The 288,358-nt window shown below is 38.3% G+C and overlaps 3 protein-coding genes and 1 long non-coding RNA gene across 5 annotated transcripts; 2 read left to right on the forward strand and 2 right to left on the reverse strand.

Annotated features, from left to right (window-relative positions):
• Window positions 1-513: 513 nt before the first annotated feature.
• LOC119785290 lies at window positions 514-1,909 on the reverse strand. Its single transcript, XR_005281025.1, has 3 exons — window positions 1,576-1,909; window positions 1,022-1,072; window positions 514-547 (listed from the first exon to the last, which is right to left on the reverse strand). It is a non-coding gene; the product is annotated as an uncharacterized LOC119785290 (long non-coding RNA).
• Window positions 1,910-9,758: 7,849 nt separating this feature from the next.
• Window positions 9,759-27,985, forward strand: ppap2d (phosphatidic acid phosphatase type 2D). The gene is made up of 6 exons (XM_038287901.1): window positions 9,759-10,492; window positions 23,138-23,295; window positions 23,380-23,666; window positions 23,810-23,867; window positions 26,140-26,316; window positions 26,465-27,985. The coding sequence occupies exons 1-6, from the start codon at window positions 10,285-10,287 to the stop codon at window positions 26,567-26,569; spliced, it is 993 nt and encodes a 330-aa protein (XP_038143829.1). The 5' UTR covers window positions 9,759-10,284; the 3' UTR covers window positions 26,570-27,985.
• Window positions 27,986-46,105: 18,120 nt separating this feature from the next.
• On the forward strand, window positions 46,106-50,456 carry LOC119785356. The gene is made up of 14 exons (XM_038287976.1): window positions 46,106-46,237; window positions 46,399-46,508; window positions 46,660-46,788; window positions 46,872-46,920; window positions 47,018-47,083; window positions 47,160-47,247; window positions 47,659-47,739; window positions 47,936-48,007; window positions 48,082-48,144; window positions 48,445-48,501; window positions 48,596-48,658; window positions 48,818-48,892; window positions 49,185-49,284; window positions 49,381-50,456. The coding sequence occupies exons 1-14, from the start codon at window positions 46,171-46,173 to the stop codon at window positions 49,420-49,422; spliced, it is 1,062 nt and encodes a 353-aa protein (XP_038143904.1). The 5' UTR covers window positions 46,106-46,170; the 3' UTR covers window positions 49,423-50,456.
• Window positions 50,457-64,982: 14,526 nt separating this feature from the next.
• adgrl1a (adhesion G protein-coupled receptor L1a) lies at window positions 64,983-202,159 on the reverse strand. 2 transcript variants are annotated; one of them, XM_038287877.1, is made up of 26 exons: window positions 201,432-202,159; window positions 144,860-145,046; window positions 115,662-115,875; window positions 114,358-114,467; window positions 107,445-107,459; window positions 98,991-99,198; window positions 98,538-98,802; window positions 96,355-96,682; window positions 95,188-95,481; window positions 93,323-93,426; window positions 89,158-89,343; window positions 88,951-88,989; window positions 84,278-84,458; window positions 84,066-84,188; window positions 83,016-83,224; window positions 81,594-81,767; window positions 80,834-81,037; window positions 80,050-80,270; window positions 79,682-79,748; window positions 79,460-79,551; window positions 79,204-79,372; window positions 77,030-77,185; window positions 75,395-75,491; window positions 71,098-71,220; window positions 68,649-68,666; window positions 64,983-68,542 (listed from the first exon to the last, which is right to left on the reverse strand). In XM_038287877.1, the coding sequence occupies exons 2-26, from the start codon at window positions 144,927-144,929 to the stop codon at window positions 67,626-67,628; spliced, it is 4,584 nt and encodes a 1,527-aa protein (XP_038143805.1). In that variant the 5' UTR covers window positions 144,930-145,046; window positions 201,432-202,159; the 3' UTR covers window positions 64,983-67,625. The 2 variants fall into 2 exon arrangements, with proteins under 2 accessions (XP_038143805.1, XP_038143806.1); XM_038287878.1 differs by lacking the exon at window positions 107,445-107,459.
• Window positions 202,160-288,358: the final 86,199 nt, after the last annotated feature.

Below are 288,358 nucleotides of genomic sequence, written 5' to 3' on the forward strand. Positions count from 1 at the left end.
AAGGGCTTTTGTAGAGGGAAGGGTCCAGATGAGCTACAACTTTAGTGATTGCAGCCAAACCATGTCCAGATGGGTCACCTCTTCTCTGATGTCAACACATCCAGGTGGTTCAATAGTGATCTCCAACTTATCCCCTGCTGCCAGACGTAACACTTTGCTGAGCAGGCCTGTGCTGTTTGATTTAATGCTAGTCCAATCCTTTTGCTTGTTTGCCAAAACGAGGGCCACATTGTGTAACACGACTTGGTCGCTGCATGAAGACAATGTTACCCGAAGATTCAGGATATAGTTTCCGTCCTTAATTATCCTGAGAGGTTTTTCTGATATAAGAGTCGAGTTATCTTGTTTCATGGTCCATTCAATGGTTTTCTGGGGTCCCTTTAAATCTGTGGTAGGAGAGGAAAAAGTTGTTAAATGGAAATGTGCCTTTTTTATGACTGAATTGTATGAAAATAGAAATAATTGTAGTGGCAGTAATGCGGTACAACATTTCACACAAATAAAAAGATTTACCTTTAGCTTGAAGGTTGAGTAATTCACTGGAGCACTGTTAAACAAAAAGAGGAATTAGAGTCAAGAGCTTCATATTCATACTTTACAAACACAGCAGTCCCATTAACTTTTGATTTATTTCATTTACTGATTTGGCCACCACCTACGCCTTCAGACAGAGAACAGAATAGATCTTAAAGAGGAAAATGAAGAGACATCTGTTTAGTTTAGTGACATTTCCCCGAATGTGTCAATGACGTCAACATGCTTCCTCCAAGACATGAGGAGAGTGGTTAGCAGACACAAGTAACGCAGAAAGAAATATAAGTCATTTGAGATCAATCTGCTTGCTCTCTAGGATTTAGGTTTCTGTAACACCTGGGCAACAAATGTTAGAGAAACATGCATAAATAAATTAATAGAAATGATGGTACTTTGATCACTAAGATATTGTATGAAATTCTGAGACTAGAGATCTGAACACAGTGAGGTCAATGGGAGCAAGAGATTGAAAGTGTAATTATCTTACCGCTGGATAGTTTAATGGGGCTGGGCACCCTAGAGTGCAATTGTTCGAAGACTGGAAAAGGAAACAGAAGCACAAAATCCACCCATGATACATGGCACCAGAGGAAGTTACAAAATAGGGTTGGAAATGAAGCTTTTCTTATCTACAGTTGTTAAAACTCCTTAAATGGTACAGTCTAATCTGGCACTGACATGCTTTCAATGTGATAGTTTTCTTTCAAACTGCTAAATAGTTACAGAAGAAATTGTTTGTATCATCTTAGCAAAATGTGCAAATCTTTCTAAGGCTTTATTTTTGTCTGAACTCTGAGAAAAGCTTTGACTACTTGAGTCATGACAGGGGTCTGTAAGCAGTGCGTACCACAGGTGTGTTTCTCCCCAGCTGAGCTACTGCCTAAACCACATGAAAGTACAGAGGCGCCGCTGAGGTACTATGGTACTTCATTGAAATATAAGAAATGTGCCGCTAAAAAGAAATTCAGTTTTTGTGTAACTTGTCGATCCTATATTTTTGCTCTTTACACATAAATAAGAAGCTTGAATAAGAAGGCTCACCTGTCTCAATGAAAGGCTAAGGGTGATGAACACGGGCAGGAGTATGGTGAGAATGCTGATCCAAATCAGGAGGATGTAGACCAGGGGATGCAGGCTCCTCTGTGGCATGGTCCGTCCGATGGCTGCGTTCAGAGCTGTCTGAGCCCGGGGAGCGCAGGAAGACAGATGTTTAGAAGTAACAACTCTACAAGTCCCGAGTTTCCTCTGGTGTGCACCCAAGCAGTACAAGATCGTTTCCTGAGCTCTGAGCGTGATTCGATGAGGATGTTTTATGTTCGGACTGTTCTGCTCTATGTATATGAACAACAAAGAGTGATCCAAATGGTACTTTCCCTTTTGTGTAAGTGAAGGCAGACACAGTAGGCCCAGGTCGTCTCTCTGGGGGCTGGCCCTTTTCTTCCCACTCACCACAAGTCTCACCGAAATGAGGAACAAGACTACCAGGGAGAGAAAAAGAGGAGAAGAATCATGACATTCACTTGAATGAATCATAAAACTTCCTTATTTTTTATGAGAATAATTAAGGATCTTTGAGTGTATATTCCAACTCTGCAAACCATTCCTCTAACATATCTGAAGAGTTTTCCCCAAATATGTACAGATTTCATCAGATTTAGTCAATCTGAATTAGAATTATGGAGTCAGCACCAACATTCCACCATTATCTTTATTTTAGGAATATTTTACTTCAATTATTTATATTTTTTGTAGGAAACATCAACTAGAGAAGTACCCAACACAGCATATTAACATAACAAAAATTACACTGATGCAAAAAATTCTACAAGGAATATCCCATTATCTTTAATATCTGTTTGCATAAATAGATAAAGAGTGAAATCCATATCATATCTCCTGTCTTAGCAGGCTAAATGTCAGACTCAAATAAAGTGAGTAACTAGCAAAATGTCACAACACTGTTTACTATTTGCAACCTGCAAAAGTTCCCATGTACACAAAATTTCTGCTTGAGGTCAGTGCTTGTGGTTTCACTTTCTTTGTTTGTTCTTTGCTCGGGGAAAGTTTTATGGCAGAAAAACAGGATGGGTTCTGGTTCGGGTATGTGTCATCAGACCTGAAGCAGGACCTAAAGACATCAATACACCTAAAGTGACATACATTTACCATTTTTTAATGAACGATCAATAAACACTATAACAGACCATTTACCAGATACTTATTATCCTTACTTTCCAGTATCTAAAAGCTTCTCTGTGCAGCTAAACAATCTTAAAGTTAAACTAAGGTAAATAGAGCTTTTTACATTTTTAATAACAAATAATGTTGTGTGTGAATGAAAAAAACCCAAAACAAAATACGGGTGTAGGTCAGGTTAGGTGCAGCTGTGCATGTCCAGGTCATTTCACATCAATAGACCTCCCTTGTGTTTATGAAAAACAAAATGCAAATCAGGAGAGAAATAAATCTGTCTCAGCAAGTATGAGTAGTTTGGTTTTGCTTACTTCTGCATTTTCAGATGATGTAACTCTTTCCAAACAAAAGCCTTAAATCAAATGGCATTAAACTAAATGAATCATAGTTTCACATGAGAAAAACAGAGATGCAGCGTAATGTCTCACAATAACATAGGAGCCAAACTGTCAGAGTGTGTGAGGATGGACACCTGGGAAATGTGATAATTCATGTTGGAAACAAGGAGTCATGATACAGGTTGGTGGAAAGAAACCCAGCGTGTTACTTTTACAATTTCCAGAGATTCATGTGAATAAAGAAAATAAACCAATAAGAAATACTATGTTTGGGAATGTATTTTGCAGGGAAAGGAAGATTTCAGTCATATCTGATCAATTTTCACTCCGGTGACAGATACTGGTGTGTTACTTCCTCTATATTAATCTCTAAACTCTGATGAATTACAGCCATCTAGAGGATGACAGTCAGAAATGCACAAAGATTCATAATAAATAGCTAGATGAATAGTCAATGTCAGATAATACAGCTGTTCCTTGGTGTTAGACCCCTTTACCAACACATTAGTACATGTAAAAATAAAATAATCCCTATGATTAATTAGTTAGTAGATATAGATTTTCTTTGGAAAGCTTTAGAGGAAAATCAATTGAAAACAAAAAAGAAACATGTAGCTTAAAAAATGTACAATTTAGATTTACAGCATTTTATATAGTTTCAGTTTATCTTCGCAGAATAAATGAAACTTTTGCTAATCAAAGTGTTTACTGCATTTTGTAACTTCGCATTTTTCCATTTATTATCAACCTTTTATATTTTTACTGGACATGATATATAAGAAGCAAGTTCTAACTGAATAATATTTAGAGATAATTTGTAGATGTATTTTTCTTTTATTTTCTCCCGTTAAAGAATTACTATTTATGTGTTTTACCAGAATTTTTAGCAATAAACCCAGACAAAGTGACACATATCCATGAAGTAGAGGAAAGATATTATATGGTTTTAAAAATTGTCAAGAATAAAAATCTAAAGAGTAAAACGCACATTTGTTTTATTTCCCTTTATTCTCAAGTGATTGCATAAAAATTTGCAAAAAAAAAAAAAAATCATCAGAAGGAATCCAATTAGATTAGATAAACTGCAAGTTAGTATAAAACCACATGTTCTGTAGATGCTGCTGAAAGAAAAGAGGCCAGCAGCGCATTACTGTAGGATCAAGCAATATAGGAGAAAGGTCAGGAATTATAGGGCAAGGTTATAAAAAATAGGCTTTAATCATTTATATGTATTTTATTTCTTTCATAAAGTTAATTTTGTGTACATAAGGTACCATTATTCTATTATTATCACTTATTTTCTGTTTAGAACTTTTTTGTCAATCCTACATTTCCTCACCATCTGCACTCACTTTTTGTGTTACCGTACTAGAAGCAGCTGTAATCAGTAAATTTTTTTTACTGCGAAATCAATCCATTCCATCTTATCCCATTCCACATCCATCATTCAAAAATGGTAAGTCTAGCACATCTGCAGATTTACCAAAGACAAGCCTGTCCACCCTAAAGTGACAGGGCAAGCAAGGGCAGCATTAATCAGAGAAAAAAGTGAAGAGACCAATGATAACTCTTGAGAAAGGGCAGGGATTCAAAGTTCAGGTAGGTGAATCAATCAAATGCAACTTTGACGAAATCCGTCAAAGCTGAAAGAAGACGATTTGGTTGAAATAGAGCAAATAAAAACAATAGGAAAAAAAAACTCTGCATAAAACTGTGAACAAACCATTCCAACGATGAAACAATTTCATGCCGTCAGCTTGGATAGAAAAACGGCAGCAAAACGATTAAAGTAAAGAATTCTGGGGAAGGTTCACTTTCCTGCAGGACAATAGCACAAAGCAAAGAGCTACAGCTTTACAGGATTGGTATAGATCAAAGCATAGTGTGTCCAGCCCTAGTTTAAAGGATTGGACAATTCCATACCCTGAGGGCTGATATCCTGCAACATTTGGATTCCTCCTTAGTCCGAAGCATTTGAATCAAATGGCTGAATACCTCCTCAGTACGCAAAGTCATCTTAATCATCTAATTATTTTTTGTAGTGTATTGGAATTCGAATTGCCCGCCCCTGCTCTAAAGCCTGACACAAGCCACGTGTTCTACATCCAGCATTATCCACACCACCAACATATCACCAACTCATGTGTAAAAAGAATATTAAAACAATTGTATGTCAGGTCATTGTGGTTTTTTAAAGAGGATTTTCCCTTGAACTATTTTCTGAAATATTCTGATATGTCTGCTGATATGGTCTTTACCCAGAGTAAAGGGTTGATAAATGTGCCCGAAATACCTCAGCAATGTGCCTTCAGTCACTTTGATTCATTTGAGAAAAAGAAAATCATATGATAGAGCGATGAACACTTACCAAATAAAAACTTGGGTAGATGAGGCTCTTCAATCAAAAAGTGAAAAATCTATTTATTAAATCATAAAATAAAGTTTCAGCTTCTTCTCTCCAGAATCATCCCAAAAGAAATCCTCTGGCGTGGCAGGATGCTGCATCCATATATGTACTTCCACTCAACTTGCCTTCCTTTTTGAGTCAGTTTATAGAAAGGTTCTGTTAATGTATTGGGTGGACCTTTATAATCACACACCAATAAGAACAGCTTCTTCACGTCCATATAGAGTTCAAAGCCAGGCAGCTGACCAAGACAGTCATTTTCTTTGTGACTAATGCTGTAGGAGCGAAAGGAGCATTTATTACCAACAATAACATTCCACTTTTTCTTGTAAAGCACTTTAATATCCTCCTCAGTTTGGGAAATTCTCGCCTATTTTTGCATACCCAAATGGAAAAGCAAATAACTTCGGAACTGTAAGCCCAGATTACATGTGTGATACATTATTTGAAAGCGAACACCTACTTGTCTCTGAATATATACATGACAATTGGATGAGTAAAACACCCATGCTGCATCAAGCCAAAGCTGCATCAAATAGGTGTTGTCTGGGCCTATGTCTGTGTTTGGAGGGGGTCTTGCCCTGTGAGTAATTCAGTGTAGAACTGCCCCCTGCTATAGGAATTATAACTTTGGCTTCACCATAGAACAGGCAGACAATTGGCCGACCTCTGACCTTACAGCTCCACCTAGCACCAAAGTTTTTTTTCTGTCTTATGAAAGCTTGGTTTTAGCACAGAAAATCCTAGCAGGTTAGCTGATGGTTGCCTCTTAAATATCCTTAATGGTGATTCACTCGAAATCCAATGACCTAGTCAAATCCCACAGCTCAATTGAATGAAGACTTTGAGGAAATATTTGGAAACTCATCTCCATAAATGCTCTCTTTAAATCTGACTGGTCAATATCTAGTTCTGAGCAACTCTAAAACTTGCAATTACAGCTAGATGTAATAGTATAAGCATTGACTCGGTGTACATAGCTACACTTTTAAATGCAAGAAAGTTTAAGTTGGTAGCAAAATGAACTTTTATAATTAAACAATTGCGTATCTGTAAACACAATTAAAAATCTAACTTATTTGTTTTGAAGAGAGTATGTTTGTCTGTTCTGTCATTTTATCACCACTAATATATGTATACACAGCTTGGCATTAACTTTTTTGCTTACTGGCCATGGTGGCTATGGATTTTCCAAAGTTATTAGTCACTCAGCATTTTCACTAGCCACAATGTTGTTGTTAGAAAATGCATCCATCTTATGTCACACTTATCCCTGTTGGGGCTGCGAGGGGTGCTGGAGCCTATCTCCAGCTGTCATTGAAAAATTATGTTTAATATAATTAAAGCTGACTGTGCCATGCAAAATACTTACTTATAGATATAGAACTTTTAAAAATGTAAATGTTCCTTGTACACACTCATTAAACTACATATAGTGTTTAACACCACTGATCATTATCAATCAGGTTCAATGTCCAGTGTGCAAAGTAATAAAATGTGTTGTTTCTTATTGCATTTTTTAAATGTTGAAGGGAAGTAGGGTATTTATTTAAAAGATAAACACTAAGCTATTTGAAAAATGCATGTTTGATAATAATTTGATCTACCTGAGAGATAAATATTAATATCAGCAAGATGGAAAATGATTAAAAACATGCATGTAGATGAACTCTATAAAGTAATTTTAAACATTTGGTAATATTTTACTTAAGCCAAAACTACATAAATTAGTGTTATGTTGTCAACTTCAATTGACAGAGGACTCAGTATTCAGGCAAGATAGACAGTGGGATTATTAAAAATTATTTGTCAAAAGGCGGGTCTGCGCTTCAGCAGCTGCAGCAGCTAGAGCGTCATAGGCAGGAAACTCTGGTTTACAAGTTCAGTCCATGCGCGGAGAATGAGGTAGGATCCAACCGGTGGCTGTCAACAAGATGTGGCGGGCAAACAGATCAGAACAGGAACAGGAAGGCTCAAAGACGCAGGAGTCAGACGACAGTTCAGACAAACTGCTCAGAAGGGAACAGGCAGGCTCAGTGGTTAAGACGCAGAACAGATCAATATCAGGTAATCAGAAACACTAAGGAAATACTGAAAACACTCTCACCACTGAGATCAGACGGAACAGCCAGGCTCAGTATTTGAGAGGCAGAACAGGTCAGGATCAGGAAATCAGCAGCACCAAGGAACTCTAAAAACACTCTCACCACTGGCTAGAGAGAACAAGAATAATCTGGCTTGATGATAGGGTGCACAGCACCTTAAATAGAGGCAGGAGCAGGTGGATCATATGAGCAGTGATAAGAAACCTGGCTTGAGTAGACAGGTGAATGAAATGATCAATTAAGCTAGTTATCAATAGGCACCCAGTGGTTGAGGCTTTGCATAAATTAAGTTCAGGGGGACCTATATTAATGCAACAGTTGAAAAGAAAGATAACTATTCTTTTTACATCCCACTTTTTAATTTAAGTGAGATAAGCTCTGTGCATCTGTAACTCATTTTTGATGAGAGGAACAGAGGAGAATTTTTTTATTGTGTTGCGGTGATGCATCAGCAGTGCCCATGTTGAATGGGTTAGAGTATTTTACAGTAAAATAGGGTAGCTGAGCTTTCCTCCCTGTTATTTCAGTAAGGGCAGACAGCGTAAAGGTTTTGCCAAGTGACAAAGTTGCTTGCTGTGATCCCTGAATACCAGAGCGACTCAGTGGCAATGATGCATCAATAAGGAGGAGGAGATGGAGAAATTCTAATCATTCTTCATCATGACATTCAGCAACCTTAAGTAGTTTACATTCTGTTGTCACAAACCCAGTGGAAATCTTGTGTCCATGATACATTTTTGAGGCAAATGAAAGCAGCAGGCGTGCTCCTTCACCATGTTTTCAGCAGGTGGCAGGATAGCTCCAAAAGTCAAGGAAGAAAAAGTGAACATGCATTTGTCATCTCTGATGGATTTATATATGCTGAATCTGGCCTGGCAATCAGACAGAAACCATCAGGTTTTTTCTGAAAATGTAATTAGATCTTTATGCGTCAAAATTCGTATCTCTGAGGATGGGGGGTGTGGGGCTGTATTGATAACCAACAACAAATTATGCAATCTCTTTCTTATATTTTATATAATCTAAAATGGATTACAAAATGCAGTTTTCCAATGATAAACTAAATTTTGGCCTCAATTTTAATATACAGGGTTTAAATAACTGTCAGATTTTTTATTTTCCTCATATTCGGTACATGGACTTCCTCCCACATTCTAAAAACATGAAGTTAACTAACCCTAGAAGGTAGAAATAACCTTTGCACATAGAGTTTTTTTTCTCTCCTCTGAATAGATGCTGTTACTCATATTTATTCTGATGTTTAATTAGTTGAAACATTTAATCCTGACATGGCAGCATGAACAGCAAACCTTTAACCCTTTATAGGACAAGTTACCATTTTTTGAGCACTTGCATACCCCTTACAAATAGAGTCCCCCCGTCCTTCAGTGAAGTCTAGAAGCACAAGATCTATATCCAGCCATTCAGTAAAGATAAGACTGCTACATGGTTGTACTGTACATTTTATTTTGGTATTTGACCAATTAGATGAGCCCTTGAATGATAAAATACTGTGATTAAGTTTTAAAAAAGTTAACAAGTTAAGAAGAAAAAGGTAAAAAGCTTACTGAAAAGTTAAAAAGTAAAGTCAAAAAGTGAATGATCCTTGTTAACAAATATATTTAGGTTTATAAACTAGAAATTGTAAGTGCCAGTATGAGCATTAAGGCCTCTAAGGTTTTTTATAAAAAAAAAAAAAGTTTTTTTTCATAAATTTCCCATAGAAGCACATTTGTTATTATTCTTAATGTATTTGGGCAAATTGGCTTTTCTTGTTATTACATTGACATACATTTTTACCATCAAAATATCCATATTTTATGAATGTTACAAAGGTAATAAGTTCTTGTCCTGGATTCCAATAATACTATTGGCTTGAAATTTGGATTTTCACTGAGTGCTCTATAAAGGGAAACCCTTCTTAAACACTGTAAATTAATATTAAACCATATTATTGCGTGTTCTGTGTAAACTTGGATTAAAGTATGATTAATTGGCATTTTGGATATTAGGAAATGGAAAGTTAGCACATGTCCTTTAATGAGTTTATTAGTAGACCAGCCGCTGTAAGTAGGCCACATCCTGACCTGGGTGGGACAGTTTCACGCCTCAGGAAATATCTGAGTGGATAGAAGCAGACAAACAGCAGGGAGGTCAATAGCGAGGGGAACAAGTGGGTTACAGGTGATCAATACGCATTGATTTCCAGGGTCTGCAGACAGATCCCCTTTCAATTTCAGCCCCAAAGCTGCATCAATTCACATCCAACAGGTATGACCGGAAACGGGGTTTCAAACCCGACAAAATAAACTGCAGGGGAGGAGCACTTCCACTGGTTTATGTTTGATTATTCAAGACACAGAGCAGAACAACATGCTTCCACTCAGAAATGTGTTGTGAAGTCCATCCAGAGCGCACTTTCCCCCCCAAGTTCTTATTTGGTTCCTCGATTTCTTTTACCCACTTTCTACACTTTTTATTGATGAGAAACTTTGCCTGCAGGGGAGCGGTCGATCAGTTTCTTACTGAGGTCTGCTGCTGTCAAACTTCAGCTGACATGGATATGTTGCACCGACGGACGCACTGAACACTTTGGTTTTACTGGCTGCCAAAAAAAAGAAGAAAAAAACGGACCGACTGTAGTTATTTCTCTCTTCAAGTTTTTTTTTTTTCTTCTTTAAAAACTAGAACAAAAACTTTAGCAGACATGCAGAAGTTGAACTCCAGCGGGACGCACTGCAGCACGCTGCCCCGGGACGCGGAGCTTCAGCTGCGCCTGGCTGACAGCGGAGGCTCCGGGGAAGGGAGGGAGAACGGAGCTGGGATCCATTTCCTCACCCAGCCTGAAGAGCAAGGCTCGTTTTGTACTAAAAGGAAGATGCTTGTCGGTTTGGATGTTATATGTCTTTGTGTTGGTAAGCAACTTATTTTATATGTGAGGTGCTCAAACATTCCACTTAAATGATATTACCATAAAATGCATAGAGAGTAAATGTGTGTGTTTGTTTTTAAAAAGGTTTAGCCTACACGCAAATGTTTGAATTTGCTCTTTGAAAAAGAGGGGGAGTGGGAAACACAGTGTATGGAAATTTGGTAAAGTGAACACAGCAGCAAAACAGTTTTCCAGAAGTTCCAGAAGTGGAAAATGTTCCAAGAGGAAGAAAACTCACGTGGGGGGGAAAGAGGAGGGCGGGAGGGAGGGACCTGGGGGGTTTGGAAGAGGGGTGGTAGGGGGGAAGGTCCTCTGGCAGCAGAAGAGCTGTCCCGAGAATTCATCTGTTCCCATGGCAACCCTACAAAGTTCCCGGGACAAGAACGTGGGAATTGGGATGAAAACATGCTCCATGCTTGTGCTGAAAATTGCCCCTCCTCTCTGAGGTCTTTAGTCCGTCTCTCTGCAGGATTACTGAAAGTTATCCCTAAATAATTGACCATGCACCGCCTGCTTATTATTAGATAGATTAGCTTGCAGAATTACAAAAATACATTTTAATATTAACATGATAATTGGGGAACCTTTGCCAAGTACTAATTATGAGAAAAAAAGAGCCATTATGAAATGCCGATAACTACCTTGTTATTTGTTGTAAATTCTAAACGACTGAAACTTGAAACAGAAACCAAGGCCAGCTTCATGTTCAGACAGAAATGCTGTGGTAAACTGCCATAGATGTAATGCCATTCCACATGTGCTGATTTGTTCTTTTTGTATTCATAGAATGCAGCATTGTTGATGTTATGATTGGCTGGACGAACTCACACTGAGATGAAGCAAAGTTATTACAACTCCATTTACTTAACGTAGTGAGGCTGAACCTCTTAAAAACCTTGTAGAACAAACTCCTGGTGTTGTGTGACTAAGACGATATCCGTTTGGCCGGCAAACACGGGAGAGGTAGAACTCGTCAAGGCAGACCAACGAGTCTGATGCTTTTTGGCAGTTGAAATGGAGAAATAATGAGACAAACAAAACCACCGTGTGAGGCTCATAGATTTAGCGACACGTAATTCTTAACCCTAAAGGTATGCAATTAGTTTTTCATTTAGTTCACTGCTTAACAGCTGTGGTTGCTGGTTCAGTTAGTGGCTGGCCAACTGTCACCATCAGTCAGCATAGTGGAGGAAAGGTCAGTCCTACTAAAATCTGCATCGCTGCATCCCCACATTAAAGTACTGTATGGGAAATAAATACATAGTTTTACACTTGTGTTCCTACTAGTATTTAGGACTTGGGTACCCTACTAGTTTTCTGACTTGCTACAAAAATATTTGCAAATTAAAACAGATATAATTTCCAGATCTTAGCTCATAATTTCAATGCAAATCCAGTAGAGCATACATATGTACTTGCATGTTTGCTGCAGCCTTCCTCGTTCTTCATGAGCTAATATTAGTTTGCATTAGTTCCCAAAAACTTGCACTTTTGGGCCATTGATGACCTAGATCCTCACGGTTGGACTCCAGGTTCTTCCTGTGTCATCTTGCATCAAAACTCACCACATCCCCATATAACAGATGTCATCTTATGGTAGACTACAGTCCAGATCTAGAGTCTAATGATCTGTTATCTAGAACCACATCAATTGTGATCCACTATTAATCATTTTCTTAGCTTTTCTAGACTTAATGGAAAAAGAAAGCAGAGATTTATAGCTCGCAAAACCTATAAAATCATCTTAAAGGAAAATTCCGGTTTTTAACACTTTTAGCCCATTTCTGTAGTGTCCAGGATGAAATCGAGTGATCGACACCAAAATTTTGACGATTGGTCCTGTCTCTGCTCAAATCCCATTGAGTTCTGTTGGAATAGTCAATATCCCTCCGCCACCGGAAACGGAAAGGGGGCCTATTTACGCTTAGTTGTAGTCTTTTCGCAAGGCCCAAGTGTTTCTGCTTCACTCTGTGTACTCCGACGTCGAGGTGCTAACGTCTCTGTTAAACACTTTAAAAAAACTCTGAAAATGGAATACGAAAGGTGGATTCTTGAGGAGGACATATTGGACTTTGAGTTTGACGGTAGAGGATACCGTCGCCAACTAGTGGTCTGGAGTGTGCAACGCTTCAGATTCGAACGGGAAGCGGAAGTTTATAAGCGGTTGTGATGTATCGGAAAAAATAGTTCTGGGATTTACAAAATGCTATATAAAACAAGACAGGAACGGTTTTTCTTCACGAAACTTTTTTTGGAACGTCATTGAACAGCGCTGACGACCTGGTGAGTAGCATATTTTAAAAAAAGAACGTTTAAGGTTGTTTTAAGGACATTATCGGACATGCACTATGGAAGCCATTCTGAAGCAGCCAGGGGGGGATTCTGCATGAGCCAAATAGCAGAGACAGGACCAATCGTCAAAATTTTGGTGTCAATCATTCGATTTCATCCTGGACACTACAGAAAATGGGCTAAAAGTGTTAAAAACCGGAATTTTCCTTTAAGTTAGATAATGTGCTATGTATTTTATTCAGCCTGGATGATTTTCACATGTTTCTTTCTGTGCAGAGGTAAGAAAATAGGACGTTTGTTTGGAGACTTTTCAGAGCAGTAGACTAAAAAGCTTTAAAATCTAGCATAAATGTAACTTTAATCATTATGAAACGGATCAATCAGTAAATAGACACTGGTGGATTCGATGGACGAGAATACTCATACACATTGAGTACCTACCCCAAAGCACACACACGCACACACACACAGGCAGCTGAGTAACATATACAGTATTATGGCTTTATCAACTTTTACTTTTATCGCTAAAAAAGAGAAACAGTTTAATTCAATGAGATTTAAATGTCGAGAAATAAGGTAAAAATTATTAAAAGAGTTTCATTGGTACTTTATAACTAAATAGGTAGGAATTTACAATCTGAAAAAATGTAACATTGTAATATGATTGATGTTTGCAAACATCAGAATTTTTTTTGGATGATAAAAAATATTTCGATTATTGTTTTCCATTATCCATTAATGTCCTGATCACTCTCCTGAAATCTCTGGTTTGTGGTCAATGCAGTCTGCGTTATTAGCGACAGTAGGGGATAAAGAGAGTCCAATTTAGTATCCAAACATATATATAAAAAATAATAATGTGAAAGCCGAAATGCTATACTCTTGCAAATATTGCCTCAAAGCAGTCCTTCTCAGTGACGATATTGAAGACATAGATATTCTCGCTCTAAAAGTATAAATACTTATTGCTTTAAAGAATATGTATTGGAATCCATTGCACCAAGTTTTAGTTTTATTTCGTTGACTTTGCTCTTCTGCAGAAAGGCATTGTAAACCGAAAACTCTTATCGCTATAAAATGTTCAGCCTTTTGGACTTTCACACTTTTTAAAGCTATGCAGGATCATTCATTAAGCTAGAAAACATTAAAACATTTCCAGTAACTCAATTAACTTAAACACATTTTATAGATTGACAGCTCATAGACACGCCTTAAAGTTTTTATTTCTCCTAAATCTGATTTGTTTGCTAACAGCTAATGCAAGCACAACACTCAAGATTCTCTACAAAGAAAAACACATTATAAAGCAAGAGTCCTTAAATAGTCTCTAAATACATTTCATTACAGTTTACTCAATGAAATCTTTCTATAAAATGCCTTCCAGCTAGACCTGCTTATTTTGACTAAAAGTATCTTAAAATATATTTTTTTATTACAGAACATTAGACTTACGTGAAAGCATTTTTAATGCCTCAATAAAAAATTATTTTTTAAGATACTTTTAGTCAAAATAAGCAGGTCTAGCTGGAAGGCATTTTATAGAAAGATTTCATTGAGTAAACTGTAATGAAATGTATTTAGAGACTATTTAAGGACTCTTGCTTTATAATGTGTTTTTCTTTGTAGAGCCTAACTTTCATCAGATCCACATCATGACCTCTTATTGTGAAAATACAAATTTTATTTTCAAAACTAAGTGTCAATTCTCAATCTATTACACCATAACATATAATTGGTAATAATTGATATTATTAAGCCTACAATCTACCCTCTGTTTGAAACATCCTGCTCATTTTGATCCTGTTTCCCATCCTGCTTATTATCAGCAGTTGTTGAGCTTTGACTCATCTGTTGGCATTTGGAAATGAATGGTTCCTCTTATTAGAAATGAATCGGGTCCTTCAATTTTCTGCCTTTTAATCTCTGACAAAAAAAAGTAAAATCCTGCCTTAAAAACACCATCATTACATCTCCACAGACAGCTGACCTGAGGTATTATTCATGTTTTAAATAGACTCATTCATTGCTGTGAATGGGGGGAATTTTATCCTGAGGCATCATCGTAATTGTGTGATCAGCAATAGAGCGACTAAAACCTCCAAGGCTTTTGGAGTTTTTAGGTTGTGGTGATTTTTTTTATTTTTAATCTTCAGGGTTATTGACAAAATAAACAGATATTTTCCCTGATTTTATCTGATTGTTACTCAACCACAGGTCTGTCAACGATTGCTATTCTTTAATAATATGCCAAGGTATTTGGCAGGCCACAAATTTAAATAATATTTGCTTTACGAAGATGGATTGTTCTGGTTCAAGTAATTTCTTTTTTTCACTGTAAGCAGCAGGATTCAAACGGGTGAATCTAGTCAAGTGTTTGCTTGTGTGCTTAAGGGTATGTCTGCTTTCCTGTTGGGACTACAAGGTTTTGACAGAATCAGAGCTGAAAAAAAATCTGCGCGGTTGCTGGGACTAAGATTTAGGGTCCAAACTTAGATAGGTCAGGAGATTTGGGGTGTTTGCAATTTCTGAGGAGCAAACATAGACAGGCCTCCCTGTTTGTTTTGCCACTTTCTTTCAGCATTGGTGTGCTTCCCTCTGTTATCACCCTAATAAAGCCTGTTATTGACTCTCACAAGGATAATTCAAGGATAATTGGCCAATAGATGGAAAAGGCGTTAGGAAACCCCCTCTAAGCTAATACCGGACCATTTGGAATGCCTTAGGCTTGACCTTCTTCTAAAGGTTAAAAACTGTACTGTGTTCCTTTCACACAAGTTTGATAGGCACAAGAAAGCAGAACTAAACAAGGTGGTTGCAGTGGTTTACAAAATGACCAGTTTTACAGCAAAATGTGTTTCCCAGCCATACAGAAAATAAGCTGGATTTAGATGATCACTATTGTGGAAAGCAAGGTTTGAGGTTTTTGGTTTGAAACGTGAAGCAGCATGCCAAGACCAAACGACTAGTATCTGCCTCAGAGATCTGGATTCTAGCCTGGCTTGTTCTTTTCACCTTTATCAGTATTAACAGGACATTTTATTTATCCATCTCTTGGCCTCAAACACTCTTTACATTTTGCCGAGACAAAAAGTCAGGGATATGATTGTGTTCTTTTTTGTTGTTGTTGTAGCACGTGTTTTGGGTGCGTTAATCTTAGAAGGTTTTTATCCTCCTCTTTGGATAAAAAAGCTGCCGAGTGAGTAGGACGACTGGAGGCAAACGCGTCATAGCACGTTTCTGTGTGCATGCTCAGGAATATGAAATAGTTTATGTGTGTGAATTATTGTGTGTGTGTGTGTGTGTGTGTAAAAGTGTATGAGTCATATGGCTTTCAATTCCAACGCTACTACAACAGCCATGTGCTTGCTGTTTGTTGACAAATTTGCCGGTCCTGTTTTGCTATAAATGTTGGACCCTGACTCCCTGAAGTTATGGAACAAACTGCCGTCTCTCTGCAGCTGACAGATGGACAGCTATTAAAAAATATCTCGGTCAAATTATTAGTCAGTGGAAGAAGTGACTTCACTTACTGCTTCTTGTAAGAGTAATAATACATCTCCTTTCCATTTGACTGCAGGGTTTGGGTTCCTAAATTCATTAGGAGTTGTGCTCCGCAGAAAGTCTACTAACTTCATTTTACCTGTTCATCTGTTAGTTTGTTACATGACTTAAAAATGTCTCAGTTGCCTAAAGGCTGAAGGGCAAGTGAGAGCCTGAATGAGCCAACGTCCTTTGGGAAGGATGTTGAAAGATACAAGATGAAGATCTACAGTGAAGACCAAAGGTCATCCCTTGGGTACCTGTGAGATCTTATACACAGCTGCCTGTTTATAACTCTGGAAGAAATACTCATAAAACTATTCAGACTGTAGAAAGCTTCCAATGCAATTTTAATGAGACAGCTGCAATCTTCGAGATGACAGTTCCATAAGTGCCTTGGGTGGTTCATAGGTATTAGCCCTAATGAGTGAATAAAGATGTGTGCAACATCACAAATCTCAGTGCTCATTAGTAAGAATTGATCTGGAGAGGGTCTCCAGCAGATTTTCCACCTGACTTTGATTACAAACAGTAGCACTGTCTTTAAGTTTTTTAAGAAGTAATATCTCTTCCTCTTCTGTTTTTACCCTTTCAAAATACTTGAATGCACCTTGTTTGTCTTCACAGGAATTTTCTCCAAACATTTTTCTTTGATTTTAGACTTTCTTGAAGCTGCACAGCTTTGGACCTTAAATTTAAGTCCATGTTTAATGTAATACATCTAGTCTTTAAACCCTCCTTAAATGCATAGCACCATCTCACCTTATGTGCTCCTTGTCAAAAGCATCCCTTTGGATCCAAACTGCGGCCCTGTGATGTTTTAACATGAACACCTTTCTGTTCGCACCTTAATCCTCTCACCACAAAAGCACCCAAGAGAACCCCTTCAAATGTACCAAGGTGGAAACCACAGTCCCTTTGTTCCTGCTGAATCTGACAGGCAGACATGTAGGGCTCACCCTTCATACCCTTAGCACCAGAACTGGGCCCCAGGGAGCAGGGCATTGAAGTGTGGAGAAAACAGATCCGCTTTGTGTTGCACGTCTCCTCTGATCAGTGGCAACAATAAAAGATATAAAGGCCATAAATTCTCTTCTGATAGATTATTTGAAAATAACTGAAGTTAAATTCAGGTATAAGCGGTTTGTTGGTTGCATTTTTGTTTATTGATGTGGACTATAGATACCATTGTTTTTTGCTAGACTGGTGCCTGACACTGTCTCGATGTCTCTCTAGGTATTACCAAAGATATACGGTGATAAATGAAGAAGGGGTTAGTCTTGTTGGAAGTCCAGCTGCAGAAGAAGTTGATAGTATCTTAAGGTTCAGGATATGAGAATGTTGTGACTCCTCAAACCTCTTTGTTCTCTAGTGATAAATCTCTTTGTGGTGCCATTGGGGCAGACAAAATACATCAGTATGGAAAGCAGAATATGTCAGTGCAGCAGCAGTTTTAATTACTCTCTTTTCTGTCTGTCAACTGGACTGGGACACCAAAGAAGAACAGGGTTCTGGCAATTTCATAACTTCATAGTGCTTTTATGGAAGTTGAAAGACGTTTGCTCAGACTTTACATCAATTATATTACATAGAGGATCCTTACCAGATTATGTAGAGATTTCTGTGGTTTTAAAAATACCACTGCACAAACAATTGCACCACAAACCCATCTCTGCTGTTTAAGAGCGCTTTAAGGAAGATATCCAGTTTGCTCCTTGTAATGATACCTGGGACTAAAGCTTTGAATTGCAAAACTGCATGATTTCACTACCCAGCTTTCTTCTTCTTCTTTGTGTAGACCTGAAGAAATAGATTAAGCTTAAACTTTACTTTAAAAATGTCAGCACACACATGGTGGTAAAAGGCCTGCTGGACATGAACCATCTGTTAGGATGGCTGCATAGCTCAGTCCAAAGCTGCAGGCCAGATGGACCTGTGTTGACCGGTAACTAATTATATGTCCACCACTTCTGTCAAAGGTTGCAGATCCAGGCCTATTCCATCCAGTGTTATTGGGTGCAATGACACAGGTGGCCATTAGATCTAACTTCAGGGCATGCCACTATCTGTGAGGTTGCATCAGACAGAGGCAGAGTACACAGAGGTTATCTATGGGTATCTGACTGTGTAAGAGCTGCTGGAATGTATGTCCTTAGAACTAGTTCTAATTTTTATTGTTTACTCCTTTAGTGATATATCTTGGTAGATAATTTATTTACAAATGGATATATCTGTCCCTTTCAATGCCTACAGCATGTTTAGTTGTGTATTAGTCTGCGGGTTCAGGCTTATTTGTATCTAATTGTGGGTTTTAAAGTGTATATGATTCTCTGAAGGCATGTAAGGGGTATTCTCTTGTTTGAGGCGGGGTGGTGTTTACTGAGCGGGTCCCAGCAGAGCCCAGATCCCTGACCCTCACATTCCAAAACCACCACTAATCGCCTCCGTGTGCATGTTCTTCTTGGAGAAGCCCTCGTTGCATCTTTCGTTTCTCTGTCGACTGAATTTTTCATCCATTGCTGACCATATGATCAATAATCGTTCCACTGACTGCACATTTTTGCCTATTCTTACTTTGACACTTCATGACAGGGAACATCTATAATTTGCTTGCAATCTTTAATTACGTCCTTGTTATTTTCTTATTGTTGGTTGTTGTTTTTCTCTTCTCACAGTGAGCTCATTCTGGGCTGTGGTCATAGATGTGTAAATTAGAACCAGAAACGTTTCTCAGAATGAGGCATGTCCCCTCCTCTTCCCCCTTCTTTCTTTCTAACCCTTTTGACTATTATAAAGCATTCTGGCTCTGAAAGACGGGCCCAGATAGGAGCACATTTTAGCTCAGCTGCTTGAGCCGAACCACTTCTCAGCCTCCTTCTGCCTCCTTTGGTTTTCATAGTGCCTCCTGTTCTTGCTTTCTTTCAGCATGGCCGGGCCAGGTGCAGAGGTTGGCTCACAGCTGCCTGACAGATGATATGACACTCTCTAGAGGGTTTTTGTGCCTTGTTGTGAAAACAGTTAGTCTAGCTGCAAAGCACAGGGGTTGGCAGTGACACAAGGGCTTTTAACATGCAGCTACAGTATGCTTGTGCATTTGGTTTGTGTTCTTAAGTTAATAAGTTTGATTTGAATTTATGATTCACCAGATGATGAAGGTAAACTTTGTGTTTTTCCTTCCAGTGAAGCTGCAGCACTGTACGTCATTTTACTGTCTGTTTATCAATGCATATTATATGCAAGCTGCACCTAATGCAAAAACAGGAAAATAACACCAGCCTTCCTATTGGCATCCACTAGTTGATAAAACATACCTCTGTCTGCCTCAGCATTTCATACTGTAGGTCCCATTAGATAGTGAACATCGAAAATGACCCCTTAAAAACTCCATGTTCATTGTGTAACAGCGATGTGTCTGTGCCCTAATGGTGGACTTATCCATTATCTCTCTGTCAATGCAGCAACATATTGATTGATGAAAAAGGACTGGCTATATTGTAAAAGCTGATGAGGCGGCCAAAAGGGGCTGTTAATGGATTTCATGGACAAGCAAAAAGCCTCTGTCTCTGTTTCTCACAAAAACGTCTCAGTTACTTTTGGCTTATGTCAATTATGATCAAATGGTGAATGTCTTAGAGGACACAGTCTGTACTGATACATCTTAAAAACAATGATGTGACCTAGCAGTTTGTCAGTATTTATAAAATGATATAAAAAAATCCATCAGATTTGTATCCATCTTTCATTTACTATCATCTTCAAGTGAGGAATACCTTACACCATTTCTAAACTGAATATACTTTTCCAACAATTTAATGTTTTAGCTCTGGGTTTTATCTGACAAACCAACACAAGGTTGTGCATAACTGTAGAGTGGAAAGTGAACTGTACAGATCTTCAAAACACATTTTCAAAACTTTTGGAAGTGGAAAAAGCTTTTGTAAACAGAAACAAAGAGAGTATGCATCAGAGAAGAAGCTGGGAGCAGAGATCTACTCTTCAGGTTGGATAATATGCTGATAGGGTTGCCATCAGACACATCTGGTCTTTTTATGTAGAGGTGGATGGGAAGGTTAAAGAGGTTTTGTTTGCAGTCTAATAAAGGCTATGAAGAAAAAAGACACACACTCACACCTAAGGAGAATTTAGAGAAGCCAATTAACCTAACAGTCATGTTTTTGGCCGGAGTAACCAGAGAGAACCCACACATGCACAGGTAGAACATGCAAACTCCATGGAGAAAACCCCAGACCGGGAATCAAACCCAGAACTTTCTTGTCGCAAGGCAGCAGTGCTACCCAGTGCGACACTGAGCAGCTGTGCAGAAACATGACATTGAAAATAACACTGAGCACACATTCTCCATTGCAAAGCAGGGTAGTGACAGTGCCGTGCTTGTACTGTAGGATACCTTTCCTCTGCAGGGACAGGGAAGTTTGACTTTGCCAAGCATCAAAATTGAAATACCCTTTTTTACCAAATTTGTAATTATGATTTATTTCCATTTTCCTTCACTCTGACCACAAACATAAACGTGTTTTCCTCCATGGTTTTATTTTCATTGCCTTGACTGCTCCATTTTCCGGTGTCGATTTTTGCTAGAATCTTCTGTTACGTGTAAAAGGTGCTTACTTTTTATTCCCTTCTGTATGGTGGAAAAAACACTTTAAACATATAAACACAACCTTAAGGGCTGTGGTCAGCAGTGTCTCATTATTGTTAAAAGTAATTAGATTAAAAATATAATATAATCCCTATTTGATCATTTAAAAATGCAATTGTATTGCAAATGCAATGTATTCTAGAGTCCAAGTAGAGTTAATATTTGGATAAAGGTAAACTTGAATCTTGAAAATTACTATTCAGAAACACTTGCCATCCAATCCAGTTACAGAAAAAAAATCATAGAGCTAATATTGATGTGCCAAGCAAAAAAAAGAAACCTGTTCTTTTTGCTTTTTGAGGTGGTTGTACGAGGTTTAAATATGAGGTGGGTTTAAATGCATGGTAGCCTCTTTAGTTTTATTGGTCCTGTTTCCTTTCATTTTGCCGTTATGGACTATTTAACGTTGATCTGTGAAAAAACTAAATATAACTGAAAAATTTGAAAAAGCACTTGAGATATGAATCTTGTTGCAAAGCGATGGAAATGTTCTTTACCTAGTATGTAGACGAAGTGTCTGTGTGGTCTTTCTGGATAACAAAGCCTCCATGGGGGCATTATGTTATAAAAAAATCCTGCTTCATAACAATCATGTGATTTCTCTAGGCTTAGTTAAAATACTTGCACTGTATAAATTTAATGTTAAGGTTTAGTGGTTTTACCTGTTTTTTATGTAAAATCAGAGAAGTTAAACTAAAAGCTAAACATAAATGATGAAAGGATACCTGTGGGAGGTGAGTGGGTTTGTGATGTGCTCCCTGTATATACATGTTGACTGAACGATGTGAGTGAGAGATTGGGGTCAGATGAGAGGTGTCTCATATCTGTCTCCCTCTCTTTGTTGGCGTCACAGCCATCGCTATCTGTCTGCAGAGGGTTTTCCTCTCTTCTTTCCTGCTGAACTTCTTAAACATGGCTGTGTTTTCTCTCTTTGAGGGCAGCTTGACGTTAAACAGAGTTTAAACATCAAATCCGCACCGGAGCAGGACCTTGTAAAATGAATTTAGTGTGCTATATCTTAGATGCAGTCAACATTTTAAGAAGATTATTATAGTGATTACTATTTTTCTGTACAGAGAGGTTGAATGAATGTGAAAACAAAACAAAACAGAATGTGGGCTGGAAAGATTATGTCTAAACCTTATAGACATGTTTTGCAGACCATGGTTTGTGTTTTTGAGGTTTTGTATTGTGTTTCCTGGTTGTGCCTTTTGCCTTGAGTTAAAGTGTGCATCCTTTGCACTACAAAGTCACGTAGTCCGAGATTCCCTGGCAGCCGCAGTATTTTCGGCCCGGCTGTGTTCCAGCCAACAAGCAGGCCTGGGATGAGAAGGAGCTGCAGAGGTTAATGATTAGTCCTACGGTCTCACTGCATTCCACAAAGGGACAGGGGGACATGGGATAAAGAAATGTTGGATTCTGGGTAATCCTTTACAAGGTTATTGGCTTCTAGATTGAATTCACAAATGAGCCAACATTTGTATACTAAAACAGGATCTTTACTCTTGTCCCCAAAGGACTGCATAAGTTTTAACTTTCACCATCTGACTGCTGTCTGTTTTTCATAAGGCCAGGAGTTACACGGACTTTGACCTGGTTTTGATAATCAGTTACCAGGCTCCTATTTTTGGATTACACAATCACACTTTTTTTTTCTATACTATTTATTCTTTTAGCCCTTTGAAGTTCTTCATTTTTTTGTTGCCATGGTCTCTAATACCTTCTTCCTCTTTCAGATTTTCCACTTCTCCTGAACTTCCCAGTGACATACTAATTTTCTGTCTCTTTTGTCTGTCAACCCTGTTCCTTCCTTCTGCTCCTCAGGTAGATGCAGATATGCGTGGAATGTCTTTTCCCAGCTATTTGCAGATCTTGTACCAAAATGGCCGACATTTGATATCCTGGCTTACCTTGCTGACATCTATCTACTGACATGAATCAGAAAGAAGCCACCTTGTATGCTCCCAGCAGCCTCTTTGTCTCTGTTTTAAGCCTGCTGACCCCTCACTTCTATGTGTCTCTGTGATCCATGTTTAAAAATCCACATCTCAGAGAGTGATGAAGCTATCTTTTGTTTTTGTTTTTATTTCACTTAATTTCACCGATCACTCTCTTTCCTTCTCTTTTTCTTACCAGCTTCCATCCCATTTTTTGCATGTGAACTGAAGGCAGTGACTCCGTATAAGAGAGGCTTTTTCTGTGGAGATGACAGCATCACCTATCCATATTTAGAGAAGGAGGCCATCCCCGACACCCTGCTCATTGCAGGTGGCATTGCCATCACTGGTTTAACAGTAAGGCTGATGTTACCTAATTTTCTCGTATTTTTATTCACCATTGTGGCTTTAACATGCCAATTCCTCTTGTTTCTGTTCCAGATTGCTCTGGGCGAGTGCTACCGGGTGCGTTTCAGAGGTGTACACTCACGAGCTTTTGTTAGTAACCGCTACGTGTCATGCCTGTACAAGGAACTGGGAAGCTTCCTGTTTGGTTGTTGTGTGGGACAGTCTCTCACAAACATGGCCAAGCTTAGTGTAGGGCGCCTGCGACCGAACTTCCTCTCTGTGTGCAACATCACGTATGCATCCATTAAATGCACTCCTGGCAGCTACATCCCTGAGGTCAACTGTCCGCAGCCAAAACTCAAGCTAGTGGAGGAGGCAAGGTGCGTGTCTGTGTGTTCTTTATTGTTTTATTGTTTTTATTCCAAGGTGAAGTGTTTACCAAGGGTGGTTCATATACACTTCTAAGTTAGCTCAAGCAGTTAATGTTTAACATGTGGCATCTCTTATTGATCTTCTCTTTCAGGAAATCCTTTTTTTCTGGGCATGCTTCCTTTGCAATGTACACCATGCTCTATTTGGCCGTAAGTAATTTACCGTTACCCATATTTCCAAGAAATTATTCACAAATGTGACCTTCACTTTCACTTGTGAGTGCATGTGGTGCAATCACCCTGTCTGGTACTGAGATTTGTTTATTCTAAATGCTACAGCTACACCTTTCTCTTTAGTTATTAGAACCTTGAAACGCGGATCCCCTTGAGGTTAGGGAACTAAATTTTGCAAGCATTATGAACCAAGTCAATCTGGATAAACAGACACAGGGGGACATGTGCTGTTTAATACATTAACTCCTGATTGTGAAGAAGGGGATATTTGGGAGCCGCAGTTCTCTACATGCATCCTGCCTGAAATCGAAAAACAGTGAGATGGGGGGAGGGGGATGGGGGGGCTGTTTTCCACAGGGAGCATGAATAGATGAAGAGACTCCACAAACAGAGGAGGCCTTGTTTTGGTTCTCATTTAGCAGAGGGGGTGGAGGGCTGAAAAATGCCTGCTGAGAGATCGACAGGCTTCTTTCAGCAATAGACACCCTCTAAACCCCCTTCTCCAGTTCAAGCCCCCCCACCCCTCTATCTCTTCATCTCTCCCTGTGAATGCACTGTCCAGTGCTCATGGCTGCTTTGTGAGAAAGAAAAAAAATGTGTAGAGTGACAAAAGCCTGTCATTTTCCACAGGCTCTCCAGATTCCTTGTGAATGATCTATAAATAATCAATAACTAATCATTTCAGATGAACTTGGTATTTCCATGTTCACAGCTGCTACTCCATTATTTGATTAGTTCATTTTAAATCTCTGGAAAATATTATCCGTTAATTTTACTAATATTTTATGCAATGTGCTTTTTGTTTTGAGGTTATTGTGATGCAGACAAAATAAATAAGAACTTTTAGAACATTTTCTACAAATAAGAAACTGAAAAGTGTGGACTCCATTTGCATCTTGCCCAATTTAACAGTTTCAAATAATGTCAGAAATTTTCCACCACCTTAGATTTCCCCTTTAAATAAACTATCCATGTATGTAGTTTAGTTGAACGCCAAAGAGACTACCACAAAAAAATAAAAGGGGAGTTATTACGTATTCCCTTAGTCACTGACCTTTCAAGAAAGTACTGTATAGAAAAACTGTCATGTTAAAATGGGAGATTGATTTTTAAAGGAGGAGCACCCCAGAAATCCAGAGTAACTCTGGAGGAGCTGTATAGATCCAAAGCTTAAGTCAACAGAAAGCTACAAAACTGCAGCAGCCAGAAGCTTATCACTAAATTGGCAGAATAAAGATGACATATCCTTCCATCCAAACAGTACTGGGTATTAGGGTGATTGGCCCCACAGTGAAATATTGTCAAGGCAGCATCATGGTATGGGAATGTGTCCTCTTAGCAAGGAAAGGGAAGAAAATATGTAAAAGGCTGCAGTTTGTGTGAGAGTGGATAGGAAGTTCACCTCCCATCAGGGAAACAATCCTACAAGACTATATATTTAGCAGATAATTGGCAGTTATTTAGTCTCTAGGTGTCACAACACTGTTGTTAACATCCTACAAAAGCTGTAAAAGCTGAAACCATTGATTCTGGAAGGAGCACAAGTATATAAAAAATTAATTCACTCTTCTTTCCTTTAAATTTACAGTTATGCAATACTTGGTTAATTAAACAAAAATTGAACGAAAATGTATTTAATTATTGTAATGGGGCTAAAAAAAGAGAAGGAACTGGAGTGTTCAGACAGACAGCTTTGCACATTGGTCTGTTCCTTCTTAATGTTTCAGTCGTCTGCAGACGGCTCCGACCTGTAGGCACATGCCTCTAGGACTGTAGCCAGCTGCTTGTGCAAAGAGCACCAGGAGTAACACCTGATCATAGTGGAAGTAAAGAAAAACCCGATGAAGGTCCACTCTCTTAGGTATGTGGGCTCTAGAGTCTGATAAACCCAGACAGGCCTCTGATGACTTCATAAAGCTTTTCCTGCCTCTCGAAACTAATTTTAAAACTACAGTTTTCCATGTTCCCCTCAGCTTCTATGCGGTTGATGAGTATAAGGATGAAACGCAGCATCAGAACTGTTTATGGAGTCATGCCAAGATTCTGTTTCCCCCCTGGGTTTCAGACTGAGCCGAATGCTCATCTTTCACTTAAAGTACTTTGTCTCCGTTTACAGAACTTTAGTCATTAAACATAATCACAGTTTTATGTGTTTGGGACATGCATTAGTACCCAAGTATCTACATGCATATATTAATAGTATCCAGAGTGAATAATAGCAGTATTTATCTTGTTTTTTTTTCTGCAGTTCTACCTGCAGGCTAGGCTGTCATGGCGAGGAGCTCGATTATTGCGCCCACTGGTGCAGTTCCTCTTAGTGATGTTGGCCATCTACACAGGCCTGAGTCGCATCTCTGACTACCGCCACCACCCCACTGATGTCCTAACTGGCTTTATACAAGGAGGGCTCACTGCATACTGGGTGGTATGTCCAGGGTTATTTTTCCACTTACATTTCTGTCTGTTTCATGGCGAGTTGGGTTAAACAGTCTATTTCCACGTTCAAACTCTGCTCTCTAATGTGGGGTCTGTGTATATCTCCTGACATTTTATATATATATATCTGTCTGCAGGCTTTTCACATCTCATCCATGTTTAAGCCCTGCACCCGTCCAGACCTGTCTCCAACAAGCATGTCCCTGGAGAGTCCACTGTCCAGCCAGCAAACGGTTTGCTAGCAGGTGGTATCAGGAGACGGACAAAGAGAAGATGGACTGCAAAAGAAAAACAGCAGCAGATAGGGAAGGAATAAAGTTTAGGATATAAGTTGAGGGAATCATTTCGAGTCAAGGATTTGATAGATGAGTACAATCTAACGCAAGCTCATACATCCTTACGTACTGATTCATGTGCTGATGTAGATACATATAACATTATTTCAAACTCGTGAAATGCAAGGAGCACATATGGCGGTACGTAAAGCCTGCCCAGTGAAAAAAGTGAATTTTTCAGAGATTTTTATATAAATATAAAATATATCTATTTTTCAATGTCATTTTAATAAGCTGCTAATTTGTAAACTTTTTCAGTTTGATTTTATTTCCCCAAAGAGGATGGTTTTAGCATTTCTCTCAGCTTTTTGAACGCATCTAATCCCTCTTTGATCCTGGATGTTGAATGAAAAGATGCCTTCCTCTGCTATATTTATGCCTCTCTGTTCGACTGGCAAAATATCAACAAGCAGCTGTGAACTTAGACACACCACCTCAGATGGGAGGACAGCTTTGCACAAATCAGCAGAACTGGCAGAAATGACAGACAAGCGCTTGCCTAAACTTCTGACCATCTTTACCTCTGAGTGCGATGAGATGCCAGTCTCCCCATCAGACTGCCTGGCATCACCTCCACTTAACCTTTTCCGATGTGTTCTCAAAGAAAAATCCCACATTGTGCTGTAATACAATGCTATTGTTCTCTTTTGAGTAACCGAGGTGGCGACTGGAAGGAGTCTGACCTGGTTTGTCCATTTCTCTACAATGCCACTTTTCTGTACTTGCCACTTTTCTGTACAAACCACTTTTCTCAAAAGGTGGAGGCTTGACTGAAATTTTGTAACCGTGAACTTTTGCCCCCTGGACTCCAATCTCTGAGCTGCACCTTGATTATGCCACTCAGACAGGAGAATATGCTCTCCTGTACATAGTAATTAATAGCACTTGACCATGAGTAACCTTCTGAATATAAACTATGTTATATTTTTTATTACAAGTTTGAATAATCAGTGTTTATTTTTATTAACTTCAAACTCATACACTATGATTCTGTCTTAGATGCTAATTTTACAAACTGTATGTAAATAGATGTCATTTTATGAACCACACAGAATTTTAAAAGTATTAGGTCCAAGTGTTGGACAGATGTAAGATGTTTGTGTAAGTGTATGTACAGGTGCAGAGTGTCGTCCTCGTACCTGCTGTAACAACTAGACTGAGCCACAGATATTATCACAAAGCTATATGTGTTGTTCCCAGTTATTATTTGTGTATGTCTTTATCTGTGAATGCCACAAAGGCAAAAATAACCACTGTACTCAAAAAACAATAGTATAAAAAAAAAAACAAAAAAACGAACCATTAAAGTGAATGTTGAATGTTTTCAACTTTTTCAGCTGTCTGTCTGTCTATCTGTAGCCGGGTTTTCTCTCCCATGCCCATCAGTTGCATCGAGGTGCAAAGACACGGTGTCAGACAAAACACAATAGGCCAATCAAAAACATGGCAACAGAAATTAAAACTGCCCTGAAAGAAAGAAAAACAAATACCTAATGGTGTAGAAAAAACTAACAAACTATAGTAGTAACTAAATCAAAACATAGTGTTATGGATTATGTAATAATGAATTATAAATGTGAGATAAATCAGTAAAATGTTGGAAGGGTGGAAATTGTGTAGCTTTGTGAAAAGAAAAAAGACTGGAGATTATAGAGAAAGTGACAAAGAAAATATAAGGGGAAATTTATCAGGAAAAAAAAAACAATATATATATATATATATATATATATATATATATATATATATATATATATATATATATATATATATATATATATATATATATATATATATATATATATATATATATATATATATATATATAAAGTTACAGTTATGCACAAAACCTTTCTGAATTTCAACATACACGCTTAGGAGAGGTTTGCTAGATTCTCTGTCTGGCTTTTTTTGCGCTGGTTTCAACAATTAATTTAATCACTTGTGCATCAGACAGTAAACACTTTAAAGTTGTTTCCATGGAGGAAGTGAAGAAATTGGTGCTGGAAAAAAGATAAAAGCAAAAGTGATACGCGATTTAGCCATGTGTTAACTTTGGAGACCCGTACTCCACTTCTGTTTGCAGTTTTCTTTATCTGGACTCTCTCTCTTTCTTCACACCCTTCCTCGCTCTGCCCCTTCTCTGCACTTCTTTTAAAGTGCAGTGGAGCACGATGGGCTGTTTTAGGGGGGGTCGTGCTACCATGGAGATGCTTAGTGCGACACAGGTTAGAACATTAGAGGTCTTTTCTTTCTTTCATTTCTTTCTCCCCCCACCGCCTCCTTTCTCTCTCCAGTTCACCTCCAAGCTTACTGGAGGAGAATAAAAAACAGCCCCGATCAAACAAAGAGAGCAGAAAGAGAAGGAAGGAGAGCCTCAGTAATGGCTGTAAGTGTAACGCTAAACTAAGAGTGAACCAGTAATGACGGGAAAGAGTCCTGGAGCATGCCGTAACACAGATGGAGTTATAAAACACATCCCATAAGACTTTTTATCATATGGGAACATTATGTGACAGACCAACATAAACTACCGGATAGTTTGGAAAAAATTTTTTTACAGTTAAGGATCTAGAAAATGTTTTGTGCATATTCATGTTTTTTTTTGAAGACCTTTCACTGCACACCTTTTCTAGGTATGGGCCTACTAAATTTGCATCTTTGCTCAGTCTTATTTGCAAAAAGGCTTAACTCATTTAAACTGGAAGGAGAATCGTCACTGACCTTTTAGAGCCTAGAAGTTTAACTAAACGTTGACACACATCCTCAATTAGAATCAGATAGAGAAATCAAACACATAAATCTGCGTTAATTTGAACAATGTCTTTGTGGATGTGGCTAATTCTTTTAAGTCATTGTTTCACTTAAAGATTATCCTTTAGCCCAGTCTCTTTTGAAGCCTTCACTAATACAAAGCAAATAACAAGCTAATGAAGGAGGCTGGCTCTTTTCTGGGAACTCCTCTAGAACCTTTGGAGATTAATTTACAAAGAAAATTTTTATTAAAATGAAGAGCATTTATGGACATCCCTGTGCATCCTCCTTTGAAGACTTTTGAAGACCAACAGTGTGTCCTCAGTCAACGGCATCTCTAAATCTGATACAGAAAGGCCACTACAAGAGATCCTTCCTATGTATTAACATTATTATGACTTATGGCAACATTTCATTTTCCTTTAGGATTCACAAATATTTTTTAAATTGAATTACCAGATTAATCACAGTTAAAACTGCATTTATCTCCTCTTCCCTTCAACTCTGACCAGTTTTCCTAGAATGCTGTGTTAAAGGTGCTGAGAGGTTTGCATTCAGCTCAGAGCCCGATTGCCACCTTTAGTATATATGCTGTATCCTTAACATGGCTTCCAGCAAACTGTAAACGATAGTCATTTACAGTTTTAACCCTGGTGGAATCTGTAGGGTGTTTGTTTCACTGGATTTCATTTGTGGGGATCAGAGTAAAGGGGCCTGAAAACACATTAATGTAACCCTTTTCCTGATAAAAGTGGGAAAGGTGTTTCCTTTTCCTCATCGGAGCCAAATTAAATATGAATCCATAACTGCAGAGGGTGTACACCGTTTGGAGGTATTTTAGATCAGTTGGTAGTTGCTGAGTTTATGGGATGTTAGGACAGGAAAAGAATGTGATCAGACAGTTGTTTTCTTTCATAATTTTGTAACTAAGGAGACACATTTCATTCCTGTGCATATGCCCGTGCTTGTGCAACAGGTTCCTGTTTTCTTGGTCCGCCACTCTCTGCTTGTTATTGTCTCATGTTTTAGGTGTGTGTGAATGAGAAGAGTGAGATGAAGGCACATAGCTTACACACCCTGCCAGACGTCTCGTTTACTCTGTGACTGGCAGGCTTCTCGCTAACCCCTTGGCCCGTTTCAAAAACGACTGGGAATCAACAAGCAGGGGCAGATTCTCTATGTTTAGATTACTGAGGTCGAGTCAGAAGGGCCTCCCTATTTGCTCTGCTCTGATTGTGCACACAGAAGGAGCACTGGCCTACCATTGTGGTCATTTAAGATGAGGAGGGGGGCTATTTGAACTCTAATCTCCACAGGTGAAAGCCATTTATTTCTGCACGCTTGGCTGTAAAATAAAATTAAAGCAGCCTCCTTAGACAAAACCTTTGGGAATTCCTTGATAAGATAAAAAATGTGTGACGCTGAAAAGATGCAGAAATACCAAGTTGGACTCTAGAGCCGATTGACATCTACGCAGATAAGTCTGGAGCAAAATGCACGTAGCTCAGCTCCACATCTGCATGTCTTGGGAAGGAGGGAACACCTGGATCAGACATGCTTTTGTTTAAGAAGGATGACATCAATGAAGAATTTGCAGATTATATACATTATATTTTCCAAAAGTTGCCTCTGTTTAAAACAGTAAAAATGTTGTCCCACTTTTCTCGCACAAAGCAACAAATTTTTGTTTACCACAACTGCTAAAATAAGCTATGAGAAAATGTTCTGCATTTATCTTTTTTCCATTTATCTCTGTTAGTATACTTGATATATTTGCTGAACAAAGGTGATAGGATGCCTTAATACAAGTCTGTTAGATAAAAGGTGCGGTGTCCAAACTATTGATATATTTACTTGATTATATAATATTATTGACCTTTTTGTAAAACTTGTTATCTTTCAACTTTATTATGGTTTATATGATAGACATAAACCAGTTGAAAAGAATATATGGCTTTCTAGATTTTCTACCTACTTTGAACTAACAGTAACCAAATTTTCATCTGTCTTAAGTTCAGATCAGTTAAACTTTTTCTACAAACAAATCTCAACAAAGATGTACAGATTTTAACGGATTGTAGCTCTGGTAGCATATTTATATAAAAATAAATTAGATTCAAAACCAGTTTATTAACCCCAAAAGCAAATGAAACAGTTAATTAGATTAAATAATAGTATATCAGATCTTTACCCTGCTGGAAGGTGATATTTTGCCGTCATGTTCTGTAGAGTGGAACACATTTTTTTTTTTAGCATTGCAGTCATCTTCCCATAACCTCTGACCTGCTTCCCTTACCCTTGCTGGAGAAATGCATTCCCTTAGATGGATGCTTCCATCACCATATTTCAGCATGATTTAAGTTTTTTAGTATTAGGATTTTTTGCAGGATAATTTTTCTGCTTCAAAATGTGTTTCATTTGTTGACAAAAAAGTTAATCTAAAAGTACCTTCAACCACATTTTCTGTTTCCCCTACATGGCTTGTGTATTCATATGACTTCTTTCAACAAAAGCTTTCCTCAGATAACTCTTCCAGAAAGAGGCCTTAGGGGCAGATCAAAATTGCAGATTCCTCTGGGCACCGAGATTCGAAATGGAAATCCACCCCCCCACATTACAAGCGGCGGGGCAGCTCAGTTGTTCTAAAACGAACTTTCTCAGTCAGTGATAACAATACCAAGAGACATCATGCAACAACTTACTGGTTTATGTAAATTAATGCTGCCTCACCTCAGCATCAGTTCTCATCTACAATCCATTTTCATAATCCAAATAAAAAAACAAAAGAGAGGGGGCTGGTTTCCATGGTTTCCAAATCTTCACCCCAAAGTCAAAGTTTCATTTTCAAACTGCTCCTAAGTGGACGGGGGCCCATGGTAAATGGTCAGAACCCCTTTTAGATTATCCTGCCTTAGCGAAGCCTTTACAGAATAGCTGAAGTTTTTTTTTTATAGCTACAAGAGTAAAGTGCTCTGAATACAAAAACAAATGAGAATTGTTCTAAAAAAGTAAGTAAAACACATTTTTTTTAATTTACTTTATATCTCTGCACTTTTGCTGTAAGATAATAAATCTAAAAGGGATAATTTGGGCCTAGCTAATCAGACTAAGGGAGAAAGAAGCCTGGTTTTAAACAATATCCTATCCATGGGTAAGCATGATGATGGCTCAGTGTTCCTTTTGGGTTGATTTGATTCCTCTTGTACTGGTAACATATGAAGTGCGACAAAATGTAACTTTGCCATTATAATTAAACTGTCAATGTTTGGTGGAGGTTTTTGAGGACCCAAATGCAGAGATGAGGAGGCAGAGATGAGTTTTGCTGATTAGATTAGATTAGATTCAACTTTATTGTCATTGCACAGGTATAGCTACAAGGCAACGAAATGCAGTTTAGGTCTAACCAGAAGTGCAATAGCAGCTAGTGCAGGATAAATAATGGTTCTATAAATACAGGACATGGGTTCTACGGAATAAGTATAGAGATGAATACAATTATAAAGAGAATCTTACTAATAGATGAATATAATATATACTGTAGATAACTAGTGCTGAACTAAATTTACAGCTGGATATATACCGAATATAATATACAGGTGGATATTACTATAAAAAGGGTTTTTACAGTTATGATGATGCCAGAGAGAAACAATACATGGGGAGCAAGTAGTGAAGCAACAAATCAACAAGAAACCAACAATGAGGAACTGCAGAGGTGGTGTATATATGTGGAATACAACAAGGATGGGCTAATGAGCTGATATGGAGCAGGTGTGAATAGAGCTAACTAGAAGGGAGCCAAGGGGAAAGGAAACAAGCACAAGGGGCAACAGAGAGTAACTCAAGAAATAAAAAACTACATAAAAATAACACAAAATGGCATAGGAACCAACAAATAAGAAAAGAAAGAATAACATAAATCAAAGTGGAACTGAAAACTTAAAAAGAAAATCAAACAGAAGTCCACAATGGGAGACCCATAAAATAAACTCTGGAAAGTGGAATAAAAATATGTGTTTACACCAAACAAAGAATAGAAATAAATTGGAGATCTTTGAGAAGTGTTGGAATGTCCTTTGAATCGCTGCCAGTAACTGGTATCAAGCTATAAAAAAAAAGTGTAAAGCAGATTATAACCTCAGAAGAGTCTTCTACTAGGTGGTGCTTCTCTTAAACTGATTGCATAAGTTCAGTTCAGAGTAACTACTTATTATTTCTAGTAATTTAAATGTCAATTTTACACAAACTACTTCAATAATATTTCTGCATCTACAGTATCAGCAGCAGGGCTCCAAATACTTAAATATAAACTTGCAGAACAGATTCAGGCTTAATATAATAAGTTGCAAACACATGGCAGGCTGAATCATACCTTTCTTTAAACAGCATCTGTGAAGGTTTTACATTGTACCATGTATCGTGTTTACAGATTATGGCCAATGAGACCTAACCATCTGCCAAAATGCTTAGAAGTGCCTTTGTTAAATTTCCTGTAGCAGGAAAGTGTCATCAGTAGCACACTTTGCCATCTGGAACTCACACAAAAAGACTAACAAGGTGAAAACAAGTCAGCGCCTGTTAAACAATAAGTGTCTCAGAGCCAAAACTGTTCTTCAGGTACAAGGTTGGTTGTTTGTTGGTGTGTTTGGTTGTTGTGCAGAGTTACTTCCTGTCAGCTATATATAATTTTGACGAGAGTGAAAAACAAACTATATTCTGAAAGGTCATTTATTAATATATATAGGGATTAATGTCCTAAAAGGTTGCGCAAGTTTATCTGATAAGAGTAAAGAGCAGCCTGAGCACACTACCCTATTCCTTATCTAAATGGAAAAATAATGAACATGCTTTCCCTGTTAACCATAAAACAATATAATCATATAAACTTTCAAAAACCACTTCAAGGAATTTTAAAAAAGATATATCAAGAAGTGATTCATAATCATAGAAAGTGCTCTGGACTTTGACATTACTTTGTTCAATAAAACATTTTTTTTTTATTATCAGGAAGCACACAAGAGATGATGTCAGTAGATATGCTGTTTTTATCAAACAGGTTAGGCCTAAAGAGAGGTAGTTATATTGAGCCATAGCTTGCAGCTGGCTGACAGCAGACTGTAATGTAAGAAGAAAAAAAGGATCTTTGGAATGAAAACATCCGTCAGGACCTGTGAGGTGTCTGAGGCGACCACTGAAGGAAGGAGGGAGGTGTATCCTGGTTCCAAGGTCAAAAAGCCAAACCTCCTGCAGCCCACTGTTTCACGTGTGGTGGTAATATAATAGTGACAGTACGCACAGCCAGTGTTAGTTCATGCTGGGAGATCAGAAAAACATACAATTTATTACTTGTGCTGCTTCAAAAGTGGAATGTGCATGCTGCACACACGAGGGGCCCCAGGAGCCGTTCTCACTCCAGATATGGAGCTAAAAGAATCAACTGTTTATACAAAACTAACAAGATGAGTTAAGCAGATAGAATTTGTTTAGAACATCTCCTCAGATACATTACCTTGCAAATATATTTACACCCCTAAAAACTTTTTTTCACAATTTGTTATGTAGCCATCAAAACCCTTATGGTTTTCCTTCAGAATTGTATGTGGTAATTGGTCAACACAAAGTAAACCAACAAATCTTTTTCAAATAAAAATCTTAAAACTGTTTCTGTGTTTAGCCCCTCATAGGTATAACTTCTGCATGGACATTCTAGATGCTGTTATGGTTTGCTCAGCTCATGACTGAAATAGTTGATTTTTGGGAGTAATCATGTTACATAATAATGTTAGTTTTTCATTAAAAAAGTAATCTAACAAATTATTTTTCAAATAATAGTAATAGAGTTACATAACAAGACTTTTCTTAAGTGTACTCTGTCTACTTCAAGATTCTTACTGCAGAGACGAGCAGCATGCCTTAACCCTTTAACTGTCTTGTCAACCTCCAATCTGCATTTTGCCGAGAAAAAAGTAAAAACCGGGGCTAACCTGACTTACACAAGGTAAAGATCAGACTGTTCCGGTCAAAAGCCCCATTTACACTACCTTTTTGAAACCATGCTGAAAGTGGTCTGTGCACGGTAACCAAGATAACTCTTAAGTGTAAATGGCATGCAAACTGAATCGGACCATGCCAGACTTAAGTGAACCTCGCTAAACTAGTACTAGTTCAACTGTAGAGCTCCGCACGGTTCAGTTGTGGCTCGGTTCTCTGATAACATTGAGAGCATGAGCAGACAGCGTCATCTCCTTACAGTCAGCTTCCAGTAGTTAGCAGTAATGCATATCAGTAAGTTGCTAATATGACATTTTTTTAGAATGGCTTCAAAAGAGCGTAGTGCGACCTTGGATGACACCGGGACTGAGGCTCTTATTGCAATTTGGTTGAAGGATGCTAACAAGGCAATGTTGGACAGAACAAAACATAATCACATAAGTTTTCCTACTTGAGAGCTGTAGTAATGTAGCTTGTCACTCGGAGGTGAAGAACTTTGCTAGGGTGATGTGCAAACAGTAGTTAGGAACCGAGTTCGGCTAGAATTACCCATAATGCAGCGGTGCTTTTCTGTGGCATCTATAACTGAGCAATGTTGCAATAAAAAATAAGAATGTTATAGAGAGCACAACTTATATCCTCAGATCTTTTTTAGGCACTGGAGAGTTTCTTTCACAGCTTGATATGTTTCATGGACAACAAAATCACAAATGCACAGAACGCCACTTGAAGTTTTTACATCACATTCGTTATCTGATTGTTGCATATATCATACAAATATACAAATATATATGTATGCATATACATATGTATAAACATATACATATATATGTATATATATGTGTGTGTATAAATATATATGTGTGTATAAATATATGTGTGTGTGTTTTGCCTTTTTGTATTATATTCATAGTTGTCGGATTAGCTCTAACCTGTTTCTGCTGACTATGTTTGTCCTGGCTGCTTTGGTAGCCATTTACTTTCTCAGTGTTACACTAAATTCTGTTGTCCTTGTTATTTTTTCTACAATAGTGTGATGCTTGTTTATTTCTAATTCTACTCTTGCTAAGTATATTTTGTTCATGGCAAATTGATTGAAAAGCATAATTTCAGCTTCAAACCTGTTTTATAGGCAGCTGACTGCTGGCAAAGATAAAAGGTTCTAAAAAATCTAATTAGCTTTTCATTTTTTTTTTAATATAAAAAGAAACATATCTACATATTACAATTTACTTGTCCGACAACACACAAAAATACTGCAGATTAGGATACAATGTTTTCAGATGTGTAGACATTTTAATTTTAATTAATGAATTCTTTATGTAACATGAAACCTCTTATATCTTGCATTTGATCTTCCATTTGTATTCAAAATTACTAGAACAGGAAAATTAACCATATTTTTAAAAAATTTTAGATAATGAGCAAAAGTGTGTGAATGAAACAAAATGTAATATAAAGCGCATTGGTCAAGTCCTCTGACTTGTAAAAGTGCTACATAAGTACAGGCCATTAACCATAATATAAAATAATTGTATAGTGTGACTAGTGACCTATTAGTGACTATTGACAGCTTCAGAATTACACTCAAAAAGTAGGAGGTATTATACTAAAAACAAAAAAACAAAAACACAGGAAAGATGAGCCATGCAAAATGCAGAACAGACACCAGAGGCTGCAGTTACACGCTCTACCTTACTTATGAACTTACTAAAGGAATTTAAGGACATTTTTACCAAGGGGGCACATCATGACATGGAAAAATGAATAAAAATCATGCATCAGATCCATCATGCATTAGTTTTAGCTGTAAGTCACGATTTGCTGCTTGGCTGAGGACTGTGCTCTCTAAGTGCTTTTCTAGTTTAATCTTGCTGTCCTGCTGGTAGGCTAACAGGTTCCCCCCTGTAATTAATTCTACTCAGTTTCCCATTGACTCGGACCCCTTCCTGCCTCTCTTGAAACACTGAATGTTTCTGCCTTTATCATGTATCGTGTTGGGTATGGTGTGTTTATTACATGGCCAGGGTTCAGATTGTGTTTAAATTACCCTCAAAATGATCTATTTTACCCTAAGAAACCACTAATTAAAGTAAGAGCAATATTAAATCTATCATTTGTTTGGGACACTTGGGGGTTATTGGTAGACCAGAGACCCCTAATAAAGCAAAGTAAATGAAAGGTATTGTATCTGTTAAGAGCAGTGTATGTCTTGGTCTAAGATACATTTAATCTCAGCCTTTCTCTTGTATTACTTGTCCCACAGTATTTCTTTAAAGTATCTTTAATCTGCTGAAATTCTGTAAAATATCAATCAACCCCAACAGCATTTACAAAAGACAGATGACTGTGGTGCCATGTGACTCCTAAACATTGTCAGCCTGACAGCTCCGGTTCTGCTCTTTTTCTCTGCCCTGTAATTATCTTTTACATTAGTTTTGTTGACAGGTAATGATCATGGCTGCAGAAAATCCAAAAGAATGATGGCACTGACAGGGAGACAGGAACCACAGTTTCAACCACCTGTCTAGACACAGAACAGCTGGCAGAAAAATGCCGCCCTCCAAGGATGTTTCTGACAAATTGGCTGAAGTTAGCTCAAAATTAGTGAGGCATGATATTTTCTCTTGAAACAAGCAATAACCTGGAAGCATATTTATAGCATGATAGCCCTCTCCTGGATCTGGAGTGTCCTAAAGTGTATACTCCTATTAAAGACAGGAGTGTTCACCATGTGCCTTCTGTCCTACTCCTAATGATCTGTAAATTTGAATCATTATGTGGTAAAATTAACTTTTTTTCACCACACTTTGCTTCTGTGTTTCCTACTTTCTTCCTTTGCCGGATTTTCATCCGACTGTCCCACAGATCAGAAAAATGTAAGACTTTGTTTATTTAAACTTATGCATCAGCCAAGTGTGAACAGCTACACCAGGGCTGTCTTAATAACACATGACACTGACAGATGTGCTTAAGCCTGACATTTTCCGTTTCTGTTGCAACTCTTCGTCCACTATAACGCCTGATAGGTTTTTCTAATGACTCTTATTGCAAAACAGTGAGAACATCACATGCAAAGAGAAGCTCATAAAGAAAATTTGGCCAATTGGGTAATTCGATTTGAATTTTTTGCATACTTTCTCAGGAGTCTTCTAACAATAAAGCACAAGCTACTGCATGTTATTGTGCTTCTTTGTGTAAATTCCGTGGTATTGCGTGTGCTTTCATTCTGTAATGAGCATACTGTCTCCTATATGTATGAGGCACCAGAAAAGGACATTGGGTAGAGTATAAAAAAAAAAAAAAACCTTATTGTTTCTGTGGGATTAACCTTCACAATGTAAGTTTTATCGGAGAGAGGGGATTGCTGTAACAAGACACGCTGGACCTGGTTTTGCCCGGCCGAGCGCTGAGAATCCATAGCTGAACATCAGGAGGGAAAAAAAGAAAACTAAAAGAGCAGAGAGGAGAAACCCACAGGGAAAAGAGAGCAAAGAGAACACAAAGTGGAGTTGAAGAGAAGAAAGTGGGAATGAAGCCAGAAGAAAGACGAAGTTTACAGATACAAACAGAAGTTGAATTTGGGGCCATGTTTCAAACTGAGAGCTTTGTTTTCTGACAGAGATCCCTCTCAGGAGATGGAACTGGAAAACAGATTATAGTAATAAAAGCCCTCCAAGTTGCACAATGTGTACCTCAGCACCATGTGAACTGAAGCTGTAGTGCATCAAGCTGTAGTCTGCAGTGACAGGATTTTAAAAGCTTAATGAAGCTTTCTGTTTGAACACCCATAGACACTCTCTCAGGTAGAGACTGTTCTGCCTGCAAACAAATGTCAGAAATACAAATATTTAAGGATGAAACGTGTTTATGTTTATTAGCCGTCTTTATAGGAATGTCACAGGGGAAATTGTTGTTCGCTCAGATGAAGCAAGTTCAGTAAAAGAGGTGCTGTATTTTTGAAAAAAAGAGACTGATTTGTGAACAGCACAATGTGTGTATGGGTTCGGCTCGTATCACTTTAATACCCTGAGAAACACCTCGTTTTACAATAAGTTCATGAGAGCTTCAACTCGGGCACCCGTGAAATTAAAACAGGCCCAACTTAGTGATTCACATACTCTGTTTTGAGGGTGCAGATGATCAAATATGTCAGTGAGTGTTGGTGTTGGCATGCTTTCTATGCTGGCAGTGGGTAAAACTTCTTATGTGATCTCAAACTGTTAACAACGGGGGTTTTAGGTTTCTTAATGAGCCAACTGGAGAGACCGCAGTTCTGTAGCCATCCCAGCACAGTTTGGCTTTAGCTAAGCTCCCCTAGTCTGGCACTCAGAATGACAAATGCCCGTTCCCATTTTACTTTATCTCCCCAACTGCCTAAAGCCCAGTGCTTTCACTTCAGAGGTCAAAGATACAAGGCAAAATGTGGAAAAAACAAAATAAATGTTTATTTTATTGACCAAACTGAAATTATTTTAATGTGATACTGCTTTCTTTTGAACAGGCGATCCCTATCTGGCAGTAGTGCTTTTGCCATAATGGACCTCATATAGCCTGTGTTCCGTGTCACTTGTTATAGAGTCAATCTTAATGAGGACTAGACCACCAGTAATATCGTTTCAAGGTCCTCAGGATTCCTAGAATTTTCCTGTAATCTTCTTTAACCGCAAAACCTGCAAACTCCTATTGGTGCACTTGAATTTATAACATGACATAAAAGAAAAAGTACGAGGCTTATTTCATTCGATTAGTGTTAAAAGAAAATTCCTTAAACAAAGAGTATCAGCGAATAAGAAGAGAGCTGTTTGTTTTCAATCCTATTCAAAGTGCACCAGCTGTATGAACACAGTGCTTTTACACTAAAATCTATATGGAATAAATGTAAAGTGTTTTACTGACCACTCATAGCACTCTATACAATAGCCATATTTGACAAATTCTCTCACAAATGTGCTCCATTTATAGACAACAAGGGGTGAAGTGGCTTGCCATGTGCACATTGATTTATTTTTCCTGGTAGATACCAGAAAAAAAAAAAACATACAAATATCAGATTGCAAGAAAACTACTCAACCGATTTAAATATTGGATTGCAAATGTTTTTCCTCGCTTATTTTTTTTCATCAAACATAAGAGTCCAATCTGAAAAACTCACACAAATAGAAAAGACAATTAGGAGAAATTTATTGATACAATTACTTTGTCTTTGGCGCTCAGAACTCGGCAGGAAACATAGCGCTTAATTTTGATAGATATGCATGAACAGGAGCAAAGAATAGGGCTGTTTCCCCCCCAGGCCTGAAGCTGGTGGTGGAGTGGAGATGAAGTTGGTCAGTCTGTAGACTGTTGGTTAGCGAGACGGTATGCTGGGCTTTATGGGGAGATCCAGTGAATTGCCTGAGCTGATTCTAGAGCCTTACTCAGGGACCTGGAAGATGGAAGCCCAGTTGGATAACACAGGTTGAGAGAACCTGTCCATGATGAGCAAGCTTTAGCTACGATGGTGGAGGAGGGGCTGGAGGTGGGTTGAAACAGTGTCATCTGCATTGAAGTGACAGCGCATCCGCCGCCTGCGCACAGGAGCAGACAGGTGCGTATCAGATGCCTTTTAAGATGAACTTTGGATGCTGATTGGCTTTCGTGGAGGTGTGGTTCAAAGCTGATTGGCTGTGTCGAGAGTGGATGTATGAAAAGCAATGAGTTTCTTCAGTTGAACTTCCGCCTAGGCTCCATAAAAAAAAGGATGCAACACCATATATGTCTGTTTTCTATCTATGATAGTAGCTAAAATTATACAAAGGTATTTAAATTATTTAATTTATATTTATTTGTAGTTTGGGGTTTATTTATATCAGTGTTTGACAATTTTTATTTGTAAAATATTCCCGCTTTGTCATTGATTGAATTGTACCAATTTTTATGTATTGCCACAGATTTCCGGTCAAATCTATGTCCGGAATTTGATTAGACCACTCTTACACATCACATGAATATGATCTATATATAGTAGAATGCAATAGTTTGGTCTAATTTTGTCCTTATTGTTGCTCCTCAGGTGATCAGTTCACTAATTTCCTAAAGTATATCTTGGAGCTACTCTTTTTTTGGTGCAGTCCCTTTAAATGTAAATTAGGCACTTCAGACCCCTCCTAATTTGACTCCACCCAATTCAGCCATATTTGTAGTTTAATTACAGAAGAACATTTTTCCCCAGAACTGTTTCAAAAGAAGAAGAAGAATTCAACTTTATTGTCATAACATTGTCACAAGTACAAAGCAACGAAATTCACAGTGGGCTGCCATTGTGCGGCGCCTGGGAGCAGTGTCGCAAACTGAAGAGCTCCTCATTCAGCCTCACTTCTTCAGAGTCTGAATCAGAAATTAGATCAATCCTCTTTCTAACAATGTAAGATAATAGATTGAAGACTTGGTATGTTGTAATAGAAGCTTAATCACTTTTAAACCCCTCTGCAACTGTATTTTCCTCACTAAGGGTCCTGGTTTTCAGGGCCCTCTCTCTTCTATGTTTTAAATCTTCTCTGCTTCACCAGACTTTAATCAAATGAATGCATAACCACATCAGTGCCCATTGAAACCTGCAGTGATCTGTTTATTACCATTTCATTTAAGTAATGTTTGACGAGGCAGAGAAAAACTCCTTAAACATACGGGACATATGGTCCTGAGGAGAACGATTGAAGAACCCTGGTCCTCATTGTTTCTTGATCTATGTAATGCTGTTTATTCACTAACCTTCTTTGACAAATCTTTGTCAGCTTAATTAATTTTACTTTTTGGCATATATTATTTTATTTAATGCATTTATTTAACTTTAATGAAACCAGGAAAGTCCTATTGAAATTAAAAACGTCTTTTTTGAGGCACTCCTGGGACAGCAGTAGTTAAATTAAAAATAATGGTAATAAAAATAAGCAATAAAATAATTAGATACAATTTAAGTAAATCAATAAAACAAAAAGTAGGTAACAAATACATCAATAAGCAAATTTTCTGTACAATGGATGACCCCACTACACCTCGCACATATTTTAACCCCACAGATTTACTTAAAATGCACTAGAAATAAAACTTGCACGTTGACATCCACAACTGTTGCGGTGTGGTCATCTTTATAAGTTATCTCTCCAAAGGACCATAAAATGATCAAAAATGAATGAGAGTAAATATCTTTGACCTTTATAACTTTGTTTGTTTATCCACTAGGGATGAAAACTTGGCAGTAGCACTTGGTGGTCTGTTTATGATATAACCTGGATAACATTATTCAAGACAAACAGAGGATGGCAAAAGAGAAAGGTGGGGGAACGGAGAGGTGGAAAAAAAGCAGACATTGTGAAGGAGACACAAAGAGGCCCGTACTGAGTTACACAGACTATGTTCTGTCTTTTCTCGGTGGACCAGAGAAGATGCTATCTAAACGCTGCGTATTGGACCGTAGAAGCCTGTCCTCTATCTTTGCTATGTTCGCTCGCAGTTTTGTGTCTCTTTCTGTAAAACAGAACTGGGAATTGGATTGATGAAAAAGGAAAAGCTATTCTCTGGTGATTCCATACAATGAATCTTTATTGATTCATAGATGCCCTGCTATTTCATCAAAAAACATGACACTAAAATACAAACCCATACTAAGTGAATAAGCAGTAGCAGGACTTTATGTCTCTGACCTTGTGTTTGTGTCTCTGACCCACATGACAAGGGCCTCCCCTTGTGTCTAGTGTATAAAACAGCAGGAGGATTAGATAAGAAATTATGCAGCCTGGTTTCAATCAAAGCATCAGTGGTATGAAAACTAAATTCAGTTCAAAACACATGTGTTTGTGTGTATCTTAGTGAGGATTTTCCATCGGGAAGGAGTAACAGATAAACACTCTGTGAACGGCACTACTCAGCGACGTGCAGCAAAAACACAGCTGGGAAATGAAGCATCTGTATTTTGTAATTGACAGAAACTATATATTTTATTTTATTTGTTATGATGAAGTGAGCCTAGTAGCTTTGATAACATGATAACCTATAAAGAAAATATAGTCATGGAAAAATATGAAAACACTCTTCCTTTTCTCAATGCCTGGCATAAAAAAGATAAATGTGTTTTATTAGAGAAATACAGTTAACAAGAAAAAAAAAAAGCAAAGCAAAAAAAAAAACAATGTTGGTCCAGTAACTTTGTTTATAGCTGTATAATATTTTAGCGGCACTTTGTTTAGAGCAGGTTTACTCTAATTTGGGACCAATTATGGATCCCAGAGTGATTATAATGAAGCCCTCTACTGTTGATAGAAAAATGCTAAAAAAATTGTCCTGCAGAAACAACCGAAGTTGATAAATAGTCTGCATTAAAAAAGATGCAACAACATAAAATGCAACAAATAAAAATAAAAAATAGTTTGCATTAATATTCAATTCTTCTTAAAATGAGAAAAAAATCCCAAGATCCCAAATATCCAGCGACTTCAACTTGAAAGACGAATTTGACTCCGACACACATGGAAAGGATACCCGCTACTCTTTCTACGTTTACTTTGGTTGTCTGTTGTCTTCTTTTCACTGTTATGTTCACTGTTTTCTTTCCCTCTCATCTCTAACAGGTGTGGTAGCAGACTTGTAGGAGTTACTGTTTATCTTCTTTGTTGTCTATTTTTACTGTTTTGTTTTATTTTCTCTCTTTTCAGGCACTCTTTTCTATCCCTCTTTCCACTGAGTTCTTATCCCCTCTTTCTCTCTCATCTCCCCCTTCACGTCTGTGGTATATGATTTTACTCCTCAAATAATGTTCAATAAAGTTTAATATACAGGTATCAAGCAGAACCTTATGGCAAGAGTAATACTGGCCTTCTTGTGAAAGCAAAGCTGTTGGGCTATCATCTAGCTTTGGAAGATCAAATCCCAGAGCTATATTCGCTAAACAGGACGCACACCAACAAAAAAAAAAGACAAATTTGAGAATTCTTTTCATTAAACATTGCCTAAAAATTTGTGTTTCTGAAAGCAAAGCAATTCATTTCCAGTTTTAAATCAGACTATTTTGTTGTATTATAATACTGAAAGTCAAGGTTATTACTGAGGAGGTGAAATTACAAATGTTTTAATCTCAGCAGTTAAGTGTCTATAACATTTTGCATCCTTACCACTTTTTCTTACTTTGTATTCCAGTGATTCCAAATTAGCTGATTGCCTTTATGCCTGTAGAAAGTTTTTACCAAAAAAGAAAACTCTAATTTCAATCAAAGTTGCGTGATTGAGTTTTTAAATTCAGACTTTATCTGGTATTAAATATGCTGGGCCATATTGATCAAATATGAACCTGCATGGGTGCATTATGTGTTTACATTTATCATCTGGAGCTTAAAAGTTATTAGAATATTGTTAATGGAAGACACCTTCCCAAAGCTCATCTACTCAGATCAGCGAAGGGGAGGTAGCCTATGTTCCTAATGGCCGTAGTTACTGTAACACTTAGGGTTGCGTTTAAAGACGGAGAGGAAGGTCAACAACTCACAAGCACACTGCTACTGGGAATTCAACAGTGTTGGCCTTTAATAAACAAATTCTTCACCAACCTTACAAAGCCCGGCTGAACGGCTGCTGTATTCTCAAACATAAAAAAACGAGCAGTGTCCAAACAACCTGTGACATTACTAAGAAAAATAGAGAATTAAGATGTCGGTCTGAGTACCTGTATCGCTCTGCATCACATGTCTCCCGTACGTGCAATAACAGATTATCTTAAAGAGACACTACACAGTTATGACTGTTGCATTACCCAGACAACAGTCATACACTCAAAATAGGGGTGGGTTGGCAGGAAGAACATCCAGAAGCAACGAGGAGAAACTCTAAATCCAGAAATCAGACCACCTTTATAAAAATAATGACCAGGAGAGCCAGGGAACAGCGACATCCAACCAGTCATTTACTCCAAGGAGGCATAAAGGAAGGGAGTCCAATTAGAGCCAAGCTCAGTCGCTTAGACTCACAAGTAAATTGCAACATCCCAAAGATCTATAGAGACACACCATGTAGCACTGTGGGTTAAGCCCCACATAAACATAACAAAAAAAACCTCTCCTCTGAGATTCTCGAAGGCCATCCACAGACAACCATTTCCTAGGGGGACCCAACTTCTTGTCCACAGCAGAGGTTCTCCAAGCCTAAGGTTCTTTGTGTTGTCTAAAAAAAATGGGGTACAGCAAAGAGCAAAGAGGTGAAGAATTCAACGCAAGGTCCATCATCCCACCCCCATACATCTTAGCACTGCATAATGTTGCATGTTTCAGCAACATTATGCAGGGAGCGACGGATGAGATGTTGGTGGGAATCTTGCATCAGGAGCTACTTCCTGAACAAGCCCCACTACCTCCTCACCTATATGAAACCTTTCTGCTGGACATTTTACCTTAGAGTGTCTTTTTTTTCTTGGGACTTGATATTCTAAGGTTTTGGACCTGAAAAACATTCAGCAACAGATAACATTATCTAAAGTGTGGTTTCTAAAGAAACTGTAATCTAGAACAAATCTGTAGACCTTTGCTTTTCTTTTTTGTGTAAAATAGCAGAGCAAAGTTATAATATTGGCCAATGGCTGTATTCTATTAAGGTGGCAGCAGTACTTTTGCAAGGCGATTTGTCTACAAAAAAAAAGACAAACGAGGAAGAGGCTCTTTCTCGATTGTTCTTTTTTTACATCCATTTCCTGGTTTTCCTCCTTTTGGGTAGAGCCTTTCGTTGGTGTTGGCTGTTTTGAAATGAAGCGCCTATTTTTTGTAATAATCCCTATAATGGGATGTATCAGACTCGAAACTGGAGCCTTAAGTAAGTAATAAAATCACAGGACTTGTATTTTACATGTTTAATGATTGTTTCATGAAGTACTTCCTGTGTTGAGCTACTTGCGCATATACATGCCATATCTTAACTTGATCCTTGTATGATTGTTTTTAATCATCATTTCCAATCTGTGTGGTTTCTAACAGAATGTGAAAAGAAAAATGCAACCTGCTCTGACATACGTGCACCCGAGGGATTTAGATTTAACCATGACTGTCCTGGGGAAAGTGTAGTTTTAGTTGAAGGATTAAATAAGGTATGTTGATATGAATTAAGCTTCTTTGTAGTCCAGGTTTTGTTGTAGGGAATCAGTTTTTAAAGGATATCATTAAGTTTTTTCTGTGTCTTTGATAAAAACAACAACGGAAAAAACAGAAAGTGAAAGTAAACATGTTTGTTTTTAACAGACTCAACTGGCTTTGGCTGATCTTAGCAAACAAACCTTTGATTATGGGCCAGATATAAAGAAAATGGACAACCATTCAGTGACCACCGAAAACTGCCAGGATCTCACCATTACATGTGAAATCTCTACTGTAAGTACGTTTTTCATTTAAGTGTTTAGAAATGAGGAGTAACTATCCTGACGTCTCTAAAATAGAACTCTATTCTTTTATAGGGAAGTAATTCCATTGAAGAGAAGTGTGAGAAGTTCACAACCATTAGTGGTGAGACCCAATAAAAATACAACAATATTCCATTAAAGATGATCACGCTATGTGTAGCTGTGTTATTATGAAAATACTACTTCTTTACTTCTTGCAGAGAACATTACCTTAATTCAACCAAATACGAGTATGACTCCTTCTTCAAATCACTGGAGCCCTGAAGGTGAGTGAAAGCACATGTTTATAAGAGCAATTCAACATTTTATTCCTGAACATTTACTTTATCTTCTCTCACCCAGTGATTGCCTATTTGGTAATCTCTACTGTAGTAGTACTTATTATTGGATACCTTGTTACATCTTACTGCTGCTGGAAAAAAGAAAAAGGGTAAGTCCATTATATTAATTTTTTTCCATATCAATAATATAATTAAATCAACTAAGAACCCTACTCTTAAGGATTTATTTACAGATTAAGCTTTTCACTTCCTAATGTATTTCCCTGCTCATTACATTATATGTTTGACACCTGTAGTAACTTAGAGGCCATAAATCACAAGATGTAGAAAGTGACAATCTGATGTAAAAAGAACAGCCTATAATACATCTATATCCACCTGCAACAGCAGTGTTGATCTCACTGCATTAAGTGTATTAAGAAAAAATAAATGTTGGCTTGGGAGTTTAGGCACTCTTATTTGAACCCGTCCATCATTAAACCAGTCAAACCTTAGTTTGAAGAAAAAAAAATAGCTATTTACAGATTAAATAATGTATTTTATTTTTTATTTTTTTGAAGGAGTCAACAAAATAAAGAATATCTTATGTATACTGTGAGGTTTTCCTGTTTCAAAAGATTGGTTCCTCCCAGCTTCTGTAGGTGAGTCTAATTCCTAACAAGTTTTCCTAATTCCATTTAAATTAAGAAATACGCTACAATGAATAAGTCGGAATGAGTTTAGAGAGGGAGATTCTGACTCTAAAGTTGGTGATGTTTCAAATATTTTTTTTTATTAACCTGCACCGTCTTGAGCTATCATGTTTATGCTTTTTAATTTGCATATTTTACCCTCAAGAAACCAAAGGGGAAGTGGATTCCAAACGGTTGAAACAAGCGATTTAGAGAGACAGGACAACGGTGTCATCAGGTAAATTAATGCTGACAACTGCTCTCTGAAGACATTGATGAAGCTAAAAACTAAGTTTATTCTGGACATTTCAGGAACGGAAGAGATCCACATGGAAGTGGTGAAAGTGACCAATACACACTTCAAAGTGTTAACAGGTTAGAATGTTGCTTTAACAGTTAGACATTTTCATTTCCACAGGACTGACAAAGTGTGCCTTTTTGAACTTATCAACATTAGGGCGTCTAGAGCTTAATAAGCTAAAAGCTATTGAATCCTCAACTTGTGTCAAAGCTCCTCAGACCCAATTTCCTGACAATGTTCACCTCACTTAGATGTGATTATTGAACTTATTAACATTTGTATTCTTTCACAAGTTTGACTGCCACCTTCCCTTGGCAAGTTTTGAAATAGCTGTACACTCATTACCTAATTTATTTTTAATATCTGTTTTGCAGTGGAGACACGGCTGCTCCTAAAACCAACGCTCCATTTGATCACAAACCAGTGAACGGGTGCACATTAATTACCATAATATGTTTATTATAAATTCTAATATTTAAATATGACCCTGCAGTGTTGTCTAAAAATAATTGTTGTTTATTTCAGCTTCAGCAACATGAGGGATGATCCAGGAGGAAATAATGGAACTAAGGGAAGAGAAATGAAAAAGTAGGTTTTAAAATTACCGCATGTAACAAAGCATGAAACTGAAAAACAAAGCAAGATAAACATGAATTTCGATATGAGCTAATAAAATGGCCTATTGTTCTCACCTTGCTATATTGCTGTTTCTGTCTGATAAATTTTAATCGCTGACTAACTCTCCAGGACGGAGCAGCTGGAGAATGGAGGGACTGCTGCACATCTTCAGGCTGAGGAAAAATCACTGCTCCCAGATCAGCGGTAAGGCTGCCACTTGCCGTGTTGCTGCATCTTCAAATGTGGTACCAAAGAGAAAACTAAGAAAGTAGCAGTTTTCAATCTGCCTCACATGTTTTTTTCTCCCATTTGTCCCTGCTGCTCTTCAAACGTCCAAGGGGGGAAACTTAAGTGATTCTCTCCACCCAGCCAGTAGCCTACAGATTAGTTACAACTTCTGAGCTCTTTATCTCTGCTTAGAAAATTACTAAATACCACACGTTGCTGTTTCTATGCTGTCTCTCCTTACTCGCTTCCATTTTGTGTTTGCTTTTAGAGCTGCTGATGGAGGTTTGGAGATGGAAGGTGAAGCTGTTGCTTTGGTGAACAAGCTTAGCTCTAACCAGGACAGAGTCAACAGGGGCTCTGATGCACTAGTGAGTTGGGGAATTTAATTCACATTAAAGGCAGTTTTGTTTATTACTTGTAGTTAATATCTTATTAAACCATTGTCTTCCCTTTTTTTTTTGCAGTTTATTGACGTGGAGTCAACATCCCCTGCAAACGAAATATAATGGATAAACATGATATTATAATAAGATATTATAAAACATAGTATATATATAATAATAGTAATAATAATAATAATAATAATAATAATATTTAATAATAATAATAATAATAATAATATGAACTGTAATGTATATGATATAAGCATATCGTTATTTATATATGTACAGTTTTAATACATTTCTTTCATTATGTCATATTGTTCAAACATCACTCATTCTCCTGGCAGATTTAGATAATCTTTTTAATTTGAACTGTTTCTTTCACTGGAAGTAGTTTTTAAAGCAGCCATCCAGATTCCCAAACTGATTCCCAACAGATTTTTTTATGGAGGCAGGTTAAGATTAGCCGGCAAAGAAGACTCAGAATATGAAGAAACATTTTTAAAAATACAAGTTGAAACATGCAACAAAAGGGTTAGCAATTACAAGAATGCATTTTCTATTATTTCCGTGAAGGAGATCAATAGATTTTACAAGCCTTATTTTACCAAAACACAAATAAAAACAAGTTTAGACTGATTATCTGTTTAAATAGTTGTATTATATTTTTTACATATGCCTTTGCCAGTGAATAAAAAAATTAAACGATTTTAAATCTAAATCTGCCTGAGGTATGAGCTATTTAAAATGAGACTACACAAAGTTAAACTTGCATTCTTTATTACAGCAATAAGCCTGTGTAGTCTCATTATTGTAAATATTTGCAGTGCTTGTTGTTTTTTTACTCAAAATCTATTGTTACATCTATCCCAGCTGATTCATACAGAAAATGTATACTTTGCTTCTATTCTTAATAACAGTTTTTTGGTTAGCACATATATTTTCTAACAATGAAATTTTGTAACTGCATGTTTACTTTACCGTTTTCCTTCATGTATCTAAATCAATTTTGTTGTATCCCTAATTGTCTTTATTACTGTAATCCCCTTCTGGCCTTTTAATTTAGCTTAATCACAATTACTTTTTATTGTTTTGTGTAAAATTGTGCTTTTTAAAGTTTTACCACAAGGTGGCAATAAAGAGTCATCAGATGTAAACATGGTGAACACTTATATGCCTTTTGTTGCTTTGAGTTATGTAAATGACACTGTGATTTTATTGCAGTTTGCAGAAGAATCTCACGCTGATCCTATATTTCTAGCATCAGCCCCTGTGAAAGCACATCAACATACCTTATTTGGAGGAAAAAATAATAAGTGTAGTTTATTTACTAATGTGCTTTCCCTTTGTGTAATCAGGGCGTGTGTTTTGGTTGGTCTCTGTATTCTCATACTGTAAAAGTGCTAGGGCTTAACCAGTAAATAGACTGTAAGTGCTCTGCACATCACTAGGTGATTCAAGTGTTAAATGCTCTATGTCACAGGCTGGTTGCTCCTGTGGCTTGATGTATGGTAGTAATTACAGTCATACACAAACACATAAGGGCTCATGCTGAACTTAATACATCTCCTCTCTATCTCCTGGGATCTGCTGACAGTTACTGTGAGCCCTGGTTTGTCAATGTCTGACTCTATTTTAAGCTTCCCTAAATGTGCAGTGACCTTGAAAAAGCCCCCTTTTTTACTTTTAGATAGCCTGAATGCCAGGAAGTGAACGAGGCAGGGGTTGCAGGCTTTGTTGCTCATGTCTGGTATATTTGTGCAGGAAGGTGTTACTGTGGCACTGGTGAAAAGAGGGTGATTGAATGGTCAATGCCTTCAAGCCTCGTCTCTCAGGGAGAGTCAGGGAAAGGACATGATCATGGCTCGCATGATGCATGGATAGGTCAGGATTGCACATGCAAAACCTACATATTTAGCAACCAGCATGGCAAAGTGTTGCACAATATATATATATATATATATATATATATATATATATATATATATATTATTTTTTTTATCATTGTCGAATTAATTATTGATCCTTCAGCTAACAAATAAACTTTAGTTAGAGCCGAACATAATTCAGATACTGAAAATGTGAGTAAAGGAAAGCTGCAATACATATGGTTTAATGAGCCTTCCCTAACTGATCTAGCTGATCATATTTTTTTATTCTTACCCTGGAGAGTGCTGCTCTGCAGTACCTTTGCGAATGCGCCCAAACGGTGTTGCATTGAGAAATCTGTAATCTGCTCTCACAGTGCAGTTATTAAAAGATTACATGAGGGATCACACCACACAATATGATTAATTAACCTTGACTGATGCTTTAGAAAGCCGAACACAGCAGAATAATTATTCCCTTAGGTCCGTGTGTACCTATACAAACATATATGAGATGCTCTGAAAACACTATGATAGCTAATCTTGGCAGAATTCACTCAGGTTTATTACTGAGAAGCAAAGTGCTGCTCAGCCTTTCGCTTCAGGAGCAAGAAGATGTCTGATTTTTTCACCAATTACATACCTATGATCACTTTAAAGTGTATGCTTAGCACACAGATCTTTGTAGAGCACAATCTTCCTCCCTACTGACCGGTCAAATCTGCCTATGCATGCTGTGCACCTCATAAGCATGCTGACTCAGACCTAACTTCAGCACCCTGTATCCCATGGTACGTCAATGAACAGTGAAATACAGTTTGGACCGGCTGGAATGCCCACTGAATTAAACATAACCTCTGCTTGTAAAGATAACTTCCTCAAATCCAGCTCCTATTGTAAGGCAGGGATATTAAGGTTAAATTCAAAATAGAGCTGCAGAAAATTAATTATAACTTTGGGTGGTTATTACCTTTTTTATCACCCTGGCACATAACAAGCACACAAGCAATTAGGGTGTGTCAGCTTACTATATCCTCATTAGCACTAAATATTTTACACCTTCAGAACATCTTCAGAAAAATCCCCTAAGCATGACCAGCGATTATTCTTAATATTCTTTTATTAATACGCTCTAATACAAAGTTTCTCAAACACTCATAGACTTTCCCCAAAACTGCTGTCAAAGCAATAAAAGAAACAAATGAGACAAACTGTTATAATTTTCGCATGAAAACAGATGGACAAATATATTAACAATCATAACAGAAAGAAAATACACCTGCTATAAAATGATAAAGTAGTAATATTATGAGGTTTTGATCAGTAAATCACTTTTTGTTAATTTATTTAACAAAAGTTTAACTAAACTCCAGATGCAGGGGGTTAAACAACTATTTGCACTTCATTTTAAATATTTTATCTACCTCTTTTTAGCTCAGATAGGTTGAAGAATACTTCATTAGCATGACCTAATTAGACTCTCATGTGTTTTGTCCAATTCTACCCTGGTGTATTTCAGAGTGTTGCAGACATCTGTTTTCTATCCTCTCTCTAATGGTCTTACTACAGCATTTTAATCAGGTTGAGGTCGAGCCTTTGAGCAGGTCATCTACAGAACATCTATAGTTTCTTTTTTTTTAAGCGGTAGATCTGCAGGCCGGTTTGGGTTAACTATCCTCTTGCATGACCTAATTTCTGCCAAGTCTTAGCTGTCGGGAAGATGGCCTCAAATTTTGAATAGCATACTTACATTTGAAGAGACTTTAGGGATTCAGACTGTTTGATTATGGGCAACATGGTGAGACCAGTGCAAGGATGATATGCCCTAATGATTGCTCTGTCTCTCATCAGGACATTTTTTCTTGAAATATTAGACTTTGTTTAAATCCATCTTTGCTGCCATGTTCTTTCTAAAGGAAGAGCTGTTCCATATTCTTCCTTTCCGGTCCTTTTTTAGACGCACTTTAATGATTTGTAACATTTGACCTTCAAACAGAGGCTGCCAGACATTTAGCTTGCCAGTCCCAATTTAGCGTAAACTTGGTGGGATGTCAACTCATGTGAAGATTTACAGCTCTCTTGGATGTTTCCAGCTTATGAATATTGAGAGGAAATGCCCTCAAAATCACTCAGATTCATGAGAAGCAACAGGTTTTTCCCTATTTAGACCACTGGTGACATGTTCCATCTTTGACTTTGTGTTATATTCAATAGCAAACTGCCAAAAAGCTTTTGTGGAGGTACTTGAGCTGACTAATGATTGCTTCATTAAGTGCCTTTAATTAGCTTGACAGGGTGTTACTTACCCTTCAATGAAAACTGAAAAATGTGGTTGATTTTTGACCACGCTTTTTGCATAAAACATAAACCAATTGAACATGTAATGTGTTTTATAAGTAAGGTTATGTTTCATCTAATGTTGTACATTGTACAAGAGCAGATACATTTTTCTGAATATGCTTGAATATGTGTTTTAAAGAGGCTTAACCTTTATAACACGAGTTCATAAACACTGCACCTAAGTCAGTGGCCCATGTCCTCTACAATATTCAGCTATGTAAATGAGCACTAACATTTTCTTTAAATTTGAACATTAGCAGTATACTTAAAACTGACCCAGTTTAATGCAAGCCAAACTCCATGGCTTCATTATTGAATCCCTTCCCAAAAGAAAAGATTGTGAAACCACGTTGAAAACAGGGATTATTCTCTAATGACTGGAACAATTAGTGTTGATAAGTCAGAAAACTTATTCAAACCATTTATTCATCTTCTCACTAATATTTTTACACAACGTACATTGGACATTTGTCCATCTTGCTCTGTTTTTATCATATCTTTTTTAAGACAATTATTAATTATAAATGTTAATTTAATCACCCTGAATAAATATAAAAGCAGTTTGTTACTTATGACATAATTTATTAAGCTAAACCAAACCTGTCTGTATGATTTGGTTGAAGTGTCTCCATAAAGTGACTTATGATTAAATGCGTTGTGACTAACTAAATTCCTGTAAAAACAGTTCGATGAACAAACAAGAGGTTCATTTTTCCCTTTTGCGTTTCCCTCAATGCATTTGTAGAGAGGCAGAGATGGCAAAAGTACTCACTTTCCGTACTTGAGTAAAAGTACAGATACTTGTGTTAAAAAATACTCTGGTAAAAGTGGAAGTACTGATTAAACTTCTTTACTCAAGTAAAAGTAACAAAGTACAGGCTTGTAAATTTACTTAAAGTATAAAAGTAAAAGTAGAAACCACTTTTTTCATGCTGTTGCCTACATTTTAAATGGATGTCTGCCAATAGGACTAGATCTCCGTTGTGTTCATTTTCAATCATCTCGTCGTCCATACTACTATGCTAACGCCGCCGCCATCAAGCTGCAATGATTTGCCGCGAATGAATACTGCCGAATCTGTCGATTCATCTTGTAGTGGTGCGTCAAATGCAACGTAGATTTCCATCCAATTAGATTGAATTTGGTATTGATGACGTGAAAAATAATAACGGTAACTCCATTGAAATGATTCAAAACTAAAGTAACGAGCCAATTTTTTAAAATGTAAGGAGTAGAAAGTACAGATATTTGTGTAAAAATGTAAGGAGTAGAAGTAAAAAGTCGCCATAAAAATAAGTAGTTAAGTAAAGTAAAAATATCAGAAAAATCTACTTGAGTACAGTAACGAAGTATTTGTACTTCGTTACTTCCCATCTCTGTAGAGAGGCCATAAAAAATAATGACAGTCCAAGTTTTTTCCTAAATTAAAACTCAGAAAGAATGATTTAGAATGGTCTGAAAAGAAGTCCTGAATGAACTGTTCAATACTTTTTACAGGTCTGGTATCCACAACATGAAGTTAAAAATAGAAGTAGAATAGATATAACATAACACATCTAGTGCTATATAAATAAACAGAACCAAACTGGCTCTTAATTAATGTTCCTTGAATCAAATAAACAGTTTTCCCAACCATTGGTGGAAGCAGCTGCATCAAATATTTACCTTAACAAGTCTTTCTGTGCAAACCAATCCTACTGATAATCTGCTGTGTTTAAGTTTTTTTTTTTTGTGTGTGTTTTTTTGATTGACTAAGTTGCTTCAAAAGATTGTCTTGTTTTTTTTTAGACCTCTGGAGGTGGACTTGCTGGTGTGCTTTGAATCATTATCCTGCTGCATAGCCCAAATATTTTGGAGCTAAAACCCTCACACTGATATAAGGACCTTCTCTTTGGATTTTCTGCAGAGAGTAGAATTCAATGTTTCTTTAATTAAACCAGAACACAGCCTCAGATCTTTCCACTACCTCTACTGTGGTAATGTAATTGTAACAATGACCCATTGTTACCTGAATATTGGCCAAAGTAGAAGCTAAACACAGCATCTGGTTTTCTACATGGGTTTATTTTTGTTGTTTTGGGTAAAGTGGATTCTATTTCATCCCTACTGACCGCCAGAGGCGGTGCTTAAAGCACGAATGATCACTCTTGCGCATGCACAGGTCGAGAATCTTATACCAACATAGTCACGTGTGACCCCCGGTGACACCGGTGTGCCTATATAGTCACGTGACAGCGACAGCTCAGTCCCTTTTCATCTTCTCGCATGCAGGTTGAACAGGTGGTACGACACTGATTGCTTGTCGCTGGTAGCCTCGAGACTTTGGTCGGAGCTGCGAGGCTCATCTCGCCCTCCAGAGGCTGCGCAAGCTTTTCATTATTTACAGCTTGGTTTCTTCGTCTGGTAAGTTTTTTTCTCTTATCGACGGCGAACAGGGACGCGTTCTCACCGTGACTCCCTTTTGCTGGTGCCTCGGCGTTAGCCGACTCCGACCAGCTTGTTGTTTACTGTAGCAGCTGTTTTTCGGGCTTGCTTTTTTGTTTACTGTAGCAGCCGTTTTCAGGCTTGCTTTTTTGTTTACTGTTGCAGCCGTTTCGGGCTTGCCTTTTTGTTTACTGTTGCAGCTGTTTCCGGGCTTGCTTTTTTGTTTGCTGTAGCAGCCGTTTTTCGGGCTTGCTTTTTTGTTTACCGTGGCAGCCGTTTCCGGGCTTGCTTTTTTGTTTACTGTAGCAGCCGCTTTCGGGCTTGCTTTTTCTGTTTTCTGTGGCAGCCGCTTTCGGGCTTGCTTTTCTGTTTCCGTAGCAGCCGCTTTCGGGCTTGCTTTTTTTTTTGTTCACTGTGGCAGCCGCTTCCGGGCTTGCTTTTGTTACCGTAGCAGCCGTTTTCGGGCTTGCTTTTTACTTTGCTAACGTGCTTGGCTAGTTCTCTTGTGGCCTTGCTGCTGGGGAACCCCTGGTGGCGTTCTCTGCTCGACCGGGTCTCCCGATCTGTCCGCTCGGTGAGTGTCAAGAGTGGCGAATTCGGCTCGACCTGACCTAGCCCTGTGAGCGTGACATGTTGGACGCGCCGTGCTGTAGAGCTTGTTTGGCCCCTCTCCAGCTGGAGGATGGGCATGATCTGTGTCCCTCTTGTTTGGGCCTGGATCATTTGGAAGAGGCCTTGACTGATGCGGCATGCCCTAATTGTTCTGTCCTGCCTTTGTCCATACGTAACGCTCGTTTGGCTGGCCTTCAAAGCGCCAGCCAGCCTGTGAAACGTGTCTTCTGAGGCTATGGGGCCTCCACGGAAGAGGAGCAAGAGGAGCCCCAGGGTTCCAGAGGGCATATCTGGGCAGGTGGCCCAGCTCGCTTCTGAACTAGAAGGGATGAAGGCGTTGCTTGAGTCCCTTAGGGGCGAGCGTGGCGCTGACATGTCTGGAGACCCTGACCAAGGACACAGCGTTGGTTCGGGAGTCTCTGCTTTAGAAGATGATGCCATTTCCCTGGCAGCGTCTGGCACTGATTTTCGGGATCAATTTGACTCCGGCTCACTCCTCTCAGAAGCCGGTTCACATATCTCTTCTGGCTCTCAGTCAGAGGAGGATGGTTCTGTAGTGGGCGCTCTGAGAACTGCCCTCGCCCGGTTGCATCTGGATGCTCCACAGGACCAACCTGCGGCTTCCAGTGCTTTCTTTCGGCGTCCTACTGCTAGGGCGTCCTTTATGGTTCCCCCGTCTGCAGAGTATGTGAAGGAGCTCCATGCCTGTTGGACAGACACTAAGGCCTTCTCGAGGCTGACCTCTGACGGCAGGGCACTGGCGGCCATGCATGATGCGCCCAGTCTTGGCTTGGGCCATATGCCTTCGGTTGAGCCAGCCATAGCTTCCCTCATTGTGGTGCCGGATGAGGCTTTGAGGGCCAATGCCAGGTGTCCTCGTCCTCAGTGCCGTGTCACTGACGATCTGCTCTGTAGAGCCTATGACTCTGGGGCTCGTTTGGGGCGACTTGGGAATTCCCTGTCGCATTTATTACTGGGTCTCTCGGCTTCCTTGGAGGGTGTCGCGATCGACGCACCTACCCAAGGACTGATGGATGCATCCCTCCATGCATTTGCTCTTCTGTCGAGGGAGGTTGGACGTGTCCTGTCTACCCTTGTTCAGGCACGTCGCCAGGTCTGGCTGGCTCAGTCTCCTCTGACGGAGGCATGTAGAAGGACCCTGATGGGCCTTCCAGTTGTTCCTGGGGAGTTGTTTGGCTCCGCTGCACTTGCAGCCCTGGAACGATCGGCCGAGGCCTCGCGTACCAGGCAACAGTTGGCCGGTCTGCATCGCAGACGAGCGCAGCGTCCTACTAGGAGTGCCTCTGTGTCCCTGTCATATACTTGTCCTGCCCGGACTACACCTTGCTTGGGGCAGCCATGGTTTGCTGCAGGGCCTGCTGCCAGGCCTGCCCATGGCCACTGCGATCCACCGAGGGGTCGAGCTAATGTCGCTCCTCAACCTGGGCGGGCAACTCAGCAACCCTCCCGCCCCCCGAAGGGCAGGGGGGCTCGGAGATGACGTCACTGGACCGGCGGTGGGACACTTTACCCCGGAGCAGCTCGGTTGCTGGGCCGCTCTTGTGTCCGATCCATGGGTGGTGTGTACACTTACCCGGGGTTACACGCTACAGTTCCGCCGCCGCCCTCCTGTCCCTGGTCGAGTCAGGATGACGGTGATTCGCGACCAGGTAAAAGCTCAGGCTCTGAGCCAAGAAATAGACACCTTGCTGGCCAAGGGTGCTATTTTGCCCGTCAACCCCCTGCGGGACCCAGGGGGCTTTTACTCGAAGTATTTTTTAATTCCCAAAAAGACTGGGGGACTCCGCCCAATTTTGGACCTGAGGGGTTTGAATCTTTACATGAAGTCCATCCCCTTCCACATGTTGAGCATCAGGGACGTGCTTCAGGCAATTTCCCCAGGCGACTGGTTCACCTTGGTCGATTTGAAGGACGCATATTTTCATGTCCCGATTGCACCACAGCATTGGCGTTTTCTCCGCTTTGCATTTCAGGGCAGGCATTTTCAGTTCAGGGTTCTCCCGTTCGGCCTCTCTCTGTCCCCGCGTGTGTTCACTTGGTGCATGGCCGCGGCCTTGTGTCCTCTGCAGGCCAGAGGGTTGAAGATCCTGCCTTATTTGGACGACTGGCTCGTCTGTGCGCCCACAGAAGCTCAAGCTGCTGCAGACACGCGCACCTTGCTCGATCACATGGACCTATTGGGTCTTTGTGTGAACTGGCAGAAGAGCAACCTGATTCCGTCTCAGCAGGTAACGTTTCTCGGTATCACGATGGACTCTCTCTCCATGACTGCTCGCCCATCGCCTCAGCGTGTCGAGAGCATTCTGCAGATGCTGCCTGCCTTTCTTCCCGGTCGGGCGGCCCCCTTTGTTCTCTATCTCCGTCTGCTGGGGAAGCTGACAGCTGCCGCCACTGTAGTGCCCCTAGGGCTGCTGTCTCTGCGACCACTGCAGATGTGGCTCAACAGCCTGAGGCTGGATCCTTCTCGTGCGTCACACCGTCACAGGAAATTGCAGGTGTCCCCTCAATGCCTCGTATCGCTGGCTCAGTGGCGAGAGGCAGAATTCATGATAAGGGGAGTTCCGCTGGGTTTTCTGCCATCCCGTTGGGAAGTTGTCTCTACCGACGCGTCCACCACAGGATGGGGGGGCTTGTGGCAGCGACAGATCGCTCGGGGGACATGGTCTCCACGAGAGAGGCGGCACCACATCGACGCTCTGGAGTTGGAGGCTGTGCACCACGCGCTGCGGCACTTCCTCCCGGTCCTGCGGGGAAGGCATGTCCTGGTGCGGTCGGACAACACGTCGGTTGTTTTTCACATCAACCATCAAGGGGGAACACCGTCTTTGATGCTACTGAGACTGACCCGGGAGCTTCTGACCTGGGCAGCCCCTCTTTTTGCCAGCCTGAGGGCGACCCACATCCCGGGGGTGCAGAATGTTCCTGCCGACATCCTATCCCGGGGGCGTCCACCACCGGGGGAGTGGAGGCTCCACCCGGATGTAGTGGAAACTATTTGGGAGAGGTTCGGGAGAGCAGCCGTAGATTTGTTTGCTTCCCGAGAGACGACACATTGCCCGCTGTGGTTCTCCCTGTCGGACAGTGCCAGTCCCCTAGGTCAGGACGCGCTGTCGCACGACTGGCCGAGGGCACTCCTCTACGCCTTCCCGCCACTTCCCCTGATAGGCCCAACACTCCTGAGGGTCCTTCAGGGGGGACATCAGCTCCTTCTGGCTCTTACTTCCCGAAAATGCAGCTCAATGCTACAAACAGATGAATTCCGTGTCACCTAGTGTCGAGAACAATAACCATATGTTCTCTATGTAGCTTTACAAATGACATGAAGTCATCTGTATACCCTGCAGTAACTCTGAGAGTCAAACATTAATCATTAAATCAAATGATGCACACTTAATGGCAGCCTTTTACCCCTGATTTCACAAGGTATAGATTCATGAGACTTGAGTCGCAGATGTCAAGTTGCAATCAATACCTAGGAGAACAAATTAAGCCTTAAATCTTTGTTTTTGTGACTTTAGAGCTGCTTGAGCCTAAGTGGCAGATTTGAGTCCCCATCTGTGGTCTACACATAAAAAAGCAAAGAGCCACTTTTAGTTTGAATAACTGACTATTTAAAAGCAGCTTTTCATAACACCAACTTTAGTCCTCAATTAAAATAAAATGCCAAAGATAAGAATTTGGCAGCCGTGAAAAACATTTTTCACACCAGGAAAAAAATATTTCAAAAGGGCTGTTACTCAAAAAAGAGTCAAATGAGTGATTAATAGCTTGGCAAAATAGGAAAATATTCCAATGAGACAAGTAAGCTTTGAGGACTGAAGTGGAAATTAAATTAAAGAAAAATCAATGTCACTGCTTAAAAAAAGCTTTTTTAAAGACTTTACCTGTGAACCAAATTTAACCAAATGATAACTCTATATGCCCTATGCTGCTCCTCTATGGCTATAGATTTGAAATTATAAACAATAGACCTATAAACTCCCCTCGTTCACTTTATAAAACTAGTTTGCCTATTTGATGAAATATATTTTCTATATAAATCTGTCTAATTTTGATCCTTGCCTAAAACAATGGGCTCATAAACTAATTCATAAGCCTTCCTGCACAGTTTCAAACACTTTCTACATCAAAAAATCAAAATTCCTTTGAAAATCAAAATCTATTTATAGTAATCATGTTAATATTACTGTTGAGGTATAGCCAGAAATCACTAACAAAACCCTCATTGATTATTTTTTTTTAACTTAGAAAAATCTTCCAACATAAATATCCTTCTGAATTGTATTTTATCATATGGCAGTGGATTTGTTTTCTAAATATTTTAAAGCTGTCATCTAATGAACCAAATGCTGTCTATTTAATATTAATTCGTGCAATTAATCTGGAATTTTGACATAATATTCTCAATTAATTGAGGTGGAAAAACAGATTAAAGACCAAATATAATATATTTAGAGACTGTTTTGAAAACCTTCATAAGTTTGAATAAGTCACTTTTAGCCTTTCCATTTTTTTCATAGCAGATCAAAAAATTTTCTTCTCATGTCACAGAGTATTAGGAAATCCTGACTTGAATGGGAAGGTTTAAAAAAATGTGGATAAAATGAAATAAGAAAAAAAAAGCAAATTTATCCTGGTACATTTAGGCATGATCTCTTTCAGAAACATATTTTACCCAAGGTTATAACCCACATCATGGCTTTAGAAAATCCATCAAGCCAAAGCTCTCAGGCAGCGTAACCTGCCAGACCATCCAAGAAACATTGGACGTTATTTGTGAGCATAAAGTTTTTGTTAATAACACCAAATATGGTCTTCTATTGTTTTTCATGTTGTGGGGAAACCAGCAGCAAAACTTAGGTGGATACTGTAGTAGTACCTACCAACGATCAAATGGTTCTGGACGTGCACAGGTCCCGGTATAAACAGTGGGGTGAGCGTTCCTTTGTGGTTACCGCACCTAGACTGTGGAACAGCCTGCGTGTTCTTACAGATCTGCCCTTTTTTAAATCTAGATTAAAGAATCATTCTTTCAAACTGACTTTTAATACTAAGTACACACTTATTTATGCTTAGGATTTTTGTTTTTACAATGTTTTTATCTTTCTGTGAAGCTCTTAGGTTTTCCTGGTGTTGTTGTAAAGGGCTATACAAATAAACTTTGATTGACTGATAGTTACTTTCGCTAATTAAAATTCAGTTTGGCCTTTATTTTATTTTTTTTTTAAATGTACTTCAATGACACCTTTACTGCCTCAATCATTTTATTTCTATTTGACTATTACTGTTTTGAAGAAAAACTACTCAAGTACAATTTTGGCTCCTCCACCTACCTAAAGCAACTTCAAAGAATGACAAACCAATATGTTTTAACCAAAAATGCAGCAGACCCATAACGCACATCAGCGTCCAGTGGAATAGAGTAATATAATATTCTATCTGCTGAATGTGTTGTGCCATTTGGAAGTCAAGGGATCTAAATATTGTTACTAAAAATAGATCACTGCACTGATCTAACATTTTTATTACCTACTGTAGGTAATGATTTTAAATGCTTTATGTTCTAAAAAAACAAACAGACATTTCGAAAGTTGTGTTTCTTCTGTCCAAATGTGTTATTTTATAATAATGTGACTTATTCAGTTTTAATTTGATCGTGCTGAGTATCGGAACCTGTACATCATTTAAAATTTTCTTTGTACGGTATGTTTCTACAAATTTCACTACTTAATTAAGATAATTTTTTACTTCTCAAGTACAAAGTGCTTGAAAGTATAGTGGATGATGTTCTTTTGGCTTCAAGTTTCTTGGAGATGCTCTTATCTGTTGGTCGTCCCACACGCCGATCTTTGCCACATGCTCAGCTAACGTCATTTTGCAGGCTTGTCCCATGATAGTTTCCTCTTGCTGCTCGCCCTGGTAATTATGCTTTTTTTAAATAGATTTTTGACTTGCAGTACCTCCAATAAATCTTTAAAGTGACCTCCAGTTTCAGCTATTCATTGTAGAGCCTCACTTTACACTTTGACAATTTAAGCCATCCAGACAGACCTGCTCACAAAGTAACAACTGATATGCAATGCCCCAAAGAAGAGGAAAACGAGGTGAGGTCTGTTCCATGTGCAATTATTCAAAAAGTCAATTAAATTTATAAAAAATTTACATTAGAAAAAAATATATTGTATTAAAGAAGTGCTACTCACACTCAAGTGTTCTGTGACTCTGCCCACATTTGCTGCACATTGTTTTTCCGCAAGAGCTTACAGAACCCCAGCACCAAAATTGCTGTTATTAAGCCCTCCTTTGTATCTTTGCAAAATTTTACCTCTGTTGCATTACAAATTTTGTAATGAGTGGGTATGGAAAACCACAGTCTGAATGTTGTTTTCTCAGAGCACATTTAAGTGCCTGGATATGGTGCTTGTTTTTTAGGTCTTCATGACTCCTCTGAAATTTTCACAATATTTTCAAGTCTTGAGGTGTCTTTTAATCTACTGGGCTTTTTTTTGGCACAACTGCCAAGGACAGGCATTTATATGAATATATCTACACTGCTACAACCAAATGGAAATGGAAATCTAATATGACTTGAATCTTGTTTTAACCCACTTTCATTAGATATATGGCAGCATTGCTGTCAAAATACCACCTTGTAAACTTTGCTTTTATACTTAATTTATTTTGTAGCACCATTGTTGATGTTTTTCATGTTTGATTTCTGATTTATTCACAGGAAAAAACCTTTTGCTGCAGATTAAATTTGTCGTATACAACAATCTCTGGGGTAGAAAGGGTCATCTGTGTGTGCACGCAGTATAACCCTGGTGTGACCCCAATCTAATTAAAGACAAATCACTCCCACAGCTGTTAGTGTTTAAATTGCTGTGTCAATAGCTCAGGATCCTACTGTTTTAACTATTAAAGCACACACGTTAACTTTGACACTAACATCACATTAGACATCTGCAAACAAAGACCAAAAACAAAAGGATGGAGAGCAGCGGAATTCTCTGTGGTAAATTAGCACCTACAGAGTTATTATTGTAATCAGAGATTTGGAGGGCTATGAACAGCGGCGTAACTCCCATTGCGCGAGACTCTACGAGACTCTGTCCGACAGCGTGGGCTGCACACCTTCTGCAGCATAATCACTATCATTTACCAGAGCTCAGCCCTCCACTGTTTATTGAAATATATTAATCTGGGATAAACAAAGCTTTCAACAAAACAAATTAACACTTACAAAGAACTGCTGCCCTAATGTGGCCTATTGAGATTGATATTAAAATGCAGATGAGTTACAAAGGAAAAAAAGAGGAGCAGCAAGAATTAACATAAGGAGGCCCAAGGTGATACAATTCCTTGGTTCCAGGTGAGTGAAGGGGAATCAAAACAGGCTTTTTCTGCTGTCACACTGTAGCTGAGATCAGCATCAAATGCCGCAAATGAAAGATATAGATAGAGGTTTTCAGTTTTCATCATTTACACAAGATTGCAAATCATCTGGGGATTTTTTTATATGATGACCGTTCAATTTAAATTTTTTCATATATTATTGTACTTGCACACTGAAGTAGATGTTTATTCAGTTTTATTTCATGTTTTATTTATTTATTTTATTTAAAAGTAGTTTAAACACAGAAAGTAAGAAAGTAAGCTTTAAAGAGACATGTACGTTTTCACTGAAAATACATCTAAAATAACTTTTTTATTTGAACCACTAAAACGTCATTTGATGAGCAGACTGACACCTCACCACTTCAGCTCTGTTCCATCTATAAGCCTGCAGCCTTTTTGCATTGATTAACTTCAAGTCAGAAGTTACCGCACTTCTCGGCGGATGTGACGTCCAGCACATCCGCATTTAATGTGTCCAACCCACCTTACGGTCGAAACTTTATATTCAAGATTGATTTTGTGGATACTCAGTAGCGACCGGCATCAAGCTCAACTCAGACACCAATGGCAACAATAAAAAAAAAACTAAAGTACAAGCGCAGGCAACGAGAATGAGCAGAATTTTGCTGTAGTTCTGTGTTTTGGCAACAGGTGGCAGTATTATTAGAAAACTCCTTAATGCCTCTTAGAAACAGGAATTTTAACTTACAAAGGTTGTATATGCTCATATGCTCTTCTACCCTTGGCTTAAATTTAGAAAAAGGATGGATGGACAGACAGACAGACAGACAGACAGACAGACAGACAGACAGACAGACAGACAGACAGATAGATAGATAGATAGATAGATAGATAGATAGATAGATAGATAGATAGATAGATGGATGGATGGATGGATGGATAGATAGATAGATGGGGAATTAGTAATAATGAATTCTTTTTCTCATGTCTTAACTTCAGGTGTCAATCAGTAGATGTGATTATTTCATACCTGTAATCACTGAGAGTTCACAAGTTTAGTTGCAAATCCAGGTCATGTTTAATCAAAAGAGCACTGCACACTTTCCCCCTACAGCTCAAGTGATGATACTGATGCCTTATTTTTCAACCTTTTTCCTTCACAGCCAATACAATATAACTTAAGTGAGTAATTAGAATAACCTGATGAAATGGTAGCAAATCCTTGTAATCCCTTGTCTTTATCTGTCGTTAACCCTCTCTCTCTGTCAGCCTCGGATGCCACAGCTAAAGGTTTCCCTTTAGAAATGGTACACTAAGGCTCCAGCCAAATGTCACACTTGGATAGATGCATCTTTCTTCTGTTCACACTGCGTTACCACATCATATTCTCTTTTACTTCTTGTAGGTTTAGAAGTTTATACTTAAAAAATCATAGGTATATGGCAAATAGAATATTAAACCACAACATTTTCTGAAAAAAAAAAAAAGGATAACAGAAGGCAAACATTCTTGAAAAGTCAAATGGATTTTAACCATTAGTAGAAACCCTTTGGAGCATTTTTCCTTTGATGGCTAATTTTGTTTTTACTGGGTGACATATTGGAAACACATTCTTTCCGATCAGTCAAGCGGCTTTTCACATTCATCTACTAGTGTTACGTCTGTTCTCTCAAGGCACTCTGATTCTTTCTGTTCTACATACTCATGACCGTCTCTGAAAAGCCTATATCTGTTTGAGGCAGGGAGCTAATGGTGACTTTCAGAGATGAGCATCTCTCTTTGTTTGATTTGCATTCATTTCATGTCAGCAGAAAATAGCTTGTTAAAGCAGTGTGCACAATAAAGTCTCACGCTTAAAACATAATCAGACACAACGCATACAGTTACATTCACACTTACATGCACACAGTCACATGCACACTGGAAAATAATGAGTTGTCACATAAGGCTTTGGAGTAATGCTGAAACTATCTTTAAGAAACAGCAAAATGCAATATTCTCTGACAGCAAAACAAATGCCATTATTTTACATGCTAAAACCCATGTTAAAGGTATTGTATCTGATTAAAATTTTCCAAATAATACAAAAGCAAAACCGAATCACGTCATGGATGCCGTTGCTCACCACAGAGTACTTCAACGTGCTCATGAGGAACAGAATGACATTTGACAACATCTATCTCGCTTGCCCCGCAGCCCTATCTCCCAACTGGCTTTGGAAATTCAACCCGTGTAATGTTAACGGTTAAAACTTGATGTGTTGGATGTTATCACGTTTAGAATTATGCCAGAACTTTTTCATTGCTTTTTTTCCCTTTTAAATCACTAAATATTTCCTTACATCTTAATGACTCTTGCCCCCTTTTCTTTGTCTGACTTTCTCTCTTCTTTGGATAGATAAGAAGTTTCACGGCAAAAAATGAATAAGAGTGAGAGATTATGGTCTGGGGTAGAGAGATAGAGTGTTTCATCCAGGTCACAAAGCATTTTTATTCTTTTCCTTCAACAATTTGTTGTAGTACAAGAAGTCATTTTCATAGTATTTATTACCTTTTGTTGCTTTTAATCATCTGGTGTCTGTATTTACATAATAGGAATAAAGTAGATTCATGTGTGGTTCGCTATGTACAGGGTTATACCAACTGTCGTTCAGTGCGTCTGTGACATCTGCAGTCCTGTTTGCCACAAAAACACACAAGTAGTCCGTTTTTACTCTAGGCTCTAACAGCGAAGTACAAGGGGATTAGGGCAACAATGTGCATTTGCAGCCCCGGGATTTAGAAACTGAATACTCTCTTTAAACAACAGCAAGGCAGTCATTTAACATTTCAAAGGCCTAAAGCAAACACAGAGAGCAGCAGAGAGCATATCCCAGTATTATGGGTGCAGGCTCTCCAGCTCTGGATGGATGATGATACAGCACCTCCTGAGTCTCTGTCTCCACCTGTACTCCACTTCTGTACACTTCTGATTCAAAGCAAGACTAAATGAAGGCAACTACACTGAATCGGCTTCCTCTGCCTGCTTGGAACAAAACCTTTTGCTCCCGTTTACTTAAACGGAGTGCTGTCTTTGCTTTTGATGTTCAGAAACAAGCACTTCAGGATGTGTGTGTGTGTGTTTGTGTGGCTTGTGAATGTTCTAGTTTCTGTTCTGGCTCAATAAAAGATATTTTTGGCAACGATGAAGAGCTTTCTGTGAGACATTTCAGGTAATAATAGTGTACAATATTCCCTGTCTGCACAGCTAACTACCCCTATCAAATGATGACTTTTAAAAAAAGATCAAAAGATGGTAAGAAAAGGGAAATGAGACAAAATATAAAACAACATCCTCATCTCCTGAGGCAGATCTGAACACATAAAAAAAGCAAAGTTCTGAAATATCCAAGGGTAAAGTGGGGGAGGGGGTACATTCAGAGTGCTGGACTTGGCCACAGAGGTTTCAAACGCTCTGATGAAAAACACCCATCACTCATATCCAGACGATTAGGGAGAGTTGATGATGATAAAGGCTTCATCAGCAGAGTTAGCTGTGCCTCCCCCAGAAGGTCGGTCAGTTTTCTAAATATGCAAGTTAAATAAAAGTCAAGAGAAATAAAGGCAACCAAATAAGCAGATAGTGGAGATACATGAGAAAGAGACCACTTAAAGGAGGCTCTGGCTATCACAAAAGTTTCCAGCTCCCTCCTCCAGGCTCCAGTCACAGGCTGGTGACCAGTTGCATCTGTCCGTCTCCCTCAGTGTGGGCAGGCTCTTGAGCCTGCTGTCCCTCCCCGCTGGGTCTTTGAGGTGGAGCCTGGTAGAAGGTCTGCATGGGAGCCCCACGAGAACCAAGGGCAGGCCTCCCAGAGCTGTAGTACAGCTCTTCAGGGGGCTGAGCTGAACGGGGCACAACCTCAAGCGGCTCAGGGCTGCTGTCTGGATAGGGAGAGTCTCGCAGGTTGGTGATGCTAGTGTACAGGGAGTCATGGGCTGGTGAGTCCGGCGCTCTGTTGTCTCCCTGCCCACCACCGCTCTGACCGCTGTTGCCAAGGCTCTCTGTAAGGTCAGCTGTGTAGCTCTCCGACTCCTCTGGATCACTCTGATAGAGGACCGACTGGGCCCGCTGCAACAGTAGGGGTTCTTCTAGAGCTTTATACAGGAGTTCTACATCCTGAGGTGTTCTTTGCCGTCCATCACTGAGAAACTCATCGTCCTCATCCATGCTGATTGAAGGTTCTGGTCCACCTGAAGTTGTTGCACGGCCCCCTCCACAGTGAGGATGTCCCCTCACCAGACTGGCATACGTTCTGTCCCCTACATCAGTTCCACCCCCTGCAGGCCCTCCGCCTACACCTCCTCTCAGGTTGTTATGGACAAGCTCAGAAATGATCATTTTCTCAAAGGCTGCAGCATCCGTGAGGTTTCGCCGTGTGCCTCCACCTCCCAGCGTTTCTGAACTTCGCGGGTTGAAGATAGGTGGGGGAGTTTCTCCCCCTCCTCCGGCTAGAAAATCACAGCTGCCGCCGCCGCCCCCACCTGACGGGCCACTTCGTATGGAGTAGCTGTTGTTGAAGTTGCCGTTTAAGGGAAGGGTCTCCATTCCACAGGGGTCTCGGGGCTTAGAAAGTGTACTCTCTGCATCCAAAACAGACAAAACAGATTTTGCATTATTTTTATATGCTGAGACTTCATATGTATAAATGAAAAATAAATAAAACTGAGACATGTTAATTATACTTACTTGGGTCACGGAAGGTTCCTGCAGATTCCAAAGAAAAGCATGTTGAATAAAGAGACAGAATGAGCGACAGGAACACAGGGAGAAAAACAAATCTAGTTTTAGATTTAAAAAATCATGGCATGAGAGTACAACAGTCTGTTCAATTCTTTGTCTTAATATTTCAACGTGCAACCAACGCTTAACACATGCAATAACACCTGCTATGCTGCTTTCACATATTTGTGTTAGATGAGATTAGTTGTGGAAAATACACGAGGGATTAAATTTGACTAAATCTCTCCGGCTTCTGCAAACATCCTTCATCATCATGGCGCATCATGTCTTTAGTGTTACCTCTTTTAACGTGTTTTTCAAGTTTAAAAGCAAGCAGAACACCAATATTTTCCACTGACTTGGAGGGCGAATAATTAAACTTGACTTCTACTGACTCTTACGGCTGTGTTTGAACAGTCTTGTGCATATTTAGACTCCTAACTTAACAGTGAGAAGAGCTCCACTTAGTTGATAATAAAAAGAGGAGTAAATAAAACAATAAGAGCTCCATTTTCAACTCTTTCCAAGTGCTTATGTTTTTCAGCACAAAATAAATGACCCCAGCCCTGCAACTCTCCTCGCAATAACTTGAACCAAGAGAGAGATGCAGCTAGAGAGCTGAGTGACAGATTGTAAGAAAAAGTACTGTGAGAAAACGCTTCTCCAAAGAAAATCATCTAAACTTCACAGACATTCCAGAAATTCTGCTAAAGTAAGATTACATTAGAATTATGTGGAAATTGAGATACAGTGCCCTCAGAGTAATTATTGTGATTTGCTGTGTTGTACTAACAAAGAGCAGGACATTGTTAGTAAGTAGAAGGGAAGTTTTTTGCAAACTAAATGAGAAAAGTGTATATTTCTAATAAGCCCACTCTATTTTTCTATCCATAAATACAAACCACAAATAATCCATTTGCCTTCCACTTGATCTATTATTAAACATAATATATGTTATAAATAACATTATAAATTAAACCAGGTGAAACTCGACTTCCCAATGATGAGTTCTTGATAGAGCATATTGACAGACGAATATTTTATTATTTTTTTATCTTGAATGCAAAATGTTTGTACATATTTTTTTACAATTGTGGTATAATAACTGCTCTAAGTGGGTCGTTCTGTCATCTAAAGGTATGTTTTAGAGTCTCTGTACTCCAGTTAACGACTAATCGACTACTAAATTAGTTAACGATTATTTCAGTAATCCAATAATCACGATTAATCTGATTAATTGTTACAGTCCTAATTCATTTTCCAATATTATCACCCCTCTTCTTAGGGGCAACAACATGGCTGTAGTATCACATATATACCTCATAACCAACGTTAGCTTTACATGCTTCAGACTACAACAGGGATCCCTATAGCAGGTGTTTTGACCAATCCAACACATCCTCTGTAACGCTCTTAACCTCCAGATATTTAGAATACCAATTTACAACTGTAAGAGTAATCTACATTGGTTTATGATACACCAGCAAAAAAAAAAAAAACAAAGAAAAAAAAAACACATGGAGGAAAAAAAACATTCAGTTTTTATTGAGGTTTCTTAACAGCAAAGAAAAAGTCCCACTTACATGGAAAGAGTGAAGTCTGTTAATACTTAAATTTTAATGCATAGTTTGACTTTAATCACCGTCCGTCTTTGGTGGCGGTGTGGGTAATTAAACATTCTAATGAAGTGTTCAGTCCATCCTATACTACTCTCTTCTAAAAATGACTCGGCTGCTAGGCCTTTGGCCATAAAGCTTGATACATTGTACAGAGAAGCCATCAAATATTTAGCAGCTTCAAACTCTTCCAACTTTCATCGAAGTCTCAAACCACTGAAAGCAAACCATTAACCAGCAGCAGTTTAACATTGTAAATATCTGCATATTTGACTAAATCTGCAGCAAGTGGCATCCAAAAGGTGCAGCTTCCACAATGAGCACACATATGACAGACCATCATCCAGATGGACCGTCACCACCCCAGAACACATTGACTCTGATCCTTTCTACGGACGTCATGGTTTCGGCCAACTATTTTTGCTGTGTTTTTAAAAAACAGGAAAATCTTCCTCAAGGAAGCTGGCAATCACAGCTGTAGCTAAACTTCTAATCAAATTGTGGCTGTTCTCATGAAGATTCAAGATCTGACCAGATGGCTGGTTAGGCTGTAGGCACTGTTTGGCTCTGTTCTGCTCAGCCTAGTGAATCCGTCTGACAGCTACATAGTCTGGGGAAAGAGAAAGCACACACACATACGAGGAGAAGTCTCTCACACAAACACACACTTGCAAACCCTCAACACCAACGGGTGCGCATCTTTTATGTCAAACTACTGACAGCAAGAAGGATGGCGAGTTGAGCTCATATTGCGCTGACAAGATAGTCCACACAGACTGAGGTTTTTGTGAGGAGCTAACCTGTAGAGTTGAAGACTCCAGGTGAGGGAGGGGTGAAGCTTTCAGCAAGCAGAGTGTTGTAGGGAGAGGTACCAGAGCGGGTCTGTAACACTGGGTTTGTCAGGAGGTGGTTGCCCATGGTCGCTGCAAAGCACAAATATAGAAAAAATAAACATAACAATAAATATCACTGTAAATCTACCCCAAACGCAGGCGGCATAAGCACAGAAACAGAGCACACAAAAGGTGTTACATTCAAATTCAGAATCCAATAACATCTGAAATCAGAATATTTACTGTTTATTCAGATGGGGTTATTTTCTTCTGTCATTTCTTTATAGCGTAACGCATTTCACAGTATTCCCTTCAATTTTTTCCTCGGCTGATTGTAACCTTTGAGCAAAAGGAAAAATAAAATACAAAAAAAAAAAAAAAAAAACAATCAAGAGGAAAGGCACTGTTTGGGGTATTGTTTTTATTTTTCTCCCATCCGCTTGTAGTTCATGACGATGTAGTCAGATGGTGGAGAACGGTAATGCATGCCATTATGTAGGCTACGGGTGCAGTCATGGAAACGCAGTTAATTTCACAGTGAAATGTGAATGCCACTACAAGACAAATATAATTCAAAGAAATGGCACACTGAGACTGTTGTATAATGCCCATGTATGGCTCCAGCCTGAGGCAACTCGAACAGAAATGCCATGAAATTAAAAATAGGACAGCATGACAGAGAGTCGTCCAAGGCAAAGTGCAACCTTCAGGTCCCCTGCCTACCGTTCATCATACAGCAAGGGAGCAGGGGATTCTAAAAAAGTGGTTAAAAGAAATGCACTCACACACAGTATTTATTTGTCATTTCCCCCCCTCCTGCTACACTTCCTCTGTCCATCTTTCTGGCACGCTGCACATGCCTGTCTCCTGTTCATTCTCTGGCTTGCGATGCTGTGATAAATCCACCAACTTTTTTCTCAGTTCCCTGTGCCAGGATTTTTTCAAGCATCACCAAATTAGTTGCGATAAGCTGTCTGTATGTACCTCCTTATGGGAATATCTTGTAGAGAATTAAAGAACTAGCTCAAAGTGTAGAGAAAAGTAGGGCAACGGGAAGCATGGGAATCTCCAAGTATGTGTATAACACATTGCTTTATTCTGGACAGATTACTATTGCCAGGAACAGACTCTGGTACATATGGAAGTGAATAGGAAAAATCAAATGGATCTTAGATGGCAGTGATAATACATCTCTCCTCCAGACTAAGCCCTGTAATTATTTCTCCATAATAGTGTCTTACTTTAAACATGTCTCCTCGGATTCCTTCGTCTTTAACTTTCTGCCAAACTTCTCTCAGTTGCGTGGAAAATAAAGGCTTCACAGCTCATTTGTTTGGGCTTGACAGCACATCATGAAGTGAATCACATACATGTCTCTCCAGGTTTAGTGATTGCTCTATCCCGATAAAAACCTCCAGAAACCGACAAATCGAGTCACACAAAGACAGACTGACATAGACACCTCTCATCTATCCAGCTCACTTGCAGCACACCTCATCCTCACCCCCTGCCTTGCTCCTGTCTCTCTCCTCAATTAGAATAATTACCCCCTGTTCGCTCACACGCTAATCAGTTCATTAAAAACAAAATGGATGAAATTAGCATAGAGAGTGATGGCTGATTTAGCAACTGCCTCAGTGTCATCATCAACACCGACCCTCCTCACCTTAAAAAAAAAGTGTCTGGAACCTGAGCAAACCTAGATCATCTCGGTGTCGCTGATTGCAGCCGCAATGACACTACCATTTGCAAATAATGAGATAATCAGGGATGCCGATGTTTTTGTGTCTTTTTAAGCTGCTTTAAAAAAATCTGTACCAATGGAAGATGCTTTGAAGAGAGGTTTACAACAGTTTCTGGTAGATGTTAACTATTTTTTACTTGATTTGCAAAGTTTGCTGAAGAAAATATCCTCATTACGTTTACACAAGTCTGAACTGTTGATAGAGGGTGGGGGAGGGAGCATCCATGCTTTTATATTGCTTATTTCAAATGCAAACCCTATCAGCCCAAATTTATTTGTGCAAAATCTCAGTCATACAGGTTATAGCATATACAAAACAAGCCTAAATGGGATGCAACCATGTCTATGCTCTGTTTGGGGGTTTCCAATCTGTTATTGTCAAATTATACTGTACCCATATAAATAGTATCCTTGGTACAATATAAGGCATAAGTGATAATATCAGTATATCAAATGTTTCTGAAAAACAAACCTTTTTTAACCGCAGAAAGTAATTTTTATCACATCAGAAAGCCTTAATGTTTTAAATTGCTGCCAAGTGAGTGGCTGATTCATTATGTGTATTAAACAACTGAAAAGGTGAGTGGATCCTCAGCTTAACACCTCACGTATCTGCTGCTAAAGTTTAGTTATACATATATTCACGCAGGTCCTTTGACATCATTTGATTCATACCTATTGACAAGTTCCTGCAAAGATGCGTTAAAGCTTTTGCTAATGTGCCAACTATCAGAGGAGTTTAAATGTGAGCATAGAATAAGTGGTTATTGCTTCATTAGTGCAGGTTTGTGCATTTAAAATGGTTAGTTGTAAAATTCAAAAAGAAAAAACAGAAGATCATATGAGTTGATGTTGTTTCAGAGATGTAAAGATTATTTTTCCGGTCATCCAGAAGTCAACTATCCCCCCATTAAGCTCTAGCCTACTTTTCCAGTGGTACTTGACTTGCGGTAAACCTATTGTTTGTGCTGATTTGGTTTTTAAGATATAATCATTTTTTTATTACGGCCAATGACATCACCATCCCAGCAGACATTAGTGCTGTGCTCCTTTCCTCATATAAAGTTATTGCATAGTATGACATGTCATTCCTGTGCTGGCCTTGAATATAACAATGGGTATGTTTACAGCATGATTTAGAGCCAGGAATGATTGTTTAATATTTTGTAAATCACCAGTCTCACAGACCTTTTGCTTTGGCCCTACCATTACCCCTGGCAACCCTATGTCATTTCCTGTCAAGGTCTCGCTGTTGGCATTTCACAATAAAAGCACAGATGAAACTTAACAACACAGAATGCTGCAAAATTGTTCTCTATGAACAACTTTTCATTCGCCTTAGGAAAACCATCATTTTTTTTTTAAGTTTCAAAGGAAATAGTTTGCTTAGATTCCTTCAAATGGAGCTCTGTTTCGGTAGGATTTAGCAGGACTTCCTTATAAATCTAACCCCGTGGAAAGCACCAATGCTAGGCAATGGGCAGTGACAGACCGCGCTCTGTGCTGGAGGTGAGTGAAGACAATTAACAATCCTTCTAGGATTAAATTAATTTAAAATAATTATTCTTTTTCTTTCTTATTGCTACCATTTTTAACATTATTTTCTCTGCATTCTATTTGAAGTGAAATAGCTTTGCCTACAACCTGTCCCTGATTGGCTGCGGGGTCGCAATTTCATTAAATAGTTCAGCTCGTTTCAAATTCACGATCACTGCTCTGTTCTCTCCATGTGGTGCTGCTGTTTGACAGCACCTCAGTTCTTTCTAGCAACACAAGGTGAGAGCGGAGCAGTGAACGCTCTTCAGAATCAGAAATACTTTAATAATCCCAGAGAAAAACTGTGCGGAGTTCACCGCTGGCCACTTCACCATCCTTCACCTCACTGTTTGTATAGGAATACTATGTGAATTCACCACTAGGGCCATTGCTACCACCTCCTATGTGAATGCACCATAAAAGGCACATCAGGAAGGAATACAGACATCATAAGTCAAATAATTCACTATGCCTTTGAAAGAAAAAAAAGCTGCATTATTGCATTTAGCTTAAAGTATGTCAAAACCATTCAAACAAGACCTGAGAAATCAAGATAAACAGATGGAAAAGCTAAATAAAAGAAGGCAGCCGAGCTCCATATATCTCAGCGGTTGCTTCAGGCCTTTACTGAATTGTTGCTACAGCGAACTTCACCTCTAAGTTAAACACAGCTGGCTGCAAACTGAAGCGCACCATTCAAGAGGAAGACTTTGACCGACTGTTTAAGCTTTTGCTGCTAATGCCCACAATTTGCAAATTGCATCACCAAATAGCCTTTCAGGAACTCTGCAAAAACATGAGTACACATTTCATCATCCTTCATACAGCAGCTTCAGCATATTTACCATGAGTTACTATGTTCTTTGCTGAACCCTCTCTAGTAATTGCTTGTTTGGTTTGTTCCACTTTAATGTATATGTACTAAGAAGAATTTTAGTGCCAATAATTCAAATAAAGAAAGCAGTGACAGAGTGAGGGTCTCACCACGATTGAGTGTTGGGGTGCTGTTTATATCTCCTGCCATGAATGAAGATTCTGTCTGCTTTCGAACCGTGTCGTTCCACATCCTACGGATCCGACTCTGGAGGAAAAGCATAGTGCTGTGAGTGGCAGCTGACACATGCATTTGTGACACTTACATGTTTCAGATCATAAAACAAGTGTTAATATCAGACAATGATAAACAGAGTAAGAAGCATAACTAATTTTTCAAATATGCTTTCAATTTATTTATTTTTTAAGCTTTATAAACCTCCCGGTCTCAACTAAAAAAAATGTAATCCCCAATTTTATTAAATCATGAATAATCTGTTAATAATCTGATTATTTTTTTTTTATTTAATTTTTATCCTACAGTATGCAACACTTACTACCTCACATGTGAAATCAAGAAATCCCCCACATAGAACCTGTCTGACTGACTCATTGCCAGCTTTCATAAATCCTTGCTGCCAAGGGTAACAAACATTTATAAGGTTTAGGTTAAATTACCTTTTCACGTAAGTTCAGATTGCTTTGGATATTTTTTCTCTCTTTAAATTAAATCATCATTTGAAAACCAGCTGCAGTGTTTACTCAGGTATTCACTCTATGGTACGAAAACTCTAATTCAAAAATATTTAAATGTGATAATAAAGAAAAAAAACTACATCTGCAGACAAATGTTTTCCATTCTGTCTCCATATGTCCCCACAGCGTATAATGTGCATATGTCGTGTACGGATTTCATAAATCAATGTTGCAGCTGTAATCAGAACTAGGAGGCTCCCTGATCCACAAAGAACAATAGACAAGCATGTCAGACAAAAGAGATTTGGGCTTGGGGTAAAGAGGCGTGCATCTTTGCCACATTATCATGGAGGGTTAATGAGCTTACGATGTGCAAGATGTGATTGCAGTCGCTGATACAATTGTTGCATGTTATTACATTTTGGAAACGCTTGTTTGTTGATTGTAAAGACTACTTGTTTGTGTCTCATATGTCTCTGCCAATCCACATATCACAGCATGAGCAGCACTTCTCTGTATCCTCTGCACTGGTTCCTGCATCTATATAAATAAATAAGCTTCATAAGATATATTTATAAATGAGTCATCTCTCCTGCAAAGCACCAATCTGCCAACACTCTGCTCTAAGGTAACAGTGAAACTTTCAAAACAAGCTGCGTATATGCAGGTGATCAGGCTGCATTGTTTATTTATAATGCTGTAAATCATGATGTAACTCTGTCGGTCTCTAAGAGACAAAAAAACAACATTACTGGTTATTAATTTAAAATGTTTGTACCTTTTTCGAGTTCAGTAGTAACTGAAAAAGTCAATTTTGCTCTGTTAAGTACAAACCTCCATTCATATCACATGTTTTTACATCCAAGTCTTATATAACAATACTTTCATCCTTTTTATAAATAGCCAAGGACTATACAGAAAAGTTATTGTATTACAAAATATTTTTCTTTTCAAAAACTTCAAAAGAAAAAAAAAGCTTAGTACAAGTGCAACCATCTTGCAGCAAAGACATATTTCCTATTCTCAGAGAGCAGCACAATTTGATTATTCCAAAGATGTGTAAAGACGTGTGTCCTTGTGACTTTGTGAGTTGATGTGTCTTATCCGCACCTGTCTGTGGACAGCTGCATGGCGAGCTTGGCTGCCGGTGTAGTAGCGGTTGTTGGCACGGAGGCCCGAGTTCTTCAGGGAACCGTGGGAGCTGTTGGTGGAAGAGCGGCTGCAGCAGTAGGAGTGACGCAGACATTTACTGTACTCCTTATGGACCTGCAAAAAGAAGCAGGGTGATTGAGTTTAAAGAATGATCCATAAACAGACTTGCAGTTTCAATAGACTGATCTCAATGCAGATCAGTGCAGCATTTCATTCCACAGCCACAGAAAAATTTACTAAATGCAATATATCTGAACATCTATGGGGGATCTTATTAAATCATTCCCTTGGAATTCATGTTTTTTTTCTAAATAATATTAATTACAGTGCATTGGTGTTATCTATTCTTTGGCTGGATGGTATGACACAAAGGATACAACACTGTGCTAACCAAAATTAAAAAAAACTATTAAATAGGTGTTTTTTCTCTGACTTATTTTGCATGTTAACATTTTTGTCATGTAATCAAAATGCTCGGTCATTTCAAGCTCTAAAAGCAATCATTGTTAAATAATGGCCGAATACCTCTATTGGATTTATAGCTATCTGATAGACCCACACAAAGTACATCAAAGTTATGGATTTCACTAGACTTAGACAAACTTTTTTGTAATTTTTGTCATGAATACAAAATGAAATATCTATGCATACAGCTTTTCAGCAGTGACTGAGCAGCTTACTGCAGTGAAATTAACATTTCCATTTATAAAGTGGCGGGAGTGGCGGCCAAGTGGTTAGGGCATAGAGCTTGGAATCCTGAGGTTCTGAGTTCAAGCCCCACTCCCACGGACTGCCACTGTGAGCAAAGACTCTTAACCCCATATTGCTCCCCAATGGAATGGGTTAAATACAGGGAGTATATTTCGCTGCTTTGTTCTTGTGACAGTTGAATGACAATAAAAACAAAGCTAGAGAAGTGCAGCAGTGATCAGCGGGGAAAAAGCGGTTGCAGAACCTGCTGTTCCTGAATCGCAAGCCTCTTTCCAGAGAGCAGCAAGGAGAACGGTCCATGGTGGTGGTGTGAGGGGTTGCTGATAGTGTTACGGGCTTGGGACACCCAGCTCTGGGATGAAATATCTTTAATGGTGGGAAGAGAGGATCCTCTCTGCTGTTCTCACCACTCTTCTGACATTCTTCCAGTCTGAGGCGCTGCAGCCTTCACACCACACGGTGAAACAGCTGGTCAGAACGCTCTCTATGGTGCTTTTGAAGTCGTGAAGATGGGCAGGGGCATGTAGGCTCTCCCCATCCTACGCAGGAAGTACAACCACTTATGTGCCTTTTTGACCACTGAGGCAATGTTTACAGTCCAGGTGAGGTTGTCTGTGATGTGCACTCCAAGGAATTTGGTGTTGCTGACCCCCGTTACAGCTGAGCTGTTGATGAGCAGTTCTGGGTGGTTAGGGCGGTTCTTCCTGAAGTTGACGATGATCAGATGTCATTACCCTGAGGATCAGGGTGATGACATCTTTGGTGTTCTGTCCAACGCGAACTGACTGAGGCCTGCTGGTAAGGAAGTCTAGCAGCGGATTGCAAAGGGTAACGAAGCCCAGATTTTTCGGTTTTCCTATCAGATGCTGTGGGATGATGGTGTTGAAAGCCGAAATGATTGGCCCTCAATCATTTTTTTTTTTCTAATTTGTCTAGGATCTATGCATTTGCTTAAGAAAACCAACATAGCATGGTGCTGCCACCACTTGTTTGAACCTAGTAGATCAGGGCTGGATAATTCAAGTTCTTGGGGGCTGGTCTCCTGCAACTTTTAGATTCATACTTGGTCCAACACAACTTAATCAAATGGTTGATATAACTCCTCAGTATGCAGTCAGTTTCTCTAGTCACCTCAATCATCTAATTACTTGATTCAGGTGTGTTGAACCAAAGGCACCTTTAAAAGTTGCAGGATACCGGCCCTCAGGAACTGGAATTGCCCACCCCTGTAGTAGATGGTATGATGTACAGTAAGGGGATTCAGCCACTAAAAGTTGAATAGAGGACCTATATACCCCCAGTGGTCTCACTGATACACATGTTTAAGATATATATCCTGCAAAATATTTGAAATCCATATGCGTTGGATTAGGGTATAAAATGTTTTTGGAATACTTTTCCAAGGTGAGTTTTATTGTTACCTTCTTTTGCAGTGCACAGTGGAAGATGAAGATGAACATTCCCTGGAAGGCATTGAAAGTGGTGAACAGGTAGGCCATGATCACCGTGTTCTCATTGATAAAGAGGAGGCCAAAGGCCCATGTTAGCCCAAGCAAGAACAGCAGCGCAATGGCCCCAAGAGCCCATGACCTGAGGGAATCAGACAGATATCAGAACATAAAAGCTCAGATCACAGTTTGGTGTATTCAATAAATAAGGTCAGAAAATAGAACTTACTTGATGTTATCCAGGCGACTTGAATCTGGCTTGAGTGCTGAAGAATTGCGAATCATCTTATGGAGAGTGATCATGAGGAAAATGAGGTTGAGCTACAGTGAGAAGATGAAAGAAGTTAACAAATTTTGTAAAGAAATTTCCAAAATGAAGGAATTCTGTATGAGTACTCTTGATAAAAAAAAAAAAGTAAGATGAAAAGTATAGTGTTTGACAAGCTTATACCATAATGACAAATGACACAGGTCCAATGAAGCTCCAGATGAAGTAGTTATCCACTCTTAGCCAGCATCTGGAGTGGCAAAGAGGAGAGAGTTAAATGTAGCTAAGCCCAGGAACAAATATACAGACACAGTGAGTCACATGCACACACAAACACACACAGGCAGGCATACGAACATTACATCCCTGTCTCAGCGGATTATGTTATAAAGGCTAATCATCGGGCTTCAGCTAAGTGTGCTCAGAAAACCCAGTCAGTGGGGAGGCACGAGAGCCACTCACACAGCACTGCATATTACATTCCCAGCTGGGGGAATAACATAATCCTACTTCTCAATCTGCAGGTGCAAAAGGCCTGTCTTCACACATACGCTTTTTTGGTCCCATAGCTCCTGTAGTCTATGGCTGCTGAGATGCCCACCACCAGCGCGGGGAAGCAGTAGCCGCACAGATAGTAGTACTTTTTGCGTGAGTACTCGCTCTCAAAGACCTCCACGAGCATGAGATAGAGTTGCACGCCTTCCAGACACATCCAGGAGAAGGCAGCCAAGAAGAAAAAATGGAGAAGGCCTGCAAAGATGGGACAGACGATCTGAGGGCAGCGGTAAGGAGGAGGGACGACAGAAGAGGAGACGAATTAGAAAAATAGGACAAAGAAGGGGGAATCATTAAGAGTAAGGCATTTTAACAAGTGAAATTCAGGAGAGAACAGAACAGGGTCACTATCAGGTACTAAACAAAAAAAGGAGGAACAAATGAAAAGCTGCCCCAGGGTGATAAGTTCTGTGTATTTTATTGAAGAGTAATGCATTACCTTGTCTAGTAAAGGTTTTATAGAGTAAATTAATGATACAATGCCTCAATTTCAGTTGAACAGTAAAAAAAAAAAAAAAAAAAAAAAATATATATATATATATATATGAAGTTCTGTAAATGTCATTCTCAAGTTAGTTATGCATAGAAGCTAACCTGACCTTTTGACTCCATCTAATTTACTGCATATAAGTGAGTAAATTGAGTTTTAAAGGAGGCTTCATAATACAAAAAGGACATGTAAAATCTTATTAAATTACCAAAAAAGGAAAAAAGCTCAAATATGAGTCGAAAAGGGAAAAAGAGCAGGTATTAGAGTAGGCTCTGTGGATAAAAACTCACATGATATTCCGTTTTGTCAATACCGATGAGGAAGAGCAGCTCAGCGATAAAGAGGTTGATGCAGAGGTTCTTGTGGATTGTGTTGCGGTCAGTCTGCAGACCCCGCAGGAAGCAGAAAGTGGAGATGCAGATGGCCAGACACACCAGGGAGATGACGATGCCCACCCAGGTGATCACGAACAGGATCAGTTCGTGCATCCGGCCCTGGTGGATTAAACAATGGAGAGAAAAAAAACAGGTGTAAGAAACGAGGAGCGCAAGAGAGGAGGGGCTAGAAATACACAATTCGCCCATTACAAGTAAAAACTGAGACAAAATTAGAACATGGTGGAAGGAGAATAGTGGGACAGAAGATGAGCAGCAGAAACAAAAGAGGGATGGATGGAAAAAGAGGGTGGGGATCGAAAGAGCCAAATTGCCTTATTTAATATTTGTAAATATATGCACAGAGCTAAAATGTGAAGACAAGAGACAAGGCATTCTGAAAAAAAAACATGACATTTAAATTCATGTGAATGTCAGCTAGAAGTAGTGGGACATGAATTTGTAAGCTGTTGCCTCCCTGAATGTCAGCGTGAAAGAAGGAAAAGAGAAAATTCAAAACAAAGAGCTTGTCAGCCTCGAGAAGGGAACATTATTGTGCATGTGTGTGAGGGTGTGTGACTGCGTGAGTGCTAATGCTCACGCGAATGAATGTGAGCATAAATTAGCCCACTTCCATTTTAAATGTGTGTCTGCTTGCCACGCCCTTTTTTCTTACATCCGCCTCGTGGTGAGCCATGAGCACGGCGAAGTTGGTGAGGTGGCTGCAGGAGCATGTGGTGTGTGTGCTGTTGGTGTCCAGCAGCCTGCAGCCCTGCGAAGACCACTGGCCGGTCATGGAGCGCTCAGAGTAGTTCCAAAACGAACAATTTGGAGTGTAATAATTCTTATTCTGCAGAAAAGAGAGACAGTTGATGCTTGGGATTATTTTAATGCTGAGTAACTTGAGTGTGGCTTAAGGTCACATTCTACAGGATGGACACTTTCCCTCTGGAGTTCAGATAGAAACTTCAGTAATCATCCATTAATATCATATATTCATGCTCTATTCTAGGTCTGATGTTTGATTTCTCAAATAATGTGTTATATTTATGGCAGATATAAAGGCTTTGTGGTCTTGTGTGTAAATAGAATATTACAAAAAAAAGTCTGTCGGATCATTAAGATGTTTTTGACAAACGTGAAATGGGTCTTTGTGTTCTTCTGGTCAAAAGTTTTATTCTTTGCTCTGGAACTTTCCCATGGATAAAATTTTTTTATAGTATCTTTCTTATTTTTGACTCACTAAAACTGATCTTAACTCAGCTAAATGATGCCAACAGAGCTCCCAATAATTTTCTGCAGCTATGAGATTTTGTAGGAATTATTTTAAAGGAACTAGAGGCAGGATGAGGGAATGAGACTGACGACTGACCCGACTGGCGTTGCGGGTAAGTGCAACCACCAGCCAAGGTGGCAGAGCAGCGCACAGAAACGTGGAAAGGCTGTATTCACAGCACTGCACTTGTAATAGTGTAACGCTGTTAACTGTTTGATGGTTTACTACAAGACCTCTGCACATATTCAATCACAGCAACAAGCACCAGGTCAAGCAAATCTTCTACTAACACTGTGACTTCCTGCAGCATCAATTTACGTACATCGATAGGACTGATCAGGAGATTCCAAACCCAAATTGCAGCGTAATATGCAGCACAAGGGCCAGTCAAGGCAGAGAGATAGCTTTATCACCCCATAGCATAAAAAAGAACGAACATGTATGTGTGTTCGCTTAAAAATTCCTGCCCCTAGTTGAATTTAAATGGCAAGTGTAATTTTTTGTATTTTCTATTCTCTATTTTCTTAGATACTTGTATGATATTCTGCTTTCAATGATTGTTGTCAAGCCTACTTTATATTGTTTGACAGGTTCTATTTGATTTATTTCTTGGTTCTTCAGATCTAATGGCAATCAGGCCTGGATGTGTGAATTGACAGTTAATAATTAAGGAGTGAATACTTTACCATGTTGGTTCAGGTTGGTTTAGGAAACTTTATTCCTTCATATGTTAAATCATAATTTGAGAACAGCATTTTTTTTATGAGTTAATTGGGGTCAGGAAAAAACATGATAATATGAGCCAAAAAAAAATAAAAATACCTGGAGATGTTTGAGAGTGAAGATCACCGGCTGAGTGAGAAACACTCTGCTGGATTCTTTGTTGATGGAGGCAGCGATTACATGAGAGTTAACCGCCAGGCGCTTCCTTTCATAGCTCGGTCCCTCCATTTCTATCTTAACTGTAGCATTCTCAGTGGACAAGAAAGACCCCAAATTTTTGTACAGAATGAAAACCACTTTTACTTGCCCTGCAAAAGATAAGATGAGACAGTACAAATCAATATTAAGGTGTGAAAACAGGCAGTTGTTAATCTAAAAGGGGAGATACACAAAAGCATGAAGGAGGAGGGAGACAGGAGTAAAATAGAGAAATGAGGACATAATGTGGAAACAGCAGCAGAAATGGCAGAGATGGAGAGAGGAGAGTGACAGAGTGAGTGAAAGGGAGATGGAGAGAGGGAGTTAGTGAAGGTTAGAATGATGGTAAGGACCGTTTCATTTTGACTGGTGCAAGAGAGCGAGATTTAATGTGGAGGGCAATGGAACATTCATCCCTCAAGCATTCACAGATCTCTTATTATTCCATATGAATATTTCATGTGGGTTTGTTTCAATCATTCTAATCTCGTTCCCACTGCAGAGCCCAGCAGAGGCAGAAAACAGAGGGAGGGTAGGGATGAGGGGGCCACTGAAAGAGGAGGGGAGCACGAAAGGATGATGGGGGGTTGGGAACAAGAGAGATGTGACATGGGGATAAGATGGTGGAAAGACTAAGCGCGGGAATGAGGAAAAGAAACAAGAGAGAGTGCTGAGATAGCTGTGCCAGGCTGGGGCCGATTGTAATCTACACGCCTCCCCAGCTATTCTATTAAGACTGCTGTTAAGAAACCATCAAGAAAAGAAATTGTCTCAGCGCTTTTGTTAATCTGATTAGGCTGTTATTATGAACCAATGACTAAGTCAACTGCATGCAGATTGTTTTAAGATTGCAAAAAAATGCAAATGAAAACATAACCAGAGTGAGATGCTAAGAACTGTGCCATTTTTCAGATGTAGGGGTGACCGAGAAGGGGAGTGAAGTCTGCTGACCATTCCGACTGTATTGCTTGATGGTGGAGGCTGAAAGCTGGATGGTGCTGTCACTAGCGTAATTCTGTGGGAAAGATAAATCCTGCAGGTCCATCTCTGTGTTGACAACGTGAACCTCCAGATCTGGTTGTAAAAACAGAGAGCCATAAACCCGACGCAGAGCTTCACTCAGAGGTTTGTGGTCTATTGTGTCCTAATGCGTGTTTTCTCACCAACGCTGGGGGCTCGGTCAGAGAAGCGATTCCCGTACATGTTGTTAGCCAGGAGGAAAGCTCCTTTTTCCAGGACGTCCAGGAGCATGGTTGCAGTGTGAGCCTGCTCAGTGCTGTTCATATCTTGCCAAGAGTCCAGGGCCTCAGGACGCAGTAGGTTGTCTACTGTCTGAACAACCGCCTGAGGCATAAAGAAGCAGAAACATTTCAAAAATAGAGAAGTCTTAAGTTCTCTAATGTGATAAATGAAAAAAGTCAAGATTTAGATTTACTGTAGGACTTTGCCCTGAGGACAGTAGAATCATGCAAACCCACTATAAGGTACATTTCTTAGCATTAAGTCCTTTGAAGAGCAGCTAAATTAAGTATCAGTCGTGAGATTAACATTGAAGGCAGAGGATGTAGAATCTTAAAAAAAAGGATCTATAAAGAAAACTACATTTTTCTCTTGATGCATCTTAAAAGTTTATTAAATCTGCCATAATACTGTATAAAGATAGAGGTCTATAAATAACCGATAACTAAATGTTGCTCAATTTTATCCTTTTGAACAGTTCAGTTTTATCTGTCATCTGAAACTCCTTGGGAATCTCACAGCTAAGGTAAGCATCACTAAGAGCCCATCCATTTAATGTGCATAAGCACAAAGAAAGGGCCTTTTGTCCGTCTTCTGCATTCCTTTCATGGGTATTTTAGCCCATCACGAAGGAGCCTGCAGATGGGTATCCAAACAAAACAAAAGGAGAAATACAAACTTTAATCACAAGGGGCTACGTTCCACAGAATAGACGACAAAAGATCGGAAAAAGAAAATTGAAGTGGAAAGTGACTCGTCCAGCAAAATTCTACAATAAATACTGTATGTGTTGTTCAACCACCTATGCTAACTCAATTGTTTCTTTTTAGGAAATGTACAGTGCTGTAACTTCTTCCATTATTACCAATGTCTGAAACCTTCTGCTGAGACTGAAAGCAAAAAGATGAAATAAATGGGCTTTAACTCTGCAGTGAACACAGACAGACACAGATCTATATAGTGTGATTTGCCGTGCAACTTGTAAACATTGTGCTATATGCTAATATAAAATGATAAAGATTTTTTAAATGAAAACATTAAATTAATTAAAATAGCATCTCTACTTTGGTCTTTGTTTAAAATAAGTTATGCAAACATGTAACGGAGCTCTGTAATATTAACTGCTTTCTCACACTTATGGTAAAAAGTTCCCTTTGGTTTTAAAATAATGTAATACCTGTTTAATAATTTAGAGCCACTTATTTTGAATTTAAACAGCTTTCCCACTTGTCCTATTTGGGGGGAATCTGTAGATGTATAGTTACTTAGAGGGAGATAACTAAGTGACCTTGGCTCTGCTTTTGTGAACATTATTGTTTCGTTTAAAAATTAATTTTGTTATTAAGATTTAAAAAAAAAAGGTGTTAACAATAAAAAATAAAGTATATTTTTATGTATTTAATTTAGAAAATGATAAAAATGCTTTTAAAAAATGTGGTACCGTAATTCAGGCTTAGAATAAATGGTGATCTGAAATCACATAAAAATAGTTATTACTTTTCAGTTGTTGGTTTTGCAACATTTAGCTTCCAATACCGACTACACCTGGTTATGGATGACTAATCAACAGATAGTCACTCATTAACACCTTTTTACAGCTTAACACCGTTCTCAGGAAGTGCTATTAGCTGTTAATTAGTGATCATTAATTACCAATTTGCTCCTAAATTTGCTTATACTGTGTTTGTAATGATTAATATTGTGTACAATGCGATGCAGTGCAAACATGTTTGATAAGATATTCAACTTACACGTTTACTGGTAATTATTTCCAAGAAGCTTTCAACTCTCCTGCAATTCATTTGTTATTATGCTATGTCAGACATATTACCATTCTATTTCACACTTACAATTCATTTAATGGCAATTTTGATGGTTGTATCAGCTATTCAATTTATTGGAGTAGCCTGCTTGATGAATCATGTAATTCTCTTGCTCAGACCTCTCAAAAATGAAGGATAGACTGCCGTGCAGAATAAAGAGCATTGCTGTTAAGAGAATGAATTGAGCATCAGAATGCACTTCATTCCCAGAAGAAGAAAATGGCTGAGGGTGTTTGTATGATATCCTTGGTTCAGTGGTTATTATACAAAGCTACCCTGCAGAAAGTGACAGAAAGTAATAGCCCGGTAACATTCCAAGCTGCATGCTTTGCATTCATCCTGCAGAAACGGAGATCAAAAGACGTGGGGTCAAATTACAACAGGAAGCAGAGAGGTCATAGAAAATAAAAGACTGGGTGCTGCAGAGTGCTGCATTTTATCATTACAAAGAAGCATACACAAAACCATTTTCTTGATATTAGATAAGAGCTTTCCCAAAGCCAGAGATATTGCATACATATTGAAAACGGGCAGAAGGGTGTCATAAGACAAACTGTTGCTTTTTATACTGTGGTCAAATTAGATTTCTCTAGGCAACAGGTATTGTACCTTATTGTGCAATATAATGGGGCTGAGGCTGATATTAAACATACACTATAAACTCTACCACACTGCGGCAAGATTATGCTGCAGGCCAATACGATATCTTTATTAAGTGACACCAGTTCACAGATATACAAAACAAAATTCACCACTGGCAAATAAAAGCTGTAAACTGATTCATGTTAATTAGAGTGAAGGTTGTTTGTCCTTCAGCATAAACCAGAATGTGTAAGTGATGATTCAAAAGTCAGGACAGTGACTGATTTATAAAGTGATGACCACAAAGTTCTTATTAAAATTAGGTCTGAGGTGGCTGTTCAACTTATTTTGTTTTTGAAGTGAAGGTAAAAGTTTTTTTTTTTTTTTTTTTTTTACAAATATATAGGTTTGTGTATTTGTCTTTTGATTATCTGGTGTATTTTTTCCCATTTAATTGTTCTAGATCTAAAAGTTCTTTGGATAAAAGTCACATTTTGAAAAAAAAAAAAAAAAAAAAAAACTTTGCATAGTGGGTTTTATACTTAAACTTACTTATACATTGACCGCATTTAATTTATTCAAATGTGTTTTATTTGTTTTATGTACAGCACTTTGCAATTTCATCTCTAAAAAGATCATTTATAAATAAATTTTACTTACATAGTAAATATATAACAGTGATGGATACCATATTCTCAAATAAAGGATTTAAATGAGCTAATTTGAATGTTTGTTGTAGACTTAAGATTCAGTTTACTATAGAGAATACAAGGTACAATAATTTGTATATTTTTCCAATATCGGGATTCAGTAAAATCATTTTTAAACCTCCATTTCAAGGGCACTTAAACAACAGCTTTAGCTCAGATGACTGGATAAGTAATACAAAACAGGAGATTAATCCGGACTGTATTGCTAAAGTCGAGTGCAGCTTTTAATGTACTTGATTACAATTTACTGCTGGAAAGATCTTGTTGTATCATTTTGAACATTCTGCAATTAATTGATTAAAAGTTATTTAAAGCTACAGTGTGTAAGAATTACAGGGATATACAGTCAGAAATGTAATATATTATACATAACTATGTTATTTATCATCATCTACGAGCTCAGCCTCTTAACCTTAATATTTGCGTTGCCTTAGAATTCGTTATTTATAATTACATAGGAGAGGGTCTCGCAGCCATGGAGGCAGACATCTTTGCGCTACGGCAGCGCAGAGCCAACAAACTAGTGATAACGTCACAACGATGTAGAGAAAATAACGGGTATATTTATTATCTTAAGTCTACAGGAAATATATACCCTACACAGACTAATGAAATACTATCTGTAAAATTATCTATGTAAACAAACCTCATCACTAGAGAAGGTAGGTGATGCGGACGTCGTGGAAGACATTTTGTCCCGTAACGCTCGCCGTACTGTTGGGGGGAGATGTTCATGTTGCTGCAGTCTGCAGTCTGACCGCTACATGTCGCTAAAAGTTACACACTGTAGCTTTAAAGAATCTAGATTTTATTGTGCTATTTAATGGTAGTAATTTTGCAATAAAGCCTCTGTAGTGAGAAGTGACACAAGGTAGACGTCTTGGACCACTGTTTTTGTTTTCACAAAAAATTTCCATTTTATTTTTAAGCATGACACTATTGTCCTGCATGCAATGATTCAACCAGAAAACTAGATTAGTATTAGATTATTGAACTATTTGATTAAAACTGAGAAGACTAAATGTATGGCACTTGGATCATCTTAGATTTTCAAAAGATTATCCTGTTTATAATCTGTCAATAGGAGGCACAATTAAGACTGACCGTTTTAGTGATGTGCTCAAGCAATTGTCACTCTATTATTTGATAAGTGTGGTTTTGTTACCTGCCTGTCAGGCTACATTCAGAGATCGATACATTATAATAATGTTGATTTTATAGACACATATTTGTTGCATATTTTTTCTATTCACTTCGCCTTGCTATGAGTTGGTGGAAATAATAGTCAAGACTCCAGAAAGAATAACTGTTTTAACAGTAAACAGAAATCTAAACAAAACAAAGATTATTCATAACACTGAGCCTGGGGAATTTCATTCACACAAACTTGTCTGCACCAGAATGTAACTTGTCTATATAAAAATTCAGAGAAGAGCTTTATTCTGGGTATGTAAAGAAGACAGGCATAAAAGAAAAATCTACCTGGATATATGCTCGACAATTCTGCTCTCGCTTCTGGAACTGGAGGGAAAAAAACAAAGCTGGGTTTTGTTAAACTGAACAAAGAGAAGATAACAAATAAACTAACAGCCTATAGCGAAAGAATACAGTTTGATTAACTTGATCTTTGCTTTCTAATTTTTGATACATGCATCCAGAATGCATGAGTTTAATTACAATTTCTATTACCTTATTGTAGTTTCGCCCTGCTGACTCTTTATTCCTGGGCTTAAGGGCTTGCAGCTGGGCATCCAGTATATCCAGCAGCTGCTCAATCAGCCGGACAGTCGAACTAATATCACCGGCTTGGATTCGTCCCCTCGTGTGGTTCACTAGCTCACTGGCTATGTTGGGAGCGTTCTCTCCACTCTTTATCTGCGTAAAAGAAAGAGACAGATTTATTTGCAAATAACACACACAAGCTTCCCTCTAATATTAGGTGTTTTTGTATCCTTGTAAATAACGGCAGACCTTGCAGTACACACCATGAAGTTTTTATTATCGTTGGGTCTTTTTCACTTGCAAATTGCAGCCTTTGCAAACACACTGCAATTGCAATTGATTTTAGCTAAAAAGAGATGGTATAATAGATTCTTCCAATGGCAGTTCTTGTAAAGGTGATGCTGTTTATCCTTCAAAGCACACACATATACCTAACAAAGGATTCAGGGAGATCCATCAGCAGTGCACATGGAAAAATAACTAGAAAGTCCAATATAGCTGCTTTCAGCACATATAATGCTTAGACATTAAATTAACAACTAAGTGACTGATCTTCAGAAGGTTTGCATGTCTTAAAACAGGTGCCAAGGTGTTTGTACACGCAGATCTTCAAAGAAGGTGCAAAGTGATGTGTGTTTGCAATTCAGCAGACAGCGAGTGCAACCAATGTTTTGCATGTGTCTCTTCATGCAGATCATATTCTAATGACCAAATGGTGCAAATTTATGGATGGACGATATGCAAATGTAAACATTTACCATGTGCAAAACTGGTTTTCCTAATCAGAAAATTGGTTTTGCATCTTTTTTTCTTAGTTCTGAAAGTCATGTGCAAACAGATGCCTCTACACCAAACCTACAATATCTGCAAAATGTTGCCACAAAGGAGGCATCGTGCCAGAGGAGGAAAGATATCCTGTTTATCATAAACAATAGTAGAAAATTGATAATAAAGAAAAGTGTCTTCAGGCTAGCTGAAATTAATGCAGCATAAAACAGCAGACGATCTTTATCAGTGACGTGCGGTCAGGGGAGGCAGGTGAGGCAGTGCCTCACCAGCCATCATGGAAAGAAAGAAAATATATAATCATAAAGTAATTTAAATTGTTATATTCATCCGGTGGTTTGTACTAAAAAATATTCATTTTTCATGTAGCTTCACCAATTTCGATTTTTATTTGTTCAAAATCGCTGAATTTTCTTATTTTCCCATTCAAATGCTTGGAAGCGATGCCGGTGAGGCAGCAGCGAGCTCTGCCTCACCTTGGATTGCGCAACCCCTGGCTCTGCGCTGGCTGCAAAGCGGAGAGAGCATGTTGCTGTACGGCGTCAATAAAATGGTTTAAACAAATGTAATATGTGAACTTATTTCTAATAATTTGGCTTATGTATATAATGTACAGAGCTTTTTGTCACCAACTGTGTTTGTGTAACGTGTTTCGTGTAATGAGCGATTATAAACGGCAGAGAACAAGTTCGAGGTGAGGCAGGCAGTTCTCTTGCCTCATGGCAGGGGGTGCTCAAGAGACTGAAAACATAAGGCAGGAACAGGACGGATCAAGGAAGGCTTTCTTCCCTGGCAGTGATCTCCATTGAGACAGAGAGACTTTTAAAACTGAAGGAAGATAAGGAGGACTTCTATTCATTTATAAGTAAAGGTAAGACAGTAATAACATTTATTTTGTTTTGTTTTTTAAGGAAATGTGTGTTTTGTGAGCTACAGTTTGTATGTGTAAGGATGCAGAAGTGAAACATAACCTGTAAACTGCTGTCAATCTATGCATCTATTTGCAAATCTGATTCTGATGACGTCAGTGCCTCACCAGCTATGAACCTCACCGCACGTCACTGATCTTTATACACTTAAACCCAGCACATGAAATTGCAAACAGATCAGGCATCAAATGTGGGCAACTTTTGTAATTGCCGGTGAAGCTGTATATCTACTTGCCACTTAGTATGTAGCCAACAGAACAACACAAAAAACAGAGCAGTTGTTGTGTTGTTTAACAATCACATGACCTATGGTTTTGTTACGCAAGCACGGCTCTTTTCTTGGATTTTTAAAACAAAATGTGGCGACATATGGCTGGCATGAAAAGGTGGCAGGCTATAAATGACCCAAAGGGAAATGAGGAGGAGGACAAAACAAAAAAAGATTTGAAAGAGAGGTCTTAATATAAGTGGAAAGCTTTGGCAAGTTTTGGGACTGGCTGGTTTCACGACAGAGGGTATCTGCTGTCTGGATTGGCGTATGTACGGTGCAGAGAAAGCCAGTCAGAGTAGACCTTGCTGAAAAACCCAGCTGCTGCATTGGAGGGAGCAGAGGAGAGTGTCTGCTCTTCCTCCTCTTCTGTTGACTCAGAGCCCTCAGTCTATGCTCTCTGAAAGGGTTTTTAATCATTGCCTGACCTTGAAATTACAGTGAAATATGGTTTTGAGTCTCTTAATGGTGTTATTGCTGTTATAATTTTTGTTTATCTAAACATTATATAATCAAAATATTAAACTTTTCTTGAAAGGGAATAAATAATGTATAATATTAAAATAACATTTTGATATTAATGTAATGTAAAAATCTAAAAAAACAAAAAAAAACTTGAACTTTGACTAACACGGACAAAGAAATGGTTATACATTTAATTAAATTTGCATGTGGGTAAGATCTGCAAGGAGACCATCAGTGAGATGATTGGCTGTGTTTCTATGATTTTGTATTTTAAATGCTGGTCATAACAGATCAGATACATTTGAAAGCCAATATGTAGGTCTAGCCAGAAATGAGATCAAGTTGGTTACTAACCCGACATCACTTAATGTGTAATTTGGACATGGTAAGTCCAATAACCATGCAAAGTGATTAACCTTTATTTTAGGAATCACAAAATTAGGGCCAAAAAAGTTAACTCTAAGAATTACTTAACACAAATTGAAGAAAGACTGAACTTCTATTACAGCATGTTTTTGAAAAGCAAAAGAGGCTGCAAAAAGACATGGAGGTGAGTATGTGTGCGCATGTCTTAACAACAGGGATATTTGCCTTCCTCAATGTAATAAAATGTAATGAAGCACAATTATGTTTCATGATGTTTTCATTTTTGTACGTAGCCCTTTGAGATAAGCTACATTTAAGCTTCTGGTTCATCTGTTTTGTTTGTTTTACTGCCTGCTTTTATCATGTTTTTATCTTTTTTTGCTTTTATTCTGCTTTTATTTTCCTATCATTGTATTGTTTAGATAATTATCATCTTCATCTCCATTGCTTTGAGCATCATCTTCCTTTAACTACCTCCGTAACATTTACTGTAGCCTGTAGGCCTGTAATTCGCAAATTTTAACGGAAAGGAACAATTCAGTTTGCACGTCATAATATTTGCAAAACAATCTTTGCAGATCATCTGCCAAACAGTTATATGTCTGTTATATATAACTGTTAAAATCTGTTATTGCACATACTAAAAAAATGCTCTTCTTATTTAGATTCTTTGAAGATCAGGTCTAAGTCTAAATGTTCATGGATCAGTACAAGGTTTTAATGTTTAGTGTCTGCACTGGTGTTATTTATAATTAAAATCAGACGCTACAATTTGAATGGACTTTTAAAAACCCCTAGTCTTAGTTAAGTTATTGATAAAGTGAACATTTGTAATTAGTAAAAGTTTGAACATGTCCACAAACATCTGAATAAATCCTCTCTTTCATTAGTTTAGCTCTTAGGAAACAGAAATATTTTTGGTACTATTACCGCTCCTAAAAAAGACAATGTTTATTTTCTTGTAATGTAATTTTTTCCTCTTCTTTTCTTAGTTATTTTCATATTTTTATTTAACGAAGCTTGAAATGGCACACAAAGAAAACAAATAAAAATACAAGCCAGTCTTTGCTGGAATTGGACAGTAGTCATATAAAAAAAAAATTGCAGGCTAGCATGAATCTAATTATATTTGTGGGCAAAAAAAGAAGTTAATTAAGCATTATGAGCACATGCCTTGTAATAAAGGATCTCTATTTTAATCAGGAGAGCCTTGGAGATATGTTAATGTAATATTGCATGTGGACAGGAAAGGTGTCCAGGTGAGAGGGGCAGAAGAAAGGGACGGACCCCTGACCAGGGATGTGGCTTCAGGTCTCACCTTCTGTGCCACCTGGTTGACCCAGGGGGAGGTGCAGTTACTTAGGTCAGGACCCCGTGGGTTCCAAATGACCTGATCCGCCAGGCACTGGAACGAAGCAATACCTGGAGAAAAAGCAGCGGGAGAGAAAGAAGGGTGGAGGGGAAACGAGAGACGATAAGCATTAGATGACTGCAATTAAATGGAACAGTGTGAAGGAGAAGGATGAACAGGGAGCGTGTGATAGTTTTAACCTGAAAGAATTAAGCAGAATGAATTTTAAATATGTAAGACTCAATGTTTGAAGAAGAGTGTGAAGAAATAAAAGGAAGGAGAGTGAAAGAGAGATTTGAGGCTGAATAAAAAAGGTTAAATAGCAAGTGAAAGCAGGAGTAAAGAGGGAGGAAGCCAGACTGTATTCTTTCACATCACATAATATTTCATCTCTAAACACAGTCACACATAAAGAACATCAGATATGATTCCGCACTGTCGAATAATAACACCTGACGGAAGCGTGTGGCTTTTACAGAATCTTATTTCCACTCTGGTGTTTTTGTTCGGTGTGAGGGTTCAGAGGAAGGACACCATACAGAGACAAAACCGGGGAGGGGTCTATCTGCTGCTGCTGCTGCTAACACAAATACCTAACATCAAGTCACAAAGACAAGGCGGAGGAAAAGAGGATGGGGACCACACAGGACAAAAAGGGAAGCAATTGGACAAGCATAGATGACAGAGATAACGATGAAATGCTTCGTAGTCATAGCGGGATCATAGCAGATGTGGTTTTCTTTCATCTGCTACTTTCTCACTGTCTCCTGCTGATTTATTTTTTTTACCTTTAGCATTCAGCTTTTCGTTATATGTTTTTCCAATACAGAACAGGTTTAAAAAGTAAACTAAGATGAGGACTACATCTGCTTCTAAACACCTAGAAACAATAAAATCAATTGAAGGAGGAGGAATCGAGGACATGTCTTTGTGTGACTTTTTTGACAGGTAGACGTCTTTAAGTACATCGAATAGCAGAAAGGAAAGTAAAGCCAGTGTTGTGTGGCCTTTCATTTGATTATGTGCCACTTTCAATCAGCTCTGATTCCGTGGGAGATGAACCTTTCATTTGTGGAGGATGAGTTTTTATCAGTGAGTCCTTAGAGACTGTGCACACTGGTGAGACCAACACAGGGACAGAAGGAGGCTACAACGGAAAAAAAAACAAGCAGGAGAGCACAAACATACTGATGGCTTGGAAATGTGCAAGAATATATATGGCAACAACCCACAAGGATGGAAGACAGGGTTTAAAACAAAATTGTTGCAATTATACATAGTGCCTTGCAAAGGTATTCATACCCTCTAAGACTTTCAGCATTAGTTATGTTAAAAACCAAAGTAGATATAAATCTGAACACTGTAAATTACAATTATATTTACTCCAACTTTACTTTTAAGCCTAATACTGGAAGGAACCTACAATAGTTAGAGGCTAAAATAGACTCTTATCATCTTCCAGAGCTAAAAGGTTTAGATCCAACCATTCTGATTTATTATTATGGCCTAGTCAAAGTCCATCTATATCCAGGCTGGAAATCTAGAGCTAGATAAATCTGCGGAAATCTATGTTTGTCAGCTTTTTCTAGTGCAGGATGTCAAAGGCAGGTTTTTAAACAATGCTGAATGCAACTTCATGAAACTCTTCACAGATTTTCATTTGTAAGTAATTTCAAAACTTGTGCCTTTCTTTCTCTCTGCACAATAACAAATAACCTTAGATTGGTCTATTACTATCATGAAATCCCCGTAAAATAGTTTCAAGAGAAGAATGCCTTTGAAAGACTTTCAGCATAAGGACCCTTTAAACAGAAATGTGCTGCTATCCTCACCCAAGGATCCTTTAGGACAAGGACGATCAACAGTTTCCCCTCGCTGAGTGGTTGGCCACTGGATACCCCGGATGAGCTTAGTCTCACAAAAATACCGTTGTGGGCCTTGAGGAGGGGGAGGTGGCCGACGAGTGACGGGTACCGTGGCTGTGATTGGACGGAGATCAGGTTGCTTGTTAATGGAGCCGATTGGGCGTGAGGTGGGGGCCAGAGGACGTATGGTAGAGGGACTGGCACTGGAGGTGAATGGTCTAGCTGGTGGAGTTGGGGTCACTTGAGTGGTGGTCAGAGGGCCTGAAAATGAATCAAAGGGCAAATTAAAATTTTCAATCCGAAGAAAATCTGTGGAACATTTATAATAAATCAAAAACAAAATTAGACATAAAAATTAAGAAACACAAGACATATGTGTTTGAATGTAAAATGTTCCTCAGAAGCTTAGTTCAAAACCCAGCAATCAGGGTAACAAACAACTTTTAAACCTCTTAAACACTCTCCAAAGCAATAGTAGGCAGGGGAAGAAAAAGCAGCATCGCAATTCAGAGATAAATCAATAATTTATCAAATGCATCATAGAAGTCACCATCACTAACAACCAACCCTGATGCGAAGATAAAAAGCCAGACATCAAAACTACAAAATCCTATCAGATCAAAGCCAGAGATGTCGTGCAGCTCTGCAGCTGCTCATTCCTCTCTTTAACTAATCAAACCGTCTTACTAGTTTGTATGTAATTTAGAACTACTGCACATCTCAACCATCCTCTCAAAATAATAATATAACCAAAACAAAATGCCACGCCCATTTCAACATTCCAGTTTATCAGGCTGGTGATGAGTTTTTTTTATTATTCATTACACACTGACGTTGATATGAGGTGCCACTGCAGTTGTATGGGAAAAAGCTTCTCCATGTTGCTGCCATGCTGGAGGATAATTTGCTATCTGAAGCTCCCAATTTAGAGAAACATTCTACATGAACTGCCTGATGGCTTCTCAGATGAAGAGAAATAGCGTTGTGGGACAGAGTTAAATATTTAAGCTGTTACTTAAAGTGTTTTGCAAACTTAAAAAGACCATCTGAGAGACAAAACACAGGTTCTTGCTAAAATATTTAATTGGAGCACATTATCTGTTATTATATGCTTTTCTTGGAATCATTCCTTACCGGTAGTGGGGTCTGGTGGTCCGAATTCAAGTGGGTAGCGTAGGACATTGTAGTTGTTCCAGACGTAAAGCTGGTTGTCTCGAGGGTTGTAGTCCACAGATGATATATACTGGTAGGGATTTGGGAAAGCAATGTTGACCGGCTCCTCACGCGCACGGTTGGTGTTGTAGGCGTACATCAACAGGTCGCCGCCTGCTTCGCTGTCGTCGTCCTGGTAGACTGACCGCACCGCATAAAGAACGCCACAGGCCATAAAGGCGTTGGAAGCCATCCTCTTGTCGAAGCTTGTCTCCCAGGTGCCTTCAAAGCGAAGTGTGTAAGGGTTAACCTGCAGAAAGAACATTAATAAAACTATGGGATCTTTGGTGATGAACCAACACAAAGCAATGCATCATTGTGATAAGGATGGAAAAAGCACTGAACTTCCTACAAATCCAAACTGTTCCGTGCCTATATTTTTTCATGGGGGAGTGTTGGCCTAGTGATTAGAGCAATGCACTTGCAATCTGAAAAGGTTGCAAGTACCCAGTTCAATCCCCAAAGCTGGCAGTCTGGGTCTCTGAGCAAGGCCCTTAACCCCACAATACTCCCCTGGCACGACAGTGGCAGCCTACTGCTCCCCGGAGGGGATGGGTTAAATGCAGAGTTATTTTTCACCATTGTGAGATCAATAAATTTAAATTTCTATCCTTTCTAAATACACATGTTTGTTGATTTATTTAATAACTTTGTCAATTATTGGTATAAAATTTTGTAAACTGTAGTAAGACTATAGTCTTTTTTGCGAAAAAGCTTGATCCAAGTTAGCAATTTTAAAGCCCTGCCAAGGAAGGGTGATTTCTAAAAGGTCCAGACTACATTTGGAGTTTCTTAGAAATATGATTTAATTCACATTAGATTGAAGGAGCATATGGTGTCAAATCTGTTGCAGCTTTTATCTATCTTTTCTCTGGGATTTTCCAATATTACGCTTTATTCATCTTGCTTTAAACTTTGATCAGCTTTCCTGTTCCTGGTAAAGAAAACAACACCATAGCATGATGTTGTCACCACCATGCTACACAATAGTAGCTGCAGTGCAGAGTTTTCTATGGATACAGAAATGATCTCAACTAAGCAGAACAACTTATTTCCAGATGTTTGTTGTGTAGATTACAAGGCTAATGACATATTGTAAGTTTGAGTCTGTTGTTTGACTTGCAAATGTGCTGCTTTATCTGCAGATCTTTGCAGCCTCTCCAGAGTTAGGACGACTTTTTCTTTAAAACCACTTGAGTTAAATGCTTGAATATTTAATTATATATGTAATGACTTTATACAATATAAACATTTTACTTTCTTTATCAGTGATGAAGGTGTTTGTTTTTTTATGCAGGACTTTGATAAACATTTGGCTAAGCAATTAAGTTTTCTTTTCACAATTATGTACTTTTTAGTGTTGATCATTTTCATAAAAATCCCTATTAAAGTTTATGGCTCTTTGCTAGTTCACATGTTTTTGTCATTTAATTTATGCTGAAATTATTTCCTTTCAGTAAGCATATTAAAATCAGCTTCAGGGTTTAGAAATCCATAATCCGGTCAACATCTGAAAATCCACTCAGGTTTAAAAAACTTAAAGAATAATTCTATAGAGTAAATATTAAGCAGAGGAAAGCAAACCTATTAGTCTAAGTATTGTTTATGAGGAGTGCTGCAGAAGATAAGATATATATTTGAAAACAAACCAACAGCAGGTATAAAAATAATATAAATCATTCAGCTCTTCACTCAGTGATCCAATTTTGAGATTATTTTGCAAACAAAGCAAAAGTGAGGCATCCTGGGATTGTCAAGGATAAGGGCATCCTTTTAGGTCATAATATCTCCAAAGTCCAAATAATTTGTTTTTCAGTGGAGATACAATGCAAAACAAATCAAATACTAATCTTGCTAGCAAAGACATTTCTTGATGGTGGGATTTAAAATGTGACCCAAAATATTTCTGATGATATTTATACAGCTCCATTTGTCAGACAGCAGGCTTTCCATATCTCATCTGTCAGTGCATGCTTGTAATCTCAGAAAAAGTTATTTCACTCTATTGACCATCCGCCTGACCACGCAGATGAAATTTCTGGATAATCTAATCCTACATTTGCAATCCATATCCCTTTCCTTGTGGTGCACCACTGCTCTCCCACCTGGCTGACCACCAGTCGTCCGTTGTTGGATTCAGTGGCGTATATCACCCAGAGGCCATTTTCATCCACGGCGAGGTCGATGTCTGACTTTCCTCCCCAGCGGTACGGGGAAGTGTCGTGATAGTTGGCATTTGTGACAATGGCTTCACCGCTTTTGATGCGCGTACGTAGGTCATATTTGACAATGTTTCGAGTGCGTTCTTTGTTGTAAAATACTGCACCGTCGTATACAACAAAGCCTGTGCCGTCCACTCTGTTTGGCAGCCTGTGATAAGAATAAAAAGGGATTAATAAACACGTATATGTGGGGCCGTGCAATGCAGAGGTTCCATTCCAGTTCCACAGGGGTACATTCTACTATTCCTAGCAATATCTACAGTATATTAAAAAATAGTTATTCAGTACTGCCGCAGATGCCATTTGATCATCCAAGGCAGTGAGCAATACACTCACTTGTAGGTAGTTGTGGCTCGGTTCTGTTTAAAGTCTTCCCAGGAGGCGTACTCATACAGCATGTCTGTGCGGTAGGGGGTCCAGGGCATGACATACAGACGGTCCCCAGACTGCAGAGGGTCCTTACACCAAGCCCCCGCCTGGTGCTCAGCTTCCTGCTGAGAGCTGGGCACCTGCACCCGCAGCAATGTCCCAGGGCACACAAAAACTGGAGTAGAGTGGCAAAAAATAAAAAAATTAAAACAATTGGACAAAAGTGAAGACAAAGCATTGCAATGATGATAGTTTTCATGGAGATGGTAGGTGTGAGAGAGTGTGAGAGATTGAAAAAGACTAGAATATGAAGGAAGATGAAGAGAGGTAGTGAGGGCTAAAGAGAAAGCTCTAAGTAGATAAAAAGCAAGTATAGAAATGAAAAGACTAAAGAATAGCTGGAGAATGGCAGAGAGAGATAGAAATAAGGTGGTGAACATTATCAGATTTGAAATGAGGGAACACATAAAAGCCCATTTAAAGAACTTGAGCATTATGTTCAGAAAACATTTGAATATGATGAATGGGAGATTTCTGGCTGCACTCGCCGCTTAGATGTGGTCCATAATTTAATTTAACTTGGCCTACTTTTTATTTGATTGTGCATTTTCTCTTTTAAAGGGCCTTCACTTTTTCGCTCTGCACCTGGGTATTCAAAGAATAATTGTGGAGATTGTTTTACTAGATTATTCATTACTTAAATTTGGCTCTCAGTCAAGAGTAATGCCTCCATGACAAAAAGAAAGCATCCTGGGGTAAAAATGTGAGGTTGCATGAGCCTCCCCTCTCTTGTCATTTTACACATAAAGTAAGACACAAACAACATTCTCAGTCACAAACAGACATTGAAGCTCACTGAAAAAGGTAGATGTGTGTCCATCTACCAAACAGACACACATGCACACTGCATAGAGACATTGTCCATTTTGGACAGGTGGAGGTCATCCATTGGGGACTGTTGTAAATTGGCTGTCTGATGTTGTGTGTCCAAGGCTGCCAAGGGATCTAACTGGTGTGTCAGGTTATCTATGAGGAAACCTGTGGCCATCCTCAGCACTCTGGCATCACAGGGGTCCCGGCTATAGAAAGCAGCAAGGGACAAGGGAGTACCAGAATTGGAAGCTCTACAGAACAAAACAGATGAATGGTCCCCATGTATTCCATTACCAGTTTATCTATGTGTCTCGGGGGCTCATGGTTGCAGCAGAACCAGACACCTGCTGGTCACCTCATGATTGAACGCATCCCTGAACTAATTAGATACTGCAGGGACATTTGGACACAGACAGCACACATCGAATCGCAGACAGACTGAGACGGTTGCCATTCACACAGGGACACCACACAAGCCTCCACACACAAGCCTACACAGTTATACATATCCTGTCAAACTGCAACAGTTTGAGTGACGGATCAGTCCAGGCTCAAACTGTCTTGAATATTGCATGGATTCTGGGAAAAGAGGAGAATCCCAACAGAGAGGATGGAGGAGTAAATCAAGGCTACCGGACATCCAGCTCTCTCTTTGTGCTTTCTGGTGTTCTGCTGCTGGTAGTGGCTGGTGATCTGTGCTTCTGAGTCTCCTAGGAATTAGCCTGTTCTGTCTGAAGGGTCCAACAGGAATTGAGACTGCCAGCCAAACAGGAATCTAATCAGTCAGGCACAAACAAACACCAAATAAAGACCGTTTGCAGGCAGGAGGCTTGTCATGCTCCATTGTTGAACCAAAATCTTTGCCTGAAAGTGTTGAGGCTTAAAATGTTTGCTTTGTAGATACAATTGTGAGTGAATGAAATATGTCAGTTATTGATAATAGTGTCAAATACTTTAAAGAAAGGCTAAAACTATGATTTTTAACTACAGGTAATAGAAGTCACCAATGAGAGAAACAATCATCAGACGTAGGGTACTTCCTAAAAAATACAAGCTTGACATAGCGTGAATTGTAAAATAAACAGCAAAAAGACTTGATATGTTGGCAACCAATAAACAACACTGTGCCTCAAGGTAGTATATAGGATACAGGCAAACAAATAAACAAGCCAAATTCTTTTATCACTTTACATGCAGGCATTCAGCTACAACTAAATGGAAAAAGAAAGTATCCCTTTCTATTTAACTGCCTAAAGCAAAAATATAGTCACAGTTATTAAAGCTACAGTGTGTAATAATTACAGGCATATAAAGTCAGAAATTTAATATATTATACATAACTATGTTATTTATCATCACCTATGAGCTCAGCCTTTTAACCATAATATTTGCGTTGCCTTAGAATTCGTTATTTATAATTACATAGGAGCGGGTCTCGCAGCCATGGAGGCTGACATCTTTGCGCTACGGCAAGCGCAGAGGCAACAAACTAGCGATTGCGAGATCTCCCATGACGCTCAAAAATAACTACGGCAAGTTGAGAGAGATTAACTGAGACGGTACTGAACAGTAGATGGCAGTATTATGCCTGAGAAGCGTTTAGTCTGCCTGAAACCAAAGAAGAAGAAGAAGCAGGTATACTGCGCCTCAGTAACAAGAAAGGTGAACAAGGCGGCAGGCGTGAGTGACTTTGCAAACTGTTTGGCACTGTGTGGCCAAACATCAGACGAATGGAGGATCATGCCGACTCTGTATCACAACGAAAAGCGGCGGACACCGAACCCCCGTCATCTAAGAAGCGGAAACACGACGAGAATAAACGCAAGCGTGACAAGAAACGGCAAAAAACACGGATCAACATTGGCACGGCATTTACACGATGGAAGTCACTGATGGAGGAAAAAGGTTTTCAAAGTGACGCTCAAGTTGCCAGTTTTCTCTTGGACAGGTAATTAATCCTACACACACAATTGTCTAATATCACTGCAGTTTTTGGAGTACAGGATGCTCAGACCTGTCTAAAACAATAACATGCTGCGTGATGATGCTGTTACTCTCCAGTATACTTATTCAGCAACGTCCCTGACGTTTCACAGGTAATGATTCAGTAATTTTCTGTAAAATAATTTTCTGGATATATACCTCGGTTACTTCTCTCCGGCTCCTTTGGAGATCTTCAAGCCTTTCCTCCTCTGCTCTCACCCCGCTGGCTCCCCTCTCTCGCCTGGCCCTAGCTGCACGGCCTCCCTGCCTTCGCCCTCGTCCTCTCCCTCTCCCTCGCGTTGTAACCCCCGTGCCACCAAAATGACTTGGACTCTGTAAACGGGGGATATATATTCTTCCAGCGAACACAATCTCGCTGTTAAACTAATGACTACAATTACTTCGTCTGTTTATATCACCATGCAAAGCAGCTCACCAAGACGTCACAACGATGTAGAAAAAATAACGGGTATATTTATTATCTTAAGTCTACATGAAATCTATACCCTACACAGACTAATGAAATACTATCTGTAAAATTATCTATGTAAACAAACCTCATCACTTGAGAGGGTAGGTGATGTGGACGTCGTAGAAGAAATTTTGTCCCGTAACGCTCGCCGTACTGTTGGGGGGGAGAAGCGGTGGGGGGGAGATGTTCATGTTGCTGCGGTCTGTAGTCTGACCGCTAGATGTCGCTGAAAATTACACACTGTAGCTTTAAGTCAAATTTTAATCACATGTTTTGAGGACTTAAAACATTGCACTAACGCAATGTTTATGTTGGTTTCTTTTAGTTTGAATCAGACATTAAAGATTGTCAAGAAAGTAAAACAAAACTTTTTTTTCACTCAAAAATCCTGTGTGACAATATTATGTGAACCATTACACCAAAGCTCTTTGATGTGGATCAAATTATTTGCATTCCATACTTTGTGGTTCATCAGTCCACTAATTCAGGAACCCAGCAGAGACCATGTGTGTTGCTCCTCCATGACCTTCTCTGTCTTCCTCCGCCTCTTTCCCAGCAATCATTGTACATTGGTTGAATCTAATGAACTGGTGGTGGGGTTGGCTCAATGTCAAAGGGTCTCATCAGCGGCATCTAAGCTGCATCCACAGAGCTTGAGACTCGCACAAATGCTCTTACTCACACATTCACATGGCAGACAGAAAGAGTGGCCACGCTTCACATCCTACAAACCCTGCCTGGGGGGCTTCATTAAGTCTGACCAGCACTCCCCAGTTTTCCCCGGCTGCTTTCCTGTTTACCGACTCTTCTTGGCTTTCTTTACTTTGCTTTCCTCTCAATTGTAACTGTGAAGTGTTTAACAGCAGGAGCTGGAGCAGCTGAACTCTGGCTGCAGAGAGGTATAGTAGGAGAGGATATTATGACCACAGAATGAATGAGGTATTAGGAATTAGGCAATAAGCATTAGGCATAAATCTTGAGATTAGGCATTATCCTAGTCTGGGTAGATCAGGTTAGCTTCCGCAGAGCCATCTGGATTATGTGAGATGGATAAATAGATTAATTCCTCCTTGGCTACGGAAATCTTGGACTCGTGATCATTTCAGTGAAGCTATCATGCAGCACACGCACAACACTTTTTTTTTACCCTAAACCGGCCAAATGACTAATGAAACTTACCTTATCAGGGATTAAAATACAGGCTGTAGCTAGCCCACTCAAGCTTGCAATTACCACCACACAGGCTGCGAAATGCTGCTGTATTAATTGAGTATTTATCTCTATAATTCCTTTCCCAGGCACAGGTCAGATTTTATTTGTCAATATGAGGCTCCTGTATGAAACACTGAAAGCCCAAGAACTTTCTGGAAAATGACAGCAAAAACCTCCCATTAGTGCCATTCGTGATCGACTGGTAAAAGTGAACACTGACAGCTTTTGGCTAAATTTAGATCTTTCATTTTGGCTGTTGCCTGCAGCCCATGCTGTTTTCATATTTGATTTGACAGCATCTTGGTGATGGCTAATGCTCCACTTTGATGATCTGAACACCCCCTGCCAATGGTTGGCAGTGTATTTCTTAAGTGCTGTGCTTTTCCTTTACCTACAAGAAACGTAGGTTTTTTCTCGCCAATGCATTTGCTTGTCCAGTCTGTAGTGGTCCACTCAAAAAACTGACTGCTGTGGCCATGCTGTTCTAATTGAATTCCCCACCTGTTAGTGGCAGGTGCCGCAAGTACTCAGCAGGGGGCAGAATGGAGCATGTCATGCTAATCTGCATCCTTGCTTGGACTGTTTATTGGCGTGCATGAGTGTTTGCCGTTAAACTGATTGCATGTGCTTGAATTTATTCAAAAATTAGTGTGTATGTGTATCTTCACCTTGGTGAATGTGTGCAAATGTGTTGCATGCTTGTTTGCACTGAACAGAAGAAACAGAGAAGAAAGCAGAAAGAGGGATGTAAGCATGTTCTGTTGTGCACAAAAAGAAGAGGAGTGGAGTAAAAGAGTAAATAGGTTATTTCCTGTAAAATCAGAATCAGGAGTGAGTTAATTTGCTGGGGAGTGATAAAGAGTGATAAAAGAAGAGAGGTATATGAGGAAAGAAAGGGGAGGGGGGCTCCCATTGAGTTTCCGCTTCCTTTTAGACTATACTGGGTCAGGTCTTAGGAATAAAATCACAGTACAGAAAAACATAAACAAACATACACTCTGAGGCACACACTTTCTTAGACAATGCATGCAAGAACACACCATCCAGACAATGGAAGAGGAAAGTTTTAAAACTTTATCAACTCAAACAATAACCCCAGATAATACCCTTAACTGAGACCAAAACAAATATATATATATATATATATATATATATATAAATATATATATATAATTTTGAAAGTATTTACTACCTCTGTGTGAAGCTGAAAATATAAAGAACAGAGGGGCATACTGTATTCTGGATAAGGCTTAAGAGGTGGAGCAACAACGAGCCTCCCTGTTAGTAATGTTAGTCTCTTAAGCTGCCTCCTCTCCTCACTCTTGCTCTCAGTCTTCTAGAGGTTTTTTCTTAACGTTTTTTCTTAAAGTCAATTAGTTATTTTTTCTTCATTCCTAAGCTCACTAATTTACCCCTCTTTTCCCCAACCATTAAAATAGCAATGATTCCTACATGTATAGTTTGGATCTCTTAACCATCCCCTATCTCCCTACGTCAAAAAAGTGTGTCTGCAGTACCTTGGTCACATGACCATGCTTGTGTGTGGTGGGTCATTCTTAATGAGGGGATGCTGCTAGACTCTACGTCTCTATAGCAACTGCTTGTTCTCTCTTTTTTCCATTCACAGCCATTCTTTGTATTTTTCTGTCACACAGCACTCTGTTTTCTCACTTATTTCCTCTCACTTTTTCAATCGGCACACAGAAAGCCTTTTATTTAAGCTAGGCTTTGTCCTGCATATAAAACCTTCCTGTTGATAATAGGATTTTTAACTGTGTTCGAATAATTATTAAATTGTTTGCTTGTCCTTCGTTTGGAGTAAACAAAATGGGGTAAAGTAAACACTATTTTGCCCTGCCAACACTGTTAAAGTAGATACCAGGATAATTTTGGCACTCGTAGAGGGTAGGGTGAGAAAAGGGACAGAGGAAGTGATGGGATGGAAGAGGCAGCTGTAGGTGGTATAGTCTTAATATGGACTGACAGCAGGTAGACCGATAGCGGATACTTAAATTATTACATCATCACAGAAACTTGAACATCATCGGGAAAACCACTCTGTCATTCCACAGATCAATTAGGGATGATTAATTCCACAAATAGCAGGAAACAGAAGTCATTCACATTCAAAGAATTTAAAGACATTCAACACCAGTGGAGAAATGTTTGAAGATAAACATTGGCTGGAGTGCAAAGGAAATAGGTTTTTCCTTTGAGTGTTAGTGGGTGGAAGAATGGTGAATAAATACAATCAGATTGGTGAGGTGAAAGCAGGAGGAAAAAGGATCTGTAGCTCTCTACGTCACTACAAGCTTGATAAAAGTGAGGTGAAATAGCTGCTTGAGGTTAGAAAGAATGTAGACAATGATTCATGTTAATAAAAGCCACAGATGTAAGAACAGACAAAGGAGTCCCTTAACCAGTTAATGACAGCTGAAATGAGACTTAATTCCTCCAGCTCATGGATCCTGCCATGGTGCATGGGAAAGGGACGGTCAAGAGTGACGCTGATAAGAGAGGGATTCAGAGAAGGTAGAGAAGGTGAGGACCTGGAAGGGGGAGTAGAAGCTCATTGGGAAGCTAGAAATATCTGCAACTATTGTTGCTCTGACCTTGAACAGGGTCAAGTCTATCTTTTGCACTTTAAGAATTCTGTGATTGAGGTGCATGGCTGTGCTGATTGGAGCTCTTTAAAAGTGCTTTGGAAAGGCTCAGGCAGCATCAGAGAGGCCATTTTACGAAGCTGAAGGGCTCCCTACAGAGGATACATCTCCCTCCCCCATCCCCGCTACTCTTCTTAGTCACAAGAGGAACCAGAAGAGATGGACTAAAGAAGATGATGGTTTAAGGTGTAAGGGACTACCTGGGGGCACATATGTGTTAACAATAAATAAATCAGAAACAGTATGGTAAAGAAGGGAGTGCGAAGAGAACTGCAAAAGATCTTCAAAGAAGCCTGTGGCTTTTTGTAATGGCCAGGTGCAATCTGAGAGATAAACCAATTATACTGGAAAGGGGGAGAGCAAAAAGAAGGAAGGATCGAAAATACAACATAAAAAGATGAGCTGTAAGTAGGTGGAGAGTGGAAGCGAGGTATTCAAATTTAATAATTATCATTTCAAAAGAATTAATATGGACAGAATGAGAAGGATGCTGAAGTACCTGAAAATGGGATGCAGTTAACAATAATATGAAAGCAAGTTAGTCTAATTACTGAGTTATCCTAACACTACATTCTCCCTCCAGATTACTAAAAACAATACACTTAATGTTAGTCCTGGAAAGAAAAAAGAAAAGAGAAAAAATAAAAAGATACAATATGGATAAAAGGAGCAGTTGAGTAATATAATTAAAGATGGTGACTTTCTTTTTTCTTAAATCTACAAGGACAGATCTATGTGGGACAGAAAAATCAGAATCATGGGGAAAAGCTATTATAAAATGTTTGAGGCAACAGTGGCAGGATGAAGTTTTTTTTTAAGATGGAACAATGGACAGACTTGGCACAAAAAAAATGTGATTATGCTACTTTTTAAAAGGCTAAATGATGCAGCCTAATTTATCTCTCATAAACACTGAACTGACCTGAAATTAGCTTTTTGTGTGTGATTGTTCATGTATATGAGTGTGTTTTGGTAGTCAGGGTGTTCGTCATCAAAACCAAGGAGGAGATCTAGAAGGATTTTAGAGTTTTGGTTACAGAAGAAAGGAGAGGGAGGCGATTAGAGACTGAGAAAGAAAAGGAAGGGATATCAACATCAAACATGACCACTACACAGGGTGCAGGGTTAGGAAGGAACAGGGAGAAGGTAGAAGGGAGTAGGAGAGGGAAGAGGGAGGAAGGGGCGAGCTGTGGTTGTTATGTTCATTGTGGACTTTACCTTTTTGATCCACTTCTATTCAAGCATCGGAAAAAAAGGAGAAAGAAGGAGACAGAGAGATAATACAGAGAGACAGGAAGAAAAAGAGAGGGAAAGTAAAGAGAATGAAAGGAAAAAACAGATGCAGGAAAAAAAGAGAAAATTTAGATTAAATAAAACGCTGTCCTTTCTCTTACGCTCTGTTTTTTTTTAAAGCAAGTTATCTGTCTGCGTTATGGTTGGCTACTCACATAAAGGATGGCTTGAATGGAAAATGATAAGGGGCAAAATGGCCTGACCTGGGTTTTAATCTTTTTCCATTTCCTTTCACATTTATCAATAACCCCTCCCGACAACACAATCCACCCAAAGCACACACTCTCAGCCCCAGCTTCACCCATCTTACCACGATACCCCTTCCTTCCCCCCTCCCGTTTTCCCTTTGCGCCATAAGCACAGCTCCAGAAAACCTGTTTGAGAGAGAAACCCAGCGGAGAGCATCGCAGGCGTTTTTCTGGTTAGCTGTGAAAAGGAAAACACAGAGAAAGGCAGAGCAGAAGACAGAAAAATGGCAGATGGAGAGGTGGTGATGAAGCTATCTTTCTGTGACCAGTTGTCTTTTGAGAGTTTAGGAAACCTTTCTCACTTGCTTTATCTCCTTGCATAGTCAACGTTCACCTTAGAGTAGTTTCTTGACCCAAAGAAAGCGGTTCTTCTGGCCTTACTTGATTTATAGAGCCAGAGATGCTTGCCATAGAGACTGGCAAAAAACATTCAACCCATCGACCATCCAATCAGTGGGGAGCTCCAGGCTTGCCTGGCCGAGACTGGCTCATCAAAGAAATAGAGAACAAACAACAAGGGGAAAGGGAGGGCTTGACAGAGTGGAACACCTCAGAAACACAGTAAGAGACCAAGAGGCAAAGCCAGAGAGGGTGTGTGTCAGTGAGTGTGGGGGTTTGGATTAGGACAAGAGAGGGATAAGAAAAATGTCTACAGTGAGCTCATAACACACAAATCAATAGATGTGTGTGCTGAATCACAGTGAGGCCTCAGCTGGCACTAACAGGTAAAGTGTGGGTCCCTAGATATCCATGATGGTGTCAGATGGGGACTACATGATGTACGTACTAGAATCTCAGCTCCTCCTTCGAAATTATAGCACCTTCCCTGTGTGTTTACACAGCCAAAAGTGCTGTGTGCGAGCAAATCTGTGTTTTCCAGGAAGAGGCTTGTCAAAAGTCACATGGCTGTCAGATCCCCACTGTGGGTGTGATTGTGGTGTATATGTCACATGGAGTCTTGCGTCTCAAGGGATTCCTGCAGTATGTCACAACACCTCCCTGGGTTGCCCATCAAGATAGTAAAAGAATGAGAGAAAGACAAGATTAACTAAAAAAGACAAAGAAACATTTGGGGGAAAACGAAATAGCCTAAAACCGCCTTGATCCCTGACACTGACATAATAAGCATCATGATTTATATTTATCATCTCATCGCAAGATCAAACCAGACTCACAATATCTGAGATTAAGAAACTTTGGGCCAATTTCATTGTTGAAGGGTGAGAACAGGAAAGCAGGGCTGCAAAGCCAGGCAAGGTGTGATAGTAAAAAACAAACAAACAGGCCATCCCCCCAACTGTGAGTTCAGTCATTACTTCCAAGGTTAGATCAGGGAGAGACTGACTCAATGGATAGCACTCACATCCAGAACTTTCATTCATTCCTAACCTCTCTGTGGAGCAGGTGGAAGGAGAGGCATCTATTTGGCAGAACTTAAAAAAGTGCCTTTCAAAAGTATTCAGAGCTCTTAAAGTTTTTATTTCGAAAGTTTCAATCTGTCAAGGCATTTGATTTGGATTTTAAGTGACAGGCAAAGACAAATAATCTACCTTGCAATTGTATTGAACCTCCCTAATCTACAGTCATTAAATAAAATCCCAAGCCTCTATTCAGAAAAATATTCAAAAGAAAAATAAATAAAAAACAGAATATACCTGTAAGATATATAACTTGAGTACACATCTAGCTGTTCAGGAAGGCCTCAGAGCATTGTCAAAGAGAATTAATGAAAAAAATGCATCATAAAGACTGAGAGAAATTGAATTCAGGGTTAGGTTATAAACAGTCAATATTTAAATATTTAAATCAATATTTGAATATCTCATATAGCACTGTTCAACCTATAGTCTGGTCCCTGGGTGGGGATAGCATTACATGCCTCAAGTCATAGAGACATCTAGAGGAAACCCAGATAGTACTGCTAAGGCTGACCCCAAATTCTGCTTTTTGCCAAGATGAAAAAGACTGTGTTGCAGAAAACTAACATTGTACAGAACCTTGAATTTAGAATCACCACACTGAAACATGGCAGCATCATGTAGCATGGATGCTTTTTCTTTAACGGGGACAGGAAAGTGGGTCAAGATTAACCAGGGAAGACAGACAGAGCTAAATAAAGCATGAAACGATAAGAAGACCTGTGAGTCTACAAATGACTTAAAACAGGTTTAGTGTTACACCTTTCTGGATTAAAAAGAACTTACACATACAACTAGAGCCACATGGAAGCTTTCAAATAAATAACCTTTATTAATAGGAAGGGCCCCAAAAGAGTAGCTTTCATTGTGGCCAAAGGTGTTGAGGGGGTTGAAACCAAATGTTCCTTTCAGATTAATATGTAAAAAAAATCAGCGGATGTAGAGCTGTCCCGTCCCTTCACAAATAACATCTTATGATATTTTTTACCGTGTCAAAATGTGAAACTAATCCAATGAGTCTGAATACTTTTGCAGGGCACTGAATTCTGTATTTTTCCCTGTCTGAGAAAAATGCTGATACAGAGCTTTTCCGCTCCATTCCAGTTTGAGCCTACATTCCTTTTAAAATAGAAAACTGAATGCAATTTTCTAAAAGCTCAACTGAGAATACATTTTTTTCCCCCCGAAAAAGGCGGAAATGGTGGGTGATACACTGCAACGGCATGTAGACAGAAAGAGAAAGGAAAGAAAAGTTCTTGGCTTCTGTGGAGAGAAAGAAGATAAAATCAGGGAGGTCGAAGACTTGTGTTGACTCCATTTCTTCTATTCTTGGTTTCCTGAAAAATAAAGTGCAAAGCACAAATTGGCACAACACAATCACGCGTTCTTGTGAGCACACACAAACACACAGAAACAAACAGTAAGAAAAGACAGAAACTCATCAAACTGTCATCACAGAGAGCTGAAGGTTAAATTAAGGCCACCTTGCTTGTTTGTCTGATTCCTTTAGCATTTCTGTTCAGGGCTCTATTGAGAAATAAGCCGCTGCCCTCTCTGCCGTTAATCACTCTGCTCAGTGCTCTCTACAACCCTATCAATTACTCCCACAGCAATGAGTGCAACTAGAACCACACACTGTAAACTGCACACACGCCTATTGTTCTGTCTCCTCTTCCAAGTGCTGAGAGATTGTGTGTCCTCTTCAGTTTCTCTTACCCTCTCCTGTCTCTGTTTTCCCCTCTTCGCCCTTTCAGTTTTTATAAGAAAAGAGTCATCCCATTCCAAGGCCAGAGCGGAGCCTCCTGCCTCTCACTCACCAAACATTTATGAGTCCCACGTCTAATGGTGGTTCTATACATATTAATAGATTTTCATTTTAAGCTACATCAAAGTGCTGCCTCTCCTCCCCTGAAAACTTGTCATATTACAATGCCATTATTCCTTCTACTGACAAATTCTTCCCGACAAGTCAACTCTCATTTCCAGCAGCTTTTTGTCCGAAAAAGCGGATGTCTTGTAATGAATAGGTAGTGCTGAATAAATTTCTGGGGGAAGAATCTATTTTATAAAGTGAAACAGTGGGAGAGTAGCGAAATCTGAATTAAATACAGCAGTCTGCAGAGTTAAGGTAAGGAGAGTCTCTGCTATACAGTATATCAACCGGTGTTGTGCATATAAACAAGGTCTAAATGTTCTGGTCTTGCAAGTATGGATGACCCTAAAGGAGACCATTCAGAATCAATAATGATCTAGCAATGTATTCTGGAAAGGGAGGGGGAACAGGTAGAGCTGTCTCATAGGCAGGGTTTACTATTCACTCTGCGTTAAGACTGCAGTGGGGTTGTCTCACTGCAGTAAACACATGCTGCAGCTGTGTTTATGGATCTGTGATGTCTTAATGAAATCCAGCAGGCTACAGCATGATGTGACAGTGTGAAACAACAGTTCAGTTGAGCCATTTGCTTTTGCTCTTTTCCAAGTGGGAAAAAAAACAATGCTACATGCCAAATAAGGCCCCTTTTGGCCCAATGAGCCATGGTTTGACTTATTAGTGGTTGTATTTTGCCAAAGCAACCAAACAGACACAGTGACCTTACACAGTTGTCCCACTGTCATATGAGCTCAGACAGCGGAGCTGTGTTGTACGTGTCAGATCTGCTGTTGCTGTCACCTCTCCGTTTCAGGTGACTGGCAACATGGCGCCTGTGTCACACAAGCGCCACTCACACAGAGGACCCTGTCAAATGCAAAATCCCACCCAGCCATCAACTTGGCTACACACCATCGCAGCTGCTATGACACGTAATCTTTACATATCACTTACTTCACCCTTTTGTTGAGACAACCAACAAAAAACATGCATCAGATAGTACCCAAGTGCCCGGCATTCCCAGCCAGACGTGAACGACGGGGCACTATCAGAGCGATTAGCAGCAGCAAATTCAATTAATCTTGACAAATCTCTGCTGAGGCAGAACTGAAGAGAGCAGCGCACCTCCTTCTCCTGGTAATTAAAAGTGGCCGAGTTGAGTGGCGTATGGTGCGTTGGCGAAAAGGATTCGGAATGAAAAGTTTAACTTTGAAGTTTTAATGTCAAGCCGTGTTTGTTTTGTCATATGAGTCCAAATGCAAAGAACAGCCGACAGCCTAAGCTGTATATGAATTCATTTCATGTCTGCATTTGTTTATTCAGAGCATCACAAGGACAGAAGTTATTGGCTTTTTCTTTTTTATCTCAGATAAGTAAAACCTCCCATCGCATCAGGATCAGCTTTCCATTTTCTGCTATGCTCATCGCTTGTTCACAATCAGCAAAGTTTTAACAAACAGAGAGGGAGAAATGCAAGCCAGCAGCTATCAATTCATCATACACTTTGATTGTTTGGCAGGGAGACAACAAGCTCCCTTTGAAAGTCAATTAGAATAACACAAGGTCAGGATATAAAAGGGAAAGGAAACTGGAACATCTGATTGATGCAACTGTGTCCCTCAGCAAAGGACAGACAAGTGGCTATAGTGCAAGATTTCCATAAGAGTGACTGAAGAAGATGGTCAGTGTGACCGCGGTTTTCACCTATGGAAAGAAAATAAGAAGAGAAGGTAGAAAGCCCTGAGCAGAACAAGAGCAGAGAGTAACTAGGTTGTTGGAAATCCATGAGTGTTTTGGATTTGATTTGTCCCACCTGCAAAAAAAAAGTAACCCAAGGAGACAGAGTAAGAACTGAACGAAAAGAGGGAAAAATTGATTGAAAAGCAGGGAAAAATGAGATAAAGGAAAGCAAAATGGTTGTGCAAAGGGTTTGAAACTTTGGAAAGCATACTGAAAAGCTGATAAAAAGAAAGAAGAGAGACAGACATGAAAAGAGGTCAAACTGACTGTGTGAAATAACAGTCAAAATGACCGCTGAGAGAAGGCGATGAAGATGAAAGCAAAGAGAAGAGAAAGAAGTTAGCTGGTTGCTGCGGTTCACTTCAACCTGCAAGTCTAAAAAAAAGGACACAATAATCTAATATATTCAAAGAATGAAACAACACCCACACCGTAAATGTAATATAGTTTTTATCTAAGCATTTAACCCCAAAAGTCAAACACTTCTGCTCAGTGGAGGGGTGTGCCACTGCTTCCCTTCTTCACACAGGCAGTCCTGCACACAGTGAAGGGATCAATGCTGAGCGTTATAATACATGAGAGGGAGAGGGGGAGACCGAGCGGAGATTTTCACATGAGCGAGGATCAACACAACACCATATAATCACAGCCAGCTCTGCTCTTTGGGATGCGTGAGTGTGCTCTCATCTGTGCGTAGATGCTCACTCAGACAGGAAGACTCCAGGAGAAAAAGAGCAATTTGTGCACCCCGCCCCAACCCCCTTCATATCTTTTTTTTTTAATCATTATTATTATTGTTTTGTGTGAGTGTGGATCTGTGAAGCCCACACCTGCCTCAGATTTTTGAGCAGAGCAGCCAGAAAGCCAGCCGTTACCATGGGGACAGTAAAATGTGCAGCACCACAGGTCATGTGCTCTAAAATAAGCCCTTTGCCTGTTTGTGTTAACATTTTCTTCTGTGAGGTGTGGCAAACACTCTATGCCCCCCACCTGAAAGTCTCGCAGAGCCCAATTTGAAAATTTATTGAGAATCAGAGGGACAGCAAAGGTGTTTGGCTGCAGATAAAGGCAGAAGTACGCCCCCGGGTTAATCAGTGCGTGAGTTTGGGGCGGTGTCTCTTACACTGCTGTGATCACCAATAGGGGCTGACCCCATGTTTTCAGAAGATGTGAGTGAAGTGCTTATCAGACCCAGTGTTTGTGGACCATCTCCCCCCATGTGAAAACCCCCTCAGGTGCTGATGCATCACTCTGTTGATGGAAAAAAAAGGTTTAGTGCTCTGTGATCGGGTTTGTGTCTCTGCAATGTGCCAAAGAGCAAGAAGAGAGAGAAAAAAAGAGAGAAAGCAGGTGAGGACTGGTGTGTGTCTTGTTTTGTCTTTATTGTGTTGAGGAAATCCAGAGAGAGAAATGTGTACATGTGACTGAATTGTCACTTCTTGACGGGAGTTGAAGAGGGGCTAGGGAGGTTGAGGTTAAGCTAGAGGTAAGGATGGGAGGGGTGATGAATGGGGCGAGAGGGGTGGGGAAGCCAGAGGAGGTGACGGGGTCTCAGTACTTACTGTAGGGGACACACTCATACTGGATCTCCAAATACTTGTAGGTCCCTGGGCAGGGGTCTGGGAACACGTCTGACCCCGCGACCACCACACACTGAGTGCGATTATTACACCTGAGAGATATGATGGACAAGGGGAGGGGAGGAAAGAAGAGAGAGGAGGAAGGAGAAGGGGAGTAAGTGATAAAAAATGATGAGTGCCATTGTAAGAAAGACAAAGAGGAGTGGTTATAAAAGAAACATCTTCAGGCTCAGAGAGACAGAGGGAATGGCGAGGAAGGGAGTAATTTCACACTACACTACATCATGTGACAGCTACACCCGAAGGGAGGTGGGAAAAGGCAGGGAAGGGAAAATGGGGAACAGGATCAAGGATAGAAAGAAGCAAGGAGGGAGGTAGAGAGTGGGTGGGTGACGTCAGAGCCTCCCCTCCTGAGGGATTGTGAGTGGGAGCAATTAGAGGTGAGAGAACAGGGAAGGGCGAATTGGGTGGGTGAGGGAGAATTTAATGCAAATACTCTACACTGCAAACTTAGTAGAACACTTAATTGCATATTACTTCTACATCTAAATACAATTTCTGCATACTCTCTCATGTCTGCACACCCTGAGCAACATCAACACAGAGAAAAAGGTACTCATTTGCATGCACTTAAAGGTTCTCAATATGATAGTTATTTTTTAAATCCAGCATTGAGTATCTCTCCGCTATGCAGTCTTTCTCTCACTTCATTTCTGAAATCTCTGCTCCACTCTCTCTATCACCCCATCATTTCTGGAAGTCTTTTTTCTTCTTTGAGTTTCTCAATACTCCCCTCCACCGCCTGCTGCTTTCCTCCTTTGCTCTCTTGCACTCTCCCCCAAGCCTCTGCCTCCATTACATGTGTGATGGATAGCTGGGAGAGGGTTCCCATTGATCTGAGCTCAGAGGAAGAAGATGCTGAGCTCAAACAAGGAGAACAACAGTGGGAAGCCCTACAAACGCTTCTACAACAATTCCCAAGCTCATGCATTCTCATACACCCACTCATGCATACACGGCAAATAAAAAGCCAACTCTATCATAGAGTTAAATATTTCACTAAAAAAGCTTTGGTGTTGTACCGCTATTTAAAAAAAAAATTATAATTTATTGCTGTGAGGGTTGGACTTCCTTCAAAAAGATGTAGGTGCCCGAGCAACACAATAGGAAAAAAATGGGAATTCTTCAGGGATTATGCTGTGAAATCGTATCTTGTTTCCTCTGCCAATATCAGGCTCTGACTCTGCACAAACACATGCACAAGATTCAAACAGATCAATACTTACCTCTGTGACATTATCTTGAAGGCGTCGGGCAGGTAACACTGCACATTCTCCATCTGAAAAGGATCCGCATCACAGATTTTGTCATCGGTGCGGCCATAGTTGGCCGTCTCAATCATGATGACATCACTTCCCGGACAGCGCAGCTCGATTGGGTAGCCTTCACATGCCAGCTCCCGGCGCATCAGTCCAAATGGCATCATTGATCGGCTTAGAGCTGGAATGGAAAAAATGAGAGCAGGTTATTGATTATTCACTAAGCTTCAATATCTTCAGAAGGCTTTTTATTATTCAACCTCATTGTTATTATCATACATAGTGTCTGACTAGAGCTGGTTAAACAAGTGATGTCGAACATAAATTATCCATTACTCTCATGCATTCAACGAGTGGCAACTTATGCACACTCGTACTGTTGATGCACAGCCTGGCGGTTCCATTTTCACATTGGAACATCACAGCTCACATATTGGCCTAGAGGGGTTTGCAGCCAAACCAGCTTCTCCAGTGAGATATGGCACCACTTGTGAAACAAACTGAGAGAGTTTCAAATGTTAACAAACTCCTACACACAACCAGGCAACAGCTTATCATGCTCATTCCCACACCACTGAGGAAGACTTTGTCCTTTCCGGTTTTATTTGCTTATTTTACCAAAATAAAGCAACAGCGCTGACAATTTGGATTCATTCTAAGTTCAAGAGGAAGTGATAGTAGAAGAAGAAAGGATAAACCCTAAAATGAAAATGTAAATCTTTGCAAACCCTCACCTTAGCTTTGTTCACCATTTGCTTGCCTACTGCTAGTAATCAGCCCTCTGAGAGGAATTTTAGTGTACTGCAGCAGCTCTGAGTGAGAAAGGGTCAGATGGGACAGTGAGGTACTCAGGGTTAATCGGTGAGCCAGAATGAGAGGCATGAAAGAGGGCTGCAGAGAGGCGCTGAGAGAGTCACTTGTTGTCTCTCTATCTCTGTATAACTATGTGCATTTAACTGTTCAAATAATCAGGCTCACTGCAAAAAAAACAAAATAGAAATGAACATTTGGCTGGGAGTGGCAACATTTTCAGTGCTGGTGTAGGCAAATAGAGGAATGGATAATTGGGAAATTAAAGCTGCTCTCAATGGACCTGAAATACCTGATCCTCTAGGCACGAATTGAAGATTCTTCCCACACTGCTGTTCACTGAAAGACCAGCCATCTTTCACTGAAATCTTCTTTCCAATCTCAGTAGGAAAGATTTGGACATGCAGAGCATACTGTGAGCATACTGTATTGTCAAATTTAGACAGAGGAGCACTAGCTCTACCTTAATAAGCAGGAAGTTCTCAGTAAACTGAGTCGTTCATTGCACACCATACCCCCCCACCCAAGACAAACACACACAAGACAGGTCCAGCGGACAAGGGCACTGAGTCAGCTTCTCTTTCCTTTACAGTTAGTGCTAAAATACACAGAGCGCTTTCCCATCCTGAAACTGAGCTTACACTGCTAAAGTTTCATATGCTGTCCATTCAGGACGAGTGTCCATCTGGGTTAATGTCACCGTCAGTCATTTCAGTCATGAAACTGTGCAATATGACTCACTCACATTGGACTCACTCATATTTCTAAATGCCACTTGTTTATGCAATAGGGACTTCAGTTCAGTTGTGTAACTAAAGCCATTAGGGCTGAATGACTAGCACAGAAAGACTTCAGATCTTTTATTCCTCGCCAGCATGGAGTGCCAGTGCCAAATCACAAAAGCCTTGATGCAAAAATCGCATACTAATTAAAGCACACGGAGATGCAAACAGCAGGCGAGGCCAGACAAACACATCCACACTGAAAGGCAAAAAAACCCCACACAAGCAAATTAGCACATACGCCGTCACACTGGTGTGCATGTTTCAGTCAAACACACACACTTCTATGTATACACGCATACCGAGTTGTGGTATCACAGTGGGATTACAATGCGTAGTGCCAGTGTGTGGCCTTGTTCTCTTAACTACCCTGCAGTGTAAATACACAACAGTGTACAGCTGGCCAGCAATTAGAACCATATAATACGCCAAGAGGAGGGAAGAAATGAAGAGGGCCACCAGCAGTTTTCATTTTGAGTCCAGTTAAAATGCACACCAATGCAACACAGAAAATCATTCTTTACCTTTGCTAAAACTAATTACACACTTTTTAGAATCTTTCATACCTTTGGTTTACCTCTTGGACAGTATGACAAGTTCATACTGAATCAATCATTAGTAAATTGCAATTGGATAAAGAGAATGAGAGGGTTGAAGCAATAGTTGCACCACTTTTCAAACTATGAATGCAAATATTTAAATAAGATGTTTAAGCTGAACTTACTGCTGTAAGCAAACTACAGTTCAGACAGATGGTAGACCAACTTAAGATGTTAATTATGAAATTTCTAGCAATACTTTCTTTTACTAAGCATAGAGAAGCAATACAGGAGTTTTCAACAACAACAAAAAAGACTCATAGCTTGCAATATACCTATTCAAAAATAATTACCCAACAATTAAACTGGCAGTTCTTAAGTATATTGACATAACTTTATCCAACTCTATGAACACCAGTTACTTGCCCCAAGCAGACATGCACTGCATCATCATTCATTGTCATTTGTAGTATTTTTGGCACTCTTGACCCACAGCATGCAGACAAAGAGAAATAGAACTAAAAGAAAAGGTTAGTGATATTAATCACTGTTTGTATCCTTGTTGCTCTTGCAAGATAAAATATCCAGATAAGGAAAACAGCTGATAGTTAATGTCATAAATGTGTATTTTCAACAAACATCATCACTGCTTTAGACATTATTCACCCTTTCATTAACCATTGTGTTTTGCTCAACTATAAGGCTATTCTGTATGATTTATTTGAATTTAATAATAAATAATAAACTGTGAATCACAGCCTAGGTCCTAGTAACTCACCCATATCTACTCTAATTAGGTAACTACTCTATCAAGGGGCCAACTCAGAAATAAATAAAGGAATAAGAGCAGATTGTACAGCGCTTGGCAGAATCTTGCCGATTAAGTATGCATCTGCTCCTAGTGTTGCCTCATAAAAATACACTGCTGTGTTATAGGTGTTAGTTTTTCTTATACAGAAAATGGCTTTAAGAATATGAAACTTCAATGACTACTATTTTATTATTGACAGGAATATATATATCTATATATATATATATCTTTTCTGTATTCATGTTTGGCTATGTCTGAGCAAATCCATGATTGAATTCTTGCATTAGAGTGATGTCATCAGCCTCTACAGTAGAACTTTTCTGTTATTGGCATCAGAAAATCCCTGCTTTCTGCGTATTATGTTGTGTTTCACATGTGTGTACTTTACATTTATTCAAACAATTCCTGACAACTTGTAGGACTAACGATGGATTTTTTTAAAACCGTGTTTCCCTAAAGCAAGCATGAAATCTGGAATTCAGTGTTTTTATTTGTCAGCAACCGCACGCACATGCAACTCCCAGTGGGGGTGTGTCTGGGGGTGTGTGTGTGTGTGTGTGTGTGTGTCTGTGTGTGTGTGGTGAGTGGCAGCCAGATGGCCCAAGGCCTAGCTGGAGATTCGGCTGCCTCTGAGCTGAGATGAGCAGAGGATAAGCTTGGACTGGCCATGGGCAACGATTGTCCTTCACTCCGCAGGAATCCATTAAGGTTTTGGAATCTCTTTAAACACACACACCCATACTCTACACACCTACACACAAGACACACCTGACCATTTAGCTTTGTATGTCTGACTCAATAGTTGAATGACAAAGACTCTTTCTTAGCAGAAGTTAATGTAGTTTCATGAAGTCATAGTGTGACTCATCTGTCCGACTCACAGGATTTGCAAGAGACATTTACCATTTCACACATAGATTAATGTGAGAATATTGAATCCAGCAATTAAAATGTAATTTGCATTTCTATGTTGGTGTGCAGGAGGCAAAGGTCACATGCACAAACACACAACACTAACAGAAGCCTGGTGTTACTCCAGGGTAGCTGGTGTGAGAGCTTCAAGTGGTTGGCTTCAAAATAGAAGCTCCATACAAATTAAGAGCAAGAGAGGGAACTGATTGGATTTGACTCATTATCCTCACAGAGTAATTAAAGCCTGAGGGTTGATAGATGCTTAGACCATTAGACAAGAACATAATTTTGCACAAGCAAGACTAGTCGTTACTCACTCATTCTTTCCACACCATTATTACCCACATGTTAATATCATGCTCCTGGACATAGAGACACAAACGAAAATGCTTTCATAGGTTTTGTGCAACTAGAGAAGGAATGGCTGCATTAGCTTTTGGCTTTGTTAGAATGTCAGTGGGAAGTTTTAAGGACCTCTGAAATGTTCCACGTTTTGTAAGTTTTTAAACATTCAAGTATCAAAATAAAAACAATTTTCCCTGATGCAGCTCCTGTGATTTGAAGATAGTTCTGTTCATCACATCTCTGGGAAAATGGTGTATTGACCTTAGTGTTGGCAATAAGCGCAGAGCTCAGAGTAGCACAATGTTCCTCTCACCCCACAGCTACTGGGCACTGCTGGTCAGATGGTAAAGAAGAGGGCCAACACTTTCCCATTTACACAAATATTAATTCTGAGGCACAGTTGGAAAAGCCAATCCTGCAATATTTAAAGCTACAGTGTGTAATAATTACAGGCATATAAAGTCAGAAATTTAATATATTATACATAACTATGTTATTTATCATCTCCTATGAGCTCAGCCTTTTAACCATAATATTTGCGTTGCCTTAGAATTCGTTATTTATAATTACATAGGAGCGGGTCTCGCAGCCATGGAGGCTGACATCTTTGCGCTACGGCAAGCGCAGAGGCAACAAACTAGCGATTGCGAGATCTCCCATGACGCTCAAAAATAACTACGGCAAGTTGAGAGAGATTAACTGAGACGGTACTGAACAGTAGATGGCAGTATTATGCCTGAGAAGCGTTTAGTCTGCCTGAAACCAAAGAAGAAGAAGAAGCAGGTATACTGCGCCTCAGTAACAAGAAAGGTGAACAAGGCGGCAGGCGTGAGTGACTTTGCAAACTGTTTGGCACTGTGTGGCCAAACATCAGACGAATGGAGGATCATGCCGACTCTGTATCACAACGAAAAGCGGCGGACACCGAACCCCCGTCATCTAAGAAGCGGAAACACGACGAGAATAAACGCAAGCGTGACAAGAAACGGCAAAAAACACGGATCAACATTGGCACGGCATTTACACGATGGAAGTCACTGATGGAGGAAAAAGGTTTTCAAAGTGACGCTCAAGTTGCCAGTTTTCTCTTGGACAGGTAATTAATCCTACACACACAATTGTCTAATATCACTGCAGTTTTTGGAGTACAGGATGCTCAGACCTGTCTAAAACAATAACATGCTGCGTGATGATGCTGTTACTCTCCAGTATACTTATTCAGCAACGTCCCTGACGTTTCACAGGTAATGATTCAGTAATTTTCTGTAAAATAATTTTCTGGATATATACCTCGGTTACTTCTCTCCGGCTCCTTTGGAGATCTTCAAGCCTTTCCTCCTCTGCTCTCACCCCGCTGGCTCCCCTCTCTCGCCTGGCCCTAGCTGCACGGCCTCCCTGCCTTCGCCCTCGTCCTCTCCCTCTCCCTCGCATTGTAACCCCCGTGCCACCAAAATGACTTGGACTCTGTAAACGGGGGATATATATTCTTCCAGCGAACACAATCTCGCTGTTAAACTAATGACTACAATTACTTCGTCTGTTTATATCACCATGCAAAGCAGCTCACCAAGACGTCACAACGATGTAGAAAAAATAACGGGTATATTTATTATCTTAAGTCTACATGAAATCTATACCCTACACAGACTAATGAAATACTATCTGTAAAATTATCTATGTAAACAAACCTCATCACTTGAGAGGGTAGGTGATGTGGACGTCGTAGAAGAAATTTTGTCCCGTAACGCTCGCCGTACTGTTGGGGGGGAGAAGCGGTGGGGGGGAGATGTTCATGTTGCTGCGGTCTGTAGTCTGACCGCTAGATGTCGCTGAAAATTACACACTGTAGCTTTAACAATAAATTCACACATTCACAAACTAATTCAACACCCAATGAATAGTTGAACAAAAGGTTAAATGTACTGGAGCAAAAATAAAAAAAATAAAACATATGCATACATTACTGATCAAAATATCATACATAAATGTAATAGTTTTTTCAACCTTTATAATTTATCTGCATGCCCTTTTTGTTGTTGTGTTTTTTAAAGTGGATACATTTTATTTTGTGGAATTTAAATTTGAACCTATTATTTTCCACAGCACCTTTATTTTTTCATATTTATTCACTAACAAATACATCTGCATAACATTTTCAAAATGAATATTTAGTTTTTAGGTTATTTTATTTTGTAAGTTTAGTTCTTAAACAAAAACTTCCATGTCATACATATCCTAGCTATATTCTTTTCCTAACTAGACTGTCCAAAGCTCATTTATTCTTTTATTTTTTGTCTTTTCCTTCCTTGGATGTCATTTTCATCTCAGTATACATCAGTATGGATCTGGAAAGAGAGGGCGTTCCTCAGAGCAGTGTCACGGCCTAAAGTTTCTAGCCGAGGTCAAAACTCTACAAAGTATTGTGGGGGGATGTTTCCTTAGTTTATAAAGGTGTAGTGGAGGATCTTCACAAATGTTTAAAAAGACCCGCCCTGTCTACTAAAAGAAAAAAATTCACATGCACAATTTGTACCCACTCCTGAGAGGGAACGCCTATTAAACGAGTGCGTGAGCATGCACAAGCCCATTTCTCCCAGTGAACGCTCAGTTTAAAAGTTGATGTTCTCATAGCTCATGCAAACTTACTTTTCAAGAAAAGATTTGCAATTTTAACACAATGTCAGACTCACCACGGGCGAGTGAAAAAGGGGGACGAGCACATAGGACGGCCTTACGTAAACATATCACTAGAATGATTGACAATTAGGAGGACCACTTATTTTGATGGTCCACCCGGAAAAAGAACATCCTCCACTATATCTTTAAGTTAAGAACTAGTCTGTTGCATTGTTGCTAAATAAATTAGGTGCATTGCTATAATAGATGTTGGTAGTAAATCTAACTATGCATGATATAGGGTCAAATGTTTAGAGAGGTTTAGAGATTAAATAAACGGCTACTTAGGTGATAGAAGATTAAAAATTGTCCTCCATCACTTTCATCAAGATAATCCTGTTTTAGCTGATGTCCCCAAGATGTAAATTTTGGGTCTGCTTTAAAGAACAAGCCATTTAAGAAATCCAGCAACAATTAGACCCTTCATAATCCAACAAAATCTACAGTACAAGAGCTTCTAGCTGTAGTTTTGCAAGCTTCATGTTCAAAATAAAAAAGATAAAACATTAAAAATAACAATAGTATTAATGTTATAACCAATGAGTCTAAATAATTTATGATTTTCTGCAATATGATAATGTTATATCTAAGCATACATAGAAAGACAGTTTCAATCCGACCTATTGCTACCCTGAATTCAGCAGGGACACTATGTTTCCACAAACATGTACATTTAATGCTGAGCCAGAATATAAAAATGCAAAATGTTTACCACAACAAATATTTTAAAGCAGTGAATAACTTAACACTGTGCAGTAAACATTATGCAATAACTTGCTTTTTTTTTAAGAGAAAGGGAAGGAAGATAACTAAGCAAAGTCCTATTCTAAATATAACTGATCATCTTTCTGAGGTTCTGCTGCGCACCGTGAGGTGCAGGCCATGAGCTTCTCATGTCTGTCTGCAATCAATGTAGACCAAACCCCTCCCCCACTTCTCCACCTATTAGAGAGCAGTATGCAAATGAGCCTGACCAGCAAGTGATTTCTCTAATGAGTGTCAAGAATTTGAAAAAGCAGAAAAGTTCACTGAAATACATTACAGTGATTCTTACAGTGAGACACTTTACAAATGGTTAAAAATAGATGCAAACATAGCATCTATTTGTTAAAGTGGTCATAGAATGTAGACCCGAGTTTACATTGTCATAGATGAATAACGATAGTTCAGTGGGTGAAATGGATGTGAAGTTCAAACCCCATTGACACCTCCTTTCTCTGCAAATCTCACAATTCTAAACTTCCACCATAAAGGAGGCAAATCCTTATTTGGTTCTGGACTGTACTTTTGTCATGCCCCAAAATTGATATACAGACCAGCCCACTGGTTCACAGCCCAAGAACATGAATCGAGGATTATTTTTGTGTATCATTAGATGCTCAGCTGTTCATTTGCTCTAAGCATTTTACCGAAGACAGCTTTCAAAATCTTGGACAATTTCATGTTTCAGTGAGTGAGTGCTTGTTGCTATGATGAGTCTTCCCTCGTTGTAAACCAACCAATCAGCGCACAGCTCATCTAAATATTCATGATCATACCATAAAAGGAAGAAAGCCTTTCATTTCATTCTAGGCCTCTTAACCAGGCTTGCATTAGGGCTCATAAAACAGCAAATATGCCATTTTCCGCCCAATCAATGTTACACACCCTATTCAGAGACCCTTAGGATCAGCACCAAATACCCTATATAATCATTCTATGACCCCTTTAAATGATCCTGTTCAAGACATTTTTTGTTTGTTTTTATTTATATTATTTCATAAGAATGACTAGACGACTAAATGATTCGGCAGCTTCAGGTGAACTGCAGAGCGATCCACTGCCTGGATTTCAAATGGACCAATGAATCTGATGAGTTTGCGATCAGAAATCTTCATGTTAATGTCATGAGTTGATAGCCAAACCTTTTGTCTGGAGAGCAAGCACATAGTTTTGTTCTGCTTGAACGGCGGGAAAAGAAGGGACATGGATGAACTTCATTATCATCAGAGGAAATTTGAGAAAGGACTGCACCCACCCCTAAGTTTACTTCAAGTAGAAACAGTTTGTCTGGATCTGGTTGAATCAGAATCAGGGTATTGGCAAACCTTTTCTTAATCTCCAAAAAACATTTTCAGCTTCAGATGACCAATAAAATGTCTTTTGGACAAGGTAAGGATAATGAGGGGTTGAGCAAATTGTTTGTAGTTTTTAATGAATCTGCAGTAGAAGTTGGTGAATCCTAAAAAAAAAAATCTGCTTCTTGGGAGTTTAAGGAGTAGGCCAATTGAGAATGGCTTGAATCTTCTCTGGATCTGTCTTTACTTGCCCGCTCTGTATCCCAAAAAGGGGATTTAGATTATTTCTTTATCAAACCATAAGGATCTGGGGGAATGACTGAAAACTAGTGAACACTGTAAAAGGAACCCGTGACACCTTCCCATTTCACCCGCATAAGTCCAGGAGAAATTGGCAAAAGGAAAATGAGAAGTTGTGGGAGGAATTAGTTCAGGAATGGCGGTTGTGCAGTCCGTAGAGGCATTTGTGGGTTCTCTGGCTTCCTCTCACAGCCCAAAAACATGATAGGTTAATTGGCTTCTCTACATCCTCCTTAGGTGTGAGTGTGTGTGAATGTGTCTCTGTGTTGCCCTGCGACAGACTGGTGACCTGTCCTATGGTGTACCCCACCTCTCATCCACAGACTGAAGTAGATTGGCAATGGCCCCATCGCGACCCTGACAAGGACTAAGCAGGGGAATATGGATGGATGGATGCTACTTCTTCTGATCTGAATATCTTTGCTGTGCAGCCAAAGAGCGGATTATCTGATTGTGGTGATGAAGTCTTTCACATTCAGTGCACGGAATAAAAGGAGATTCTGCTGGGCCAGACTGGCCAGATGATTCCGTCATATTGGTTTTAGTTTTTTTGCACATGCAGAATCAGAAAGCGAACCAGTGAATTTTAATGTTTTATTTACAAAACCAACCAGAATCTGGAAACTGAGACGTGCAGGAAATCAGCTGAACTTTCTGGTTGGTCTAAGGGAAAAGTGCAGTTGATCAGGAAGGAGTTAGTTGATGACAACTGATGACTGATTGATTTGCTTACTTGAGAGATGAAGGGCAGTTAGCATGGATCTGTAAGGGTGTTATTCAGTGGGACTATTGCAGACTGTACCCCAATAGTTCAGGCGAATGTGAGCGAGATTCAAGAGCATTAGTACTTGCAAGAGACATTATGCTGGAGAGCAGGTAGGCGGGTGATGACGACTGAGAACTGCTGCACACAGGTAAGACCTATTCATATTAAAAGAGATTTACAAGGACACATTTCAGCAATAAAGATATTCTTAGTCCAGGGCTTTGATGGGAATACCATCACGGGTAATCATTCAGTGAAGAGAGATGATCCTTCGCCTCCTTATATACACACTAGTCATCTTGATTGAGAAATGTTCTCAGGTGTGCAGCAACATATGGGATGGCCCAGCCACCAGCAAAGATCCTCTCTATAACAGAAAACTCACTCACACCAGAAAAAGAGCAAAACTCCAGAGACCCTAACATAGCTGCAGTATTTAGCTCAGAAGACCATTACAGACATACAGGTGCTGGTCATAAAATTAGAATATCATGAAAAAGTAGATTGATTTCAGTAATTCCATTTAAAAAGTGAAACTTGTATATTATATTCATACATTACATACAAACTCATATATTTCAGATGTTTATTTTGTTTAATTTTGATGATTACAAATGACAACAAATGAAAATCTCAAATTCATCATATCAGAAAATTAGAATATTGTGAAAAGGTTCAAAATTGATGGCCCCTGGTGCCACACTCTAATCAGCTAATTAACTCAAACCACCTGCAAAAGCCTTTAAATGGTCTTTCAGTCTAGTTCTATAGGCTACACAATCATGGGGAAGACTGCTGACTTGACAGTTGTCCAAAAGACGACCATCGACACCTTGCACAAGGAGGGCAAGACACAAAAGGTCATCGCTAAAGAGGCTGGCTGTTCACAGAGCTCAGTGTCCAAGCACATTAATAGAGAGGCGAAGGGAAGGAAAAGATGTGGTCGAAAAAAGTGTACAAGCAAGAGAGATAACCGCACCCTGGAGAGGATTGTGAAACAAAACCCATTCAAAAATGTGGGGGAGATTCACAAAGAGTGGACTGCAGCTGGAGTGAGTGCTTCAAGAACCACCACACACAGACGTATGAAAGACATGGGTTTCTGCTGTCGCATTCCTTGTGTCAAGCCACTCTTGAACCACAGACAGCGTCAGAAGCGTCTTGCCTGGGCTAAAGAGAAACAGGACTGGACTGCTGGTGAGTGGTCCAAAGTCATGTTCTCTGATGAAAGTAAATTTTGCATTTCCTTTGGAAATCAAGGTCCCAGAGTCTGGAGGAAAAGAAGAGAGGCACTTCATCCACGTTGCTTGAAGTCCAGTGTAAAGTTTCCACAGTCAGTGATGGTTTGGGGTGCCATGTCATCTGCTATTGTTGGTCCATTGTGTTTTCTGAGGTCCAGGGTCAACGCAGCCACATACCAGGAAGTTTTAGAGCACTTCATGCTTCCTGCAGCTGACCAACTTTTTGGAGATGCAGATTTCATTTTCCAACAGGACTTGGCACCTGCACACAGTGCCAAAGCTACCAGTACCTGGTTGAAGGACCATGGTATCCCTGTTCTTAATTGGCCAGCAAACTCTCCTGACCTTAACCCCATAGAAAATCTATGGGGTATTGTGAAGAAGAAGATGCAATACACCAGACCCAACAATTCAGAAGAGCTAAAAGCCACTATTAGAGCAACCTGGGCTATCATAACACCTGAGCAGTGCCACAGACTGATCGACTCCATGCCACGCCGCATTGCTGCAGTAATACAGGCCAAAGGAGGCCCAACTAAATACTGAGTGCTGTACATGCTCATACTTTTCATGTTCATACTTTTCAGTTGGCCAACATTTCTATAAATCCTTTGTTTTTATTGGACTTCAGTAATATTCTAATTTTCTGATATGATGAATTTGAGATTTTCATTTGTTGTCATTTGTAATCATCAAAATTAAACAAAATAAACATCTGAAATATATGAGTTTGTATGTAATGTATGAATATAATATACAAGTTTCACTTTTTAAATGGAATTACTGAAATCAATCTACTTTTTCATGATATTCTAATTTTATGACCAGCACCTGTATTTCCTACCCAGAAGTAAAACAATTACAAAACAAAGCATCATCTTTTTCAACACAAATACCAATTCATCATTGACATCATCATTCAAATTTCTTTTAAATGCAGAAAAAGAAATACGCTTTTTTATCTCACTGTTAAGATTGTTCCATAAACTGCAATCTTTAATTAAAATCCATCCTTCGATTATTACTGTTCTAAATCTAATTTAGTTTTTTATTTCTGCTTTTAGCAATTACCTCAATCCCATTAAGGAAACAAAAGTCAATACTCCAAGGAATATTCAAAAAGCATAATGTGTACTGATGAAGATGCATCCTTTCATAATTCTTTCTGCCCCCTCATTTAAGGTGCTTAGAACCAGCCCTGGTGTATGCAGTGCTATAAAACTTACATACAGTCTATGTCAAAAAAGTCAAAATAGTGGAACTAAATAGTATCATCTTTATTGAGGTTATCAATATCTTTCTACTTCTGTTTTAGCCAGACGCATTTAGATTATGTTGTTGTGCAATTACGATATTATTGAGAAATTTAGCAACTTTTACTCAGTTCCTTATTCCATGAAAATGTCTGGTCTTAAAAACTGTTGAATTTATTTCTACTAGGTTAAATCCAGGTCAAGAGGCCAGTTGGATCGCCGGTTTTAAAAAAAACAAACTATTCTGCGAATGAAAAATGCAAATCTATGTAAATGAACAAGTATTTTCATACAACACATGTAAGTAGAAAAACAAATCAAAGTGATGTATTTGATAAAAAAAGAGAAAAGTAGAAGTACATTAAACAGAATGAAATTGAATAATTAACATAAGATGATAAAAAATAAGATCAATGATAAAGACATTAAAGGATAGTTGGACTTCATTTAATTATGCTTAGATAGCAAAGTCATAAGCCACATTTAACAAATACATTTAGGGTTTTGGTGGTGCTTTAATAGTTTTCTGTGAGTTAGTTCCATGAGAAATAAAAACTGTTTTGAGATGTTTAGTTCTGGGTAAAGAGTATACGGTATGTAAGCCAAATGACCTCAGATGTCTGGTTGGTTGATACACAGACATCAAATCTGTAATGTATTTTGATGTATAGTTAAACATAAGTATTTTGAAAATCTATTTTCTGAGATAAGGAGAGCCAGTGTAATGAAACTGCAGGAAATCAACCAAAGGAAATCTGTTTTAAAATGATTTTGAATTGGAAGAAAAATGTGAACTGATATAATATAATATATTCTCGTAGCAAAGAATATGTTTGCAGCAAAAATACACATTATATTTAGTAAAATATATATAATATATATACCGGTATATATACAGTATATATATATTTTCTTCTAAAATATGCTTTTTTATTTACAACATGTATGTCGAAGGATGGCATCACGTTGAAAGTACCACAGTGTGTTTTTGTTATAATAATGGTCTAAAAAGTATTGAATTTGCATTTTTGCAGACACAAAAGTAGATTAAGCTTTAATACTGGTCACTCTGTGGCAAACGGGAAAACTTGAAAGATACTGTATCTTCTGAGGTTGTTGCTGCCTCTTTCCTCCAAATTTCACTAAATGTCAATGGACAGTCCATAAAATAAGTTTGTTTTGTTTTTGCAATGTATTTAAATGGGATTCTTAATTGATGATGATTTGATATACTCATCATTGATGACAAACATTTTGATGCCAAAATAATAAGGACCAGCTAAAGAGGCATTTCTCCTACTATTATTAGGTTTCTTATTAAGGTGGGCAGAAGAGTACAGTAAATTTTACAGTCACTGAACAAAACCAAGAGGTCTCTATGATGGGAGCCCTTCTCTCAATGAGATTTATCCAGACCAATTCTACAACACTTTATCAGTTTAGCGATGCATCTTAGTGAGTCACTTAGCACTCAGATCTAGTATAATGACTCGCTGGAGCATGCCCTGTCACTGTGGAAGAGCTGCGGCGGCGTGGCCAGAACTGTCACATTCAGGCAGCCCTCAAGGTGAGAAGTTGTGACAAAGTGACACTCTGAGACAAACCTAAAGTCCTAACATGACGACTCTGAGACTAGGGGCTGTATGAGCTTCTGGGACACTGGGTATGTGTGTGTAGGGATGTGTTTGCATCTCTGCGTATGGTTGGAATGGTGGCCTCCAAAGCTTGAATCCTATCTCATCTCTGACTCCTTTGCTGAATCTGCCGAAGGCAAAGCAGTAGAGGAGATGATGACTGGCTGTATAGGGAGTCACCAGCTTTGCTGCAAGGTCAGGCCAAAGTGGCACATATCCATGCTCTTGAGCTGAGACTGTCTGAAAGCACTGAGTAAAACATATGAGAAAAATTAACAAGAGACAATGATAGTAACAATCAAACTAGAAACCAGCTGATCTTTATTTTTATATGTTTTTCGTGAAGGCACAAGGGTACTGGCTTAAAAGATAGAGGGCGAAAGTTTTTATTGTTCAAATTTACCTAACACTATTTCTTTTATCTACAGCCCTCTAACTGAACTGAATTACAGCACAGTCCATAAAATTACATCATTCATAAGAGAACTGAATATGCCCCACTGCTAGCACACATCTCTGCGCAAACACATACATATCTTAGAGGCAAATAAACACAAGCACCAACTCCCATCCATCCTCAACCTCCAGAACTCTCAGGGTGTGTTGACAAACTTTGCTCTGGGGGGAACTAGCAAGCGAAAGCAAAGAGATTAAGATGGGCAGTTAAAAAAAAAAAAAGTCACTGAGACTCAGAACAACACACACACACAGACTTGAGTGGGAAGTCGAGACTAGACGTGCTCATACTGTCAAACCAAATTATTGCTAGTCCTACCATCTAATTATGCAATAAAATCGCCTCAATGGGGCGAAACAGCAAAGCCCAAAATAAAAATAAGCCTGACTGAAAAGTAGGAGATTCACCCGGTGGAAAGTATCCTCCGTTTCCCTAGAGAGCAGAGAGATGTGGTAGGCTCTGCTCAACTTTTTCTCCATTATCTGTTTCCAGCATGTATTTCATAGGGCGAGCCAGGGGATAGTGAGTCAGACCCAGATTCATATAGATTTATGTAAACACTGTGATAGAGTAAAGCAGCAGGGAACCGGCCAGAGGGGCTGGCAAAGAAATAAAGAAGTGACAGAAAAAAAGACAAAGGAAAGGTATGAAAACTGTAAGAGAAGGAAGAAATTAAATTGATTAGAAAAAATGGAGAGTCGAAGGGAAAGAGCGGCAAAGCTGTTAAAAACATTTGTGTGCACATTTGGAAAAGTTGCAAGCAGCATCCAGAGACTTGTTAGGAAAGATGAGTGTCAAAGCCTGGCCCAGCTGCTGTATTAAACACTTAATTAACCTCCTTATATACTAAGAGAGTTTTTAGTGTGTGGGCAGCATGTGTGTCTGTGTGTACTTTTATAAGGCAGCGACATACGCCAATAATTTTTTTGGTTTGTGTAGTCACTCAGACTGTGCTGTTTTAGTAGCTCCTGTGCTTTTAAACCTATTATACCTCTGAATACCTCTAAGACTTGTATGCCTTTTGATTAAACTATAGTACAATGCACTTCATGTTTTGTCTTCTTTACCTGAACACCATCCCTCGATCCCTCATCCAATTTATCCCACCTGCAAAGTCTCTTACTTAGCCTACCTAATCATCTTCAGTCCACCACTTCATTTACCCGATGTCTTAATATCTCTTTCCATTCACTCTTTAGTCCCTCTTTTCCCATCTTGCCTTTCCATTGTATTCTAATCCTGTACTTACTGTTTTACCAGCTTCCTCCCTTTAATCTTTCCTTAACCCTCCCTGTTTCCTTCTATTCTTCCTTTACTCTATCTCCTTGAATGCCAACAAAGCTTGCTGCCGGTAAGCATGAATCTACAGCCCACAAAAAGCATTATAACCCAATGCACATAGGCTGAAGCCTTTAACATAATACAAACACAATGCTGTATATTAACGTTTTTGTGATATATCAATGAAAATGAATGCATATTGTGAAATTATAGGAAAATTATTGAAAACAAAATAGATTGTTTTTGTTTATGAATTAGAAAAATGAAAATAATGTTTATTCATCTATTTGTAACCTTCCTTTATGTAAAACCAGAAAAACAAACAAACATTGGAACCAAAAGCCAGAAGTCCCCACATTAGTTAATAGAATCAAGCTTATGTAATTCAATTTCTGTAAAAATACTCTGACTGTCTCGCAGGTTTTTATAGGTTCATTAGTTAAGACGAAGAAACACAGCAGACAAGTCAAGGGTAAAGATGTGGATAGGTTTTAACAGGGTTAGGTTATAAATCAATATCCAAAGCTTTCAACATATCAACTACTAGGTCTATCATATAAAACGGGAGATTATGGAAAACATAAAAACCTATAAAGACATGAATGTCCATGTATATTATTTTGTTTTACATCCTACAAGACAGAGAATGGTAACTTGGATTAAGTGCTCAGATCCTGATATATAAAACGCACTGATGCACAAAAAACATCAAAGATTGTTACCACAGAAATGGTTTATGGTTTAAATGCTAGCAATGTAAATAAATGATTCACTTAAAGACTAAATCAACTTATTTAAAATGATATAAAAAGCATAATCACATATAAACTGTTAATTTTACTCTCCTTTTGTCACATGTACGTGTAAATGTGAAAACGCATGTAATTATCTATTGGGTACTTTATATGAAAGTGCCTAATAGAATGAAATGATACAGAAACAGCAGTTTAATTCCTAAAAGGTCAGGTTGGATGATTCATAAAGGGAACAAAGTGGAGTGACTAACACGCATGGGCATAAAAAGATCTGCAAACTCATGGATAACTGTAAACAACTGCAGCCTTGGCATTCCTAAAGGATGATGCCAATTGATGTACAGAATATGAAAGGATCCTACTAACCTTCTGGCACAGAGTAGCAAAATGGCTGTTTTTTTATTGTTCCTGGCAGTCAGTCTTGGTGCTTGGTTCAAACTACTGTCTTTTTTTGCACCTGGAGCTTTTCAAAGGGTGATCACTGACTGGTAGTGTATCCTTAAGGTTGTCCAGTGCTAAGTGACTCCAGTATGTCCAGCCATATGGGAAGACCTCATCTGTATGTTGCTCACATATATAAACTTCCCCTATATGTACTATGCTTAAATACATTAGGCAAACAGCTGCTTGCAATCTGCAGCAAATAGCAAATTTAGCAAGCGTAAACATTGTTATTACTACACCCGTATTACTAAAGAGATACTTCTGTAAATGCTGCTCATGTGAACAAAAAACTTTTAATTTTTAAAAAGAAAAATCAGATTTGATGTAAAACCTAGTTGTGATGTACAAATGTGTCCTACCATTGCAGTCGTATGTTGGTCAGCTTGGACAGTGTCCTTAAAAATAAGGGCTGATGCTCCTCTATATATACCAAATAAGCGAAAGAAACATATGTAATATTTTATACTATTGATCTATGGATCAATATTTTTATTGTTCAAAAAAACAAAACCCCCAAAGCAGCTAAAAACTTTATTAACATCAATAATAATTGAGATCCATGCTCATCAACACGTTTAAGATACCGTAACCGGAAACAGTTCCTATAATAGTTCTTGATCTCATAAAGTACCTGTGCAACAAGTAGCCTCTTTGAAAAAACAAAAAACAAAACAAAACTTTGTGCCTATTGACAGCATGGAAGATTTTTGAGCCTAGCAACTGTTGGAGGGAAGGATCTGTAGAAGGACACCTTTGTGCATCTAGGTTCTAGCATCAGTCATTACATCAGCTCTCCACCTCTGTAGTGCCTTCATGCATAGAGTGGGAGACATTGTCAAGCAGTGTCATTTATCTTATGGTCCTTCTATCTCTCACCACATGCAGAGTGTATGTGCAGGGTTGCATCACTGGACAGAGCTTGCATTCCTATAATGAGCTTATCAAACCACTTCCTCTTACTGTATCTGCAGATAAAATGTTGCTTCAGCATATCCCACCATAAAAAATGGCTGATGCCACAATGGAGTCAAAGAGGATTTTTAGAGAGGTCCCCTTCACTCCAAAACCTCAGCAAGTAGAGTCTGCTTTGAGTCTTTCTGTGAAGAGCATCAGGGTTGTTACTCCAATCCATGATAATGTATATTTAGTTTTTTTCTACTTTAATAATAAACTGGAATGATCTGATGAACGAAAGTGTGACATAAATGCAACTAAAAAAGACACCAGGATAGGGGGCAACACTTTTTCACACCACTGTAAAGTATGTAGCACATACTGCTGTGTTCGTCCAGCAGAAGTTCCCAATAAATTGCACTGAAGAATATCTGTGGTTGTAGCTTAACCTATTACACCCTCAGGGGGTATAAATAAATTTCTGCCTGACAAAAACACACAAATGTAAATCACTTATAGCCTCACAGCTATTAGATTTAAGAAGAAACCTTTGGTTCCTCTGTAAAGGTAAGATGTCATAGAATGGTTTTCTGGTGTCAGCACCATTGTAGCTTTGACCCTGCCTGAAATATTAGGGACAAAATACAAAATATTTTATATTTTTTGAACCTCGCCAAAATTTTCTTTGAAATAAACATTGCAAAACAATACCAAAATATTATTTATAGCACAAAAAAGTAGTACAGACTTTTAAATCTAAATGTTGTGTAAAAATATACCAAATTTGGACTCAATCAGATGAATCATATTTATTTTAGAATGGTATTAGTGAGAAATTTCTTAGGCGGAGAGGCCATTTTGGCACATTTATCCAAAAATGTCACCAAACTGTGCCAAATGTGTTTTTTACATCAATACTGGGGGTTTGTTAAAATTACGAGGTCATGTAGCAGCTAGACCCACCGGTGGGTCCGTAGGGTTCTAGGGGTTAATAAATAGTGAAAAAAAAGGATACTCAGGGAGTGTGAATCATTTTGCAAATCACTGTATATTTATGCATACATTCTCCAGTAACAGTGTGACAAACACAGTGCTTATAACGATACAAATTTATCGAAGAGATCACAAGAGAACTGAACTGAATACATTCTTCAGCAGGTTAATTTCAGGAACAAGCTCAGCATCCTTCTCTCCTGCCCACGGTCAGGTGGACATTCTGCCTTCCTCTGCCATTGACTCTCCTGCTTCTATTAGTTTGTTGTCAGCCAAATCAGAAGGTGGTGCTGGTCCCTCTGGATTTCACCTGGATTTTAATTGTCTGTCTCTAGAATTCAAGTGAAAATGCTACTGGGGAGACTGACCTGAGTCACCAGGTCATGATGCTGTCAGTCCCCGAGTCCATACAGACCTGTGCAGAGCAGCTCTGTGGGATTCTACAGCACCTTATCCTGACCCAGAATACAGTTCCAGTGATGTGGAAGACCTCCTGCCTTGTCCCAGTACCAAAGACAACTTAGACAATTGTGCTCAGTGACTGAAGACCTGTTGCCCTGACATCCCCATTTTTAAGGTCCTAGAGAGACTTCTGTTAGTTCACCTCAGCAAACATACAAGCAACTATCAGGACCACCTGTAGTTTGCTAATCATACATCTGCTTCAGCAGTCATTTAGACAGAGCAGACAGCACTATAACAATCATGTTCTTTGATTTCTCTAGTGCATTTAAAACGATGCAGGATGACTTATTATCTGAGAAACTTCACAAGACTTGGGTGGAGGCACCAACAATCACCTGGAACAAAGACTACCAGACAAAAAGACCGCAGCAGGTTAGACTAAAGGCTGATTTATACTTCGAAACTAGGTCGTCTGCGTAGGTATCGTAGTGAACAAAAAGATGTCCCCACCCCCTCCGCAGACACTCCGCTGCACCTCTCCCAAATTGTAGGTGACTGCAGACAGGTGGCCGGCTGTTTTGTTTTCATGACCGCTATTGCGGAAAACAACTTGTGAAGTTGGACTAGCTAGAATAGCCAGAACACTGGGACAAACTCACCCCACTTCCTCACCGCCTGGGCCGTATCTGGACCCACAGCGTATAGCTGAGACCACGCTTCAAAATTGAGCATAAATCAAAAATGTCTGCGTCATGCTCATTGCGACACACTGCTGCAAGGAGTATAACCAGCCCTTTTAGGATCAGATGTCTAATCAAGTTGCCAGCAGTACAGGAGCTTCACAGGGGATGGTTATTTAACCATTCCGTTTTACTACACTTCTGACTTCCAGTAGCAGACAGAGTCATGTGGTCTGCAGAAATACTAAGGGAACACTGAAGTTTTTGGGTGCATCAGAAATGGACAAGAAGCTGAGCGCAGAGAGCTGGTGAACCGCTTTGTAGCATGGTGTGGAAATAATCATCTGATCCTGAGTGTCAACAAAAAAAGGGAGATTTCAGCAGAAGCAGGAAGATGTTGAATTATGTTCACATCAAAGGAGAAGAAAGGGAAGTGGTGTAGGAGTGTAAATACCTTAGTGTTCACCTGAGCAATTAACTAGAGTGGAGACACAGCTGTGAAGCTGTCTATAAGATAGGACAAAGCAGACTGTACTTCAAAAGGTAGCTTGAGTCCTTCGGCATTTGCAGCAATAAGCTACATGTTTTCTATAAGTCTGTTGTGGAGAGCATGATCTCTTCCTCCATCTTCTGCTGAGGTATCAGCATCAGAGCAAATGACTTAAAAAAGGTCAACAAGCTAAAAAAGAAGGCTGGATGTGTTCTAGGAACTCATCTATAAACTCTGGAGATTATTTCAAAAATAAATATTCATAAAGTGAATAACATTATGGATAAGAGTGAGCATCCTATTCAGAGGGTTTTTAAACAACGAGTGTCTTCAGTCAGAGGCTTCTTCAGATTCGGTGCAAGACAGACCCCTACAGAAGATCCTTCCTGCCTACAGATATCATCGTCTACAACAACTCGGTGAAACACAGAAAAAAAAACCTATGAGTTATTGCAACATTTCATTTCCCTTTGGGATTAATTAGGTATTTTTTAATTGAAATTATTTGAGAACAAAGGCAGCGATTACATAGTGCTCAGACAGGAGCACTGTCCCCACCCTTTCCTGTAGGAGTTTGCTTGTGGTACACAAATCAATGTATACAAGCTAACATGCTTCTGCACACGTTTAAAAACAAGCAAACACAAACAAATGGTCACAAACACATTCACACAAACACTACCAATGACTCAACTACCAAAAAGGCCCAACCCACATGTACATACAAAGGCGCATGAGAGCGACCTGCGTCATACTTCAAAGGGAGGTGTTCAGAGAACACACTGCCTCACCGCCCCAGTCTGTCCCTCCTTCTGCCCACCCACCCCCTACTTCCAATATATGTTCAAAGGCCATCCATTAACCTTTCACTCACACAGGCTTTGCTGTGATCTACTGCTCACAGCCAAAGGCTTTGAAGAGCACAGAAACCCCAAACAAGGACGACAGAGGAGGAGGTCGTAAACGAGAGATGAGAGAAGACAGTAAGAGGTAAAAGAGCATTGGAGAGAAAAATGACAATGATAAGAGCTGTATGCTAATAACAGATGGTATAAAAGGGGTAAAGAAAGAAAAACAGAGCAGCTGGGAGGAGGCAGCGGGGTTAATCTAAAGGAGGGAGGCTGAACAGAAAGTGGGGTAAACTGACAGGCTGGAGAGGGCTAGAAGATACAAAGTAAAAAAAAAAAAAAAAAAACTGAGTTAGAGGAGAAAACCCTCACAAGAGACATAGAAGTCCAGCAAAAGGGGGGAATATATGGGAGGTTGGCGGGATGGTTGGGTGAAGGATGTAACAGACAAGGGGAGTTTTAAGATGTTATGAAGAACCAGCTGAGACTGGAATAAATGAGACGTGTTAGGAGGTAAAGAAATGAAAAGAACAGTATTGCTAATTAGATGTGGAAAAATAAAAAGGCTTCAAGACACACACAACCCCCCCACCGCCACCCCCACCAACACACAAAAAAGGAAAATAAGGAAAAACAAGGCTTAGAACGATATCTACTGCTAAATCTAGATGACTTATTCACAGACTCTTGATTAATCATTCATGGCTCTAAACTGAGAGTTGCAGCTCAATAAAAGAAAAATATATAACAAAACCTGTTCAAAGGACCCTTTTAGACCACATTTATATCAAAGAACACACAAATAATCCGTTAAGGTTTTTACCATTAGACAGATCCAAAGAAAATAAACTGGGATGTATTGATTAAAGCTTTATGATTATATTTAAACATCATGGCGCATCAACACCTCAAATACTTTAAAGCACACCTAAATCCAACAGCTATGTTATTTATTTGGTAAAAAAAAAAATTTACAACAAAAACTGCTCTTCAGAGAATTTTGCAAACATGCAGATTTTTTAGCAAAGTTATATGTTCCAGAAACGGAAGATAAAAGATAGTCAGTCATTTAATTCAATATTTATTTTAAAATGAAAGCCTGTGATAACTGTGATCGTTAAGCATAAACATAAGCAGACATTTAGCTCCTTCTAGATAAAAACCTGTAAGCAAAATTTTCATTATTTCTCTTAATGTCAAGGGGAAAAAAATATAAACAACATCAATGCTTTCAAAATGGGGTGGGTTAGATATTTTATATGAAATATGTATTTTTAGTAATTTAAATTTTAGGTTCATCTGTTTATTAAAGACATAACACTAGCATGGTCAGCTTTTCATATCTTTCTAAAAAATTTGCAAAGCAATGAGTTTTTATGACTCAGGTAGTGAAAGAAGTTTCTTTTCTTTTAAGCACCCATTTGCATATAGTAAGTTTATGTGCATAACTGTTTTATTGATTTTTCTAAAAATGTAAATGCTGTTATTCAGCTGGCAACCTTGCTCTTATGCATTTATTGGTAGATAAAATAAAATTATTTCTTTTAATTAAATTCCGTGCAAAGTGTTCTATGAAGTAACTTTTGCTTTTTGTTCTTTATTTGTTTTACCTCAGTACTGTAAAGAAAATATAACTTATGATGAATTTAGATTTTTGTTCATTAAAATTCTCACCATTCTTTGTGAGCGCTAAATTCTCTGTCATCAAACGTTAATCAATTCTGGTCATTAGAGGCAGTGAGAATCTCAAATGAACTGGCCACATTACTAGCTTGCAGAATTAACATGCGTGATACTTAAAATATAATATTACAACAAATATATTAATATGTATTGTGTAGCTCCAATGAGGTTTGATCGATTTTTTACTTTGCTCTTTAATAAATACAGCAACTTGTCCTGAAAAATAATAGATTGGGATTAGGCCGTGTGCAGACATTATGTCACTGACCCAAAGCATTTGGGGGAGCAGGCACTTAGTTGGAAAAAATGTGTAAAAACAGCTCATCCCACATCTTTAAATAATAGCTGCTGTTCAGGGGAATGGGCATGAGAATAAAAAAAAAGCAGGAGAGCTGAGGGCTAGACAGATAAAAATGTCTGCCTGTGCACTTAAGGGCCAGGGGCCTTTCCACACGACTGATCTTGGAGCAAAGGCTTAAATACAGGGGAGATGAGAACAGATTCAACCAGTCGGCTGGCACTGGCATCAACGTATAACTGGCACAAGAACACACTTGGACCCACACACCTAGTCTGCTGTGTGTTCACATCACTATAAAAACCTTGTACAAGCGGCACAAGCAAATATTCGGCACAGGCAGTGTTTGCAAAATTACATTTACAGTCTGAAAGGAATAAAATACAAATACTCCTATAATAGTATGCCTGCTATCACTAGTGCACATAAATATAAACCCCCATGTTTACACCAATGTTGCTTTTGTAAATGAAAGTTTTGTGTCAAGGCTTCATCAAGTATAGCACAGCTGCCTCCTGTTCCTGGCACATTAAGCAAGCCTAATGGGTTTTCACATCAATGGCACTGCGCATCAAGTAGGCTATATTCTAAAGCATCTAGTCCATATGACATTCACTTTGTCAAGGAACAAAGCCCTGTAAAAAAAAAAAAAAAAAGGGATTCATGCCCTGTCACATTTTGTAATGTTATAACCATGATTCTTTAAAGTTTATAGTTTTATATATATATATATATATATATATATATATATATATATATATATATATATATATATATATATATATATACATACATATAAATCAGAGCCTGGGTTGTTTACAAGAAAGTCTACAACACAATGCCACACACACTGATCAACAGTACCTGTAAGAGAATTCATGGCAAACTACATCGGGCTGTGGAAAAACACACTTCAAGACACTTGCTAAAATTACCATCAAATGTGGAGTATAAAGAGATGCTCAAAAAACATTTTGTGATAATAAGTTGGCCTTAGAAGAAAATTCAGGCCATTGATGTTAAAACATGGAAGCTATTCAACATGCATGGTGGACACCACAAGTCCAGCATCCACTGAAAAAACCCTGCATGGGATGTACCACTGACCAATAGATGAAGTGGATGATATGATAAAATCCTACCAAAGGCTTAAGAGAGCCGGGCTGAAGGACAGTACAGAAGCACTGATCATGGCACCACAGGAGCAGGCCTTAAGCACCAGAGCAATAGAGTCCCAAATCTGCCAAACTAAGCAAGATCCCATGTGCAGGGTATTCAAGGAGGCCCCTGTGACAATCCATAATCTTACAGTGGGGTGTAAGATACTGGCAGGAAAGGAATACATATGTAGAAAATCCTAACCAAGTGGCTGAGACCCCCAAGTCAATAGGGAGCCACCTCTCATGGTGGTGAAGAATGACAGAGCTAAGAACCAGTGGGACTTCCAAATACAACCATCCAACCGGACATTGTGATAATTGAAAAACAGAGGAAAGCCGTAGTGATGCAACATCAGGAAACATCAGGAAAAAAGAACATGAGAAACTGGAAAAATACCAAGGCCTCACAGAAGAACTACAGAGGGCGTGGAAGGTGAAGCTAACTGTAGTGCCCGTGGTCATTGGAGCAACTGGGGCAGCAACCCCCACACTGGAACAGTGTCTCCAACAGATAACTGAAGAAATATTAGAGATCTCGCCCATTGCCAGTTCAACTCACTGCAGTTTCAATTAGTGTGCAATTTAATTTCAGTATGAAAACAGTTTTTCTGTAAATGAGACCATTTGTGAACAAACACCATTGTGAAGACCAGTGATAAACACACCAAAAGTTTCAAGCGGAGATACTTTTTACCACTACCCCATGGTAACTCAAGAGGAGCTTCTAAGTTCTACAGCTGAGATGGGAGAATTGTTTGACATCCACCAGTCACAAAAAATCTGTCTTAAATTAAAGAGTGGCTGCATGAAAGACAATGTTTATGGAAAGCCATAAAGGATCTTTATTGTGTTTTGCAACAAGGGGATACAGCAATGTGCTCTGGTTGGATAAGATGAACTCTGACTTTTTGCTGAAAGGGAAAACAAAAAATATGGCAGAAAACACAAGTCTGAGCACATCATCCACAACTGAAACATTATGGATTTGCAACATTAAGCTGTGGGCAAGTAGCCTGATAAACCAGACTAAATGTGAGATTAAATGTGTAATTTAGTCTGGCCCCGATGAATGAGACATCATAAAATGGTTGATGAGAACAACCCGTTGTCTTTCAAACCATGTCTGTCCAATGCTCTGACCAATAAGTGCAACTGACTGTGACGTACTAAGCGCGACAGAAAGCTGGTGGGGAAGTGTAGACAAACAGCCTGTCGATAAAACGGCGAAGCCGTCCTTCTTAAAAATGAATGAGCGTAGAGCCTCTTCCTGCACACGTTTCAACGAAAACCCCAAGTCTAATCCTTCCAAAACTGATTTCAAAGCTGAGTCAAACGAGAACTGTTCAATAGTTGTTGCCATCTTCCTTGTTGTGCTTTCTCCAGTGCCGCACAGCTTTGTTGTCCCACCCTCAAAACCCCGTCTGCTTTGCATCCAAAAATTCAAAATACATCCCTGAGTTGTGATTGGCCAGCCAGTTCTAGGTCCTGCGGCATTGATCGAGGCTAGACCACTCGGAGGCAATAATGATTTTGGCCACTGGTGGGTGGGGCTAGTTTACTAGTCTAGCAGGCAAGCTTTTCATCAGCAGGTGAAAATAAAGCTATCTGGAAATAATTAGAGTAAACTGCATAGCTAGATAGAGACAATTTCAGAAGATAACCTGTTATAAGCTTCAAAACCTGAGACTTGAGCATAGGTTCACATTCCAGTACTATAAAGACCCAGAACTACAACGGAATGGCTTAGATGAAAGCATATCGTTATATTACAATGGCCAAGCAAAATTCAAGCCAAAAACCTATCAATGCAATAAGGTTAGACATTTCTATTCATTATCACTAAGATGAAGCAATGCTGTAAATAAGAGTGAGAAAATTTCCTGCAAACATTTGTTCTCCAAGGCATTAGCAAATGCACAGCACAGGTTTAAGATTATATTAATACAAAAAAGTTTTTTTAATTGTTAATTAACATTGACATTTAATTAACATTTTTTTTATTTAAAAATGTAAATCTCAATCCCTTTCATTCTTAGGATTATGTTCTGCATTGTATTGGTCTTTGACCCCAAATCCCAATAATTCAATAAGGTTTGTGATTTTAATGTGACAAAGGATGATAAAAGTATGTGTGTCAATCTGTTACTGATTCTGCCAGAGCTCAGGACTGGAAGGGATTTGGAAATACAGCCATGTGTCTGACTGAATTTCCAGGGAATACCAACAGCTTTTACAGCTTCATGGAGCTCCTGCCTTTAATATAAAAATAATGAACTACATGGTGATTTAAGCGGATATATTTTCACGAAGCAAGATGGGGTTTGTGGGAAAGAAGTATGCATGCTAAGCTCAAGCTGGTTAGGGGTACTTTTACTAAAGAGCAGATTTAAGAGGAGAATAAATGTGTGACAGTCAGTGGTAAATATTAGAATGTGCAGCCAGGAGCAGAGTAGGGTTAAAGCCTGGCAGATTAGTCAGAGAGAGCACCAAGGGAGAGCAGGAGTACACATTAGACAGTGAAGCCATGTGTGATGCTCATGTCGGTTTTCAAATGAGCTTTGATTAGTCTGAGACTGATTTCCACAGCTCTCATCACATCAAACCCCCATTCCCTTCCTTTAGGACCTGCTTCCCTTGTTTTCTTTTCCATTTTTCTCCCGCTCCTCTGGTCACACTACAATAGAGACAATGAATCTCTGCCAAACTTTGACTGCCAACATTCTGAGTACCACAACAGTGTGGGTGTGCATGAGCATGTGCCATTATTTATTTTAAAAAATCTTAATTTCATCAAACCAAATGCTGTGCCGGCACTCCTGGGCTATATAGAGATAATCTTCAATTGATTTATTAATACATTATTAATAGTCCTGAAGAGTCAGGTCATGCAGATATTCCAGGCTTATCTTCACACAAATACTCACAGTAATGCACATAATACCAGAGGAATAATGGAGTGGAGCCGAATGTATGCAAATCCAATTTTCATAAAGCAGCCAAATTAAGATGGAAAGAACAGTACCTACTCAAATTAGAAATGAAGCTTCCAAATCAGAGCGCTCACCAAGAGTATGATGGAGCCAATACTTACACAAGTGGGTATAAACACATTTTAATTTTCCCATCTCTCTCCTGCATATCCTTAAACTCCTCCTTCATTGTCCATGTGGTGACCCAGTCCTCCTGAAGCCCCTCCTCTTCATCTGAGCTGTCCGTCACCCAGCAGATTGCTGGCATGGAGCTGACTGAGAGCATACAGCAGATGGTGTGCTGCTATCTGTGTGGCGGGCCACAAGCCGGACATTCGGCCGCCCCTCCTCTTCATCCTCCCTGCAATCTCAGCTCCGTCTCTCATAAACATCTTCAAACACATATACACATACACCCTCCAGCTTCATTTGAGCCCAGTCAGGTCACCTGCTGCCAAGCTTACAACAGGGCACACACACATAGAAATTGCAATATCTTATGGTACATGGCACATTCAAGGAGGTCACACATATGGCACCATTACATGCATGGATTCCCTCCTATTCTCCTGCCACGCTCCACCTCACACTGAGATGACAAGAAATTTTATTGACGCTCTCACATCACTTCCCACCTTGCACACATATCCTCGCTCCATCTCATATGAGACACGTTTACTGAAGTACAGCTTTTCTAGCCCGGTCAGCAAAGCAGTCTGCTTACAACCTTCATCAAACAGCTAATATATAAATATTGCATCCTTATTTATAATAATCCCACCAGAGCTGCAAAAGGAGCGTCTTCTAAGCATTATAAGGTAAAAATGAAAAACACAGCTCTCAAAGCAAATAAATACTGATATCCAAATCTATATAGTTTCCTTTTTTAGTAATTTCCCAGGGATTCAGTTTATTATGCAAGCTTTGATAGTAAGCTAAAATAGATAACTAGATAAGAGAAGCTGTTTTCAAATAATAATTTCATAAATTACCCTATTTGAAAAAATAACCACCCCCATTCATTAATTACTTGTTAATAGCCACATTTTTCTTGGTTAATTTCAATAGCCTTGAATACTGTAAAACCAATTAAATGCATCCTACCCCATAAAGTAGGAAGAAAGATCTAAAATAATACATCACATCTGAATCAAAAGAAATCTAAAAACAAATTAGACGTTTATGATGTCTATCAGTATTAAATGGGTCACAAAGTCATTTAAGGCTTAGAGGTAGAAAACACAAGTGAGAGCCCTTATCATCAAATGGAGAAAACATGTAACAGAGATGAACATACATAGGAAGGGTTTGCTTCCCAAAAGGATGATAAACATTGACGGCCCACCTAAGAGGTCACAAAAAACCTGGAAGCTTTTAAAGCCAGCCAGGCTGACTGGGTTTAGTAACTACTAGAAAGAGGCTATGCAAAAATAACATCCATTGGAGAGCTTCAAGGCCCCAAACACCAAAATATCCAAATGCCACTATTTTAAAAATAAAAATAAAAAGTAAGTGTATTTGTTTTCCATATAGTTTATTTTTGTGTGATATTAAACTGATTTTAAACATTTAGGAGAAACAAAAGTAAATAAACAAACTGAAGAAATATGTAAAGAAACTAACACTTTTTTCACAGCGCTGTGACCATAGCAGAAAAACTATATAATGGAGATAAATCTTACCCTGGGAGGACAGAGCGATGTTGCTAAAAGCCACGGAACAGCTGAAGACGATCCAGATCGCTAGAGCCATGTTTGAAGCTTAGCAGGGAGCGGGGCAAATGGACGCCACTAAAGCGTAAAGGTGGTCAGCAGGCACGGGTGAGTAGGGTGGCACTTTTCTCCGCTCACACCCTCCCTGAGGGTGACCCTGCAGGCAGAAAGGTTTAAAAACAGCGGGTTATAAATCACAAACAATGAAAAGGATTTTAAAACAATAAACAGAAGTCATTCTGCATTTAGTCTGTTTATTCTGCACTATCCCTCTCTATAACACTGTCTTACACTGCTTCTATTGGTGATATGTAAAAACTCAGAACTGAGTGAAGCTAAGAGGTTTAGAAGTGTTATGGTGCAGTTGACATTGTACCGAGAGAGAAGAAAAGAGTTGGCTCATCTAGTGATGGTCAAGTGTCTTGATCAGGTGGCAGAGCTGAAGCCAATTTGAGCAAGAGGTGATGGAAACAGCTGTTGACACCACTGGCTCATCATCCTGAAGTGCTTGGATAGTTTATTAAATCAGACATGCTACATATGTTTCAAGGCCTATTAACAGTTCTGTATTCAAGCAAAAAAGATGTGTCCTCTGTGTCTGTTTACCGGCATGGACACATATACAATTTGAGCTAGTGGAACATAATAACTTAGTCAGCATTGCTGAAGGGTTCACACATCTCATTTGCCTAATGATATAAATCACTTTCTGGAACTTGAGTTCTGATTCTTTGACAGTAGAGCCTGCAGGGGCTGAAAGACAGAAAACCGGAAAGACGGTGTTGTTATAGCTAATACTCCTCCTGCTGAGTTTGCTGATGAAACAGACAGATTGGTCTGGATGCGTGTGTTTGGGGGAGAATTTGAGCATGAAAGCAAAGTACGTTTGCCTCTTTATTTAATTATACAAGGTAATAGGAGTCTTCACACACATTCTCACTAGCTAACTTCAATTCAGCACAATATTACATCGCTTTTTTTTTTTTTGTTTACACTTTCACTGCATTCATTTACCCCCAAGTGCAACTCTACTAATGAGGCATGTGGTTGTTTCTAAGCGTTGGATCAAATTGACAATTCCAAAGAACCTTTATTAGAAATAATTAAGCATGTAGTTTACAATTGTTCAAATGGGAGCTACACATAAAGTATAACACAATTTGTTCGCTAAATGATGACCTTCCAATTTGGATTTATGGTAATTTTCATGTTGCTCTTTTAAAAAATACATAAAGAGAAGGTTGTGGAAATAGACCTGTTCTCAGTGGAAATTAAGTGCAGGATAAAAACTATAGTAATGTTAATAAAATGTAAAAATCATTTTTGGTTTTTCAATCTTTATTAATTTAGTTACTTTTTAACAGTAAAACAGTTATTTAATTAAGAAGTCATATAAATATATAATTTTTAGGTTAAAAATATGTTTTATGATTTTACATTTTATTTCCTACTGGAATTAATTGATTTGGAAATATTTGGAAAAGTTTCATTTCCATGTTTTTTTTTCTCTCCAGCTTATCGTGGTTGCATAAGAACAAAATTATGTAAATTTTGTTCTTAAAATGTTATTAAAATGGATGCATATTTTATTATATATTTTAAGGATACTTTTTCTTTCGCAATGGTTAACTATTTTTTTAGAGAAAAAAAATCACTTTAACTGTAGCAATTAGAAACACAATTTAATTCATATTTTAATATATTTCTAAATAGTTTTTTTTTTTTCCTAGGTACAGGGAATTTTTATTAGCACAGCCAATTTTTTTGGCATGCATACTCTTTTTCTACATGCTAAAAAGTACTTGCAGTGTTTAATACGAACTTCCAGAATGGAAAGGAGGGTTATTTAAGTGATTTAGATATAGCAGAGTGTTGGGGCCAAATACTGTTGATCTACCGTAATGATGATGTGCAATCATCTCCCAGTTTAACAGAGATTGCTTTTTTCAAGAAGAGGAAACAAACAGAGATTTACTTCTGTTGATGAAAAATCCCCTGTTGACGTCAGAAATTAGGGTTAATTTCCACCACTTGTAATCAGGGCATTGTTCATTTGTTCACAACAGCAGAGAGTCTGATATGTCGGTAAATCGAACTTCACTTCTTTTACTCAGCTGTTTTTACAACATGACAAGCCAAATAAATGTGTGCATTACACCAGAGTGGATCCGACTCTGTCTATCCATGTACCGCTCTATTCGACCATCCCTCATGAACAAGAAACAAGGATGCTTGAACGTCTACACTTAAGGCAGATACTGATTCCAAACCTGGAGCAAGTAGCACACCTTTTTACAGGTTTAGAGTCATTTCATCTAACCTAAAGAAGCTGATTCTCATGGGGATGAAAATGGAAGCTAAAGCAGAAATAACAGGCATACAATATGCCTTCTTTAAACACATACAGTAGCACACATAACCTAAAAACAGATGGGCCAGAGCAGCAGAATACGAGGCCGGTTACGTCTCCTGTTAGCAAAGAAGACGAATCCGAGGCTGCAGTTTGCACAGGCTCACCAAATGTTGGACTAAACAGATTAAAAAATAGTTACCAGGTCCAACAAATCTGAAATAATCCCCTGACATGACAGAGTTCGGCAAGAACAAAACTACAGAAATTATCCTTTCAACCTTGTGTCAAAGGTTTAGGGTGGGCTGTTATTATGTGGGGCCTATTTTCACAGTTTGGAACCAACTTGTGTACACAGAAACATAACATTAAAAGGTATTAATATAACAATCATTTTATAATAGCCCAGATTTTAACCCATATATAAATGTAACCTGGAAAGCTACAAGAACCTTATGTGCTGATTGGGGAAGCAATACCTATAACCAGCCAACCACAGTTTAGTTTCAGCAAATCAAGGTAACAAATGAAATCACAGCAGATGCCACGATAAACCACATTGACTTTTAGTTTTATGCTCTTGCTGTTCAAAGATGTGACAGCAGAAGCTCTGAGTATGTCTTATGCCATGTTTATTTTAGTTTGGCTAGAGGCTCACCAGCTCTTTCTTTCATCACAGCTTTATTTGTCCCACCTTGGATGATAATACTCCAATGTGACAGGGCGGCCCTTTTTGGGTCCGACACAACTGATTGAAGCTAGAGCCGTACAAAATGTATTCTAATGTGTTTGTGAATTAACAAATACGGCAAGACTTCAGCTTTCAGGCAGTGTCATAGAAACATATTGCTTGGAGTTACTACAGTTCTTGCAGCTTCCATGTATCTATTTGCAGCAATGGCTGAATATCATTACACAGGAAGATGGAAATTCTTGGTTTACTGAATGGCTCTTTCCAACTCTACATCATCATTCCTGAATTGGCTTTCATTTGAACTCTGCAGCCCCTCCTTTTCATTACCTTTTCTGATATTTAACCTCCTCCCTAGTGGCAATGCCAGAACATTCAGCAACCTGCTTGGGTGTTACTGCACGGATTAATATGTTGAACGTTGTAGAGTACAAGCGAGACAGAGGGAGAGAGCTGCAGACACTAAACAGGAGGAGACTGAAAGCGGGCAGAACAAAGCAGACTGCAGCAGCTGTTCTTTACATCAGCATTTATTTCTAGGAAATGTTAAACTCAGACACACGCGCTGCCTCTGCACTAATGAAGATTCTTCCCCAATACGAGTTTATTTGTAAGCATTCCATTTGAATAATAGCAGAAAGACAACATGTTCAATGAGAAAGCAGTGGATACAGATATAAGTGGAGAAGCTTTAAACAAACAGCAATAGATGTGCAATGTAACACTGCAGGGACATCGATTCTCTGTCAGATTTTTACTCTAACTTTACAGCTTCTTTCCATTTGATATCACTTTAATAAGAGTGTTGAGAAGGTTTTCTCTACAACATGCACAAGTAAAATATCCCTTCTCTCATGTGCTTTCATTTCTCCTCAGTATGTCCTCTTTAAATAACAGCTCTCCTGTGGTCTCTGAAGATGAATATGGCCAAGAAAAAAAAAAAGAGCAGAGAGTGACTGGATGGCTGAGAATGAAGAGAAGGGAACCAGATAGAAATGCACGGTGGAAAAATTTAATGCATTTTGAGATTTGAAAAAACCAAGGTGACACAAACCAATATTCGGATGCACTGAGGTTGAAATAGATCATGATTGAAATAATAATAAAAAAGAATGTACGAATACAGTGGTAAACAAAGAAGCATAGCATGACTAAAAGTTAAGAACAAGGACCTGCACTGAATGGAAGGTATTTGGTGTAAGATCAATAAATGCGAGAAAATGAGAGGAATTTTACAAAACAAAAATGAGAGAAACACACAAGACTAAAAAGGAAAAAAAAGCAAAGAAGGAAGGATTTACTCTATGTTTTGCTGCGTATGAGTCAGACTGCCTTCGGGTGGCTGAGTGTATTTGGAGGTAAGGAGTCTTTAGGGAGCGTGAGATAGGTGTCTTCACCCTCCCAGCTCTCCCCGCCGGAGGATGTGAGATGCCCAAGGCCACAAGCTGACCTTTTACACTGATCAAATCCACTATTATTATCATCAACGTTTCTCTTCTAATGGAGCAGAACGTCATGTCCCTGTGAGACGAGAGTCTGCAAAATGGGAGAATGGAAGAGCAATTTGAAAGCATCGGTGGAAGGGTGAGCAGGCCGAGGTGAAGAGGATCTGGGAGGTAGGCAAATGACAGTCAGCTGTAACAATACAAAGAAAACCTGTGGTTGTCTAAATGGAATGGCGACAGAGTCACACTTGGCCACACCTCTGTGTCATACTGTTTCAGACGCTATGCTTTATTTTGTTAGCCATTCATTTACAGGCTGCCATGATCCAAAGCAAATAACCTCATTATCCTTTTCTATTGGATCATTACGATAATCACTGTGATCATTAGGATCTGTTTGCTTTGGCAGACATGGTCATCAAGAACAGAGTGTCAAAAGCTTTTTTTTCAGCCATGGAGGGAGATGAAAAGATTATGCATGTGTTTTCCTGGGTCCCTGGGCATATTTTATATATTTACTTTTGCATAATTTTAGCTGTGCTTATCCCATTTTCATACATCTTTCCAGGCTACATTTTTTTTTTACCCGAATTAATTATCTTTCTTCAGGTTTTACCTATGTTTTTCAAACAAAGTTGAAAAAGCTGTTCAATCAAATGTTATTCTATTGAATGCCTCAAAAATGCATTTTTCCCCATATAATGCTATTACAATTTGACAATTTCTTTTTTTTCTATATGTACAAATTGGTGTTATTTACTGGATGATAAGGGCTCAATTATCATTGCATTCTTTCAGAAGACTGGAAAAGTAAATTGTTACAAAATATTTATTGTCTAGAAGTCACTTTTTGTGTTAAAACAATTCTTATACAGCAATTACATAAATACATAAAACGATTAGAGGAAAAAGATCAGAGTCAGAATTTTAGGCAATTTGTGACACTTCTGAACTGAGTTAATACTTGCTGCCAAAAATGCTTTACTTGTGTTTCTTGTGTCTTTTTTTAAAATAATGAGAGGATTGAAATACACTATATTGCCAAAAGTATTTGCTCACCTGCCTTGACTCACATATGAGCTTAAGTGACATCCCGTTCCTAATCCATAGGGTTCAATATGACGTCGGTCCACCCTTTGCAGCTAGAACAGCTTCAACTCTTCTGGGAAGGCTGTCCACAAGGTTTAGGAGTGTGTTTATGGGAATTTTTGACCATTCTTCCAGAAGCGCATTTGTGAGGTCGCACACTGATGTTGGACGAGAAGGCCTGGCTCTCAGTCTCCGCTCTAATTCATCCCAAAGGTGTTCTATCGGGTTGAGGTCAGGACTCTGTGCAGGCCAGTCAAGTTCATCCACACCAGACTCTGTCATCCATGTCTTTATGGACCTTGCTTTGTGCACTGGTGCACAGTCATGTTGGAAGAGGAAGGGGCCAGCTCCAAACTGTTCCCACAAAGTTGGGAGCATGGAATTGTCCAAAATGTCTTGGTATGCTGAAGCATTCAGAGTTCCTTTCACTGGAACTAAGGGGCCAAGCCCAGCTCCTGAAAAACAACCCCACACCATAATCCCCCCTCCACCAAACTTTACACTTGGCACAATGCAGTCAGACAAGTACCGTTCTCCTGGCAACCGCCAAACCCAGACCCGTCCATCAGATTGCCAGATGGAGAAGCGCGATTCGTCACTCCAGAGAACGCGTCTCCACTGCTCTAGAGTCCAGTGGCGGCGTGCTTTACACCACCGCATCCGACGCTTTGCATTGCACTTGGTGATGTATGGCTTGGATGCAGCTGCTCGACCATGGAAACCCATTCCATGAAGCTCTCTGCGCACTGTTCTTGAGCTAATCTGAAGGCCACATGAAGTTTGGAGGTCTGTAGTGATTGACTCTGCAGAAAGTTGGCGACCTCTTCGCACTATGCGCTTCAGCATCCGCTGACCCCGCTCCGTCAGTTTACGTGGCCTACCACTTCGTGGCTGAGTTGCTGTCGTTCCCAAACACTTCCATTTTCTTATAATACAGCTGACAGTTGACTGTGGAATATTTAGGAGCGAGGAAATTTCACGACTGGATTTGTTGCACAGGTGGCATCCTATCACAGTTCCACGCTGGAATTCACTGAGCTCCTGAGAGCGACCCATTCTTTCACAAATGTTTGTAAAAACAGTCTGCATGCCTAGGTGCTTGAATTTATACACCTGTGGCCATGGAAGTGATTGGAAAACCTGATTCCAATAATTTGGATGGGTGAGCAAATACTTTTGGCAATATAGTGTATGTACGTACGATGTATTAGGGGCCCTGAACTTAACAGCACATTAAACAAGATATATATGTGGATGCATAAACTCTCTGCAAATTTCAACATTTTTAATTTCTAAAAGTAACAGACAGAGCACAAAATGAATGGAGCATTAAATCCAGTGTATGCATTTTTCATATATATATATTAGCCACAAAAAATCACAGGGAGAGCAAAGGTTTACTCAAACTGTTTTGAAGCATAATTGGAGAAGTGCTTCAACCCTCTAAGCTGCGGGATTTTGCTCTTTTCTCCATTTCCCCCTCCCTGGAAAACTGAGATCATATTTTGATAACTGAATCGACTCTGCATGGTTGTGTGGCTCAATGCGCTAACACTGCTGTTTTAAAAGTAAAATCTCTTCAGAGAACTTCTTCAAAATATTCATGAATTATTTTGAAAATGCTAACAAGCTAAAAGGCATTGCAGTGTATTTGAAAAACAGATACGTTGTTAGACTGCTGAAATCATTCAGGGCAATGGGAGGCAAAGCTTAAATTAGGAAAACAAAAGCACAAATATAATCCATTGGGAAAACAGTTGATTGATTTAAAGACTTGACAGTAATAGATTGTGACGGTCAGTTTTATTTATTTTTTCATGCAGAAAGGAAGTCGTTAAATCAGACGATGAAGCAACAGCATTTGCCACACTATTAGGATTGATGTTTATGCCTCAGATGCTTCAACAACAAATAGTTGGTTCAGTAGCAAAGCTCCCGCTAAGAAGGAAATGACTGCCTCCTAGCAACCGACACGGTGAGGCACGCAAAACTGAATGGCAATCATTCACTTACAAATCAGAAAGTGAGCCAAACTGCTGCTTTAAATATTTGTAATCAAGTAAAAACCATCACTTCAAACAGCCTCGTTGTAAAATTGGTGTAAACAGAAAACAGTAAGCTTCTTCTTTAACTCAGCACTGTTGAAAATTTCTATCACTCATACCTGACAGAATGATCATCTCTATAGAAAACTATCTATAGTGACGGATGGTAGAGTAAGATGAAACTGCAAGGAATGACAAAATCCTTTGCTGTGCCTGGCGGCGTCCAAGTAATTCTCCCTCTGAGTCATCGGTGCTGAAGCTTTGTTACACCTGATACTCTTTTGGACTCTCTAGAGTTAGGCAAGAGGGAGCAATACAAGAAAGGGTAACATAAAAAAAAAATAATGAGAATGAATGAATTAATTACTTCTTCACCTCTATAAGATTAATCACTCACAAAGTGATTGCAATTATCCTACTTCTCAGTTACAAATACAGCAGGTATACCTGGAAATATCATTGCCTTCCTAGCTTAGATTTGGTGAGTGCAGAGATGTGATTTCACTGTCAAACCTCCCAGACAGGATGCTAATATGGTTCAAGATTTTATTATTATATTCAAAGTAACATTGCTCTTGAAAGTGTACACACCCCTGTTCAATTTTAGGCTATGTTAATGTGAAAAATCAACTACATTAAATGATTTAAAACTTACTTTTTGACACCTTTAATATGAAATTATCCTTCAAAATAAAAAACAGTTGTTCAAGTATACGCATTAATATTCTGATATATTTTGCCTCAACTGCTTTTGATTCAACTATAGTATACACATGCCAATTATAGCAGCTAGATACAATACTCCTTTAAAGAAGGAAAATTCTTTAAAGGAGTGTGTATTACCTGCATATTGTTTTATCAGAGTTTCCACACTCTAAGTAATATACTGTATATATATAGATATATATATATATAGATATATATATATATATCTATATATATATATATATATATATATATATATATATATATATATATATATATATATATATATATATATATATATATATATATATATATATATATATATATATATATATATATATATATATATATATTTATATATATATATATATATATATATATATATATATATATATATATATATATATATATATATATATATATAAAAAACCTCCTATGGGATTTTACCCAAAAGGTTCATTTAATCCAATCATAACACATTTATACACAAATTTTAGGGGGCTACTTCTTGGCCAGAAAAAGACAAACTGTTGTCAATATTTTGAGACATTCATTACAGGAGATTACTTTCATATGCAGAACATAACCACACCTAATTGAAAAAAAAAAAACAACTACTGCTGCTCCTTCACTGTTGCTGTCAGCTTTTTAGCAGCATGTATGTAATGTAGGATTACAGTAGCAAAGTTCACAGGTATCTTTGTACACTGAGATCCCTCTGATCTCTGTCACGTCAGTAGGAATATTGCAGTTTTGTTGGACCTGGTAACCATTTTTCAATCTGTTTTGTCCAACATTTGGTGAGCCTGTGCAGACCTCAGCCTCTGATTCCTCTTCTTTGCTAACAGGAGAGGTACCCAGCCTTATATTCTGCTGCTGCTCTGGTCCATCTGTTTTTAGGTTATATGTGCTATGTGTTTAAAGAAGGCATATTGTATGCCTGTTATTTCTGCTTAAGCTTCTGTTTTCTTCCCCATGAGAGTCAGCTTCTTTGAGAATAAATGCATTTTACATGTGTAAAAAAACGGAGACACAATCTATTAAAATGCAATTTTTTTTGTTTGTTTTTTTTTTCATTATCTTATCTTATTATATAGTGCACAATACACAAACCTCTCAGAATAACCCAAACAGCAGAAAAATATTATATGATTTGGGTAAAGTTCTGCTCTCCCAACCGATTCACTGTTATCCACCAGTTAGGCTGCATATCGCTAATCTCCATAATCCTTTCTTGTATGGCTATTGCTACCAAATGCAGCATAATAGCATTAGTTATTATTCCATCACAACAACCTGATTCTACTCCATTTGCATTGATGCTCAGCAGCCCACAGGGTCCCAGCCCCAGTGGGAAGAGAGAGCCTACTAATGTTAACACAGAAGCCGTCACTCAGAATGGATAATAATGTTAAGCTTGCAACAACTACAGCAGCACAGTGGGGTCAGATCATCCCAACATTTCTCCATTTACTGGGGTGGGTCAGTTAAGGCCGGGGCTCCGGTGTGGTAGTATCTTGCCTGCTGCAGCAGCCGAGCTGTTTAAATAATGACACCATTGTGCCGTCTCAGTGCAGATGGAACATCAGAGCTCATGTAATGGCCTGTGTATTAGAGCCAATGTGTTTGATTACTGACTCAGGGAGAGCAGGGATAGGCTGTGTAGTCAGTAGGGAATAAAGCTCCCTCTGAAAGACCAACCAAGAGAAAAAGACCTATTTGAAGAACCAGAAGGAAAGAGGGGGGAGGGAAAAAAAAGAGTGATTTTAATGGAAGTGTGCTTTGAGGGAATGCAAATGAAAAGAGGGAATCTGCCGAGCTGCAGAATACAGTGGAAAGATATCAAACATGGACAGCGTGGCGACTGAAGAGGTAAAGGCAGAGGAAATGGGGCAGAAGTATTGAAAGAGTCACGCTCATTATTTTATTCAATACACTTTCTTATGCATTTTTTTTTTCCGTTTCAGTATCAGTAAAGCTCCTGATGCATTTCCCCATGAGTCTAAACCCACACACCTCCTTGTTTCCATAGAGTCTACGCTTTGAGTGCCATTATTCCTAAAACTGCCGTAGCTCCTAAAAAGGACGATGTTCATAAAGCAAAAAATCAAGAATTTAAAATTTCCAGAGTGATAGTTACACACAATAATAAGAGTAATAAGAGTATATGGTATAAGGTGACAATTAATGATGATTTATGTTTGCACTTTTTCTATTTCTCTCTCTCTTATAAGACAAGTTGTAGATAGCTTGTTATGACAGCTTCCTTTTCTCACATTTTATCCCATATACTGATTTTCTTTTCCCACAAAACAATGCATTAAAACATTAACAAAGTATGAACTATTTATTTTTTCTTAAGCTGGACATAAAAACCATGTATGTATTATGTAGCTGTACATAATTTGCCAAATGTTTAGACAATGATACTTGTTTAAGGATGTTGTTTGTGAGCTTCAGTTCCACCTCCAACACCTTCCTGCTGGACATTATGAAGATTCACCACCACCTGGTTTTGTCTGCACCACTTTGCTCCTGGATCTGTGACTTTATGGGGAGGCTTACATCTGTCTCCATGATTCTCAACAATAGCACGCCCCAGGGTTGTGTACTCAGCCTGGCTCTCTTCACCCTCTTTACAAACATCAGCCACACAATAAACAATGTTTGGAAATTTGCACATGACATCACGATGGTACAGTAGGTCCCATCTATGACAATGTTCTTCAGAGCAGAGCTCCATCATCTGACACAAAGGTGTTTAAAGAATAGCTGTATGCCGAACACGGCACTTTCCTCAGGGAGAATGTGAACATCATTAAGTTCCAAAGCATTCACAATTCTTATTAATCTCTACTCGAATAAGATCACCTCCCACCTGATGAAGAAGACCCAACAACAGTTTTCTTCCTAAGGAAGTTAAAAGGAGCTGGCATCTCTTTCCCAGATACTTGCAAACTTCTAGATGGCCTCGACTGGAAACAAGCTGCGTCTCAACTCAGCAATGCGTTGAAGCTGCATGTCACAGGATATGGAGGACTTAGTTGCCAGACACATTGCCAAGGATTTCACCAACCCATGAACTGTTTGTACCGATTTCATCAGGAGAACAGAGCAGGAACATTTAATAAAATAGAGCATACAGTATTTAAAACAGCTTCCTCCCCACAGCTACGAAAGCAATCACCCCCCTGTTGTCAAACACTCATCCCATCCCAGGAGGAGAACTCTTACACATGCACACAACAATGCCATCCTCACACGCACGTAAACACACGCCACACAAAAACACCCTGGCTGACAATCAGACAGACAAACAATCAATCAGAACATCTTATCAGCTGGACTGGCACTAGCTGCACTTTATGTACACAGTGCATGCTACATGTCCAACCCGAATACTATATATCTATATGCATATTTTTTTACTTAAAGTTTGAATTTTTTTGGGGTATTTTTTGTTTTTGCTATATCAATTTCTTAAATATTTCCTCTAAGTATATATATATTTTATATGCCTTCTAAGTCTGGATTAACAGACTCTAAGAAACTTAGTGAATTAACATTATGGTCTCAAAATGGGGGAAAAAAGACACAAATTGATAACGGTGTCTTGTTGAACACTATTTTTTTTTAGCTTTTTATTTAGAATTATATCATCATCTGGGTAGACATTTTTTATAGGAATTTTATCTCTTACATATGTTTCTGTTAGTTTTAAAAAAGATTCATAAAAGTACTGAATCAGATTTTTTATGTGATCCCTCTATTTCACCGAACTGAGCTTGTTTATGAATTTGCTGTGCTCCTGCAGCGCCTGAAGCCAACTTCTTTCTGACCAAATCCTGAATTACTTTATTTCATCTTTTCAGAAAACCATTCAAAATTTAAAGCAAGCTGCCACACCATCAGAACAATTAATGCCCCATTCCCCACCCTCTGTCTCTGTCCTGGTTTTTGTGATAATAACAGGCGTCAGCTCTGCATACAGAGGAATCTTAAAACAGCCCACTTGTGCTTTGAAACTTTCTTGTGTTGCTTTTTGTTGGATTAATTGTACAAGTTATTCTACTTTAATCATATTATACTTATACATTCAAATTTATACATTTGCATATTCCTGTATACTTGTATTACACAAAGTGTTGAAATGTTTCACTTGCTGTCTTTCTAATGCTTGTTATTAGTGTGTGCAGATGGAGTGCTGGCTGCTCAAGGTCAGCAAGGAGAAAACACGGGGAAATGCACTCACTAACACCGGAGAAAGGAGTGAAAGCTCTTATCTCATGATACTGTATGATGTTATGCAGACTTCTGGTTCCGACTGGCTTCACCCTTCCCCCTCCCCTTAGCAGTCGGAACCACATTGTAGCCAGGGCGTTTCCTTAATAAAAAGCTTGGTAGAGCGGAGACTTTTTCAGAGTGGTTTGGAGAATTGTAACTGAACAGTCTCTGATCACTCTCCTTGCAAGTAAATCATACTAAAATTCTCTGTGTCTTCCTTTGTACAGGTTACTGCATAAAATGTTTGGTGTTTAAACCTAACACTTTTTTATATTATTAAAAATGAAATGGCTAATAATGGTGAAAATCTTGAAAAATAAGTACACTTTTATTAAGATAAAATAATTATTTAATTATTTTATCTTTTATGGATCTCACTGAATGAGATGGTTATCAAAATAAGAGTACTTAAATCTAAAAGAAACAAAAAATCTCATGTATTGTATGTAACGTATTCATTACAAACAGGATGATATAAATTAACCATATAAACTAAATGTCTCTTAGAACGTGTTATTTTTACAAAAGGCCAATAAAAAAAGATTTCTGTCATGAATAAATACCGGCCTACTTAAAAGTCTGTCTAGTGTATATGCACTCAATGCATGGAGGTCTTTGGCAAGGAGACAAGCAACCTGTGCTGTTAGGGATGTGGTCAGCCTGGCGCTGTTGAGGTGTTATGAAAACTGAAGTTGCTTTAATAGTTCTGGAAGTAAGACGGCTGACTTTAGATTTGGAAAAACTCGGTGGACCAACCCAAGCAGATGACAGACTACTCAACCCATCATCATAAATCTTCACCTCTCCTCTCACAAAACTGGCCTAAATCGGAGCCAAACTGACTTTTTGCTCAATTTCTTTCAAAACGTTTCAACACTTCCAGGAGCCTGTCAATGTTGGCAGCTAGCACAAGAGCAACCTGTAGGGTGTCAAAACACTTTCAAAAAACCTGAGCAAAAGCCTGCTTGACCTCATGACCCGGACGACTGAGAATTTGAACAGGCTACCTTTCCACTTTTTCTCCATCCTCTGAGAAATTATTTCCTTACGAAATGTAACTTAATCAATTTAATAAATGTAATCTAAAAAGCCGACTTTTCTTTCCTTTTTTTTCATTTGCAAAGTTGCAGCCCATTTTCTTAATACATCTGTGTGTGGTCGCTATTGGAGCGATGAGTCAAGCCAAAGTTTGTGCTTTGAGAATCTTCTTCATGCTGTTAAATGTGCTTTGCTACAAAATCCCCTCAAACCCTTTTCTACTACACTTCTATTCATTTTTATTTTCAATTATTGTGCTTGCATACCACTGTGAAAAGCAAGTTTTTTGTAATGACCTTTTCAAGCTTATCCTACTTATGGAGGATGCCTAGAACTGTCTGCTGGACAACAGTTAAGTCAGCAGTCTTCCTTTCATTGTGTATGCCATGGCATAAAATTTCATGCTAAAAAGCTGTTTAGGCATCCCTTTAACAGTAGCACAGACCATTACTTTCTTGCTACAGATTAATAAAGATGTTTAAAGTTTATTTAAAAGGGAATAATGAAATGTAACATCTCTGAACAGGAATTATATTATATATATGGTCTGACGTTTCCAAAAATAGCTAGATAGACATTTGGTCCACTTATGGATAAACAGAAACAGAACAATGGATGACTATGAGTAATTAATTGTTTTTTTTATCATGTAACCTCCAAGCTGCAAACCTGATAACTGAAATGTTTATTTTACCTTGAAGTTGTTTAAAATATAGACAATTAAGTGTTGTCTGAATGCACTATAAAGCACCTGTTAGGAAAAGCCCACTCTACAGACCTTGGATATTTATGCCTTGTCCAGGATATCTGAGACATGTCTATGCAACTCTGCCTTTTAGCTGCACATAAATGGCACTATACTTCCATTAAAATGACTGATCCTAAAAACTCTGGCCAAAGTGGAGATTTATAAATGCTGTGGTTTTCAACCTGTAAGTACACGAAAAGACGAATGTTATTATCAGGCACATCACAGACTGCAAAGGATGTTCCTTTGCTGCGTCACGTGTGCAACGTTTGTACACATGGCCGAATTTCACATTCAGTCAGTTTTCGATTGTATTGTATGATCCATTTTCCATGGATGTGATGATGCATTCCTAAAAAAAGGTTGTAGCTGATTTGAAGGATTCTGATTGCTAACTTTAACAGTACAATTCCCCCTATGCATTATATTTAATTAATTACATTTATTTGTATTGCTTATTGGAGTATTTCTTTTAATTAGTGTGGATGAAAGTTTTTTTTTCAAACTGTGGGTATATTACTATTTTTAAAAAATGTAGGGGAGATATTTGTTTTTTTTTAAAAACCCTGCTAGTTGAGGAATAGGACTTACAGTCAGGTTGACGTCGTCCCAGCTAATTAAGTAGCTAAGAGATAATGCTTCTGAAAAAAACCAACATGAAGAAATGCTTTAGACTGTCTTTTATTTGCCATCATCCCTACAGCTAAATGAGAAAAGTTGATGCTCCAAAGCTTTAGTGGTGATTACGAGTCTTTTCTATTCAGTTTTAGTGCCACCTTTTAATGCTGTATGCCCATATCAGTTATTATCTAAAAACCTCTATTAATTTGGTATAGATAGCGCCAAACTGAAAGGCCTGTAAAGAACATTTTCAAAACAGAACATTGCAGACCCAGGACCCTCTGGCTGTACATCAGCAATACTAACATATGTGCCACCATACAGCCAGCCATGATCTATAGTGACTGTAATTAATTTGTTGAATGACAACATTAACTATATGAACCTGTCTGTAATACATAAATACAATCCAAAAGTTCCACTTTTGGATGAAACTACTGAACAACATAAACTTTGTCTAATTCACTGAGATGCACCTTGCAGGAGAGACATCCATGAATTATAGACCGTGGCAATAGCTGGAATGCCAGTGGGTCCTGCAGAGATATCAAGCTCCCCGTCCTGGTCTACAGGATCTCCTGTGTGGTCTGTGATTTATTGTGGTTGTGCAGAGCTTGTCACTGTTCATTATTACTGATTCAACAGGAGGCAATGCCACCACCCATCAATGCTTACCCTGTGATGCCTGCCACAGCTGCCAGAGGAAGTGACCTTAGCACCCACCTGTCTTCTCACACAAATGCTGGTCGCAGTCTTACTCTAATGAGCTCTAATGCCTTACAGGGATGAAGCCTCAGCGATCTCTTAACCAATTTCTAAAAAGCAGATATTTCATAAAATACGTTTTTTTACTTCATTCGAACAGTGAGTGACAATATTTTCTGTGCAACAACTTTTTGGTGTGTCTCATATTTATTTGTTTGCTTGCCCTCTTCACTTTGCTATCTCTTCCCCATTGCTCCTCAAACTCAGTCGAAGCAGATGCGCTTCGTATCAGTCAACCTGTGCTGTCAACTCTGTCAGCTAGAGTCACATCACAAATCAATGAAATGAAATGAATAATTCACAGTAACCATTAAGTCTAAACAACTAGAGTGATAACTACCTGCTCTGACATTAATCTTATGAGCCACCAACAATGGATTATGATATAACATGATAATGATATGAGAGTTTGCTCTCCGGTGAAGTCCCCCCCATCCTTTGCACTGCTCCATCCCCAGATGTCACTTGGCTGTGACTGGCAGGCTGCCACCCCGTGCACCGCCAAGCCCAGCTAGATCCATCTTCATTAAGGACAGACGCACTGTGAGTTGTGTATGTTATTATCAGTGTCTATTAATCTGAAAGCTCCAGCAGGGCAACCCCTGTCTCACTGTTGCTCTACAGCAACAAAGCAAAGCCTGTTTCCAAACACTCTCTCTTCAAAGTTTCATTTTCTAATAAGTATGGAAATATCCATACATAATATGGCATTAATGCATTTACTCTACTAACTGTTTATTGCAAATATGTTATGATTATTTGGTAATAAAAAACAATTATTATCTTTCTAACCTTTGAATTCACAACAGGCAAACTGTGAGCCACACCTTCTTTGTTGTTGGTGTATATAACACTAAGATGCACATTATCATGCCTTCCAGTCTTCACATGAATGCTAACACACATGCACCCGCTTACACATATGAACACACTCTGAGAAGCCCACCAGGGCACCACATGTGATGTTGACCCAGTTTAGATCTGTGGCACAAAGTGGAGCAGGGATTCAGAACAAAAAGAGACACTGACATTTAAAAATAGGTTGACATTCTTTTCATCCCATTGCTAAGACCTGCAGAATAGGGGTATCCTTTTCTGTGTCAAAGCCAATGTCAACTAATTATTCAATCTCAACTTTGAAGACTCATGATGCTAACATAGACACTATCTGGTTTCAGTCAATGTGACTTGGTTATCAGAAAGAAAATTAAGAAAGAGGGGGTTGTCTCATTTAAAGTTTAGGCAGGTGGGTTTTAATGAGCATCTTGATTTCCATTATGACCTGCTTTTCAATTAGTAGAAGGTTTCATAATTACGATTACTTTTATTATATTAAATTCTTCCTCCTGTTGCAGCAAAGCACTTTAGAGGCTTACATTTCTAACATGAGTGCTATTTAGTGGCAGCATTAATATCAAGGCTTCACAGTTAGAAAGTGGCCAGAAAATTATCCATGCATTTAAAAAGCATACTTCATATTACGTCATGATGCTTCTGCTGTGACCTTTTATTCAAGAGGATATTAATTAAGCCTGTTGTGACTCTATTAGAACAGTAAAGATAGGCATTGTTAATCGAGTGAGGACTGTGAATATATTGTTTTTGTTTTTATCAGTTGCTTTCCTGAAGTTTCTGAAGATTCTGATGATAATGTAAATGGTCCTTTTTTTTTAAGCCAGTGTAAGCACATCTACATGTAACAAGTATATAAATAAATTGATGTCTGACTATTTTATGTTGAGAAAGCGGGCACGTTTGTGTGTGAGTGATGGATCTAATTTGATAGTTTGACCCCGATCTGCCTGCCAAGGTTATCTAGTTTTCAGATATGAGGAGTGGGCAACAGGAGATTCTGACACAGCAAGCCCAGCTGACATGACCCTGTTTTCACAACACAACTGTCAGACTTTTTTTCTTTCAGGTTCTATCTTGGTCATACATATATGTGTCATACAAACACACAAAAATAAAGAGATATATACAGAGTCAGAGAAACAGATGGGCATTAACTAATAAAAAGAACATGATAAACAACAATTTTTCTAAATCAAATTATGTATTTAAATTTTTAACTAATATTAATAAATCATGATAATGTAGATATTTACAATCAATGAATAAAAAGCAAATCTGAATATTTTTCTTATATATTAAACTTGATGTTTTTCCAACTAAAAGCTCATAGTGTAGACAGAGAGGATGGTGCAGCAGAGGTGAGCAGAAGACAGGACCAACACTTCAAATGCAATCACTTCTAACTTTTCTGTTTTAAGCTAGTATAATATAATAATAGTTGTCTCTAATTTATGTGAGTGATCAGGTGAAGTCCTGAAGATAACACATTTTTTTTCACTGTCAGCTTTGATATAGAGTTTGATTTCCAACAGTTAAAAAACAAATAACTGTAATAAATATGGCTAAGGATCAGTATTTGCATGGGTGTTCCGATACGATACCTTGGTCACAACATGATATTATCACAATATTGCAATATCACTACATATAAGAGCTGAAAGAATTAATCTGATTAATTGTGATGAATCGATTAGTGAAATAATTTTCAACTAATTTAGTAATTGATTAATCATTAACTAGAGTGCAGAGACTTTAAACATGGCTTAAGATGACAGAGCGACCCACCTTGAGCAGCAATTATACCAAAATTGTAAAAAAAAAACAAAAAAAAACTTTTTTGTCTGTCAATATGCTCTATCCATAACTCCTCAATTGGAAAAGTTATAGTTTCACCTGGTTTGTTTTACAAAACATCGTCTTTAAAGAACCTTTTGCTGCCTGATTATGAATTGATTAATCAAAAAAAAAATCAACAGATTAATCCATTAAATAATTGTGAGTTACAGCCTTACTATATATTGCAATATTTTACTCAATTTTACCCCATTGTTCTATATATATATATATATATATATATATATATATATATATATATATATATATATATATATATATATATATATATATATATATATATATATATATATATATATATATATATATATATATATATATATATATATATATATATATCAGCAAATCTATTTGAATATGGCTAGCTTCACTGAAAATTCAGGTGAATTAAAAAGAAGCACAGCCTTTTGCTTAACATTTTAGGCAGCAGCCTTATTTATTTTCAGTAGCTCAGCTATAAGTAATAGGAAGGTAAGACAAAAGTCTGTACATTTGCATAAAATAAAGCTCAGACCCTCCAAGAGAAGCTAAAACTCCAGGGAATGTTAACTCTACTTCAGGCATGATAAGAAATCCTTGGGTTTTTTGTCATCCTCATAATTTGCCTTTTTTGTCTTCCATTGAAGAACACTTACACACTCACATAGACACAAAGGTGCATTATTTCAAACCCCAATGTCCTGGGGAAATGAATGGTGGTGGTGGTCTGACAACTGGATCATAGGGGGAGAAGCAGCCCAGCGCTTCAGTCCATTAGGCTATAACAGGTGCTGCTTTCCACTGCCTGCTTCTATTAATTATCAACTATGTGCTGCAGGAAACAGTTTATGCAGGGATTCACATCAGACAGCCTACCCATCACAGCAGGCGCCAGACCCATAGGGTATAGCTACCCCTGGGCCATGGGGGGGTGAGCAACATTTTATGTTCTACTTCACTGTTTTATTTGACAGGTATGAAGAGGAAATGCATGGACATTGCTGTTCCACCAACAGGCCTGTCGTACTGTAGGACAAAGTTTTCACAAAGTTGAATTATTCTCAGCAGAATATTATTTTCTTAAAGGGTTTGCCACCATTGCTCTGCTCTTGTTTGCATCATTGTCAATAAGTAAAATGTATAATAAGAATCTGTATTCAGGGGATTTTAATCCTTTCTTAAGAAATAGAGCTGCAACAAAAAAGGAATATACACACTTGGATATTAGATATTTTAAACACGCACCCACAAATATGCATTTGTGCATTATGCAAGTGTAAACATATAAGCAGGTTAATATAATAATTATACCTGGAAGAACACCCATCTTCAAACACATAACAAGCTTTCGTTCTCCCTCTCGACATCTCTGTTTCACTTTTTTTATATCTTTCCTTTACTGCTTCTCATGGCCCAGTGGGGCTTGGTACATCAGTTCATTGACACATTTTCTTCTGGTCGGCGGTCTCTAAGGAGTCTCCTTTTTCTTGTGACCTTCCCCCCCCCTTTTACTGAGTGAGTCTCAAGCGTCTGGTCACTCTTCATCCCTCGCTCTGCTTGCTTTTGTTCTGGTAAAAAGATTTCGAGAGGACGCGCAATGAACCGCACAAAGACAGATGAATCACAGGACATTTCATTGCTTTCACTGCTGCTTTTCAAGTAAAGGATAGTAGTGTTTCTACTAAACCATCTTTCCATCCCTCCTCCTTTACTTACGTCTATTTAACCATACTTTTCTGTTCAACAATAAACAACCCCACCCTGACCTGCCTTTGAATTGTACCTGCTTGATCTCTCAATTTGTTTTCCAGTTCCAATCCTACTTTTTTCTCCTCTTTATGACATCTTGCTTTATCTCCATTAATAATTGAAATGTTTTTGAATGGCTGAAAATAAGTATTCCTCAACCAATCAAAGATGGACTCAGAGGCATTCCATCAGCTGTTTTTTTTTTAACCAAAGGTAAAGAGTTTATGAGTCAAATTAAACAAGAAATAATTTTTTGCTTATATTACAAAAAAAAGATTAGATAAATTATTTAAGTGGCACTAATAGTAGCAAATGTAAATAAAATATAAAATTGCCCTCTTTTTGATCGGTAAAGGAAACCACTCCTTCAACAAAACACTTTTTTTTAGAGAGAAAGAGAACTACTTAAAATGCAAACAGGGGTTTAGTGACAGTAGAACTCAGTCATAAAGAGAACACCCTTAAAGACAACTGAACACAGACAAATAAGCTTATTAGGTGTATATGCAAATTAATTTGTTATTTGAAGACGACATTTCTATGTTAATTGATACAGAGATTGACTGCAGATTAATCATATATGTTATACTCTGAGTGTGGAATAATCTACTGTGATGATGAAGATAAAAAGATAAAGATAACAATTAGATGCCTTTATATATTTCTTTCTCATTTGAATGATCTGAAATATGGTGCTGACCCAAATTAGAAATTGAAGAAACCTTATCCTGATAAGACTAAATAGTTCCTTTTAAAATAAGCATGAAAGCTAAAGATCGGGTTTTTTTTTTTAGAACATGGGTTTATAGGCAGCACTGAATGCTGTAAGCACTACAGGTTTCACCCTCTCTCCTTCTCTCATCCCTATTGTCTTTTGGCCTTCTGACCTGTGCAGATCTCACGTTCTTGACTATTCTCTCAGCAAGCAGCCGATCGATAGATGGCTCTGACTCCACCCTGACTCAATAACCTTTCATGCACATCCTCTTCCTCTGAGGATGGAGTGTTCTTGTACATGTCTGAGTATGTGTTCCAGTAGGGAATGGCAATGGCTCTGCATGTTCAAGATTGTGCTTGCAAGGCATGGTTTGGGGCTTTTTGGCAAAGCTTTTTATGTGTGTGTATGTGTGTTTGTCTGCCAGTTTCAGTCTCTCACCCCAGGGCCTAGAAGTCACAGCAGTGAGAAAACAGATTGATTTCTCCCCTCCTATGCACAAACAATTAACTATACAGAGCTCAATTAGACACACGCAGGAGACGCCTCCAGACTAGCCTTTGCCTTGACCCATGATCTGTATCTTGCAAACCAACCTACCATATAGTACTTTATTAATCCAAGGAAAAGCTTTAAAGATGGGGACAGAGACTTGAGTTACCGCACTGACATTACAAAGGTGTTTATTTTCTGTTCATTAACAAAATTAGTTCCCCATATCGTTCATTGCTTCTTACTAGGATACTGTCCATGCACAAAATGTGGCAGGTTTATCTTTAATGATATCCATGGTGTGCAGTTTCATTACCACTGACTGTTCACACATGGCTCCACAGCTTGTGTCGCTAGCTGAGTAAGCAGACTTAGGATGCTAATTTAAAAGCTGGGGAATTCCAGTCAAGCGTGGAACTTTCTGTATTAGCTGCCCTTACGTCCACCTTGGGGAGCCATATTCAAGTAACACATGTTGATCATCCAGTAAAGGACAAACAAGGTTGTCATCCCCCCGTCAGCTTTCTGTCACTTCTCGTTTTTCGATGTGCAACACTTCAGTGAGCATTGTCTTTTTCCAAATCTCTCCCCCCGTTTCCTGAGTCAAGACATTTGTCAGAATCTCAGTTGTATCCTTCTCCTGCTTCAGCAAACCTTACTCTGGATCTCTGCTTATTATCTGTGTAGGCAAAAAAAGAGCCCAAAAAATTTAATTTTTTTAATTTTTAATGTACACAATAATTTACATGTATTGTTATATAATATAATTTTAGTATATATGTGATTGTTTTGTAAAGGCCTCGGATGTTTGGTAAAAATCATTAGTGAAAAAAGCATCATGCATCATGAAGACCAAAGAACATACTTGACAGGTCAGGGATGATGTTCCCATTGATTATATGAAAAATACTTCAAGCATTAAATATTTCATGGATGACTGTTCAACCCGTCCCCAGAAAAGAAGACAAGAAAAGCATCCATCACAATGGCAGCCACGAGGTTGATGGTATCTCTTGAAGACTTACAGAGATCCACCGCTTCGGTTGCAAAACTATTAGTCATGCAATCCACAAATCAGGGCTGGATATGGATGAGTGGCAAGAAGGCCATTGTTGAAAGTCAGACAACAGAAGCCCTGTTTTCTAGTTTGCCACATGCCATGTAGGATGTATATAATATGCATGTAATGATTTTTTTTCTCATCAGAGGAGACTAAACTTTACAATATAACCGATTAAAAATGCTGTCATAAAATTAAGCTCATACTCAGAAGGCACTGTTTGCCTCGTGAAACACCCAGATAGCATTATCATAATGTTGGAATGCTTTTCTCCAGCAGGGACTGGCAACTGGTACAAGATTTAAAAATATATATCAAGCTAAAGAAAGGGCATTTCTAAAAAGAAGAAAACTGCCAGAGGCAAGACAAGCCCTAAACATGTTCACCTTTAATTGTGATGATTTTTAACATGTAGACAGAGGACAGTGATTGTTTTTTTTTAATCAATGCATATTCATATATCAAAATATACAAGTCAAGGTTTAGACATCGAATACTAATAAGAATACATGGTAAGACTCATCTTTACAGATATAATCCATCTCATCTGACTGAATGTGAGATGATTTAAAAAAGAACAGCTAACATTTTTAGCTTTTAAATGAACAGATTTTATAGAGACACCCCCAAATCCTTGCAGCAGTTAATTTGGCAAGAATCAGAAACAAGTTTATTGACAAGTAGGTTTGCACTTAGAAGGAATTTGGTGGTGAAAGGTGGTTCAACCAAGTATGGATTCAGGGAGTTAAAACAAATGCAATCCACATTCTAAGAATCTGCTAAATATAGCAGAAATCTACATGTGTCCATGTATTATTGCTAGCTTTACAATGTATTGCAGTTCAATGAGTATAATTAAGAATCAGCTTATTTTCCAAGTTTGTGCTCACAAATAAGGCAGTTATGTTTCCTTACAGTACAACAAGTCACAATATCTTAAAGTATTAAATCAAATTGTTCAAATAGAATTTTTAGAGCTACGATGATCTATGGACATCTGAAATCATTCCAAGCACGAACAATCCAAATAAGGACTGCATGTGTTTTAAATGTTTCTGAATTATGCTGCAAATGAAAAAGGGTCAGCCAAAAAGACTACAACCCAGACAGTTCATTGAACTAAGTGTACAAAAGGGCTTTTGACATTCCAGATCATCTCACACTTTCATCTGGAAGCTGAAACAACACAAAATCAACAAGGTGACTGTGTTGGCATTGTCTTTTGCAAAACATACAACTCCTTGTGGTATTTCCATGAAACAGCATGATTATTACATGAATTTGCAATAAAATAACAATCCAGTTTAAAGCATTTTTTTTTTTGTAGCCATACAACTCACTTGTATGATAAAGGCCTAGAAAGAAAGAATATCAAGCTGCGGAGATATTAAGTTCAACGAGACGCCCCTAAGCCATTCTCTCCCATTTTCCCCTCTAATGCCCTACAGTACATTGGGTATTTTAGTTGTGACAAGCGTTCTCATTTGACTTCCTTCTTTCCGTCACCCAGCTATGTGCCCTCCCTCTGGCCTGCGAACTGCAAGTGCGGGGAAAGCTGGGAACACTTCGACTGTGGTTATGGGTCACAGTGACTCACTGAGAACGACCGAACTGACATGCACTCTTGCAGACTGTTTAAAGTCATTCAGATGGAGCCTTAAAATATTCTTCACGCTGAAATTAACAGAGCTGTCAATCATGCTTGAACTTGCAACAGTACATTGTCCTTGTGCCCCAACTGTGTGGGTTATAATATCTCCACCATCTGCCTGATGGGAAAAAAAGACCAAAATGCCACATTTCCCCACAGGACATTTACACTACACAGACAGAAAGCAAATATTATGGATATGAGGCCGGGAAATCTACGAATAGGAAATAGGTTGTATACATGGCAAAAAAGGGCTACATGTCAGAGAGCAGGTACAAATACTGTACAACACTTCCCTATTCTACACAAGTCACAAGGACCTTGTTTCAGTTACTCAGCATTCGGGTCTCAACTATCCTGCAAGTCAAAACCCACTGACACTAACATAGGCACGTACCTCGGTCAGATGCAGTTTCACCAACTCAAGAGTCTGATGTGATTCATGGCATTTAGTTGTCCAAGCTGCCATGAGACTCAGATCTCTTTTTGTAATGTCATCACAGTCAGGGCCCTGATTGGTCACCAGATGGCTGCCCTGATTGGACTCTGGCCCAAACTGTGAAGACTGAATCACTGGCTCAGTGCTACTCTGGATGCTGATCCAGCCCACCTGCACTGCCAGCAAACACGCACAGCACATAAGACACAGCTCTTGCAGTTGTTGGTATGTATACAGGAGGAAGTTTAAAGCTTTAAAGCTTGTGTAAATCATGTTCAATTAAATATGTCCATTCATAAAAAGGAGTAACTTAACTGCCAATATATACACATCCCACCACTCAAGTTCCTCTTTACTCTTATAATGTCTTGTCAATTGATTTTAAGGTACACATTTTTTGAAGATTATGGCCCTTTAAAATCTAAGTGCCCTTGTTTAACTTAACTTAAATGACTTTCCCTCTTTGCTTTGTGTGTTAGGCCCTATTTCAAGAATTCTGAGCACTGTCCTGGGAGACATAAAATGTACGGTAAAGCAAGGGCATTCAGAGAGAGTGCAAGATACCGGCTGGGCTATCTGTCCATCTCTAAGTGTATCTAAGCATTTACAAATGCATCTATTTGCAGCTATTGTCCTTGTTACGCTTCATGAAGTGATCAGTAATCCTTAAGTGTTGGAATTCTCTTTTAAATACAGCATAATTGTGTGATAGCTTCAATTAGAGCCTGGGGAGGCAGCCTTAAGCCTCTCTGGTTGAGACATAAAAGCAGAACTCCATTTATTTCATTCCCATAGGAATGCCTGCCACATACTTCACTTAAGATACCGCTGGCACACATTTGCACACCAAACATGATGCCCCTGGGACAATGGAGGGTATTTTGTACCATCTAACCACATAACAACACTTTCACTTACTTCTAGTATCCCAGTTTATTAACTTTTATTAAGTGTTGTACTGTAAATAGTTAATCCAGCACAGTAAGATCTCAAGGGTGCCCATCTTTGTTTGATGAGACATATTCTGTTTTCTATTTGCACTTCTTTGTTGCATTGGCAGACTGATCAAACACTTGCATCTGCAGCTTCTACAAACCCTCCAGAATTGAAGGATGTAGAAGCATAACCTCCCCACAAGCCCAAAGAAATAGATGCACAACATTTGGCAGTTGGACAGACTCTCTCCTGCACCTGTGTCTCTTTGGGCAGAACAGTGTTTAGCTGAGGCCGCCTGCTGCCCCAGGGACAATGAGAGAGAGTGGAAGGATAGACCGACGATTTGAGAGGAAGACTTGGACGTCACTCTCCACCTTTTCTGCCAGTGTCACGGGTAGAGCTTACTAAATGTCTGCTTCCTGGCTTTGACAGACAGCTGTTTGGTAAGCTACCTTTGGGTCACATCCACAAAAACATACTGTATAGTCATGAATGTGAAGAGGAACACACTGCAAATCTTGCCCAACATGGCCCTCGTCTCATATTCACCTAAATGTAGATGAAAAGGACACCACATAAAAGAATGATGTTTTCATGATGGTAAAAGGACTGAAATTATGTTTCCTGGTTTTTATTATTGTGAATATCAAAATATAAAAAGAAACAGGCTAAGCCCTGCATAACACTCATTCTCCCAATGTTGTCTCTACAACATTTCAAGCTATGCCATATAAAGAGCGGCTATCCCTCCTGGTGTCAAACACGCTCTCACTCTCTCCTCAGATATTAAGAAAGCTGTTGATCACACCTGTTTCCGCCTCATCTGTGGATTTGGGAGTCACAATGAAGGGAATAGCTCTGAATGTGTTATCTGCTAGGGAGCTGTGACGCTGTGTTTCTATGGCAACCCTCCACCCAGTGTTACATTCATTTTGCTGTCTTTTTTCAAAGTCCTCTTTTAAACACCTAAGTAAAATGGCCAATCATCTCAATCAAACTTAACAGCAAGCCAAATCAAGGGTGAATACGTCAAAAATAGAACAAACCCACCCCCATCCCATAGAGGCACCTTGCATTGTGTTATTTTTGTGTTTTTTCCCAAAATTTCACAACTTAGCTGTTAAGTATAACAATGACTTTGATGATAGTCCTGGGCTCTTCAAAACCCATGTTTAGAGGAGATTATTCACAAAACAAGAATAATTTCATGTATCTGCTCTTCTAAGACTAACAGCTATGTTTACCTAATTATGCACAAAAAAGGCATTCATCAGGGTGGCATTTGTTTATGCCTGTTTCCTCTTGAATAAACGCACAAAAGAGCCCATGATGAGACAGTAACAACCCTCCCTTTGGAGAACTGCAGGTTCCTGGTGACAAATTGTGGCTCTGATCAATACACCACATATTGATTTCCTTCTGAAGATCAGTCTCTTCCTCTTGTCAACATCATTATAACAACAAAATGTAATAATGAGCTATTTTGCTCCCTTTATTTTAGCACACAGACGAAACCAGATATTTAATCATAACATTTTTTTCTCATTGCCTGATTTTAAATCATATAACGATTTCAATTTAAATTTAAAACTGCATCGCAGCAGAAGTAGGGTCTTTTTTTAGATAAAAGAGAATGAGAGGCTATAAATGATTCCGGGGTAAAGCCAATTCAAGGCCACCTTGCTCACACACCTTTTAAGCTATGCCTACAAATTACCTAATGAACTGAGAGCAGAGCTTTTTAAGGTTCTTTCTGAAACATTTACTTAGTCGTCTTCAAGCTGCTTGGTAACCAATGTATGATTGGTCACTGTCCATTTAAGATGACCAATTTGCACACATCTCCCCATAAGCCTTTTTTTCATGAAACAATCTATCTTGTAAAGTCCCTCTTGCAGCAAAGCACCCACCAAACATGATGCTGCAGTCATTGTAGGGTAAAGTTTAGAAGGGTGTTTTCATGCTTTCAAGCTTACAACTTTTTCCTCCGAATGTGAACATAATTATTAGGACCTAACAATTCAATGTCAATTCTTTAAGACCAAAGCACAAAAAGTGCATACTATTGTGTTTGCAAACTGTAATCTGACTTTTTATCTCTCTTTTCCCTTCCCTTCTCCTTTCCCTTCCCCTTTCTCTCTTTCTCTCTCTGTCTCCCTCTCTCTCTCGAATTATACTTACTTCATTAGATCTAATTAGATCATAATTTGTGGAAAACACCAAAAAGGTATCTAAGGCCAAATGGATGACGGAAAAGGTAAAAGACTCGATGCTGGGTCTGTGAAAGTAAAATGAATGTCAGTCCGCACAAGGGAGAAATGGAGAGCAGTAGAAGTAAAGAAGGGTTGAGAGGGGATGTTGGAGAATGTACACCAGGCATATCACTCTCCTCCTCTTTCCTTCAGGCTCTGGGGCTTTGCAAAAGAGAAACGAGGGAGTGAGAGAATATGAGATTCAGAGATGTGAGTGTGGACACTCTCTTAGGCTACAGAGGGTCTGAGGGGGTGTCTGGGTGCAGCTCAGTAGAGACAATTACCATACCAACTCTTTTTCTTTTCCTTTTCTTACAATTCCAGCACTGCACAGAGGCAAAGAAACACTGACATTCTGAGGATGTAGAATAGACAGTAATGGAGACATGAGGATTAAAGACAAGGGAGACAGCAACACAGAGGGGAGTCTGATGGGAAAAGACAAAGAGGAGGAGAAATTGGGAGGGCTGAACAGCGAATGAGTGCATAAAAGAGTTGTAATTTGCCTAATGAATGACGAGACTGACAGATAGTGGAAAATAAGTATGTTGAGAAGAGGAGAAATGAGCAAATTTGAAGGAGAAAAAGAGCTCAAACACACAATGAAAGGTCAGAGATGCAACTGAAGAAGGAGGAGGAAAAAATGTGAATAAACTAAATTTGAACTCAGGAGAAACCTGAAAAGGACATACCTGGAAGGTATAGCAATGTGGCAACATAAGACCAAGGTGGAGCTGATGAAGATGGAAGAAGGGTTAGGAGAGTGGTCTTTAATCAAAATGTTTTCCAATTAATTTTACAATTAAGGCACTGCTCATTAGCTTTGGCACACACAAGAGAGGGTGCTGCAGCGTTGCTTATGCCATTAATATAATGATGACAGATTGGTCCTCCTATGGGACTGCTCAACTCTGTGGCAGCTGGGTCCTCCGAACAACATCACCTGACAGGCATGACATCACCTAACCCCACTCAATATGGCTGCCAGTGGGACTAGATGAATCGCCACTACACAACAGCTTCAGAAACACATCCACAAGCAAAGGGAAATGAGCTGATGGCAATAATGAAGTAACCCACCTTTAGAGAATCTCTTTTCTCTTTTTATATGTTTAATACAGTAGCATGGTCGAGCATGGTGTCTTCCAGGAAATCTATCAATTCCACACCAGGAATTGCAAACATAAACTCACACATACATGTATCTCACACTCTACTGGATCCTTAGTCTCTTATACACTGTTGTCATGGAAACCCCATTAAGGAAGGACAGTGAGGCAACAACTCTGGTGAAATCAGCATGTGTCTCTTTTACCTCTCACTCGTTCTTTCACACACATTCACACACACCACCCTCTTCTTTCACTGCCAGCAGTTTCTATTTGTCTCCCTCCATTACTCTTTCTTCCTCACCCATTGTCCTCTTCTCCTTGCATCACCCTTGCTGAATCTCTCAGCCTGTATCCCTCCATTAACAAGCTCCCTTTTCATCTTCTTCTCAACTCATGCCACCCACTTCATAGGTGAATATAAATATGCCATCAAATACTCCATGTGTCTACATGTGATTTTTGCTTGGTCATCCTTAACACATTCTAAGGACATCCCTGCATGTCTTTTTCTGGTGTCTTTCTTAAGAAACCTTAAAGAAAGTATAAATCTAAGGCCAAGGCAAGGGTCTTTTTTCCTGTACCCTCTCTCAATTAAAGGGGAGATTTACAGGGGAGCCAGCCAGAGGGCACCCTGGGAGGACAGCTTTAATAAGGGATATGTGCTCCACGACCATACTTTCTCACCTTTCTTTTTTTGCAAGAAGATGGCTCACCACTTAGCAGCTATGGAGACGGGAGAGAGGAGAAACAGCTAATGTGATAACACCTTACTGTCAGTTTCCAAACTATTAAAAGGAAGCAAAGACATGATGACTAATATTGGTTAAGCCAAGACACAAGGACAAAGACCACGTATTAATGAGATTTAAGAAAGAGAAGATTCTAAAATTACATAGAATGTGTCGACATTTTTGGCATAAAACTTTCATAATTTTCCAGACTTGCTGCAGTTTTTGCACAAAAACCTAATTCCGGTAAATAGAGAAGAGAAAAAGAGAAATCATCAAATAAAAGGCATTTGGGTTGATAAGCCTGGAAAATACCTGGCATAATTAATGTCTGGGTTTCATTACACCTAACCCGGATACGTGGAAAACAATGAATCAAAGTTCATGGACCTTTCAGAATAGAATAAGCATGGGTTAAAACCACCCCTTAAGTGTCCAGATTATACCTATTTTCTGAAAGCTACTTTTAGAAGGACATTGCAATACGTAAAAAAACTCGAATATTGGAAATGTGAGTAATGAATATGCATGATAATAAGGCCAATGCATAAACCAAGAGCCTCCATGCTAACCATATCATTATCCAATAAAACACATTTTGGATGTATGGCAGAGTGCGAAATACGGGAGGGCCCAGGGTCCGGGGGGGTCGAGACCCCCTGAAAGCCTCAAAGGCAAAATTTAAAGGGGGTCTTAAATTGTGTCAAAAATTTTTTAAATAAAATATTTTTTGTCACTAAGGGTCACTAAAATGTTTTTAAGCTCAACATGTCCAGTAATAAAATTCAAAACCTTTATTCAAAAATATGTTCTGTTTTTTGCCAAGTGGAGCCAGCCAATCCTGTTCGCGTATGCAAATTAGCCATGTGCTTTTCCGCAGTTAATAACACGGGCAACGTGGAACAGATTGCGTGAAGACAGCAGGTCTTCACTCCTGTTTGTGGACCTCAACGGACCTCCTCTGGACAAATCAACCCAGTTCCATTCGTCAGAAACTGGATTAAAGCAGGACATCTACATGCATGAAAGAGAGAGACAGACAGACAGACAGTCTTTGTGCATGTGTGTGTTTTCATAGAGTGACTGTCTGTTCAGGCTCTTGCCCGCTCCACCAGATTCACAGAAAGCTTCATCCACCAAGCTGTAAGGAAGCTGAGCCCCCCTAAAAAAAAAATAAATAAAAAATCACTCCGGACAAACTGTCTCCTGCACTACTATTAATACTATATTTATTTACTGTTCTTTTGCACTGTTACTGTTACCAATGCTATATTTTACATAATTGGTAATAATAATAATTTTTCTGCTGCCATTACCATCTGCCTTTTTGTACTAGCATAAGTATTGCATATTTTATATTATTGTACATTTTATTTTTTATTGTGAAATTGAATGTTTAAATTTTAGTATTCGGAACGGATCTTATCTGTTTTGCCTGTGCACTTTATTTGTTTCACTGTTGGTGAATTAGAAACGTCCTCTCGAGTCCTTGTATGTCTGGTGAATGTGAATAATTGACATTAAAGCTGACTTTGACTTTGACATTGCAATGTTATAGGCCTGCATATTGAGAAAATTTAGATCGATATTGAGCAACAATCAGGAGATGGGGACCCCCCCCAAATATTGACAGGTATTTCACACACTCATGTATGGGAATATTAGATTTGCACCACGGACACATATCCAATATCTCAGGAAACTGCAGGATTCTACTGAGTCATTATGGAACAAAAACTTCACAGAAATATTTCAGGAATTTGGGGGCATTTCTATTTTGATATAGTGGCACTGGCAAGCTGGTTACATCAAAGTAAGCCTATAAAACTGGCTGGTGGGTGCAGTTTACAAAATGCTGTCTGGTTCAATAAAAAAGTCAAAGCCACTTTAATTTGACGGTAAGCTTTAAAGAATAATGGCTATAGTTTAGAAACCATGCCAGTTCAGATCAGATTGCTATAGAGTCACTACCATCCTCCTTTGTACTTATTGCTGTTGAGCTTGTCCCTGTGGGCCACTTGTTTGCCACAAGTCAGAGCATCAAGCTGTAACCCTCACCCTTCTTGATCCACTCCAACCCACTTGATGAGCTAGATAACACAGTATGGTGGAAAGCACACCCGGGGTGCCCCCCAGAGAAATAATCTGCAGACACAACGACTGAATATAGGGGGTAAACAGCTGGGTCCCAGGCTACAAATGTCCCTGAACGATGACACAGGAAGCTGAAGATGGACGAAAAATCAGAGCTTGAAAAATCTAAAGGAACTCCAGCAATAGATTAAGTAGGTAGAATATGCTAGGATAAACAGGGCAGAAAAAAAGGAGAGAGAAAGAAGAGGGTAGTTAGATATGACATAATAGAAAAGGGAGAGAAACATGCAGCTCCTCCACACGGATGTTTTATCAGCCAGCTAAGAGATGTTGCAGAACCTCTCTTACAGAGGAAGATGCTTCTGAAATCATGTGACGTCCCATAATATTTGCAAACTCAGAAAAGCCCCGAAAACATTTTTGTCCTTGATAGTCTTTGCATAAAATGGCCAGAAGGTGAGTTGATGTATAGCTTTAGGATATTTTTGTGTGCATATTAGTAGGCTGGTGCCAGTGCTCAGACTTATGCGAGGAGAGCTAGTGGTAAATGAAGGGATGATGAAAAAAAAAAGAAAGAAGGGTTTATATATAGCCCCACACACCATCAGCTGGGAGTCAACCTGACTTTTAAAAGCAATGCCTAATACTAAGTGCTTACTGTTCATGTGCACAGAGTACTTGACTCCAGGCACAGATATGATGTTCAGGCCAGCAGCATCTACAGCATGAGAATTACCTCTCAAAATGGAGGGAATAGAAAGCTCTGTTGTAGCATAGCTGTTATGAATTTTTGAAGCAGCCATATCGCTAGGCTCCTGGTTGTTGCTCAAGAGGAAAAAATGGGTGCAGGCATAATAAGTGTTCAGTAATACAGGGAGGACGACTTGGTGTGGGGGGTGGTGGGCAGCATTGGAGGCAGAGGCAGCGGTCCATCCTGAGGCTGGCAGCAGGCGGTTCAGTCAATGAAAGCAAGGCAGGTCATGTGTGGGTGGGAAGGCGGGACTCTCCTGCTGCTGAGACAGATGCCATGGTTGTTAGGCTTAATTTCTTCTGCCAAGCACCACCCAGCACTGGCCAAAAACAAACTCAAATGGTTGTGACCAGTGTGTGTGTGTGTGTGTGTGTTTGTGTGTCTATCTATGAGACTGTGTGTCAGAAAAGAAAGAGCACTGTTTAATTCGGTATCAGCCTGTAACAGGAACACACAAGCAGAGAAGTAATCGTTTACTGTTCAATCCCGACCACCTTCCTCCCTCTGTTCTCTGAGGCGCTTTCTTAGTCCTATCTCCATTTCTCAACATCAATCTTCCTGCCTCTTTCTATTTGCTTTCTGTCTCTCCCTTTCCATCTTTCTCTCTGCAGCAACTCTGGGTCCTACTGCAGTGAAAAAAGACAAACTGGATGGGGGGCACGAAGACAGAATGAGAGAAACAGAAGTGAGCGATATAGAAAGAGCAGTTCGGTACTTGGCTCAGTGTTGCATTATTGTCTTTGACTGATCTGATCTGAGCAGATTACAGGAATGCAAGGCTCACAAATCACAGTTTTGCCTCTTCAGCCTCCCACCACGTCAGCTGAATGCATAAACAATACAGGTGCTGGTCATAAAATTAGAATATCATGAAAAAGTAGATTGATTTCAGTAATTCCATTTAAAAAGTGAAACTTGTATATTATATTCATACATTACATACAAACTCATATATTTCAGATGTTTATTTTGTTTAATTTTGATGATTACAAATGACAACAAATGAAAATCTCAAATTCATCATATCAGAAAATTAGAATATTGTGAAAAGGTTCAAAATTGATGGCCCCTGGTGCCACACTCTAATCAGCTAATTAACTCAAACCACCTGCAAAAGCCTTTAAATGGTCTTTCAGTCTAGTTCTATAGGCTACACAATCATGGGGAAGACTGCTGACTTGACAGTTGTCCAAAAGACGACCATCGACACCTTGCACAAGGAGGGCAAGACACAAAAGGTCATCGCTAAAGAGGCTGGCTGTTCACAGAGCTCAGTGTCCAAGCACATTAATAGAGAGGCGAAGGGAAGGAAAAGATGTGGTCGAAAAGAGTGTACAAGCAAGAGAGATAACCGCACCCTGGAGAGGATTGTGAAACAAAACCCATTCAAAAATGTGGGGGAGATTCACAAAGAGTGGACTGCAGCTGGAGTGAGTGCTTCAAGAACCACCACACACAGACGTATGAAAGACATGGGTTTCTGCTGTCGCATTCCTTGTGTCAAGCCACTCTTGAACCTCAGACAGCGTCAGAAGCGTCTTGCCTGGGCTAAAGAGAAACAGGACTGGACTGCTGGTGAGTGGTCCAAAGTCATGTTCTCTGATGAAAGTAAATTTTGCATTTCCTTTGGAAATCAAGGTCCCAGAGTCTGGAGGAAAAGAAGAGAGGCACTTCATCCCCGTTGCTTGAAGTCCAGTGTAAAGTTTCCACAGTCAGTGATGGTTTGGGGTGCCATGTCATCTGCTGGTGTTGGTCCATTGTGTTTTCTGAGGTCGCAGGGTCAACGCAGCCACATACCAGGAAGTTTTAGAGCACTTCATGCTTCCTGCAGCTGACCAACTTTTTGGAGATGCAGATTTCATTTTCCAACAGGACTTGGCACCTGCACACAGTGCCAAAGCTACCAGTACCTGGTTGAAGGACCATGGTATCCCTGTTCTTAATTGGCCAGCAAACTCTCCTGACCTTAACCCCATAGAAAATCTATGGGGTATTGTGAAGAAGAAGATGCAATACACCAGACCCAACAATTCAGAAGAGCTAAAAGCCACTATTAGAGCAACCTGGGCTATCATAACACCTGAGCAGTGCCACAGACTGATCGACTCCATGCCACGCCGCATTGCTGCAGTAATACAGGCCAAAGGAGGCCCAACTAAATACTGAGTGCTGTACATGCTCATACTTTTCATGTTCATACTTTTCAGTTGGCCAACATTTCTATAAATCCTTTGTTTTTATTGGTCTTCAGTAATATTCTAATTTTCTGATATGATGAATTTGAGATTTTCATTTGTTGTCATTTGTAATCATCAAAATTAAACAAAATAAACATCTGAAATATATGAGTTTGTATGTAATGTATGAATATAATATACAAGTTTCACTTTTTAAATGGAATTACTGAAATCAATCTACTTTTTCATGATATTCTAATTTTATGACCAGCACCTGTACAAATGCTAATGCACACACATGCAAAATGCACATCCTAACTTGAGGTGGCATCCGCACCTGTGCTCCTTCTATTGTTACTCTTACTATTTGCCCTTAACCCTTGTGTGCATCCAGAGAAGGGGCTTCAGCAAAACAAAATTACCTGTCGACAAACAATTAGTTTAATTAGTGTTGAAGCTAAAAGAGATTTAAATGCCTATGAAGGTCTTGTTTGCCGATATGATAATAAAATATGTATTTCCTGTAGGTTTTACTCAGCCAATAACTACTGAACAATACAGAAAAATCACTTAAATTGTATTATTTTCATCTACCTAAGTTGACACACACCTTTGCATGGCATTCAACACACATGCACTTTAATCTGCTCCCCAAAATATTGGCAACTTAGCAACTGTATTTTCAGCAAGTTCTCATTTTGAAAAAGCTACTAGTGATAAATCTAGCATCTTTTACTAGTGCTTTTGGTGACTTATTTTAAATCACCTATTAGTATTCTCATCTTGGTCTCTTGCCTAAACAGAGATCCCACCACATGAGACTGAATCCTCACACATCAGTCACATCCTTTCTTGACAGCCAATAGACACTATACAGCACTATACTGAGCAGTAGTTTACCTGAAGTCTGCTTTCAGTGACATTAAACAGGATGTCTGAAAAATAGCCTTTGGGAGTCTGTTTAGTCCAAGAGGCAAAAGCCAACATATTGTTTGGAGGTATTTTGCCTAAGAGGCAGATGAGCAGGAAAAGCCAAAGGATTTGGCTAAGCCCTAATGCAAGCTGTGCTACAGAGTGGCGTCTCGAAGGCCGAGGTGCTCTAAATACCCAGCAACACATCCTTTGAACCCCTGATAGCCTAAATAAAACTTAATGTATGACCCAATGCATAACTAATACAAAACTCTAAAAAGGAGATGATGCCATTTGTTATAAACTCATAAAGACTTGATGCATATTTTTTACATTAAGAAATTGTATTCATTGCTAAAAGTAATTTAAGATTATGAAAGTTAAACATTCATTTGACAGAACTTTTATCATCCTACTCTGTCAGCCATATTTCATCACCAATGGAAATCTGAGGAGAATTTCATAGAAACAAAAACTGATCATGGCTAACACTAAATACGTTTGTGTTAGCCCTCCTCACATAGACTTGTAGAGATGGGTACCCCAGTGACCCTCATGGACAGGAGGTAAAAAATAGATGAACACTTCCAGAGCAAGCTAACTTGCACACTGTATTGTTGTAAGGGAATAAAGCACTTCTACATATGTTTTTTTTTTTTTTTTTTTATAAAGTATGGATCAACTTAATACTTAAAGTTGTGCTGTTATTGAGATGATTAAAATACTGTAATGTTATTAATGATTCAGTTTTGCTCACCTTTATGAGAAGGAACCGCGAAGGAATGCATTTGAAAATCATTCACAGAATATAAAAAAAGTTACAATTTTATTTGTCAATGGTGACTATAATGATTTAGTACGGTCCCAGCACAAATTACTCAAATATTTATTCAAAAACTGAACATGGTGAACAGAGGAAATACCAGCAGAGGAAAAAACTAGAGTCCACAGTATTATTCTTTGGAAATCCACATGCTTTTGAAAACCAAAACACTTCCAGGCACATACCTCTCAATTGTCAAGGACAAACACATAAAACATATGTGTCTTTCCAGGGCATGATAAAATCGAAAAACATCATAGAAACATTCAAACTCTGCATTACTTATACATGCACACATACACACACACAGTCGGGTTTCACTACTCCAGTGGGTACTTTCCAATGACTTCCATGCATTTCTAACCCATTTTTAACAGCCTAACCGTGACCCTTACTTTAAACCTAACCATTAACGGTTCATACCTTATTGGGTCTTTCCATTGACTTAAGTTAGTTTCCTATTCATTTCCATGGCCTAACCTAAACCCTTACCCAAAGGAAGGCATGCACAAAGTTGGCCCTCAAGGGTCTCCCTCCTGCTGGTTTTAGAGGTTTTCCTGCTTCGGCACAGCTGATTCTGATGATTGCATTTCAGTAAAAGGCTGTTGATCAGCTATCAATTGAAATCAGCTGTGTTAAAGCAGGGAAACCTGCAGGACAGTGGTCCCAAGGACCGACTTTGGGCAGGTTTGCCCTAAGCCTGACATTACCAGTGCATACTTAAACCTAACCTAAATGCTACTCTTATTCCTAAACTTAGAAGAGAACATTTCCTCAAGGGGAAAAGTTGACTGGTTCCCAAACGTACCTGTAAGTCTCCACAATGTAGTATATTCCTGGGAAACTAGCCTCACTCTGTCCCCACAAGGTAACAAATCCACAGCAACCCCCACACACAAACACACGCACACAACCTCCACTGTATTCATTTCAGCTGCAGCAACGGCAGGTTTTAGGATGCCGATCCATAAACATCGATTCACACTTCAACAGCTCTTATTCATTTATCTATTTACTCATTCATTCGCTTATAAGTTTCATATGAAAAAAGTTACAGCTGTGATGGCTGAACTGTGGTCATTGATTGACCTGGGAAGGATTTTCATTGTTATTTATTATTAACTCAGAGGACTTTAAAATTTCCTTTACTTCACAATGAAGGCCACACTTATTTTTCCATCAATCAAAAAAAAGTCTCCATCTCCTGCTGTATAATAGACTGAGGTATTGATGTTTTCCAGCCGTGCTGGAACTTCGGGTTGTCAGTGTTAGTCTTTCTTTAATAAATCTAACCAGACATGGAAACCAACTGATTAAAAAGTTTAGAAATAAGTATTGTAGTTTAACATGCATGTCACATTCTGGGGTCACAATTGCAAAGAACAATAGTAGTACTTCTCTCTTATTTTCTTATACAAATAGAAAAACACACATTCATCACACATACAATGGTAGAAGCCCAAGCCAGTCATGCTGTCTGGGTGGTAGACAGGCGACAATGGTGAAAATTAAATTCTATTTAAGGCTAATTCCATTTCCAACCTCTGCTGAGTCTCATTGCTATTGTGACACTCTAAGAAATCTGTCTAAACTGCTCCTTTGCGGGAATTGATGGTGAAACACGATACAGCATAAATAATGGAGCTTGATCACCAAGAGACAGGCCCTGAAGGAGACTACAACAGGGTCAAACATGAATGCTGCAGTCTAAGATGGTAAAGAGGCCAGGAGACAAAGCAACAGCAAGGTAAGAGAGACAAGCAGGCAGCAAAAAGTGAAAGGGCCTTAGAAAGGGATGACACTGAACAGTGTTTGTGCATTCATGGCATGCAAATTTTTTTGACATATCATGGGAGGCATTGTTTTCCTGTTAATATTACTCAAGGGGGTGCGTCAGGGTTAGCTATAGCACATTCTGCACTGGACAGAAAAGACTAATCTCTAAGGTTTTCACCTAATCGAAAAGTGTGTCAAACCGTTACACAAAAATATTTTTTATGAACACTTACTGGTTCTCAAAGTGTATCAGACTTTTAAGTTAGATTTTTCTTCCACTCCTTTAGAAAATTGCAAGTCATTACATGGTACAGTCTGAAAAAAAACACAATCTTTAGTCACTGTCCTCAGCTAAATGTGGCAGGCTAGACTAGAAGATGCTTCATCTCAAGACAAAATCATTGTGCTATGATTGCATGGATGATGAAATTAGGTTTTTAAATGTAGAAGCATTTATAAGGCAAAGAGGCAAGAAAAAAAACATCTTGAAGACTCATTTCGAATGATGCAGTGAAGACAACAAATGACAGACTTAAATATGCAAAACACCATCCACCCACTTTTCTTATTTACATTCATTTCACATAACTCAATATTCACATCCAATTTTAGTGTCAGTTCACGTCCAAGCAGGCACTCAGATACAACCACTTGTGAATGCAGTCCATATTCCCAGGTCAGCATGGTTAAAGCTGACACTTTCTGTCAACACACCCATCACTGACCCCCATTACTTACTCACTTAGTTTCTTCCATCATGCCTCACTCATTCATTCAGCAGCACACTCATAGCCGTACATTCCCCACACATTTTGCATTAACATTCACAGCTACACAGGAATCACTCACTTGTTTGCCTAGCAATTTGTTCATTTGCCAGGGCTTTCAGTTGTTCACAAAATTATTATGCATTAATCAGACATCTTTTCTGTGACCCATCTACTTACACTCTCATCCTATTCTCTGATCATTGTCACTCCTTCTCAGTAATATCCACGAGCTCATTTTGCTTCTTGCCCTTTAGTCTCTGTTACACACTATCTTTCCCTGCTTTTTCCTCTTTAGCCTGTCTCTGTCAAACACTTTTCATCCAGTCTGTGCCACCCACTAATTAACCCTCTGTTGACACTGTCCCTCACCTTTCTGTTCACCCTCCATAATTCTCTCCAGCCAAGATTTCTCCATCCCTTTCTGTATAGATTTCTTCCTTTCCAAAGTAAGACTTAAGGGCCCCTTTAAGTGCTAATCAGGTTGTCATCCATGCAGCCAAAATCTGAGGCTTGATAAATAAACGCTCGTTTCTGTTGGCTACCAGCTCTCAGTGTTTAAATAGGTGACACTGGAGTGCATTCTAAGCACACCAGATCGATGCCAGAACCCCTGGGGTCCTCTGAAATGGCGAACAGAGACAAGGCACAGCGCTCAATAATAATGCAAGGATAGGCTACTTGCTCCCCATTTCAAGAGCAGCTCTCCCTTGGCCAATACTTCATTCTATCACCTTTTTTTGTCCCTTTATCACAACAGGTAATTTTATCCCACCGGTTAGCTGAACTGCACAAATGAAAAGGCTTGAACCTGTTATTCTGGCACGTTACAGAGAAGGTTAAGCTGTTGTGCTGATGGAATCAGCAACCATTCTTATCAACTATTCCCAACAAGCCCACTCTCCACTTTCCATTTATCCCATCATATCCTACTATGGCCAATTTGCTGCTATACCTAATCTCTCTTTTGCAGTTAAACTGTTTAGCATCATTTGAAATGGCTCATCTCCAACCTAAATTGTTACCCTCAAGGCCTGCCACATCACCCAAAACTTGCTCTACATATTACTGAATGCAAAAAGATGGAAAAAGTATGGTCTAAACAGACATACTATTACTGACCCATGTCTAAAAGCACACGTATGTTATAGCTTCCCTCAGTGCCATACCTCATCCCATCTTTCGCCCCCTTAGATTCTCCATGAAAGCTCTACACCCTGCAATGACAGTATAAAGGTCCATATCTCCCTTTTCCCTCACTTTGATTTTCTGTCCGTCAAGGGGGCGTGGATTAGTGCTCTCTTGTTTATCTGGTCGTCAGTTTTATCTATCTATCGCTAAGCCATCCTGTGTGCAGTGGCAGATTCAGCACTGCATTAATCCCCTATCAGCCAGCCGGCCATCCATCACCCTGCTGTCTATCACGTCAGATCCATCATCTGCCCATCTGTCTCACACTGCCCATCCTTTGAGCTGATCTCCTCACAGAGCCGCACAGACTATTCACAGAGGGTGCACGGGACAGCGGGGCAGAAGAGAAATTAGAGATAAATGGAAACATAGAGAGAGAATAAGTGTTAGGATTACACAGTGCTCTTCCTCCTTCTCTCTCACTCAGGCTGGATCTTACTGAAAACCCTCTCTCCATATCAATATATGCTTATTAGATGTTTCACTTGTTTCTTTGTAATTTGTTTGTTTTCTTCACTTGCTAATTCTAACCATTGGGAAAACAGCCAGTAGAGAAAAAGATCGCTGCGAGGGACGAGGGTCATAAATCCCATATAAAACCCTGATGTTGTGAGAAACCCTTGCCCCTCCTTCATCGGCTATGTTGGAGCAGCGAAGGGATATTGTTTAAAGCCTCTGGCTTTAAAACAGCTCAATATCTGGGTTCATCTTGGGTCATTTGTATTTCCATCCATATCTGCTTGCATCAAAAGGTGAGTGAGTGTGGGCTCATGAGTAGGGGGGAGGTGAATGTAGGGCAAATGTAGGTACAGTTGCAAAGAATGAAAAGTCCACCAAGGCACTTGTAAGTGCATGGTGCAAGGGCAAGTAGCGTAAACAGGCACATATTAGAAGAACCAGTATGTACATAGACACATGGCTCCATCAACTGCAAATGGTAGGTGAGCAAACAGGCCTGTATGTGGGCAGAGAACCATGGCTATTTAGACTAGTCAACAAATAGTCAGGGAGAGCTGAGCAAATTGTTTTAAAGGCTAAGGGAAAAGGTTATGAGAGAGTGCAATGCATTTAGAGGATTATAAGAAATATATATATATATATATATATATATATATATATATATATATATATATATATATATATATATATATATATATATATATATATATATATATATATATATATATATATATATATATATATTTACATTGAAGGGTTCTAACCAGCACAATTCAACATGATAAGCCTTTATGTTGTCAGCTGTGAAAATTAGACTGTAATTATGTAAATACGCTGATTTTTATCTAGCGTAAAGGTTGTAAAAATGTTGTGTTTCGCAACAGATCCCTGAATATTTGTACATATACATGAGATGAGGACCTCAAGTCAGAGCTATGGAAACATGTTATTATGGGAATTACAGTTGGGCTTGTTTAGCTGTGCATATCTACAGTAGTAGCCATTCAAAATTTCCCCACTTTCCTTGGTGGGCCCTTGGCTGGTTCCCTACAATTCCTTTTTAAAAATCAATCTTTGTAGTAAGATAAACTTTCTGTCATGATTTGTGGACATTAAGATCTAAAGAGAAGCGAAAGGGTGGAGTCAGAGTAAAAAAATATGCACGCCCAGGAGGTCAGTGGCTGGAAGTTGGAGGGGATTTTGCTGGCAGCTGCAGGGAAGTAGGCTACCATTTGGCTGGCTTTTGACTGGCTGCTACTGTAGATACAGCGATTTGTCTACCATTAGCCAAGGAGGGTGCCCCATAGTGTCAACAAGACCAACGCCCACCTCATACTCTCTTCATACTCTTTCACCAACACCAGCAGAAAGAAAGTGCAACCTTTAAAGATCAGGTTTGCATAGACAGATGCCGTGTCGATACCTAGCTGGCAACCACAGTTACAGTTGGCCTAGTTCAACATTAGGCTGGTTAAATCTCTTATCATGCTAACCTTCCCGGCAAGCTCAATTCTCAGGGTATTTGTCCATTCACATAAACACAAGAATCCATCTTGTCCCACTCCCGCCTCAACCGTTGGAGAAGCAACTATCACATCGGCATACTAAGGAGTAAGGCTGTGACGAAATGAAGGGAAGTTGATCCCAAAGCCAAACCAGAAGTCACATGGAAGAGCAAGAGGATGCACACATAGCTGCTGCTATCACATCGGGTTTGTGACTTTTATGATTTCCTCTTTTAAATAATTTACAATGAGGTCTTTCCTGTTGTAAATCAGTAGTATACGTCAGCTGCAAAATATGGTGGAAAAATAAAAATTCCAAAAAATCAAGACATATAGGTATCTGGATAAAACATAAGATGCTTAAGACAAGGTTAATTCCTACTTCATTGTGGGGACTTTCAGGCTATTAGGTTGTGGCCATGACACTGTAAAAAGGCCATTAAGGTCATAAGTGTTAGGGTTTCTGTGGTTTTACTGTTTTTCTGGTGTGAGTGAGTTTCCTGTCACAGAGAGGATCTTTGCTGGTGGCTGGGCCAACCATATGCTGCTGCACACCTGAGAAAATTTCTCATCAAGATGACTAATGTGTATATAAGGAGACAACGGATCATCTCTCTTTGCAAGATGATTACCCCTGATGGTACTCCAGCCAAAGATCTAAACCAGGAATCTTTGCTGTTGAAATTCGTCTTCTTGTGAATCTCTTTAATGTGGACTCTGTTATTTTTCCAGACAACAAGTGAAACTCAGTTTGTCTCCAATCTTCATGAAAAAAGGTCTCAACTGTGTGCAGCATTTCTCAGTCGTCATCACTTGCCTGCCTGCTCTCTAACACAAAGTCTCCTTTTAGTACCAACGCTCTCGGATCTCTCTCACATTCTCCTTGACCTCTGGGGTACAATCTGCAAAGCCCACTGAATCAAACCCCTACAGATCCGTGCTACCTGCCCTTCATCTCTCAAGTAAGCAAATCAATCAGTCATCAGTTGTCATCAACCAACAGCTTCCTGATCAGTCATCAGGGATCTCTGCATCCAGATTCTTGTTGCTTATGTAGATAAAACACAAAAACTCACTGGTTCTCCATCTGATTCTGCAAGTTGGTTTAAACACTACAAACCAACATGACAATAAGAGTCGCTGACCACCTCCATCCTATAAGAGCTAGAGAAATTGCCTTAAAAAATTAGGTCTGAAAACTGTTTAAATAGTCATAATAACATGCTAAGTGCAACCAATGACCCAAAGGCAATTGCCAGATTATGGTTTTCAATAGTTATAACAGAAAAGCAGGAAACTTGTATCAGCTTTGCTGTGATAATGAATATACAGAGCTATGAAATAGGCTCTGCCATTTCAAGCTGAGACTTGAAAGACTGTTTGCTGTCGCCTACAGCAAATGTGTGTTTCCCTGTGTCTCCCTTGATTTTCCATTAATAGCTATGCACTCCTTTGTAAAAAAAATACCAACACAAATGATTTTAAGAAAATCATGTTGAGCATACAGAGAAAGACCTATTTCTGACAGGTAGTCTAACTTTGATTAAATACAACTGTAAAAAAAATCATAATATTAACAGAACAGGTGCAATAGTTTGAACTATGCCTCAACACTATGATAATTATAGAAGTATTAAATAAGTATAACAGCTTTTAATGTTAAAGTGTAATGATGGTGAATTTAGTGGGTGCATTTGCTTTTTTTGGGGAGGGTTGAAGTTCCTTAATTTCAGAGCCAAACCTTGTTTTAAATTACATCTCAACAAAAAACAAAACTACAAAATGATCTGAATGTCATATGGTTGAATTACTACTTAAATAATTTTTTTAAATAAATAATTAAACATTTCATTGCTAAGTTTACTTGAAGAAAAAAAGCTGTGTAGATTTTGTTTGACAATCAAAAATATTAAGATATTCATTAAATGTTTTTTAGGATTAAATTCCATTGGTCCTAAACTCTGAAAATGTGATATTGATATTACTGCTGTTTTAAATCTGAATAAAGCACAGATATTGACTTTCTTTCTGGCTTAAAAAAAAATACGTCCAAGTTATTATGCATTATGAAACGTTATCCACATGCAGTTCATATGCAACACCATTGCTCATTTTATTGTGACATTTTCTATTCAAAAATGCAAACGGAGGATTTGATCATCATACAATCAACTGCGTAACACGACCTGATCAAGATCCCTAAAATCCCTAAATTTTCTATGAAAAAAAACTTTTTTTGTTGCTTTTTTTTCTTCATCCTGATATTCTCCTAACAGATTTTGAAAATCTGCCATCTATATATATATATATATATATATATATATATATATATATATATATATATATATATATATATATATATATATATATATATAAAAATAATTTAATTCGGCCATCACAATTTCTAATACTCATAATCTATCTTTACAGCATATTAAAATTGGAAAATAAGTAAAAATTTTGTGTCCACTCCTTGGAGTGCTTTATTTATTTTTGCCCATTTGCAAGTATTTCTTATTTAAGTTCTGTTGTGGCCCAAAACACATTAGTCTATATCCGCGGTTCTCAAAGTGTGTGGCGCGACCCACTGGTGGGGAATTGAGACGTGACAGGTGGGGCGCGCCAAGTTCCGGTGTGTGTGTGTGTGTGTGTGTGACTATAAATGTAGAACGTGTGAGAGCAAACTGTCCTTATAGCTGTATGTTGCCGCTTTTTAGACCAATCAAACCCACAAAGTAATCATTACTAGCCTACATGCAGTCTAATTAAAAGAACATTAGATATGAGAAAAATTTCACCTGGAACTGAAGTGCCAAAATAATGATTGACGTGACGTCGGCATATTATTTGTAACGGAATAAACTTTCGCGCCCCAGTGTTGCCAACTCAGCGACTTTGTCGCTATATTCAGACCCCTCCAGCGACTCTTTATCAAAAAAGCGACTAGTGACAAATTAGCGACTTTTGGAGACTCTTACGTGAAAGCACGTATCGTTCCTTTTCTTGTCCTCCAGCGGCAGGTGCTGCCGTGGGGCGCCTCCCCCATCCCAACCCCGTTCTCCCCCGCTATCGCAGGAGTCCCTCTCAGCGCTGCAGAGACACAGCATGTTTACCCTCAGCGTCCAGACTGCAAATAAAGCGCACATGCGCCGGGATTGGCGGCGCAGGTTGATCATAATTAACTGAATTTGAAATATTTTATCTTAAATAAATAGGACCAGTTTATTGAAATGACGTCTGACTCCACCCTGAGGCTCAGGTTTAATGCTCAGACTCATAGTAAATTCTGGTTTGGAGTGGAGAGGGAGTATCCACTCATCGGGCAGAGAGCTGTGTGCATTCTTCTTCCCTTTGCCACATCATATCTCTGTGAGATGGGCTTTTCAACTGTTGCTTCACTGAAAACAAAATACAGATCTCAGCTGAACATTGAGCATGACTTGAGAGTGGCAGTATCAAGCCTGCAACCCCGTTTTGAGAAACTGTGCAATGCAAAACAGGCTCATTGCAGCCACTAATGCAGGGATAAATAGACCTGTATTGCCAGATGGATTTCACTTCTTTTCTTTTATTAACAGATTGCAGAGTGGCACTTTAATTTTTTCTATCTTTGAGCTTGATACAAATTTTGACACAGCTGCATTTTTATTTTCTTTATTTTTGAGCTTGCTGTTATTTGATGTAGATAGTTTGTATTTAGATACTACTTGTTACTTCAATAAAATTGGAACATTTTAAGATTGTTGCATATTTCATTAGCATTGTGTTGGGGCGATGGGGACAGGCGGGGCTTGAAAATTCCCCCTTGTCCAAAGTGGGGAATGACAGAAAAAGTTTGAGAACCACTGGTCTATATGTTTATGAAAGCTTAATGAACCATAGAACTGTGTTGACCACACAAACGGTGTTGTAAATCACTTAAAAACAAGGCAAAAAATAAATTAGTTTATAAAAAGGGCACCATGGTCTGGCGTGGTTATTGCTTTCTCATGCAAACACTTGTTTTAAAATTACTTGCTCCATATTTGCATAATTCATTTCTAATCTGTGTCTGCATGTATGTAAATAACAAGTGAGGTTTTTATTATCCCTTGTTTCTCCAAGCTCCCCATAATAGTTTTTTTCTTTGCCTCAAATGATGCTTCATGCAATTTGCAGATATGGTTTTATAAAACAATAATGTATTAGGCTATCCTCATTAACAGATGTGATAGGGGAGATGCACGATGTTTGTTCTGTTATCCAAACAAATGCTCCTTATATTCAGGCAGCTACCTCAGATGAGACTGCTGTTATTAAATATCCATCCCAAATATGAGTTTGTTCTGATTAGAAAACACATCTTTCATTTACTCCTCAGTCACCGCGTTAGCGCCCAATGCTGCCCCATCCCTTCGACCTACAGAAACTCATTAGAGCATTTGCACCTGCAACAAAAATATAATACAAAATAGAAGATCATCATGTATGTTTGTCAGTATTAGCATTCACATTTACAAGCACATTAATGTTGACCAGTGACATGTCATGGCTGCATGCAGTTGTTCCTTTAATAGCATACAGTGGCCCTATGCTTTTGCATGTGCAACAAAGAGACATAAATTCTAATTACTGCTACACCATAACTGGATGGCAGGAGTGAACAATAACTGATGCACAACCAGTAAAGCTAACACCCAGAAAGAGAAAGATGCACAAATAAAAACACCTGCACAGTCTTATAAACACAAACGCATCATTTTAGCACACACTGAATTAATCAGCTCTAAGACAAATAGCTGAATAAATACTGTAGATAAGCAGATCAATATTTTACACTCAATTCATTTGAGTTCACAGAGATGTCAAATTCCTCACAGTTCCATAACACACTGATTAAACTGGCACCACATTAATTCACTAAATCAATAAAACCAATCTGTCAAATAAATCAAGTTGCATGGATGACTGCAGCCAATTGGAGGGCAAGAGCACATTAAAATTCCCTTGCTTCAACTGCATATCTATGTCAAGCAGGCAGCACACTGATTTGCTGTGTGGATTCCACAATTTGTTGAATGAAAATGATTAATCCATGAAACAATAACCAGGGTGCCAAGAAGCCACATGGTAATTCTATAATGATCAAAGACTCAATTAAATCCTCTCCCATTCTGCTCACTAAATGCCTCTGAGGCAGCAGAGAATGTGTGTATGCACAGTCTTGGTGGGCAGTTTATGTTGTTATTGTGTCTTCCTGAATTAGTTGGTGCTGTAAGGTGAAAAAGGTCAAAAATTTCCTAAATAGGTGCCTTTTAGTGGTTAGATAATAATGGGATATTTCATTTATCTTTTTCATTTATCTATTTGTCTATTCAATAATATATAAAGGGAGAAACAATTGGTATAAAACTGACTGCTTTAAAAGAAAAACAAAACTTCTTACCACAGCAACTATTTGAATTGTCAGTTTTACATTTGAATAATGATGTTTTAAATACTATTTTTATTTTTTTAACTTGATTTTTCTGTCACAATGAAATTTTTAAACATATAAAAAAATGCAAACAAATTGCAAATAGCTAATATCTTTGGATTGTAATGAAATAAAACTTGCATTCTGTTGCATTTGTCTCTGCAGTTTTCTATAAAGACTATGCACTAACGCATACCACACAACAGAGGAGGTTTATTTGAAAAAGAAAAAAGCTGCACCGGTACATGGACCAACATTGTGAAAACGACAGCATACTGATCTTATTGAAATAAAACCTGCAGAAGGTTAATTTGCTCTCATTTACTTATGTGAAAAGCGTCGAAGAGGTGAACACATGATACAGCAAGTGTTACCAGTATTTTCCTGTGTCCTGTGTCCATATGTGCAGAGGAGCAGAGGGCATCAGGATTGGAGAAGCACGCCATTGAGTAGTCTCAGGTGAGATGTGCAAAGTCCCAACATAATTATAATCCTTAATTAATCCAACCCGGATGTGCTCCCGCTTTCCCTCCTTCAAAGTTCATTGCTCTCTGTGTTTATAAACTCCTATGTTAGTGCAGTTCCCCCCTCAGTCTAATCTGGCATTTCCCAGGTCTATCTATAATGCCCTAGCTGTTTTTTACAGCTGTTTATGAATATATGTCTCCTTTCACACCTCTCCCTTCCTCTTTTACTACCTCATGTCTTCTTTTTCTCAGCCTGCTCCCTTCTAACTCTCATCTTGGCAAACAAGAAAACAAGCACCTTCTTTGGGTCCCACACCTCTTCTCGCAGCTCACAGCATGGAACAAAAGATGCACAAACACCTGCACACCAATCCAACACCAAATACTCAGAGGAGTGAGCTGCTGACACAAGTACAAACCCACTGGAGCCATCCTCTGTGGAATGACTCACGTGAGTCTTAGGTCAACATTGCTGTTTATAGACATGTCTGTACTAATTCTGATTCCTAACCAGATGTGTTGATAGACACAAAATGATTGAATAATTGGGCTGGCATGCAGGCCGAATAGCGGGTAAAAATAAGAAAAAAATGCCAATGATGGTGCAATACACAAATACTGTAGTCCTGTAGAAACTGATAAAGAGTCTGCACATAACACTAAGCTGAAGATAATGAGGATAAAGATGTCAGTATTGACATTGGTAGAATGAGAGCACCAGGTGTAAGGAGGAGTGACGACCGCTTGTGCTATTACTGCTTAGACTTCTGCTTGGTCCTTTCTGGCTGAGCCAATTAGAGGGGCTCATGCTGCACTCCGTTCTAACTACTCTATCAAGCTATCAGAAAAACATAAGGATTGATTGGACAAGCAATTAGGTCAATTGATTCTGCTTCCTTTCATCTCTTTGCTCCTCCTTTTTCAGATGGACAGGCTGGATGTGGAAAGCAAGTCCAATTAGCTGAGGATCAGGATTTAGCTCCATTTTGCTTCTCCAGCTTTTCCTTTGTGTGAAACAGCTATCTTATACAACTCACTCCCTAAAATTCTAAACTAGGTTCAATTCTAAGAAAAAAATTTAAGTTTTCAGGAAATACACCTTTAGGAAAAGTTATTGAACAAAACAAGGGTGGTGTGATATTTGTTTTTTCCATGATTGTATATATGGCTCGGGTGTCTGCCAGATTACCAAGGTCGGTGCAGATGTTAGAGAACAAGGACAACTTGATGAAAATTGGGCTACAGAAACAAAACACACATGATTGGAGGCGGGGAATATTGGAATGCAACTATACTAGCAAGTCCAATAAAAGAGGCTATATGCAGAAGATGTGGAAGCTTCAAAATCCAGCATCCAGATTAACCAAGAAATAACCTCTGATCCAGTGTTCTGATGTTTGTAACATGTTATTACTTTTACCTTAGAGATTGAATAGATATACAAAAACTGCTACAATAATAGTAAGATAAACTTATAAGAAAGCTGAAAACAAATTACCTTTAACAAGACTAATACACCGCAAAACTATTATGGAAGTATACACAACAAAAACAGAGATCATTTAAATGTGAAGGTTTGTTGGTCATGGTTTCACAGCATCAAAGTTACACAAACTGAAAAACTAAAATATAAAATATGATCTAATCATAAGTAACAATACCAGCAACACAGACTACTGTCACCTGCAGAAATCCTCAAAATCCTCGATGACTCTGTGGTTGTCGGGTCTATTAGAGATGGATGAGAATCTGAACCCACATTAAAGGTATAGAGGACGATCTTTTATTTCCGGTGGATCATATAAATAAGTGGTCCACCTAACTGTCAATCATTCTGGTGATATGTTTACGTAAGGCTGTCCTAAGTACTCAACCAGGTAACCATTTTTTCTGCGCATGCTGCTTTCAGGCATATAACTCTAGTTAGCCATGTTTTCAGACAGTCATTGAAGCTCACCTTTTTTCACTCACTTTGAAAATGTCCGAGGGTTGTAAGAGAAAAAGTGTCTACAAAGTGTATGAGAAAGAGGCATATATATCCTGGAATGCTTTGTGCAGAGAGGTAATTTTAAAAATAAAAATGTCACTAATATAGGTTGTTTTTATTAAGCACAGACAGAAGGAGGTTAAATCATCTTAAGTTTATTATTTATACATCCTGTGCATTGTTACTTTATTAGCCGGATTAGACAGAGCCTCGCAACGCATTATTTTGAAAGCAAATCCCATAATGGCCCACTGTCGCTACCCAACAGCAGCGACTAATAACAAAGATGGCGCAGCTACTATACCATGCAGGGGAGGAGGAGTTACGTGACCAACAGGGAGCAAAAAGTGGTGATCGTCTGTCCAAACGGTAGGTTAACTGAGTTCGCTATAAAGTCCAAGCTATGAGAACAGGCAATTTTAAATAGAGAGTGAGGAGAAATGAGCTTGTGCATACTCTCGCACGCGTTTAATAGGCGCTCCCTCTCGGGAGCGGGTACAAGGCTGTGCATGTGCATTTTTTTTTTTTAAGTGGAGAGGGGTAGGTCTTATTAAGAGGTCTTTTTAAAAAAATTCACGAAAATCCTCCTCAATACCTTTAAGCAATATTACTGCCACCTAAAGAGCTGGAGTGTGATATGTCATTGTCTTGTTCTTTTTAACTGTAATGTAAAGAAAACTAAGTGTGTGTACAATTAAAACTTGTGTTTTGTAATATTGTGAAAATAATATGCTACTGTGATAAATCTAATTAAATTAATTAATTGCTCACCCCTAGAAATAACCGTATCATCTTAAATGTGAATAAAAAAAGATTCATTTGCATTTCAGAAGAAACAGAAATAAACCAGAGACCATTTCCATCACTGAAAAAGAGGTGGAGGTAGTGGAGTGAAAATACCTCAGTGTTTACCTGGACAAACGAGTGAACTGGACATGCAACTATGAAGCCAAAGGGACAGACCAGACTGTATTTCTGGAGGAAGCTTTATTGTCTGCAACAATATGTTGCATATATTCTATAAGAGTGATCTAGAGGGTCTCTTCTGCCATCATCTGTTGGGGTAGAAGCCTTAAAGTAGAAGTAGTAGTGCTGTACGAATGACCACTACAGAAGATCTTGGATGCCTACCTATTAATATATACAACAGCTGCAACAACATTTAATTTCTCTTGAATCAATATTTTTTTTTAATCTAATTGTATCACCTTTTTCTGAGATTTAAAAAAAAAGATGATTCGTATACACCCCCCCCCCTCCACAGACAAACACACATACATAAAACCTTTTAAAAAAAAATGAAATAAAGTTATTGACCTTTATAATATTTTACATTAAAGCTTAAATGACATCCATATCCTTATCACGTGATATGTCAGTAGTTTGAATTTCATCCTAACTTTGGAAGCAGAGGGAGGAAACAAACTAAAGCGAAAGAAAGAACGAGCCTACAGTATACTAAGTGTTTAGCATAGCGGTCTACCTTGTGCTAAATCTGCTTTTTCCTTTACACAGGCACACTGTATTAATGTTCTGTATTCACACTTGTTGCCCTGAACATGTAGCGTGTTTGGAGCAAATCGTCGTCGGCTCTATTAGAAGAGGAATAGCAGCAGGACATGGGTTAAAGTGTTTTGATTTAAAAAATCTCCTCTCTCTTTTCCCGTTTAAGAAAGGTTATGCACTACAGCTTTAATAGAGATCAAAAATGTGACGCAATACAAAAAGTAATGGGCAGAGGTTTCAAAAGTATTAACCTTTATTACTCAAGTAGAAGTATAAATCTTATGGTTTAACAACTCTTTTGTAGAAGTTAGAGTATCAACTTCAGCTTTTTACTCAAGTAAAAGTGTAAAAGTACCATTTCTAAAACTACTTAAACTATAAAAGTAAAAGTAATGCAAAAAATATTACAGGCAGATGCTTTACTGAACTAGTCTATTAAGAGAACATTTTCTACAATTCCGGGTGATAACTTCCTTATACTTAAGCTTCTCAGTCTTATAACTGATGGTTACAGAGTCAAATTTAACTGTGCATCACCTTGAAAAAATATTCATCTTGTTATGTTTCAAACAACAATTTGGTGCAGTACTTAGTCCAACCACAAAGAAATTAAATGTCTGGGCAAAAATAATTATTTTGATGGTTTTTATTCATTTTAATACTAATAGTCTATAAAGAAAATGAGCTTAAATGAAATAAAACTAACGTGTTTATTTTTATATGCACACAAATGCAAGGAGTAGAAAGTAGAGATAATTGCACAAAAAAAAATAGTAGAAGTAAAATGTTGTATAACATATAATTACTCCAATAAAGTATAGATTGCCAAAATTTCTACTTCAGTAAGGTAAAAAAGTATTTGTACTTTGTTACTTGACACCTCTGGTAATAAGTGACCCTCATTTAATCTAGGTTCCTACAGTTTAGCTTTACATAGTTTGGTTTAGTAACCCAAAACGTTATCAAAGCAAACTATTTTAGGTAGGTATGTCAGGTAGCTAGGAGGTTTGGTGGTAAATATAAAGAAAAAAAATAGAGAAAATCTATGAATGAAAGAAAGACAGACTTCTTTGAATTGGGTGTTGAAACTGCTGAAACACATCTTCTAGCTTAGTATCTCCTTCCCATCTAAAAAAATCTGTACAAAAGTGAATGAAACAGTGTTAAGGCTGATTGGACACATTGATTGTGCATCAGTACGTCTTTTCTCTGCTGTATGCCGAGCTGTCTTTCAGTCAATAGACACAACCAAAATACACCCAGCACTCAATCCAGTGTGTTGCTACATGGGCCAATCCAGCTAATTTAACACCCACTCCATTTATGAAAAAGAGTCCTCATCGATTTCTTCCCATCCATGTGCTCTCGTTGCCCCTGTTCGTTTTTCGCCATCCCGGCGCCTACACACGCTCAAGGTTGGCAGCACTGAATTGGATTAGTGTGTGGTAGGGTTCCTGTAAGAAGGGCTTCTCAAAACCCACACCTTCAGACTTTCTCCAAGAGTAACAGAGACAGCAGAGCTGGTAGGGCTGCAGCTATGTGCTGTTGCACAAGTGCATGGCCAGATTCATAGATAAACCCACAATAGAAGGGCAATGAGCTTCAAAATAGACACATTTTACTCCTTGCTTTTCCGCCTCATTGCCACAGAAAAGGGGCTCTCATCCAAGAGCTATAATATATCTTCCATTTCTGATAATGCACTTCCTAGTCTTCATTCCCCTTGTTTTCATCTTTCTATTCTGTTATTATTTCATGTTTATGCAGCTAAAATGTAATCTAGAAACTTAATAATAAAATATGTTTAAAAAAAAAAAAATAGTCCTAGTACAAATTAAGGGGGTATTTGTGATTACAAAAATGAGTCCATCAGCCACCGTTAAAGAAACATTTCCAGCGTTTCTTTGTTGGCAGTGGTAAAACAGTGAATCACAATAACTGTCATTATAATTTTAATGGCTTTACTGTAACGACAAGTCTTATCAGGGTGGTGACAACTCCAGAAATGCCACTTCCAGGTAGACAGCGTTTCCTTCAAACAGAGGGATTGGAGTACAGCTGAGCCACAACACAATAAAATGCTGCTAGGTCGCTCAAAGGAAAAAAGGCCCGACAGAGACAGAGCATTTTGACATTAGAAAAAAAGAGCACAAAAGACCTCTCTTTGCCCGTGCACAAGAGATACGCAGGTACACACTACCTCATGGGACACTGCAAAAATAGTCATGCAACCAACCACCGCCACAATTTTTCACTGCATAACTCCACCCAAATAAGATGGAACAGGCTGAAGCAGCCTCTATAATCACTTTCTTTCTTTCATTCTTTTTTTCACAGACTGCAATGATACCATAAAAGTCGTTTGAGAGGTTTTGTGTGCTAAACGGAAATTTGATTTTGAGGAAAGGTCAAAAATTCACATCGGGGCACAATTCAATCTTGCAAAGGTTTGTTGTCCATTTATTACAGTTACAAATACTCAAATACCGGTAATACAACAAATCTCTATAGACCATTTGCACGACATCCTAAACAAATAAGGATTGGCAGACTGGAATGTAACACTGGGAGTTTGGATTAGATTTTATTTTTCAACTTCTTAATGTTGGAAAAAGATATCTGATTTTAGGAAATCAAAAATATGGGGATTACTGTAAAAAAAACTTTGCTTTACCTCTGACACAATATTTTCTCTATTTAGTCCATAGTGGAAATCAACAAAGTATTCAAGGTAACTTCTCCTTACAAACATTAAAAGCTGGAGATCACTTAATTCATTATAAGTAAATAACAAATGTTACAATGTTTCATTTGTTTCTATATTGAAACTACTATACACTAAAATTTATGTTAAGTTTGTGAAATGTTGAGCATTTATATTTGTTTTATTTTTGCTCTTCCATTTTTATTGGCTGAATTCATTTTTACATATTTTACCAAACAACACTTTTTTGAAACTTCTTTTATTTGAATTCTGTCGCACCATATTCACATCTCTAACATTGTGAGGATCAATCAAAGCGGAACCGCTCCATTATAAGAATTAACCAATACATTTTAGAAAAACTTAAATTCATGTACAGTTCGAAGTCAAATTAAAATGGGTTATTTTCAATATGCCTACCTAACCTTTGCAGCATGCTGTTACAAAAGCAAATCAGTTTTTTATTTATATAAGAAACTTTTTTAAAGGAAGCCGATCGCTTTTGGCATTCAGTAAACTACATATCCTAGTTGTATAAAGAACTTCACTTCACTTTTTTGTATTAAAAAGTATGGAAGCAATGTAGTTTCCAAAAGACTGTAAAACATCATAAGATAATTTCTAAAACTCACATCAATGCTTTGTCTTTCTGCATATTTTCCTTTGATATATTCAGTTATTCTGCATTGAGGAAGAGCTTTAGGGAGTACATAAATATTGCAGAATTTGCAACAAAAATGCCGAGAGAAATTCAAAAGTGTTAATATTCATAAAAATTCATAAAATGATTATTTTTGCATCTTTAATATACATGTATGTACATACAGTTGCATATATTAATTTGAATGTACATTAAGCTAGTATTTCTTAATGTAAATAGTAAAATAATTTGAGTAATATTAATTTGTGTGCAAAGATAATCTAAAAGGCTCTAAAAGCAGTGTTTTTGTCAAATTCAGAAAGTAAAACAACACTGTCTGAAAACCCACCCCTAAATATATTAACTTACTTTTAGTGACCTATAAAATCGGTGATGACCAGTAATGAAATGTTAATGTATGATTATTATGCAGCAACAGAAAGCCGAGAATAATTTCTCTGATGGGGATGTGACACACAGACAAGGGGGAAATAAATCCTTCTGTCTTCCTGGGGAGAGTGTTTGGCAGTAAACCAATTCCAAGCCTGCCTTCTTGAATGCCCAGATAACGCAATCAGACAGTTGCAATATTGCTGTTTTACCACCTGAAGAATTTGAATTTCATTCAGCCCCCTCAGAATAGTGGACTTGCCAATTTTTCCAGAAATTGGCAGGACAAACACAATGCACCCTGGTGAAATGAGGAAAAGGCTTATACGCTGGAAATAACTGCTTTTGGGGTCTGTCTAGCACGAGTCCTCAAGTTCAATTTTATCGTGATGCCTCAAAAAGACAAATGTTTAATTTCATTATCACTACAGTATATGTTGCAGATGTCCTTTTATTACATGCCTTATTATTAAATTGGGAATCAGCTCAGCATGGTAATATTATAATGCTGCCTCAGTTTTCAAGACATGAACCCAAAAACATTATGAGGTCAGATTTTATTAAAATTGGATATTATAATGGGGTTCAAGCATGGATTTTGTATTGGATGCTGACATGAAGCCATCATTATCCCATTTTGGGGAAACATTCTTTAATCTGGATTTTAATTTGACTGCTGTCTTCAAATACCACTGAGGCACCTTACACAGAGGTGAGCTCTCTAAAGGGAGCCAATAGGTAATGATTTGAAGACATTCTGGATTATTGGTGTGGGATTGAACAGAGCAGTTCACACATAGCTATGATGAGTTTATTCCCCTAATGCTCAATGAGATGCATCATTTTGCACTCTAATGAAAATAAGTGAAGAAAAAATAGTATATTGCTTATTAAAACTGAGCTTTACAGCATCCGGTGATCTAACTTTTCTTCTAGCTCTCACTTGAACGTTGTAGAAATAAACATTATCCACCCAAATCAGTGTTTGGTTCAGATGGAAATGCCTCACTGAAGCGTTTGCAGGGAAGCAAACTGTCCTTTTGAATCTCTTATGAAGTTAATTTATCAAAATCAGTTTAGTGCAGCTTGGTGGTGCATTGAGTTGTCCCACACGATTCCCTTTTTAGGGTTCAGCATTCATAAATAACTCAGTGACTGTCAAACTAAAAATAATAATTAAAAAAAACAGTGATCATTTTGGAGACCTTGGGGGGGCTTATCAGGGACCCCCGGCTGCTCCACAATTCATTGACTTATTGTGCACTGGTATAACATGTATTAATAATAGCTATATTTAAGAAAAAGAAAAAGAAAAAGAAAGCCTTTTGGTCTTACCTCAATGTCTCCAATCTCCTTCTCCTTGGATGCTCAGAGTGTCTCATTCATTCTGCTTTGCCTCCTCAGCTGCCTCCCTCTCCCTCTCGGTTATCGCTCGTTTGCTCCTCTTTGGTGCCGTCTTCATGCGGATGCATAAGAATTAAATATTAATAGGCTGCTATCTTAAAGACAAACCGGGGAATAAAAACGCGAAATAATAATAATTATAATAAAAAAATCTGATTTAAAAAGTATAAGTACGGTGAAGGAAAATCCTTATGGACAGAAGCAACGCAAATAAGCCCGTCTGGGCATCAAAATAAATAACGACGACACCATCGTCCTGGTAGATGCGATGACGACCTGCGAGTGGCAACGATGCTGGCAAAGCCCGAAATGGGTAAACTGCGAGGAAAATAAACTGTACAGAAGTACAGTTCAGTCCGTCCGCCACTGGTGACAAGGTGTGGGTGTGAACAATCGTGCCACCCTCGCATAAACGTCTGCATGCACGCGCAGATCAGACTCTGGAGTGTCTGATGCGCCTTTCTCCTCGCATTTTCCCCCAATCTGTCCACTGTTCACCTTTGCGCAGCGCAACGGTTTGAGATCACCCGTTTAGATCGGGCTAGATCAGAGGCCATATGCTGTTCCTTGTGCGTCCTGACGCACGGAGCTCATCTTTCCTCTCCTTCCCCTCTTTTGTCGACAGGCAGCGCACACTCTCATCAGGACCAACCACATGGTATGTTCAACCTCAGCAGGTTTATGGGGCCTATTACACTCTAGCGCCTTCGTCATACTACTGTTGGCTGCCTAGATTATTTCATATAAGCTTCTACTACCAAGTAGAATCAGTGGGGCTGATGTTAAGCCCCACTGATTGTTCTCATATATTATATTATAAGTGTTATAAGTGTTGTCATGGCACTGCATGGTAGCTTTTTATAACTACCAAGTGATTTTCTTAAATATATATTATCCAATAACAGATGTTACTTTTGCTTATTTACTTTAAATGCAGTTATGTTTTTATCCAGGATCAACTGTATGTAGATTAATCTGTGGGTTTATTATGGGTTATTTCTTTTAAGTTTAAGTTTACACACGACTCAATATTTTTATATCAAATATTGTGTTTAGAAAGAGCATGTTTCTGCACTTTGCTTATTCTTTAGGTTTCTATAAAAGAGGGGGGATAATCATTGTGGCAGCATAAATGGAGGTTTAACTGGAATATTTGTGTAAAAGTTGAAAATTTTGAAATCCAATGAGAGGAAAATATAATTCTCAGCACTGGAGCGCCCGATGGGCAACAAGAATTCATTTTCTAAAACAAACTAACATATTTTATTATAAGTGATAACACAATGTGGTAGACAGCTAATTGAAAACATTTGGTGAAAGTTTACTTTAACTTTTGTGTAGGCCTCCTAGAAATGCAATACATCTGAAATATTCTTCCATATTTGTATATAATTTCACAACATAATATTGTGCTGTCAGCGGTGTTTAGTTTTTTTAAATAATTCTTCTAGTTCTCCACCTGAACAAGAAGAAATATCAAAATAACTCACCAAGCAAGGCTAAAGTTAGTACTTCAGACGAAGGGCATCTTGGGTTACATACAAAAATGTGTTTCAGTGATTCTGAGTCAAAGCTCTTTGTAGGGCATGAATCAGCTGCTCCATGAACACATGAAATGAATGCATGGAATGATATTCCAAAAATGTTGAGCTGTGTTGGAATTTGTTGCACTCGAGGTTATATAGTCATATCCAAAATTAATTATTCCCCTTGCAGGTTTAAAATTCATGTAAAATTTTAATTTGTCCAACACATTTCTTTACTTGTTAGTAACATTAATCTTTTTGAGCAACCAATCCACTGTCCTCACTTGAACTTCCTACAAAATCTATGAAGGGACCTATAGATTAAGGCAATGGCAGGGAGACATTTTATTAACACTCTGTTTAGGATAACTTGTGAAACATCAGTGGGAATATTAGAAAAATCTGTCCAGGAAATAAAAGAGAGGTAGGCATGGTGTAATGCCACTGAATATTTTTCATTTATTTTTAGGAAGGGTTTGACAAGCTATTTTTTTTTTGTGTTAAGAATTATGAACTATAATTTGATCAGTCAGAAGAATCTGTATATGTTATGCTGCCTGTTCCGTCACAGATGGGGCACATGCACAGAGATTTGTTAGCTTTATTATTTAAACAAGCTGTGTTTCACCAAATCTTTGGAAAGATATTATGCCTAAAAAATAACTTCAAGTTCAACAAACTCACAGTACTTTTTTTTTGAAAGTCTAATAAGTCTTTGTACACATCAGCCAGGTTTGCATGTATCAAGCAAAATAAAATAAATTGAGCAAGTTTGAAGAAAGTAAACAGGGAAACCAACAATCATGTAGAATTACTTTGCATTCCAACATTTACTGCTAAAGCCACGTAATACACTCTAGAAGAATGCTCCTCAATCCTTTTAAATCTATGTTTTAGATTTCTCTTCGCTGCCACACACCTGACTTATATAGATGAATAATAAACAGGCTCCTGCAGCGCCTTGAAGGTTGCTTAGGAGTTCCTAAAATTATTTGAATCTGGTGTGCAACAGAGAGAAATCTAAACCATGCAGAGCAGCGCTACTTGAGGAGCAAGTTTAAGAACTACTACTCTATAGATGTAATGTTCCCTTTATTGTCTAAAAAAAAAAAAATCAGAATACACTTACTTTTGATCAATCAGGTCTATACTATTTGTTAGAGAGATTATTTCTTTTAAATATTTTATGCATTTTTAAAAAGTTGGGAAAGTGCACAGGAGGACCTTTTAGGCTACAGTGTGAATTCATACTGTTTTAAATTTGATTTACATTTGTATGAATACCTTAAACACCCTGCTTAGGGTATTGTTAAAGACGTTTCCACACATAATCTATATTTCTTCATTTAATTTGTATGTGTTGTTGAAAACTTCCCCTTTGTGACATATAAACAAGAGGTGTCAAGTAACGAAGTACAAAAACTTTGTTACTGTACTTAAGTACACTTTGTAGGTATCTATACTTTACTCTATTACTTATTTTTCTTCCTACTTCTGACTTCTACTCATTACATTTTCACAAAAGTATCTGTACTTTCTGTTCCTTACATTTTTAAAACAAACATTACTCGTTACTCTTAGCTTCGGTTTAATGTTCATAAATATTTTTTTCACTTCATGTGCGCCATCCAATTCAGATCATTGGCGCCATCCACATCTAGTGAAAACTAGTGTAAGTGGATGAGTCATATAACACAAACACTCATTGGTTAGCTATTCGTCAAATTTGTGCTGACGCAAAAGGGAATCATCAGAAGCAAGCAGGTGTTCTTTAAATTGCAAACACGAATTGTCTATGCCATGCTACAATGTTGGATTCAGAAAAAGATGTTTAAAAAGATGTTAAAAAAGATGTTAAAATGTGGTCGGACACAGGCCAGAAATGGAGACGGAGGCCAACAACACCTCCCTCTGTGAATTTTTCGAAATAGTCCAAATATGTAGCTTCCATTTCATATAGTGGCATCTGGCTGTTATTTTTAAAGGTTACTTTATACTTTTATACTTTAAGTAGTCTTTGGAGCTCTTACTTTTTTACTTTTACTTGAGTTAAGAGGTACGTTACCGATACTTCAACTTTTACTAGTGTGTTTTTAAACTGCAATATCTATACTTCTACTTAGGTAGCAAATGTGTTTACTTTTGACACCACTGTTAAAGATAGGATTTAAATATTCAATTTCAAATGGCAGTTTTAATAATGGATAAACAAATACTATTGACAATGCCTCTATATTTATTCAGTTTAAACTGCACATTAATAAAACTCTTTTCAAAATGGATTTCTAAATGTATGATTTAAATGTTACATTTAAAATGGCTGCTTTTCTTTTTCATTGACTCTCTTGTTCCTTTATAGTTATATAGCAGTTCTAGGGCATGTCAAACTTTTGTAGCATCCATAATAAAACCACAAAAATAATCCAATGGATAATTCAGTTGGCAGAGCTGAAAATGTTTTTGCTAACAATGTATTAGTCTAACTAGTGACGTCCAAGGCCTGTCAGGAGAAATGGGCCAAAATTCCAGCAAACTTAAAAAAAACTTTCAAAATCCGAATGATTAGATTTGGTTTAAGTTAGATGTTCTTCAGTGTTCCAAACTGTCAAATTTCTGTACCAGGGAACAACCTGAACAAGAGAGTGCAATAGCATTTAGAAACAACAAACTGTTGAAAAAGGGTTGTCAAACTGTGCTCTGAATCCAAATTCAAAACATAAATAAATATATATTTAAAATCTTACACCCAAAATGTCATTCTTTTAACAAAAATTGTCTAATTTTTGGTTAGAGCCTAACTGAATAATGTTGTGATCTATACAATGACAGGATTGTGTATTTTGTCTTTTCTCATCCCCAACAACAAGTTGTGTGGAAAAAACAAAAGCAAAACAAGGTTCAGCAGTTTCAAGTATTGAAAAGTATAACAACCTGTTTACTAACTTTGTTCAACTTCTTTTTCATCTTCTGCATGGACTTAGTAGGATTTGGACTGTGCATCTCTCAATGTATATAAGAAGTAACAATTCTTATGAACTGTATGTTGCTTTAAGTCTGCTAAATCCTCTTGAAAATATTTTATTATAAATGTTCATTTTAGATGAGAGTAACGATAAATCTAGATGAATCCAGGCAGGGTATTGTCTCCAGGTGAACAAAGGCTAAGCTATGCTGCCAGATGAAATTATTTCACTTCCATATCACATGTAATAATTGCACTAGTGCACACTGCATGTTGCGATTTTTCTCTCCTCCCTGTAAATGATTTTGTCAGTTTCTATTATGATGTGTAATGTTACATTCTACTGAATAGACTCTACACGCCTTTGCCACTTAGCCCTCTGTCATGCAGTGCCTACTCTGGTATAGGCTACTGCTCTCAAATTTAACCAATTGACCTTCATGGCTGCCTTACTTATACTGTCAATAAAAAGTAACATAATGTAGTTTGCACTCAGTGGAGGTCGCATAACACTATAAGTATTTTTTTAAATCTCAGATGGCATTATGCAAAATCAGAGGGCATTGTTTACGTTAAATGTTGACAAATTCAATGGACAGTCTGTATTGCAAATAACTTCGATATAGACGTATTTAAAGGGTAAAGTCATGCAAAGTCAGAGCAGTTGTTCATCATTCTGTGGTCTCCTAGCAACCAGAGCAGGGACTACAAATGTGCTAATTGGGCTATAAAACATTTCATCCAGATCCTACATACCTACCCCAAAATGCTGTTAACAAAAACATTAATATTATTGAAGAAGTATCCTATTTCCCTTCTGCTGAGAAGATTTCACACGTTTATGTTTAAAGTTAAAAGGAAAAAAATTTTTTTCTTTCTTTTTATTTCTTTCTTTCTTTCTTTCTTGCTTTCTTTCTTTCTTTCTTTCTTTCTTTCTTTCTTTCTTTATTCCTTTCTGCACAATAATACCTATGAATAAACAATAAAATAAAAAAAGAAAGTAAAAAACAAACCAACAGTTTTACCCAAGGTTCAAGCCAATATTACACAACGAAATCCTTATAAGAAGACTTAGAGATTAAACACACAAAGCTTTAATGTATTACATTAGTTTATGTTCCATTAGATGTAAGGATATGAAGAAGGCTGTTTAAAACTATAACTTAGCCGCTCCTCTATTGACAGCCTTCCAATGACTGTAAAGTTAGTCCAGAAATTTTATGTCCATGTAGTAATGCACATTCATCTTTGATGATGGACCCTGTTTAAAATATTCCCTTAAAAATGGTGCATAGATCCATTTAACATCTTTTATATTAAACAATGATATTAAAAATCAATGAAAAACCCAAACCTTATAAATCAGTTTTGTCACAGTGTTTGCCTCCAGTTAGACTGTTTCCAAAATGTTCTTGTATGCTTGTATACGTATAGGAAGGTATGTCTTCCTTGTTCCTGACCAGCATGAAGTGAAGATAATTTTGTGAAACATTAACAGAGATCATGTCTTTGAATTTAGCTACTCAGCTTTTAAACTTTTTTTCTAAATAGTGCCCGTCTATTAAGTTCAAGAGTGGGACATTTAAAAGTGTCCTGCTGGATCAAGACAATGTGTCATTTTTGTGCGATCTTAACCTCTGCATTTAGTTTTGATATTGGTTCACATTTGAAAATGATCTAAAAGACTAGGAAGAAAATTTGAATGCCCTCTAAGTGTCCAGAGAGGTAAGATCATTATTAGCTGGTTTAGTAAAAATATTACGCATCCAGTCTGTGAAGGCAATCTGTAAGCACAACCTCGGCTTAAATTCTTAAATTCATTCACTGTTATTATATTTCTTATGATTTGCATATATATTTTATGGCAGCAGTGCACATGTATATCATGATAGAGCCGCAGCTTGACCTTTCACCTTTCCCTAAATTCTGTAGCAGCCTGGCTGATCTCTTTGCTAAAGAGTCAAACACATGACAGACTTAGACAACATTTTGTATACAGAGTGTATTTTGTACAGCAACCATGAAATTTCCATTTTTTTTTAAAGTGATCAAATGTAAATGGTGTGGGAGAGACAAAAAAAAACATGTTGCAAAACGATGCATTGAACTATATGGTGCAATATTGCAGTCTTTCTGTTTTATGTCAGTTTGATGCAGAGTAAATTATAAAGTTGATGCTCAAGGATAATTTTTTCATGAAATTGTGATACTGTGCCATTAAAAGTCAGCTGTGGGAAAAGAGTTTTAGGACGTTTGTTCAATAATTTCTAGAGCAACAGTTTTTCTTATTAAGTTTTTCTTAAGACTATATGTGGTTGTTAATTACTACTTAATTATTCGTAAAATAATAGTCTAATGAAGACACATTTATGTTGCAGTAATTGTTCAATTATTCCTTCTCTATTTAACATTTTTGGCAACCTTTTCACAATGTTCTGACAAGAAATAATTGATTTTAAAATGATACCACGGTAATGTAGGTTAATTCACTTGAACTTTCCAGCTTTAGACATAAATTAAAATTTAATATAACTCCCTGGTACTTTTTTTCCTTTTTGGCATTCTCTAACAAACACATTTTACAAACAAAAGCCTTTACTGGATTCAGAGTTGATATCATCTCACTAAAATCATCATAATGACCCTTTTCTGACCCAGACTTGTGTTTCTAAACATGCCTGTAAAAATACATGGACAGCAAGTAAATTTAAATAAAATGGTTGGATATTTTCACACTGAATAAATTCAGTCAGTTTTCTCCATTATTTTTAAAAGCTGAGATGGTGTTAAAATGCCTCTTTGTTCCCTTGTCTTCTATGTTGCATTTGTGTTCTTTATAAACTGATGTCTTGCATGATAAACAAAACTTGATCAACAAAGCAGCAGTGTGCTTGTTTGCCTGAATATTTTTTTCCTGTGAAGAGGAAAATGAATTTGTACAGCTGGCTTATTATAATTTGTTCTAGCTCATGTTTGATTAATGGCACTTTTTTTTTTTCTAGGTAAGGCTCATGTTTATGCGGCACCATTATTTATGTAACGCCTTTCTTTATTTGCAACTAGCTCCAATATTCACACTGAAGGAAGCTTTTTCTTTTTTTTACACTGATTGACATATTATACATTTTAAAAGAGAAAAAAAAATCTTTTGGAGCACTTTTTTCCACAATAAAAATTTTGATATTAGGTAGGATTTTATTAGTTTTAAATCACATTATAACTGTAACTGAAATGATGACCATATCAAATTTGCAGTACATGCCCTTTTTTATACACAAATTAACTATAGATATTTATATATATTACATATATGGAGAGATGCCTGGAAACTAGGTCAAAATACTAGCCATGATATAGAATGAAAGCATTGAAAAGGGTTTGAAGCCCAGTATAACTGAACAGATAGTAACATTTGGGGCCGACAAAGTGTTTATGTTGCAGCTTTGCCTTTGCAGCAGCCTGCAGTGTTTTCTTCCTCCGTCTCTTTCCACACAGCTATTCCCAATAAAAGCACCATTTCAACATTTTCAGAAACTAAGCATGAATATGAAAAAAAACACAGTTTCTCTTCCTCTCTTCCCTTTTCTCAGTCTCAATCTCAATCTTACTCGCTTTTTCTCTTTTTACTTACTCCCTTCTCTGCTCCCCTCTTTTTTGTAGTGCAGTATGACATAGTCCATTATCTGCTCTTAGTACTAATTGGTGTATTAACGCCGTGCTGTGGGTGACACAGTGAGACATAGGAAGAGAGAGCATGTTCGAGAGATTGAAAAAGAGAGAAAGGCAGACACTGTATGAATATGGATGAGGCAGAGGCAGGGCGGGAAAGGGGCTCTCTGGGAGGAAGGCAAAGAGTGAGAGAGAATGGGAGGCCAAGGTAGATCTTTTCAGCTGCACAAGTGGTTAAGAGCAGCATGGCAAAATGACGAGTGAAGGGAAAAAAAGGATCCATCCTGTAATGGCTTGTTTTATTTTTTTATTTTTTCAGACTGCCTTTTTCTGTATCCCTTTCGATCATGCTCTCACAGTCACCACTTTCAACCCAATTATCCACTCTGCCTGGCGCCACTGGCAGCATATGGAAATGTAAATTACAGCAGAGATTTTTTTTTTTTAAGATGTGTAAGGTAAGCAGCTCTTGAGGAGTGGAGGAGTAGGAGGAAGAAATAGAGATGACAAACATGTGGAACAAAGAGGATATTTTTAATACCAATAGCTTGTCGTCATTGCTACTCCATATCGTACAGAAATCTATCATCAATAGAACATTTAGTAAAAAAGAATTTTATTAAAACTAAATATATAGCAGTAAGCTGTTTTACTGGCAAATCCACATAGTTTTTGTTAAAGGTCTAAAATTATTCACCCTTTCTGATAAGCATGATTTACTAATTAGATGGAACAGTTCATTAATAAGTTAATTTTGCTTTCTTTTTAGCCAATAAAATCATGGTAGGTGGCACCAACAGTACACAGGACAATGTTTGTTCTGGTCCACGTCAGATTTAGTCTTACATTAAGAATTTTTATAAACCTAAATGAATATGGTTAAGTTTTGGCTCACTGTAAAATGTGTGATTATATGATATTTCAGTCATGCATATTTTTGGTTGTATACAACAGTAAATAAAAAAATGTCTTCCATAGTTTTTTAATACACATGGTGGTAATGACATTAAGTAAATTCCTGTATTATGTATTCATATATTTACAAGACACAGTACTGCAGATAAATTAACCTAAATGAATGACAGCTAAGGTATTTTGAATCACAATACAGACAAAAAAACGATGAACATATACATTATTTAATCAAGTTTAACATAACAAGTGTGTGTTTCTCCAGCTGTCTTTGACCATGCAGTCCTTGTGTATTAGACAAAGTACAATGTAAAGCATACACCAACTCACACCATCCAGAAACAATTTGATGATTTTCTGCATTTTGAGTTTATTCAACATTTGGTTGGACTAATCCCCAAAGGCAAGCCTTTGCTTCCAACGTCAATCAATGCTTTGATTGCTGTGACCATGTTACTGGTTCACCACTGTTCTCCCTCTTTGTATTGGTCAAAACTATCTTCTCACCTGTCAGTGGTCATAATATTATGCCTGAGTGGTATACGTGCTTCTAAAAGACCTTAAATTCCTGTTCACCTCTTGTTCTACCTGGCAAAAATCTTGTATTGAACCAGAACATGAAAAGCACTGGAATTTGAACAACTTGTTTTAAAAATGCCAATCGGTATGGGAGTGCCATAGACTGGGTTTTTCAGACAGTGAGAAAGTGGTAGAAGAGACGTTTAGGAGAGACAAACCTTCACACCCTCATGGTTTTTGTTTTTTTAACAGTCTACCGCACCACTATGGTTGATATGAAAATTTTAATTTCAGGTTAATACAATTGGGGGCAATGCTTAGAGGCTAATTTTTTGTATATTTGAATATCCAAGCAAACACATCCCAAAAAACATATCAGCGGTGCGAAAGGGGCTTTTCCCTCCCCATGGCTAAGATGTATGCCCTACGGCTGCTGAATAGCGGCTGAGGCTTGGGAAACAGAGATCAAAGCTGCTCACCTTCTCTCACACATGTGACAATGAGACACATAGAGGCTGATTATTCAGATAAGCAGATCCTCAGGGGTGTAGGCAAAATAGAGACGAGTGTTTTGTTCATTATCATTAAGATCTGCTTTTTCCTCTGTTCACCTCTCCTCTCTCCACATGCTCATATTCCTCCCCCGCAGTGCTGATGAATCCAACTTCTCAAATCTGCAATTTGCTCAATTATTTTCAATTATCCCACCATTGTTGCTTCTGTCATTCCCCTTGGTTTAATTTTAAGGGGAAATCACTTGTTGATTGACAGAAAAGGTCAATTAGAGGCTAAGGAAAGCTTTAACCTCTATAGTAATTACTGGTGATTTCTGTCATGGAGACATTTTATGTGCCCTTTCCACATAGGTGAAGAATGCACAGTGATGCATCCATTTTCCTGTAAAGTAGTGTGCTGCTTATTAGAAATAGGCTGTAGGTTTCAAACGCTGTTATTGTCAGGTTAATAATATAGCAAAGTGGCACAACCGTATAGTCCAAGATGACTAAAAAGATCCCAAACAGCAATGGTCTAAGTAAAGATGCAATTTTCTGTTTGTTAAAAGGCTTTGTCTGTGTGACTGTAGCCCATTACCCTCAAGGTACAGCAGCTAAGTTTCAAGGCTTTAGAAAAACCTGTTAGCAATGGACACGAAAATCAATGATGAACTGCCGTTGATAATGACGAGGGATCCTCAAATTCAATATACTTGTCCCTTTGTTGGTTTGATTGCCTCGATTTGCTCAGTTTTTGCAGGAAGAAAATGCAAAGCTGCTAAGATAAACAGAAATGTATAACCTTCCCCCTTTTTTTTCTTTTTTGAAAGGAACTTGAATCTCTAAACATTTTATTTAGGGCTCTGCACATGTTTTTTTAGTGTATTTGCAGCACAGAAATGTCTACATTTTACTTGTGCCTATTTATTGTTTAGAATGATAATTAGATGTACGCTTTATATGTATACAGCTATATACAATATACTAATATACAGCTCTGTTCTAGGTCAGTTGTGATTATCAAACCTGATTTTATGATAAAGAAAGTTTCTTAGGAAAACACATTTTTTTCACAGGTTCTTTCTTCAATGTTGAATTGCAACCTGCAGCTATTTCTAATTTTTATGATGATTTTTTTGTCATTTGGTACATTTTGTAAACTATAATCAGTCCTTGAAGTAATCGCTACTTCCTTAACTCAGTGGCCTTTGAGTTTATGTTGTTAGAGGATTTGTTGTACTGCAGATAATGACAATGTCTTACCAGTTTCCCCTTGCTTTTTCAGGGATTCTTGTTTCATTATTTTTTAATTAGAACATATTTAGCACCATAACTTGTTTTCTTCATGGACAAATATCCTTCCTAAGGATTATGACTGCTATAGCTGTTCTTTTTTTATTCTTGCGTATGATTATTTTGACAGATAGATGTGGCACCTTTAAGAATCAGAGAAAACAGATTTGTGGCTTCATCCTTTTCTTCATTGTATCTTGACAGTTTTCTTAGATTTTTCCATGGTGTCACTAAATTCACTTTATAAATGTATATTAATGAAATCACATTGATCAAAAAATGATACCATGACAAAGTTAGACCTTTAAGGTCCAATACATAAAATTCCTTCATAAAAGTAAAAAGTTTTTAAACAACAGCTTTTATATATGCGACCTTGGGTACTTACTGCACAGAAACCAAAGAGCACTTTTAAGGTTGTTTCTGTTTTCTTTTTTTTTTTTTTGCAACTGACAACTAAACCGACTGTCACTATATCCTTCTTTGTAAGCAGTTCTTATTGCACAGAGCCATTGATGTGTCTTCCTGTTTGTGGGGAGGGGGGCTGCATATGCAAGCAGTGGTTACACAAGACTCCCCTAACGACATTATGGGCCTAATGAGTTTTAATTGGGAAAAGATCTTAACTTGAAGACCTAATTGCATCTGATTAAAGACAATATTAGTTTTAGTGCTGCCAAATTGGTTGGGGAGGGTGGGGAAAGGGGGTTTTGGTGGTATCAATGGTGTCCTTGTGGAAATATTGAAAATGTCCCTAAAACATGTTAAATAGATGAAGCAGACCAAGTCAGCTAAATAAAGCAAGGGGAAATGAGTTTAAAAGTAAGGAATAACAAGAGCAGGGCTGATGATTGACCATTAATTGAAAGACAGTTTTTAGCTATGCTGATGACAGCTTTTATAAATTATCTGAAGAATAAATTCTCAGACTCTTGTAAGAATAAAAAGAACAAAACAGTTTGTATTTATTATTTTGTTATTATATTTTGTAATTTTGTTGTTGTTTGTGAACATAATCTTTAGCTGAGCAATGTGTTCTTGTATTTTGGGCTAATTAGTTTCAATTTTGAAAAATATTGACTAAATCAGTTTCCACAAGAGTTAACTGGACTGATTATCATATTATGGAAATATCACCAGTGAATTACTTTAACCAGTTTTTCACTGTTGTGCCATGTTTGTCTTTTCATTTATATAAACTTTGCAGCTCTTAACTAGTCACATCGTCAGAAACTCTTCAACATTGCAAAGGTTTTTGGGGGAAAACGTTTTTCATTGTAAGAGCATGCAGAAAATTATATAAATGATCATTTGAGTGAATTTAAATGTAGCTTTTCAAGTCATCAAACCAAATAAAAAAATAAAAATAAAAAATAAGGCAGCAAGAATGCCTTTGTCTTGCCAACAGCAAACAGGAGAAGTGTGGATCAAACCCACAACGTTTTGGATTCCTGGATGACTGGATTTCTTACTTAGCCATAGTTGCCGCTTAACATTTTTCAGACTGTTCTTTGCTTTAATAAACTTAAGTAATTTATTAGGGAAACATTATAGAAAACATATCTAATACCTCAAGAAACACACCTTCAGTGAATTCAGAATCATACATATTTCTGGCTGATTCAAGTTTACGGTAAACTTTTTATCTTAGCAACTATTAACTGTTTTTTCTCACTGATGGTAATATTGATCTTTAGGATTGGTGCAGTCAGAGTCCCAACTGGAACCAAGAAGAGGAGATTTGGGCAATGACAAGAAGATCTCTCAAAAACAATTACATTACTAAAATACGAGCAGAGGCATTCAAAAAGATTTCTATATTATACCAATAAAGAGTTTTGCGTTTATCATTGATGGGACTCATTTTTGTTATGTCTTTTTGAGTATAAAAAGTGATTTCTTTTAAAAATAATTTTACTACCTTAGGAATAAACATTTCTCATTCACTATTAGTATAAACGTCTTTGTTGAATTAAAACATTTTCTAATCTAAATATGCCAGAGTTATGAATAGTTTCTGTCTCATTTGTATTTGCAAATGTAATGTATTCAAATAAAAATAGAGAAGTACACATACAGTGTTTACTCCCTCTACAGCATGCCCTGGATCGGTGGTGATTTAAAGCCTGACACAAGAGAGAATACTAAATTATGCGTGTATGAGGCTTCATTTCCTGCTCTTCTTAAGCACTTTCTTAATTGCCATCCTCACCTGAGCAATTGTATAATTTCCTTTATTTTTCTCCTCCTCTGCCCAGAATATGAGTCTATAATGAGCTGTGGGTGTCCCACAAAGCTAAGCCTGGCGCCTTGAAATAGGTTTCACTAATTTACCAATTAGTCATAAGATACAATTAGTGAACAAGTTTTCTAGGTCCACAAGTGCACCCCACCACTGGCCTCCTCGCTCTGATTGTTCTATCTCTGCAGTGATCATCACTCCATTACTCAGCTCATGCTCTCGTCCTGCTTTGTTCAGCTTTGCTACAAAAGTGAGGTCCCACCTGCACTTTGGATATTAGTCCAGCCCTATGCGCCTCGGAGGGAATTGGTGTGGGAGTGGGAGTGTGTGATTGTGTCTACGTCCGCAGCTCTGGGTTTCTGTTTAAGTGCAGCTGGGACCGGTTTCACTGACCAAGACGATGCAAGTTAAAAAGTGGAGGGTGTAGGGAAGGGGGTGGGGGTGTCTGGAGACTGGGAAAACTTATGAGAACTGAGACAAGTTACTGAAAGTTTGCTGGAGGTGAAAATCTAATTTATGGGTGGAGAATAGTGTGTTGTTTCTCTCCTCTGTTCGCCCGACTATTAAAACTAAACCCGAGGACAAAAATTAAACATAAAACAACAACAACAAATATCAGCTTTGAAATGCTTGCTGGTTGTTATTATGCTGTCCGCAGGGCTCTGAGCGTAAAGCAATCAATATATTAGAGGTCATAGGTCAGTGTCTTCTTCTGCAAAAGTTTGCCTTTTTTTATTATTGTCAACAACCTGAGTGAAATTTTTCATTTGTTTTATTTTTCAGTTACAATATTGCAGACTTTTGTATCTATATGTGTAAGTGTGTGTAGGGTAGATAAAATAAATTATTGCTCAAATGGAAACGCAATTCTGTCACATACACGGTGATATGCCAACTAAGTTATTAACCAGGAAAAAAACTAAAAAGAAAAAATACCACAGATGTTTAAAGGCTTAAGGAGTGACAACACACTGACGGTTTTGAGTACATTTTTACTCAACATATGTTAAATATTATTAATGGGGTTTCATAGAATATGAAACATGTATTAAAATGTATGAGAAAAATAAAACCTACTTCATTTTTTTTTTTTTTTACACGTGCATGCTAAAGAAATAAATGTTTTTTCTGCACCTCTCAGGACTACAACATAAGGCAGGAATTTTTGTGCTAATTGCTTTTGCCATGCGGAGGGAGCTAAAGTGTGTTCCCTCCGAGCACGTTTAAGTACTACTACTTTATAGCAAGTTTCTATAAACAAAAATATGATATTTAACCTCCATGTGTTAGACTAAGGAAATAAATGATTCCGTTTGTCAGCCAAATTATACATATCTTATAATTTAAACATTAGATTTTCATAGGAGAACAACAATTAAAAAAACAAGCATTTACGGGGGAAAAAAAGTAATTGCAGGGTATATTGTCTTCCACTGTGTATAAGTTTGGTCAGCCTCCCCTTGTAGGAATGAAAGAATGGCTAACTTGATAATAGCGGCCTTCTAATATAAGAGCAGCAGTTTTCTACAGTCAACAACAGTCCACAGCACTATGGGGGCGAAAAGGGAAATATAAACTGGTAATAATCACAACACTTTAAAAGTATTTAATCGCTTTGATAATTCTTCATCTTTTCCTTAATTTGTGTCCAGATCTGTCCCACACCATGTGGTTCTAAATATCAAATGTATTTTAATGTGTCAGAGAAAGATAATCAGTGATAATCTGTGAATGCAAAAATGTATTATGTGTATGTATATTTTCATATTTAAAGTATAAAACAATATCTAATCCCTATGTGAAAAGGTTAGAAATGATTACTGTAAATGTATTGTGTGTTGGGGTCATTTGATAAAGCACTATAAGAACAGACCATTTACACTATATTATTGCTACCTCTACATTTTTGTAGATATTAAAGTGTATTTTCTTAAACTACTGAATGGTTGCATCCATCCAGTAGATCTCTGGAGGCTGGTTTAATAAATACAAACAATTCTTGCTGCACAGGAAGATTCTACCCATTGCCAAAACAATTATTTATGTTTAAATTATGGTCTATGCAATTGCTTGTTCCTCAGAGCACTAGTGCTTCAGCTCTGAGAGACTCTGGTATTGATAGGATAAGTACTAAATGTCCATATTTATCTAGTGCCTCTTTAACCTAATCTCAGATAAGCATTAATATAGGTTTGAGCTTTGCCAGCAGAATCTTTCCGTTATATGCAGTCTAAAATTCAACTCTTACAGTTTGAGAAAGGATAACATGGTTAACTGGACTTTCCTGCCAATTCGAATTTTGATCAACACATTTAATGTAATTCCATATGAAGCTTTTAGACACAACAAAGTCCCAGAGCTGTCGACTTCAATTGGAACTTAAACTAGCCTTTTTCCAATCTATTCAGATGCAATAGGACAGGTAGATGATGACTGTATGTCTAGAAGAGAGTTTATATCACTCTTAACAGTATCAACATTACCCTTTGTGTGCACCGCTTTAAGCACTTTTATGTAGAAGAAAGACACTAGAGACCAAAGTTTTCCCAAGTATAAAAAAAGTTCCCATGTTATTGAATATCATAAATCTCTGTGTAGCAGTGTATAATTAAAGCATAGGTTTCAGTCAATTAAGCCTCATATCAATCTGAATTTAGAAAAGATAGAGTTGTATCTCACTGTTGCATATAAAATATGTATGTGCATATTTTTACTGGTCATTTGCCTAAGTGTCGTTCATAATTCTTGCTTCAGATATTCTCTCTCTCCTGTATTGTACCTTCCTATCTCGCTCTCTTTCTCTCTGAGGTTCATTCCCCTCATGCTAATGGACAACCTCCCTCTCCGTCTCCCCCCATGTCTATCTAATCAAAAATCAATTAAAAACACCTCGCCGCCAAGTCTCCAGAGCCAAGCCTTGGTCGAGGGTGGAATAGAAACGATTCCCGAACCTCTTTCTCTCTCTCTCAAAATCTCTCGTCTCTCTTACTCACTTCCTCTCCCTCCCTCCTCCACCTATGGTCTCCCGATCTCTTCTCTAAGCTCCGCCCTCCTGTCTACTGGAAGTTGGCAACATGATTTACGAGAACGGAGAACTTAATTTATATATTTTTTTCCTCTTGCATCCTCTCATTTATTTATTAGATTTTTCTCCCAGCCGCCTCTTCCTGTCTCTGGTGTGGAGGGGAGAGGGAGGAAGGGAGGGAGGGAGAGGATAGGATTAGATGGAGAGTGGTCTCGAGGCAGACCAGTAGACTGGCAGGCCTGCAGACATGGAACAGATCTGTCCCACACTTAATGGCATTAGTGCCGTCCCTGAAAGGGGGAGGGGAGGCCAGCAGGGAGACAGGCTAACATATTAAAACTGCTTCTATACCAGACGCTTGTCTACTCCACTCAAACTCCAACTTCCACTCCAACTCTCTTTCATTCTACGCACATTTATGCATGCATGTCCATTACTATGTCAAAGCAAAGCACTTTGCTGAAATTTGCTTTTCAGGGTTAATTTTTTTTAGAATCATCTCATCGTTGAAAATGCATACATGTGGGTCCTCATAAAAAAAAAAAACAAAAAAAAAACATTCCCTTCATGGAAAGTGCTAATAGGCTAACATGGCCCACAGTGAAAGCTACATCTCTGTCAATTCTTGCTGTGTGGATAAAACTGCAATCTCTCCTTCCTCTGTACTATCCCCTTAACTCATTTACACTTACCTCTTTTCCCACCAGGATTTAACACATTCTTCCAATCTGTGAGACTTTAGTGTGATCAGTGAAGGATTGCTGACTGTCAGCACACCTTCAAACACAGAATTCAACTGATAAGATGCACTTAGTGACTGAAATTACCCTCTCTAACCTTCTTGGGTGCTGGTCCCAAAAGACATGTTGCTTTAGTCTCCAGGAGGACTCAGAAATTGTGTACAGGTGCTGGACAGGAGCATAAAGTAACATGTGACAAATTATGATAGGAGGAAAATAAAAGTCAGCAATAAAAACAAGAGAGAAGTGTCAGGAAAGACAAAGGAGAAAGCATTCTTCTTAAACATGCACATATCAATTATAAGAGACTACGGAGAGACCAGGGAAGAGGAATAAATGAGGAGATGAGAATGGACAATGACAGACAGGTGGAGCCAACATGCTGTGTGTTTTGATGGATGGGGCTCTGAGTCAGTAAATATACATGGACCCCGCCCTCCGGCTCTTTCAGCTTGCTTCAGCAAGGCCAAGCATAGATGAATCTGGAGGAAATATTCCATTGCCTTTACGAAAGGTTAAGTCACAACAATATTTTTGTGGATCATGAAAATATAAGGAACGCTTCCCTCCGTCAAGTGAGTTTAAATTATCCATTTCTCCCTCAGCTGGTTGAGGAGAAGCAAGAGCAGGGACAAGAAGAGGTTGGCAGGCACTAACAGCCTGGGGAGTGTTTTCTCTTTACCTCTTTGTCACAAAGGCCACCCGAGGTACTGGAGATGTGTCTGAGAACAGCTTCAGGAGGAGCTATTGATCCTGCTGAGAACTCCAACTGTATATAGCTGAGCTTTACCCACATCCTTACACCCTGAGGAAAATTATACAGGTGCAGACCGTACTAAAGGTCACCCTATGATGGAAATAGGAAGCTGCAACTGACTTTGCATTATTTAATCAGTCCAAAAAACTATTGCATTTGAATTACGAAGATGTTACAAGTGGTTTGTGCTCGTATTGCTATGGAGGAATAAAAGATAGTAAAAAATCAGAACTATTATGGTGGTTTTCATAGCAATTATAAAGACATAAAAATGTTGACTACTGTAGGTTACATACAGAGCTCATTAATTATCCCCAAGAAGATTTTTTTATTTGAGCATTGAGTTTACATACTATTAGGATTTTTTCACAATAAATAGGGATATTCAATCTTTTTTTAATATATTCCTTGCTTTCCTCGACCACCCCAGAACAAAATACATATATAAATATTATCTAATATTAGTTGTAAGAATTTATGTTTATTCCATGAAAAAAATATTATGATTTATTGAAGTACTAAAGACCGTGTTCAGCATAGCCTTACTGCTATTTTTTAACAGTTACTTGCATAGAAAATACATTTATTTCACCTCAATGACAACTAAGGATGTTTTCTTTATCACTCCATAAAATCACTTTAAAATGTATTGAGAAAATTGTCAGTAATCTTGTTTATCTTTCATTCTTCTGGGTCGCTACTTTTAACACTAGATCCCAAAATGGTTTATTGGATGCAGTGTTATGAGCAGCTGTATGTGTTTAGCCTGCAGTTAATTCTGGATGGGAGTGAATGTCCATTAAATGTAATCTAGTTTTTCAGTGCAGCGCTCAAACCGCAACTTCAGAGAATTGGCCACCGATGAAGACATCATCCATCATCCTATGTACGCTCTGCCAGAACACTTGGAGATAAATACGGAGGCTTTTTAAGTTATACCTGTCTTAGTGAAACCACACAATCATAAACTCTCAGAGTTTTCATGCAGAGGCTCATAATTCACGTCTATTTCTCCAAATCAGAAGTATAAAAATCTTTTCATAGCTTTTCATCAAACCCTGCTCTCTCCATCGGCGGAGGCTTTTATCCTGCATGATTATTTCACATCTTGACAACCACCGCGACATGTCTTTTTATGTGCATGTATGTAAGCATCAGCACACCATCTCACCTCCTAAAAGATGAAAAGAAACCCAAAATGGTACACTCAGAAATTTGAGTTCTTATTTTGATGAAGCAGTGCTTTTAGAGTTGATCTGAGTAGTCCACTAGAACACTTATCTCTGCATCAACAGTGGTGGAGAAAAAAAGAAACTGCCTTAATTGGATTGCTAAAGCTCTAAAAGGTTTTCTGCACATGGGCTCCTCTGCAGGCCGCTGGGCTCCAGGGCCAGACTGGGCACTGAGGCTTGACTGCCAGGCGGACTGGCTGGGCCAACTGATAAAGTCCAGAGACTCATTGGTGTCTTTGTTAGCCGCCACGAGTCTACGGGTAAGATGATACTAAGAGGCTTTGAATATGTGATTGAATTAGTAAGTACAACACAGAGACAGAAGCAGAAGCCCACAGATACACCCACACCTCTTTTTTTTTAACTAAACAGATTCAGTATGGTGATAATATTTTATGTACACACAAGTGTGTTTACTCCTTGATTTGTTTTGCTTTTTTCTCTTTACTTAGTGAACACCTACACATAAGTACAGGTGCTCACAGGGAGGGTTCATCTATCAGAGATTCACTGTGCCCTAAAGCAAGTAAGAGCTGCAGCAGACATTGATCAAACTGACTTCTTACATGAAAAAGTTCAAAACCACACTTTTCAAATCCCCTTACTGTCAGCAACCTTCCACTGTTGATATGAAATGAGGCACACATTCACTGAAAAGCAAATTATTATTACGCTACTGCATGTTCTCCAGCAAGCTTGCAAGCATAGATTCAAGGATTTTCATGCAGGCAGATTATGTGCAACAAAATGTAACATAAGCTTTACATTTTTAACTTACACATCCAAAAAAGCTCTAGTTTTCTGCACACTTCTGGGCTAAAGAAATGGCTATTATATAGCTGTGATTTTACACTATAATAGCAGATAATATTCTCGCTCTCAGACATGGAAACGGTTTGGCTTGTTTCGATGTTAACATTTTACCAATGCTAGGTTCGACCCTAATAGGGTTGAACCTATTCTATTACTGAAAAATCTCACTAATCGTTCAGATAACATGAAGCTATGTTTCTCTTCCAAATGATGATGGTTTAGATAACATCGAATTCAAGGAAATGGAACATATTTTTGCACAACCGTTCCAGAGTTATTAGCCTTTGTTCCAACTGTTTTGCATATTCAGCCTCCCTTCGAGCCCACGTAGATGTTAATGCACTCCCACACAAACAGATCGGTGTGAACAGGGCAAACATATTCTCCATCTTCCTCTCTCTCACTAACACACTCTTACACACAAGCCGAATATCTCTTCCATCAATGTCTTTTCCTAAAATCTGCTCAAATGATATAGATTTAGGGACACATATGTCCATAGACAAAAAAAAGTGCAGAAAATCTGTTTTTTGTGTCGCTCGTAGCCACCTCTCAGTGTGCTGGATCAGCTGAAATAGGATCCATCCTTTAGCTCCCTGCGTACTTTTTGCACATACTGATATAGTCTGATCTCCTGTCAATGAGACAGCCCACTGGGACCACGTCAGGGGCTTATAGCTCAGCCTCCAGAGACCATCTTAGCCAGATGCTCAAAGAGTTGGAAAGCAGGAAAACAACAGCCACTACACACAGTGCTTTAGGCGGCTTTAAGTGACATCTCTACACTGCTCACTTCAAGAAAGTGTTTTGACGTGAGCCCGATCTGGTAGAGTGCCGTGTCATGGGACAATGGTGCAAACGCGACAACCGGCAGGTTCAATAAAATCAAATGTATTTAGGTTCCCGATGCAAGTGTAGGCATGTTAAAGTAGAGGGCTTTAAAAGGACTATTTATGAGCACATTGTGAGTACATTAATGAGAAAATGCTCTAGGTATCATTATGTTTTTTGAGACTATGGATGATTATCTTTGTTGGGATTTTCAAAATCCTTCTGATAAATATTTAAAATGTGTTTATTTTGGCTCTCTTTGTTATGCCAATGGTTTCTTTAACCATCTTGTCTCCTGTGAATTTCATCAGTACTTATCATTCCAGAGTATTTATCTCTGCTTATTGTTATCTTACTGATTTTTTTCATAAAATTTTCCACCTCCCATTATTAGTTTTCAAGTTGATCTGTATTTTAAAAGATATTCTGCTCTATATTATTTCTTTCTTTTCTTAATTAGGTTTAAACCAACCTACCTACTGTTTCTATGTTATTTTCACACAACTTATAAATATACTGAAAGGCAGCACAGCTTTGAGCATATACAGTATAAAGCCTCTACTCTCCAGATGCTGCCAAACAAGACATCTTCTGCAAAGAGAAGGGTCTCACAGTCTGAATCTCCACTGAAAAAAAGTCCTTTAAATAGAATCTTATTTTAAGGAATATGTTGTCCTAGATAAAGCTGATAGAGAGTTTGATATGTTAAATATGTCCACTGGAATACTTGAAAAAGATTTTAACAAAGAAATACAAACTTAATATGACAACCTTTGTCTATAATGTTTCTCCTATACTTCTTCACAATAATTACTTCTTACCGAAGGAAACTTACACTTAGACAACTTTTATTGTCATTTTGTATACACAGAGTGTATACAAAACGAAATTCCGTTTCATTTTGTGTACATGTGTATGATAGAATAAATTCACATTTAAATAAAATTGCCTACACTATGAGTATATTTATACAGAGAGGGGAATATAAAATCCTTATAAGACATTTAAATGAAACCCATGTGCACCACTACCAAAGCTTCTTGTATTACCTTACTCTTTTCTGTCAGTAGAATATGCCAATATCACATGGGTGGAGCACGACCTATCCTAAATTATTCCTCAATCTCTCAAAAGTCTCCTGGATACGCTTTTCTCTGGAGCTTAGCCCACAGCTTTTTTTAGATAGAGATGGCAATGGAAAAAAAAAATGTCTGGTTTTGGTGCCTGGCAAAACATGCCTGTTGTTTTGACCACAGGTTTTAGATCAAGTAAAAAAAAAAAAATTAACCACAAGTCAGTCTAATTATTTTCAAATTAGTATCCACGGCAGTTTACTTCAGACTTTATTTTGGCTCCTAAGCAACATCGCCCTTGGTTTAAAATTGTACAGACTCATCTCTAAAGCTGGAAAAATTGGTTAACTAGGCCACGTTCACACTGCAGGCCTTAATACTCAATTCTGATTTTTTTTGTGAAATCTGATTTTTTTTGCGTTGCCGTTCACATTTACAAATATATGCGACTTGTATGTAATTTAATTCAGTTCATTTCAGTGTATTTATATAGTGCCAATTCACAATACATGCCATCTCAAGGTACTTTATAGTTAACAAATTGATTCAAAGATTTCTGTCTATGGGAAACCAGTTGATTGTATCGAGTCATTGACTCAGATGCAATCCCTCACGCTAAGCATGCTTGTGGCGACAGTAGAGAGGAAAAACTCCCTTTTAACGGGAAGAAATCTCCAGCAGAACTAGGCTCAGTGTGAGCGGCCATCTGCTGAGGCCGACTGGGGTTAAAGGAGACAGAAGCAAAGATACAAAAAGCAACTGTAAAAGGCGGCCCCGTCCAGGAAACACACAGTCAGGCAGACAAGCTCTGAGCCGACTCCCATGTCAGAGGATGAAGAGAGCACATCCAGCCAGTCACAGTCATAGAAACAGGACTACACTGGAAAAACAGGCCGATCTCCAATATCTATAAACAAAGGTGGGGTTGAACTTTTACTATAACTGAAAAAAGGTGTTGATGGCAGCAGCACAGCTGATATTTCTCTCCAGGGTGGTGTCACAGCCAAACAGGAACAGATGAGGCGAAGGTACTATGAGAAAAGGCAGAGAGAGCATAACATTAAAGATTAAACTAACAGATTCTGCAGAGTGGAAGAATAGATTTACAATGAAGTAAAATAATGAAATAGGGGTCCCTATGTCCTCAATAAGTCTAAGCCTATAGCAGCATAACTATAGAGATAGCTCAGATAGCAGAGTGAACTGCATTCATACAACAGTAAAGGACGCAATGACGTCACAACCAAACTTGCACTGTTTACGGAAGTAAACATTAATAGTAGTGCTGGAGCGTTTCTCACGATCTTTCCCAACCTTAAAACTTCCCAACTTTACAATCTTTTCAAGATGGTAAAAAAAGACTGCTCTCCGCATCATCGCCCACCATGGTTGTTGTTTTTCTTCCCGCCTCTGCGTAGCAAGACACAGAATATGGAGCTTTGTCGGTTATTAATGTCATTCAGGTTGGAAAAATGCAACCTGGCCAATGAGACACAGGTCGTATTTACAAAGATCAGATACGTACAGTATTGGATTTAGGACCACATAGCCAAGTGACCTGGGTCGCATTGGAAGCAAATATGATCTGTGTTTTTCAGACTGCCATGAAAAGATCAGGTACAGGTCACATTTGGGCAAAAAATCTGATTCGGGTCACTTCAGGCTGCTGTGTGAATGTAGCCTTATTTAATGACCAAGAACCAAATATTTAGCAAAATCAAACAAATCCTTTAACATTCTGAGGTGAAAATAACTGGGAAGATTACAATAAAGAAGATGAAATATAATATAAAAGAGCAGAAAACAGCACATGAAATAAACAATGCAACAAGAAGAACAGAAATAGATGGAATACACCTGACCCGTAGCTCCGCTTTAGTCAGAGTCATCTTTTATTCAGAATGTCAGGGTTCTTCAAAGGCTTCATGGTACTATGCACTTTAGCATGCTTACTAAAGTCTTTGCAAAAGGAAAAGTGAATTGGCAACATAGATTCTCTGTCTTACAAGATGCATATGGGTATGGTGGCCAAACGTCCTCTTTTGCCCACACATGTCCACTTTTTACATTCTCAACTGGGGTGTCTGGGGAGGAATTAAAAATTTATGAAAATGTATGGGTTTTTTTTCATGGGACCGTAATCGTATGCTTAAATCGACTGACGCTTTGCACAGAATACTGCGGTACTTTGTTGACCGACGTTATTGTCAAGGGACTGCCCTGTGGGAGGGTTTAGCGAGATACTCACACACACACACACAGGGAACAGAGCTACCAGCATTGGACACAAAATGCCAAAACAAAAGTGCAGCTTCACAGACGAACTGCAAAAAAAAAAGTGCCTGCGAAGGTGCTGGAGATCTTAAAACTCACAAGGACACTGAAAAAACAAAACAAAAGCTGTGCGAGGTGAGAGCTATTCTTCAAAGTTGACTGAGTACTTTCTTAGACTTGGGAAAACAGAAGATTCTGTAACGAGATATTTTTTTGAAGCTGTATTTCTTTTATACAGTCATGTTTAGAAAATTATTTGATTTTATTTGTTATGTATTTTAATTTACCATTTAGGTATAATAAAGCATGTTGATTAACCTCTGAGAAGCCTGTCTGAATCCATCTCAAGGCTGAGCAAAGTGTCCTCCTTTTTGGAAATCAAAATATTTTCACCCTACACAAGGGGCTTTCCTTGGATTATGTTTTTTTTTAATTTTTAGTTTGTCTCTCCGTCTGTGTACAGGATAACTTTTCAATTTTTGAAGGGATTCTTTAATATGATTTGGTGAAACAAGCAGTTACCCCCTAAACCAGAGTGGCAGCAGTGACTATTGACAGCTTCAGCATCGGAGAGAAGAAAGTCCAAAAGAATTATACTGAACACAAGAAAGGTGAGGCATGCCTTGCTCGAAGTCTCGATCTGCTGATTAAACAAGAAAGCAGAGTGCATGAAGAAGGTGAGAGAAATACAGAAACCAGAGGCTGCAGACATACACTGCGCCTTATTTATAAACTTATGAAAGGATTTTAAGAAGAAATTTAACAAAGGTGCACCTGATTCCAAGGAACAATTCATTAAAATTTCACAATGATCCAGACCATGAGTGAGTTTCAGCTGTAGGTGTAAGTCACAATATGGGGCAAAATGTTCTGCTTGGTGGAGGTCTGCGCTCTCCGAGTGCTTTTCTAGTTTTTAATGGCTTTCACAGACATTTTGTAACCGAAATAAACTATTGTAGGAGCTCTTTTAACTCTAGTACTTTCCTCCACACTGTATATAGTAGATTAGTTTGTTGGCAATTTCTCTTTTTTTTTTCATTTCTTAAAAAAATGTTTCCCTCTTTTGCAGTGCAGTTAAATTTTAATTTTGTGTGCTCAAGCCTTATCTGTGTATTTGTTTTACTACCGTCACACCAGAATACCTCTGCTATAGGAAAATAAAGGTATTTCTATTCTGTTCTATTCTATTTTTACACAAAGCAGAGAATAGAAGCAGAGAGCAGAATATAGGTACATTGGGGTGAACATGTTGCATAAATTTCCTCCTTAGATACCTCGTCTTGGTCCCATGAGGCAGCTTCTCTCTTCTCAGGGGACTTCATCTCCCTTTTTTCTTCCTGCTTTATTACTCCTTATACGAAAATGTGTAAATATGGAATTATTGTGAAATTGATTGTTGCTCTCTTCTGTCCAGTGTGGCCTTCCTCTCATTAATCTCTTATGCCTGCAGAAGTAGCTTAAAAATCCATCTGGGGCCATCGCCGCAGACAATTGTCTCAAAGACCCATTCCATCCAAATTGAATTAGGATCAATGTGGAGCATACACAAGCAAGAGCATCATTAGATCAAGAGATGTAAGCAAAGAGAGGGATGGTGAAGGAGAAGGGAACAAACTGCAGCTGATTGCTCTTCTCGTTTTCATGGCAGACTCTCAAAGGAGATTTGGCTGAGTCCTTTTTTAATATCTATTTGTTAAGTGTTTATTGCCACATGTGAAAGTACTTCTACTTTTTTTCTTTTTTATATACAAAAGCGGTACACACAAACTTATATCAAATGATTTGTTCTTTGTAACCCACTGCTAAGCATTGCCAAAAATGTTTTTCTACAATCTTCATATGAGCACCACTTTCTAGTTGCAAAGCGGATGAAAATGGTGGTACAAACTTAGAGGGAAGTGGAGGAGGAAGGGAGTTGTGAGTTGCATGCAAAGACACATCTGGTGTGACTGGGCTGCCTGAGTGAAAGCAAGATGGGTGGCAGAGACTGAGAGAAAGATGAAAGGAAGAAGGAAAGGTGCTTTGAGATAAAGCTGAAAGCAGGTCATTGACAAATGAAAGTACAAGGTGACTGGTCAGCATGTGGGGTTGGTAAAAGGTACATATGTGTATATGGAAGAAAAAGAAATCCCAGGAAACTTAATGAGAAGTCAGTGTAAGAATGGCTGATGCTGGCGACAGCTGGTGGACGAGAGATGGAGAGGAAATACTTTGAAAAGCTGAAAGCAAAGCTGAAAACAACCGGGACAGGGTGGGCGGGCATTTTAAGTAATTTTCAACCTGATACAGTTTGTAGGCAGAAGAGAATTGCACGAGGGGGTTGAGACAGAGAGTGAGGAGATGTGGTGTGAAAAAAAGAGATACAGAGAGCTAGATATGAGAGAGGGTGAGATAGAGATAGATAGGACGGCCTGGAGTGAGACAGTTATCGGCGGTGATCGATCAGGCCTGCTGATGCCAAATGGGGGGTGTAATGATGGGTAATGATATGAGCCTGAAGAGGGAGCACAGTGTGTGCCTCCGTGTGTGTCTATATGTGTGTCGATTCCATGACCGCACAGATTTTCACACTTTCATTAATAGATCCACTTCATTGCTCCTCACAGAGATGGTTTAATACAAGCACCCACAACTATCCATCCATCCATGCTGCACATGCATGGCATAACTTCATTCTGACACTCTTCAAGTTTCAGTTTTATTTGTCTTTGTTTTTCTTTCATCTTTTGAGCCACTTAACATATTCATCTTCTCTTTGGTTGTGTGTTCCTTGCCAGTTTTAGTGTGCCGCCACACCCCCACATCATCAGCTGTCACTTTCTCCGCTCTCCATCATTACTTTTTCATTTCTTTCTCAACCACCATGAATCCCTGTGAATTATCTCATCTGTTTTTCAAATCAGTCCGTTAAACACGAGCTGCTTCTGATTTCAATTGAGTATGTACATAGTTTGCCAAGCTTTACAAAAATGGACATACAGGATATCCAGTCGCTTATTAATCAGTGCTACCTTGGCAGACCTACTGATTCTGAAACAGTTTCCCCAGCAACATAAACCAACTCGTGATTATGTATTCTGCTATAACTGGAGATTATTACAGTAAGCTTGTTCTGCTCTGTTTTAGCATCAGTGTAAGTCTTCTTTTTAGACTCTCTTTCAAAGTAGGAACAGGAGCTTATCGATAAAATAGTGCAAATTTCTCTGGGTTATAGGTGTAATTAAAATATAGAACATTCTATTGGAATATTGTTTCAGATAAATGATCTGCAGAGAGTCACTGACTGACCTTTTATTTAAATAAACACATGGCCTCCAGCTTCACTTACTGAAGTCTTTGGTCATTGCTATAGAAACAATCTAATGTAATTCATATATTTAGAAAAAAGATCACAATTTTCAATGATGACACAGAGAATGTTTCTAAACTTTAATAATGCAACTGAGCAATATATATATATATATATATATATATATATATATATATATATATATATATATACACACACATATATAAAGTTTCAAATACCGTACTAAGTTTTTTAATTTATTTAAAGTTTGATTTATATGTACTTTTTTCTATTGAGGGGACCTTGATCTCATTTATATTTATTATAGCAAAACCATGTTTAAGAGTTTCATTAACATTTATAATGTCAATTTATAAAAGAAGCAAAAGTTTGTTTTTTCTTTTTACTTTCACCTCAATTTATATTTTTGTATTATGATGGAAAGCCCATTTCATTGCTTTGTGTTGAGGATCAGATGTCAATGATGAAACAAACCAAGCCCCCCTGAGGTCACATCTCTGCGACAGAGATTATTTAAGCAACCGACTCCCCCTTTTTCTTTCTCTTTACCTTGTAACCTCCGGAACTGATAGGCGAGAAACAGTGGCCTTCAGCTGAAGTCATGTTACATGCTTCTCTTTTTTGATTGCATTGAAGATTTCTGCATCAGTTATTATTTACACTTATCTGCTGCTATTTTAAAGGACACCTTGAATGCATTAACACACCAAACTTTAAAACGTCTAACATTCTTCTAGACTATTTGAATGGACTCATATAACCCTTTTTCCCATTTTTATCAGTCTTTCATTTACCTTATGCTAATTTTCAGTAGTGTGTAATGGTTACATAGTTATAAAGATACAGATATTTTAACTGTGGTTATCTGTGACTATTTATACAGTGAATGTTCCACCCCGTTTTTTGTTAACACTTGAGGAAACAGAGACAACTTCTTTGGTTGGTGATTAATAACTCTGCTGATAACCATTATCTAAATTACAAAATTAGTTAAATATAACTGCCTTACTGTTGCCCTTTCCATTTGTTGTGAATACAATATTTAAATTCTAGGTCTGAAACCTGAGTTTAATTTTACTGTTAATCCGTCATCTTTTCTAAACGGATATCCAAACGCTGAATTTGTCCTTTTGTATGCAAGGTTTAGTTTGTTTTAGACAGTTGTTACACACACACATGCATTCGCTCATTCAGCTTATTCACCTGCCAAAAGGTAAATGATGTTGTAGCTTGTGTGTAATGTTACCTCCTTCACTCTTCACCTTGTTAAATAGGTTGATGTTTTGATGTTCTTGTATGTCAATCAGAGCCTAGCGGTTTGAATGCAATTTTAACGCGGGTTTTTTGACCGAGGTTGACACGGGACAGCAAGCCGTTCCCACTGGTTTAATCGAGGGAAAAATACAGAACAGATGAGGACAAGACATGGAAATGGAAAGTATCTAAAGGACCCATGACATATAAAGGCAGCCTGAGGAATTCAGAAGAACTGAGAGCACTTTTAACAGGCTAAACCAGGAGACACAGGTGAAGAACATCTACTCATCACTGGTGGCTCCGGCTGAGGGAGAAAAAACTAACAGTAAGAAAAACCAAAATAACATCTGAACCAGATGGAAGGACTAAGAAATAAAAAACACTAAGGGAATAGATGCAATAAATAAAATTCAGAGGCAACCAATCATCTCAGGGTAGCACCTTACTATTTTTTTTTTGCCAGCAGTTTATTGTGATTACACTGTCACAAGTACAGGCAATGAAATGAACTCTATGCATTTAACCCATCCCCTTGGGGAGCAGTCGACTGCCATTGTGCGGCACCCAGGGAGCAGGTTGGGGTTAGGGTCTTGTTGAGAAACCCAGAGTGACAGTCTGTGGGAGTGGAGTTGAACTCAGGACCTCAGGGTTCCAAGCTCTATGCCCTAACCACTAGGCTACCATGCTCCATACTATGTCATACTATACCATGACATAATGATGTAATTTAAAAGGCAATTCGCAGTTATATAGTAAACATAACTACAAACAATGACACATTTTATAATCATAACTAGCTTATCAACCTGGGGAAACCAACAAGAAGGTAATTGGAGAGTTTATTGACATCAACTGAGTCAAATGTAGAGCGGGATGGTGAAGAGAGACCAAGTTGGGCAGCTTGGTTGGAAGGCAGATGGAGCCATGGATGAAGTAACTTAGAAAGGAGAGACTCAGATGCTTACTGACTGCACAGGCATGGAGAGCAAACCCATACCTTAGCAAAAGAGAATAATAAGCTGCATTTTTTGGAAGGGATTTTCAATTTCAACAGACATGATCGATTGTTGCTTGTTCTAAAATGTTACAAAACCAAAAACAATGTTTAAACACCCAAACATTTATTAACGTTCTATCTTGTAAAATTGGGAACTTTGTAATTGGTTAATATATATGCAGCCAAAGACAACAAAACTTCACTCTTAATAGCCAAGGTCGTGTTTTTTTTCTGATGAAGTGCCCCATTTCTATTGATGAGCAATAAACCATATTTCTTAAACCACTTTTCAAGCCATAGCCTTTCCTTGTCTCTGTGAGATTTTTCTCAATTAAAAAGATATGAAATAAATAAAAGTGTTATTGTATTCATTCTGTGTAATCATTGTTGTAAAATTGTTTAATAAAATATCACCTTAATCATGCAATCCAATAGAAAGTCTATTGGATATTTTGTTGTCCAAATAAGCAATAATGAGGTTGAAACATTGGCCTACCTAAAATTACCCTGATTTAATGTTTGTTTGCTTCTGCTTAATGTTCTGTTCAGCACATCTCCCCAATATTGCTTATTGCATTCCTTACTTAATACTTAATCCCAGGAATGCAGTTATACTTTTTTAGTTCTATGTCCCTGTTTTTGTTTTATGTCTTTTCACAGTCAAGTCTTGATTTCATTCTTGTCACACTCATAATGTACCTTCCTGGACTTGCAGCACCTTCGGGTTTTGTTTTTAAATAAAATTATATGACTTTGTTTACCATCCTCCTGAGGCTTGCCTGCATTTACTTCAAACCACATGAAGCATAGCTCTGTCTTTGTTCTTCTTGAATATGCACTAATTGGGCAAATAACCTAATACCAGTATTGTTTTACTTTACTTCCTTTGCCATGAGGCTTTCAAGTGACAGAGACACCGACACTTAAATCTGCCAGCCTTTCATAAAAGAACTGTTATTTTAAAATGTTATTGAAAAATAAAGTCACACATTCTGATGTTGAAAAATGTTTTGGTAAAGGAGAACAGCTGTAATTAGAAATGTGAGCAAATTTGTTTATTTTTGCATCCTTACATATTTCTCCAGTTTGTCCATTTTAAGATATTATTTTACATTGTTTTTATCTTTTTTGGAATTATATTACATCATAACCTTAATTTTAATGGCAGACAAAGAAAACCTAACTGAATCAAAAGGCCAGATTTTTGAAAATTTCAAATTAACCTGCCCTTGTGTGAAAGCTGTAATGAATTAACTCTGATTAACCACTCTTTTGATCAATTTCACAAGTCGCTTTAATGCATAATTACTGCCTGACCAGTATGAAAATGTATTAATGTAGATGCTGTCTGAAAGAATAAAGTCATTAATATCAGTCAATCTGGTTAGGGTTACAATGCTGTTTTTAAAGCTTTTGGACTCCACTGATACAAAGTAAGAGCCAAATTAGTCTATAAATGATTAAAAAAATATGGAACAACAATGAATCTTCGAAGTAGTGGTGGGTTTAAAATGAATGAGTGAATCAACAAATGAATGAGTGAATGAAAATCCATTAAAATAACTAATTGCCCGCATATAAAGATAATGGATAAATATGTATATATAAAAGATATAGGTAAAATGTTGTGCTTTTGTCTGGAAATGACAAGATAACCTAATACTTTGTGTAAAGGAAAGAAGGACTTACTTTTCTCATGTTAAGGCCCAAAATGACCACAGAAACTTTCCATTGGCGAGCTGAACACTAAAAGGGTATTTTTTTTATTTGCAAAAAAAAAAAAAAAAAAAAAAATGTGATGATCCCCAATACCTTTAGGACAGGCAATGCAAAAGTTGAACCTTTTAGAAGGTATACACCCTTACATCTGGCATAAAACTTCATAGTGGAGGACTTTTGCAAATTTCTGAAAAGACCCGCCATCTCCACTTAAAAAAATAGGGAGGGGACACCTATTAAACGTATGTGAGTGCATGCACAAGACCATTTCTCCTCCTGCACGCTTCCTTGAAAAGTTGCTGTTTGCATCGCTCATACAAGCTTACTTTCCAATAGAAGATTTGCTATTTTTCCACTATGTCAGACTCACCACTGGTAAGTGAAAATCGGGACCAGTACTTTTGGTAGGCCTTCCGTTAACACATTTACGAGAAAGATTGACAATTATGAGGACCACTAATTTTGATGATCCAAAAAAAAAAAAAAAAACATCCTGCCATATAGCTTTAAGAGCAGGACCTAAATAATTTGATGTAACTGATGTAATTAGAGATTCTGCTTTCTAGTACATCGCTCTAAAGGAGAGGGTCTTCATTCAAAAAACATTTAAAAGATGAACTGCAAAAAAGCTGATGGGAATGTACAACATGTACAGTTCTGCACAGAAAAACATGGTAGATAAAGAGCAGCTGCAACTAATGAAGGATAACAACTATAAATATCTATAGACATCATGTGATTTGCCCCATAAATATCACTACAGTACAATCAACAGATTGTTAACAACTCTTAAGAAGAAATTACTGTCACTCTTGGATGACACAAAGGATGACATTTTCCGTGTGTGTTCAGCATAAACTACCCTTAAGCGTCGTCAGTTTTAGGACTCAAACATATAAATACAGTAGCTTTTTTGTTTCCATAAACAATGTGAAAATTGCATTATGTAATTATTCGCCTTATCCATGTATTATTTATCAATTCTTTAATAATTGAACACTGTTAAGAATTACATCAATTTGCAAGTAAGAAAAAACTTTTTCATGTTTATACAGTATATATATATAGTTCTTGTTCAGTGCATCACAAAAATAAAATAATGAAAACTATTGACAGTTCCACATTTTTATAGTACTTATTATATACAATATTAACAAAGACATAAACATACCATCATTGATCCCTGTATACATTTTAGCATAACTCATAAAGTTTTAACATTAGCATGCTTCTGAATCAAATATTTCAATCTTAGCTTAAGTCAACTCAGACCTCATTTATCAAATCACTTGGTAAAAAAAACTATTTGTTTGTCTCACATATTTTTCACTGCATGCCATCCATCAGTTTGAACAACAAAATATAAATGTGTTATTTATATTACTGTATGTTAGCAAATTTTATGCAAGTTTTTTTATTCAACGGATAATTCAAATGATGATGTCTTTTTGATGAAAGCCTGCTGAGGAATCGGGATCGGACACTGAGCGCCAGCCCATTATGTTTTCCTTAACTCCACCTCAACTTCACAAACTGTGACAAAAAAAATATATAAATAAAGAAATACAAAATCATGTGGACGAAATGGCAGTGTATGAGGATGTATAAAATAAATGAGAGGGAAAGTATGCTTAATGAGAAATGCTATTTTTACTGTTTTGATGTCCCCATTCACACAAGCACACAACTCAGACAAAAACAAATTAGAGATGTTGACTGCATCCAAAAGACATTAAAAACATATTAGCACAACAACCATTTGAGACTGTGTCAATAGGCATACACATGTGGTGTGTGTCTGCATTTCAAATTCAGGAAAAGTGTTCTCGGTGTAATTCTCGATACTTGTCCACACATACTAGTATTAGGCATTTTCTGTCACCGTGAGCAGTCGCCCCTTTTGGTTAATAGAAGACAAAATATCAACATAATGATATAAATATTTCTGCATGACTAAATAACTCAGAGGCATCTTATTGAGATTCATTTCCCCAATGAAATATGTATAATACTATGTTTGTATGGCAATTAATTCAAGATCCAGAAGGATCCAAATGCACTTTTTGCAACTTTTGAAAGTTATTGAGAACATCTTGATACCTGCTCTTTAAGCATTGTAGATCCCCCAACATAAAATAACTGATGAGAGAGAGACAGAGTTTGAAAAACAGGTAACCTGTTACAGTTGAATGTTGAAGGCACAACAAAAAGAAATATCAGTCCTGACAGAATGCAAAATGCTTCAAAAGTCATCCAATTACAACAGTTTAACATGAATTGCAGTACCATAATGATTTCAACTTGAACCCCTTTACCGCAATTGCACATTGCTATACCTGTGCGGAAAGAGGGAGTATATACCAAAACTTTGCTTGTTAGAAAGACTTGAATAAATAAGAAAACATAACTGTGTGACAAGAAAGACTTCAAGTTAGTTTTTAGGGGCAGGGATCATGAAAAAAGGAACTTAATGATTTACTCCCACACATTTTCTTCTACATCTGATTAAGAGGAAACTTTGTCTCTCTTTAAGTTCTTTGACAACTAAAGACAGCACCTCTAATTATGCCATTTCCAGATGAGGATAGTTATTCTTTTTCTGCAGGAACCCAGTCTTCATCATTGCAAGCACCAGTATTTTTTGCATGCAGAACACATATGTTTTAATGCATCATTGTTTAATCAAAGCTTGTATCATTTATGCAATATATTTGCTCATATTCACATTTGAGTTACAGCTCTATTTATAAAAGTTCAGGTTCTAATATTTGGTGCAACCCCCAGTTTCTGTGCAACAGGCTATTTTGAAAAATAATGTACAATAATAAAAGCATTACTCTTTCCATTACTATGCAATGCCACAACTGTGAGGAAATACTTTGAGTGCTTTATGGGCTGTATGAGTGAGCCATACTCTAATGCAGTTTTGATGAACAACGCAAAGGCTATGTTAATAACTGCTGATCATTTCACTGAAGGTCTTTGTAAATATTAACATATTCTATCCTCAATATCATGTGATAGCACAATATTTCAGGTGTCTATTTTTTTTCTAATCTTACATTAATATGAATTTTCAAATTTACGATTTACAATTAATGCACAATCAAGAAACAGCTCCAAGGTCAACAAAATATGTAAATGTTGAATCCTTTTGGAACAGTTTTTCCTTTTTATGCAGGGAAGACTCCCCCCTTACCTAAAATGTAAGAGCTCAGTGTCTGCTACTCGTATGTGTTAGATTTCATGCGGCGTTTCAGGCTGGATTGCAGGCATATCTGTGTCTCTTGGGACCTGTTATTGATAATGTATGCCTCTCACCTAGATTTAAACTTTATTTTTACACATTTTTCCACACTATAAACCTAAAGATATGAACTGCATGCTTTTTCTCCCATCATCTAAACTCCACCTACTGTAGTTTATGTTGCAATAGCTTAGGTGTTACATACAGTACAATCGCGGTTTGAAACACCCACACAGGGGAATTAGTTTAACACAATCAGTCCTAACTTAAATTAAATTCATAAATTTGAGACCAAGAAGCAACCATGGACTTTCTTTCAGATGGGAATGAAACAGACCATTCATGTCATAATCACTGTTTTTTGTTACTTGTCCCTCTTTGCCTTTTTTATTTAATTCCGTGTTAAAGTTTTCCATTTAATTTACATTCTGTATTTGTATTTAATTTCTGTTTTGAGTTGTCTTCAGTTCTGATTATTCTCTTCAGAAATTAGTTCCTGGTTTATTTTGAAACTGGTCCATGAGCGCATGTTGCCGGTTGTTCAAATTTATTTATTTATTTTATTTTTTTCATTTCCTTGTCCTACTTCGATTTAAACTTGATTCATTTTTATGTTAGGTCATGGCCTTTGCTTTATGCCCTATTTCCGCTTTCTGTGGCGTTGCTTTCCTGGATCCCTGTGTTCAATCAGCCATTCTTCATTTCCTCTGTTCAACTCCTTTTACTTGCCTTTGCTCACAGCTGAGCCCTGTTTTAACCAACAACCTCCTTTATATTAAATAACTACACTCACTAGTAAATACTCACTAGTTTTTAAATCTTTCAGTTTTTCTCTGCTAGATTCTAATGTGCTCATATAAGAGATAAAAAAATGCACAAAGAGAATTTATTTGATCTCTTTTAGTTCAAACAGGAAGGTTGTCTTGCATTTCTGGTGTTGGTGTACACAGTGGCAGCACTGGGTTCCTCTGACAATGGCACAGTTTGTGGCAAAACACATCCTAGTAAGGTGGCAAGGAAATGACAGTATTAGACTTTCTACAAGTGTTGTTTTCACAGTGATCGCAATTACACGTTACGAAGTAGAAGTGTCATCAAAAACGTAAAAACAAACCAATTTTCAGTGGAAATCATGATGTTATCCAAGGAAAAAAAGTCTTTAATTGGTCTAAATAGGTAGAGGAACTTTAAACATGGTTTTAATCCTTTCAACTGCATGAACTCAAACATTTGATTTGAACTTGATAAGAGTAAAGAAGTTCAAATAAACTGATCTAATGCCGAATAATTATTTAGAGGCACATTCTGTTACTGCAAGGATGCATTCTAGCTGAAGCAGCCGAGCGGATTCACATTGTACCATTTGTTCCGTTTCGGCTTTTAAATAACAATCAGTGCTGTTGCACTCTGAAAACGACAATATAGGCAGTGTGTTTATATCAATGTGTGTTTAGTTTTGTTTAAGTGAGTGATAATTGATGCAGAAACCACAGTGAAGAGGAGGGAGTGGGAGAACAAATGTAGATGAGTGCAGGATATTTATGACATTAAGATAATGATGACACGAAGGATTTGTTCTGCATTTTATGGGAGAAAGCAAGAGAAATTGCAAAGTATTGGTTAAAATGAAGAAAACAGAAATAGCTGTGATTACAGACCACTGACTGTAGACCACACAAGTCAATATATCTAAGTGGATCTTGGAGTTTTCGTGAGAGACAAAATGCTGCAACATGCCCTCATTACAAGCACACAAAGACACATGCAATCAAGAGGCACACACACAACAAAACAAACAAACTCAGAATTGGTTTAATTTCACCGGCTGGGTTTGAACGTGAGAATAGAAAGTGACATAATACTCACACAGTGCTACAGTTTCACACCTGCCTGCAGCTTCATTGGGTAGGTGGGGGCAGCAAGGTTGCAGGCTGCAATATTAAACCATCAATCACCCCCTAAATTAGGCATTTTACATCACACAAGCACTTACAGCTCTCTCTCCCTCTCTCCCACAGGTGGGGCCTAAGCCAAGGGAATAGAGATTACATCACAGAAGCAATGATGGTGCTGCAGGACCCATGAATACATTTCACTATCACATATACATGCACAGCAGGAGTAGTATAAAATTATAACTCCTAATGAATATTATCAAATCAAGACTATAAACCTTCACTTTGAGGTATATGCTATAGGCACTTCTTTGTATCCTTGCAACAGAGTATACTGATCACAGAAAATAATGTGCATGTAATTCCTATTTGCAGTTACTCACAATATCTAATTTCTCACTACATGTTGTTTTGGTTCGCAGCAAAAGGAGACAAACAGGAAAAGGCTAATTTCAATCAACTATGGTGGATGAGACGGCATCTTGTCCACTCTGTTTTTAATGTTTTCATTACAGAAAACATCTGGAGTAACAATGAGGCGGGAAGCTATTAACAAGCATGAAGAACAAGCAGAGAGAGCGATGGAAGATAGAGCAGGGGGAAGAAAGATGAGGTTAAAGCAGACGGAGAGAAGGAGGAACACTATGGGAGGTGGTAGGGGAAGGGGCACGAAAAGAAACAGAGGGTGAGGGTAAGTGAAGCATGGAGTTGCATTTATTCCAATTAACAACTGCACGGGTCTCGGGTGTGAAGGTAGAAAGTGTCCACCCCCATTAACAGTGTTTGCTGACATGCCTGCTGATTACAAGCTAGGGAGAGAAAATAATTGCATAGCTCTGCTTGGAAACACGAGAAAGAAAAACATAGACTCATGGAGAGCCAAAGGAAACCATGATATTTTATGTCTATCTTCTGCCACATTTCATTTCATCTTACCACCTTTCTTGTTTCTTGGACTTCCTGACTCTTTCTCTCTTTGCCAGCACCTGCAAGTCTAAGGCAGAAATCACAAACCCTTTATAAGCCGGTCTCTTCTCTCCCTTGTTTGTCTAGCCCTGGTTTTGGTAGGACTGGTAATGGTGGTGATTACCCTGGCTCAATTTCTGTTTCACAGCACAGCAGGCATTGGCAACATGATGTGCGCTCCTGTTTGGACACAATCTTCAAAGCTGTTGAAAATCACATTTTAAGGGCTTGCAAATAGAGGAAGAACTGAAAAAAAGTGGTGTATTTTTGAATAGACACAAGGGAGGCAATGAAAAACCTGTGGATGTTTTTTAATGTGGTTTTTGGTCCATAGTCATTTGGCGAATATTTCAACAAGATTGCACGTGTTACATTATTTCAGCGGGATTGCAAGAACCTTGTCCAGTGGCACTGCTAAGATAAGCTGTCCTTGAGCGGGCTTACTGCTGAACCTCTGACCATGTACTAGAAAACAATGCAACCTAAGCAACTCAGGACTGTTCTTAATACACGGAAATAAAAAATAAACCATAAATAACATAGAGCCAATATGTGAGTTCCTTTTAAATCCGGGAAAGGAGAAATAAAAAGCTGGGTGGCATATCTCACCTAAACCAGAAGGGTAGAGGAAGATGGAATAATTTGAATAAACAAAAGACCTTGAGGGAGCGAGACATGATCCGAAACAATTCAGGCAAAGTAAATAAGTAAACTTTTTTTTTTCTTTTGCATTTATAGACATTTTATGTATGTATTAAGTTTGTCAATAATAGTGTTGATTCAAACAGGTAAGAAGGGCTTAGGTTCTGGAAAAACAGCTATTGGAATTTGAAATGCTCAAAGTATTTCTGGCTCTGCAGGCAGCAAAGAAAACACAAAGGAGACACTTAAGTCTGTTAACAAGAGCATTAGGACTAGGAGAGGATCTAACAGAGCCGCACTTGTTTTTTTTATCCTCCTTTTTCCTCTCCACCTTTTCTATAGGTCTGACCTTTCTCAGCCTTTACTCATCTCTGTCAATGCCAAGCTCAGGCAGTAAACCATTTGAAGAGAGACACCTAGTGGTGCAGAACAAATCCTTTTACCTCATATCTTCATTATTATGCTTTCTTGTAATTTGGAGTCCTATTTATCAAATAGAAATACAAAAGAAAGGCAGTTAAAAAAAATGAAAACAATAATGGATGAGGTGCCAGCTTACTTTAGGCACGCAGGGTAAATATAAATCAATTAAGATAAAGTGGTGGAAAAATATTCTGGAGATGCAGATTAAGGACAGGGCTCAAAACTACCTCTACTGGGTTAGGAAAAACAAATTATAATAGTTTTATGATTTTATTTCAAACATTTTCGGCTTATTAATCTGTATCAGTGCACAGAAGAAAAACCACATGAATTAAACTATGTCATCTCTATCAATATTTGTTTTTTTTATTGGACAGTTAATAGCACTTTAAATACAATGGGATGTTTTCCGCAAAAGTTGGAGGCAGCCGCTGCCTCTGATTTGAGCCTGTTTTTGTGGTTGCCATGATAACCAAGACTACTGAGAATTTACATAGGCAAATTGGGATGTTTTCATATCATTATTATTAATTATTTGGGAATCATTAGGCGTTATAATGAACCTTCACACTCCCTGTCACTAATTTAACATGTGACACTAAATCAGTTGCCCTGATAAAACTGTCACACCTTGCCAGTCAAAAATCAGCTAAAACGCAGTGTTTAATATAAAAGATGATATGTCGTGGCTGCTTGGTGGACTTTTATGATAAAGCCAGACAAGGTGGTATTACAATTGCAAACCCCAATCAAAATCCCTGCAGTCAATCTATCACCGCGTTATCTCAAAGAAAGCCGTATATTAACTGAGGCCCCAACAGCTATGGGCATGCGTGGATAAATGGGGGGGATGGAAGAGCTGGCTGTCATCCCTGTGGGCTGATTAATGAGCAGCACGGCCCAGTGTTTAATGTGTTTAATATGGGCCAGTGACGAGGCCGTCACACTGACGGAATCCACCCATCATGACTGATGGAGTCACGTACAGCTCTGTTGTTAGTTTCTTTTTTAATAGATTAGAAAAAATTGGAAACATATACATTTAAAACAGATGACTCCATAAAAAGTTTTGTTCACTGTCTATTAATAGCTCAGATTAAATGAACATTTGGATCAACAGAAATATTTGAACTTGCTATATGCCGGAATAATAAGCAATAAATCTTTTCATTACTTCATTCAAATAAAGGCTATTCAGACACAACTTAAACACATTGCTTGCTTTTGTGACATCTTAGGAACAATCTAAAGAAATGAACCAAGACATCAGAAGGACCAGAAGACCCCCACAAATCTTGTTAATCTGCACCAGAATTTTCAAATACCTGAGGTTTCCAGCATATTTGTATAAACATTTGGGGGTCTCCATACACATATCTCTTTGTTTACTAATCTGAAAAGAGATTGGCTTTCTCGTATTAACATGTTTTGTGCAAAATATGTGTCAACTTAAGAAAAAAGCTAAGGTATTAACCTTGTGATCACATGCCGTTTTTTTGGTTAAAACAGAAAAGTTGAAGTTCACACTGACAGTCCAGATGTACTAGCATCCCCCAGGTTCTTTACTTCCAAATGTGCACACTATAAAATATAAAAGATTTGAAATCAGAGATAGATATTAACACTTTAATCTAAATGAGCTGATTTTGAGCTTATATAATCTGTGTTTTTGGAATACTTTGTTCTGTCTTTCAATTTCAAAATGATGAATGGATTATGCAAATGTAAGCATAGTTATTATCATTAACTACCTAACCGCATCAGCATCAGGTGAGCTATCTGGCAAACTAACATGGATTCACCTCGATTCACATACAAGCTTATGTCACATCCCAATCCATAGGGGTTCGAAATGATGGTGGTCCAACCTTTGCAGCTACATCAGCTACAACTCTTCTGGGATGGCTATCCACAAGTCTTAAGATTGGGAATTTTTAACCATTCCTTCACAAGCCTATTTGTGAGATCACACACTAAAGTTGCACAAGAAGGCCTGGCTCTCATTCTACGCTCTAATTCTTTTCAAAGGTGTTCTGTTGGGTTGAGGTCAGGACTCTATGCAGGCCAGTCACATTCATCCACACCAAACCCTGCCATCTATGCCTTTATGGACCTTGCTTTGTTCTCTGGTGTTCTCCCTGCTGCCCTCTATAGGAAGAGGCGTCGCAGCATCCACTGCAGGACCAACAGGTTCTGCAACAGCTTTTTCCCCGCTTTCTTCTGATCTTCTGATTCCGAAGACACTTTAGAAGATGTCCAAAAAACCTGTGTGTGTGTGTGGAAATATCTGGTTTCAACTGTGGGGAATTTTAACACAGTTAACACTCTAAAACTATAACTCTATAGCAACACATGCAATATATTTTAGGAGTACTTTATATACTTTCACCAGTACCTTTTACACTACTTTATTTACAATACTTCCAGTATAAAGCAAACTATCAAAAGATTTGGAGTTTATTTGTTTATTATTTGGATCCCCATTAGTTGACAACTCTTCCTGGGGTCCCTTTTACAAATCATTTACATAAAATTATAACTATACAGTTGCATGTCTAATATTAAAAGAAATACAATAAAAACATCAACTTAAACACCAAGAGATATTAGAAAGTAAAAACATCCTTAGCAGTTTCTTAAAAGAAAACTTTCCAGGTGCTTCCGCACAAAAAAATTGATCTGCAACTGGATTCAGCCTTGGGCCGTGGACGTAAAAAATGTCAAGGAGAGGCTTTTCTAGTGGAGTAATTGGAGTTTGGAGTGAGTCTGATAGGATTCTAGCCTGGGTGCCATTCCGAACTTAGTCCCGCCCACAAAGTTTCAGGTCGGGGAAGTTCGGTCTGGCTCTGCTCCATAGTAGCGCGAGTATTAAAGCCCACTGTCAGGCGATCCAATCAAATTGTCAGGGCGGGCTTTATACGATGATGGACAGATGACAAACAGTAACGTAATCAACCATGTGACCAATGCGCGCTTGGGTGACAACAATAATGGCTGCCGCTGGAGAGTTGAGGTGAGTAGATTCTGCTATTAGGTCTGTTCTAGAAGATATCGACAGCAAATTAATTTTAAAAGAGGAACAGAGAAACACGATCAAGGCTCATCTTCTTATTATAGGCGTGAAACTGCACGCTTTGAATTTTGTGGACAACAACTATGCCTCGCTTAACAAACGTCACGCACTCCGTTGCTCTTATTGGTTGTAGATCTATCCAATTGAGTGCAGAGGCATTTTTTTTCCTGGTTCGTTCGAAACACGCCCCATAATCACAGCTCTATGGAGCAGTATCAGACTCATATTCTGCCTAGAATTGAGTCGGACTACGTCAGGCTAATAGGATTCATAACAGGGAGACAAATTTAGAAGACATCAAAAATGCGTTTTTTGGATATTTGCTGACCAAAACTCTCTTTTTCCTTCCTGCCCTGCCTAATGAAATTGCTAATATTATCTCGCCTTCTCCACCAAGAAATGAGATTTCTCATGTCCTTTCTTCCCTCCCGATCCATGATTTGTCTATTACTTTCAACTGGCCTTGCTATTTTTTTTTAAGCTGTCCTACTCCCACCTTGTAATTTCCACTTCTTTCTACCATTCTCATTCCCTCACTATCTGTTGGCTTCCCACTTCTCTGCATGTCTCCATCTCTTTTTTCATCTATCACCTCCTCTGCAATGTTCTCATTTAATCATCCCCTCAAGAAATACATTCGCTTGTGAGCAACCAAGCTTCTATTAGATCACATATTCCATTGTTACAGCTGTTATCATAGACAATACAATGCTGTCAGGGAGTCCAGCAGCCGCCATGCAGACAACAGTCCCCCCTAAGAGGTGCACACCTAAAGAAGAGACCCAAATGTGTTTACGTCTTTATTGAAACAATATACATTTTTGAGTCAGTTCCCTTACATTGCTGTAGCTCACCTTTATCTATGTAACCATTTGAGTAAAATAAATATTAAATATTCAAACTGACAGTTAGTTGCATCTACCTGCATTTTGGAGAACAATTAATATTATTTATTTGTATCTTGAGGTGGAGAATGCATGCTGAAAACGTATACAAGGAGGTTTGGTGGCAAATTTATTTCTATATATTTCTGTATCCTTAAAGATTGCTGTACCTTGATGAATGAAAAGAACTAAATTGTTTCTTATGCAAGTCGTTTTACAGACAGCAGTGACATTTGAAAAACAAGCCAATTGGTTTTGTTTCCATTTATTTCTGGACTTATATTGAGATTTGAGATTGCTTCATTTGCAACTCTTGTGAGAAGGAAGACAGCAAAGCTTACCTGCCACTCCAAGTAGCCTTTCCTCCTCTAGCTATTCAAATCCCATCTGTTCCTTAATTTAAACACTTTACAAACACAAAAAAGCACATCAGAAGTGGGCATAGTAAAAAACAAACAAAACCATTAAAAACATGGTGTGCGCTAAAAAGCCTTATCAATGTTTTAAATTTCTATAGTAGTATAAACACAAACCATGACATGTTTTTTTTCACATTAAGAAAAAATGCATGGGTTAAATCAAAAACAAATTTGGATTTTAGAGCGGCTAGTTATTGTAGCATATTATATGTGACTAAAGTAAACAAACCATGGCTGCACAAGGAATACTTTCAGCTCTCAGCTCGCAAATGATGTATCACAACAATAATCACTGTCAGGCCCAGAATGGAGGTGTTTCTTTCAGAGGGAAGGATGAAGGCAGAACTCTGGTAATTATGCAGCTGTAATGGAGTTGGTGCCTAGTGAAAGCCTAATGAGCTTACTGAAGTCTTCCATTGAGAATTGATTCCTGGGAAGGGTGAAGAAATACAAAAAAAACTGCTTGCCTGCAACAGAAAGCAAATTGAGGTGAGCTTGTCTTTATTGTTTTGCACTTAATTAAAAAGGAAAAAAATGTGTTAAAATTTTCCAAGAGCAATTAATATTGAAAACCAAGGAAATCTTCTTAAAATATTATGATCTAATCTAAGTCTCACTCATAGTAAATAGGTGCGAGGTGTCTCTCCATCCAAAGGTTGTGCTTTTATGATCATGATGGTATTAAACTGTCCATTTTAATAGAAATGAGTAACCCTGATGCAGCAGCAGTCTCAAACACCCTTGTGAAAGATGATAAAAAAAAGCAGTTAAGACTGAGAGCAATGCAAATTAATCTGACATTTTTTTTGCTGCCTGAAAAAAAAAGCTTTCCAATGTCTTTCCTGTGTGTAAATTAAAAGCATGCGGGTGTTCAGCAGTTTTACACTAAAGTATTGGAGTATGTCAGTGCATTTTCAAATCAGCTGAATGTGTGGTGCAGTGAAAGGATATTTGCTCCTTCCGTGAATTCCTTCCTTTTTTTATATCAGAAAAAGTAAAAACAAAGAGCCATTCTACATTTAGTTTTCATTTATTAAGGGAAAAAGCTATCGAAACCAACCGGGCAATTATGTGAAAAGGTCATCGCCACCTAAACCTAATAGCTGCTCGTGGCACCGGTTTCATTAAGTAGCTGCAGCAATAGCAAGTCTTTACATCACATTAGAGGATTTTTTCCACTCTTGCTTGCAGAATTGTTGTATTTTAGCCACACTGGCCAGTTTTGAAGTGTGAATAGCCTGTTTAAGGTCATGCCACAGGAGCTCGATTGGATTTAAGTCCAAACTAACAAGATCACTTTAAACTCTTCATTATTTCCACAACCTTTGAAAGGCCAGCCAACTACTGTGCTTTGATCATTGCACTGCTGCATAAAGAAAGTGAATGGGAGCTTAGGTTAAAAAACTTTTAAAAGAATAAGCTCCCTCAGAATCCTCTGCTAAAGAGCATAACTATTTGTTCCATCAATTACGGCAAGTCTTCTAGGTCCTGAATGAACAAGCAAATCTGGAGACCATTATTGCACCCCTGATTGCTTGATTGTTGGTAGGATGTTTTCTTTCTAAAATGCTGTTCTGGATAAATACATTATGAAATGCATTTTACATACTGTATGTTTTAATGTTGTCTTTTAAGTACATTTAAATTTTCTGTTCTCTGTCCAAAATGAGAACATTTTGATCATCAATTTGCATCCTTTGTTTTTCCAGGTGCAAGTGTACAGCCAACAGAACTGACAAAGACTCCTGGACAGTTGAAGCCTGTTTTGTGGTTACCACGACCCGGATGACTGAGAATTTACACAGGGATCTAGCTGGGTAAATATTTTAACATAGGTCCGTGTTAATTCGGATATGTTAGATTATTGCTATTAAGGATGTGTGAGTGTCTTACATCCTAATATTACCCACCTGTTGTGTGTCAGAACTAATGTTTATCTAATTAGGACAGTTCCTCTGTCCGACTATGCAGTTATTATCTCATTATGTACCTGGCAAAGATTTGGGGATGAAATAAGAGTGGTGTCCTTGATCTAAGAGCAAAATGTAATGTTTTGATAAAACTGGAGCCAAGTATGTATCCTTGTTTACAAAGTGTGTGATGTAATAATGTGGCAGACTGGAGTTTTATAAATTTTTCCTCTAACTGTGAATCATGGCCACTTCAGGAGATGTGAGTCCTGTTGGTAAGCACTGCCTTTTGTAACTGAAAGCAACTTCTCTGGTCCGAGTAAGATTATAATTTCCTTTAAAATATGTTGTCATGTCTCATGGTTATTTAATACATATATATTATGAAGTGCTATTTAAAGCGTTTGTCCTTTGTGATCTCTTTTCAAGAAAAGAACCAGAGAGAGAAAGATTCAAGGTGTAAAAACAGAGCATTCCATAACAGATTGCTTTAAATGACATTAACCTTTAAACACTGCCCCATGTAGTTATTTTTATGTAGCTTTTTTACTATTTTTTCAAGAACCTTAAATATTTAGGTGAGATAAAAATGTATACCGTATTTTCACGACTATAAGGCGCACTTAAACGTCTTTTTTTTCCCTCAAAATGTGCGGTGCGCCCTATGGTGCGGTGCGCCCTATGTGTGTTGTAACTGCGACTTTTGAGACCACCTCATTGAGGAGATGATGAAAGAGTGGCTGAATGTAAGGAGACCAGGTGTTTTTTTTCCACTCATCACCATCGCTGTTAATATGTAACTCCATGCGTGCCCATCTCACAGCTGATGTGAAAAACATGGGGAAACAAATTAACGCTGTGCTCGCTGTTCAACCGCTCGACATCGGTGTGAACCGGACCCAGCAGGTGCAGCAGAAGCAGCGAGTTTACATGCAAAGTCAATGGTTGACGCGCATATAGGTGCAGCAAAAGGTCCTGCACCGCGTTTTGGTGCAGCACGTCGGGAGCGTTTAAGCATCTGATGCACCGCCAACGCGCTGCTGCTGCTCGACATGGAAAAATTGAAGTTTTGCTGCTGGACGCGCCACATCAACCAATCAGAGAAGCTGATCTGGGAGCTGACAGCGAGACACAGCGCTCTGATGATATTAACGCAAATGAAAAGGCTCGGTGGATGCGTGGCTGAGACAGGTGTATGTGAGAAGACTAGGTGGTTTTTTCCACGCATCACCATCGCTGCGTGCCCATCTCACAGCCGATGTGAAAAAAAAGATGAATCAAATGAACGCTGTGCTCGCCGTTATCCCGGGGGTCTGACAAAGGAACTTCCACCGCTCGACATCGGTGTGAAGCGGCCGTTCACAGTAAGGCTGCGAGCGGCGTGGGAGCGATGGATGACAGACGGAGACCACAGTTTCAGGATAAATGGAAGGCAGCGCCGGGCAAGTTACGCCACCGTTTGCGGATGGATTGTAGATGGACTAACGTGTCTGCTGGCTCTGTTCTTCAAGCTTTCGCAAAAGCCGGCATTATTTCTGAGGAGCTGCGCTGCAAAGTGACTCTGACAGCGAAGAAGGGGAAACTGGCATGTCTGATTTAGCGCAGCTGTTTTATTCAGAGGAATGCTGAGGATAACAGAGGATGATGACTTTGATGGGTTTGATTAATACTTTGTAATAAATACATGAATAAAGCACAATCATACTCAGGTTTGCTTCCGCTCTATTTTTCTACCTGAAAACTTAATTCAACAGCAGCCTGTGGGCGCGTCTCCTCCTCTTCAGCGCGGTGGCTGGCAGGTGTTTTTTCATCTAAATAATCTAAATCTTGCAGCTATATTTGCTGTGATCAGTGGGAATAAAGTAGTTTTAATATGTTTTTAAGTGAGAAAGGCCACCTGAAAACTTAATAATTGCAGTCAGTTCATCCAGATTATCTATTTCTGTCGGAGGCGCTCAGACCCCCACATACCAGCGGTTCACCGACAGCAGAAATCCTTTCGTTCACCGCGGTGGCTGGCAGGTGTTTTTCATCTAAATAATTTTAGCTGCAGGCACCAGGATACCGGTAATAAAAGTGAACATATTCTGTCGGCAGGTTTCAGGATTTTAAGTTAATTTAGGAGTGATCACAGCGCTGTGTCATCTGCGATGTCTCTGTCTCACGGCCAGCTGCCAGGTTTGATTAATACTTTGTAATAAATACATGAATAAAGCACAATCATACTCAGTTTTGCCCCCGCTGTATTTTTAAATACGCAGTAGAGCTATTTAAAGGTAGTAGAGGACATGCACCTGTATATAAAAAATGCGCCCTATAGTCCGGTGCGCCTTATGTGTGTGTTAAATACAGAAATGGGACACATAACTGAGAGTGCGCCTTTTAGTCCGGTGCGCCTTATGGTCGTGAAAATACGGTAGTTAGGATAACAATTGTTTAAGGTGCTATGCACATTATAACTTAGACCTTTGACTTTTAGATTACACGTTTCTACTAAAATAGCACGAGTTCATTTTATCACGTTCAAAATAACTGTTTATTTTGTTCCAATAAACGACATCGCTGTTGATCCTGTCTTTTAACAATGTAGCAAGAATAGTAGCCAATCCCCCTAGTACATTAGTTTTTCATGACATGGCCTTGTTTGCTATTTTACCTTCCAAAAAATTCAGACAGTCTATTAGAATAGTGAACAGAGTCCCTTTCCAACCAAGTGCCAGCTACATAAAAAGCTTTCAGACTCAATTTTCACACATGCTTCACTCACTAAGTGCTCTATCAGCTTTTTACAATTTTGCTTATATTTTCCCCCTGTTGCTTGTCTAGTCTCATCTCCCTTATATGAATAATGTTTATCCTATTTACTTACAATTAGTGAAGCAGAAATGAAAACATTTCCTTTAATTAAGAAAACTAAGCAATGATGGGAGGAATTCTTCATGGCAGTTACCATATGGACTCTAGAAACACTATTTTGCCAAGTTGGGCTGGTAACAGATGCCTGAGTGCAGCTTATTTACCCTGGAAGATATAACTGAAAGAAAACTTGGTGGATTCTTCTAAAAAAATGTGCTTCATTTATAACAGACTATATTTTATCTTTTATTTTCTTGTATTTATTTAAACTAGAAGTAGAATTTTTCATTTTAGTCTTATGTAGAGAGATCATTTCTCATAAAATACTTCAGGCTGCAATAAACACCATGCCTGAAGGAAATGATTTTCCATCCATTATGAATCAACAATTACTCCATTTGTTGTTTGCAAACGTTACTCAGCATATTCATCATGTCCCCATTTAAAGTATAACCTAATGTAATCTTTAACAGATATATATAATCGGGTGCACTTTTTTTCTCCTGCAGAATGATGGAAAATAAAGTTAAAAGTCGAGAGATATTTTTTGAATTTTAGTTTGTTTTTACATTTTAGCTGCAGTTACTAAGAGCCCAGATCTGACATCCAAAGATGAGTCAGCTCTGTTATCTTTCTACTTTTCAAATATGTGTGGTTTTATGATATTACATATTTACAGGCCACTTCTGTTGTATCTCTGGTGTAATTATCCACTTTATCTTTTCACCACGCATCATATCATGTATTTTAATTTTTTTTTGTTACAAATCTCAGTGAGTCAAATAGGTGGGAGCATCTCAAGAAGTGAAGTATGTCCGATGTGTAGGAGAGGATGAGTTTTGTAATGTTTTGGTGGCCATTTAGCTGTTTGTTTACTTGGAAGGCATTTAAGTCAGACTTCCGTAGCCTGGGAGGAAACCATTTTCCTTAATGCTGTAGTTTTCCTCAGTTTGTTTTTTTGTTATGTTTTTCTTTTAAATGGTTGATAATGTAAGTGCAAATTAAGGGGGGAAAAAAGGGAAAAAAGGTCCAAATTAGCTCTTGCATGAGCACTTCCACAACTAGGATAAAGCGACATTGCTGCAGAAGCACCTCAAGCACAACAGAGTGGAGTGTTATTTCACTTAAAAAGTGTGCAACACTTGAGGATTGAGGCCATCAGAAAGCAAGCAGAGCCAAGTTTGCACGTTGAAGTGTTGAGCCACAGAGGCGTGTTGCTATAGAAGCAAGGGCAGATTTTACAAAGGGACATTACACACCTACACACTAAAGAACTGTTCACTTAATGTGCTCCTGAGGGACCCGTTCACCGCTGCACAGTCAATTCAACCCCCATTCCCTTCAATCATTGTCCTTTTCTTTCTAATCTGTTTTTTTTTTTTTTTTTGCATTTTTGGTGAGTAGGTGCACATTTGGTGGTTCCAAAATTGCCTGTGTTCTTTTATTTGTTGGATAGGTTGGATGGGACTAAGTCACTGTTATTATGTTTTTTGCATCTAGATTTATATATCCCCATTCTAAAAATTTGTATGGCAACACTTACAGGATTTTCAAAATAGAAATATTGAGGAGAGAAGCAGAACAGCAAACAGCTTTCATGATTCTTCCACCAAAGCCGTTTGGGCAGCACAGCAGCGGACTGACAGCATGACCCAAACAATTTTTAATCACAGTGTTTCAAATTTAGATTAGAGTTATTTAATAGACCGTTTACAAAACACAGACTTTTGAGGCTCTCTATGTGTGGGTGTACCAGGGCAAAAAATTCATAATGGCAAAAAATAATTAAAAGCAGATATGCAATGAATAATAAACAGAAATGACACCGGATGGAAACACAGTTTAAGTTACCAATATACTGAAAAGCTTTTTGAAAATAGATTTAAACAGTGGCCATGACTTAATTAGGCAGCCTGTACATAAACAAGGATTTCAATAAGGATTTAAATGAATCTGTCTTTCTTGAGACAAAATAAAATTGGATGTTTAACCAATAGTTTAAGATCGACTGAGAAGGTTGGTCATATGCCATTTTATTTAAATTTTTTTCTTTTCTTCCATACTGTAGATACATTACAGGTGAGTTTTTTTTTTTTTTTTTTCTTGAATCTTCCACTCTGCAGTCCATGGTGAAAGGTTACCCAACAAATAGAGAGAGAAGAATGAATACTGTGCAGCTAACCCTAGAGCCAAACCGGGCATGAACATTTAAAGACGTCACAGCATTTTCTGATGGGCCTCCATTATTAAGACATAATGACACAAGAGGGACGCAGGTCAAAATCAGTATCCCACAGATCTATGTCACTAAGTGCCAAGTTGTTCTAGAACTGCAGTGTCAGTCTGCAGAGTGACACCTACAGGTAAATTAAACAAATGGACCCCACAGGCAGTGTTGGGAAAGTTCTCTTTCTACGTGAACTAGTTCAAAGTTCAGTTCACACATTTTAAAATGAACTAGTTCAGTTCATAGTTCACAATTCCAAAACACGAACTAGTTCATAGTTCTTTTTTTTCTTTTTTTTTTCATATATTGCTCAATTACACCATAGCCTACTGTAGAACCACAGACAGCAATTACTTTATCAGTTGTAACTCTGAAACTGTGCGTCAGATTTCATCTTCATATCCAGTTTTGAATCCTTATCCAACCAGGGTTTACATTAGCATTGAGGGGACAGCATTTCCCCATTGTTGCTTTAATGCTTTGTTGCTGTCCATTCACTTCACACTAGTAGCAGCTGCAGCTTTCACCCCTACAGTATATTCTCAAAAACATCAGGAAAAATGTGCTGCTTGAATGGTCTTTTTTATGAGTAATTATTAAAAGAAAAATAGGAAAGTAGTCTTTAAGGTGCAAATGTTTTTTTTTTTTTTTTTTATAATTTTTTCCATTTGAAATTCCATTTCAATACATACTAAAAAGGAATCCTGGAAAATTATACCAGGCAGGTTTAACAAACAAGTTACATGGATAGTAAAACCCTCAAGAACAGGGGTCTTCTTTTCCAGACCAAGGACCCCCAAACTGATGGCGAGATGGAGCGGGGACCCCCTATTTATATATATTGTATGAAATTGTGTCCTATAGTCACTCTATTACAAATGGAGTAATGTAAAGAAATTAATTTCTCCCTGGGATTATTAAAGTTTTTCTGATTCTGATTCCTGGTTGATGGGACAGGTGTTGTGAAGGAAACGGTTGCCTGAAAGAGCTCCTGTGTGTCGCTGAATGTGAGCATTGATGACTGAAAGACATCTTCTGCCTCCATTTATCTGTTTACTACAGTGCGTTGATTTCATGTTAATGAGTATTTAAAGACATTTCAATTAGTGGGGGAAAGAAATGCAGGGGGGGAATATAAAAATATCAACTAACCATGCAGACGCTCATGCAGTACCTCCGTAGACCCCCTAGGGGTCGCGGATCCCCTGTTGAAGACCTCCGCTCAAGAAGATTTTACTAACACAAACTGAGGGACCAGGCTGAGGTAGGAAATTAAGGTTACTGAAGTGCGGATTTTTTTACTGAAAGCCGGCGGGCAAACTTGTTGCCATCATCCTCACCGACCACCTGGTCATAAAGCTGTTTTAAGTCGCCTCCATGCTGCTGTTGCTTCCACGCTGCATTTTGTTTTGATGACGCACGCGGCTGTAGGCTACGACGCTGGTAGCTGGTGTTGCCAGATTGGGTGTTTTTCCCGCTACATATTAAGGCCTGTTTACGGTGTGATTTAGCCGGGGTTTCGCCTGGAGGGCTTTATAGAAATCTGGCAACCTATTGAACGGAGCTGAACTGAGAGAGCGTGCCGTTCACAGACGCCAGAATGAACGAGTTCACAATAACGTTCACCAGGCAATAATGCAGTACGTTCAGTTCACGTTCGCCCAAAATATGAACGAGTTCATGAACTTTCGTTCAATGAACGCGTTCAGGCACAACACTGCCCACAGGCGACATCTGTGGATTTTAAATTTCTTAGAATTGCTTGGAAGAAAAAATATTTAGAAAAAAATTTGAGTTGTAATCTGTTGCACATGGTGTTACTTCTTTTAATTCCTACAGTAGAATGTCAGGACTGATCCTAAATTGTGCAAAAATTATTCAACACAGCATGACTTTCTCAAATCGATCATTCACTTCATTCAAAGAGGCTGAGGTATATAGTCCCTCCTAACCCTCCTGAGAATGAAGGGCAGAGGTCCAACTCTCTCTTCATCTGTATAAGATCCAGACAAAACATGAATTCAATGCTGAGTGAAAATAAATAGTGTGACATTGCAGAGGCTTATTCAAATGATTTTATGTAGCATGCCTTAATCAATGATAAAACAAAATATTGCACCATGTTACTTTTCTTATGAATGAGTAAAGGTCAATTCTGTCCAACCCAATGTATGCCAGGGAGGAACTAGTTATCAGTGTTACTGAGTCAATTGCATTCTGTCACGGACTTTGCAGTAATATTTAATATTTAATAAATAAATAAATAACTGAATGTTGGAACTATACAGTCATATGTTTTACATCACTTTTTTTTTTACCACAGTGTTTTTTTTTCATCACAGTATTTTTATCACTGCTGTTTACCTTTATCAAGGCTGCACTTTAAAAGATGAAAAAGTATGGAGAGCTTTACTAAACAAAATTTATTTTTGTGTACACTTGTGTGTACAAAATAAAATCTGTCTAGTCTACTGTAAGTCTCCACCTAAGAGGACATGTGGTGTTAAAAGCTGTGGATTGATTGCATCTTGTTACCAGATTTGTTGCAATACATTCCATTGAGCATGCAAAATACCTAGCTTTAATCAAAGGCTTTTGGATATAAATTGTATTTAGCACTTTTTCCCCAATGTAGCAGAGTAGCTTACACTGGTGTCATACTGTATTATGTGTGAATGTATGTTTCCTTTCATTACACAGACACAATATGTTTTATCAATTTTAAATTTTAAAGGAACAGATCATTAATGAGCAATTTTTTTTTACAACTGCCTTTGACTGTTGAAGTTAAACTGTTAAATGAGGTGTTATTATAAGGTTTTGCTCCAATTATTTTATTTATTTTGCAAATGTTATCTTTATTTGCTTTTATTTTGTTTTTATTTTCTTCTACTTTATCATCTAATTCATGTAAAGCTATTTGTATAGTCTATGCACTGGATTGTGCCATACAAATAAACTTGCCTTGCCTTACTAATGCAATTTTAATGATACTAAACCTTTGGTGTTCAGTTTGTTTTTGCTTTTTCTGGTTATTTTTTATTTAATATTTGGAAAAAGTAACAAACGTCTAATGATAAAGTTTGGCCTTTACAGCTCCACTACATCACATGTACCTCTCACATGGCCAATTATAGCTTAGAAAGCAGGACAAATTAAGTGACAGAGCTTGAATTTCTTAATACTAATTACCTTAGTAAGTCAAATGCTAATTAGTCTCATAACACCCATATGATTAGTTTTTATTTCATCACAAAACTTGTTAATGTGAAAATCAAATTCAACATGTCAACAAGATGCACAAACTAATTTCATATCTAGTTACAGATCAGCAAATTTGTAAACCCTATCTAATACAGTTCTACCTAAGTCATATCAAATTAATCTGAAGCTACAAATATGGTCCACATGTGCAGCTCCTTGAGCTAAAAGAAATCAGACAGACCCAGACAGAAATTTTTAAGAGCACACAACCTGCAGAGAATGAGGTCAGCCATGTTAACTGGATCCTAGAAGACGAGAACAGATTTATACCCCACAGGCAAGCTGCAAAACCACCAGCTGTGATTACACTCAAGGAGTACAGAAAACACCATGGCAAAAAAAACAACAAACAAACAAAAAAGATGGCATAGCCTTTGGCTGAAGGCACTACCATATTTAGGTTAGACAAATACACAGCGGTGAAACACAAATATAAAAAATGAGCAGTAAAACAAAAACGTTGCTAGGCTAGCGTTTTCAAATATAATCATACTATATTTAGTGAAATTTTATATGAAACCAGCTTTATATAAATATATGTGTCAAAAAAGGAGGAAAACATTTTAATGAAGTCGAGTCAGCTGGGTGGTTCGTATGTTCTTTAAATGACTTCCCATGAGCCTACAACTGCCATCTATTTATATTTATATAAAGTATAATGGTTTTACAAGCATCTAACTTAACACAATTATAGCAATAATGCTCCACATTTACAGCAATGTTACTCTTCTTTGTCTCATTATACTGTAAAGTCTCTGGTGTCAAAGAGGGTAAAATATATATTTTTCAAATATGATAAATTACTATAGGAATCCAGTTTTATGAAAACTTGGTTGTCTAGTTAGTCACACAAACGGGATTCAGTTTTTTTAGTTCCTCAGGGAAAAGAGCGGCAGTAGCATCATATTTTCCCTCTTCACCTACACCTGTATGTAATATATAGCAGTTTACTTAACATCTAAATATTATTTCATAAGAAATATAATCTGACAATTATTTTTTCTGGATCTGATAAGTAAAATTTAAATATCTTTCTAATTTATATATTAGGCTGTTGTGCATCAAACTGGATAATCAGAAAAGTTTAAATAAACAATACTTTTTAAGCTGATAATAAACAATATTTTGAGTAAGCTGTATATCCTCCATATCTACAGAATATTGACAAGGACTATTATGTTATTGTCGTTTTCAGGAACAAATTAACAAGGTAAGTTAATAAATCAAAGAGTTCTTTCCAATCTAACAAAGATATTACTTCCTCCACTGGAAAAACAATTGTCCAAAAATGTAAGCTGTGCAGCAGTCGGAACATTTAGTGCTAAGCATTGAGGATGTCTCTATTCAGTGAAGGTAAAAGAAAGTCCACTGTCTGTTAATGTTAAAATAATCACAACAGCAAAGAACGTTCAGGTTTTTAAAGAAACACCAGAAACTCTCCACAAAGTGTGATTTTGATCTTCCTCCTGACATCAACCGTGGAAGGCTGCTAACATTAGCCTGCTTATCACCAGTACAGTCTCTATTCCACCTAAAGGGAACATTTCAACAGTCAGGGAGTTACCTGCAGGCAGTCGGTAAATGTTTCTGCTTGAGTGACTTTTTACATATTGCGTGAGAGACTAGGAGACGATGGTAAATGAACCATGGCAAACTGTTAATATCGCTAATGCTTCATCTATATGAATTTGCATACACTTTGAATCAATTTGACTGTATGATCTGGTTGAATTGTATCCGTAAAGCACCTTGAGATGACATGTGTTGTGAATTGGTGCTATATAAATAAACTGAATTGAACTGAATTTAAGACACAAGTCAAATTCACATGCATTTAAAAAATTGCATTCAAAGAGGTGAAAATGAGCTCTGTTGATTTTTTTTCTCCTAAAATTGATTAAACATGAATGTAAAGCTCAGATGGATTGCATAAATATAATAACAGGTTATGACTGTTTTAGCAAGAAAAAAATTGAGGGAAGTTATATATTTCCAATAGAAAGTTATAACTATCGTCCAAATGAAATAAATTAACTTTAATGAATTTGAAATTATTTTCTCCAGATCATTTCAAGATTCCTGTATAGGTATGAGAATCAGTTAACCTTGCTAGGGTTAGGCTGTTTGCTGCAAACCCAAACAGGACCTCCTATGCCTAGTCGTGAACAAGATTTTTGCCCATATTTATTTAATTTTCCTGAATTTGAGGATTTAAAAATTCCATATTCAACTGTACATTTTAACTGACTGCAAATGTGCATGAGACTAATTTTTTACAGAATATTTACATTTTTAAAATTGCTAGATGTTTGTACATCCTCTATTATGAGATACTTCATTCCAATAAAGATCGATTTTGTTGTTGTTATTGGTAGAGAAGTCTGTCAAATCGACTTCAGCTCTCAGTTTACCATGATTCCATAGCACCCTCATAATAAAATATTCTCTCTCTTATGGGATCTGGCATCCTAAAATCTCATGAGCTTTCCTTGTAATAACATGAGTTCTGAGACAGATGTGAACTTTAAATCAAATAAAGTTAGGAGTTTCCCATCCTTGTCAAAAAAGAATGGATCAACTGTTTGTGATTAAAACATGTCAGTTAGTTTGTTGGCTTAACAGATTTGACAATATTTATTTTTTAATGTTAAACAGGATGTTTTTTTTTTATATACATATAAATATATAGTTTTTTCCTTTAAATCTAAGAAACTCAGTTCCACTGTGATACACAGAGGGTTACCTCCAGACTTGATCATGCCCAGCACAAGAGTCCACTACCAGTTAGCTGTCTGTGAGTTACATTTGATGGACAGAACAGCAGAAATCTTTCCAAATTTTATGCCAAGAGAGACGAAGGTGGGAACTTTTGACCAGAGTTTGGGGCATATTTTGTAAGAATTAAACAGCCTACGTCTGAAGGACTCAGATAGAATGGAACTCTGTGGAAGTTTGTGCTCCGAATGCTTAATATGCTTAAAATGCTCAATGCTAATTCCCAATTATAGCCATTGCCTTTTCTGTTTTATTTATCTTTTTAATAATCTAAGAACTAGGTTATAATGGCCTTTTCTCTAACCACCTGAAACAAACTCTGTTTATAACAAACTATTAAAGCATAAAAAGGGCTTTATTCAGTTTACATGATAATAGTTTTGATATATTTAGTTTATGCCAAACATGTCCTTTGTTTATCGTTAAGAAATGAAACTCTAAACTCATGTTCACAAAATGATTTCAGATTTGCTTTAGTTTTCCTTATATCGTTTATCTTTTCTTCTTTTGCTTTTGTTCCTTCAGTTTAATAATAAAACTTTTCTAATCATAATTTTCTCCTGCTTTAATTATCCTGAATTTAAGTCCTCTAACTTCCTGGCCATCCCAGATCATGACGTCCAGACTGAATGATTAGTCAGTCAATGGACCAATTGGTCATGGTAAGGGGTTAATTTGGCTGACATCAAGTAAGTAAAAAAACATTTGGCCTAGTTTATTCTTTCACACACAAAAAAATTCTAAGCAGTTATAGGTTTCAAGTAAAAGTAGATTACATTTAGACAAAAAAAAAACTAAAACGATTATTTAACAATACTTTGTTCAAAGTATGAGTTAAATCTGGCTTCACCATCCAAAGCCAGCTTTAATCATAATGGAAGGACAGATAAGAGTGAAGCCACCTTAGACTTCAGGGCTTAAGCATTGCCCTAGCTGTAATCAGGCCAAATTAAGCGAGAGATGGTGGAATAAGAATGGCTCTGAGGGGCCCTGGTACTATGCTCTGGTTCATTTCTCTAATTAATGTTATGCAGATGCCTCCACATTTCATCCAGAGAGCATATCGGGACATCAGGGATACAAGAGTAAGGAGCCACTGTAATTACTGTGTTTAGTGTGAGAATAAAATATGAAAGGCATTGATCACCTGTGCTAATATCTTGAAGGAAGACACAGACAAGGCTGTTTTATTTTCAGTTTATACTTTAATCATGTTCCTCTGTTATGTCTTGTTTTCTTCACTTACCATATTTTATAGTCATTTATGCCAAAGCAATTCTACAAACTAGTTTACCTGAGAATTTCAATGAACATAAAACCAACTGTTGTACAGTATTAGGATCCTGCTGTGTCACTGTGGCAGCATATTCATGTTTTTCCTATGAAGCCATGGGAGTGTAAAAGTAGTTGCTTTTCCAGGGTTTAAGGTTCCTGTTAATCCCCTGCCTGTGTGGTTATAGAGGTAAAACACATTTTCGTGCTCATGCTCTGTAGCAGACTGCACTGGTGTGTAGCTTAAGCTACGAGCAACAAGGAAGGGAAGATTCTGACTTTCTTTTCTTTGGAGCAATTTTTTTAGTGTCTTGCTGTTGGACGCGTGTATTTTGAGGATTAGCGGCTTAATCGACCTTGTAATGGGGAGATCATGGTGGCATGCAGGCATAGAGAGATGTGCGTACATACACACACACCCCTACATGCTGATGCACACTTATACTGTATTCTCTTGTGCACAGTGTCATATTCAGGAACACTTAAGCTTAAAAATTTTTGCATCCCCACTTTATCAAAAACACAAAACCATAATGACATGAGGTATTTTATTTCATAGAACACTGCACCACTTGAAACCAAGTACAAGATTTTCCTTTTTAAGGAAATATATACTATACACATTCAGACACACACAACCCCACACGCAGACACACACACTAACACTAATGACCTAATACTTCTCCCCAATAGCCACAAAATGTACACTTGCACCACAAAGTACACCACAGCACATTGGATGCCTTATCACTGCTTCCACCCGCTGCTCCCTCTGTTAATATGCTGTGGCTGTGCGGGTACATTGTACTGCAGATCGAGGGCTCTCCGGGGGGTCAGTGTATTGTCTCGGTGAACAATGAGCACTCTGGCTAATGCTTCTGTGGACTCAGAGGTCAGCCCTGTGAGTCACTCTTTCCCTCTATGTATTTCCTTCCCTGTATGTCCATCTCTTTCCTGTTTCCCCCAGAGGGTTTGTTTGGCCTCTCTCTAACTGGTGTGCTGGTTGGTGTTGAGGGACTGGAAGGGCAGAGGTATAGGCGTAATCTGTGTGTTATCTCATAGCAGCGGCAGACATTGAATCCAGTGCACCACCGCTGATAAGATGAACAAACAGTTGGGATCATTAGAGCGAAGACATTGTGTAATCATCTCTTTAATCTCCCTCTAATCTCAACATCTCCAAATAGTCGGGTTCTCCAAAGCACACTGGGCTGAGGTGCTGTCCAAAAGCTGGCCCTCACCTAAAATGGTCAGTACATACACACTTGTAACAAAAAATACTCATGCATACACATGTGTTAGTACAGAGAAAGAGGCACAATCAAACACGGCAACTAGTACACACATCCACACACACACACACACACACACAAATACCAGTCGGCTATTCCACTTTTTTTTTGTTTCTGAACTAATAACAGGCTATGCGCACATGGCCAACCCAGAGGAAAAAATCAATACTCTCTCAGACAAAATCAAGATTTCTTTTATCCTTCTATTTTTGTTTCCTCTGTTGCCTTCTCCCATCTCTCTGTTTCCTTTCTCCCCCAACTCTCCATTTTCACTATCGACATCAGCAGCTTCTTGATCTCTGTGGATGTCTTTGGAGCACCAGAAAACTAGTGATACTCATCCTCTGAGGTCGATCGATTAAAATAATAAGATATTTTCCCAAGATGCTCATCTTAACTGCACGACCCACACATTTTCACTCCTTAGTTCATATGTGTGTAGCAAAGCCAAGCCTTGCAAAAGCAGGTCAAGAAACTCCTTTTCTTGTGATTGGGAGGACTTCCTGGATAAGTACCAGATCTTTTTTTTTTTTGTCTAGGGATAAAGAGCACCACTGCAAATGGCGAGTTGGGAATGATTATCACGAATTAGGTAAAATACTAAGGCTATCATGTAAGTCTGACTTAAAATATTTACATTAATTTCTGCAAATACATGTGAAGTATGTATTTGCACAAATCTGTGTAAATACATTAACTGGACAAAGAGAAAGACAGAAGTGTTAAAAATAAAAAATAAAAGACATAGAGGGAAGGTATACAGACAAAAACAGTTGGAAAGAGACAGCACAGCTTGCAATCTATCCATGCTGGCATATTTTCATCTTTAAAGGTACAAACAAATTAAATTTCTCTGTTGCGGTGATCCTGCAGATGGACTTTACAGGAAATATAACCAAGCAATTCCTAATTTCCTTTGAGTGAAAAACGTTGGAGTTAATTTGTGTTTTCTGCTGGCTGTTGTTGATGGTGCTCTGGCAAAGGAAGAGTTGGGATGCTCTATGGCTGGGAAGCAATGAAGACAGGAAGATATAATCCGGCATGTTTTTTTTCCCTCTAAAATCTTGGCACAATCACAATGCTTCCAAAACGCCAATAAAGCCTACTGAAAATGAATTTAACAGACAGAAGTAGCCAGTAACACTTAAGGAGGAGAGTGTGTCAGGAAAGTGTCGGAACAGGGAGAAGGAGGCTCATTATAGCTCAGATTTTTATAATATATAGATCTCTCGTTTTGTTACGGCAGTTTGTCTTATTTATTTGAAGTTAGAGGCTTAATGAGATCCCAGTGGTACTCCAAAAGCTTACCATGAGAAAAAGGAGAGAGAGGATACAGGCTGGCAAATAAAAAGGACAGAAGAAGGGCCATGGATCGGAACATTATCTTAAGTTTAAAAAAATAAAGAGAAGTGAGTACAAAGAGCAAAATAAAAAGTAAGCAAAAATGCATAACTGCCTTGCAGGTGCTGCTCAAAGTTCAGCATCTTCTTCTTTCTTCGTTCTGAAAGAAGTTCTGTAATAGATGTACATCAAGTCTTGGGAAGGACAAGCAGATACACAGCCAGAATGTTGCACACTCCAATGAAATGGAGCCCAGTGCAGATTGCATACCTCAACTCTGGCTGTAAGAGATTGGCCACAGCAGCTTGGCAGCTTGCCAGCTCTTTGGGCCGAAGAAAGGAATGGAAAACAGATGCCCCATAAAATGCCCTGGCAGGAAGGTATTTGTTGTATTCTCTCTCTCTAAACAATGCTGTATCACTCAGTTAATAATGCTGAATGGATGCATGAGCATACGCTTTGCGTAAAGAGAGTATGGGTGTATATGGCTTGATTTGATCGTATTTCTGGATCTTAGTGAGCCAAAGACTTTCAAATGCTTATGGAAAATAAGCTACCGTTTAGAGCTCCCAGCCCACCAGGTGGGGCCCTATCATACACAATCTCTTTCACATCTCTAATCTTTAGGTTACCGTATTATTTACATAATAACAATTGTCCAAAAATATGAAGGAGCCATAAGATCATTCCATCCATCCATCCATCCATCCATCCATCCATCCATCTTCTTCCACTTATCTGGGGTAGTGTCACGGGGGTAGCAGTTTCACTAGGGAGGCCCAGATGCCCCTCTCTCCAGCCACTTGGGCCAGCTCCTGCGTGGAATCTCAAGGGGTTCCCAGGCCAGCCGAAAAACATAGTCCCTCGAGCATGTCCCGGATCTCCCTCTGGGTCTCCTCCTGTTGGGATATGCCTAGAGCACCTCACCAGGGAGGCATCCAGGAGGCATCCTAACCAGATGCCTAAACCACCTCAACTGGCTCTTCTGGATGTTAAAAAGCAGCGGCTCTACTCTGAACCCTCCTTGGATGACTGAGCTCCTCACCCTATCTCTAAGGAAGAGCCAAGTTACACTACGGAGAAAACTCATTTTGGCCACTTGAATCTTGGATCTCGTTCTTTCAGCCATGAACCAAAGCTCATCACTATAGATGAGGGTGGGACCATAGATCGACCAGCAAATCAAGAGCTTTGCCTTTTGGCTCAGCTCTCTCTTCACCACGATGGACCGGTACAGCTCGCACTTCATGGCAGACACCACAACAATCTGCCTGTAGATCTCCCGCTACATCTACCCCTCACTTGTGAACAAGAAGCCAAGCCATAAAATCTTGAAAATTAATTTCACCATCATCAAAAAAAAACTGGAAAAAAAATGTATTAGCCTCAGGAAATTTCTATCCAAGCCAAGTAGATACCGCATTATCCAGCAAGGCTGTTCTTTGTAAAAAAGCCTTCCCAGGGATGACAGTGGAGGACAATATTAGGAAACCAAGATAAGGTTTTACGTCATGTTTTTATGGATATCTGGGCCTGATTATGACTAAACTCGGTTTCAATAGTAAGCAGTAACACATAAATTAACATGGCGATATATCCTGTGAAGTTAGCCTGCTCCCAGCCAGGCTAACAGCCAAGCTTCAGTTGCTGGTGACACTGAATAAACAACCAGTTTAATCAGTGATTTCATAACCTCATTCTCATGTTGTGGCACTTTCAATCAGTCTACATTGAAAACACTAATATGTATTCCGTTTTATTAAAAAAAATATCCTTTATTACTTTTTTCTATGTGCTACTTTCTAATCTGTTTTAAAGGATGGCAGTTGTAAGTTTGTAAGAGAGGTCTTCAATAGACTGCAGCATGATTTGAAGCGATAGGAGAAATGCTGTTATTCAACTTTTTCCCTTAATTTACCTGCATTTCTCTGGATTGCATCCGCAACCTTTGCAGATTATTGGGTCACAAAATTCAGCACTGTTCCAGCCTGTTCCTCTTCTGATCATAAGCCCTTACTGGGTTGCGGACTCCTGGATCTCTGAGCCTATCTGTTCCCTTACCTGGCTCAGACTCATGCTTGTTCACTGGGGCTGCAGCATCTGGTTCACCCTGGTCGTACCCTGCCACATCGCTTGGCAGCTATCTGGCTGGATCCTACAGCACTCTGAGAGGATGGACTGAACTGTTGAACCAGGTAAGGGACTCTCATGGATAATCATCTTCCGTCAGATTATCATGGTCACTTATTATTGTTTCTCCCTAAACCAGAGTTGCCAGTGATGGGTGGTGCCCCTACGTCCCCTACGTCTGCGGCTGCTGCAGATCCATAGCCCCAAATTCTTTTCTGTTTTTAATGAAATTTTTTAATAATTTCCCACTGTCTGTCTCTCCTCGATTTCTGGGTCCTACATTCTGTTCATTACAATACTGTTAAATAAAGATGTTAATGCATCATGACTTTTATTACGTACCAAGGATTCACTCTCAAAGTTAAAACCATTATACTACAGGATGTACTACATTATACTATAGGATGAAGAGTACCACTCTTCATTTGTAGATTAATAATCTTATTAACTAATCTTATCTTAATAAGAAAATAAAGAGATAACTGCTTGAACTATGAATTTTTCAGTTAAAATAAGTGGTTAGATAATGTTTATATTAGGTTATTTGTGTATTTATCTAAATTTTAAATGTTCACATACCCAGAAATTCTGGGCAAGGAGGAGGTCTTCAGTCTGACTTACTGATTACTCCAAAGGCAGTTAATAATTACAACTATTTTGAACATTTACTCCTTAGTTACCCTCGTCCAAATTGCAAAGCAAGAAAACCTCTTCTGTTTGTAACTTTGTATCGTCCACCAGGTCCTTACTCTGCATTTTTAGATGATTTTTCAGAGTTCCTCTCTGATTAGGTGTTAAATACTGACAGGGTCATCATAGTGGGGGTTTTAACATCCATGCTGACATTGAAGGTGATAGCTTAAGAGCAGCCTTTAATGCTATTTTAAACACTATTGGCTTTGTTCAAAATGTAAATAATCCCATTCTCATCTTCATACTTTTGACCTTGTGCTGACATATGGCATAGGATGTGAAGAAATAACATAATTTCATCACAACCCTGTCCTTTCTGACCATGTTTTAATAACCTTCAGGATTACTTTAACAGAGTTCTCCTCCCCCAAAAGAAGGTTTGCACTTTAGCTGATCATTATCGGATAGTGCAGTTATAAATTTTAAAGAATCTGTTTCACTTTCTCTCTCCTCCGTGTCGCTGAGCAGTGCTGCAGAGTGCAAAAGCTTAGTTTATTCCCCTTCACAGGCTGATGATTTTGTTGATGGGGGTTGCTAGTTCTCTGCAAACTGCCTTAGACAATGCAGCCCCTTTGTAAACTCACCCAGTGCCATAGCTCTGTTGAACCGTCCATCCCACCTGCTCTTAGCAGTAATGACGTAATGGGAATCTTTATAAATAAGATTGATCTTATTAAAAATAAGATCATTAGCATGCCTCTAACTACGATTGGTTTATCCTTGGAAGGTGAGGCAGCATCTGAGGTGGCCATAGAATCTGGACCGGGTCTAGACTGCTTTGATCCAGTTGAACTTTCAGAGTTAGCAAAACTATTCTCTTCATCTAAGCTTTCAACTAGATCCAGTTCCAACCAGGTCATTTAAAGAAGTATTCCTCTTGATCTCGTCCTCCATTTCAGATGTGATTAATCTATTTCTGTTACAGAAATATGTACCAAAGGCTTTTAAGGTTGCTGTAATTAAACCTTTACTTAAGAAAGTGTCTCTTGACCCAGATGACTTGGTCAATTATAGACCTATATCCAACCATCCTTTTTAGTGAAATTTATAGTTAGAGTGGCTCAGGTTATCCTGAGCTATCTCTATAGTTATGCTGCTAGAGCCTTGGGCTTCTGGAGGACATAGGGACCCCTATTTATCATTCTGCTTCATTCTATCTCTATTCTCCCACTCTGCAGAATCTGTTGGTTCAATCTTTAACATTATGCTCTCTCTGCTTTTTCTCATACCAGTTTCATTTGGTCTGATCCTGTTTGGATGTGACACCCTCCTGGAGAGAAATATCAGCTGTTCTGCTGCCATCAACACCTTTGTTTATAGATGTTGCGGGATCGGCCTGTTTTTTTTTACTATTGTTTCTCAAAGACATGGTAAACTATGGATGGATGAATTCTGCTGTAAACCAGACATCCACCCTGGAAAATGCACAATATCTACTCCAACATTCCAAGTTTAAGATCACTTGAGTTATGCAGGAGGAAAATTATGCCAAGCAGGCCAACAAGTGCTTCTCTAAATGGCTTAATAGACAAATAAATAAAGCAAAGACTGACAAAATATGGAATCGTAAAGATCATTTTCACAGCACTGACAGTTTTAAATATCTGCTGGAAGTTATCTTTCATTGGAATCACTCTATACGGTAAGTGATCACAAAACAGGCTCAAATCTGGCACCAAGACTTTCACTTAGTTTTTCTGAAATCTTTTGAAAATCTGTCAAGCAGTCTTTTTCAATTCTGTTGGCTTGCTCTACAGTAATCTGTAGATGGACTACTGATCTGTTTTTTCCTTAGCACTTTTCCAGTCACATACAAATCAAAGATCTACCTGTCATTCCCATGTTTTTACATGGGTTTTGTGTTTTGCCATTTGAATCATGAAGAGTGTGCTTGTGTAACCTCTTTAGAATGATATCCAGGACCGAACTGTAAATGCTTGGAAGCTGAAACTCAAATCCTCCCCCTCCTCCTCAGTGATGGAGTTTCTTTTTTATATACAGTAAGCCTCCTTCATCCCTCTTTAAAACCATCTGTTCTAAAACTAAACATTTTGTTCATCAAAGGTGCATCCATTGTCAAAGTGTAGAACTGACTCTTGCTAAGGGCTGCTGGCTCTTCTGTGCTTCGCTATGTGTTTGTGTAGTTGTTTGGTTTCTCCAGCATAGGAGTCTGATCAGTCTTTGTCTCAAAGACATCGGGGCTCCAACAGCAAATTGCTCCAGTGCAGGCTGACAGAACTGACAGACTCCTGGATAGGTGTTGAACCATTTTCATAAATACTGGATGAGCATCTGAATGTAGCCTGTTATGTAGTTGCCATGGCCCAGATGACTGAGAATTTGCACAGGCAGGTTTTATGTACATTTGAAAGAAGTGGAGTTAGCAGTATTTTGAGCTGCAGGTATGACCTGGTATGACTCATAAACACATTGACCTTTACTGTTGTTTGTAAACTAGAAGCCATTTATGATAGGTTAAACTGTAGAAATGTGTGTCACCCTTTGTTGAGTCCTATTTAATGCTTAAAGCTCTTTTTATCAATTGAGTCCAGCAATTTATACTTCAATGCATTCACAGCAACATATTCTGTTTAGCAACATCACAGCTCATTGATGTCATACACATCAACTTCTAACTTTTCTGCAGGATTTTTCCTCGATTCTCCCTACCTGACTGTTAACAAGTCACAACTTTGGTTTTTTCTTTTGGCAAGGTAGGTAGGGCAGAGGGGGTAATGAAAAAGGTTAGTGTGACGAATTGAGGGAAAGGTTGAGAAGGCAAGCTGTGTGTCGATGAAGAGAACAGAGGAGATGAGGGCACAGCAGACGGGGGACACTGTGCAAAAATTGCAGAGTTGAAGGGTTGGGAAGAGCAGAATCAGCACTTATGCAAACACTCTGAGGAGTGGACCACACATAGTAACATACACACGAATGCTTATACACAGCCATCCAAGGAGTTTTGCTGTAATGCTTTTAAGAATACCTTCCATATCAGGATGTCATACTGGGCAGAGCTGGCTCTTGGAACAGCGACTCCCTGTTGCTCTGTGAAGCTATTACATGGTCTACCGGAGCTCGACTAATAACATAGACCGGATCAGCCACTTCCCACTTCCTCTTCAGATCATCACGTATCACAGGAGTCGAGGCATTTTACCACCCACTCATGCCAAAGACCTTTCTCAACCCTAATCCCACTGATAGAAACACACATATCCACACAAAAGGCCTAGTTATTTTTGTGCAGACCTCTTAACCTTCTCCTATGACGCAGTCCATCAAGTATAAATCAACTGTTGCCACTGGTCAGCTGGCGAGTTTCCACTGTGAGGGTTTTACAGTGCTTTGTTTGGCTGTTTATTCCTGTTAATCTGTTTGAATAGCTGCACAGGGCTTTCCAAAAGCACTTCTCTCTGAATTTACCGTCTTGGTGACTGAGCGCACATCTGTCCCTTACTCAAACAGAATCTACACCCAAATTCATGGTCCAGATCCTCTGTGCCTAAACACCTTCAAACCCTGATTCTTAATTCTTTGTTTAGTAAACGCGCTGGCGAGCATGTTTGTGTGACGCAGGGTGTGAGATGTTTGCTGCTGTCAGTGAGAAATGTGTTTGCAACTGAATGGGTGATTTATTTCCCTGTTTGTGTTTTCGGCTTTGCAGTGGATTGGACCGGTTCTATTGACTGATCTAAGTGATTAAAAATGATGACACATTAGAAATAATTTGAAACCCTAAGGTGATTTTTTTTTTTACTCTTACTGTGATGCACTGCTGTCAAACTGAAATATTTGCATGATTAGGTAACACTGGAAATAGTTGCATATTTTAAACAGCACTTCAAATCAAAGTTTAATTGTGTACATTCATGCAATCACAAAGGACTACTTGCATGTAATAACTGCTAAGTAGCTACATTGGAGTATCATGCAATCATACTGCATTCTGATATCATGTTTTGCTTCTCACATTAACTTTCATTTGATTTACTAACCTATTTCCTCCCCTTGATATTAATTTTAGTCACATAGATGCAAATTGCAGTAATTTAACAATAATATAAAATTTACATGCTTTCTTTAATTTTAATGAAGCAATGTACAAACCCACCCTAGATATCAGGTTTTAGTTTCAGCTTTGGTAATTTTAAATGAGCATAATCAGGGAGCTTGATGAATATTAAACTCTTTCACATATCAGTGGGCTTCCAACTGTCAGGTGGTGATGAGGTTTTTAGAGGACCCAGATGCAGAGAAGGAAACTGAGGTGGTTTCTTGCTGATTTAATAAGGAGAGGAAGCATAAATCCAAAATAACTGATCAAGGAAAACAAAAACCAGAACAAAGGGAAACAGATGGGTTAAGGAGGGAATGAAGGAGTGAAGAAAATCCTGCAAACAGTAACTGCAGAGGACGAGTATATATGCCAAACAGAACAAACAATGAAGTCATCAACTGATTTTGGGCAGGTGTGGACAGAAGCATTTAGACGGGAGCTAGGGGAGAGAAGACTGACACAAGTGAGCAACAAAGAGTAAACAAGAAATACATAAGAAATAAAATACAACCAGAATGACACAAAATGGAAATGAAACAAATGACCTAGAAAACACAGAATGACAAAAAGCAAAGTGTAACTGAAAACTGAAAAAGGCGACAAACCTTGATTTTTTCAGCTGTACAACATCAAGCAAAGATCTACTGAAGCCATTCTGAAATGTAAGGATTACAAAATAGTATTAAAGATCATGCACATTTTAATGTTTTTTTTTTTTTCCTGACTGTAGTCGAACAATTTACCATTTACAGTGACATTCAAATTAACAGCAACTCTGGCTGATGTATACTCTGGTTCTTTGCTCCCTTACTCATTTTGTACCAATGTTTTGGTAACTACACTTTTTGTAGTACTAAACTGCAAGACTTACTAGAAGACATCTCACACTGGCTATGTGTCAATATATATCACCAGGGCGCACCTTTTTACACATTATTAGAGGGGTTTCAAATAATCTTCATTTTATTTATAACCAAAGGTCATCAGTTATGTTCATATGAAATTAAAATCTGATATCTACCAGCCAAAGTAAACATGTACTTATTTTGACCAAGTTGGTGAGGGACAATGTATAGAGGAAAAATAGTAGACAGCTAATTTTTAACTTCCTAATTTAAAAGTTTATGATCAGGATTAGCATTAAAGTTAAAGTTGGCAATCACAATGTTGCAACAATGTGATGGAAAGGACATTGGGTTCCTTTACAGTATACATTTATGTCCAGGGGTGTTACAAAGACACACAGACACACACACACACACACACACAAAAACAAAACGTGTAACAAGAAAAATAATCTGGCAATCAGGCAGTTTTATTTCTTCAATTTGGAAATTAGGAACATTTTGTTGTCACCCCTGTAATTTCTAGCACTCTTAGTTTACACTTTCTTTTCAAAAAGCTCACAGTGACTGGGCATCTTTAAACTAAACATGTGAGAAAATATTACAGATTAGAATTTTAAAGAAGAAAAAACATTACTTACGCTTTGAGGTTTTCCAAAAAGAGCTTTAAAATGGGACAAGCTGCTGTTAATGTCAAGAAAAATATCTGTAAGAAATGCAACACCAACATAGATCCTCTAATACTAACGGAAATGTAGTATTGTTCAATTGCTAATTAAAGCTGCTAAGTTCGAAGTAGGTGCATGCCATTCTTTCATGATTAGTCTTAAGTGGCTTGGATCAGTTGTTGGGACAGAAATCCATATAGGGACATTTCTTGTTAAAACAAGGACAAAAGATATTGATAAATACATTTTAAAAGTGGACACTTTATGACTAGATAATAAAAATGACTTTAGGTCAATTGCAAATACTTTCACTACTTTGTACGAAAAAAGTGTGCAAGACAAGCTGTAAAGACATGCTATTAAAGGCACAACAAGCTTTAAGCTGCTTGGATTTATTGCCAATGTAGGAGCTCTTACTGTGTGATGCATTTTATCTGGACACGGCATTTTACATGTAACACACTTGTAGGCATAATGTATGTCTGTCATTGCCTGCCTGTCTGTACCAAGACATCTCTGCACTCTTACCAGGCCCCTCCCTTACCACAGATTCCATTTTTTTCCCTCCATCAATTCGGTGACACCCAGCAGTGGGCCGTGACATTACAGAAAAACAGAGGGAGGGAGAGAGTAGACAGAGAGAGGGTAGATGGAAGGAAATAGAGAGGAGAACATTGCAAAATGAGAGAAATAGAGATTGTAAAGGCAAGAGGGGAAATTTCAAAGTCAGGGTTAGGAGGGCAGGCTCTGAGGAAAAAAAAAGATTGAGAAGGAACAAGCAGTAGAGTCATTGAAATGTAAGTGAGGGACTTGTGAGTGATTTCCTCAATGTCATGAGGCAACATGGTGGCTCTTGCAGCCTCGGGTGAAGGAGCGGTGAAGCAAACTTGATGGCCTACAAATCTGATGAGAGAAACTGGTCCCCTTGAAAGAAAGAGTTCAATAATTCAAAGGGAGGTGGAAAAGGAGAAGTACACGGAAGAAGGTGACAGAAGCAAAGCTGCTTGCAGAAAGGTACTTAGAAAATCTGAGATCACGAGGGTGTGGGGGGGTGAGTGTTGCTTACCCACAAACTTCATCCTCAACGCCACTCATGTGAGTTAGGATATCAGAAATGGGAATCTACACCTTGCAGGTGTGCCAGGGCTGGAGGTTTACAGGCAGAATGTCTGACCCAATTATGATCCAATGAAATCTGCCAGGCTTTTTTTTTTTCCCAGGTACACTCTCTGTGTAGGAAATCACTTTGGAACGATTCATTCCGACTGGCAGAGATGCAGTGAGGCCACATTCCAAGCTGCCACCAGCCTGCAGTGCGGACACAAGCAGAGGAATTATGCCCTTACAATATCCACGTGGGAACCATTCACTGAGTCCCCACACTCAAAGCACATCTCTATTCTGTACAGAAAACATTGGGCCATTTTTTCTCATCTGGCACAGTCTTTAAAATTAAGTAGAGAAAATTTGCTTCAGGTTGAAGTGAACTTCTGTTTGGCCCACATGAAGCTAATATACCCAGATCGCACACCATGTAATGAGAGTGACACAGTAAGAGAAACTAATGAAGGAACATTAATTCAAAGGTTGTGCTCTTAGCTAAATTAATGTTGAGTGAGACGACAATTAAAAAGAGGTCACAGTAGTGAGGCTGTAACAAGAGGACACAATTTACTATCTTTCTCTTGGCTGTATCTTGAAATTTATTTCTAGGGGGCAGCTTCTTTTCTCACTGCATTGAAAGTTTTAAGAATCAGGAATTGTTTCTAAGTTAGATGATAATAGCAAGCTAATTAGAAGCTGGCTTCAATTAAGCATTAAGAAACCAGATAATCTCCAGCCATTTCTCCAGTCGCTAATTTGAGAGCAGATATTCATTTATGTGAAAAATTGTATTAATTTTCCCACATACACAAACATTCATCTCAGAGCCAGCGTAATGATGCTTTTCAGCTTGATAGCTTTCCTTTTTTTTCTGACATTAAAGCTGGTGATGATGAGGTTGCAGTGCATCCTGCTGGTTGAGCAAAAGCACAACAAGTTTCATATCCACCACTTCCATGGTCAAGTGACACATTTCTGTTTTATGATTCCTTTTCACAGCTCGAGGACTTTGCAAACTTCCACTATGATGCTAAACTTGAGCTCCTCCTGGACTGATTTTGAGCTGTAATAACAAAACTTTGAAGCTCTCTCCTGTCCCAGTGCTTGAATTTGATCAATGCCTTAAGGATTTCTCAGCTTCAAACGTAGCTCAAACCATGCGAGTGCCTTTCACACTAAAGTGTACCTCTTTCATTGAAAACACATTGAGGAGTCTCAGCTTTTATTTTTCTCTTTTGGTTTACAAAAGGTGATGTCTGAATGAAACATAAATATTTAATTCATAAATTCTGAACAGAAATGAGCCCATGCACAGCTGTTGCAACACACCAAGATAAATCTACAAAGCATAATCTTATAAGAAGATCTGTGCCTCAGATGCATGTGCAAAAAAAGGTATAAAATGCGAACTGACGTTTGCAAATAAATTTCCAGCTGAGGTCTGGGATTTACAAGCGCCTGTAGTATCTGCTTGCAAAATTCAAACACCTTGTTAAAAGACTGAAGAAGTATAAAATTTTATAATAAGATATTTTAAAATAATTAAAAAGAAAACAAATCACTTTTGTACTTAATGAAAAAAGAAGCTCATAAAATTGGGTCATGCATGTAGGGAATGAGCTTTGTTCTCTCACACACTTTTAGCCTACTTTTACTTAGTTTTTCCATCCAACTGCATTTGGAGCTCACTTCAGTTTTCATAGCGTAAGCAAAAATGTTTAGTCTGTGCACTCTTGTCGATCTTAACACTTTTGCATTTATGACTCCTAAATGTCCTACGGGTGCAGCTTTTCCTATATACATTTCTGTGATGTAGGTAGGGGGGTTGTAATGTAAACACAAGTGAAGACAGTAATCTGATGCTATTACATTATTGTGTAGAGAATCACTCCAACAAGCATGCAGCATTTTGCTTTCCTTCTCTTCAGAGACCTAAACCGACTAACATTTTTACTGCAGATATTTGCAATCAAACTGGGAAATCAAAACCACACGTCGTTCATGATGTATGAGGGATATCTATCAGTGATTGTCACCAGAGTGACGGTAAATTGATCAAGATGGGCTCGATTTAAATGCAGTTTCATATTCAAGCACTTCCCAATCTAATGAAAATATCTAGCTTTGCTCAATGGTGTGTGTTTTTATCACTTTTACATTGTTGCTGTTTTATATGTTGTTTCACTTTATCACGTACACTGACATTTCAAATACACCTCTTATATGGAGCTGTGTTAAATTTATGTGTCGTTTTAAATAAATGTCAGGTAGAAATATAAATCAATGAGACTGAATACATTTATATGACCTTTAAACATTACCTGCAAAGTTTTTGATGCCTAAATATGTATTTTTCTTTTTCTTGTCAATTTTGTATTTGCATGTATTCACATTAATTCTATAGTAATAGTATAATGATCATATCTGCATAACTTTTGATAGTTCATTCTTCTATTCACATAATTTTGGGATTCTGAGAAGCATGTCTCAGTTAGAAACTGATATTTGTTTCACTTTGTCTTCCACTGAAAATTGCTGTTATACAAATGAGATCAAAATCATCTGTTTCTGTAGTTAATAAAATAAAAAATAAAAAATGATCCTAATGATAACAACTAACAACATCCACCACTATGTTTCAAACAAACTTGTTTGGGCAAAAAATATGGGTGGTTAATTTGGTGGTTAATTTGGGTGGTTATTACAGTGTCATATATATTCTGGAATGTATGTTTGTAATAGACCAGCTATTTCATAATGTTGGTATTTCAGCAATATTTATTCACAGACAACAATCGTTTTTTTTTTCTGCTTTTTAATATTATGACACGGTATATGAGCTTGCTTCAAATAGATTTTATACCTAAGGCAAAAAAAATGCACTAGAAATAAATATTTAATGCAGATGCCTTAAAAAACAGAAGATGTTTTAAACATATTTATTTTTTTACATTTCATCTTCTCTTAAAATTCTAATAGAGGATTTATCTAAAATATTATTGGGTTATATAAAAAATCTTGAATTAAGGTTTACAAGCCACTGGGTTGCATTTCAAACCAAAACTACACCATCTCTTTTTAAACCTTAAGGATAAAAAAATACCATGTTGCAGTGTAAGTGTTTTCCTCCTAACATGAAATCTATTTGATAATTTGCCTAAAAGCAGCCCTCTGGGTTCAGTGGTGTTCACAGTAATGAGCATAAGGCCACTTAGAAGGCTTATATCAGCATCTTTTGAGCTTTCCCTAAAACTTATTTAAATTGCTGAGTTTGTGGTTGTGCTTTTAAATTGCCAAACCAGTAACACAAGGTAAAGATTAGTTCAATATTGCATTTGATCAAACTCATTTTGAGCAGCAAAAAATATGCTATAGGACATTTACAGGGTCTGCAAAGGGCCTAATGGGCACTACCAGGAAAGACTACCATCGGAGGTGTTTATGCAGTATTTATACATCATATATTTACTTTTTCTTTATATTGGTACCATAAATTCAATAAATGGCTTCCTGTCTGCTTTTTTTTATAGATTATATCAAACATTATCATTATTATGATTAACACAGTTTTAAAATGTCAAATATTCGAGTGCAACAATCAGTGAAAATTTTAAATTTTACAAACTGCTAATGTAATAGCATTTCTGTCCACTAGGTTGTGCAGTTACTCCATACTTAAACTGTCCACGAACTCAAACACAATTCTTTTTTACATTACCCTAAGTGGAATTTTCACTATATTTTAGACCCTGACAGTAAAAACTGTTCATGAAAAAAACTATTAATAAAAAATTACCCTGATCTTAACCAGGTTTGCATGAGAGTTTGGTTTTTCAACCTTTTCCTCCATTTGTCACACTAACTATCATCCAAAATAATTTAAAAAAATTAAGATCCAGAATTTGAAAAACATTGAAAACATTTTACTTAAAGCAACATAAGTCTGACCAAGTGCTTTGTAATCTCAGGCATCAGACAAGTATTTCAAAGGAAAGATAAAAAGAAACAATAAATGTTGTAAACAAACTTTTCACAATTATATTTCTTATTTGCCTGATTGCATCTTTTTCTAAAAATTATGTGAATGTTTAGCCATAGAATAAAACGACATCACCTAATAACACACATGTTACAAAGTAAAAACTTGACAAATTGTTTCAGGCAGAAACTCAAATACATTTTTACAGTATGATCTCAGCAAAATATCCAGTTTTGAAAGTGTGAGAAAGAATTGATCATCTGAGCACAGTTCCTGTATATTCATGAGATCTATTTTGCAACAGCTATATAAAGGAAGCGTCTCTTCTCACACAGTGAAAAAGCATTCAACAAGCACAGCATGGCACATGCACTCTTCATTACATTAAAAATAAACTTTTGATCCTTAAAAACCTTTGGAACTTCTCTTATTATATTTTAAATGTTTTAAATGAACCACTGCAAAACTTTATAGAAGAGAAATTTTTTTACATTTACAATGCTGATCAACCAAAGTTGTATATGTTGACATAGAACTGTAAAATGATGGACCATTTGTGACCCTATAAACAAAACGTACAATTTTCTGACAATATAAATATTCTTATTTAATTCTTGGTTAAACTAAGAAAATAAAAAGACAAAAGAAAATGTTTTTAGTGTACCAGGATCATAAACAGACCAAAGCAGATTTACTAATATTTTTAATCAAGTATAAGAAAAGGGAAATGTTAGAATTGCTTAAGACACCGAAACAGGAAATGTGTATCTAAACGTCTCATTAGCAGACAAGGAGGACACATCATTATTTTCGTTTGTCAAAAGATCTGTTCAAAAGGAAAATGTACTGTTATTACTTGTATTTATGTTCCTTTATCTCCTGGGATATAATTTCCAATCCTAAATTAACTTCTAGGAGGGATGAAAGAACTTTAGATCTGTCTGGTATACGAATAACTTTGGGCTTAACTGTACTGTATGACTGCTTTGCCTTATGTTAACCTCTCTTCTCTCAAATCCAAAAGACACTTACACAAAGGGTCATTGAGCTCTTACGGCTCCGTCAGCAATACTCCATTGAGGCTTGTAAACTAAAAAGCCAGCCATTTCGTTAACCACAAGCCTGGGAATGATTCACATATGGGGTGAATGGCCTTCACTTTCCAATAGTCTAACTGTTCCAGATGAAAAGTATATTTTCATAGCTTCTCTTAAAGCTATGAGTTAATATAAATGTTAAGAATTAAGACCTTCTACATGAATTCCCATATATTAGAAAGTTTAATTTTTTTCTAGGCATAGACAAGAATTACCATCTTTAGGTTTAAAATTCCTCTCAACTGGAAACAGAAATGTAATAACTGAGTTTAGTCATCAGACCAAAGCATAGCCGTCAGACCAGACGCCATTGTGACCTTTATGTTTTGGATTATTCAGGAAGCTGTTGAGACAGAATTGCTACATTGATGTCCCTCCTTATTGTTTCACATTTGTAGAAGTAACTATAAAAAGAAAGCAACCAGGGCCAACACAAAGTTTAAAACACTGTGCACTCTATCTGGTTTGATCGGAAGGGGTGTTTTGAGATAACAGGAAAGTTGCTAGAATTCTGCCAATGTTACCCTGGAAGTTGGATTTTTGAAAAGGGAACTAAGCAGTAGCAGGCTTATTACAGTTTAGTTTCCACAAAAATAACTACATACTAGTGTGGGATTTTAATATAAAGGCAGGGTGGAGGAGGAAGGATAAGCTGAGATCTCAACAGAGGAGTGTTTAAGTAAAACATGACTGAGAATTCCTGAACAAAGTCGGCCTAGATCTGACAATCCAGCCAAATACTGCAAAGAATATGAGGCACTATCCATTGTGTCATATTTCTAAACAAGACAACCCAGAAGAGAAACATAAACTTGGATAGACAGCAAAACTATGTTATAAAGTGCTTGAAACAACATGTCTAACTTTAAACAGTTTTCAACTCATAAAGTCAAACATAAAATTAAGATAACATCTTCATGCTGGATCTTTTTTGCAGAGCAATGCTTAGCCAGCTAATGTAAGCAAAATGCAAAATCACATAGGCATCTTCTTAAAGATAAAAACATGATGCACAAAGGGTTTAATTTTTAAAGAACCTAACAAAGAACATTTGTTCTGTTTTTAATTATATTCTAACACCAAATTGCATATTAACAATTGCCAATGGTAAATTTTAGCACAAACTTGCATTTAAGGGAATTGTTTTCTATCTGTTTGTATGTATCCACAGATATTACTAACCATTCATCTTTTTAAAGTTGTTGAGGTTGGAAACCCTGCCTACTATCATACCAATCTGCAGCTTTTTCCACATTGTGACTCTGTGGTTCAAGTTTGGACTCCAAATATGTCACTCTATCCTGTTAGTACTTCAATCAAGATTAAACATCTTTGTAAAATACATTTCAGATCTACATCTCTATGAATAATTTTCTTTATACAGCAATCTGAAGTGTTGCCAGAACATCAGTACAACGTTCAACTTCAATAATTTTTGATGTTATATTTAAGCAAGTAGTTTCATATGCAATGTGATTTCCTGTTTCTTTCATCATCGCAGAAAACATCTTTGATGCAGGAAGTTGCACGCTACTGGAAACGGCCTCATCACAAGTACATTCAAAATGTTTATATTGAAAGTAGAGGAATCTGGGAAAGATCTAGAAGGAGGTTGCAACATGAACATTTTTAAAAATTAGAAACAACCTCGTCTTAAGTGTAGGTTTCAATTAGACAGATAACCTAAACTCAATCCACATCTTGGCCCTAAATCTAACCTCAAACCCAAGAAGAGAACTTCCTGATGGGAAAGTGCAGGTACAAGTCCCCACAATGTAGCATATTCTTAGGAAAATGGCCTGACAAGGTAAAAAACACATTGAGAGACACACACAAAAACACTTTTCCAAAACAACAAAACCGATTATGTCTGCTATATTATGGATATATGAAAAAAAATTTCTTAAACCTTGTTTATTCTTTAATGTTTCTGTGCTTTAGCTAAAACCTATATGATTTAAATGGGTCATTAAAAGAATAAGGTTAAAATGTATGAAGAACACCTAATTTGGCTACCACATGAGGTCTTATACTGGCACTCAGGAAGTGTCATTTGCAACAGCTGTTACAAATAAAAATGCCCCCATTAATATAAAATAAAACCACAGAACAGTATTTCTAACATTTTTAATAGTTCCTTACTTTAATGTAAGATATTTCATCAGATTAGAGCAGGGACAGGTTTTTGTATGTGTGCATATGAAATACCTTAACTGTGTTTATTGGAAATGATTCTATCATAATGTTAGATACAAAAATGTAGTTTTCATATACCTAAGTAGATACTTGAAAATTAATTGCATTTCATAAAATAGTTGCTTTTTCCACAGTTGTCGTTTTCCAAAATAGCTTTTGAAGCTGGATTTCTCAAAGGTACATTTTGCGTAATGAATGCATGTACTAACAAAATAAAGGTAATACAGTGTATTTGTGACCAGATATGTGGCTATTATTGGACTGCAACATTGCCTTTCTCAAAAAAAAAATTATGTAATTGTATTTTATTCTTTTGAGAAGTGTAAAAAAAATGAATAAAATTTAAATTAAGCTTGTTCCAAACACAAGGATAGCTCTTAGTAAACTGGCGGTATACAGAAGGAATCAACACGCCTCAGAGCCGTGGGACTGTATTAGGCCAGATGCAAGTAGAAGCTGGAAAAATAAAATAAAATAAAATACTCTCATTTGTCAGGGTTTACAGGCTAACAAACCCTGCCATCACTGTAGGAGCTGAACTCCACTCCACCAAGGTCTGGAAAAAATCTCCTGTCTTCACTCAAAAAGCATAAAGGCTTAGAGGGGCAGTCTGCACATCCATATCAAGTCCAGTACCAAAATTGTCTCCAACTACAACTGACCTTGAGAAGATTTCTTAATTTGATCAAATACAGTAGAAAACCTGAGAAGAAATCATACAGTGAATAAGCTGTCTTAGGTTGTTTTACCAACAACCTTCTTTAAGAAACATCTGCCTGTCATAACATCTGATTTAACTCCAAAAACAAACACGTCCCTTTTGACCGGAGGTTTTCCTCAAGCCATAAGATCAAATCTGGTAACTAAGAAGACCACAAGCTTTTGAATCAATGACACTATTCATGAGCTAAAGGGATTATGTCGTAAAACTGAATGAAGTCGACCAAAATTGAGGTCTATAGATTGCACTTTGAGGAACTTATGTCTTCTTTAAATTAAACAAATATAAAAAAAAGCCAAATATGATTAGTTTCACCAGCTGGTAGTACTGAATAAGAAGATCCCACAGGTCCTGTTTGTTAACATCAGCTCCATTGTGGTACTGTTAATACAACCCGTGTTTTTGGTAAAATTGACAGCAAATAACTTTTGTGTGCAAAAGTAGGGATATTAAGCTTGAAAAAGTTTTGGAGATTGTTGCTCAAGCCAATAATGCTAGAAGTGGGGCCCAGTCAGAGTCCTGACTAGAATGTGATAGAAGAGCTGTAGAGAGAGCTGGTTATTAGAATGGTGGACAGGACGCCTTTCAACCTTAAAGGAATAGTACACCCAAAACATGATTAGCCTTCATTTTCTACTCACCCCCATGCTGAACAACACTCTGGAGTACTTTTTTGATATCTCAAATGCATCTGGAGATCTGGGAGGCTTCTTGCTGTCTGCTGACATTCAAATAATGGAGGTCTATGGTGACCGAGGCAGAAAGGTCCATAAAAGTCCACAAAAAACGTGTCAATATTCCTCCATACTGCTCGTCCAATGTATTCCAAGTGTCCTGAGTGGGTAGCATCCAGAATTTACTCGAAACGAAGTCATTTAGAATGTTTTTAGAGCATAAACAGTAGTGTATAGGATTTCCTGAAAGTGCGCACATGCGCGCTCACGACACTACGGAAGCCGGCAGACCAAACCAGCGCATTCAGCTCGGCAAAGAACTCATGCTCTTCCTCAACACTGAAGTCCTCAGACATTTTTCTTTCGTAGTTTCTTTCTTTGCACAGGTAAACAGCACATTTCTTCTTCTACGCTTGCATTATTGGCAGAGCAGACGCTGAATGCGCACTTTCATCTGGTTTGGTCTGCCGGCTTCCGTAGCGTCGTGAGCGCGCATGTGCGCGCTTTCAGGAAATCCTATACACTACTGTTTATGCTCTAAAAACATTCTAAATGACTTCGTTTCGAGTAAATTCTGGATGCTACCCACTCAGGACACTTGGAATACATTGGACGAGCAGCATGGAGGAATATTGACACGTTTTTTGTGGACTTTTATGGACCTTTCTGTCTCGGTCACCATAGACCTCCATTATTTGAATGTCAGCAGACAGCAAGAAGCCTCCCAGATCTCCAGATGCATTTGAGATATCAAAAAAGTACTCCAGAGTGTTGTTCAGCATGGGGGTGAGTAGAAAATGAAGGCTAATCATGTTTTGGGTGTACTATTCCTTTAATGATATAACACTTTTTGATCAGCTAAAATTATACATCTAAACTATTTTGTAATGAAGAAGTTGGAAACTCCCTCTTTCCGGTTTCTATATTTAAAATGTAACTTGCAGCAGTTGAATGCAGCGAGGCAAATTTATGGGTTTAGTTGTGAAGCTCTGCAAGTTTCAGCCCACGCAAAATAGTGTATTAATTGCAAGCATATTTGAAGGACAAAGAAATGTATCTCCAGGATGTTTATACACGCATGCTATTTCCTAGTATAAGAAACCTAGGTCTCTGCAAATGAACTGTAAATTAAAAGTTGAAGCTCAACAAATAAGTTGTAAGTCTCTAAAGAAATTTTAAAAAGTAGAAATGTTCTGCTTTGCTTTTTGAATTTTTTACTTATAACTTCAGGATATAGATATCAGAGCCAGTTTAGCTGAGGTCACTATGATCACTCTTTATGTTTGGGTGAAAAGTTGAAACCTAGAGTTCCTCTTTTTGTTGGGCTAGGTACAGGAACAGTTTTTGGAGAACAAAAAACATGCTGCTTTCTTCTGCTGATAAACTATGACAGATATCCAATTAAAACAGTACTTATTGAAGACATGTTCTTATGTCGTATATTTTGCTTAGAAATAACTGATCATTGATTATTTCCTTCATAAAAGCTATAATATACAATATATGTACAGAGACTGAATATCTTTTACTTTTCTAGGTTGACTTATGACATTTGAAACAACAGTGGGTTGGGTATTCATTTTTAAAAGATACTAAGCTCTCAAACATCTAAAATAAATTTTTATTAGATCTCACCCTTGACCCGCTGCACACAGTGCTTACTAAGCTATGCTTGTTCATACAATTTTCTTATTTTGTGCTGTACTGATGTCTGTCAGTTTTCTGGGGGTTTTGTTTTGAATTTTTGTTTTTAGACCGCTGTTCGGTTTCCCACATATCCCTGTGGGCCTGCAATCTTTCATTTCCATTTTCCCAAAATCACAAAGCTTACTTTAAGTGCACTTAATTGTTTTTAAAGTGCAAAGTATTTTTGTAACCACCCTTTGCACCAGTGAGCCTTGGAGATTGAGTTCGACCAGAGGGTGACCGTTTGCTTTGAGCTTCTGAAACTTTTTACATTAAACAAACTGCTTGTCTGTGGATATCTATGTAAGATAAAATCAATGTTAATATTCTTCCTCTGTTTGTTCTTGTCTTTATCATATTTCTAGAAGTATAAATAGTCAATAAAATAGAACTATTATTATTATTATGTGGAACCCTAATTTTGCTTTTTAAACAAAAAATAGCAGATGATTAGACGCCATTTCTTGTTGTTATGCTCTATAAGAGAAAACCTGCTAATAATTATAGCTGAACTTCCTCAAACAGTAATAGCAACTAAATATCGGTAAAAAGGAAACCCTCACATTTTCTTTTTTAGTTGGCTGTGGCTAAGAATCAGAAATGTTGATGGCTTACTGCCTTTATTTGCCCATTTTTCCAGCAGTCTTCAGAACTCCTGGCTGACTCAGAATATTTAGTTTTATAAAAGAAAAGAAAAAGTTTTTTGTTTTTTAGTATATATGATATTCTTTTTTTTTTAAATTGGGACTAGTTTTGTAGCCTAATATTAATTGTAGTAACCGCGGCATTCTAGTGTGAATAAATTTTCAATTTTGTGCTCCAAGCACACGCAGACTAGAAAACAGCCAATCAGAGAGAGAGAAGGCGGAACCTAAGGCAGAACAACCAATGAGAGTTGAGTTAAACAGCGCAGCACAGTTCCATGGCTGCTACGTGAAAGGGACAGGAGAGACCAGGCAGAGGAGCTGCGAGAGGAAAAGAAGCCACTGCTGCAACAACTATGCTGTAAATTATAAACATGTTGCTCACATCCAATTATTGGTAGGGACAATTAGGTCGGTTCAAAATTTTGGTAGGGACATGTCCCTATGGTCCCTATGCAAACCTACGCCCATGTGCTTGTGGCAGCACCAATGTGGGAAGATGATGGGTTACTGTTCAGTGTTTACTTCCTAGTTTTGCGTTTACTAAACTAGAAAGTTTAATAACTGGATCTTTTTTCAAATATCGATGGTAACTACGATGTATCTGGATTTTTATACTTTCTCAGAAAATAGAGTGAAAGAGAATAATGATGCAAGTAAACTACATTGTGTAATAATAACTGCATAGCATTACCTAAATGGGACTTTCCACATTTGGTAGATGTTTATTTGCACCTTAGACCCATTATTGGATGATATTATTTAATCCAATTAACCACAGCTTTTTTTTTTCACTTCTTCCACATTAAATCATATAACTATATAAGTATATAGTTATTTTCATCAATTCACAGTCAAAGAAAAAAGGCTTTTGCAAGTGTCCATACCAATCCAGCACAAAATAAATAAAATGCATTTCCATACATTTTGGTTACTGACACAATCAGACAGAGGTTTGACTGCTACTGATCATCATCATTTTCATACGTCATGAACATATCTATTATGATCTGCAACTCATGTGTTGGTTCATGTGTTTGTATTAAGTGTTATTGTCTCATAAAAGTTAATTGAGTTTTGGAGAAATTAGGCCTTTTATTAGTCCTGCTGTGTGCATTTGATCTCATTTCTTATCTGTAGTCTTCAGCACTGGTTAGTTGGATCCTCTGTGATACTATTCAGTTTCTCTGGTTCCCATTCTTCAATCTTTGCTTAAATCTTTCCAAAGATTCTACCCAAGCTGCTCTATAATCTGTCTATTGCATTGTCTATTCACCTGGTTTTCATAGTTTAATGCTACTCATCACATCTCATTGAAAGTATTCAAATATCTTATCCTTTTATAATGCTTCATTGGATTGTACTGTTAATGTGCCCCTGACTCATGTGCTTTTACCCTCTGCTATATTTTTCTTTCAGTTATATACTGTATTAAAAAGAAAAAAACAAGCACAAATCTGTATCTATAGCCCAAAGGAGATTTTGTTTTACAATTTATTAGTAGAAACGTTGATGTGTAATAGTAAACCATAATACTGCATTTATGATACTGTACTGTATGAGGGAAATGTTTAGTAATATATCCAATTTGTTAATTTTACAAGGCACTGTTTACAACAACGCTGACTAGAAGGAAATTGAAAAAAGGGATTTGTTAAAGTGGTTCCATTAGTCCAAATGTCTTCAACAGTAGTAAACCAAAAAAAGCATGCCCACATTAATAAAACAATAAACAATAACTGTCCTCCTCAAATTACTCATACTTTTCCATTGTGATCATGAGGCCCGCTCTTTCTTTTTTTGGCCTCTTCTATTTTTTTTCTTTTCTCACTGAGTTTGCTTCCTCTGTGCAGATGTACAGCTGGACTGCTGTTAAAATGAGAAGTTAAAAACTGTTGCTCAGCCTAACTACAGCTGTGCTCCACCTATATACATACATAACACCCTGAGCAATTATAAAATTGAATTTACATTAAGGCAGGGTAAAGAAATCTATAATTAGATATTTCATACTTTTTTTCACCTTATGTTTGACAGTTTTTGATGACAAGCAACGGGAATGTACTATAAACATAAGCATCGTAAATATGATTTTAAATCATGACAAATATTCACAGCTTAAAATTGGAAAAGAGCTCAAATGCAGTCCACAGTCACTAAGAAACGGGGCAAAACTGCAGCTTTTTTTAACCGTCCTGTAGCTGGTGTCTATTTTACCCTGCAGCATTAAAGGAAGCTAAACTCATTCGCCTGTACCCATACTGCCTTTTATTAGCCTAAACCACAAGGACTAGTCAGCTTTTGAAATATCTAATTAAAGATTGTTATCAAACGTTACTCTGTACCAAACACATATCCCTAATCAGGAAGTATGCACTCTACTTTATGTAATGATTGTATTTATCACCCTCTGTAGTAATCCTAACAATTCCATACCTTGAGAGTTTTGCTATTTATCCAGTCATTTTCACTGTTCTTATCTGAAATCACTTTTATAAATTGTTAAGTTCTATATTGTAAACTAATTACAAGCTCTGGGATTAGTTTTATTACATTATATAATTTTGCATACTAGATGCACAAAACAGCTTTTCCATAGGTCCTCCTTCCAAACTGCTATTAGAAACTTTGCTGCTCCAAAGAGGTCCAATGGGTGTTTGCTTGTTGCACAGGTTCTGGACTTAAAGGATTATAGTTGGCTTTGTTTCTCATCTACTCAATATGTGTCTTACAGATGTAAGTATTATTGATGATAGTGACAACAAAAGCAAATAAGTACTGGCACATGTCATACACCTCAATAATCCAGGTGGAAAAAGCCATTGCATCGGGTCCTGGTCTGTCTGGACCAGTAGCCACTCTGTATTTTTCTGAGTTTATTTTCTAAACATGATATCCAACTTGGTTTCAGACCTGATTCACCCCAAAGGTCTGGTCCTCCAGCAGGAACAACATCATCCGGGAAAATTTTGCCAATTTACATTAATCTGTGGGAAAACTGTCACTCTTTAGGGGACCCACCCATCCGTCCATCGATTATCCATTTTTTTTTTTTCAACATGCGGACATTGGAGAGCAGGATTGATGGAAACGGTGGGCTCTGGGGATCTCTCTTTAGCTTCACAGTTAGCCCCCTTCTGCAGCCCCGCTTTCTCCGTCTCGTGCATCTCTTCTTCCGTCCATTATTTTCCGCTGTTGTCTTGTTGACATCCTGCCATAGCACTCCGCAGCTTTTTAAATGGTCAAAAATGTCTGTATTTAAAACATTTTGTGACGGTAGCTCCAGCAGGCGTTGGCGATCATAGATGGGGGTTTGATGTCTAGTTTGTATTGTTTTAAGCGGTGGGGAACTGTGTTAGGATGCCACATGTGAAAAAATTTCAGTTGCAATTGCATCATAAGGAAATGGAAGTGTTTGGGAATGTCAGTAAGTCATAAAGGGGTAGGCCATGTTAACTAAGTACATACTGAAGCACATAGTGCAGATGGTCATCAACTTTCTAAAGTCATTCAAGCACACCTCCAAACTTTATCTGTCTCTCAGATTAGCTCAAGAAGAAAGAGCTTTATGGAATGGGTTTCCATGGTCAAGCAGATGCATCTAAGCCATACATGATCAAGTGTAATGCGAAGCATTGGTTGCAGTAATGTAATGCGTCTCACCACAGGTCTCAAGAGCAGTGGAGAAGCATTCTTTCGAGTGAGGAATCTTACCTCTCCATCTGGAAATCTGATGGGCAAGTCCAAGTTTGGTGGTTGCCAGGAAAATTATACTTGCCTGAGTGCATTGAGCCAAGTCTAAAATTTGGTGTATGTGTGTGTTGGAGGGGTTATGGTGTGGGTTTTTATTTTTTCAGGAGCTGGGCTTGGCATTTTAGCTACAGTAAGAGGATCTCTGAATGCTTCAGCATAACATTTTGGACAATTCCATGCCAACTTTGTGGGAGCTGTTTTGAGGTGGCTCTTCTTTTGGACATTAAGCTTGTATCAGCGATGCAAAGAGCATTTCTTAAACAGAGTGTGCAAAAGGAGTAATGGGCTTTTCAAAACATTGCGAAAACCCTCCACTATACCTTCAAGTTCATATGTGTCTCTAGGCAGCTAAACAAATACTTTTGGCAATATAGTCTAAATAGCAATTTTTTTAATTTAGGGGACTCCAAAGCACTTTACATGACATTCACTGTTGACAGAAACAAAGCTACTGTAGAACGGTACACCACTCGGCCCTCTAATCTACATCAGGTAATGATGCAGGTGAGGTATCTTGACAGAGGACATTTTAGTCTAAGGACTGAGACAGGTGGAGCTGAGGTTCAGACTGGCAGTCCTTCAATTTCAGTTCCAACTTCTGCATCCATCTGCAGCCACTATCACCGCATTGTTGTGAAGAGAAATTATCCATCGTTTAACAAGGATACATGCTTCTGATATTCCATCAGAAATTCTTTAACAACAGAAAAAAATAAAGCTCATTTGGATGTCTTTTCAAAACCCTTTTTTTCACATGAGGGGGACTTGCATGTATGCGTGTTCTTGTGGATGTAGCACTTGACTCATTACCAAGGTTTGTTAGGAGATCAAGAACCAATGTTCGAAAACTACTCAAGCAGCTACAGTACACGTACTGACTGTATGCAGGTGAGTCCCTGATTGTTGGAATCCTCCTTGAAGATGGCAAAGGTGATAGCAAGGTAGACTAATGTTAGCACCTCTCTAGGACGTACAGCACTCAACTCAACTTTATTGTCAAATGTGCTACATGTAAACATACAACACAGATGAAATTTCCGTCCTCTCAACCCCACGGTGCATAATAAAATATAAAAAAAAAATATATATAAATATATAAAGAACCATAGCATAAAAATAAACACCTAAGATAAAAAAAATAAATATTAAAATATGTAAACAGTAGTGTGAATGGTGCAGGAGTAGCAGTCCTGAAGTGGGGGAAGTAGTGGAGGATGGGGATATTGGGGGGTCAGGGGGGGGGGGGGGCGAAGGGGGGCAGGGCAGGGAGGGAATTGAGCATCCTCACTGCCTGGTGGAAGAAGCTGTCTCTGAGCCTACTGGTTCCTGCCCGGAGACTCTGCAGCCTCCTCCCGGACAGCAGCAAGGTGAAGACATTGTTGGCAGGGTGGGTGGGGTCACCTGCGATCCTGGTGGCTCTGCCGGTGAGGCGGGAGTGATAAATGTCCAATAGAGAGGGGAGGGGGACACCGAGGATCTTCCCAGCTGCTTTTATGGTGCGCTGCAGTGTCTTGCGGCAGGCTGCAGTGCAGGCTCCGTACCACACGGTGATGTTGCTGGTCAGGATGCTCTCGATGGTGCCCTTGTAGAAGGAGTGCAAGATGGGGGACGGGGCTCTTGCTCTCCTCAGTTTCCGCAGGAAGTAGAGTCTCTGTTGGGCTTTCTTGGCCAGGGACGCGGTGTTGGTGTCCCAGGACAGGTCTTGAGAGATGTGGACACCCAGGAACTTGGTGCTGCTCACCTGCTCCACCTCAGCACCGTTGATCATCAGGGGAGCATGCTGGGCAGGCCCTCTCCTGAAGTCCACCACAATCTCCTTCGTCTTCTCTACGTTCAGATGGAGATGGTTGTCCTGGCACCACGTGGCCAGGCGGCTCACCTCACTCCTGTAGTTTGTCTCATTGTTGTTGTTGATGAGACCCACCACAGTTGTGTCATCTGCGAATTTGATGAAAATGTTGGAGCTGAATGTTGGAGTCCAGTCGTGGGTCAGCAGAGTGAAGAGGAGGGGGCTCAGCACACATCCTCGGGGGGCCCCCGTGTTCAGTGTGATGGTGCTGGAGGTGTTGCTGCCAACCCGAACAGCCTGTGGTCTCCCCGTCAGGAAGTCCAGCAGCCAGTTGCAGAGGGAGGTGTTGAGTCCCAGCTGGACCAGTTTGCCGATGAGCTGCTGGGGGACGATTGTATTGAATGCTGAGCTGAAATCGATAAACAGCATTCTGACATGTGTACAGTACATCAGTACATAAGAAGGAACAAATCAAGCTTTGTGAAGAAAGTGCTCTTTTGGGCTTCTCTTGTTTAATCAGCCCACAAGAAAAATAATGTTATTTTTTTTTTACTTTAGCCCAACACCAAAAACGGAAAAAAAACACTTTATCATAAAAAGTCAGTTTCCTGGTTACGACTCTTTTAAACATGCCAACCTATAAGGCAGAGAAGGCCATGGAAGTCTTTGTTTCAGCATCCATGCTTAC

Source organism: Cyprinodon tularosa, unplaced genomic scaffold (assembly GCF_016077235.1).
Source record: "Cyprinodon tularosa strain WSP-4 unplaced genomic scaffold, ASM1607723v1 ctg246, whole genome shotgun sequence".
In the NCBI taxonomy this organism is placed as follows: domain Eukaryota; kingdom Metazoa; phylum Chordata; class Actinopteri; order Cyprinodontiformes; family Cyprinodontidae; genus Cyprinodon; species Cyprinodon tularosa.

Excerpts from the sequence above, each read along its gene's own strand:
- ppap2d (XM_038287901.1), top strand. The coding sequence starts at position 10,285 with ATGCAGAAGTTGAACTCCAGCGGGACGCACTGCAGCACGCTGCCCCGG. Across the intron at positions 23,296-23,379 it reads TTGCCATCACTGGTTTAACA|ATTGCTCTGGGCGAGTGCTA; the intron begins GTAAGGCTGATG and ends TTTCTGTTCCAG. Across the intron at positions 23,667-23,809 it reads AAGCTAGTGGAGGAGGCAAG|GAAATCCTTTTTTTCTGGGC; the intron begins GTGCGTGTCTGT and ends CTTCTCTTTCAG.
- LOC119785356 (XM_038287976.1), top strand. The coding sequence starts at position 46,171 with ATGAAGCGCCTATTTTTTGTAATAATCCCTATAATGGGATGTATCAGA. Across the intron at positions 46,789-46,871 it reads TTACATGTGAAATCTCTACT|GGAAGTAATTCCATTGAAGA; the intron begins GTAAGTACGTTT and ends ATTCTTTTATAG. Across the intron at positions 48,008-48,081 it reads CAGGACAACGGTGTCATCAG|GAACGGAAGAGATCCACATG; the intron begins GTAAATTAATGC and ends TGGACATTTCAG.
- adgrl1a (XM_038287877.1), bottom strand. The coding sequence starts at position 144,929 with ATGGCTCTAGCGATCTGGATCGTCTTCAGCTGTTCCGTGGCTTTTAGC. Across the intron at positions 96,683-98,537 it reads GACGACTGGTGGTCAGCCAG|GTTAACCCTTACACACTTCG; the intron begins GTGGGAGAGCAG and ends TTCTTTCTGCAG. Across the intron at positions 79,373-79,459 it reads AGTCGCCTGGATAACATCAA|GTCATGGGCTCTTGGGGCCA; the intron begins GTAAGTTCTATT and ends TGATTCCCTCAG.